The sequence below is a fragment of the Periplaneta americana genome, chromosome 3 (genome assembly GCF_040183065.1).
Source record: "Periplaneta americana isolate PAMFEO1 chromosome 3, P.americana_PAMFEO1_priV1, whole genome shotgun sequence".
Lineage (NCBI taxonomy): Eukaryota > Metazoa > Arthropoda > Insecta > Blattodea > Blattidae > Periplaneta > Periplaneta americana.
In genome coordinates, this window is record NC_091119.1 from 21,490,333 (window position 1) to 21,694,930 (window position 204,598).

Sequence of the window (204,598 nt, forward strand, 5' to 3'; positions counted from 1 at the left end):
AATGACCTTTTTGTATTGTCTACATGTGAGGAATACATACCTGAAATTATGTCCTCTATTTTTGAAACACCCTGTATAATGGTAACTGAAGACAAAGGGTTTAGGGATGGGAATACAGCGAGATCTCATTCATTCATTCATGCATTCATTGTGTTCTGTCCAAGGACAGGTCCTTCACTGCAAACCAGCATTGTCCAATCTTTCCTATTTTCTGCCTTCCTCTTCGTCTCCCTACAAGATCCATATATCTTAATGTCATCTATTATCTGATACTTTCTTCTGCCCCGAACTCTTCTCCCGTTCACCATTCCTTCCAGTGCATCCTTCAGTAGACAGTTTCTTCTCAACCAGTGACCCAGCCAATTCCTTTTCCTGATCAGCTTTTAGCATCATTCTTTCTTCACCCACTCTTTCCAACACAACACAGCTTCTTTTCTTATTCTGTCTCTCCACTTCACACGTTCCATTCTTCTCCATATCCACATTTCAAATGCTTCTCATCGATTCTCATCACTTCGTCGTAATGTCATTGTTTCTGCCTCATACAATGCTACACTCTAGAGATGGGTAAAAATAGCTGTAACAGTTTATTTGAAACTGTTTCACAATTGAAACTGTTTCGTATCGAAACAGTTTCGTGATATAACCTGTTCCAACTGTTCCAAAGAGAGTTACACTTCTCCAGTGATCACTTCAACGTCCCACATGGTTCCAAGAGATAAACAGTTCAATTTCTAAACAGTTTTCTTCTTCTTTGTTGTCTGCAAAGGCCACGTCTAGCGCTATCATTGACCTTCAATCGAAAGTAGATATAATATCCATGGTCCACACGCTCTTCATGCAACAGTAGACTAATGAGGATCGCGAAATTTAATTGTACGAATCAAATTCCCTAATAAATCTGATATTAATTATTAGCTGTCCATTGATGGAGAATATGTTCATGGTGCCCTAACATAGCGTTAATTATTAATATACCGCGAAAAATATCATCGGCTAATGTTATTAAATTCTCCTAGGGTTATTTGCATTATTTTTACTAAAATCGATTTATTTTGAATTGCAGTTAATTACTGTACCCTTAACAGTAACCTACGAAAAATGACTTTCGTTGTCATAATACACTGAACAGCTGATTTAAAGGCGATTCAAGGGCTTTGAAACATGTTCCCGAAGCAGATGAGAGGTTGGAACAGTTGGCACTGATGTTGCAAACATATTCTTATGAAACTGTTTCTTTGAAACTGTTATTTTGGAACAGCTTCGTTCATGAAAAAATTACAGTCGAAACTGTTTCTCAAAAAGAACAGTTTATCCCATCTCTACTACACTCCATGCAAAGCTTTTCACTAGTTTCTTAGTTCTTATCCCAGAGGTCAGCAGAAGATGCTCCTTTTTCTATTAAAAGGTTCCTTGGCTATTCTTATCCTCCTTTTGACTTCCTGGCAGCAACTCATATACTACTTATACAGAGTGATTTATATAGAACTGACACATTTCTTTCATTAATTGTTTCAAAACGAATTGTGCTAGCGACAACTTATTATACCTAAAATGTAGAGGAATTTTGGGAGATTAAGTAACCCCATAGAAAGAAGTCCGGCGTTGTCAAATCCGGAGATCTCGGTGGCCACAGGTTCCTGGAAATTATTCGGTCGTCAAAGAAACTTGCAATTACTGTAGTTCCATGGATTCATTTGATGTGTGGCATGTAGCGCCATCTTGCTGAAAATATCCTTGACTCAGCTCTACATCGTCCAGTTGCTCAACAAACAAAAAGACAAACGTCTTAATGATTTTTTGGGTGACTGCTCCAGTCGTGCTCTTACGTCAACAACAACCGTGGGAAGCCTAGATGAACGATGCTTGCCCTTTTTACTCACCAGAGATCCAGTTGTTTCCAATTTGTTTACCAGTCCCAGTATTGTGTTTCTTTTGGGAGGATTGCGAATACCAAATTCTCTCTGGTATGCCCTTTGAGTAGCTGTAATTGAATTCGTAACCCAGTATTGCTTCACAAGGAAGAGTCGTTGATTTAATGTGTACTGCATTTTCACGTTGACACAAAATGTCGAAAACAGCTGCCAACAATAGGAATAAAACATAAACATCTGCGCATCTAGTGCTGCCAACAATAGGAATAAAACATAAACATCTGCGCAACTAGTGACAAGGAATCGAAATTCCAGAACATTCTGCTAAATTTGGTGCTAAAATTGGGTCAATGCTGCCAACAATAGGAATAAAACATAAACATCTGCGCATCTAGTGACAAGGAATCGAAACTCCAGAACATTCTGTTTAATTTGGTGCTAAAATTGGATCATTGAATGAATTTCCAAAGGAATAATTAAAGAAAGAAATGTATCAGTTCTATATAAATCACTCTGTAGTACAACTCAAGTATCTGAAGCTGTCCACTTGCTCTACTGCCTCATTTAGAATTCGAAAGTTTACTTTGTTCATTTTTCTTCCTATGACCATGGACTTTCTCTTATTAACATTTATCTTCATCCAATACAGCTCACAGCTGTAATTTAGCTCCAGTAGCAGATCCCTTAGTATCTGCCTCTAGATTATTTTGATACATAAATATATCACTTGTTACATATTGCGAATACATGAGTTAGATTTGGGACAAATATATTAGTAATTCTTTATTACGTATATTCAATACAAATTGTATATGAAATGTTCTTATTTTACACATGTAAAAGATATAAAAGCATAGGGCACTTCAGCGAACAAAAAATTTCGTTCAAGATCTTCTCTCCAGACCAAGCCAAAATCCGCCTTTCAAGCCAAAGCCGAAACCTGTTTGCACTATTTTCATGGGAATAGGCGTCTTGGGCACCACCTTAATGTTAAACCTGGAAAGCAGGTTTGTCAGAGCAAGTTTGGTCTCCATCAGCGCGAAACGATTGCCTGAAACAGAAAATCGTAACAATGATAACTGGTATAAAATTTTCGTTGCAGCATAATTTAAAGAATTCTGATGTTGTGCCCATCTCCACCTGCATTTCCGGTTGCACAGATTTTTTTTCCTAATGGTACTATATACAGGATGATTCACGAGGAGTTAAGACTGGTTCAGAATAAACTGGGAACAGAAACGACAACGAGAACGGAAATAATGTTAAAATAAACGTATTTAAATATGAGCATTCACAATTAACTATTGTGAATGTTCACATTTAAATGCATTTATTTTAATAATATTTCCGTTCTCGTTCTCGTTTCCGTTCCCGGTTTATTGTGAACCAGCCTTTACCGCCACTTACGGAGATTATTTTTTGGAGACATTCTGAGTAAGAACTGCCATTAAACATGAGTCCTATTCTCAATATTTTCACAGAGTTACACTAATTTGAAATCCATACCTGTGGAGTAACGGTTAGCGTGTCTAGCCGTGAAACCAGACCCGGGTTCGATTCCCGGTCGGGGAAAGTTACCTGGTTGAAGTTTTACCGGAGTTTTCCCTCAACCCAATATGAGCAAATGCTGGGTAATTTTCGGTGTTGGACCTCGGACTCATTTCACTGGCATTATCAACTTCATCTCATTCAAACGCTAAATAACCTAAGCTGTTGATAAACGTCGTAAAATAACCTACTAAAAAAACTAATTTGAAATTGTTAAAAAAATACCTGTTTTCTTCAGTTTAAGGGTAAAAGAATGTTACAAATATATAATGAACTATTCAGAAGTATACTTTCTTTAATTGGCTAGTGTTCTGAAGCTAAAAATGTGTTGTTAATTCCTTAGTTGTTTTGTGCAGAATTATTTTTCTCAATTTTTAACTAAAAATTACGTTATTCTTACACACTTATCATTATCACAATAATTGTTACGGATCACACGACTTGTAACAACTTGATTCTTTACAGTTCAATTTTACATCCTAAGGCCCGGTTTCTTCAACCTTTGTTAAAATGCAACTAACATAGCGTTAATTAACTGTAAGTTAAAAGTATGAATTGCTGTTAAAAATATTGCGTTTCTTCAACTTTACTTTTCACATTTTAACATTCCGTTTGTTAACTCTCTGTTAGGACCAGAGATTCTAGAGTTTAACCATAACCTATAACCAAGTATAGGCTCACTTCTGTTTTCTGAACTCTGACAATTGCGATTCTCGCTTGTTTCCTTTGTTTGATTCAGAGAGGATAGAAGTCTTTCTATTCTCTCAGGTTTGATTCATAATTCTTTCCACGTCTGTATCACAATAGCGTGGAGCGGCTTATTGGTATTGCTGTTGTGAAATGGAAAACACTGGAACTAAAAGAAATCTTGGGACTAATTTCTCTTCATTTGAAAGAAATATTCTGCTGGAAATTATTTCGCAGTATAAACTAATAGTTGAGAATAAACAAACAAACGGATCTAAGTTGAAAGCGAAAAGTGAGCTTGGCAGAAAATAGCCTATACCTTTGTATGAACTTCTGTTCTGTCAAATCACAGTAATCGTCCGCTCTGTTTATGTATTCATGGATATCATTTTCTAAATAATCCAGATATACAAGTTCAGAATATGCCATTAGGAAAGTTCAGGATAACAGGCAGGATTTGGAATTGAACGGGTTACATCACCTTCTTGTCTAAGCGGATGACGTGAATATGTTAGGAGAAAATACACAAACGATTAGGAAAAACACGGGAATTTTACTTGAAGCAAGTAGAGCGATCGGTTTGGAAGTAAATCCCGAAAAGACAAAGTATATGATTATGTCTCGTGGCCAGAATATTGTACGAAATAGAAATATAAAAATTGGAGATTTATCCTTCGAAGATGTGGAAAAATTCAAATATCTTGGAGCAACAGTAACAAATATAAATTACACTCGGGAGGAAATTAAACGCAGAATAAATATGGGAAATGCGTGTTATTATTCGGTTGAGAAGCTCTTATCATCCAGTCTGCTGTCAAAAAATCTGAAAGTTAGAATTTATAAAACAGTTATGTTACCGGTTCTTCTGTATGGTTGTGAAACTTGGACTCTCACTCTGAGAGAGGAACATAGGTTCAGGGTTTTTGAGAATAAGGTGCTTAGGAAAATATTTGGGGCTAAGCGGGATGAAGGTACAGGAGAATGGAGAAAGTTACACAACACAGAACTGCACGCATTGTATTCTTCACCTGACATAATTAGGAACATTAAATCCAGACGTTTGAGATGGGCAGGGCATGTAGCACGTATGGGCGAATCCAGAAATGCATATAGTGTGTTAGTTGGGAAACTGGAGGGAAAAAGACCTTAAGGGAGGCCGAGACGTAGATGGGAGGATAATATTAAAATGGATTTGAGGGAGGTGGGGTATGATGATAGAGACTGGATTAATCTTGCACAGGATAGGGACCGCTGGCGGGCTTATGTGAGGGCGGCAATGAACCTTCGGGTTCCTTAAAAGCCATTTGTAAGTAAGTAAGTAAGCATACAAGTTCAGCATCTAACGCACCAGCCATATTGGATACTTCTATGCTAACAGAGAGTTAAATGATTTAACTGCATGAAATTGGGCAGTTAAATTAACATAGATTTTAACAGCCTGTTAGTATTAACAGTAGTTGAAGAAATGCTTCAACTGTTAAGTTTACAGTTAAAATGGAATAACACACTGTTATAATTTAACAAAGGCTGAAGAAACCGGGCCTAAGTCCTACAGAGTTTACAAGAATGACGTGATTTGTAACTATTGTTGTGTTAAATGAGCTCCGTAAATGTGTATTGTAATACCATAGCACACGGAGTGTAGTGTGAGTTCAGCGTGCCTTCAGACAGGAGTTTCAACATGCGGACCTACTGACAAGACGATTCTGAGATGATACGATACACACCAACTACATTCCTGTGTGTTCGCCATAACTCTCTAAATGCTGCAGAATTCACGCTGAGTTAAAATGTATACATTCACACCATTTAACACAATTTTCTTCTATCCAACAATACCAGAATTACAAGCGAAAGAGCAGGAACAGCGTACTACGCATAGTTACAAAATTTTAGCAGTTTATAATCACGGAATGCTTCTGTGTTCACAGTGTATAACGATGAAAATCTATTTTCGTTTTGATCGACATAATCAACGCAATCTCTTCACAGCTATATACAAGAGATATAACAAATCTGACTCACATTCGGGGTATATACGCTTTAAATACTCACCAATGCACATTCTGGGTCCCATACCGAAAGGCATGTATGTCAGAGGATTGATTTTGTGTTTGTTGTCATCGCTGAATCGTTCGGGGTCGAAACGGTCTGGATCAGGGAAGTAGTTAGGATCAAAATGCAGTCCAATTATGGGGATAAACACGCTGTCTCCTGGTATCAGTTCCATGGGAGGATCAGCTTGGAGCGTGTAGTTTCTAACACAGACTCTATCAGCTCCCGGGGAAGGATGCATTCTCAGAGTTTCTGTGAAGTATAATACAGTAGTTTTACGTAACACAAGATGTTTCAAAGTTTACCATACTTAGGCCCAATTTTATAAAACTCTCTGACTAAAGATCAACTTTGATCGAAGATCGGAAAGTGAACCGAGTTCAGACACTTCTTCTATTGTATAAAACATTTCTGCGATTAAATTACCTTGGTTCAAATGCAATCTAAGTTCACGTAAAAAGGATTTGGCAACATCGCATAAACAGGTGAAGTATGTGATGCTCAGACCATTTTGTACAGGTTTGTTCAGTGTTGCCAATCTAGCTACTTTAACTCTTTTCCACGACAATTTCTTTTAACTTTTATATTGCTTAAATAGGGATTTAGCGACCTTTTTAGCACCTCATAGTGACAAAATTTAATCTTTCTTTGTTGATAATGAGAAATATAGCAACTTTATAACTACTTTTTAGCAACTTTCCGCACACTCTGTTGGAGACACTGGTTTCTTTGTGCATTGTAAATAATGGCGGACAATAAGATGAAGGTTGACTGTTCTCCAAATTATCATGTTATGGTGTCTGATACTGCTAAACGTAATAAAGCTTTATAAAACGACAATTTTCGTTTAGTAATACAGTTAATTGAAAATTTATGTACCTATCATATCCATTAATAATTAGTGGTTTTAAACAAAATATAATTGTAGGTTATGTTATTTGATACTGCTGAACACGATAGAGCCTTATAAAATATAAGATTGTTTGTGTATTAAGGCAATAAATTGAAATATATATATATATATATATATATATATATATATATAAATGTACCTACCATATCTAATAATAATAATAATGGATATTTTATTTGCACAATCTGTCGCTCGTATATTTCAAACAGAAAAGAAATAACTGAACTTGGATCAATTAACTTAATAGGAGAAATTTCTTCAGTCAAAGTTGACTTTAGTTTGAGACAAATTAATCTCAGATTAGACTTTATACAACACAAAATTCCAAGTTCAGCTAGAACGAGGATCAATTTAACCTCTGATCCAAGATTAAATAGTTTATACAATCGGCCCTTAGAAAATAACCTACATTTACATTTTAACAGCGTATGACTTTCTTAGTGTCATGGAACAGAAGTAGAGACCTCGAAAGAAAAACTTTAGCTGACTGGTGTATTCCTCCAAAGGAAGTCACTGTTTACCACAGACCTTAATGTCACAGTGCACATTGAACTTTGCAAGCTCCTTTTCAGAATAAAAAAGTATTGTAATATTGGGAAAAAGGAATTGAAACTGACGAAAATGTCTTGAATCTCTCTTTCAGAAAGTTGTTTTCGGCAAGCTCTCTGCCTATGTACGCGTACAGTCTTTTCTTACAAACTTTTCTTAAAAATTACAATGTATTGAAGTACTAACCACTTAATCGGGAAAGTTCTGAACTGATGACTCACCGGACACAACCATGTCGAGGTACTTCATCCCATTCAGAGCCTCGTATGAGAACTTGCCACCGCCCTCACGAAGAGTCTCGTCGATCTCTTTCTGAAGTCTAGTTTGTATATCTTGATCCACTGCCAAGTGGTAACAGACGAAGCAAATGAAGGTGGAAGCTGTGTCGAAGCCGGCCAGGAAGAACACCACGCACTGGGCCACCACGTCTTCGTCGTCCAGCACTGTGGTACAACATAGATTGCAGTCTTTGTTACACTTCAGATGTGTGTGAGATAAGAGTTGTTAAAGTCTGTGTCATAAATCTTGTCTCACTGTGAAAAGAGAGAGAAAGGAGATATGTCTTACCTCGTCTGTGTTGTTATTGCGATGGGGGGGGGTGAAACGATGCCAGTGGCGGAAGAGACTAGTGGATACATTCTGTAGCGCAAAATAAAGTAACAAAATATCTCTCTTCGTACTGTATAGTTCCGTCACTAAGCTTGTCTTTCAAGAAACTGAGTTCCGGTAGCCTGTACAATAACAAGGTTTTGAAAGGAATCCTGAACATTTACAACCCTCCTATAATCTCCACCCTCATTTGAAGGGACTTGGTTTTATTGCTACTGAGACAAGATAAATCTTACCAGGTACAGGCGTTTAATAAAAAAATCCCTTTGAAGAGGAGGTTATAAAGCGGAATAATGTCCTGTAAGCATTTTCCCATGTCTGTAACATTATTCTTGTACTTATTAAAAAGTTGCTACAAACAAATCAGAATTTAAATGTGTAGCCTACATTGCAACCGCACTTCAATATTTTCTTCAAAAGTCTCCTTAGAAAAAAGGATCGAAGACTGAATGAAGAGTAATGGAGCCATGTCTTAATTTAGTGTTAAAAATCGCAGAATTCGATCCTGAGAATATTTCTTAAGTATAAAACTTTCTTTTCTTCCATACGTCCTAAGTAAAGTTCCAAAATAGCATTCTTGTGAAATATAATGTATTGTTGTCACGCCAGGAGAAGGCGGCTGAAGTACTTAGACTGGGCGGAGGGGAAACAGTCGCGCATGCGCACCGCGCTGTTCACTGCAATATTCCTGTTTCACAAACATCTACTGCACGTGTCTATGAATCTTTGCGACTTTGTGAAAATAATAGTGGGGTTTTTACTGTAGTGTTTTATTAGTTTCAACAAGACAATTGTTTTCAGTATACCACATTTCTTGTATTGATTTAGTTATCTTTTGCTTTTCGTGTTAATAGTGTTGATAATAATATAGTTAATAGAATGTATGTTATTGTATACTGTTATTTAGGTTTATAGCAGTTTTTTGTTTATTGTAAATATGTCGACAAAGAGGAAACAAGGATTGACAATCTATAGCGAAGAAAGGAATATTATTAGAAGTGCAAAATAATTCTGTGATGAAGAAAAAGAACAACAGTGCCTTTGCATTCCTCTTACGAAACCTACAGCAAAGGTAGAAAAGTACTCTAATCTATCCACAAGAACAATACAGCGTATAAGGAATGAAATGAAAGACTGCACAGAAAAAAGTGCGTTGTCGACACCTGAGGGAGAAAAAAAATGTAAACGTCCAGACTACCGAAACGCAAATGTAGATGACTTCGACGGGAGATTGACAAAAAAGATATAATTGAGAATTTTTATTTGAAAAAGAAAGAGGGCCACCGTCGTAGCTGAGGAGGTAGCGCGTTTGCCTGCTGATCTGCAGTTGTGCTCGGGAGAGAGTTCGATTCCCGTTTGCGCTGACTACCTGGTTGGGTTTTTTCCGAGGTTTTCCCAAGCGGTAGGCGAATGTCAGGTAATCTATGGCGAATCCTTGGTTTCATTTCGCCAAATACCATCTCGCCATCATCAATTCAATCGACACTGAAGAAGCTGGTAGTTATTACAGTGTCGTTAAATAAGAAGTAAAAAAATAGTACCAAGCTGCAACAAACGTTTACCCTTTTACAAGAGAAAATTGATTTGAAATGAAAGACAACATTAAGACGAATACTGAAGAAAAAGGATTTCAGGTGGAAGAAGTGTGCAGCAAAAAAAATTGAGGAAAACGCTGTAAATTAGAATACGTGAAGATATCTACAGCAAATAAGAAAGCTTAGGAAAGTGGAAAAACCGATTTTGTATCTGGACGAAATGCGGATAGATAGGCCTACCAATTTAACGTTTCCCAAGTGCTGGCAGGATAAAAATGTTACGGGAGTTTTGACTACCGTAAATGTGTCCAGAACACTCATTGTTGTCCATCAGGTGGGGCTAATGGCTTTGTTGAGAGATTCGAATTAATATACACGGCTGGAACATAAACAGACGATTATCGTGGACAGATCATACTCCAGAAATTTTGAAAAATGTGATAATGATAGTCATAGCGACAGCACCGAAGATGCGGAATCTTTTATGTCTGACTCCGTTCCCTTGCAGCCAAGTAAGTGGACTGATGTTTTCAGGTCAGAGTGTAGCGTAAAGTTCCCCCGTCCCGCCTATCTACTCCCCGCGCCAACTCGTAGCGCGAAGACAGTAATACAGATTGATGTTCAGACGTATTTCATCACAAAGCTTTTATAAAATACGAAATTAAGAGCGAAGAAATACTTGAACCTGGGAACTATTTTTATCACCAGGTAGCGCATTTGTGTTTCCAAATGTACAGCGGATCGAGTAGTTTCTTCTGGTACATCCCTTACGTCACATGGACTCATAAGCAGGGTAGAAATGCAAACAGGAACGCATAGACTATTAATTATAGTACAATACAGACACTCCATTGTCAATGACGTTCAAGCAAAACACCAAGTTACGACTATATTGTGATCTGATTCTAATACTGAATAAGTTGAATTTTCATTCAGACTTTTGTGTTTATAATTTTAATTTATCAATCTATGTTAGATTGTGTTTAATTTTGATCTGTATTTTTAAATAATTTTTTAAGTGGGCTCGTTTCTGAACACAAGTTTGTCCCATTCCAATGTCGCTAGAGCCTAAATTAATTTAACTTAATTTGTAAAATATACAATATTTATTTCTTCTTTACTTTATTTCTTTCAAAAGAATACCTCCAGCAAGATCTACGTTACAGTTGGTTATATTCGAATTTCGGAAGGACTATTTCAGCATAAGAAATGGAAACATTCTGTGATTTATGTGAAATGATGACCTGTTCTGTATTGTAATGTATTATAAATATGCCCCTGTAATATCATGTGACATAGAAAAAAATATTCTTTTAGTTTAAACAAATTTTATGTGACGTTCGTAAAAGATTTGCATTCCATAACCTCAGAATGTATGTTTTCGTTCACTGCAACGCGTATAGATTTTGATAAATGAATTATTTGTATATATTGTGTAAAATATTAATATTGTTACTTTGTATATTGATTTTTGTTATTATAATTATGTCCCTATAACGTCATGCAACAAATTTTATGTGACGTTCGTAAAAGATTTGCATTCCATAACTTCAGAATGTATGTTTTCGTTCACTGCAACGCGTATAGGTTTTGATAAATGAATTATTTGTATATATTGTGTAAAATATTAATATTGTTACTTTGTATATTGATTTTTGTTATTATAATTATGTCCCTATAACGTCATGCAACAAGTTTTATGTGACGTTCGTAAAACATTTGCATTCCATAACCTCAGAATGTATGTTTTCCTTCACTGCAACGCGTATAGATTTTGATAAATGAATTATTTGTATATATTGTGTAAAATATAAATATTGTTACTTTGTATATTGATTTTTGTTATTATAATTATGTCCCTATAACGTCATGCAACAAATTTTATGTGACGTTCGTAAAACATTTGCATTCCATAACCTCAGAATGTATGTTTTCTTTCACTGCAACGCGTATAGATTTTGATAAATGAATTATTTGTATATATTGTGTAAAATATTAATATTGTTACTTTGTATATTGATTTTTGTTATTATAATTATGTCCCTATAACGTCATGCAACAAGTTTTATGTGACGTTCGTAAAAGATTTGCATTCCATAACTTCAGAATGTATGTTTTCGTTCACTGCAGCGCGTATAGGTTTTGATAAATGAATTATTTGTATATATTGTGTAAAATATTAATATTGTTACTTTGTATATTGATTTTTGTTATTATAATTATGTCCCTATAATGTCATGCAACAAGTTTTATGTGACGTTCGTGAAACATTTGCATTCCATAACCTCAGAATGTATGTTTTCGTTCACTGCAACGCGTATAGATTTTGATAAATGAATTATTTGTATATATTGTGTAAAATATAAATATTGTTACTTTGTATATTGATTTTTGTTATTATAATTATGTCCCTATAACGTCATGCAACAAATTTTATGTGACGTTCGTAAAACATTTGCATTCCATAACCTCAGAATGTATGTTTTCTTTCACTGCAACGCGTATAGATTTTGATAAATGAATTATTTGTATATATTGTGTAAAATATTAATATTGTTACTTTGTATATTGATTTTTGTTATTATAATTATGTCCCTATAACGTCATGCAACAAATTTTATGTGACGTTCGTAAAACATTTGCATTCCATAACCTCAGAATGTATGTTTTCGTTCACTGCAACGTGTATAGATTTTGATAAATGAATTATTCGTATATATTGTGTAAAATATAAATATTCTTACTTTGTATATTGATTTTTGTTGTTATAATTATGTCCCTATAACGTCATGCAACAAGTTTTATGTGACGTTCGTAAAACATTTGCATTCCATAACCTCAGAATGTATGTTGTCGTTCACTGCAATGTGTATAGATTTGATAAATGAATTATTTGCATATATTGTATAAAATATAAATATTGATAATTTGTATATTGATTTTTGTTATAATAATTTTGACCTTATAACGTCATGTAATGTAGGAAGAACATTTTCTTAGCTTAAACAATTTTTTTACTGACAATTAAGGTCAAAGATATGAATTTCATAAATAATTGATTAAATGGCGATCTTACTCGTGTTAATTGTGTAAGCATGTGCGGCTTACAGCTGTTTCGGCGCTTTTTCACACCATCCTCAGAGCCTACTAGATCTCGGCGTCATCTCGAACTTCGCTGCCTGTTGCGTAGGTGCGTTCGATTGTTGAAATTTCAGAACACACACACTATTTGACACCTCATTTCAACACTTTTCAACAATGAACGCAACCACACAACAGGCAGCGAAGTTCGAGATGACGCCGAGATCTAGTAGGCTCTGAGGATGGTGTGAAGAAGCACCGAAACAGCTGTAAGCCGCACATGCTTACACAATTAACACGCGTAAGATCGCTATTTAATCAATTATTTATATTCAAGTGTTAAAAGTAGTGCACGAAAGATTCAACATGAATTTCATAACCTCAGAGTATATGTTTCGTTCACCGTAACGGAACTGATTTTGTTACATTAATTAATTGCATATAATGTATATAGAGTATATACAGTTAATGTGTATCATGTTTACTCTTATGTTCTATAATAAGATATACTACTTCAGTATTATTATCTAATTATATTTCCTGTCATATGTAGCACTAATATTTTGTAGAGCGCTAGTGTCGAAGTTTTAGTGCGTTTATACTGGACAGACAATTTCAATTTAGTAGCAATACCATTTACAGTTGTCATGATCCATTATTATTATTATTATTATTATTATTATTATTATTATTATTATTATTATTATTATTATGCAGTGAATCATACCTTTCGTAGCGTCCTGACGTAAGCATTTAGCGTCAGAGATTGAACTCTGAACGGCCAGGATGTACTAACCGATAACTTATCTAACTTGTTTGGGAACGAAAATGCGCTGCTTGATTATCACATAGATCTGCTTACCTCTTCTCCCACTTCTGGCCTGTTGTTCTGTAGAGTTCTCGTCTTGCAGATTTCCTTTCTGGGCCTGCATCAACAATTGAAGCAAGTCCGGCCTAACAATGCCTTCTCTCTCCCTCGTCGCTATTGTGTCCTTCACCAAGGAACTGAAGAAGTCGCAGATTCTATTGGGAAGTATGCTGATACCAAGAAACTAAACGGAAAAATATACGAGTGTATTGGGATTAAAAGTATGGAAGTCGACAGAAAAGAGATACATGTGCATAGAAGGAAGGTACACGATAAGAGAAAAAGCAAATGAAGAAATTGAAACTTGGGAGCAAGAAAAAAATAGAAACGAAAGTGTAAAAATAAGATAGGAATTGAAGAATAAGAAAACGAAACCTAGGAACATAAAAGAAAAGAGGACAGATAGAAAGGTTAAATGGGGTAAGAAATCTAGAGATGAGAAATAGAAATGTAAGGGAAGGGAACAGTGGTGATACAACGTCTTAAAAGAACCAAATAAAAAAAAGAGAGAAGGAAACGAGGAAGGAATAAGGTAAAGAAGACAAGGGAAATAAAAATGATTAGTAAAGGAGAAGGAAATGAAAACAAAGAGATAATAAATATAAATGAGACTGCAAAAGAATCAGGAGGGGAAGAAGGAAACAGAAAATGATGACCAGAAATAAGTGAGAGAAAAACAAAATAATAATAATAATAATAATAATAATAATAATAATAATAATAATAATAATAATAATAATAATAATAAAGGCCAGGAGCGAAAGAGTATATGAAATAATAATGAGAAGGATGTGAAAACAAACTGAAGTAAATGAAAACAGAAACATGAGTACGGGAAAAGAAACCTTTGTAAAAGACAAGAAACGGAAAGAACGAGAGGAAAATAGAGAGACAGTAAGATAAACACGAGCAAACAAGTAACATTAATAGAGGAGGAAAGAAAGCAGGATGAGGTGAACTAGGGAGGTAGGAGCGAGAGTAGAGGGAGAATGTAAAGACGAGAGTGGAAGAGTAGGTTGTAACTCTGTCAAAATGGTAAACGTGTTTGAGAGAAAACATAAGAAACTAAAGGAAAGAAACAATTAGGAACTGTTAACACGGTATCAATGGAAAGATTAGAGCTGAGCCAAAGACGCACAGAGGTGAATGCACTTCCTCGCTAGAGAGGAGGTTACTACGCATACCAATGCTTGGCTCAGGTTTAACCGAAAACTCGAAGAAGAAAAGTTACTTCCTCCCTTTCTCCCTTCCGTCGGCCATTACAGAGGAGATTGTTACCAAGGTCTACTGCGCATATTTATGTTTGGCTCAGGTCTTACCTTCCCAGCTGTAAGTACAGGGACATCAATTTATTTTTACTAATATTTTTAATATCAACCTGGCTATATCTTTGGATTAAAGATCTAGAACCGGAAACTAGGTATAGGAGGGAAGAAAAGTAGTTCATCCATTTACGTAAACTAGGAAATATCGCGATTTTGAGTTTGATAATTTTCATTACGTTTTCGTTTAATCAAAATACAGTACAGTATTAACAATAAGTGTTTTTACTCACGAACAGAGTTATCCATGCGAACATATTCATTATGCAGTGTATATTACACTGTCTACAGCACATTAGCGTACACTATAGAGAATGAAGTTAAATTGAAAAATAATCATAATATGGATATTTAAACACATTTTTTTAATGGTGGCCGTTCATTTCGATACAGACTTCAGTTCGTTTGTGCATATTATCGCACTATAGACTAATTCCAATTACCAGTTTCGTCCTTCGTACGAGTAACTCATTTTGAAATAATTCTATACATACACAAAAGAGTACCTTACGTACTGTAAATTCAATCTTCACTTCTGCCCGATCCGAAAAGATAAAATTACTCAGAAATGCTATCTACTGTCCGTTCAAGTGATTTGGTCGCAGGGTCGTAGCAGGGGGGGGGGAAATCACGTGACAGTTAATTACTTAACGAGGCCCTTTTGTTTAAGTTATTTTAAATAGTTGTATAATATTACGTAGACGTCCAATTCCTAACAGAAATTAATGTTTTCAGAAAAGAGCTAAGACAGCCCAGCTACTAGACTTTACAGAGGGGCGAACAGAAGTAGGTGGGGGAAATCGGGATGCGACGTAAGCAAACGGACGACAATACCTGTGCGAAAATATGATTCAATATTGAAAGTTCTTTCGTCACTGAAAAACGTGAACATTTTTCTGGAACGCACTATACTCACTAATTCAGTACTGCATACGCGGCCTTGGTTCTGTGTGGAGGACGCTTGGAGTTTACTAGTAGAGGGGTGGGAGTGAAGTACATTCAAAAACTCAGGTACAATAAAAATTGAAGTAAAAATAAAATGATGTCCCTGTATAAAGAGTTAAAGGGCAGTAGTATAGTACATTTTATAGCAGTGCCATGTTAGGTAGTCAATGTAGGAGATAGATAATGAGTTACGACTATTGTATGTGTGAACTTCTATGACAATTAAGGATAAACACCTTGCGAATTGCGTGTACTGATACTTATATACTAGTTACTGCAAAATTCCTTGGACTGACCTTCATTAATTTAGGCATAGACATTACAAGAAGTACTTTCAATATGCCGAAATTACAAGTTTCTTGTCCCATTAAAAAGAACTCATTTTTGGGCTGTTTCAATGAGTCTACACCAAGACCAAAAGCAGTTGTAGCTATGACGTCATTTGTGTATCTGTTGAAGAAGTTCTTGAGTTCCAATATCAGCGTATTTCCATCTGCAAAAATGTGATGCATAATATACTAATATGCGAGTTTAGGCGCCCAATTTCAAAAATTAGTTTTTCTGATGTGATTTAATGAATCTGTGAATGAAGGATTATTGGATCGATAACTTTTGTGATTCTTTTACGATGATTCGTGGTTTCTCTTGAACGGGCGACTAAACAGTGAAACAAATCCTTTTTGGCTCAGAAAAATCAGCCATCCTTCATTAAACATCACTTCATGATCCGAAAGTTCGTGTTTGGCTAGTTGTTAGCGCAAGAATAATTGGTAGCCTACAGACTCAGAAACAAAACTTGGAAGTAAGTACTGAGCGTGCCAAGTATCTTATAACTAGAACTTGGAAAATTCAGGTGGCTCAAATTTTGTATCTGGATCTATACAATATTTTTATAACGACAAAATATTCATACCGGTACATTTAAATAATTCTGAACTAGTTTCTCGAGGAACTAACAAAAGAAATTCAGTAGAGCGTCTCGTTTAGGCACAGTGAAAACGTAAGAAAAGTGCAGGTAACGTGTGGGAGAGGACGAACTGTACGATAAACACGAGGGATGCACAAGGTTTTAGTTACAACATTTATGGCGGAGCAATAATTGAAATTATATTTTCCAAAAACACACAAAACAAAAGAACACAAATTGCATAACGTTATCATAGACACATTTTAACAAACAAGCAATTGTAACGTTGAAATAATTCAATATAAAAATCAAATTTTGCTACTTACTCAAGCATAATATTTTACGGTAATGAATTTTATTCTCTGTATGACACATAATATCACCGTCTTCTGTGGCCGAATTAACAAAACTACAGCATATTGGTCTGAAGTGACAACTGTTTCCTAAACGTAATTACGGGCTATTCCATATGAAATCGATCAGTAAAAAACCTCGCATTTTTTATACTCTAATTTTTTCCCTATTTATACAAGGTGCTGAGGAGAGTGTATTTGCAAAAATATACTATCGAAAGTCAATCGGTTTTCGTGTTGTTGAGCGATAAATTTAGCGTATTTTATAAAAACAAGCCTCTTTCAGCGCTCAGAACTCTGGAACCATTTACTGCAGAACATTGAATGAGAGCTCATTTTGAACCTGACATTTGGGAGAAGTAATCCTTATTTTTATTTTATAGAGAGAGACAGATAATCTGATTTTACTTACTTTTAGGCTTTTTGCCCATTTGTAAAAATGTAAAGAAATATTGAAAAAAAAAACTTGCATTATTAAGAGGGATTCGGCATTGTTTGCTTAGTGTCACGGCAATAAGTTTCGGGGGTATTAAATAAATTATTTTCACATCCTAGACTTGAAAGGCGCAACACAGTGCACACTGGCCGAGAGATGAAGATAAGCGAGCATTGGGCGTCATTTTACTCCTGTGTTTATGGAAACCTGTGATAAAGCTAGCTCAGTTATGCGCTACTAGACGAAACATCACGTGTTTATGTCTCCTGGCCTTGCTTGCCTAGGCTAGCTCCCGCCTCACAGTCAGCTGGTTAGCTCACGCGCGTACTATTTATTTTCTTTATTTGATTTTGCAATACTTTCTTATTAACGTTGCACCAGTAAAAAATATGTGTTTATTTGTACTTTGAATGCGGAATCTAACCATATATTTTAAAAATATTTTTTCGTGGGCAAAGGTGTCTTAATTAAGAAAAATATAAATTTTTCCATTTCCATAAAAAGTAAGAAAAGCTGTTTACATGTCAATATAAACTTTAATTTCTCAGCATCAAAATAAACCATGATTTTGATAATTGGGTGAAAAGGTTTCGGAGCCACAACAGTTTAAAGTTGCTAATTTTATGAAAATACGATAAATTTAAATATTTTTAATTTAAACACTATGAAGTTCTGCTGCCTGAATCTTTGCACAAAGCATTGTATCATAGTTGTCTGCGGACAGAAAAAGTTTCATTGTATTTAAAAATTGCAAGGTCAATTTTCTCTATATTTCGGTCGATTTGAGATGGAATACCCCTTACAGTACTGTAGTATTGTTAATTCGGCCACAGAAGACAGTGATATTATGTTAGTCATACAGAGAATGAAATTCATGGCCGTAAAAAATGCTGCTTGAAAGGAACATCATATAGGACCTAAGTAGCAAAATTTGGTTTTTATATTGAATTATTTCAACATTACAATAGTTTGTTTGTTAAAATGTGTATATGATAACATTATGCAATTTGTGTTGTTTTGTTTTGTGTGTTTTTGGAAAATATAATTTCAATTAATGCTCCGCCATAAATGTTGTAACTAAAACCTTGTGCATCCCTCGTGTTTATCGTAAGGCTCGTCCTCCCCCACACGTTACCTGCACTACTCTCTTTCCAGCTAAAGATTGAAGTAAATGTAAATAAATGCACGTGGCTTAATGGTTCCTGATTGGCTATTGGACGCACAACGCCTCCAAACTCATGCTTGTCATCTTCTTCCTCAAATTAAAATAGTTCCTTCTAAAATAATAAAATGTATAATATACATGGAATACGAGTGAATTAAACATGCTTATTAGAACACTTTCTTACAATTTAAACAACATGTGTAGTTTCAGACATTGCGTGTTAAATCATTGTAACGTATATTATGGCAACGCGCATGCGTAATAGGCATTACATCCCTCCCAAGGTGACTTGCAGCTTCACAGAGCACATCAGCACGCTGGTATAACACAGTGCGAGATTCAGTGTTGCCAACCTCAAAGAAATTTCTGTAGAATTAAAGAAATTCTCCACTCTTCAAAGAATAACATTCAATCACGAATCTACAGAAAATGAAAATCCATTATTCCCAGTAGAGAAATAATAAATATTAACCCTTTGTGAGCATTTTACGGGTTAGTTCAATGAATGTGTTGAAATGTCTGCAATATATCAGACGTTGGCTGCCCTGCGTGCTCACTTGCTGAAAATAATGCGCCCTGGTGGCTGCTTTGGTAGCTAGCTTACGATTGCGGAGTAATACATTTCGGTTTTGTTTACGTCTACTTCCATCTTTATTTGGAAATAGTTTGGTTACGTTTTCACTATGCCTAAACGAGACGCTCTACTGTAGGGCAATATTTCCGACATCTCCAAGAAAGTAACATGAACACTGTTAATTCAGCAGAGTCAGTGTAACCAGAGCTTCCGTCCTCGGTCGGTTAGGCCAGTATACTAGGAACATTTCAATTTAATTTGATTAAATCGTGTGCCACGGTTGTGCATAAAAATCAGTGTTTGTTTATCGTTGTTAAATATGTTAATGATTCGGGGAGTGACACAGTGCGAAGAGTTAAAAATTTATGAGAATCATTTGCTTCCTTATCTATTAAAAACTAGGAAATATAGTGTTTAAGTAGCATTGGCATGTGAATGCATTCAGTGCAACAAATGGTCGATAGAAAAACTGGAATATAAATGAGCCGTTCAGAGCAGAAGTGGTGTAAGTCAAAAAAGGGTAATGAGGGTTAAAGTAAACATTCTGTAAAATACAGCGCAAAGTAGCAATTAATATTCAATTTATTTAAACTACTGGTAGTCAGTGGATAGCACGAAGGACATATTAATTGCTACTTTGCGCTGTATTTTACAGAATTTTTACTTTAAACCCCATTACCCAATTTTGACTTACACCACTTCTGCTCTGAACGGCTCAAATAATGAAACGAGTGCAATTTTTAAATGGAAAGCTTATTGTAAACTTCATGAAAAATATATATCTGTCGATTATTACGGGACACAATGAGCGTAATTTGCGTAAACATAAACAAAGTTAGTGCAACTTCGATTGTTTTCATCCCTTAACCCGAAAGATACATTAAAATCACACTTACAGAAAGATCGGTCTAAGAAACCGAACATATTCCATTACTGTTCCCATGAGTAATTTATACACATCTAATTCAATATAATATTTTCTTTTTCATTAAACACATATTCTACAATAAATATAATTAAAATATTTAATTCAATATAATTTATTCTTATCAATTGGCCAGAAGTAGATTACAGATGTCTACAGGAGCAGCTGCACTGCTCAGAATAATTTGCGTGCTTTCCAAGTTCAATATTAAAAAAAAAAACATTGAATAGAAGCCAAGGCATCTTGAAGTACTCATTATTAAGTAATGACAAGGTTAATATTACCTTTTTGAATTCCACACCCATTAGGTCGATTTTGAAAGCATTCTTCTAGGAAATTTACAAACTGTTGGCAACACTCAGATACCAACACAAACATGGTCTTCATCTTGCTGGATGTGAAGACGGGACTCAATATCGACCGCTTGTCTCTCCAGTCTTGACCTAGACGAAAACAGGAAACCGTTGTCATATTTTACTAACATTCCAGTTATGTTCCATATACAGAGTGTTTCAAAATATACGGCAAAATTTCTGGGTTGGATTCCACACATGTAGACGATCAAAACAAACTACTCCCGCGTCAAGGACAACAACTACCACACACATAGGCTACAGTAAAAGAATGATTTTAAGAGTAGGGCTGTGTTATGTATTACAAAAAGCCAGGGGCGTATTTTGCGGGCTACCGGGGCTACCGGCGGTAGCCCAAGGAAATTACAGAAGAAAAAGTTTATAATATAACATAATGTAATAATTTTGTATTATTAGTTTTACAATAGTAATTAAAATTAAAGTAATTGTTAGATATATTTTGTGTAATAATAGGGTCAGCGGTAGCGCAAACCCTTTAACCAGTATACGCCACTGCAAAAAACTGAACATAGCCTTTGCTGTAAACTTCAAATTAAAATGTTACTCTTTCAAAGGCACTACTCTTAATGAAATCTACAAGCCTATATTTCATCAATCTTTGATGTGAAATTTTAACTTAAAATGTTACTGAATCAGAGGCACTAGTCTTAACAATATATTTCAGCCTCTAATACAATCATATTTGATGTAAAATTTTAACTTAAAATGTTACTAAATCAGAGGCACTACTCTTAACAATATGTTTCAGCCTTTAATACAATAATCTTTGATGTAAAATTTTAACTTAAAATGTTACTGAATCAGAGGTACTAGTCTTAACAATATGTTTCAGCCTCTAATACAATCATATTTGATGTAAAATTTTCACTTAAAATGTTACTGAATCAGAGGCACTGCTCTTGACAATACGTTTCAGCCTCTAATACAATAATCTTAGACATAAAATTTTAACTTAAAATGTTTCAGCCTCTAATACAATAATCTTTGATGTAAAATTTTCACTTAAAATGTTACTGAATCAGAGGCACTGCTCTTGACAATACGTTTCAGCCTCTAATACAATAATCTTAGACATAAAATTTTAACTTAAAATGTTTCAGCCTCTAATACAATAATCTTTTATGTAAAATTTTCACTTAAAATGTTACTGAATCAGAGGCACTGCTCTTGACAATATGTTTCAGCCTCTAATACAATAATCTTTTAGTGTATATAAAATTTTAACTTAAAATGTTACTGAATCAGAGGCACTAGTCTTAACAATATATTTCAGCCTCTAATACAATCATATTTGATGTAAAATTTTAACTTAAAATGTTACTAAATCAGAGGCACTACTCTTAACAATATGTTTCAGCCTTTAATACAATAATCTTTGATGTAAAATTTTAACTTAAAATGTTACTGAATCACAGGTACTAGTCTTAACAATATGTTTCAGCCTCTAATACAATCATATTTGATGTAAAATTTTCACTTAAAATGTTACTGAATCAGAGGCACTGCTCTTGACAATACGTTTCAGCCTCTAATACAATAATCTTAGACATAAAATTTTAACTTAAAATGTTTCAGCCTCTAATACAATAATCTTTTATGTAAAATTTTCACTTAAAATGTTACTGAATCAGAGGCACTGCTCTTGACAATATGTTTCAGCCTCTAATACAATAATCTTTTAGTGTATATAAAATTTTAACTTAAAATGTTACTGAATCAGAGGCACTAGTCTTAACAATATATTTCAGCCTCTAATACAATCATATTTGATGTAAAATTTTAACTTAAAATGTTACTAAATCAGAGGCACTACTCTTAACAATATGTTTCAGCCTTTAATACAATAATCTTTGATGTAAAATTTTAACTTAAAATGTTACTGAATCACAGGTACTAGTCTTAACAATATGTTTCAGCCTCTAATACAATCATATTTGATGTAAAATTTTCACTTAAAATGTTACTGAATCAGAGGCACTGCTCTTGACAATACGTTTCAGCCTCTAATACAATAATCTTAGACATAAAATTTTAACTTAAAATGTTTCAGCGTCTAATACAATAATCTTTGATGTAAAATTTTCACTTAAAATGTTACTGAAACAGAGGCACTGCTCTTGACAATACGTTTCAGCCTCTAATACAATAATCTTAGACATAAAATTTTAACTTAAAATGTTTCAGCCTCTAATACAATAATCTTTTATGTAAAATTTTCACTTAAAATGTTACTGAATCAGAGGCACTGCTCTTGACAATATGTTTCAGCCTCTAATACAATAATCTTTTACTGTATATAAAATTTTAACTTAAAATGTTACTGAATCAGAGGCACTAGTCTTAACAATATATTTCAGCCTCTAATACAATCATATTTGATGTAAAATTTTAACATAAAATATTACTAAATCAGAGGCACTGCTCTTAACAATATGTTTCAGCCTTTAATACAATAATCTTTGATGTAAAATTTTAACTTAAAATGTTACTGAATCAGAGGTACTAGTCTTAACAATATGTTTCAGCCTCTAATACAATCATATTTGATGTAAAATTTTCACTTAAAATGTTACTGAATCAGAGGCACTGCTCTTGACAATACGTTTCAGCCTCTAATACAATAATCTTAGACATAAAATTTTAACTTAAAATGTTTCAGCCTCTAATACAATAATCTTTGATGTAAAATTTTCACTTAAAATGTTACTGAATCAGAGGCACTGCTCTTGACAATACTTTCAGCTCTAATACAATAATCTTAGACATAAAATTTTAACTTAAAATGTTTCAGCCTCTAATACAATAATCTTTTATGTAAAATTTTCACTTAAAATGTTAGTGAATCAGAGGCACTGCTCTTGACAATATGTTTCAGCCTCTAATACAATAATCTTTTACTGTATATAAAATTTTAACTTAAAATGTTACTGAATCAGAGGCACTAGTCTTAACAATATATTTCAGCCTCTAATACAATCATATTTGATGTAAAATTTTAACTTAAAATGTTACTAAATCAGAGGCACTGCTCTTAACAATATGTTTCAGCCTTTAATACAATAATCTTTGATGTAAAATTTTAACTTAAAATGTTACTGAATCAGAGGTACTAGTCTTAACAATATGTTTCAGCCTCTAATACAATCATATTTGATGTAAAATTTTAACTTAAAATGTTACTAAATCAGAGGCACTACTCTTAACAATATGTTTCAGCCTTTAATACAATAATCTTTGATGTAAAATTTTAACTTAAAATGTTACTGAATCAGAGGCACTACTCTTAACAATATGTTTCAGCCTTTAATACAATAATCTTTGATGTAAAATTTTCACTTAAAATGTTACTGAATCAGAGGCACTGCTCTTGACAATATGTTTCAGCCTCTAATACAATAATCTTAGACATAAAATTTTAACTTAAAATGTTTCAGCCTCTAATACAATAATCTTTTATGTAAAATTTTCACTTAAAATGTTACTGAATCAGAGGCACTGCTCTTGACAATATGTTTCAGCCTCTAATACAATGATCTTTTACTGTATATAAAATTTTAACTTAAAATGTTACTGAACAGAGGCACTACTCTTAACAATATGTTTCAGCCTCTAATACAATAATCTTAGACATAAAATTTTAACTTAAAATGTTTCAGCCTCTAATACAATAATCTTTGATGTAAAATTTTAACTTAAAATGTTACTGAATCAGAGGCACTACTCTTAACAATATGTTTCAGCCTCTAATACAATAATCTTAGACATAAAATTTTAACTTAAAATGTTTCAGCCTCTAATACAATAATCTTTGATGTAAAATTTTAACTTAAAATGTTACTGAATCAGAGGCACTACTCTTAACAATATGTTTCGGCCCCTAATACAATAATCTTTTATGTAAAATTTTTAACTTAAAATGTTACTGTTTGATTAATGCAATGTTCAAACCCATATTACGATCTTTGTTGTAAAATTTTAACTTAAAACAGCGATACAACTGTAACACAGATACTATCCTTGTGTACAAGTGTACTTTCCAACAAAATTGTCCTCAACTTTGTCGAAAGGAATGTGCACCATCATTTCATACAGATCTCTGCTAAGTTCGTACACTCGCACTGAATTACTAGTTGAAGGTAGATCGTCAGACTCGCTTCTTTCTATCAATTTCAAATGATTTTTATATTTCTTAATTACAATTCTGTAAAGACCATCTTTTAGAACAGATTAGTCCACACCTGTGGAGTAACGGTCAGCGCGTCTGGCCGCGAAACCAGGTCGCCCGGGTTCGAATCCCGGTCGGGGCAAGTTTCCTGGTTGAGGTTTTTTCCGGGGTTTTCCCTCAACCCAATACGAGCAAATGCTGGGTAACTTTCGGTGCTAGACCCCGGACTCATTTCACCGGCATTATCACCTTCATCTCATTCAGACGCTAAATAACCTAGATGTTGATACAGCGTCGTAAAATAACCCAATAAAAAAAAAGGACAGATTATGTCAGTGTTACATAAATTATACACTATTATATCCCATTTACACAGACATACTGTCTTCCGAATATTCCTCTATACACTTCTGTAGTTTCGTACACTTGTTTCAGGCACCTTTATTTCAACTAATAGTGTATAGTATCATAAACATTGCTAAACTGAAGTAAACTGTACTTGTAATCTTCATCTTACGAAGTTGGTGACGTATAAACGTCCGTTGATGTGACATATTAATGAATTTAAATGCTATTATAGTCACAATCATGCCATGGTATGAAAGGAAGTCGCAGGTTCGAATCCCGCTCGAGGTTATGAAATTTTTCTTTCATACCATGGCATGATTGTGACTATAATAGCATTTAAATTCATTAAACTGTAATTGTTTAGGAGTAAGGAACCTGTTGTAGATTGACTCTATAGTCCACGTTACTTCTGTTTGTGAGCAGGGTGTCTATGAAGGACACGTGACGTAATGTAGGTCTATATAACGTACACACTTATACCCATTCCAATGTTGTAGGACTAAGAAAACGGTATTTAATAATGATATACCAAATTGAATGCTTGTTTTTAATTTATTGTTAATTTGTCGCACTGTTTTTTCTAGAAATACCAAAGGCTTGAGCTACCCTCTTTGGGGTTTATTGGATTTCCCAGTTGAGCTTCATTATTAAAAACTACACATGTCTAAAGGCTCATTCACAATGAAAATTAAACATAACGTAAGCGTTAACTTAAAAATGTAAACGTTACGGTAAAATCAAGAGCATTCACGATGGGAACATAAACATAACCGCAAAGATACTTGGTAACCATGGAAACATAACAACGACGCCATTTCCTCATATTCCGTCGTATTCTTCAGCGCTCCACGATTGTGTACTGTTTGCAAATCACGTAAGCATAAGCATGAAAGTTTGGAGTTTGCAAACTTTCATGTTAACGTCTTAAGGTAATGTTTATGTCAATGCTTATGTGAATCATTGTGAATGATCCCATTTGGTAGCCTGGGCGCAAACTTATGTGTTTATGTTACGGTTATGTTTAATTTTCATTGTGAATGGGCCTTAACCCCTCCTGTGTTTGGCTATTGATTATTTTCCCTTTAAGTTTATTTTAGACAGGGGCCATTCTAAACAAACAGTATAACTATGTTTTTGAGTTCGGTAGTATTCACGACACATACACCACCACGAAAACTACTGTACTCATAGAGCATTGCAGTACAACTAATTCATACCTCCCTCAATGTTGCCAACAGTTGTTCGTATAATCCCGCTAGATGATTTTCGAAAACCCGCGATTTTCTAGCAAGTATCTCTAGATTTTAATGTATACTTATTATTCAATAATAATAATAATAATAATAATAATAATAATAATAATAATAATAATAATAATGGTCAAGATAGAGCCTCCACCCGGCAATGTAACGAATATTGCACACTTTTATCATTGCTAATGTGGCGCTATAAAGCAATTTTGAACACTTTTATCACAGACACAACATATTTAAATTCTTATTGCACTATAGGCTATATGTTACCGTTAAAACCCAAAATCCAACAAAACCAGTTTCAACTAGTAAAAAGTAATTTTGAAATATAGATAGCGAATTTTCGTAAGATCTAGAATCAATGACAATTTAGGTTTGGTTTATATAGGTTCTTTTTAGGCTTTTACCAAACAAAAACCTAAACAAACCAAACCTAACCTGACATTGATTCTAGATTATACGAAAACTCACTTTCTATCTTTATTTGCTTAAACTAGTTTTTACTAGCTGAAACTGGTTTTGACGGATTTCGGGTTTTAACGGTATATATTATAATATGGAACTATCACTACATTAACACATCCATTATTTCACAAAAAACACACTGAAAGAATTAAATGTAATTATGAAAGCCGCTTATAATGCTAATATGAATTTCATTTCAGAAATTTTAAAGATTAAAAATCGCTAGTATTCCCGCTAAGCGGGATAATATAATTTTACCCGCGAGATGGTTATCCAAAAAAAAAAGCTAGATTTAGCGGGAAAACCGCTGAATTGGCAACATTGCTCCCTACTTTCCTTATCAATGTTAAATAAACTCGTCCGTCAACCACTGCGCAACTCTTTTAAAATAGGCCAAGCTAAATAAATACATTTGTACTTACCTTTGAGACAGGTTAATGCTTTTGAGAAGAGTGAGTTAAAGTTTTCGAACACTGCCATCTGACGATTTGGGAAGTAGTCAAAGTCCTTGACAGTAATTGTCTTGATGAGTTCGAGGTCAAAAATGACGATCATGGGAATACGAAACATGAACATTACGGAGTAAGGTCGACCCTTTTTTGCTTTGTACATGTCTAATATCGTGTCCGTTAAAGGCTGGCGCTTCAGAATTGTAGGCCCCATGCTGCCGATGAAAGGGAGGGGTGTGTCGTGAGGTATTCCCGGCTTCATGAAGCGTCTGTAGGTCCTGGTGCCCCAGAAATACAGCACGACTCCCAGGCCGAGCAGGAGGAGGACCCAGTCGAACAAAGTCATCTTGACAAATGTTATTTCTTTTCTTGATATTCTGAAAATATAAATTCAACAAATGGTACTGTTCACCAACCAGGAGATTAACCGTGAAAGGAATGTGCTTACTATTGCGTCATGTTAAATGTTATGTTTTATTTAACGACGCTCGCAACTGCAGAGGTTATATCAGCGTCGCCGGATGTGCCGGAATTTTGTCCCGCAGGAGTTCTTTTACATGCCAGTAAATCTACTGACATGAGCCTGTCGCATTTAAGCACACTTAAATGCCATCGACCTGGCCCGGAATCGCGTCATCTATTGAAGCGAAGTAGATAGAAAATATTACCATTATAACGTCAGTTTAAAAAACATGCGCTTTCCTGCATATATTATTTTCTATATGGAGGGATTAAAAGACCAGGAGATTAACTGTGATCTAATTTTGTAACTAGGGTATTATAAGTATGTTTTATCAGTGTTGTCGTTTGTGCTTTGAGAGTTAGCCAATGGAGATGCGTGTACCCACGTGTGTGACCTTATGACATCTAATGACATCAACATTCAATCACAGCATTACCCAGCTGCATCTCATTCCCCTGAGACTTTCTCCTGGTTGGAATACAGTATGTTTGTCAATAATATAATTACCTTAGTACTCTCAACTAATTGCAATATTTCAGAATAAATAAGACGTTTAAAACGCTATAATACAGTAATCATTTAATTCAAATAATAATAGAATAATTTTTCTCATACTTATCAACCAAAAACTTCAATGGACTTAATATTAGAGGAGAAAAATTCGCTACGGCGCCGGAGCGAATTTTTCTCCTCTAATATTAATGGTTACCATAACAGACATATTCTGTAGAACCAAAAAAATAATAATCTTTAGTAAATTCAACGGACTTGCCCAGATCTTAACTTTGGTAATTTTGTTGAGAACGGTATTAGTCTTCTTCTTCTCGCTTGATGGTATGGGCAATTGCCGTTCCGGCTTCAAAGGTCGCTCCATCTTTTCATCGGTCGTCCCTGATCTCTTCGTCCTTTTGGTTTATAATTTATTGCTTTCTTAGAAAGTCTGTAATCGTCCATTCTCTCTACATGTAATTTCCAATCTTGTCTGTAATTGTATGTTTTATCAATAAGTGGGGGTATGCTCCTAGTTCCTGCCTGATATCTTCATTTCTAATTCTATCTAATCTCATGCATCCTTTTACTTTCCACAAGAATTTCATCTCTGCCGCTTGTATTTTACTAGCTTCAGGTTTTGTTAAACCCAGCTATTACTTCCATATAAAAGAGTAGGGACTGCCATTACATTGTAGAATTTCATTTTTGTTTCCTTTCTGCTTTTATTCTTCAAAGTTCTATTAATTGTGCCACATACTGTCTGGAATGATTGTAATTTTATTTTTATATCATTATCCTTTTTGTAACTTACATCACATCCCAGGTACTTAAAATTAGTGACTTGTTCTACTGCTTTATTATCTATTTCAATCTTAGATCTCACAGTATTTTTGCCTTGAAATGCCATTACTTTTGTTTTTGTGTTTGATATGTAAAAGTTATGCTTCCGGCATATTTTATTTAGTTCATATACTACTTTTTGTAGTTACGGTATTAGTAAATATGGATGAAATATTTCTTCTTCCATATAAACTCGGTTACCAATTCAAGTTAAATTAGAACAAATTAAAAAATCTAACAACTCTTTCGACATTGTTCTTCAACTAAGGTAGCGATGCAGAACCGAGCGTCAGTTGTGGCATACGTCACAAGTCGAATACGTCATTCATCTCTCCCTTCAGCCCCACGGGTCAGTCACGTAATAAAGTGGAGGGGATTTGTATTGTAAATTTATTTCAACTCAACAATAATAATTCCTTTCTACAATTCACATTAAACGCTCTCGGCAAGAATGGGATTTGCTCTCCACACACGTAACACAGTATTCGTTAGTGCACTCCACAGACGATAACAATGACAATTCACTAGGACTATTACGAACAACAATGAACTGTTAATCTTAACTAATATTTACAAAGCACTATTTACAAATCAGAACTGTCAGTTCTCAGTTCACAGTTCTTCTAGCTCAGTCACTCGAATTCACAGTATCTCGAACCACAGACCTTCAGAGACAGTCCACTTTACTCGAACTCAGGTCCCTCCAACTGCGGTCCACTGCACTCGAACTCAGGCCTTCGGATGCTGACACAGTTGCGGACGCACACTCGAGTCGAACTGGCTTGCTTGCTCTGGCTTACTCACTGAACTAATCATGAATCACACTCTGTCTGAGTTCCCTCGCGCTTCTTCTTTTATAACCACAGCGACGTAGCCTGGAAAGTTCGAGTTATTTCGACGCGTGTGTCCGTTCTCGAATCATCTCGCACGCTGCTGCTCTTCGGACGGATTTCTCTAGAAGATTCGGGAGGGTTCGTCCCTCCCTCACTCCGCAAGTAGCAGCTGCGCGCGCACTCTCCCCTCGTCGCGTTGACGTAATACACCCCTCTCTTCTCTCCGCCGCGCGCCGTCCCTCAGTGCTCCATGGAGCTCGCACGATCTGCTCTCTTGCGGGACGCTGGTCGTGAGTTCGAATCTCACGTCGCTGTCACAGTATTCATTGTCTAGTGATGAAATTCAGCGCATTGTCGTTCGGAAAATACCAGTTTAAAAAGCAATGGGAAAATTTTAATACTTCTGTATTCAAGATAACCATAAAGCACGCGAGCCTTCGCAGCACATATGAGTCCTATGTCTGGTTCTACATAATCTGACAAGCAAACATTCCCATGGGGGCAGATGAAAAAAAGTTAATTTTTTTCTTCCACCATGTTAATAATGTCAAAACAAGAGCTTATACAAATTTTGGCCATTCGAACGTAATTACGAGGGCCGTAAAAATAAGTTTCCCTGGGGCCGTTCACAGAAAGGAAACACAGTTTCATGGAAAGTTTTATTGGAATAGATACAGCAATTGAGGAGCGTTTTTGCAAAAGTCGATAGATGCAGAAATCAAGATTTTAGAGAAATTACATTTTTTAATTTAAAGATAGAAATATTTATTTTACAACAACAATTTTGGCAGGAAGTATTCTTTGTTCTGAGGCAATGAAAGTAGGTTTGAAAAATATAAGCACTTTTTTTTATTACTTGTCAGTTTTAGGCGCAAAAAATAAGATTTTTTTTCAAAAGTCAATAGATGCAGTCTATCTTCATATGAATCTCATTACAACACCAATAAAATTGAAGAAAATTATTATTGTCAACACAAAAGTACAATTTTATCACAGAAGTCTAATGGGACACATCTGCTAGAACTGTTGTGTAGAAGTCCTTTGCCTCGCCTGTCACTTCGAAATACTGCATGAGTTTCTTAACGTCATTCTTTTTTTTCTTTTGACACCATTTTGACTTCGGAAAGAACAGGGGAGTTTAACACAATACCGCATGTTTTAATTCTTTGCTTTAGCACACACACTGCCACTGGACACGCTGTATAGCCTATGTGTTTTGCACTGTAACAGAAACATCACGATGTTTTCCCAAAGTTTTACTGTAAGTGATCACTCGCTGCAGAGCCAGCTTAAATGGTAGTGTCGATCTTAACACCTTTTGAGCACTCGACTTTAAGTCCATGATTTTCCAGCCCTTGTTGAGATTTTTGACTGAGCCATGTTTTCCTAGTATGTTGTGGTAGCCATTGGGAGTCAGTATGTCTTCCATTCTCCTGTAGTCTTTTCCTGTTCTTCCGAAAACACGAGCCATATAGCTACGACCGCGTATCGGAAAGAAATGAAGAATACGAGTAAAAATATCGTTTTGCTCCGAAAAAAAAAACCATGAGAGTTGCCATCATAATGCTATTCTTGTTCTGACTGTCAGAAGAATCAGAAAAGAGATGAATGGTGGAAGGGGCATTAGTTGCAGATTTTTTTCTAGATTAAAAAAATCTAGCAATACAGATGCGACTTAGTTACATCCCCTTGATGACTGGGTCTCCAACCAAATATAGAATGAAATGTCCTTAATTTGTTGTCTTTTTTAATGTATCATAACCAAAGCTCGGAAGTTGGGGACTTGTGTCTTTGAACGTGGCTAAGCGACCGGACTTCAGTGTCAACAAACTCCCGCTTTCAGCACGGAGGTACTGTCAGGTCTGCTATAAAAGTGGTTCCTGGCTGGAACAACATAATGATAATATTATGATAGGTTGAAACATCTAATTTTATAGCATATATATAAATAAACATGCAAAATACATCAAATTTACAGTTCTGCTCTGTACATTTCATTACAGTGTATGACTACATGCATTCGAAGATTTTCGAACCCATAAATTCTTCGTCTGTTAGTTAAACATGATTTGAAACGAAGGAAACTTATTTCCACGTCACATGAAGTGACGGGAGCAAACTTTAATTTTTTTATTTTATTTATTTTAACTGGCTACCTAGTGAATACAAATTGCATTTATAAAATAAAAATGTTTCTAGCCACTACCGTAAGAGTCAGGCTCGTGTACGGTGTGGTCTTAGTGAATAATATAACATAAAATTTACAAGGACAGTTTACTAAATACAGTAATTAACTTAATTCAAACCAATAAGTACAACACAAGAGCAAGAATAAAGAAGAAAGGGAAAACGAGAGAAAAATACACATTTAATATAAATTGACAATCCGACAGAAGCCAGTGATATTCGATAAAAACATGAATATAGTCGATAGAAATAAAAGGTAAAAAAGTACATTTGTTACTATTATATATCATGGATAATTTTACAAAATTCTTTTTTAAAAGTTTCAATTTTAAAAAATTTCAAATTTGGAAAATGGTTTGAAATTTTATTATAAAGTCTTGGGCCTAAATAAAATACTGAATATTTCACTGTCACTGTTTCCTGTTCGATTTTCAGCAGATCTCGTATCTGAGAAAGATAAGTATATCCTAAATTTTTCTCGCAAATAGTTTTCAATTAGTGTATCACTACTAGGGAAGGTCCCTCTACGACTTGATCCATGGCTATGGACAAATTCTCCATCAATTTAAAGGACTGCAATGTCTTTCAATGAATGCCCGTTTCCAGCTCTAGTTTATGTGTGGTACAACTTACAAGATATAAACTCTGCATTAGAAGAAAATAATGTATCTCCTCAGAATTCCTCCACGAAATTCTGTACCTAAAATTTAAGAAATGCATTTTCAAACTTCCATAACACCCATTCGAATAACACGTATTTTCTAATTCCTCAAACAGACCGTTTACCTGTAATTCTCTGAATGTCATTGGCTTCGACGTGACACAGTTTATTCGTTCGTCTTCTTGCCATTCGATGTGACCACTTTCTTAGTACAAACGACTGTCCCTGAGCACTTGCAGCGTGAGCTTTGTGTACGTTATGCCTGTAACCTTACTCAAGCACACGACACACAAGTCCCCAAGATCCGAGCTTTGATCATAACACGTAGGTTGTACAGCCATACTTGTCTTGCGTAGAACACTTCGCCCACCGATAATTTCGGCAGAGGTTGATTTTGTTGCAAGTCAAAACATATCTTTATTACTTCTGGATTATCATCTTTCATAATTTTGTAAAACCTGTCTGCACGAAGTTTATGTGGTCTATATTGGATCCTGAGTTCATTTCTTTTACCAAGTCTGTCTCTGCCTTTATTTGGAATAGGTCTATCTTGCAGGTTGAGCAGGAATCAGTACGGGGAGTTTTAAATGACATGTCGAAATAACTGTAAAATATGTTTATACTTCGAGAGTGAGTAAGTCTCAAGTAGTCCAAGTTTTTTTTTTTCTCCACAGAAATGTGTCCACATTTTTTTATAGAGTTTTCTGGAGGCAGATATCCCTTACTAGATTTTCCCCTAGTATAGTGGCTCTCTCTGCATTTGTACATCTTTATGTAATTTTTAACTCCTATTGTAAGATTCTCATACTTCTTACCTGAAATATTTCCTCCTCTATTTTCCCTTGGTGGCTGTCCTGTAGAGTAGAATCAATTTGCCAGAAGAGATAGTCGGTCCTTCGAGAAACCAGTTATGCCTTGGAAACTTGCCGCACAAACAGGGATTATCTGTCCATCTGTTTTCCTGATATTGTATTTAATTGACTCACTTTGTTTTCCTTTCGAAGACTCGATATTCACCACCCTACGCATTTTATATTGGTTCAAGCTCCTTCGTTTTGCGCTTCCCTGTACGAGGACTCTTCTCCTTAGTTCTGTATTTCCTACCATTCACTACTCCTTGAATCATAATCATTTCATCTCCTGGATCCATTATTCACACACAGAATCTAACTAGAACATCAGAACATTGGAAAACGCTCTCACTTAAAACTCGTCTGAAGTCATACGTGAATGAATATTGCTTTGAAAAGCATTTCACTTCATATTCACCAATTCACTGTCAAGTTGAGTGGGAGAAATAGATAAATAGTTTTCGCCTCAGTAATTTACATTTATGCGAGAAATCCTAGACAGTGAAGCTTTAGTTTGGGGAGGGAGGGAGCTCAAATAGCTTCCGACTCAGCGATTTACCGCTAGGCGACAAAATAATAGCATTCCAATTCTGCCAGCAATCCTAATAAAATTAAATTGTCTGAAATACTATGCTGAAAACTATTTTATTTGACCCTGCACATATTTCAAATAAGGACTCGATCATCTATCGAGTTTTGCTTTAACTAAGTGACAGCATCTATCGAGTTTTGAAAAAACCTGGAAGGTTTGGTAGTCTCTACACACGGTATGAATCAAGTTTTGCTAAATCTGAGTTCATAGGTCGATTCCGAAGCTAGAAAGCATACGATATCGATATATAACTCATTTTCGAAAATGTCTGCATCTGTCGACTTTTGCAAAAACGCTCCTCAATTGTTGAGCTATTTTTCAATATATTCCCCACCGGAATTGAGACATTTGTCATACCGTGGCATCAAGTTTTGTATCTCTGTGTTGTAGAAGTTTGCCGCCTGGGATCTGAACCAGAGTTTGGCAGCCGTCTGCACCTCTCTATCGATATCATGGTATGTAACACACACGCGCATGCACTTTTGATTAAGGGGAGAGGATGGTATTTTTTGGTGAAAAATGAGTAAATTTAAAAAAAATAATTCTTTAAAATACTCTGTGATATGTGTGGAATGCATAGCATAACATTTTGTGGGTATTTGTGCCCTTATCGGATGTTGAGTCGCCATTTTTAAACTTCCTGCGTTATGGATTTTTAAATCACTCGCCCACTTTTATTGTTGTTTCCGGTAAATTAAATTTTCAATTTTTTTTCTTCTTTAACATACTCTTAGGTATATGTGTAATGCATTGCATAACATTTCGTGGGTATTTGTACCCTTATCGGATGTTAAGACGTCATTTTTATACTTCCTGCGCTATGGATTTTTAAATCACACGCCCCCTTTTATCGGTTTCCAGTAACTTCATTTTTTTTTTTTGTTACATTGCCGGACAAAAATGGATATATCTGAACTATTAAAGATACAAGCATGAAATTTAGAACACACATTCTTTAGACTATTAGGAAACTTTTCTCTGTAACACAATTTTTTTAATTGATTTCATTTTAAAAATACGCCCGTTTCTTTGCAAGAAAGGAAATCAGAAAAGTGTTATTACATTTTAATTGTTTATTTTACAAACGTAGGGACTAATATCAAAATTCTGTTACAGACAGTTTGTAGAACATGCTTTTGCAAATACATTGCAAAAAACTGTTTGAATCTATCTTTAAAAACGGTTTAGATATATCGGTTTTAGTAGAATCCTGCATTGGGTATATATTTTTTTTCAAATTTGGGCCCCCAAATATTTTTTTTTTCGAAATATTTATATTTGGTTGAGTTGCTACAGCTATGAGCTCTCTACATACAAAAAAATTAATATTTTACAACAAATAGGAAAAACGTTTTAAAAAATACCATCCTCTCCCCTTAAAGTAACATTCAACAATGCAGCGCATTTACAGAACACCAACATAGCGCGGCGTATTATATCGCGATTGAAGGTAGCCTCGCGCCCTGCTACTGACTCATAGCGAATCGATACCCCCTCCTCCCCGACCTTCTCTCAAGCTTGCGAGTGCCGCTGTCTGTGAGCGAGGCCGTCGCGCGTCGCTATGAGGCTTTTGCCACAAGCCTCTTGCAGTGGAATGACTGTCAAGAGTGAGTTTAATATATGGAAGGATCGGAGTGAAACCAAGTGTGACGGTACATCGTTATTTTGAACTTATATTGTTACTAAATATAACTCAAATTTTTTTGGGTAAGCCTCAAAACCCTTTAGTGCACACCTGTGGAGAAACGGTTAGCGCGTCTGGCCGCGAAACCAGGTGGTCCGAGTTCGATTCCCGGTCGGGGCAAGTTACCTGGTTGAGGTTTTTTCCAGGGTTTTCCCTCAACCCAATATGAGCAAATGCTGGGTAACTATTGGTGTTGGACGCCGGACTCATTTCGGCGGCATTATCATCTTCATCTCATTCAGACGCTAAATAACCTAAGATGTTGATATAGCGTCGTAAAATAACCTACTCAAAAGCCTTTAACAGTTTCGTCACTGGCTAAGATATATGCTGGATTCCCGCTTTTGTTTATTATTTCGTTCAGTTGTTTCCGAGGTTTTAACCCGACTGTAAGGCAGCTAAGTCAATGGCGAATCTTCGGACTCGCTTCGCCAAATATTTCGCTTTCAGCAAGTCTACCGGAGCTAGATAACCTTATAGTTGATACAGTGTCGTGAAATCCGATTAAAAGATTTTGATTTCGTAATCGCTAGAAATTAATTTCTTCAGCGTTTGTAGCTGCGTTCTTATAGAATTCAAACCTTAGAATAATGTAATTTGAGATAAGTTCGCCTATTAACCTTTGTACAGTAGTGGCAAAAAACCGGACCGACCCTTGTAGCTGATTTCAGAGCCTTGTTCACTTCAGAGCCACGATTAGACTGGTAACTAAGACTTTCATGGTTCGAATTCTACCTGGGAAGGAAACTTTTTTTGTTGTTCCTTATTCAAATTTATTCCCAATACTTTTTCGATTGCAGCGATATTTTACTACTTAATTAACTTATTATTCCCAGAACGTGAATTTTACCAGCTTATTTTCTAATGGCTTTCGAAATGGGCTACGTCAGCAGTGGAAACTACAACAATTTCAATAGATTACTCGCTGTCTTGTGAATGCGGGCGTGGCATGCGCAGTGGCTTAATTCGGGTTTTTTTTTTTGCCACTACTGTACACTACATACCTACTTCGATCGACACTAGTGCAATGAAAAATTGCAAAACTCGAAAGCCTTAACACAACTCAATCACTTTATACGCTTGAAATACAAAATTTCCCAATTCGCACATCACCTTTAAGGTAAGCGTTCACTACATCGTATCGCACTCATCGGACGAATCGCACGGATCGGAAAAAGACTATCTTTGCTGTAATTATTATGTAACCGCGTTCACTACATCGTATCGCACGCATCGCCTCTCGGCAAATCCGTCCACGTTTCTCGGACGAGCAACTTTTCCGATGCGTGAGATCATGGCCTTCTTTAATAAATCAATTTTAATTGGTCAACTGTTACTATTATGTTGTACCATGTTCAGTGTCGCGCCAAAATGGCGGACGGAAAACTTATTTCGCGTGTAGAAAATTGCGAAGAATTATATAATTTGAGGCGTTCCCATTACAGTAATCAAGTCGTTTCTTACATATATATTGTGTAACTAATATTTCTTTCGTTTCTTCCTCTTCAATTAAGACGCATGAAGCAATTACAAATTCTTATTCGCTAACACTCATAATTAATAGACCTAACCTCAACTCCTCTGCTTTCAGTAATGTCAATATCGTACGACGTCATGTTTTAAACAGCTGATAGGGAATCCGATGAGGTGAAGCCGTTACAGTGAACGTACTGCACTTAAAATATCCGTTGCGTGCGATTCGTACGAGGAGTGCGATACGATGTAGTGAACGCTTACCTTTAATGTATACTTACTTCATGCCTTTCGCAACGCATATAATATTTTCTACAAGCTTTTCTCTTGTTTTCTTTCTGTGTTCAACATTAATGCATATGTTGGGTGCTTGGAAACGTTTGAACTTAAAGTAGGCCCTGGGAGTATTGACATTAGAAATTTAAAATCATACACCACAGCAGACAACTTTGTATGATATCTTATAATTTCTACAGCACATCTCAAACGATAAGCTTAAATACTGACATGCAATAAGTAAAATTTTACCTTGGAAATCGTGGATGTTGGCTTCCCTGCAGGCTGAAGGCATCTGCCGCTAATACCAGTGCCTCTGGTATTGACTCTCCAGTAGTTGTGAAATGGCATGTAACTGCCATCTGTTGTAATATTACTAAAGCTTCTCCTCGTCGTACCACTGCTGTCCAGCCATCGATCGTCATGTAATAATAATTTTACATGGAGACAGTGGCGGCTCGTGACAAAATATTATGTGTGTTCACAATTTTGTGGTTCAAAAATCGAAGAGAATTTGAAATTGTACGTTTAGTCTAATATTAAATATCATGATTCCAATGTTTCACTATCGAAAAAAACCGTATGTAAATTCAAAACGACATATAATAATAATAATAATAATAATAATAATAATAATAATAATAATAATAATAATAATAAGAAGAAGAAGAAAAAGACGAATAAGAGTAATAATAATAGTAATAATAATGAAACTCAGTCTTTCTATTTCCAATTTTTCCTGGTAAGCCAGTTTACCCAGTTCTTTACTGTTCCAAATTTCATTGAACAGAGTTCATTGTTTACGTTTGTTAATAATGAATACATACCACAGTCCCGTTATTTACAAACGCGTGTGTTCAGTAATACAGGGACATCATTTTATTTTTACTTCAATTTTTATTGTACCTGAGTTTTTGAATGTACTTCACTCCCACCCCTCCTACTAATGAAGTTTCAACTGTTCTCCAGACAAAATATAGACCGCATATAGTAAACAGCACTGAGTTATTGAGTATAGTACGTTCCAGAAATATGTTCGCATTTTCCAGTGACGAAAGAACTTTCAATATTGAATCATATTTTCGCACAGGTACTGTCCGTTGGCCTACGTCGCATCCCGATTTCCCCCACCTGCTTCTGCACGCCCCTCTGTAAAAGCAGGGCTGTCTTAGCTCTTTTCTGAAAACATTAATTTCTGTTAGGAATTGGACGTTTACGTAATATTATACAACTGTTTAAAATAATTTACATAAAAGGGCCTCGTTAAGTAATTAACTGTCACGTGATTTCCTCCCTTTCTACGATCCTGCTGCATAACCACTTGGACGGACAGTAGATAGCATGTCTGAATAATTTTATATTTTCGGGTCGGGCAGAAGTGAAGATTGAATTTACAGTACGTAGAGTAGGTACAGAATTATTTCAACATGAGTTACTAGTACGAAGGACGAAACTGGCAATTGGAATTAGATGCAATAGTCTATAGTGCGATAATATGCACAAAAGAACTGAATCCTGTATCGAAATGAACGGCCACTATTTTCAAAAATGTGTTTGAATATCCATATTATGATTATTTATCAATTAAACTTCATTCTCTATATTGTACGCTAATATGCTGTAGACAGTATAATATACACTTCATAATGAATACGTTCGCATGAATAGCTCAGTTCGTGAGTAAACAGTTATTCTTAATACAGTACTGTATTTTGATTAAACAAAAACCTAATGAAAATTATCGAACTCAAAATCGCGATATTTCCTAGTTTACGTAAATGGATGTACTACTTTTCTTCCCTCCTGTACCTAGTAAAGTGATTTGTTTGTGTTTTACGCCGGTATCATCGAACTCCAGTCGTGGAAGGAGGTAGCGAACGTGTTTCCGGTTCTCTAAAGGTATAGACAGGTTAATATTAAAAATGTTAGTAAAAATAAAATGATGTCCCTGTATATTTTGATTCACAACACACTGATACACTATAGCCTATACTAGTACTGTAATCCCATTCGCATAGATTGATTACTATAAATACATGCCAGTTATTCTTAAATATTATACACTACCATACAGATACTTAAATTCATACCACCACCACAGTCATCCAGCACGTGTTTGAAAACCAAACTATGCTATATGCCGACACTGAAGTATAGTAATTCACAAACTACACTCTCGTAGCAGCACTGTACACACATCTACGTAAAGTAAACGTTCCTACAGTCAGATGCTGACATCTACAGGCTTTTAAATTTCCTCCTCGAGATATAGCACGTGAACGATAGGCATCGATACACCTGACATCTGTAGGATAGATACTCATCATGTTCACTTAACGCTTTGTGCTCTTGACGAGTCATAAGCGGCCAGCTAAAGACAATTTTCTCCCGCGTATGCTTGAAATTCCTGTAACCATCTCGAAAAGAGCACGGCTTGTACGTGAACGGATGTTGCCAAGTTTACATAAGAAGTTTATGCAAGATGCGGGAAGTTTAAAATACTCGATTCTGATATTATACATCCCACGTATCAAATAATAAAACTAGTCGTGCATTAATGGAAACAAGGTGTTCACGTGCTCTTGTGCTCTTATTGACGCACCGCCACTGCATGAAGAACTTCTCTTGACGTAGCGCAGGCATTCTCAACCTGGTGCTCTTTTAATGATATAGGCTATGGTGCTCTCGTCATGCGAGTAAAAATGTGCTCGTGAGCACGAACTGTTCTGAGGTCCTTTTTTCCAATGCATACTTTCAGAGCCTTCTTCAGTTTCAAGCCGGAGCATGGGTAGGTTTGGCAACGCAGAGTGGAGGCCGGCGGAGGCGAAATAAAGGCATGACGTTTGACGTTTTAGTGCTTTGATTTCGTTGTCACATGTACATTTTCGACATTAATTGATACAAAACTAAGTGCATATGATCAAGATTCAGCGTATTAATGTACGTAATTTATTACGGAATCCGAAATGGTATTTTATTTGAATTTCAGAATATCGCGTAAGTACTTGCATACAGCCACTTATAACTTCAAAAAAATTAAAATCATACGTGTTTTCAATTGATGGTACTAGGAAAAATAAATAAATACTTAAAGAAATGTTACTTCTACAAAAATTAATAAAATAACGATTACTTTCGCAATACCCTATTCAAATCATTTAACCATTATGTGGCTATTAAACTGACAATGTATTGTCGCTTTATGTTGTTTCACCTCTGACGTGAAAGGTCTAGGATATCATATACATTTTAATTTCATATGATTATCTGTCGTGCTTTTCAATAAATATTTCCGATACCCAGGAAGCCAGTTTTAGTTTGAACCTCGCCAGTCATCATAACAATACTGTTATCCTAAATTATTTGTTATAAATTTTTAAAAATATCATTTTAAATAGGCCAAGGCCAAGTATAAAGATCTATGAAAAAATTAAGAAAAATACTTTCAACATGCGTAACAAAACACAATGACTTATCTATTAAGTATGTGCCAATTAGCGTAAACTCAGTGAACTTTAAATCCTGTAAATACGAAGTGAAAGGAAACATGTTTATAACTAATTTATTACAAAAGGAATAATATTAATAAATAAACCTTGAAAACCAACACAGTGACTGTATGCATCTACAAATTATAGATAGTTCTGACGTAAAGCAGGCATTCCGAATCTTCAACAAAACTGCAACATTTATGGAATCACAAAACAGCTGTTTACAATGAATTTGAAAATCAACGGCGTAACTTTATTGATATAGCAGGCGAGACCCAACAATTTGGCTTGAATTCTGATACACCACAAACCACAAGTAAGACTATAAAAATGTAGTTAATACAATATTTAATATTTACTTTGTCATCACTAACCGTAAAAATTTCCAAAGACTGCAACCATTTTTTTTTTTAATTTATCGTCTTGATTTTATTGCCAACACGCACATAGTTTATAATATATCAATAATGAACGTTTGGTATGACCGCGAACATAATTCCATCGATACACACACTTATATTGTAACATTAATTTACATTGAAAATCGGCATTAGCACAAACACGTGTCCTGTATGGTCGGCCTCCGGCTGACAGTTAATTACAGTGTTGCCGACGTACGGCTCCGGCTTGTAACTGAAGAAGGCTCTGATACTTTGTTGTACGAGCCGAAAGAATGTTCCTAGACATCTATTATACTACGAGGCGTGTTCTTAAAGTAAGTTCCAAAAGGGTGTAGAAAGTAAACGGGAAAATATTTACAAACCATTTTTGTAGCATTGTATTCCCCACACTTCAATTACTTCTCACCATAATCTCCACCATTATTGAGGCATTCATCGAGTCGTGGCACAAGTCTTTCTATCCCCTCATTGTAGAATTCACCCACCTGCGAACCACTCCGCAACATTTGTGGAAAATTCAAGGAAAGCGAAGAAATTGTGAACCTCCTGTCCTCGTGAATTTTTTCATCGACAGCACGCACCAAATCGTCATTGATCAAAGATGGCCGACCGGTATGCTGCTCGTCATGCACAGAGACGCGGCACTCGTTGAACTTTCTAACCCATCTCCTGATCATTCCATCACTAATGACATCATCACCATACAACTCACAAAGGTGTTGATAAATGTCAGCTGGTTTGATGTTTCTCGCATTCAAAAAACGGATAACAGACTGCATCTCACAGTCGGCGGGGTGCTCGATCACTTTAAACATTTCAACTGTTCACAACTAACCACACACACGGACTGAAGCTCTGAAACTGCATGCACAGTTTGTCTGAGGACTGAAGAAGATTGATGATTGAAATAATTATGTTAATTTATGACTTCGCTGTTGGACTTAAAATAGAATATGATTTTATACAGTTTTACCGTCACTAATAGAGCATTTTCCTGAAATTTTTTGGAACATACTGTACAGTATTATCCTAATAAAGTTTTTCCTATCTCACATAATTCAGGAATAATCATTGATTTTCTAAACGTGTTGGTGTGAATAGAGCTCTCAAATGTCAACGCATGATTATTGCTTATTGGATGAAGGATCGTGTGTAGGCCTACCATATTAAGATAAACACACGTGAATAATTAACTGTACGCGTTATGCACGCCGCAGCAATCATCAGGAACAGCCCTGATAATTAAGTTAAGGAATGCCACGCGCGATTCATAAGCTTGTGACCAAGTGTGTGGGCTATTCCATATGAAATCGATCAGTAAAAAACCTCGCATTTTTTTAATACTCTAATTTTTTCCTTATTTATACAAGGTGCTGAGGAGAGTCCATTTTCAAAAATATACTATCGAAAGTTAAACGGTTTTCGTACTATTGAGCGACAAATTTAGCGTATTTTATAAAAACAAGCCTCTTTCAGCGCTCAGATCTCTGGAACCATTTACTGCAGAACATGGAACGGGAGCTCATTTTGAAGCTGACATTTGGTAGGTTATGATAAGAAGTAATCCTTATTTTTATTGTATACAGAGAGACAGATAATCTGATTTTACTTGCTTTTAGGCTTCTTGCCCATTTGTAAAAATGTAAAATATATTGAGAAAAAACCTTGCATTATTAAGAGGGATTCGGCATTGTTTTCTTAGTGGCTCGGCAATAAGTTTCGAGGGTATTAAATAAATTATTTTCACACGCCTAGACTTGAACGGCGCAGTACCCCACGCACTGGCCGAGAGCTGAAGATAAGCGAGCATTGGGCGTCATTTTACTCCTGTGTTTATGAAAACTTGTGATAAAGCTAGCCCAGCTATGACTGCTAGACGACACATCACGTGTTTGTCTCCTAGCCTTGCTTGTCTCGACTACCTACAGTCAGCTGGTTAGTTCACGCGCGTACTATTTATTTTCTTTATTTGATATTTTCAATACTTTGTTATCAACATACCATCAGTAAAAAATATGTGTTTATTTGTACTTTCAATGCGAAATCTAATCATATATTTTAAAAATATTTTGTCGTGGGCAAAGGCGTTTTAATGAAGAAAAATCTACAGAGGTGTGAAAATTATTAGAATAATCTTAATTTTAAAGGTTTTTTTAATAGTTCTTTCACAAATATTAATTGAATTGATGAATATTGGTATATATTACTATACTGATGTAGGATATATTTACTACTAACAATGCCGGAAAGCATTGTTGTACATTGGTATTTTTCTTATTTTACAATTGTTATTGGAATTCAGAAATTATTATATTATGTTGGCGGAATTGGAAACATAAAAAATTATATGCACAAAACAGATGTATACGTTCATTTGAACCTTCACAACAATGTAAACGCAAAGAACTATTTGTTTAAAGCATTTCTTAATTAATTTTTTATGTTTCCAATTCTGCCAACATAATATAATAATTTCTGAATTCCAATAACAATTGTAAAATAAGAAAAATACCAATGTACAACAATGCTTTCCGGCATTGTTAGTAGTAAATGTATCCTACATCAGTATAGTAATATTATATACCAATATTCATCAATTCAATGAATATTTGTGAAGGAACTATTAAAAAACCTTTAAAATTAAGATTATTCTAATAATTTTCACACCTCTGTAAATTTCTCCATTTCCATAAAAAGTAACAAAAACTGTTTACATGTCAATATATACTTTAATTTCTCAGCATCAAAATAAACCATGATTTTGATCATTGGGTGAAAGGATTTCGGAGCCACAACAGTTTAAAGTTGCTAATTTTATGAAAATCGGTAAATTTAAATATTTTTAATTTAAACACTATGAAGTTCTGATGCCTCAAACTTTGCACAAAGCATTGTATCACAGTTTTCAACGGACAGAAAAAGTTTCATTGTATTTAAAATTGCAAGGTCAATTTTCTCTATATTTCGGTCGATATGAGATGGAATAGAAGGAGACACATTTGAAAATCTTTTGTAGAACTAAGAGTTGATAAACAGAATGAAGTTTACAACAAGTAAGCAGTTACAAGAGTAGGAACTGTATCCTCTTGTGTGTGTTTCTTGTGTTGTTGTGTATGTTTGTGTATGTTTCGTGCATGTTTGCGTGTGTGTTCGTGTGTGTGTTTTTTTTTCTGTAGTGATATTATTAAATTTTGCCTCTACTTTCAAATTTTCAATTATCTGTAGCGACTTAACTATAAGTTGGACTCTATTTTTATTTGCATTTTTGCTCCATTTGACCTGAGGAAGGCCCTCTCTAAATGGCTGTAAAACTTCGTGAATCACCCTGTATAAGTGCTACTCCAATATTACAATGTTGTAAGATTTATGTCTTATAAGATTTTATATTTGAGCAATGCTTAGTTACAGTATTTAGATATATTTCTGTTATTTTATATACGTTATAAAATACGTGAATAACTTGCTTTAGTTGCATTAGAAAGAGGGGAGATGTCCGCTAAGATGACGCCTATATACCAGAGACAGGCAAACTGTCGATCAGGCTTGCCCATGACTGTTTACGTCCGTTAACGGGCTTACGCTTCGTATCGTTCCCCCGCCTGCAACCTTCATTCACAAGCAGGCAGGCAGTGTGGTTGCACGTGACTCCCAAACAGTCCTAAGAGTGACCCGAAAGGACTGTTGGGTTCCGCCGACCTGCGCCAGACTGTGCTGCTTTCAGATGCATGATAAATATGAACCTAGTCATTCAAACCTGACAAGAAGCCTATAGATACAGACAAGCTACTGAAAACTTAATTTGTTGTCTTCTGAAACGTACCGTTAATAAAGACAAAGAAAACTATTTCTCGTCAACATAATATCCATTAAATGCCAACAGTTATTATAAATTACTTGCACTTTCCTTTTCATCGTAGTAATATAAATTTAATGCGAACCCTTCAAACTTTCAGCTTCATAAATAAAAATAAATTTGTCCCTCAGAAGTTAAATAGCAAATCAATATTCTGAAGAACGAAAAGCGTTTATACATTTTACAGATATTCATGAGGCTTTTAATTGTTGATAAGGAAAAAGTTAAAATGAAATATTTTTCTATAATAGTTGTTGATATTCATAATAATTGTTACCAATATCTTTTCAACATATTTCCTTCTCTCCTCTCCTCTCCTCTCCTCTCCTCTCCTCTCCTAGTCACAAGTTACGAAATGTTACTATTTTGTTGAGTCAGATACACTTTGCAGGAATATGAAATGTATAATATTGTCTTATTACTTTATGAATTCTGTAGCGCAATAAATCGTAAAACTGTGTTTCTTCAATCAAGAATTATCTGCCGTGTTGGACCATAAGATAAAGATTTTTTGAAGTGACTAAATAGCCAACGAACTTAGGTTTCAAACTAGTACTGTTTCATCTTAACCAGCGCAGACTGGCTTCCGTGAATGCAAGTCACTCTACCTTATAACACGAGCAAACAGGCAGGCTTTCTTGGGTCCCGCCTGGACTGAACCTATAAAACCCGGGCTCAATGGGTTCAGTCTTAGAATTAACTTGCTTTGTAGCGTCATCGGAACGCAAGCCTGACGGCAAGCAGGTACGGGCGTGAGTCTTGTCTGATTTTCCGGTCTCTACTATATACTAATAGTATTTCCTAAACTCCGAACGCTCTGCAGTGGTTCCCAAACTTTTTTGAAGGCGCGAACCACTTTTGGGCGAGATTTTTGTTTGTGACCCCGCACTATTTTACTGGTACTTAACCCCACTCGGACAGTTGACCAACAACATGTTAGGCCTACATAAAATCCTGACTCTACTGATTACAAAGGAATGGGGTCAAGAGTACATCGAGATCTGAATCTCGATCATTTGATTACACAGAAACAATCTTGGTATTGCTAAAACAACGACTTGCTACATACTGCAAACACTTGAGTATGATGTTGGGCAAATATATTTATTCTTCTATGCCACATCAATAAATTTAAGAATGCAGTTATATTGTCAGACTCCAAAGCAGCTATTCTATCAATAGTCTCTAAACACACACCTTCATCTCAAACAGCAGAAATAACTAAAATGCCCTCTCAATTAATATCACTCAATAAAAGAATTGTATTCCAATGGATACCATCCCATTGTGGAATCCTGGGAAACGAGAATGCGGATGCTTTAGCAAAGAAGGGCAGCACTGCTACTTACAGACCTGTTACTAAATCCACGTATTACTCTGTGAAAAGATTTATTAAATCTACATACTTAGACTTCAACAAACAAAATTTGATAACACAATCCCAAGGGAAAAAATGAAACTCTCTGCATCATAACCCACAGTTAATTCCCGATTTAGCACGAAAATCGTCTGTAGCTGCATTAGATTGGCAACAGGCCATGATTGTTTGGCCAAACACCTGCATAGAATTGGAATATATCAGTCCCCTAACTGCCCATTGTGCAACTCAAACCAAGAAATGGATTCGGAACACCTCAAAATCTGTGCTTCAGTGGCTGGCCATGATAATATCTTTGAAAAATATTGATTGCAAGAGGTCAAATGACTTTATTGTCAAACGCCTGGCATTAGAAAACAACAACAACATATTTATTTAAACATATATTAATATGCTGCATATATTAAAATACAAATTCTACATCAAAATAATATTCTTATGTCACAAGTATAAAAAAATGATAGGAGATGAAATATTTCATTCAAGATCTCTTCTCCAGGCCCAGCCAAAATCCTCCCTTAGCTGTAATGGCGAAACCCTTTTGTGCTAATTTCATGGGAATCGGGGTCTTGGGCACCACTTTAATGTTGAACCGCGAAAGAAGGTATGCCAGGGCAAGTTTGGTCTCCATCAGCGCGAAGCGATTGCCTGAAACAGAAAATCATTAAAGCGAAATTTGATACATTTTCCTAGCAATTTTAATTAGAGAATTCTAGTGTTATGTGCATCTGGGTGCAAAGGTGGTTTTCCTAGTGATACCACAGCCTAGTAGAGACGTCTCCAAAAGCGTACTCGCGAGTAAGCCCCTGAACGGAACTGAAGCCAGTACGTAATGAGCGCGCTCCGCCTCACCCATCCCCACCTGTACTGTACTCAATGTTTATGCGCAAACGAAGAACAGTGGCGGACTGCCATTATCACTGTGTTGGTCAGAGTGTTCCACCGTTTCACAATGTCTTCTAATCATGGACGTAGTACATTCAGGGATGAATAGGAAGAGAAATTTTTTGTGTTAGTGGGGAGAATGTGAAATGCTTATTTTGTTCGAAAATTCTTAAGGGTGCGTTGAAAATCAACATGCGACGACAATACTGGACTCTTCACAAAGAATATCATACAATTACATTGGACATGTAAAAATACAGTAATTTATTTTGTGGCTATCTGTATAACTGTTGGTTATACATAATAATCAGTATATTACAATACGTTTACGCTCAGTTTCGCATGACAAACATATAGTTTTTCGTTTAATTTTAGGTGAAATGCGTAGGCCTACAAATATTTTGATAAATATAAAACAAGAAAATACAAACACAAATCACACACGTGTCCTCTGTTTTAAACAAAAACAGCTTCTTGCTAGCTATGTTCTAGCTTGGAATATTGTAAAATCAATGAAGCCCTTTACAGAAGCATCATTTATTAAATCGTGCATACAGGACGTTACTAAAATACTGTGTCCAGAACGAAGTCAAAGTTTAAGAAAATTAAATTGTTTCCAATTACAGTTCAGAGAAGGAATTTCAAGATTGTAAATGCAATTGAATCTAAAGCTGAAACCACAATTAACCAGTTTGTAGCTTACTCACTTGCATTGGACGAAAGCACTGATAGAAATGACAAAGCTCACCTAGCCATTTTCATCCGAGGAGTTAATGAACATTTTACTGTGTCTGAATGTCTTCTAGATGTAATTACAAAATATAACTGGAGAAGGTCTTTTCCAGGCACTGAAAGGCACCATAGAACAGAAGAGGTTGAATTTGCAGTGGCTTGTGTCAATAGCAACAGACGGGGCTCCAGCTTCATAGTATGTCAAAATAATATACAAACGTATGATATTTCTTATTCTTTTGATGTTATTATTTGTAAACATAAGCAGACCGTTGCCGCGATCCCCACTGATCGCTCCCATCTGTTGAGGTACGAGTCTCTCCCCCTTCTCTAGCCTTACAGCACCCTGTGTTCGGCGGGCAGTATCGAGACCACGAATGACGATACGCTTTTTGGAGACCTCTGGTCTAGTGTGTACAGTCACGAAGCTCAATACATAGTAAATATGTATCCATAGATAGTTGCTAGCCACTACAGTCGAGCCGTTCTTATTTCCAGCGTGGCCACGCCTTCTCGACTTTTGGCGCGAAGAAGATAGGCAATAGCGGTGTTGCTAAATCTCTGTCAAGCCAATAGTGAACGGACGCAGTTCTAATAGCTGGTTGTCGAACAATCAGTCGGTATTGTTGTTAGTGCTGTGTTATCGCTGAGTTTTCAGCATCACAATGCCGCGGAGGAGTCGGAAGACCATCAGTTCGCAAAGCAGAGAAATGATTCTTAGCGTTAGAGATTATTTCGAAAATGAACGTAAAATAAGAGTAGTTTATTGCCTTTAATGTAAGTGGTGCAATGAACAGCTGATGCGTGTGATGTGAACAAGTTCACGGTTTTTCAAATAACGACAGAGAAGTACGGACAATCCGGCAAAGAAGAAAATAAACTGAGAACTATGGCGGCGGCAGGTACTAACAATGATTGTAGCGATCTAGGCGTAGCACCTCTAAATTGAATAATACCGTTAAGCAAGGTTCTTCGTGTAATTTTTTTATGTAGCAATGACTTATCATGACAAAATTTTTAATACTAACATATTTTACTTAATTTACAGGTTGTGTGGTTTTAGTTATTCATTCACATAAAAAATGTTTATTTTACAGCTTTCTCCCATTTTAGTAATTTCTAATACTGTTTCTGTATTTACGAAAATCGTTACTTCAAATGATCGGAAAAACCAATTATAGCACAACATGGTAAGTCTTCTGTGTCCTGGGATGCTAGGATCAACAATAACAATAATATATAATATTATGTATTCATATATTACTAATTATTTATCGTAGGAAATAATTTTTCGTTCGATGTTTAAGACTAGACATGTGCTAAAACTTCGTTAAGCGTACAAGGGTAGACTCGACAACGCAGTAACATCCACCGTGAGCGGGAAGCGGTATGTCGTCTGCATAACCTTGACGACAACCACTGCCAGTGAAGCAGCGTGTCAGCTGAGTCGCTGACCAGAAGCTGTCGTGTGATTTGCTGCCGGAAATAAGAACGGCTCGACTGTAGGATCGCTATTATCGCCTCATTACAGACAATGCGAAATAGTACCTGCACAGTCTATTGTTCCTAGTACACTCACAACTCAAGCTTCGTGACTGTATATACTAGATTGTGGTGATACTATAGAGCAGTGGTTGTTAATTTTAGCCACATCGCTGCATGTAAACTCTTCATGATATGTGCTGTATCTCAGCATCCTTGCATAAACAAAACCGCTCGTGATCCCGTAAGAGCAAGTCTAGGGCAGTGTAGGCTACCAAGCCGCGACCCAAAGATACAGACTAATGTAGAAATTATAGTCGCGACGCTGTTATTCCCGGCGTGACTCCTCCTCTTTGCTTACATATTAGAAAGTGAAGGCTCTATAAAGCGTAGTTAGGTAGTATCGTTCGCCATTTTTGTTCTTTCGTTGCCTAGCTACCAGACGAGGAATTTATTTGCCACACCGTTAAACGTTATCATGTCGTAGCTCCTATGATAATAAATCAAACGCACTGTAATTCAGCAATTAATTGAGCGGCAAATAACGTCCTCATGTGAATTCTGCGAACGCCAACGAAAGAGCCAAAATGGCGGGCGATTATATTAAGTATTTATCGAGCCTTAGGAAATGCATAACGTCGTCATCAGTGAATCACAAGACGCACACGTTTAAATGTAGCCTACCTGCAACGTGATTGGCTGCCGGAAATTAGAGCGACGGGACTATATTTAATAACATTTTAGCAAGCCACTTGTCTGAGTTAGGTATATAGTTTCAATTTAATTCAAATTTTTGGATAAAAACAGAAGCATAACTTTCCATTTATTATTGCAAAACTGTCTAAAAGTTAAACATTAAAACATCTTACAGCGAAAACCAAAAGTTAATGTGAAGACAGAAAACTCCTTAAGGAACCTCATACGTAAGTCTATAGCCTAATGATGAAAATGTATTTTGGATGTGACTATCATAACCAATGCAGTCTCTCCAAAGGAAATTGGATAGTCTGAACGTGTGGCTGTTATGTATGAGTGAAGAAATTTTGCTGTTACATATTCTTCAACTTTTGAATCTATCAATTTACAATTTTTACAGCATGTATACAATATTAGCAAGTATGTTTGGGTGTTAGATTGTCTTTCTACCTCATATACTTGATTTTATAAAAACATTTTAGACCTGAAAAATATTAATTAAATTTAAGTTATAAACATGGATATTTTTGGAACATTTTTCTCAGAAACTACTGAGGCTAGGAGGCTGAAATTTTACACACCCCTATTTCATATGCTAGTGAAGAAACATGACTACTTTAACATAGTTGTTAAAATTATTATGGATTTTACAGCCAGAAAAGTATGAAAAAAAAATACGAATTTTTTTTATAATTTTTTTCAGAATGGATTTTTTTCTATTGAAAAATATTCATAATGTGATGAAAATGATGTAAAATAAAATCAACTGCATTGGAAATATCTTGAATTTTTAGGAACCTATAGTACAAAGGGTTTCTAAGAAACATATTCCTAATATTTCATTTAATTATTTTTAAGGTTATAACAATTTTAATATAAGTTAAAAATACGGATATTTTTGGAACATTTTTCTCAGAAATTACTGAGGCTAAGAGATCAGGGACGACCGATGAAAAGATGGAGCGACCTTTGAAGCCGGAACGGGCAATTGCCCATACCATGAAGTGAAGAAGAAGAAGAAGAAGAACTACTGAGGCTAGGAGGCTGAAATTTTAGACACTCCTATTTCATATGGTAGTGAAAAAACATGACTACTTTCACATAGTTAAAATTATTATGGATTTTACAGCCTGTATGAAAAAATATGAACTTTTTTAAAATAATTTTTTCAGGATGGATTTTTTTTTATATTGACAAAATATTCATAATGTGATGAAAATGGTGGCAAATAAAGTCAACTGCATTGGAAATATACTTGAATTTCTAGGAACCTGTAGTGCAAAGGGTTTCTGAGAAACATGTTTCTAAAATTTAATTAACATTTTTCAGGTTATAAAAATGTTAATATAAGTTAAACACACGGATATTTTGGAACATTTTTCTCAGAAACTACTCAGACTAAGAGACTGAAATTTTACACATTCCTATTTCATATGGTAGTGAAAAAGCATGACTACTTTCACATAGTTATTAAAATTATTATGGATTTTACAGCCAGAAAAGTGTAAAAATAATATGATTTTTTTAAATAATTTTTTTCAAGATGGATTTTTTTATATTGACAAAATATTCATAATGTGATGAAAATGGTGGCAAATGAAGTCAACTGCATTGGAAATATGCTTGAATTTTTAGGAACCTGTAGTGCAAAGACTTTCTGAGAAACATGTTTCTAAAGTTTAATTAAATTTTTACAGGTTATACAAATTTTAATATAAGTTTAAATACGGATATTTTAGGAACATTTTTCTCAGAAACTACTGAGGCTAGAAGGCTGAAATTTTACACACTCCTATTTCATATGGCAGTGAAGAAACATGACTACTTTCACATAGTTATTAAAATTATTATGGATTTTACAGCCAGATAATTATGAAAAAATATTACATTTTTAAATCATTTTTTCGAGATAGATTTTTTTTCTATTGACAAAATATTCATAATATGATGAAAATGGTAGCAAATAAATTCAACTGCATTGGAAATATGCTTGAACTTTAGGAACCTGTAGTGCAAAGGGTTTCTGAGAAACATATTCCTAAAATTTAATTAATCATTTTCAGGATATAAAAATGTTTATGAAATCAAGTATATAAGGTAGAAAGGTAATCTAAATACGAAAATATACCTGCAAATATTGCGTGTAAGCTGTAAAAATTATAAATTGAAAGATTCAAAGGGTAAGGAGTAGTAGCGAAATTTCTTCACTCAAACAAACAGCTATACACTGAGACTACCCAGTCCCCCAAAAGCAGTCTACTATAGATAGAAACAAATTGATTCCCTTTGGACCACACTTTAAATACTCACCAATGCAAATTCTGGGTCCAATGCCGAAGGGTAGGTATGCCAGAGGGTTGATTTTGTGTTTGTTTTCATCGTTGAATCGTTCAGGGTCGAAGCGCTCTGGATCAGGAAAATAATTGGGATCGCGATGGAGTCCAAATATGGGGATGATCAGGCTGTCTTCAGGCATCAGGTCCAGGGGAGGATCAGCCTTTATCGTGTATTTCCGAGCACAGACTCTATCCACTGCTGCTGGAGGGTACATCCTCAGAGTTTCTGTAAAGTATAATACAGCAGTTTTAAGTTACTCAGAGTTACTTACGTTCCGTATAAAATTTTTTCAGGTTATGGCAGGCCAGAAGTAGAGGATTAAAAGAAAATTTTACCTAATTGATGAAATACGATACATTACAAAATATATTCCATAATTTCTTCTTCTCAATAGGTTATTTCGCAATTTTTGTAGTTGTTTTGACTCGTCAAAAGAGCCTTTCAGTTACAAATTGTATTAATAATTATATGTGATTGAATCATATATAATGTACGTTCAAATTAATCGCAGGTGTTCTCTTAAAACAGGTTACAATTTATATAAATATACTTATAGTAATGTAATCCATAGTGAACATTTTTGTTGTCCTATCTATAGGACAAGTCTTCGGGTTATATTGCCCACGTTGCTTTAGGATTATTTCATTTTCTGTAAAAAAAAATCCGTCGAATAGGAATTATTTTGATAAGGTCACGTTACTTACATGTGAAGGTCGTTTAGTATCTGTTATTTACTGAACAGCATTGTGCGGTAATGGCTGTGCATTTCATCTAAATACGAGATATAACAAGTGGTATAAATGTGAGTTAGCCTATAAACCGCTTTTAGAATAGTTTTTACCTGATTTTTAGAACGCCTAGAACTACTCCGAAATACATTCCAAAGGACAAAGGGAAGCGTTCGAAAGAAGGTCTGGAGAAAGGCATTACAGTTGTTTCGGAAAAAAATGGAAACTCAGTAAGCAACATGAATAAAACCAAATATATATATTACAGATATACTGTATTTTAATGTGTCACAACTATAGAAAACTTCAGCAATTTAAGGTTTAGGACCTGAAATTAAAATGGTAGCCGTCGTGGGTGGCACAGTCGTAATTCTACTAACATGAATTGGAGCACGACCAGTAGAAGATCCTTATATTATTACTGGACATATCTTAACAGTTTTATACTTCTTGTATTACATTATACACCCAATAACAACAAAAATATGAGATAATCTAAATAATTAAAGTTAAAAAGCTTTAAAGAAAAGTATATGTTTTGAAAGCATAAGAAAGAAGTTAAAATCTTCTATTAACTTTACTTAAATTAATACACTTAAATCAATATTAAAAATATATAAACCCTAATCCCCCAAAAAAACAGCAAATAATTTAATGACAAAGGCAAAAATCTCTTCCAAGCCAAATACATTAACTTATCATAACGAAAACGTGGTATTGTGCCACGAACTCAAATAAATATAAAAGAAAGAAAAGAAAGCTTAAAATAAAAAAATATAGAATTAATATCACTACCTAAAAAAATAATACAAAATAGTATTCTAATAAATAAAATACTAGCATATTCAGCCAAAAAAATTAATGCAAATCCACCTCTTCTATATTCAACATTAAAACCTGAAACCAACTCCGATTCACCTTCAGCAAAATCAGCGCTGGCCTTCTGTGCCCAAGGTTAAGGGTTCAATCCCGGCCCAGGTCGATGGTATTTAAGTGTGCTTAAATGCGACAGGCTCATGTCAGCAGATTTACTGGCATGTATAAGAACTCTTGCAGGGCAAAATTCCGTTACAACCAGCGACGCTGATATAACTTCGTCAGTTGTGAGCGTCGTTAAATAAACAATTTTTTTTTATTTAGACCATCTCTTCTACTATCAGAACATAATGAGCCGTAAGCAATACTTACCAATACTTACTTACTTACTTACTTACTTACTTACTTACTTACTTACTTACTTACTTACTTACTTACTTACTTACTTACTTACTTACTTACTTACTTACTTACTTACTTACTTACTTACTTACTTACTTACTTACTTACTTACTTACTTACTTACTTACTTACTTACTTACTTACTTACTTACTTACTTACTTACTTACTTACTTACTAAGCAATTAATACATAGAGAAAAACTATCTTTCTCTAAGCGTGCACAGAATTATATTGTACATTTAAAAACTCTAGTAAAATTCTGAACTGGTCGCTTACCGGACACAATCATGTCGAGGTACTTCATTCCGTTCAGAGCCTCGTATGAGAACTTGCCACCGCCCTCACGAAGTGTCTCGTCGATCTCGTTCTGAAGTCGAGTTTGTATTTCCTCATCGATGGCCAAGTGATAACAGGCGAAACACATGAATGTGGAAGCTGTGTCAAAGCCGGCCACGAAGAACACCACGCACTGAGCTACCACGTCTTCATCGTCCAGTTCTGTGGTGCAACATAGATTACAGTATTTGTTATACAGACTCAACACGGGCAATATTACTTTCAGTGTTAACAATACTGACAGTAAGACTGATCGCGTTCAGTCCCCAAAATATTGATGCGTATTGTCAGTAACATTGACAGTAATACTGATCACGTACGGTCGCTAAAATATTGATGCATATTGTCAGTAATATTGACAGTAATAGTGATCGCGTACAGTCGCTAAAATATTGATGCATATATTATTATTGTCAGCAATACTGATCACTACTGTCGCTAAAATATTAATTCATATTGTCAGTAATATTGACAGTAATACCGATCATGTACTGTCGCTAAAATATTGATGCATATTGTCAGTAATATTGACAGTAATAGTGATCGCGTACAGTCGCTAAAATATTGATGCGTACTGTCAGTAATATTTACAGTAATACTCATCCTGTACAGTCGCTAGTATATTGATGCGTATTGTCAGTAATATTTACAATAATACTGATCGCGTACAATCGCTAAAATATTGATGCGTATTGTCAGTAATATTTACAGTAATATGATCGTGTACAGTCGCTGAAATATTGATGCGTATTGTCAGTAATATTTACAATAATACTGATCGCGTACAATCGCTAAAATATTGATGCGTATTGTCAGTAATATTTACAATAATACTGATCGCGTACAATCGCTAAAATATTGATGCGTATTGTCAGTAATATTTGCAGTAATATGATCGTGTACAGTCGCTAAAATATTGATGCGTATTGTCAGTAATATTTACAGTAATACTGATCGTGTACAGTCGCTAAAATATTGATGCGTATTGTCAGTAATATTTACAATAATACTGATCGCGTACAATCGCTAAAATATTGATGCGTATTGTCAGTAATATTTACAGTAATATGATCGTGTACAGTCGCTAAAATATTGATGCGTATTGTCAGTAATATTTACAATAATACTGATCGCGTACAATCGCTAAAATATTGATGCGTATTGTCAGTAATATTTACAGTAATACTGATCGTGTACAGTCGCTAAAATATTGATGCGTATTGTCAGTAATATTTACAGTAATACTGATCGTGTACAGTCGCTAAAATATTGATGCGTATTGTCAATAATATTTACAATAATACTGATCGCGTACAGTCGCTAAAATATTGATGCGTATTGTCAGTAATATTTACAGTAATACTGATCGTGTACAGTCGCTAAAATATTGATGCGTATTGTCAGTAATATTTACAGTAATACTCATCCTGTACAGTCGCTAGTATATTGATGCGTATTGTCAGTAATATTTACAATAATACTGATCGTGTACAGTCGCTAAAATATTGATGCGTATTGTCAGTAATATTTACAGTAATACTGATCGTGTACAGTCGCTAAAATATTGATGCGTATTGTCAGTAATATTTACAGTAATACTGATCGCGTACAATCGTTAAAATATTGATGCGTATTGTCAGTAATATTTACAGTAATATGATCGTATACAGTCGCGAAAATATTGATGCCTATTGTCAGTAATATTCACAATAATACTGATCGCGTACAATAGCTAAAATATTGATGCGTATTGTCAGTAATATTTACAGTAATACTGATCGGGTACAATCGCTAAAATATTGATGCGTATTGTCAGTAATATTTACAATAATACTGATCGGGTACAATCGCTAAAATATTGATGCGTATTGTCAGTAATATTTACAGTAATACTGATGGTGTACAGTCGCTAAAATATTGATGCGTATTGTCAGTAATATTGACAGTAATACTGATGGTATACGGTCGCAAAAATAAATTTGAGTATATCAGTATTATTAATTCATTATTACTGTTCAGTAGCCTATTAGGTACTGACCGTGTAAGGGCTGCATTACTCCTCAGGCATCCACGTCTGTAGGATCTGACCGTGAAACGAGCGGAGCCCTGTTCATATCCTGGTTGGGACAAGTTACCTAGTTGAGGATTCTTCTGAGGTTTTCCCTCAATCAATTGAAGTAGAATTAGTGGGTAACTTTCGGCGTTGGACCTCGGATTCATTTCGCTATCATAATTACACTTCCCCTCTTTCATCATCATCATCATCATCATCATCATCTTCATCTCTGTTTCCTTCCATTGACTCTACCATATCATCCTGATTACCTTATATCATATTGATAAAATATTGCTCGATCATATATTATCCTGATTAAATAATGTAAGCCCCTGTAGAAGGGCAACGGCAAATTTGGTGTCAGAACTTAAATATAACACAACTGGTGATCATAGAATCGAGCACAATACTAATACAGATTGATGTTCAGAGGCATTCCATCACAAGGCTTTTATAAAACAGGAGATAAGTGAAGAGAAAAATATGAACCGAAAATTGCTACAGTGAACTTACGTTTCGTCTGACTTTTGGGGTGTTGCTCTGTGGAATTTTCGTCTTCTAAGTTTCCCTTCTGGGTCTGCATCAACAATTGAAGCAAGTCCGGTCTCACGATGCCTTCACGTTCCCTCGTCGCTATCGTGTCCTTCACTATGGACCGAAAGAAGTCCGCAATCCTATTGGGGAATATACTGACACCAAAAACCTAAACGGAAAAAAAAAATACCTTGAGACTTGCAAGAAAAGCAAGGAAGGCAATAGAAAAGAGACGGAAGGTCATGAAAATAAACAGGGCGAATAAAACAGAGTCAGGAGAGGACAAGCATAAGAACGAGAGGAAAAGAAACAGAACAATGAAATGGAAAAGGATAAGACTAGAATCGGAAGGAGAAGAAAGGAAGCAGAGGAAGAAGAAAAGAAACATGAACGAAAAGGACTGGAGATTAAGACGATGAGAGCAAAATAAACCGGTAGAATGGAATAGTGTATAAATAGAATTGGAAAAGGGGAGGAAGAGAAATAAAAGAGGACAATGAACAAGAGAGAAAGAGAAAAGGAAGGAAGGAGAAATGTGTGGAGAAAGTACGAGTAGTAAAGGAGTGACAGGGAAGGAATGTAAAGAGAGGAGAGGAGAGGAGATGCGGTAAATTGCCTCCCCAGATCAAAAAGTTATGTAACTTGCCTCCTGTTCACATGAGCTTGCGGTACGTAAATTACTTCCTCTTTATCTGAGAGAGTGAACATGCCTTCCGCTTGTAAATACGCCACTGTAATCAACATTTTCCTTCCCATTTGCAAACTTAGGACTAACCTTAAAATGTTTTAAAACATTAAATACCGATTCACGAATTTAAAACAAACCGCCCTTACGGACTCAAGTTCAGTAATCTGTTCTTGCCTAAATGCAAGTAATTTATTTTATGGAAATAATTCTTTGAGAAAAATAGATTTATTCCTTTTGTCCAGAATACATTGGTGTCGCTCTTTATTTGTTTAAGAACTTCAAAGAAGTGGTAAATATTTGGATGGCTAACGAAAAGACGGTTAGGTTCTCTATGGAACGACGTAATTTCGGCGGATGAACAAGTAGTACTATGCGAGATGCACTCAGTGGCGGATTTGAAGATTCGACGTCATAGTTAAATGGGAGGCAATTTACGTAAAATATTTACAGTAAAGAGAAGGCAATTTATGTACTTATAAAAAGGTAAACAGCCTCCTTGGAGGCAATTTACATCACCCCATAACGTGAGGAATGGATTACAACGGTGTCGAAACGGTAAACGAGTTGAAAGGAAATACAAGAAACTGAAAACAAAGTGAAAGGAAAGTAAATTTTCGGAAATGTCTGGTTAACAGTGAAAATAATAGTAATGAATGATGAGCACCGTATTCTACACTTTGTAGCAATGCTTCCATCGTCAAACAGTTGTAATATTGTGTGCGAAGAAAGCGTAAATGTAGAAAACAGATAACGGGTAACGACCACTAGAAGATAATTTATATGTGTGATAGACTGGAAAGTAAGAGTAAATACGTTACGTGTACATTTACTTACTCTATTTGTCTTACTGCCTGATCCATTAACTCACCTTCAATAATTTAGGTATGAACAACAACAAAAGTATTCTGAATGTGCCGAAATTGAAAGTGTCTTGTCCCATCACAAAGAACTCATTTTTAGGTTGTTTCAATGAGTCTACACCAAGACCAAAAGCAGTTGTAGCTATGACGTCATTTGCGTATCTGTTGAAGAAGTTCTTGAGTTCCAACACCAGCGTATCTCCATCTGCAACAATTCGATACACAATAGATTGATGTGATTGCGTTTAAGACCTTATTTAGTATTATTGTTTTTGAAAAGAATGACAGAATAGTACATTATGCAACGAGCCTATAATGATAGTAATTAAGACGCCAGTATGTTTGTTTAGGAAAGGAGCGCAAGCGAGTTTCATAATTTTCATACGAGCGTCTTAATTACCATTATAGACAAGTTTCATACGACTTTTTATGCTCGACCATATTTCTAACTTGAAATTATTCAGAAGTATTAATTTTATTTGTATCTGACTGAAGATCGGAAGTGACCTTGTGCATAGCTCGTAAATTGTGAGATGTGCGCAGACGCGAAAGTATTGATTTTTTTCCGAGGAACAATAATGTCATTGACCTTGATGTAATGTAGAGAATAACATGAACTAATTTTGATATAACCTGGAAATTGATTTAGAATTGAAAAACGAGATGACAAATTGAATTTATTTCAATATTATTTACAATTAACGCTAATTATTATAGTAACAGAACATAACCTTCTGCGACAGTATTGGATTTCCAGCCTCCGTGACGTTTCCCTCGTTGTCTTTCGATTGCAAATCCGAGAATAATCGAAAACCTGAACTTTAATGAATAGGTGTACTTTAATGACATGCATTAAAGGACTGCTACCAGATGTATAATTACTACATTTCGGCGTGGTCGAGAATAAAAAATTTTAAATGGCGAATTTTTCAGCAATAATCTTTTTCTATTGCGTAATTAAACGGGGACGTTTAATATAGAATGTACGCCAGGAAATATGTTTCCCTCAAATAGGGGAAGGTTTTGTGTCGCGTAGTATGGACTGGTGTCATGCATTTCAAACGCTGTGTTCGGTTCAAGTTTGTCGAGCGTGACAAGAACCGAAATCTGCTTCGAAGAAGTGAATATATCCAGCACGCTCGAACTTTTCCCTTCAAGTTCGCTGGCCTCTCGTACTCTCCTCTCCTTTCCCTTCATGCTTTTAGTTGCGTAAGGATTTCACAACAAATCTTGTGAAATTTTATTTAGATGTAAGGACAGGTAATCTATACTAATAATAAATCTGTAGCCGAAATTTTTCTGGTAATTTTCGATTTTCCAAAAATAATTGGTCCTAACATATATAATTAACCACCCTGAAACCGAAAATCGCTTTTTTGAAATTTTTGTTTGTATGTCTGTCTGTCTGTCTGTCTGTATGTATGTGTGTTTGTTACCTTTTCACGCGATAATTACTGAACGGATTTCGATGAAAATTGGAATATAAATTAAGTTCGTTGTAACTTAGATTTTAGGCTATATTGCATTCAAAATGCATTATTTAAAAGGGGGGTTATAAGGGGGCCTGAATTAAATAAATCGAAATATCTCCCTTATTATTGATTTTTGTGAAAAATGTTACATGACAAACGTTTCTTTAAAACTAATTTGCGATACGTTTTATTCCTTGAAAAATTTTGATAAGACTGATATTTAATGGGATAAATGAGTTTCAAAATTACAATAACTGCCATCTAAGGCCGTGTAATGAATTAAAAAACAAATGACTTCGTCTAAAAGGGGTCTTGGACAGCAACAATCGAAAGCTATGAAAGATAGCCTACAGAGAATGTTTCTGTCTTTGTATGAATAATATCGGAAGCTAAATTAACCGATTTGTATAATTAATTATTGTTTCACCATTGGAAAGTGTACTTTCTCTAGATGGACATAATGCTATAATGTTATTACAGTAACTTCTGATATAATGTAATATAATATAATATAATATAATATAATATAATATAATATGTAATTATATAATATAATTTAAGTTATTTGAAGGGTTCAAAACCACAGTGGGCCAAGCGCCATTTACTGAATACGTAGAAAACAAGGGTTAAAATTAAGTTATTACCATAATTCAATGGAAACCTATAACAAGTAAAATAAAATATACACATTAAATCTAAATGATGTCAATCTTCATTCAACTACGGTTGCATGTAATAAAAATTAAGAAACATGTTAAAGGAATTGTCATTGCACCAAATGAGTGTCTCTGGACCAAAATGATCGCATTTTAATTATTTGGATGCAATTTAAATTAAGTAACATATTAAACGATTTATCCTTCTATCAAACACGAATGTTCCCTGGATCAAATGCCCTATTTTAATTATGTGATTACTAAGGAGCGGATTCCTATGTAATTAAATATTTTTCTTGCGTGTGATAAAACACAATTAACAAAGTTAAATTTCCGAATGTCAAGTTTCAAGTTTAAAACCCGAATTTAATTTCACATAAAAACACATATTTTCACAAAAAATTTATGTAAATACATATTTTCAGAAAATCTGTTATAAACACATAAATCTTGGAGGTTTTTTACTTAAATAATTTTTTACAAGAACTTTTAAATATTTTCAAACTAAATCAATTATATCACTCAGAAGTACGTTATCTTTTTTAAGAATTCTTGGTTACTTCGTGTTTCTATGGGCTGTGTGGTGTATCCGTGATCCATTTTTGTAATAGTATCGCCTCAAGTTCTAAGGACTGCCAGACAGCATATCAATGTTATTATATGAGAATAAATTAACATGGACAAGGAGACATCTTGCAACACATAATTAGATGTTTATTGTTGCTGAAGGTGATTTCATTCAGCGCTTTGTTTGTGAAACACAACGGATAAGATCTCTATTATAAACATGATTTAATTTAAACAAATCTCTCGCCTGTCGCTCATGCCTATATCTTGTGATTCCCGGGCCATAAGCATAAGTGAAGATGTGGTGGCGTCGCTATAGGAAGCTTTTCTCCGACATTGTCAGTCAGTAGCTGGAAACATTATTTACGTTAAGAAATGTGTATATTAGCCTATTAAGATGCCTATAATCAAATCGAGTTTAAGATCGCGTCTACAGCAATATGTAGGTGAATTTTAAAAAATTTTTACTACCGACAGAAAAGTGTTATTTGCCAACCATGTGGTAAATCAGTAAGTGCAGATCAGAGCTCTCAGGTAACCCAACATTTGTCTGGAAACAAGCACATTGCCGCTTCTTCACGTGTGCATTCACGGCAAAACAGTGGATATAAAAAATGTGTAAAGTTGCTCAAGTATTGGAGGGTGTGCCTGTAGGTGAAATTGACGGTGTATGTGTTTGTGATATTCCTCTCTTTAAATATGCATGTCTGACGTCCTGTGTTGTGGAAAGATCGTTTTCACAGTATGTCGTTGTTCAGAGATAATCGGCATGCATTTGTGATGGAGAATTTGGAAATGACCTTTGTTGTTCACTGCAATTCTCGAACAACTACTAGCAACTGATACTAAAGTGTGATTGGTGAGTACCTAGTAACATTTTTTTTTCAAGCTAAGTAAGGTATTTTTGTCATATTTAAAAAAATATTTTTTCTATTTTTAGGAAATATTTTCGTACTTTTTAGCACATAAAAAATAAATATATTTAAATTTTAGCACATAAAAATACGCTCCCTAATGATTACTTTATATTTATTTCTAACGGGTGCAGCGGAGCGCACGGGTACGGCTAGTTTTGTTATAAAACTAGACTATGGTTAAACATCCATAGAAATATATGCACATAGACTGTAAGTAAATCACATGTTTTAAAAGAACGTGACAATTGTTACTATACCAATTACCGACAGAAAGTAGCTACACTTACATTCTTCACATCAGTGGCGGCTCCTGCATATTTCTTAAGAGGAGGAAAGAAGTTAACAACGCAAAAGGACACCTTCTTGAGAGGAACATGCTACAAATTAGCCTATATGCATACATGTAACATCAGGTAGTGTTAGGGTTGGCCTTCCCTTTTGTATAGCAATAATCTGTTTTTGTAAACTGAGTTTCCTAAATTGTCCAAAATATAATATTTTTTCACTTCCATTCATTGTTGAATAATTGCACAAATTAACAATTACAAGGAAATTCACAACCTCCCAGCATTTTCGCTTACACTACAGCATCACACGTGTTGGAAGAGACCAGCTACTAACACGTAACCGGAACCGTTTTACGGAAATGGGAATGATGACGCAGAATATCTGCATGGAAATATCATATGTACTTCGGTACTTAAAATAATATATATGATATGCGTAAATCACTTCGTGATTGAAGACGGCGCTTATTCCGTCGGATCCCGGCCAACTAGTCACTCATAACGAGTGCACCCCAGCACATGTGTGGACTTCGGTCCTACGTTCATAGACATCTATGACGTAGTGCAGAGGGCGGCCACTAGAGGGAACCCAAGAGTTGGAGCTTAATCTGAGACGATTCTATCCGACGCCGGGGTTGTATCCGGTGTGGCTTAGTGGATAAAGCATCAGCACGTAGAGTTGAAAACCCGGGTTCAAATCCCGGCGCCGGAGGGAATTTTTCTCCGTTCCATTACTCTTTCATCATATGATGACGCAGAATATCTGCATCGAAATATCATATGTACTTCGGTACTTAAAATAGACTAATATATATGATATGCGTAAATCACTTCGTGATTGAAGACGGCGCTTATTCCGTCGGATCCCGGCCAACTAGTCACTCATAACAAGTGCACCTCAGCACATGTGTGGACTTCGGTCCTACGTTCATAGACATCTATGACGTAGTGCAGAGGGCGGCCACTAGAGGGAACCCAAGAGTTGGAGCTTAATCTGAGACGATTCTAGCCGACGCCGGGGTTGTATCCAGTGTGGCTTAGTGGATAAAGCTCAGCACGTAGAGCTGAAAACCCGGGTTCAAATCCCGGCGCCAGAGGGAATTTTTCTCCGTTCCATTACTCTTTCATCGAGAAATATTCTGTTAGGAAAGCGAGAACACTGCATCCACCCACATGGTCTGTGTTGCCACATGTACATTTTACAAGTTCAGTATCAAATGCTTTTGAAGAATATCAGTTCTTGTGAAGTCATACTACCATTATTGTTCAAAGCTGCCGATGGCCGATTAATTTTTTCATATTAAAAATAATGTAGTTTGCAGTACCTTCAATTTCAAATATATTTGTACAAAACTGACAACTTGGCTGTTTTCCTGTCTAGTAGACAATGAATGGAAGTGAATTTCAGAGAAAAAGATCTGCAATACTAACTTAGAACTACTTCCTCTTTGTTTTATATAAATCCAACTTCAGCTTTCAGGTATCCTCGAAAGTTTCAAACCATGAACATAGCTTATATAAAGTGCAATGAATATATTTTGATCTATAATTTTAAAAAAAGTTTATATGGTGTCCTTTATAGCTTTACGTTAAAACTGTTTTTATTTTGTCTCCTCCTAGATGATGTGTTATAGTCTGGTTGAATGCAGCATCGTTAGATGGCAGCGGTAGCGAGCTTGCTGCAAGACCAGTCGATTTCTATTTCTCGCCCATGCGCTGATTCAGAGGAGGATCTCCTCCCTATCCGTTCATTTACTTGCTTTAAAACTCTGCTTCTTTCTCTGGCAGCTAGCGCGCTGTTGTCTATGTGTGTTGACTGCAATAAAGGAGGAATGGATTGACTTTCCTCCACACAAACAATCTCGCATCCTTCTCACAGTTTTCTAGCAGCACATGAGTGCGTGTGGTTTAAAACTCGATTAACCGAGGTTTTCTTATAGCTGTGAACTTAAAAATTATCGAATCTTCCTCGAATTTCAAGGCATATATTTCATTTGGTATTTACTTTCAAAAGAAGAAAAATGTGAGGAGGACGTTCCTCCCTTCCCTCCCCCGAGGGACCTCCCTATCAGCTGTTTAAAACATGACATCATACGATATTGACATTACTGAAAGTAAAGGTGTTGAGGTTAGGTCTATTAATTACGTCTGTTAGCGAATAAGAATTTGTAATTGCTTCATGCGTCTTAATTGAAGAGGAAGAAACGAAAGAAATATTGGTTACATAATATATTTGCAAGAAATGACTTGATTACTGTAATGGGAACGCCTCAAATTATATAATTCTTCGCAATTTTCTACACGCGAAGTAAGTTTTCCGTCTGCCATTTTGGCGCGACACTGAACATGGCACACCATAATAGTAACAGTTGACCAATTAAAGTTGATTTATTAAAAAAGGCCATGATCGCACGCATCGGAAAAGTTGCCCATCCGAGAAACGTGGACGGATTTGCCGTGAGGAGATGCGTCCGATACGATGTAGTGAACGCGGTTACATAACAATTACAGCAAAGATAGTCTTTTTCCGATCCGTGCGATTCATCCGATGCGTGCGATATGATGTAGTGAACGCTTACTTAACACATCTAGGAGGAGGCACAATAAAAACAGTTTTAACGCAACGCTATGAAAGACACCATATAAACTTTTTTTAAAATTATAAATAAAAAATATTATTCATTGCACTTTATATAAGCTACTATTCATGGTTTGAAACTTTCAAGGATATTTGAAAGTTAAAGTCGGGTTTATATAAAATAAGGAGGAAGTAGTTCAACGTTAGCATCGCAGATCTTTTTGGCCCCTGAAATTCATTTCCATTCATTGTGTACTAGACAGGGCAACAGCCAAGTTGTCAGTTTTGTACAAACATATTTGAAATTGAAAGTAGTACTCCAAACTACAAATTATTTTTAACATAAAAAATTAATTGGCTACCGGCAACTTTGAACAATAATGGTAGTATGACTTTACAAGAACTGATATTCTTCAAAAGCATGTGATACTGAACTTTTAAAATGTACATGTGGCAACACAGACCACGTGGGTGGGTGCAGTGTTCTCGCTTTCCTCAGATTATTTCCCATTCCCATTACCATGGTTCCGGTTACGTGTTAGTAGCTATAGTCTCTTCCAACACGTGTGATGCTGTAGTGTGCGCGAAAAATGCTGCGAGGTGAATTTCCTTGTAATTGCTAATTTGTCCAATTATTTAACAATGAATGGAAGTGAAAACATTATATAATTTGGAAAATTTAGGAAACTCAGTTTACAAGAACAGATTATTGCTATACAGAAGGGAAGACCAACCCCAACACTACCTGGTCTTACATGTATGCATGTTGGCTAATTTGTAGCATGTTTCATTCAAGAAGGTGTCATTTCGTCCTGTTACCTTCTTTCCTCCTCTTAAGAAATACGCAGGAGACGCCACTGCGTAGAAGTACAGGGACATCATTTTATTTTTACTAACATTTTTAATATTAACCTGGCTATACCTTTAGAGAACCGGAAACACAGTTTGCTACCCCTTTCCACGACTGTAGTTCGATGATACTGGCGTAAAACACAAACAAATCACTTTACTAGGTATAGGAGGAAAGAAAAGTAGTTCATCCATTTACGTAAACTAGGAAATATCGCGATTTTGAGTTCGATAATTTTCATTAGGTTTTTGTTTAATCAAAATACAGTACTGTATTAAGAATAAGTGTTTTTACTCCCGAACTGAGTTATCCATGCGAACGTATTCATTATCCAGTGTATATTATACTGTCTACAGCACATTAGCGTACAATATAGAGAAAGAAGTTAATAGAAAAATAATCATAATATGAATATTTAAACACATTTTTTAAAATGGTGGCCGTTCATTTCCAAACAGGCTTCAGTTCTTTTGTGCGTATTATCGAATTATAGACTATTGCATCTAATTTCAATTGCCAGTTTCGTCCTTTGTACTAGTAACTCATGTTGAAATAATTCTGTACCTACTCTATAAAAGAGTACCTTACGTACTGTAAATTCAATCTTCACGTCTGCCCGACCCGCACAGATAAAATTACTCAGACATGCTATCTACTGTCCGTCCAAGTGGTTATGCCGCAGGATCATAGAAAGGGGGGAAATCACGTGACAGTTAATTACTTAACGAGGCCCATTTATTTAAGTTATTTTAAACAGTTGTATAATATTACGTAAACATACAATTCCTAACAGAAATTAATGTTTTCAGAAAAGAGCTAAGACAGCCCAGCTTTTACAGAGGGGCGTGCAGAAGCAGGTGGGGGAAATCGGGATGCGACGTAGGCAAACGGATAGTACCTGTGCGAAAATATGATTCAATATTGAAAGCTCTTTCGTCACTGGAAAACGCGAACATATTTCTGAAACGTACTATACTCACTAACTCAGTGCTGTTTACTATATGCGGCCTTCATTCTGTGTGGAGGATAGCTGGAACCACAGTTTACTATATACAGTTGCGAAGCTTGAGGTGTTTTTTTTGCAAATCTCGTGATAAAGCGCTCCAAGCGGTTAGCAACTAGAAACAATAGACTGTCCATGGTCGACTTTGAACTGTGTCGTATTTCTATCGAGTGCTAGCTCGTTGCGTATTTCACATTGATGCTTGTGAAATGTACGTTATTGGTTATAATGAAAATGTTAATGGCTAAAATATAATAACTGGAATAATAATATGGGACAAGGAGGAGACTTTGTAGTGCTATAAATTGTAGCAACAATAAGAGAAAGTGGCCAGAGTTATCCTTTTTCCGATTTCCGAAAGATTCAGAAAGGTTCCTGGGTTTGCACAAGAATGCCGTGCAGAAACAAAACTGTTAATTTGAAGTTCTTTGTGGCTGTTAGAATACATTATATCCTTAAATTTCACAATGAAATGTTTCAGTCTAACCGAAAGGACATTAGATACCGGTTAAAGTTCTGTCACTTAGGCTGCTAAATTTCCAGAGAAATAAAGGTTAGGTCTACTTTTTTTTCAGAGGATATATTTTTAATTGTAGCTATTAATTTTGTTATTATTTTTATGTGTTATTTTACTAAAGACGTAGAAAAATTAAGTTTGTTTTAATGAAATTTATTGATCACGTTTTATTTTCAATTCTGGTGGGATTATTATTGCTTAGGCCTACTTTTTTTTTCAAAGGATATGTTTTTAATTATAGCTGTTAATTTTGTTGTTATTTTTATTTGTTGCTTTACTAGAGACGTAGAAAAAGTCTGTTACAATAAAATTTATTGATCACGTTTTATTTCCAATTCTGGTGTGATTATTATTGCTTAACCTCAACTACGTAAGCCTACACTACAAGTACCGGTACACGTAAGTTACTCCATTAATTCATATTTCCATTATTATTGTTGTAAAGAGAAATGCAAATTAATATTTATTGGTTTCATAGTTAATTGTCGCTATAATCTTGAATGAGTGAAGCTATTATAGTAAATTTCAGTTCGTTTTGCACAAACAAAAATTATATTAACTTATTTCTTGCAGGTATCTTCGAGTTTATGGTGGAATTTAATATACTTCATTAAAATAATAAATTAACTTTATGCATTTAATATTTCTATAATGGAAGGAAGGTGTTAATTTTTCTAAAAGAACACGACAACGAAAGTATAACATATTTTGTCGGCTGCTAGGAGAGAGATCTGAGATGATGAGGCGATAGTAGCGATCCTAGTGGTGGGCAACTACCCATGTTTGCATTTTTACTACATATTGAGCTTCGCGACTGTATATAGTAGACTGTGGCTGGAACTTCATTAGTAGAAGGGGTGGGAGTAAAGTACATTCAAAAACTCAGGTACAATAAAAATTGAAGTAAAAATAAAATGATGTCCCTGTATATACGTATGTGAATATATTTCATTACTGTATGGTTTATAGGCATGTGTATCATTATCTCATTTGCTGTAGTTTTGAGTCTCTTGGATCATTATTTGCAGAGATATTTGTAGGGCTACCTAAATGTCACATTTTGTAATTATAATTTTTTAATTTTGCTTCATTCACTCTGGAACTGAACAAAATATCTCAATATAAATTCTAACTACAGCTTCTCTATAGCTTTTTTAATATGTGTCCCATGTTTGATAAAATTATACTCGTACAACTCTACATACGCTCACGACCAGACCAAATTGATGCAACTATTGGCAAAATTAATCATGACTTGAATCAAGTTTCTTCATGGGCGAAAAAGTTCGGACTTAGGTTAAATGCTAGCAAGTCACAAGCTATAATAATTGGACATAAGAGACTACTGAACACAATGAACAACAGACATATCCCAATTATTACAGTAAATAATGCCACTATTCCGTACCATCACGTCGTCAGAAACCTCGGCATTTTCTTGGACGAAAATTTAAATTGGGAATTCCAAAAAAAGGAAATATCCAAGAGAGTGTGCTATGCCATGCAATCATGCATTCTCTTAACCCATTCAGAAACTTCCTCCCTCCAGAATTAAAACAGACTTTAGTGCAAACCCTCGTACTACCACTGTTTGACTATTGCGACGTAATACTTAGGCCCAATTGTATAAAACTCCCTGACTAAAGATCAACTTTGATCGAAGATCGAAAAGTGAACCGAGTTCAGACACTTCTTCTATTGTATAAAACTTTTCTGCGATCAAATTACCTTGGTTCAAATGCAATCTAAGTTCACGTGAAAAGGATTTGGCAACATCGCATAAACAGGTGAAATACGTGATGCGCGGGCCATGTTATACAGGTTTGTTCAGTGTTGCCAATATAGCGACTTTAACTCTTTTTCAACAACAATTTCGTTTAACTTTTATATTGCTTAAATAGGGATTTAGTGACCTTTTTAGCACCCTATAGTGACAAAATTTAATCTTTTTTTGTTGATAATGAGAAATCTAGCGACTTTACCACTACTTTTTGCGACTTTCCGTATTACACTCTGTTGGAGACACTGGTTTTTTTTGTGCAATGTAAATAATGGCGGACAATAAGAAGGTTGACTGTTCTCCAAGTTGTTATCACGTTATGGTGTTTGTTCAATTAACTGTATTACTAAACGAAAATTGTCGTTTTATAAAGCTTTATTATGTTTAGAATTACTAAACGAAAATTGTCGTTTTATAAAGCTTTATTATGTTTAGAAGAAACATAATAAAGCTTTATAAAACGACAATTTTCGTTTAGTAATACAGTTAATTGAACATTTATGAATGTACCTGTCATATCCATTAATAATTAATGGTTATAAACATAATATAACTATAGGTTATGTTATTTGATACTGCTGAACACGATAGAGCCTTATAAAATGTAAGAATGTTTGTGTATTAAGGCAAGAAATTGAAAGAAATATATATAAATGTACCTAACATATATTAATATTAATAATAATAATGGATATTTTATTTGCACAATCTGTCACTCGTATATTTCAAACAGAAAAGAAATAACTGAACTTGGATCATCTAACTTAATCGGAGAAATTTCTTCAGTCAAAGTTGACTTTAGTTTGAGACAAATTAATCTCAGATTAGACTTTATACAACACAAAATTCCAAGTTCAGCTGAAACAAGGATCAATTTAACCTCTAATCTAAGCTTAAATGGTTTATACAATCGGGCCTTACAGACTTGACAACTGACCTTTCGAACAAGCTGCATCGTGTGCACAATATGTGTGTCAGATTCATCAGTAATGCTCACAAATTTGACCACATTACACCCTCGTTCAAATCTTCATCCTGGCTACAACTTAGTAATCGTAGAACACTTCATTCGCTGTCTCTTCTGTTTCGAGTTCTCCACACTTCTACTCCAAATTACTTCGTTCCCGGTTTAACTACTTATCCCCCAATCAAAATCTAAACACCAGGTCACAGGAGAGCCAAATCCTAGCAATTTCTGCCCATAGAACATCCCACTATTCATCCTCTTTTACTGTCTCAGTCCCCCGTGAATGGAATTCTCTACCTCAGGAGATTAGGGGCTGCCAGACAATAACCACTTTCAAGAAAAGGCTAAACGATTTCTTACGGGCGCAGTCAAATTGAAGTTATAATTGTGATCGAGTTTAATAATTTAATTTAATTTAGGTGTGACTATCATTACTATTATTATTATTATTATTATTATTATTATTATTATTATTATTATTATTATTATTATTACATAATTATTTTATTGGTGTTGTGAAGATGAAAAGAATTGTCATTTTATTGTATTAATTATGTATTATATTGTCTTGTATTGTAGTATTGTATTGCTTTGGATTGTATTGTATTAATTATGTTGTATTCATAGCATTGTAGTAATTTTCTATCATACTGGTTGAGTGGAAGAGAAGGCCGATTGGCATTAACTCTGCCAGTTAAAATAAACCATTATTATTGTTATTATTATTATTATTATTATTATTATTATTATTATTATTATTATTATTATTATTATTAAACCATTATTGTTATTTCACTGTGACAAAATTAAATTTAAATTATAAAAGCTTGCAAACTACTATTTTTAAAAACCGATCCCCTTAAATAGAAATCAAGGCATCTTGAAGCACGAACTATTGTGTAACTGCACGATAGAATTATTACCTTTTTGAATTCCGCACTCATTAGGTTTATTTTGAAGGCATTCCTCCAGGAAATTTACGAACTGTTGACAACACTCAGATACCAACAGGAACATCGTCTTCATCTTACTGGATGTGAAGACGGGACTCAGTATCGACCGCTTGTCTCTCCAGTCTCGACCTAGACGAACAGAAAACCGTTGTCACATTTTATTGGCATGTAAAATAAATTATGACGACAGAATTCTCCGTAATGTTAAATATAGACCTACTATTGTAACAATATCTGGGATGTGGAACACATCTAACGTTTTAAGCAGGGGCGGCTCGTCCATAAGAGCTGCGGAGCTGCAGCACTCCCTGCTTTGACAGGAAAATAAAAATAATATTTATTTTAATTTGTAGAAGAATTGTTACAGCTTTTATTGGTAAATTGCCTTATATTTCATCTGTCCGGGAATGTATACTACTATCATATGCATTATCTTTTTGCGCGTCGACTGTACTGGAATTGACACTGCATTCAAAGTCGTCCTGGGATCTGCAGAGTGGGACAGATCATAGAGAGTGTGTCTTGCTCGGTCAGGGGGTACAGAGGTGAAGGGAAGCAGAGGGAAACTGCCGCTGTTAAAACCCATATTTCGCTGCAGTGGCTTGCAGAGCCAGGCGACAAGGAAAGATCTTTCCTCCCCTCCCACACCGCTATTGTAATGCTATGTCAAATGGCTTCTCTATTCCCTTGAAACTTAATGACAAAATTATTATTTTCTTTTCACATACTTATTGTTGTAGAATCTTATCGAGTTAATATAACGAAATTAATATTCTCTTTTACCTTATTATTACGTATATATCCAGTCTCCAGCAGAACCTAATATTTGCCTTAACTCAAAATGATTGCACGAGTAAAATCCTTTTGATATAGCGCGTAAAATACGAAAGAGACTTCTTTTCCAGTTTTAGAAAATTGTTGACCATCAGTATATCTGAGTGTTGCTTTGGTGTGACGTCTTAATACCGTAACTTAACCAGTGCAAATGTGCAAGCATGAGTGTGTGTGAATTACAGAATATTAATTTTATTTTTCTCAACTTTTCCTTGCGGAGAAAATTGATGTAATGAAGTGAAATTAAAGGGTCGTTCGTTACCCGACTTAAATCTTACTCAAGCTTCATCCAGCCGAAATAGTGCATATATGTAAGGAAATATAACAATAAAATTTACGCTGAGCATTTGTGGTTGCTCCTCTTCGATGGTGATACTGCATAGACTGGGAGTGTTGTGACAGATTTAGGACATTTGCCCCTAAAAATTAAAAAGCACGAATCTTCGCAATCTCACCTGAAAAATGTTGTTTCATTGGCTATGTTAGGCAAAACTAATATTGCTGCGCAATTAAATGAGACGAACAGAACGAACATTCTCAAACATAATCAAGAAGTGAGAAAAAATCGTGAAATTATTTTTAAAAATATTGATTGTAATTGATTGTATCAAATTTTGTGGCCAATATGAACTTCCCCTTAGGGGACATGATGAAAAAACGATTCGAAGGACTCTGGTGTATTTCGTGGGTTGCTACAGTCCGTGAGTAATCCAAACGAGCCTCTCAAAAATCATTTGGAGCATGCCACTGTTTAAAGGTAATTCTAAGACAATTCAGAATGCACTGGTAGATTGCAAGTTGAGTGTCTGCCGATCAGAAATTCAGACTGAAATCGATGGTATTAGTTTTTTTAGCGATTAGCAAATGATGCCACAGACATCTCCCAACTAAGTCAGAAAGTTTTGGTTTTTCGATATGTAGTGCATTTATTTTTGTCCTATACTTATTAGTAATGGTATCAAGAAGTGAAATTTGTATGTACCAAAATCTACTGCAGCTCTCTCAATCCACAAGTTCACGAGCCGCCACTGGTTTTAAGAGAACATTTATGACTAAGAGTAGTACCACAGTCTAGTATATATAGTCACGAAGCTCAATACGTAGGAAATATGCATCCATAGATAGTTGCTAACCACTAGGATCGCTACTATCGGCTCATCACAGACAATGAGAAAGAGTAGGTACCTGCACAGTCTATTGTTACCCTCATCAACTCAAGCTTCGTGACTATATACTAGACTGTGGTATACGTCAGACTACAGAATATACAACAATAGAAATAGAAATAAAATAATGCGTCAATATAAAAAAGAGGATACAATCTATACTAATAATAAATCTGTAGCCGACATTTTTCTGGTAATTTTCGATTTTCCAAAAATAATTGGTCCTAACATATATATTTAACTACCCTGAAACCGAAAATCGCTTTTTTAAATTTTTGTTTGTATGTATGTCTGTCTGACTGTCTGACTGTCTGTCTGTCTGTCTGTCTGTCTGTCTGTCTGTCTGTCTGTCTGTCTGTCTGTCTGTCTGTCTGTCTGTCTGTCTGTCTGTCTGTCTTGGATGTTTGTTACCTTTTCGCGCAATAATGGCTGAACTGATTTATATGAAAATTGGAATATAAATTAAGTTCGTTGTAACTTAGAATTTAGGCTATATGGCATTCAAAATATTTTATTTAGAAGGGGGATTATAAGGTGGCTTGAATTAAATAAATCGAGATATCTCCCTTATTATTAATTATCATGAAAAATATTACATAACAAAAGTTTCTTTAAAAATAATTTCCGATAAGTTTTATTCTATGCAAAATTTTGATAGGACTGATATTTAATGAGATAAATGAGTTTCAAAATTGCAATAACAACGCCATCTAAGGTGGTGTAATGAAATAAAAAACAAATGACTTCGTCTGTAAGGGGTCTTGGACAGCAACAATCGAAAGCTATGAAACATAGCCTACAGAGAATGTTTCTGTGTTTGTATGAAGTAATATCGAAAGCTAAATTAACCGATTTGTATAATTAATTATTAATTCATCATTTGAAAGAGTAGTTTCTCTAGATGGACATAATGCTATAATGTTATTACAGTAACTTCTGAGTGAATTGAGGACAGGTAAGATTAAAATAGCTTCTCATGCACAGAAAACTTGATAGGCTATTCTGTGCATTCGCTTCCTGTATTTCCTAAAATAACTTTATGACCAAATGAGTGGTCTCTGGATCAAAATGATCGCATTTTAATTATGCAAATACAATTTAAATTAAGTAACATAATAAACGATTTATCCTACTATCAAACACGAATGTTCCCTGGATCAAATATCCTATTTTAAATATGTAATTACTTTATATTTATTTCTAACAGGTGCAGCGGAGCGCACGGGTACGGCTAGTAAACAATAAAACAACAATTTTTTGGTAAGCTTTGTCTTCTAGGCAGCCTTCACTTGGAGGAAGCTGAATAAAATTCAAAATAAATAAAATTTGCGAACCGAATGAGCAGCGCTAGTGTTCGGTCGCAGTTCAGATATATTATTAATATAAGAGGAATACTGTAACTTATATAAATAAAATAAAATAGGAACTAAAATTAAAATTACAGCTACAATGAAATGACATAATAATATTAACGTAGAGAAGAATAATAGGACAATTTATGAAAAATATATATTCCGAAATTCTAGAATACAAATATGATATAAGCTGATTAATTCACACACATAGGCTATAAATTTATTTAATAAAATTGAAGACATTAACACGTTTCTAATTTTCTTGTTATATGTTAGTGGGTTACATGTTAGAAGTTCTGGGTGTAATTTAGCTAAAGGATTATACAACCAAGGGCCAAAATTAATGCTATGCTTTAGACCAGCAGATGTGAAACATTTAGGTTCTACTAATGTTGAATTATTATTAAGTCTTATTATTATGTGCCCGTAATATAAACTTATAATCACGGATTGGAAGATGGTCGTAAAGAATAGAAGTTCCTGGAAATAAATTGTTGAGAAGCCAAGACATTCAATTTTGAAGTTGTAGTGCCTTGAGAAGAAGAAGAAGAAGAAGAAGAAGAAGAAGAAGAAGAAGAAGAAGAAGAAGAAGATGAAGATGAAGATGAAGATGAAGATGAAGATGAAGATGAAGAAGAAGATGAAGATGAAGATGAAGATGAAGATGAAGATGAAGATGAAGATGAAGATGAAGATGAAGATGAAGATGAAGATGAAGATGAAGATGAAGATGAAGATGAAGATGAAGATGAAGATGAAGATGAAGATGAAGATGAAGATGAAGATGAAGATGAAGATGAAGATGAAGATGAAGATGAAGATGAAGATGAAGATGAAGATGAAGATGAAGATGAAGATGAAGATGAAGATGAAGATGAAGATGAAGATGAAGATGAAGATGAAGATGAAGATGAAGATGAAGATGAAGATGAAGATGAAGATGAAGATGAAGATGAAGATGAAGATGAAGATGAAGATGAAGATGAAGATGAAGATGAAGATGAAGATGAAGATGAAGATGAAGATGAAGATGAAGATGAAGATGAAGATGAAGATGAAGATGAAGATGAAGATGAAGATGAAGATGAAGATGAAGATGAAGATGAAGATGAAGATGAAGATGAAGATGAAGATGAAGATGAAGATGAAGATGAAGATGAAGATGAAGATGAAGATGAAGATGAAGATGAAGATGAAGATGAAGATGAAGATGAAGATGAAGATGAAGATGAAGATGAAGATGAAGATGAAGATGAAGATGAAGATGAAGATGAAGATGAAGATGAAGATGAAGATGAAGATGAAGATGAAGATGAAGATGAAGATGAAGATGAAGATGAAGATGAAGATGAAGATGAAGATGAAGATGAAGATGAAGATGAAGATGAAGATGAAGATGAAGATGAAGATGAAGATGAAGATGAAGATGAAGATGAAGATGAAGATGAAGATGAAGATGAAGATGAAGATGAAGATGAAGATGAAGATGAAGATGAAGATGAAGATGAAGATGAAGATGAAGATGAAGATGAAGATGAAGATGAAGATGAAGATGAAGATGAAGATGAAGATGAAGATGAAGATGAAGATGAAGATGAAGATGAAGATGAAGATGAAGATGAAGATGAAGATGAAGATGAAGATGAAGATGAAGATGAAGATGAAGATGAAGATGAAGATGAAGATGAAGATGAAGATGAAGATGAAGATGAAGATGAAGATGAAGATGAAGATGAAGATGAAGATGAAGATGAAGATGAAGATGAAGATGAAGATGAAGATGAAGATGAAGATGAAGATGAAGATGAAGATGAAGATGAAGATGAAGATGAAGATGAAGATGAAGATGAAGATGAAGATGAAGATGAAGATGAAGATGAAGATGAAGATGAAGATGAAGATGAAGATGAAGATGAAGATGAAGATGAAGATGAAGATGAAGATGAAGATGAAGATGAAGATGAAGAAGAAGATAATGAAGAAGAAGATAATGAAGAAGAAGATAATGAAGAAGAAGATAATGAAGAAGAAGATAATGAAGAAGAAGATAATGAAGAAGAAGATAATGAAGAAGAAGATAATGAAGAAGAAGATAATGAAGAAGAAGATAATGAAGAAGAAGATAATGAAGAAGAAGATAATGAAGATGAAGATAATGAAGAAGAAGATAATGAAGAAGAAGATAATGAAGATGAAGATAATGAAGATGAAGATAATGAAGATGAAGATAATGAAGAAGAAGATAATGAAGAAGAAGATGAAGATAATGAAGAAGAAGATGAAGATAATGAAGAAGAAGATGAAGATAATGAAGAAGAAGATGAAGATAATGAAGAAGAAGATGAAGATAATGAAGATGAAGATGAAGATAATGAAGAAGAAGATGAAGATGAAGATAATGAAGAAGAAGAAGAATATAAACTTATTACGATTTTTATGACTAAATTTTAACAGATCATATTTATAAATTTGTTCAATAATAAATAGGCTACATTAAATTCATAGTAAATTAATTTAGTTGTAAAATCGAAACGTTTCTTCACACAAATTTTAATTATTCGTTTTTGTAGTAAATTTAACTGACTAAGATTGATTTTTGTACCTCCACTCCAAACAATAATGCCATATTGAATAACAGACTGAAAATGGCCTAATAAATATTTCGTAGAACTCTAATGGGTAAGTAGCATCGAAGATTAACGAATTTATAAAGGAAGCCTCTTGCAAAGATAAGTAATGTGATGAGGCCATTTTAAATTTTGATCAATAATGATACCCAGATATTTCACATATGTGCAGGGCCGCCGAGAAGGGGGGCAAAGGGGGCGAGTGCATATGGGCCCGTGAGCAATAAGGGCCCGTCAGATTAAGTGAGTCTGATTACTTTTTATTATCACGAATAATTATTCGTAGATACATACCGGTACTATAAAATTCTGTAAGAATATTTATTACATAAATTTGACATATTAACTCAACAATAGTAGAATTAATACAAATTACCACTTCATATGTAAATATTTGACTTTTGTATAATAGAAGATCAATTTCCCGCATTAACGTTCACCGACACGACAATTCAGGGCCCCGGCATTTGTCTGAACTATGTTCCTGTCGCTTGTACCGAACACGTTCAAGCATTTATTGGCTTGTCCTTTTTAACTACCAAACCCCCGCTGGCCCACTACAATATGCTAGTGGACTCTCTCAAACCGAAGTCGCAGGATACGTTTCCTTTTCAGTACATTGTATCTTTCGTGTCGAAACTTTCGTCTTTTCGTTGTCGTTTGTCTAGTAAATTCTGTTCATTAGTGTTACTGGTTATAGTTTAACTGCACAATGGACAAGTACAGGCATAAGTCGGGAGCTGAGAAGCACAAGGGGGAGAGAGAAAAAATTGGAAGATATTAATATGGGTGCTAGACTGCGTGAAAAATATTATGAAGATATTAATAAAGAGATCAGTGATGAGCCGAAATATTTAAAAATCAATTCATGCCTCTAATTTAGGGCCAACCCAACTGAAACCCATGAATCTCCTAAATAGTCTGAGAGAATTAAAACTGGATACTTTATTTCCAAATATCTGTATAACTATTAGAATATTCTATACAATTCCTGTGACAGTTGCTGATGCTGAAAGATCCTTCAGCAAAATGAAGGAAATAAAAAATGTATTCAGATAAACAATGTGTCGAGAACGACTGAGTAACCTTGGCTCCTTAGTCTGGAGAGCGATCTTGCTAGATCTTTCAATTTTGATGACATAATTGATGATTTTGCATCAATGAAGTCAAGGAGAGTCGTTTGTTGATGTTGGACTGCAAGTTAGAAAATACAGGTGTTTAGGAATAATTTTTTATGAATATAATATGAATATAATTATTGTGCTAATGTGAAGTTTTGCTAAAAGTTTTCAACGTAATAAAAGTGTATATTTTTAAGTTCGTATCTGTGTATGGGGTTATCTCTTATTTATTTTGCAAATAATTATTATGGTTAGAATAACTGGTAGCTTGTAATTGATACTTTTTTCAACGGGGGTCCAAGTACAGTATTGCATAGGGGCCCATAAATTCTGTCGGCTGCCCTGCATATGTGGCTTCTTTTAATGGTGGACATTAATGGTGCAAACGCACCCCGTATACAAGGATTAGTGTCTATTAGACCTAGTAGTATTGTTACTATTTTTTAAAAGCGTTGATTAGTGTGAGCAGAATTATTGTTTCATGGTTAAGGTTATGCTTATTGTTCGGTTAAGGTAACAAAAATATAAATAAATAATACTTTTTCTATTTAAAATCGGGAGTAACTTTTTTATACACTCGGTAGATACTTAAAACTGGATTTTAAAAATTCCATAGACTAGTTTTAAGGTGGCGGAATAAAAAAAAAGTCAAGACAAGAGCGAATAGCAATCGAAATTATGGTTATACTTTTCAAATAATGTTCTAATATTGTTTCCAAATACAAAACTTTAAGTTCTCGCGAAACATTGTAATCAGCAGGATTCAGGATCTTGCGAAGAACTCAAACCTACAACTCGAAGCTGCTTGCAAAGATTTTGTACCTCTCTCACTGGCAGAGATATTTAAAAGAATATTACACTTTTACTATGTCACACTACTTTTGACCAATAAAACGGTACGAAAGGACGTCTTTCGACTAATCATGGCTGCTTATCGCACAATTTTATCGCGTCCCTAGCATTTGTTTAATTTTATCGCGTCCCTAGCATTTGTTTATTTTTATCACTACCCTAGCATTTATTTCTTTGTTTGCCAACATTTCAAACTGCACTGGTCTGGACGTAAAAAAAAAAAAAAAAAAAAAAAACAGAAAATTACAATCCACTCCAGTAGATGCACAGCACTTTCAAATATGAACTCGCATTGGCATTCAAGAAGAAGGATTAATAAAGATCACTGGTCATATATGAAGAGCACCATTCGGAAATCCTGAATAAGTTGAGGGATACACCATGTACATCAATGAGTTCACTTCTTTTACGCACACGTCCAATATAACATCAACTGAACCACCAACCACTAAAACATTCAAATTTGAAAATTGTACTTTCAATAATTGTTTCTTTTAAAATTATTCATGTTTATTTTTTATTTCATCATCGTTAAATATAACGTTTCTTGTTTATTTCATCATCCCTAATTAAAACTTTTCTAACACGTGTTTATATTATTTAGGTTATGTTTGTTATAGCTTCTGCTATATGATATTATGGATAGTCACGTATCAGAAATTATTTAATACTAAGATTTATTGAAAATCATCTGTCAAGTGATATAGATTACTGGGATCCGGATGATTGAAGTGGAATACAAATGTTTTAATAAAAATGAAACTGAAACAACAAAGCCTTCTTGACTAGTAACCGTCCACAGAGTTCAATGAAGATTCCATAGTTGGCACAACTGATAACAAGAAAACATAATCATAAAACACTATTGCCATCTAGCGTAATGTTGAAATGGTACAATAATACAATCGAAGACAGTTGTATTTTCGTAAGACAATTAATATTTTATTGTATTGGAGTAGGCTACTTTGTTACTTCTAATCTTTATATACTTTCTCCTAATCGTGTAATAGGCAATTAAATCCCACTCGAGTTTTGATTTTCTCTAGACAAAATCAAAACCTCTAGTGAGATTACTGTTGATAAAAATATGTAATATTGTACTTATTCCGTTTGAAGCAATGTTCAAGTGGTAAGAGGAAACAGTATATCTATATTAATAATAAATCTGTAGCCGAAATTTTTCTGGTAATTTTCGATTTTCCAAAAATAATTGGTCCTAACATATACAATTAACCACCCTGAAACCGAAAATCGCTTTTTTGAAATTTTTGTTTGTCTGTCTGTCTGTCTGTCTGTCTGTCTGTCTGTCTGTATGTTTGTTACCTTTTCACGCGATAATGGATGAACGGATTTCGATTAAAATTGGAATATAAATTAAGTTCGTTGTAACTTAGATTATAGGCTATATGGCATTCAAAATACATTATTTAAAAGGGGGGTTATAAGGGGGCCTGAATTAAATAAATCGAAATATCTCGCTTATTATTGATTTTTATGAAAAATGTTACATAACAAAAATTTCTTTAAAAATCATTTCCGATAAGTTTTAGTCTTTGAAAAATTGTGATAGGACTGATATTTAATGAGATAAATGAGTTTTTAAATTAAAATAACTGCCATCTAAGGCCGTGTAATGAAATAAACAAATGACTTTGTCTATAAGGGGCGTTGGTCAACAACAATCGAAAGCTATGAATCATAGCCTACAGAAAATGTTTCTGTGTTCGTATGAAGCAATATCGGAAGCTAAATTAAGCGATTTGTATAATTAATTATTAATTCACCATTGGAAAGTGTAGTTTCACTAGATGGACATAATGCTATAATGTTATTACAGTAACTTCGGCGTGAATTGAGGACAGGTAAGATTAAAATAGCTTCTTATGCACAGAAAACTTGATAGGCTATTCTGTGTATTCGTTTCCTATATTTCTTAAAATAATGTTTATCTCAGAGAATTAACGAACCACAAGAGTGTATTGGTTTAGTATGCAGTAATAATATGTTAGCTTAGCATTTCATTATTTTATAATCCAAATTTTAACTATGCTCAATTGAATCGAGCTAAAATACATAAAATACATATGCATTAAATGCAACGCAAAAAATTTGGGTAATGAGCCAAGCAGATTATGTTGCCCTGTTGTAAAATAAAATTTGTTCCTCCTGAGATTCAAGAGCCCCCATAACAAATTGAAAACTTACTTATCAACACACATTTTATTAAATGTAATATAATATAAAATAATATAATATAATATAATATAATATAATATAATATAATATAATATAAAATGTAATATTATATAATATAATTTAAGTTATTTGAAGGGTTCAGAACCATAGTGGGCCAATCGCCATTTACTGAATACGTAGAAAACAAGAGTTAAAATTAAGTTATTACCATAATTCAATGGAATCATATAGCAAGTAAAATAAAGTATACACATTAAATGTAAATGATGTCAATGTTCATTAAACTATGGATGCATGTAATAAAAATTAAGAAAAATGTTAAAGGAATTATCATTGCACCAAATGAGTGCTCTGTGGACCAAAATGATTCCATTTTAATTATTTAAATATAATTTAAATTAAGTAACATATTAAACGATTTATCCTTCTATCAAACACGAATATTCCCTGGATCAAATGTCCTATTTTAATTATGTAATTACTTTATATTTATTTCTAACGGGTGCAGCGGAGCGCACGGGTACGGCTAGTAGCCTAATATTCTTGTTTTCCTACTGTTATCGTAATGTAGTTGTTACTAAATCTGTGTATGTTTTTGTAATATTTTGAAGAAAAATTTACCTTTGAGATTGGGTAGTGCTTTCGCAAAGAGAGGATCTGCGTTTTCAAACAACGTCGTCTGACGATTTGGGAAGTAATCAAAGTCCTTGACAGCAATTGTCTTGATGAGTTCAGTGTCAAATATGACGGTCACGGGCTGCCGGAATATGAACATGACGGCATATGGTCGGCCTTTGTATCTGTTATACATGTTTAATATCATGTCTGTGAAAAGCTGGCGTTTCAGAATTGTAGGCCCCATGCTGCCGATGAAAGGGAGGGGTGTGTCGTGAGGTATTCCCGGCTTCGTGAAGCGTCTGTAGGTACTGGTGCCCCAGAAATACAGCACGGCTCCCAGGCCGAGCAGGAGGAGGACCCAGTCGAACAAAGTCATCTTGACTTATTTCTTTCTTCGATTATTCTGAAAACATGAATAAAAGAAATTAAGTGTTTGTTAATAATATCACTTGCATTAGTAGGTACCGGTACTTTTAAGTAATTATTAGGGGCGGATGTTGATGACCTAAAAATCTACTTAAAATAATGATTAAAATGCCCTTAAACTAATGGAAAAAATAACATAGAATTAAAAGAAAATGGCATTTAAATATTATTAAAAGTACTCGCACCACATGCACTATCACCATTACTTTTTAACTTCGCTCTAGAATATGCCATTAGGAAAGTTCAGGATAACACAGAGGGTTTGGAATTGAACGGGTTACATCAGCTTCTTGTCTATGCGGATGACGTGAATATGTTAGGAGAAAATCTACAAACGATTAGGGAAAACGCGGAAAAAATAGTTGAAGCAAGTAAAGCGATAGGGTTGGAAGTAAATCCCGAAAAGACTAAGTATATGATTATGTCTCGTGACCAGAATATTGTACGAAATGGAAATATAAATATTGGAGATTTATCCTTCGAAGAGGTGGAAAAATTCAAATATCTTGGAGCAACAGTAACAAATATAAATGACACTCGGGAGGAAATTAAACGCAGAATAAATATGGGAAATGCCTGTTATTATTCGGTTGAGAAGCTTTTGTCATCTAGTCTTCTGTCAAAAAGTCTGAAAGTTAGAATTTATAAAACAGTTATATTACCGATTGTTCTGTATGGTTGTGAAACTTGGACTCTCACTTTGAGAGAGGAACAGAGATTAAGGGTGTTTGAGAATAAGGTTCTTAGGAAAATGTTTGGGGCTAAGAGGGATGAAGTTACAGGAGAATGGAGAAAGTTACACAACGTAGAGCTGCACGCAATGTATACTTCACCTGACATAATTAGGAACATAAAATGCAGACGTTTGAGATGGGCAGGACATGTAGCACGTATGGGCGAATCCAGAAATGCATATAGAGTGTTAGTTGGGAGGCCGGAGGGAAAAAGACCTTTGGGGAGGCCGAGACGTAGATGGGAAGATAATATTAAAACAGATTTGAGGGAGGTAGGATATGATGGTAGAGACTGGATTAATCTTGCTCAGGATACTGACCAATGGTGGGCTTATGTGAGGGCGGTAATGAACCTACGGGTTCCTTAAAAGCCAGTAAGTAAGTAAGTACTCGCACCACAACTTCTTAAAAATTAGTTACCTTGTTTCAATGACTGCCCAGCAAATCTCGGAAAGAGAAGGCAACTTCCTGGAATTTAATTAAGATAAAGGAAAAAGGCATCCAACAAAATGAAGGTTTTAGGGGAAAACTGTGGTATTTTAATGAGGGCTTACAATGTGTGTCAATCAGAGGTGATCCATGTCAGTGCCTTCATTCTCCGTCTCCTCCTTCCGCTCTTCACTTTTGTTACCAGATCTTTCAGATGAAGGAGTGTGAATGACAAAACATATTGTGGGCGCAGCGTGTATTCTTGCAAGATTGCAAAGATTTCTTTGTGTCAAAAATACTGCATACTACAGAAGATATCCCTTGCGAACCATGTTGGGGACACAAAGTCTGTCCAGGACACGGTGAAAGTTTCTCCCCTTCCAAACATAAAATCTAAAGACACCCTCGTACAGACAAAAGAACAGTAGCGGTCAGAGCCCTCACTTAAACTAAGCTGTTGTCAAGCATTTTATATTACTTCCGTTGTGTGAAGTGAAGCCTTCAGTGGAATGAGGGATGGACTTCAGAGTTTGTTCCAAACTGTAAAACTCAAATTCACTGTTATTCACTTATTCAGTAGATAATTACTACTCACCTATTTGCTTAGAAAAAGATTTAACAGACCTATCGGTAAAGAAGAAAGTAAAATGCATTCCAAATTATTTAGAAGTTCTTCAAAGCATTAAAGAGAGAGAGTGAGAGTGTGTGTGTGTGTGAGAGAGAGAGATAGAGAGAGAGAGAGAGAAATAACTCGTCCGACCTTAATTAAGGATGACCACGAGGATCCAGAAATTAATAGCAAACAAATATAATCAATTAAATATGAATATTGCTATAAAAATAAAATGTAATAATTAAGCACCACTGATTACACTAGTCTGCGATGAAATTCCTGCCTCCAAAGTTTTAATGTTTTTAGGGTATTTTTAGCACGCTGAAATCAAATTCAAGGCCAAAAAGTTCCTATCACGTACCATTTTTTTTTATTTTAATTTTCGTATAATATATTACGACAATTTATAACATAATTATTTAAACTGTAATACTTTAACATATATAGGTTTAGTATGTTAGCATATGAAAACCAAATGTATTCAACATATTTTTAAGGTGTTTATATTGAAAACCAAGGACACTGGATGTTTCTTAGCAGATAGGGGGTGCAAGCACATAAGGAAGTTAGGGCGAAATAACGAGCAGCCTTGTCATTATTTTTATCTGTGAAAGACAGAAATGTCAGCAACTCCTTGGTGAGAGTCTGAACTCAACTCGTCTAGTTTCTCTCACATTGCATTAGTCTGCGTTTCATCTGGAAACGAAGCGAAATCAGTTTGAAGCTTTATTGTGGAGTAGAATGTTGAAAATTTTTAGTCCAGTAAGAAAGTATTTACCATGTTGCATCGAGGATGTCTAAATAATCCAGACCACATTTGTTATATAACTTATATAGGATACACATATTGCCTAAGCAGAGGTGTAATATTACAGATTTTGTGAAAAAGTCATACCATGCCTATTTTAGAATCAAACTTGGAGACCAAAGTAAAGCTTGGGCACCACACAAAGTATGTAGAGTATGCACTGAAGAACTTCGTCATTTGATCAATTGGAGAAGACCGTTGCTATCTTTTGGAGTACCTATGGTTTGGAGAGAGCAGTCGAACCATAGTAATGACTGCTACTTCTGTTCGTGTGATGTGAAGGGGTACGATTCTAAACATAAAAATCAAATCGTGTATTCAGTTGTTCGGTCAGCCATTTTACTTGTGCCTAATGTACCAATCCCTGTGCGACCAGAAAATCTTAAACAAACATCATTCTGTTGGTACTGACAACGTGAAATAGGCTTTAAATACTTTTTCTCCGAAGATGATAATCTTGTATATTGCAGTAATGTGAAAGAATTTATGCTAAAACTTGGACTTCCAAACTATGACCTAAGTGAATGGAGACTGTTCATTGATGCTTCCAAGCAAAGTTTAAAGGATTTCCTCCTTCATAAAGGAAACATTTTTGGTTCAGTGCCCGTTGCCTATTCAGTGATCCTAAAAAAATCATACACAAATTTGCAACTGCTGTTATTGCGACTAGACTATAGGAACACAACTGGCAAGTTTGTGATGATTACAAAGTTCTTACTATGTTCCTGGGTCAACAATCTGGTTTTACTAAATTTCCATGCATTCTTTGCCTGTGGGATAGTAGGGCACGAGTTGATCACTGGACTATGAAAGACTGGCCACCTCGACAAAATTTGGAAGTCGGTTGTAAGAATGTTGTGCGCCAAAGCCTTGTGAGTTCTTCTAAAATTGTGCTGCCATCTCTCCACATCAAGCGTGGCTTAATGAAACAGCTTGTAAAAGTTTTAAGTAAGGAAGGAGGCTGTTTTAAGTATATGTCTGGTGCAGCATTTAAAAACAGTATGGACTAAAAGGAGAAATCAGCATGGATTTTTTTTTTGTGAAGTTGTTTTAAAATTTCTTGGCAACAAGGATCCTAATTACCGAAACATTGTGGCTAACATGCTTGAAGCATACAAGGAATTTGGTTGTAACATGAGTATCAAAGTTTTCTGTTTTCTCAGCAAGATTATTTCGCCGAAAATCTAGGATTCTTCAGCTAAGAGTAAGATGAACGATTTCACAAGGATTTGCAGGAGTTCGAAAGAAGGTACCAGGGACGCGGGAGCATCAGTATGCTTGGTAATTATTGTTGGATGTTAAAGCGTAAAATACCTGAAGAGAAACATAAAAGAAAGAGGAACAGGAGGACTTTCTCAACTAAGAAGCAAGTGGTGTAATTTTTTGTGTGATACATTGTGCTAATTTATACATCCAATAGTGAAGTAAACAAGACAAAACAAAGCAAAAACACTCTAGTGACATGTATGAACAGCCCTACACATAATTTCAGCAAGTTTCGTCTTTTAAATACTGTTTTTGAATTTGAAAAAAAAAAAGTGAAATGAAAAAGTTGGTGATGAAATTCACGTAATTATAAAATACATTTAAAGTGATTTTGCAAACAAACCTGACGTGATAGAAGCAAACGGACTGAAAATTCGGATTTAGCACATCGACATTATATAAAATCACATTACTTAGTTTAGGCAACAAACACAAAGTTGAAATTCGCAGGCTAGTGTTATCAATTATAAAATAAAATCTTAGAAGATGACTATAAAATTATACTTATAAATAAAAGATATTATTTAAAATTAGCATATCCTTAATTAAGGCCTTCTGAGTGGTATAAATGAAACTATATTCTGCAGGGAATCTTTAAGAATTTGCGAGATGATTTTTTGAATTTCAAAAGATGGTATTGATAATTGTTTTAAAAAATTATATGTAAATTTTGGTAAAGAACTCCGAGCACCAAAAAATAAACCTGTCACTGACCAATTGAAGAGGGGGATGTTATACTTGGCACTAAGGTAGGGAATACAAGGTTCATAAATGGCCCTCTTTTCCTGATCAACCTGATGAGCTTGGTTTAGATCTCTCTCCATGCGTATAGTTGGATCTATGATAATAGCCTTTTGTTGTTGCCTGTTTATTGCTATTATATCCGCTCTTCTGTGAGAGTCGTCTTCAGAAATGCAGTCGACCTCTTCATGAACTTCCCAACCCTTGTTCCGAAGAAGACAGGCGATAGCTCCATGGACTCTATGATGCCTGTTATTACGCAATAACTCTCCTTTCCGACAAAAGCCCAACCCGTGGCCAAGAGTTTCTGTCTCGTTGCGGGAAAAAAATATAAAAATGATCTATTAGTTCAAAAACGTAAAACGTATAGGAAAAAAAATGCTCTATAAGAAATTAATTTTTTACTTAATATTGACATAAAAAGGATTTCTATATTAATAGGCATCGTCCTAATGTGAAAAATAAGAAGATGACTTTTCATCAACATCCGCCTCTTAGTAATCTATACTAATAATAAATCTGTAGCCAAAATTTTTCTGGTAATTTTCGATTTTCCAAAAATAATTGGTCCTAACATATATAATTCACCACCCTGAAACCGAAAATCGCTTTTTTGAAATTTTTGTTTGTATGTCTGTCTGTCTGTATGTTTGTTACCTTTTCACGCATTAATGGCTAAACCGATTTCGATGAAAATTGGAATATAAATTAAGTTCGTTGTAACTTAGATTATAGGCTATATGGCATTCAAAATACGTTATTTAAAAGGGGGGTTATAAGGGGGCCTGAATTAAATAAATCGAAATATCTCGCTTAGTGTTGATTTTTGTGAAATATGTTACATAACAAACGTTTCTTTAAAAATGATTTTTGATAAGTTTTATTCTCTGAAAAATTTTGATAGGTCTGATATTTAATGAGATAAATGAGTTTTAAAATTAAAATAACTGCCATCTAAGGCGGTGTATTGAAATAAAAAACAAATGACTTCTTTTATGTATAAGGGGCCTTGGACACAACAATCGAAAGCTATGAAGCATAGCCTACAGACAATGTTTCTGTGTTTGTATGAAGTAAAATATTGGAAGCTAAATTAACCGATTTGTATAATTAATTATTATTTCATCATTGGAAAGTGTAGTTTCTCTGGATGGACATAATGCTATAGGCCTAAAGTTATTACAGTAACTTGTGAGTGAATTGAGGACAGGTAAGATTAAAATAGCTTCTTATGCACAGAAAACTTGATAGGTTATTCTGTATATTCATTTCCTGTATTTATTATAATAATGTTTATCAACATATTCATTTTTATCACAGAGAATTAACGAACAACGAGAGTGTATTGATTTAGTATGCAGTAATAGTACGTTAGCTTAGCAATCCATTATTTTATAATTCAAATTTTAACTATGCTCAATTGAATCGTGTTGAAGTACATAAAATACATATGCAATAAATGCAATGCAAAAAAATTGGGTAATGAGCCAAGCAGATTATGTTGCGCTGTTGTAAAAGTTGTTCCTCCTGAGATTCAAGAGCTCCCACAACAAATTAAAAACTTTCTAATTCGAGTACATCCGTTATCAACACACTTTTTCATAATATAATATAAACATAATAATAAATCTGTAGCCAAAATTTTTCTGTTAATTTTCGCTTTTCAAAAAATAATTGGCAATAACAATTAAGAAACATGTTAAAGGAATTGTCATTGCACCAAATGAGTGGTCTCTGGATCAAAATGATCACATTTTAATATTTTAAATACAATTTAAATTAAGTAACATATTAAACGATTTATCCTTCTATCGAACACGAATATTCCCTGGATCAAATGTCCTATTTTAATTATGTAATTACTTTATATTTATTTCTAACGGGTGCAGCGGAGCGCACGGGTACGGCTAGTAGTAAATAAGATTTCTGCCATCCCAATTTATACCTCATGTTGGACAAGTCCGTGGACCAGGTAACACAGGGTTTTCTCCGGGATCTCCGGTTCCCCTGTGGCATCCCAACAAATCTACATCATCTCATCGCGGATGTAGCGTAGACCAGCCTTGTGTGGCGCAACCTGGGCAACGATTCTGTCTTTAAATTAGTCTACATATGGGTGAATGTCGAACAGTCAAGTCCCTACCATTAATAAAAAAATAAAATTCTGTCATGTAAGCTCGCCTGCCGATTCCAATTAAACGGAACCAATTCAGAAAATAAATTGTATACTAATGTTGTTCTTCATCTTCAATTTTCATTATTTTTTGTTACTCTTTAAGTTTTCTAAATTGAAATCTGTAAGCCTTTATGCATTCTTTCGTTTCCGCCGCATTCTCTGTCAAACGAATTAACCATGAAGATATATGTAATTTTTATTAGTATTAGTATTTATCTATTTAACCTCGTAGCGATAAGGCCGACAGGCCTTCTCTGCCCCTCTACCAGAGGCTTACAACTATAATATGAAGAATAAAATTACAATTAATATTAAATTTACAATTACAATTACAATAAAAATTAAAGTACGACAAGATTACCTGATTAATGAAAGCTAGATATTTTATCATAGAAGTTAAGAACAAAGAATATTTTTGTATTTACTGAATTACAAATTAAACCTAAAATAACAAAATTCTATAGTAATGAAATTACCGGATATTGAAATATTTTGTGATAGATTAACAGAACTATTTACAAGAAACCATGTCTGAACGAGTCTCAATTACTGACCAAGTTCCTAGTAATTTTGCGTTTGAATTCAATTTTATTTCGACAGTCCCTGATGTTAGCAGGTAGCGAATTCCAGAGTCTTGGCAGGGTTATTGTGAAAGAGGGTGAGTATGAGGAGGTGCGATGGGATGGTATTGTTAGTATTGTTTCATGGCGAGAGCGTGTGTTCAGATTGTGGTGGGAAGAAAGGTAAGTGAAGCGAGAATCTGGTAGGAACTATAAATAAAATATAACGTGAGACTTAAATTTGAATTTTGGATTTTTTCAGTCTGCCTTGAACATTTAACTACAGTTTCATTACAATAAATTACAGACTGCGATGTGTTAAACAGCATCGAAGATTTACAGATAAATGTCTTTGGTAAATCATCAGTCATCACGAATGAAATCATTTCAAGTTATATTAATGTTTCAACAATATCTTCAATAAGTGTCCCTTCAGACGTGGCCACTTTAAGTGGCGCGTTAGTGGCGCTGCGAGCGACCGTCAGTAGCGCTGCTAACGGACGACTGTTGGACCACCAATTCCCTACACCGTCACGACAATGTACAGGCTTAATTAGAAAAATAGTCACGACAGAATAATATAGAATGACGATAATAATAATAATAATAATAATAATAATAATAATAATAATATTAATAATAATAATAATAATAATAATAATAATAATAATAATCTATACTAATAATAAATCTGTAGCCGAAATTTTTCTGGTAATTTTCGATTTTCCAAAAATATTTGGTCCTAACATATACAATTAACCACCCTGAAACCGAAAATCGTTTTTTTGAAAATTTTGTTTGTATGTCTGTCTGTCTGTCTGTCTGTCTGTATGTTTGTTACCTTTTCACGCGATAATGGCTGAACAGATTTCGATGAAAATTGGAATATAAATTAAGTTCGTTGTAACTTAGATTTTAGGCTATATGGCATTCAAAATATATTATTTAAAAGGGGGGTTATAAGGTGGCCTGAAATAAATAAATCGAAATATCTCGCTTATTATTGATTTTTATGAAAAATGTTACATAACAAAAGTTTCTTTAAAAATAATTTCCGATAGGTTTTATTCCTTGAAAAAGTTTGATAGGACTGATATTTAATGAGATAAATGAGTTTTAAAATTAAAATAACTGCCATCTAAGGCCGTGTAATGAATTAAAAAACAAATGACTTCGTCTATAAGGGGCCTTGGACAGCAACAATCGAAAGCTATGAAAGATAGCCTACAGATAATGTTTCTGTGTTTGTATGAAGTAATATCAGAAGCTAAATTAACCGATTTGTATAATTAATTATTAATTCACCATTGGAAAGTGTAGTTTCTCTAGATGGACATAATGCTATAATGTTATTACAGTAACTTCTGAGTGAATCGAGGACAGGTAAGATTAAAATAGCTTCTTATGCACAGAAAACTTGATAGGCTATTCTGTACATTCGTTTCCTGTATTTCCTAAAATAATTTTTATGACCAAATGAGTGGTCTCTGGATAAAAATGATCGCATTTTAATTATGCAAATACAATTTAAATTAAGTAACATAATAAACGATTTATCCTTATATCAAACACGAATGTTCCCTGGATCAAATGTCCTATTTTAATTATGTAATTACTTTATATTTATTTCTAACGGGTGCAGCGGAGCGCACGGGTACGGCTAGTAATAATAATAAAACCAACCCAGTAAAAAAATCTAATTCACACTTCGCTTTTAACGGACATTTCATGCTTCGTGAAACTTAAAGCGAAACTATTGACACGAAAATGCTAAACATATCGTGTCTAACTATTGCTATACCACATCGTACTTAAGCGATCAGTTTAAGTAATGGCACGCAATAAACAAAGAGTCACCTTGACTTGAAGCGTAGATGTTGACTTCTCTGTTCGCTGCACGTATCTGTCATCAAACAGTGTTGTGCCTAGCCTTGTATTTGCCCCTAGTTGCGAAATGGTACTGAAGTGCCATCTGTTGCAGCATCAAATAAGCCATTCATTCATACCACTGCCATCCATCTCAACCGTTATCCTGGAGAGCTTCTCTTTACGTAATGAGGCTTGAAACTGCGATGGAGGAACGGACGGACGGATGGACGGACGGACGGACGAACGAACGAACGAACGAATCCTGTAAGGCAGCGATTCCCAAAAGGTGGCTCGCGGGACAAAGGTCTATGTGGTCCGCCGAAGTTTTAGTACAGATATGGAATTAAAATTTGGAGCGAGTCTTAATGGTCGTCCACCTGTATGTAGGCAAAAATTTCCACAAGTAACATATATAGTAGAACCTCGATTATCCGTCACCCTATTGACCGATTGTTGGAATATCCGTCTCTCTCTCTCTCTCGTTTTTTTTTTTTTTTTTTTTTGCTGCAGAAATATATGACGTACTGTACATTGTATTAGCACGTTATTTTTGTAGAGTGTGTCATTAAAAGTCTTTATCCTTACACAATATGGTCTGCTGTTCGAGTTGTCGTACTATATAACTTCTATATGAAAAGTCTTCTACGGGTGTCAAAACAAATCGAAGAAAAAGTGTAGGCCTAAATAAGTTAGTGGCTTGGGGAAAGAGAAACTGTGCCTCATTTCGCATCAGAATACGAGATTGTAGTATAAAGTCTGTAAATCTACAACACGAGACCCCCACTATTCTTATCTTTCCACAGAGAGCCAATACAAGGAGTTTCCTTTTCCTCAAAAACCCGCCGTTGACAACCAGACTTCAGTTAGTGGACTTCTGATCCACTACCTAGCGTGTTAAGTACAAGCCTACATCATATAATATGTAACAGATATGTCGGGCTTATAGGCTTTGAGGTTAACAACTTTTGTCAGGTTTACTACGCTGCCATCTAGTTGTTACATAAGGAGTCACGTCATAATTCCCATTGTTTTTTTTTTTTTTTTTTTTTACAGGAACATGTATGGTTCATAAGTGTCAGCCTTAAAAGGCTTTTACTTTAACAGAGATGGTTAACAAGCAGGAATATTTTATTTTTAATTGAGGTGACCGATCTTGACGGTAGTTGTTACTTTATACTCTTGTTGCCAGGGCTCTTATCAGAGGATTGGGGTGGTACAGCAAGTCCTTATGAAAGTTTTCTGTAAATTTCTGTATAATGTCGTATAATGATTCTATTTCAAGCATGTCTTGTAGTTGTTTATTGGTGTTCTATAGTCTGCACCAGTGATAGAGATACTTTTCTCTGTATAGCATGAAGACGTCTGATAATTTGGAATTTTGCATTGCTCCAGATTTCGCAGCCATAGGTCATTTGAGATCTTATAACAGAAGTGTAAAGGATTTTTTTTCAAGGGAAGTCTGATGTAAGGTGACTTCAACAATGGATATAGATGAATGAATCTGGCTAATGCTTTGTTACGAGCTGCTTCAACATGGTGATGAAATCGAAGTTGTTTATCAAGTGTGACGCCGAGGTATTTTACAGATTGTTTATAGTAGATATCTTCGGAGAAGAGATTGAGGTGATCTGGTATTTTTGGCTTTCTTCTGGTAAAAATGATGGCTTGAGTTTTACTTATATTGACTTTTATTCTCCAGTTTCTTAGCCACATTTCCAATATTTTGAGTTGTTTTTGCATAGTACGTTGTGCGATGTTGATTGAAATGTCACTGGTGAAGTAGGTGGTGTCATCTGCGTATAATCCCATATTACATTCAGCAATCAATGGAATATCGTGTACATAAACTGAATATAAATGCGGCGCTAAGACGGAACCCTGTGGAACTCCGGCTTTCATATTCTTGATTATTGATAAAGTGCCATCCATTTTGACTTGAAAAGTTCTATCTGTTAAGAAACTATGTATTAGGTGAATAAGACTATCATCTGAATTGCATTAGCGACCGTGCTGCCATCTCGTGTTCGTTTACGGCGGACGGGTGGCGATCCTGGCGGTTGTTCTCTTCAAAGTGCTGCCGATTTTAACGTAGCGGGGAGTTATCTGTTACATATATGATCTAGGGTACAAGATCATGGAGGAAATTACGAAAGTGTCTGTGTTATTCACTAAATTTACGAAAATCTCTTATGGTACGGATTATCCGATTTTTTCGATTAACCGTTCAGTCCACCCCCTTCATTACCACGGATAATTAAGGTTCTACTGTATACAGTAGTTCTCGTTCACTGCACATGCGCAGTGTGTTGTAAGCGAAATTTAGACAGTAAGGGAGCTCCAACTTTTATTTCCATCTCTGTACTGTCCTGCATAGTAAACATTAGTGGACAGAAAAATAAGAATAGTCGGTTGGATTATTTCCGAAAATACAACACTAGCAGGAAATCTTCCGATAGTAGGAGGAAGAAGAATAAGTGCATAAGCTTGGCTGATGATATGGTTAGCAGAAAAGAAGATGACACTAAGAAAAATGTTACTGGAGCTAAGTGTAGCTGTGAGCAATATGGGATGAGGACAGAATATGCAAACAAAACGTAGACCATGGTTATCGGAATAAAAATAAACACTGTCATGTTTCACAAGTTTCACCTCTCAAGATAAGTGAATCGAGAGTCCTTGTTTGTAAAAACGCGGAAAGAAATGATATATTATGTAAAGTACGATGTAAGAGTAATGGAACGGAGAAAAGTTCTCTCCGGCGCCGAGATTTGAACCCGGGTTTTCAGCTCCACGTGCTGATGCTTTATCCTCTAAGCCACACCGGATACCACCCCGGCGTCGGACAGAATCGTCTCAGATTAAGCTCCAACTCTTGGGTTCCCTCCAGTGGCCGCCCTCTGCACTACGTCATAGATGTCTATGAACGTAAGACCGAAGTCCACACATGTGCTGAGGTTTACACGTTATGAGTGACTAGTTGGCCGGGATCCGACGGAATAAGCGCCGTCTTAAATCACGAAGTTACTTACGCATATCATATATATTATTTTAATGTACCGAAGTACATATGATATTTCCATGCAGATATTCTGCGTCATCATACGATGTAAGAGTAATGGAATGGAGAAAAGTTCTCTCCGGCGCCGGGATTTGAACCCGGGCTTTCAGCTCTAATTGCTGATGCTTTATCCACTAAGCCACACCGGATACCACCCCGACGTCGGACAGAATCGTCTCAGATTAAGCTCCAACTCTTGGGTTCCCTCTAGTGGCCGCCCTCTGCACTACGTCATAGATATATATGATATGCGTAAATCATTTCGTGATTTAAGACGGCGCTTATTCCGTCGGATCCCGGCCAACTAGTGACTCATAACGAGTGCACCTCAGCACATGTGTGGACTTCGGTCCTACGTTCATAGACATCTATGACGTAGTGCAGAGGGCGGCCACTAGAGGGAACCCAAGAGTTGGAGCTTAATCTGAGATGATTCTGTCCGACGCCGGGGTGGTATCCGGTGTGGCTTAGTGGATGAAGCATCAGCACGTAGAGCTGAAAGCCCGGGTTCAAATCCCGGCGCCGGAGAGAACTTTTCTCCGTTCCATTACTCTTACATCGTATGATGACGCAGAATATTTGCATGGAAATATCATATATACTTCGGTACATTAAAATAATATTATGTAAAGTGCATACTACTTACACTGGGCCGGTAACCACAGTTCAAGTACGGAAGAAAAATGTTACACAATTCAGGGAAATACAGTAGATAATGCTCCATTATTAACACCAAGCAATCATGTAAGTGTAAAAAAAACTTCTCAAGTATTTTGACAACACATCTGCACAAGCACAAGAGTATTATTCAGAGGCTGTCAATGGTTGTGTTAACAGTGACAATGACAACAATGAAGTTCCAATAATATGATGAAACCATTCACTGGTGTAATAACAATGATTCACTGATGTAATTTCATTGTTTTTACTTTTAATAAGTAAAATATTAAAATTTGTTTAAAGTTTAAAATAATATTTCTAACTGTAGTGTGTTAACAATGAAAATGACAACAATGAAGTTTCAATGTATAATGAAACCATTCACTGATGTAATAACAATGATTCACTAATGTAATTTCATTGTTTTTACTTTGAATAAGTAAACTATTAAAAGTTGTTTAAAGTGTAAAATAAATTTGTAACTGTAGATGTTAATTAACAATGACAACAATGAAGTTTAATGTATAATGAAACCACTCACTGATGTAATAACAATGATTCACTGATGTAATTACATTGCTTTTACTTTAAATAAGTAAAATAATAAAAGTTGTTTAAAGTCTAAAATAATATTTGTAACTGTAGTATGTTAACAATGAAAATGACAACAATGAAGTTTCAATGTATAATGAAACCATTCACTGATGTAATAACAATGATTCACTGATGTAATTTCATTGTTTTTACTTTGAATAAGTAAACTATTAAAAGTTGTTTAAAGTGTAAAATAAATTTGTAACTGTAGATGTTAATTAACAATGACAACAATGAAGTTTAATGTATAATGAAACCACTCACTGATGTAATAACAATGATTCACTGATGTAATTACATTGCTTTTACTTTAAATAAGTAAAATAATAAAAGTTGTTTAAAGTCTAAAATAATATTAGTAACTGTAGTATGTTAACAATGAAAATGACAACAATGAAGTTTCAATGTATAATGAAACCATTCACTGATGTAATAACAATGATTCACTGATGTAATTTCATTGTTTTTACTTTGAATAAGTAAACTATTAAAAGTTGTTTAAAGTGTAAAATAAATTTGTAACTGTAGATGTTAATTAACAATGACAACAATGAAGTTTAATGTATAATGAAACCACTCACTGATGTAATAACAATGATTCACTGATGTAATTACATTGCTTTTACTTTAAATAAGTAAAATAATAAAAGTTGTTTAAAGTCTAAAATAATATTTGTAACTGTAGTATGTTAACAATGAAAATGACAACAATGAAGTTTCAATGTATAATGAAACCATTCACTGATGTAATAACAATGATTCACTGATGTAATTTCATTGTTTTTACTTTGAATAAGTAAACTATTAAAAGTTGTTTAAAGTGTAAAATAAATTTGTAACTGTAGATGTTAATTAACAATGACAACAATGAAGTTTAATGTATAATGAAACCACTCACTGATGTAATAACAATGATTCACTGATGTAATTACATTGCTTTTACTTTAAATAAGTAAAAATAAAAGTTGTTTAAAGTCTAAAATAATATTTGTAACTGTAGTATGTTAACAATGAAAATGACAACAATGAAGTTTCAATGTATAATGAAACCATTCACTTATGTAATAACAATGATTCACTGATGTAATTTCATTGTTTTTACTTTGAATAAGTAAACTATTAAAAGTTGTTTAAAGTGTAAAATAAATTTGTAACTGTAGATGTTAATTAACAATGACAACAATGAAGTTTAATGTATAATGAAACCACTCACTGATGTAATAACAATGATTCACTGATGTAATTACATTGCTTTTACTTTAAATAAGTAAAAATAAAAGTTGTTTAAAGTCTAAAATAATATTTGTAACTGTAGTATGTTAACAATGAAAATGACAACAATGAAGTTTCAATGTATAATGAAACCATTCACTGATGTAATAACAATGATTCACTGATGTAATTTCATTGTTTTTACTTTGAATAAGTAAAATAATAAAAGTTGTTTAAAGTCTAAAATAATATTAGTAACTGTAGTATGTTAACAATGAAAATGACAACAATGAAGTTTCAATGTATAATGAAACCATTCACTGATGTAATAACAATGATTCACTGATGTAATTTCATTGTTTTTACTTTGAATAAGTAAATATTAAAAGTTGTTTAAAATTTAAAATAATATTTGTAACTGTAGTGTGTTAACAAACTTATTTTAAACTATTATTTTAGTGTGTTAACAATTTTTTGAGAATAAGGTTCTTAGGAAAATATTTGGGGCTAAAAGGGACGAAGGTAAAGGAGAATGGAGAAAGTTACACAACGCAGAACTGCACGCATTGTATCCTTCACCTGACATAATTAGGAACATTAAATCCAGACGTTTGAGATGGGCAGGACATGTAGCACGTATGGGCGAATCCAGAAATGCATATAGAGTGTTGGTTGAGAGGCCAGAGAGGAAAAGACCTTTGGGGAGGCCGAGACGTAGATGGGAAGATAATATTAAAATGGATTTGAGGGAGGTGGGATATGATGATAGAGACTGGATTAATCTTGCTCAGAATAGGGACCAATGGCGGGCTTATGTGAGGGCAGCAATGAACCTCCGGGTTCCTTAAAAGCCAGTAAGTAAGTAAGTGTGTTAACAATGAAAATGACAATAATGAAGTTTCAATGTATAATGAAACCATTCACTGATGTAATAACAATGATTCACTGATGCAATTTCATTTTCACCAGGGTGCCGAATTAATGGGGGATGGAGGGAATTTTCCCCCTGTTGGAAAGTTATCCCCCTCTCATAAATTAATTTTAACATCCCTGCCAGGGATAACTTCTATCCCCGTCACAAAATATAATTGTTTTAATACGAATATATTATGTACTTCATAAAGTAAAAAATAGGCAAGACAATAATATTCATGACATTATCACCGGCAAGCTGACAACAATCAATAACTTAGGAATTACACATCTTATCTTAAGCCTGAGCGTGGATATTATTATTATGATCAAGATGCAAGACAAGCAACTCAGCGCGAAAAAGCGTTGAGCCGTATCGAATGATAATAATAATAATAATAATAATAATAATAATAATAATAATAATAATAATTACGTATGGTATTCTCTATCTATAATTCTATCCCCTTCTCAACAGAAATCTTAATTCGAACCCTGGTTTTCACTAGGAATAAGTAGAACATTAAAAGTTGTTTAAAGTTTAAAATGATTTGTAACTGTAGATGTTACGCTTTGAAGAAAACTTTTGGTTTTCATTATTTTTTTTTCTGACAATCTATCAGGTCAAACTAATTTTTCTAATTATATGTAACACATCTATATAATAATAATAATAATAATAATAATAATAATAATACTTACTTACTTACTTACTTACTTACTTACTTACTTACTTACTTACTTACTTACTTACTTACTTACTGGCTTTTAAGGAACCCGCAGGTTCATTGCCGCCCTCACATAAGCCCGCCATTGGTCCCTATCCTGAACAAGATTAATCCAGTCTCCATTATCATATCCCACCTCCCTCAAATCCATTTTAATATTTTCTTCCCATCTACGTCTCGGCCTCCCCAAAGGTCTTTTTCCCTCCGGCCTCCCAACTAACACTCCATATGCATTTCTGGATTCGCCCGTACGTGCTACATGTTCTGCCCATCCCAAACGTCTGGATTTAATGTTTCTAATTATGTCAGGTGAAGTATACAATGCGTGCAGCTCTGCGTTGTGTAACTTTCTCCATTCTCCTGTAACTTCATCCCTCTTAGCCCCAAATATTTTCCTAAGAACCTTATTCTCAAACACCCTTAATCTCTGTTCCTCTCTCAAAGTGAGATGATGATGAGAATAATAATAATAATAATAATAATAATAATAATAATAATAATATAATTTTTTCACGTTTCAAAAACTCAAAACTTGGTTATTATTCATAAAAATGTGTTTCCTGAAAAATCTTAATTTTGTAGATGTTAACTTTTGTAAAACCGGTCCTCAGGTTTTGTTTTTTAAGTTTAAGGTAGCCTATTCATTAGTCCTTTGCTAAATTGTTTCGTTTCTCTTTATCTTGAAACATTTTCCCACTACGAGGATATTAATTTTGTTTCTCTTCCCGGGTCCTGATTTCCTTTTTAACAATTATTTATTTATTTATGTATTTATTTATTTGTTTATTTATTTATTTATTTATTTACTTATTACCTTACATATTTACTTACTTACTTATTTTTTTACTTATTTATTTATTTATTTATTTATTTATTTATTTATTTATTTATTTATTTATTTATTTATTTATTCATATTTATTTATTCATTTATTATTCATTCATATTTATTTATTTATTTATTTATTTATTTATTTATTTATTTATTTATTTATTTATTTATTTATTTATTTATTTAGAGAGTGATTCATAAGGATTTACTGCCACTTACGGAGCTTATTTCCGAAGACATTCTGAGCAAAAAATGTCACATAAACATCTATCCTAATCTCAATATTTTCAGAATTACACTAATTTGAAGTTGTTTGTAAAAATATCTTTTTCTCTAGTTTTAAGGGTAAAAGAATATTACAAATAGAGAATGAACTATTCAGAAGTGTAATTTCTTTAATTGGCTCGTATTCTGAAGTTAAAAATGTGTCGTTAATTATTACTTTCTACAGATATTGTTTTTCAATTTTTAACTAAAAATTACATGATTCTTACGCACTTATTACAAAAATTGTTACAAATCATACGACTTCAGGAATATAATTCCTTACAATTTAATTATGCATCCTAATATAGTCTTAAAGAATTTACAAAAGTGGCGTGATTTGTAACAATTATTGTGATAAATGCGTAAGAAAAATGTAATTTTGTAGGCCTACTTAAAAATAAAAAAAAAAGATCTGTACGAAGCAACTATGGAATTCATAACACATTTTTAGCTTCACAATATTAGCTAATTAAAGAAATGATACTTCTGAATAGTTCATTCTTTATCTGCAATATTCTTTTACTCTTAAAACTAAAGAATAATTGTATTTTTCAAACAACTTCAAATTAATTTAACTGTGAAAATATTGAGAATAGGACACATGTTTAGGCCTATATGACATTTTCTGTTCAAAATATCTTCGAAAATAAGTTCCGTAAGGGACGGTAAATCCTCGTGAATCACCCTCTATATACGTATAATAGAAGAAACTCACTTTAGTACGGGCAGTAGAGATGAACAACGATCGAGAAAGCGAGACTAACAGCGCCCGCAAAGCCGGAAACCCACATGACAATGTTGTATTACGTCGCGTCCTTGACCTAAAGCAGCGTTGTCAGACACAGCCTAAACGGAACGGAGCGCTCAACTATAAAGGTAAGCGTTCACTACATCGTATCGTACTGCTCGTACGAATCTCACGCAACGGATATTTTAAGTGCAGTGCTTTCACTGTAACGGCTCCACCTCATCGCCTCATCGGATTCCCCTATCAGCTGTTTGAAACATGACGTCGTACGATATTGACATTGCTGAAAGCAAAGGAGTTGAGGTTAGGTCTATTAATTACGTCTGTTAGCGAATAAGAATTTGTAATTGCTTCATGCGTCCTAATTGAAGAGGAAGAAACGAAAGAAATATTGGTTACATAATATATTTGCAAGAAATGACTTGATTACTGTAATGAGAACGCCTCAAATTATATAATTCTTCGCAATTTTCTACACGCGAAATAAGTTTTCCGTCTGCCATTTTGGCGCGACACTGAACATGGCACAACATAATAGTAACAGTTGGCCAATTAAAATATTGATTTATTAAAGAAGGCCATGATCGCACGCATCGGAAAAGTTGCCCATCCGAGAAACGTGGACGGATTTGCCGTGAGGCGATGCGTCCGATACGATGTAGTGAACGCGGTTACATAACAATTACAGCAAAGATAGTCTTTTTCGATCCGTGTGATTCGTCCGATGCGTGCGATACGATGTAGTGAACGCTTATCATAACTCGTTGCGAGCTCCGGTGCTTCCACAGACATAAGCAAGTTCACGCTCTGACTGGACGTCTCTAGCACCACAACCGGTTTCGGAGCTTACAACTCTGACACTACTGACCTAAAGACTACCGAGTCTTCCGAGACTCGATATTGATCATCTCCCGAAGTCCCGAAATCAACCAGCCATCAATCGCCACAGTTGTTTATACCTGACTGAACTTTTATCTACTTTGGCAACTGTTATATAGGTATAAACAATCAAGTAGCCTATTTGAAACATCATCTCTACCTTTCAGTGTATAATAATCATTTCCCCAGTCTTTATTTAATTACTAGACCCATATTAAAAAGTTAGAAATGTTCTTTTCATATGTTTAAGATCAAGTGTGTAATCTCAAGTAAAAAGATATTGTCATATTTTATGTTTCTTAGAAATGCAAATTTATTTGAGAATTTTTTTTTTCTATTTATATAACCATAGGTAATATCATAATAGAACCAGAACATTTTGATAACTAAGATACTGTTCTGTTTTGTCTTTTTGTCTCATTTAAACATTTGTAATGCTATTTATTTCAATTATGTATGTTATTCAAAGTTACGAAATCTTTCCAAGCCGACCAAATGCTATTTCGAGAATGACGAATGAGACTCGAAGCACAGCGAGAATGACGAGCCGAGACTTGAGAGACAAATGCAGCGAACACAGCGAGCGAGAGCGGCAGTTAGTTTTGTTCATCTCTAACGGACAGCCTTCGATAGATGGACAGATATTTATTTTTAATCGTAATGTTACTAATTCTAGTTTTATAAGCCGATTTTATAATTATTTCATAATAATAATAATAACAATAATAATAATAGTAATAATAATAATAATAATAATAATAATAATCCGGCAATATAATTTTGTAGTTATTTTAAAGCTTTGTCATGTAACTTAACTAACAGAAATTAGCGAATTTAATGTAGGCCAACATTGACATCAAATAATATCCTCGCCGGAAATAGTGAAAAAAGTCAAACATCCGCTCAATTCGTCTCTGATTATGTTTCAGATCGTTGCTACTCATAGTTTGCACTAGTAAACGGCCGGTGCTGTGACAGTACGTAGTCAAACATATTGCGACATACCGAGTTCCAGTCTTATCACTCAAGATTAGAGTACAACTAGCAAACTCGCCGAATAGTTTAATCTACAAGTAATGTATTGCAAAAATGAAATATTCTCGAATCCCAAATGAATTCGGGAAAATGCTTTATTTTTTCGGTAAAAGTAATGTATCTCCGATTTAAAAACGATGTGTTATATTTATCACAGTATTTTTTGTACAGTGCAGTTTCAGTGACTAAGTTTGAATCAAAATTGATGAGCTAAATTTTTAGAGGCAGTGAAGATAAACCCTCCCCCATATACTAAACAGGTCGCAAGTATAACTTTGTACTGTAAGTTTTATAATATGCAAGGATAAGGTGAACATAATGTTTCAATGTGGCTCGCCATGTTATTGTACTCAAAACGTTTTCCACTAGGCTACGTATTTTATATTGTTTCCTGGACATGTTTCGCTCATGTTAATTTTTTTTTACCTAGGTGAATATCTGAATATTTTACAGTTTCTCCAACAGTCGGTTTTGAATTTTGGTATTACAAGCAAATGTTTGTTTGTTTAATTTATACTATAGGCCAAGGTGTATAATTGACACGATGTTTCACTGCTATTCACTAACATTAGATTTTTATCACATCGAACTTAGAGCATAAAGAACTATGTTTGAATTGTGATAAATGCGTAAGAAAATGTAATTTTTTCCCAAAAAATTGTAGATACACTCCTTTCTTCTTTCACATCCGAACAAGACATTGCACGTCTCCTAGCTCTTCAAGAGAGTGAGTCTGGAGCTTGGTTACACGCATTACCTTCTCCTCACATCGGCACCCTAATAGATAGTACAGCCTTTAAAATCGCAATAGCTTTACTCCTTGGTTGTAAACTCTGCCAGCCACACCAATGTATTTGCGGGGGAATTTACGGTCATCATGCATTCAGCTGTGCGAGGAGCAAGGGTCGCATTCCCAGACATACATCACTCAATGATATCATTAAAAGATCTCTGACTTCTTGTGGCATACCGTCTCTTTTGGAACCACCAGGTATTAGTCGCGCAAATGGTAAACGACCCGATGGTCTGACCTTAATTCCATGGTCTAGAGGAAAATCTTTAATTTGGGACTCCACTTGCGTTGACACTCTAGCTCCATCTCACTTACCGAATACCTCCAGACGCGCAGCATCTGCTGCTGAATTAGCCGTGAAGAAGAAAGTCAATAAATATGCTCATCTTTTAGACAATTATATCTTTGTCCCATTTGCTGTGGAGACCTTCGGTCCTTGGAGTCATGACGCTAAAGTTTTGGTATCTCAAATCGGCCAAATTTTGATCTCCATTACTGGTGATCGTCGTTGCACTACTTATTTACGTCAACGCTTAAGTATTGCTATTCAACGCGGAAATGCAATGAGCGTTTTGGGTACTCTTCCAGAGTCCAGCCTTTTGGACGAACTTTTTCTCCTGTAATTTTTTTTATCTTTATGTAAATTTTTATATTTTGTTTTTATATGTGTGTAATTGTAACGGTGAAAATATTGTTAAGCAAATAATTTTTTATTTTTTATTTTTTTTCATAAGTGTATATTATTTTTGGGAGTGTTTTTTGTAAGTAATTTTATGAGGTTGTTATTGATATGCTGATAAATTATTTTTGTACTAATTGTATTGTATACTGATAGTTAAATGGGCACTTCACAATAAATTGAAATGATTGCTTAAAAAAAAAGTACCAGTATTAAATTGTATGTTTGAGGGATTGCTTTTTTTTTTTTGCCAAATCATCTGCATATGAAGGGCCCACGGAAAGAACATGTTAAGTCCTTTTCTTATTTTTTTCAATTTTGATGTCATCTGTTAACTATCTTTCTAGTTAATCAGAATGACAAGAAGTCTAATACCTTGTGACGGTTTTCTTTTCGGTCCGGACTTCCTTTTTACATTATAAAATCACGGACTGTCCGCAAAATCCGGGACGTATGGCAACCATCGGTATTTGATGGTGTTTGGATAAAGGGAGATGTCATAAATATTATCTTTGAGATAGATTAAAATTAAACTTCGAACCTTTATTGCACATAGTTTTCTACACAAATAAAACGTATCAAATGCTTGTATTCTTTTGTTTTTTGCACATCCACTTGTAGAATTTAACTTGTATATTTACCTGGGGAACGAAACTCCATTTGCACAAAAAATGGCAACCCCATTGCACCATCGATATGTAGTAAAATATAACTCGTACTGCTGTAGTAAAGGGACAACAACAAAAATGTTAGTTCATGTCATGTATTGTCTTTTCCCAGAATTTGTAATTTGTTTAATGGATGCAAGAGATCGGTCAATTTGGTGGGTGCATTAAATAAACAAAAAGAAAAGTAGTTTGGTATAATTTTCTGTCAGATCTGGTACATTTTATTCCTGATCTGTGGCAACACTGCATGTGAAACGGCGACAGCGTTGCTAATCATAGAAATTTGTCCCTAGTTCTAGGGAATTTTAGTGTCATCTAGTGATATAAAGATAATTTAGCCTAAATTCATTGTTTTTAGGGATGTTTTGATTTTCCCTTTAAAGCCAAGCATTTTCTTTCATTTGATCCTATATTTTAGTTCTTATATATTTAAAATGTAAGTTAAATATTTTCTTAGAGTCGTATTTTCTAACAAGAATAAAAAATGCGACTTTCCATTTTGATCATAATCCTTATTGCTATCCGAGAAGAAAAAGTATCACCAGAATGATGTGACGGTTTTTCTATGGTTTCTCTACTTGCAACTTTCTCTTATAGGAAGGTGATTGGATAAGGCAGTCGTATGAATGTATATTGTAAAAGGGGATTTCCCCTCTCTCTACGGAACTGTATCGATTGAGTTGAATTCATTACTACATCGTTAGCCACGTCAAACATTCAGGCGAAGCGGATTGATACCACGGTGAAGTGATTTTGTGATTTGTGATTGTAGTATATTTAAGATTAAGAAAGAGATAGATTTGTGTGCATGAGTAGGCCTACTGGGAAGCTACTGACAAATTAATCTTCCTTTTAAAACTAAAACAAAATATAAACTTTCATATGAAAAGTTCTTGTTCTGAGAACATAGGCCTATTAATGTTTCATCATTCCAAAAATGTATAGTGTGGTGAGGCTGGGGAGGGAGATCAGGGGGATACTCATGAAATAAAAACTTTCAAGTTTCCCTTGAATGATAGTGCTGTACCTTATGAGGGCTAATTGGTGCAAAAACAATCTATTAAATGTTTATATTGAACGTTTAATTGTGTCCTCTTTCTTATTATATGTACTATTAATAGAAATTGCTATTCAATTTTAAGCTGAAATATTTTGGAGTTGGTAATTTTTTAATTGAAATTTAGGGGAAAATAGAAGGTATTTTTAGGGATTTTAATATCAGAATAGATTGGCAACATTGCTCAGCTGTTCAGATTCCATGCGCATAGTCGCATAATTCTCATAGCCGTGTATTGCTGGGTTGGGGTGGAAAACGTTGAATATTAAAGTAGACTACATACATGCGGGCATGTGTCTTCGGTTTGTAGGTATAGTATGGTTTTTTTTTAAGTATAAATGCATAACCCCTTTTCAGTTGTTTTTAATTTATTGTGCATGGTATTGGTAATTTCACAGTTACTGTATTCAAGTTTCAGTTTACATATAATTATAAATTATAGGTGTTGGCAGACCGTGGGGGCAGATTGTCCAGTATGGAAATAAATAAGAATGTGACATTTCTGACGTTATGTTAATTCTGTAAATTTCTAGAATATATATGCTACATTTATTTATTAGTTAAAGCTCTGAATTACATCCGTCCTCTTATGTCGCAAGTTGTGCAATAGGAGATTAATATTTTATTTTGCACCATATGTATGAGTATTATGTATTGTATCAGTGGCCTACATTATTTTATTTAATTATGTCTGCAAGAATAATGTGAAGTAATATTTACGTACAGAATATATTGATTCTAGTTGTATTTACAAAATTTGATATTATTTTAGGAAGAAAGTAAATTGTGCGACTTGGTGGCATCCCTTATTTTATAAATTCCGTAGTCTGTTTGTACTAAGTAAATTAGAAACCGTATGAAGTTAATTTTAAATAGACTTGAAGTATGTACAATTGTGATGGTTTTCAAACCCGGAGTGTTAATGTGCCTGCAGTTAATTAAGGTGTACATGAATCCAGATACGAGAGATAGAGGTGTAGGCCTAATGTCAGCATTACATAAAATACCGGCGGTCTTTCAGTGTAGCCTACTGTTGAAAAAGTATGAAGAATATTGATGAATCTCACTCTTTTAATAATAACATACATAACCTATGGTTTTCAAGTTTGCTTTTACAATTCTTTAATAAGTATTTAATATATAATTTTACACCCGTTTTTTGAATAATTTAATAATTTATCATCTTTTACCTTCTTTATATTTCTCAAAACTCGTCTCTTATATTGATATCAGCCTATGAGTCGTCTGTTTTAAAAACTGCAATGTCTTAGGATGTCTAATAGATAAAGTAACCTTGCAGTGTAAAATTAGAAAACAATGACATGGAAATGTTGCACATAACTTTTTAAACAACAAAATTAATTCTTTGTGCATCCCATTTCATAACTTGCAGTTTCACTGCATAAAACTTATAATTGTAATACTTTTTGGAACCAGATTACTAATTATTAAGTTGTCATGCCTTTCTCACACATAAGGGACAGAAGTTACAGAACTAGAGCTGTATGAAAAGAAAAATATTAACCCTAGGCAAGCTTTGGCAGGGTGCATTAGAATATGGAGGTAAATATCAAACGATTTTTATGTTGAAAGTATTTGAAGGGTTCAGAGCCATAGTGGGCCAAACGCCATTTATTAAAAACGGAGAAAGCAAGGGTTAAAGTTAAGTGAACACCATAATTTAATGAATATTGACATATACTGTAATTTAGTTTTAATGTGCACATTTTATATTATTTGCTATATGTTTCATTGAATTATGATAAGCACTTAATTTTAACCCTTGTTTTCTCCGTTTTTAATGTATGGTGCTTGGCCCACTATGGCTCTGACCCCTTCATTTGTGGCTGCTAACTAAAACTGTCTAAAACTACGCGTTTATAACTACATAAATCTTTCAAGAGCCAATGAAGAAAAACTGTTCCTTTTCTGGTGAATTACCAAATGGTGAAATGGACGAGAAATGGGACTAACTCTTTGTTCATCTCAAACTCCATTTGGACTAGACAGAGTTGATGCCAAGTCTCCAGCATTGTGTGCTCATGTTTTAGCTGTTGGTTAACAGTGCAGACTATGCCATATTATAGATTTTGTTGCTACTTTTTTATGAATTGTTATTCTGCTTTAATCTATATAGGATATTTTTGTTAATTTCCAGCTGTCAGATGATCTACAGATATGCAGTACAAACTTCCTCGTCTTACTAGTTCATTTCGAGCATTTTCTGATCTAGCTCGACCAAATGCTTCAAATTCACGTGAAGATAATATAGAGACATATCGACAATGGAAGGCAAACCAATTGAAAGAGTGAGTATTAAGAAACCACAAATTTGACTTTTTTTTGCCTAAAGGCTTTCAAAGGAGCAGTGTTATTCTGAATATGTTACGAACATTTTATAAAGTAAGGATAATATGACATAATGTAGCTTATAGCAAAAAATTATTCTTACTGATGAAATTGACTTCTCCACCAATAATAAGTTTTCTTTTTTTCCTTATTGCATAGTTCTTCTTCTTCTTCTTCTTCCTCTTCCTCCTCCTCCTCCTCCTCCTCCTCCTCCTCCTCCTCCTCTTCCAATGCTACCAGGTTGTCATTTGACATTTTTGGGCTCTCCTGGCAATGGCTTATTTGTAACCCACTTCTGAGGTTGGGGCGCCTAGAAGACGAAATTATGCTGCCCCAACGATGATGATGACGATGATATTATGATTATGAATTGCCTGGAGAGGTCTTAAACCTAAGCCTAACCTAATTTCCAGACCATGGACGAACACTGGAACATTCCCCTTTAAGAAAAAATTCCTGAATTCTAACTGGGACTCGAACCTGGGACCTCATGAACTGTAGTCAGAAGCTCTGACTACTAACCCATGAGGCTGATCTTATAGCTTCATTTTGTTGTGACTATTTTTTTTTATTTAATCGTACATGTATAATTTTGGATATGATTGTTTTAGGTGAAAATAAAATATAATTATATTGGTGTTAAAATTAATTTTGTCCATATCATATACTAGTATATTTACAATGTATTTATTCTAAATATTGGGAAGAAAGAGAGAAAATAACTCCATTAACTTTGAATTTTGTCATTGATATTAGGCTACGATGTATCAGAATACTTACAATTTCTTCTGAAACATCTTAATAATTTCGCTTTATCTCATGGATTTAGTACAAATGTAGGAAGATATACAACGTCGTAACTGATACTGGTACTGCATCTCTTATAGCATAAAGTTTGTGATATTTCTTTTATTCTATTGATTACAGGGGTCTGACTTGGTCAGACATACTGCAGCTTGTAGAAAAAGATGTAGGATCAAAGAGAAATCATGTAAAACAATTGCATTATCTTCGGTCATTGGCCAATGACATGACTGGTAAGTTAATATATTCACTTACTTTGTTAAGAAATTCGTGTTTCTTTGGCATATTTAGTGTTGAGGTGATTTACCATTTTGTTCTAACAATCATTAGCTAAAACTTTTAATTTCCTGCAAGAGGAATGGCTCGCCACTTATGGAGCAAGTAGCTGTTAGTATAAGAATATGTGTGTGTGATATTTGTATAGTATTTTGATATCTACATTCTTTTATAGTAATGGATCACAAATCATCAAAGAGAGAAGAATAGGAAGAGAAAGAGATTAACAGTGAACATAACCTTTAGAAATGAAAATTCATAATTATATGTTTACATATATTCAGATGTAGATGCTATTCAAACAGACTTGAATAAAATTTAAACTGGGCGTTAAAACATAGGATGAAAATAAATGGTTCTAAAAGTAAATCTATAACATTTTGTAAAACCCGAGAGGAAACTAGTCTTAATTACGAATTCAGTGGTGTTGTAATTCCGCAAGAACAATGTTGTAAATACCTAGGAGTGTATTTAAACTCCAAACTTTCTTGGGGAGAGCATGTTGATAATGTTACGGGTAAAGCATGGAGGGCACTTCACTTTATTATGAGAATCTTGAGAAAAGCTAGCCCCAAATCGAGGGAAATAGCATATCTAACGTTAGTGCGACCGTTAATGGAATACGGAACTACATGTTGGGATCCCTATAGAATATACCAGATAAATTCCTTAGAAAGAATCCAGTGTAGGGCAGCGAAATTTGTTAAAGGTAAAAGAGAAGATGGAAACGATACGATAAAAGAACTTAAATGGGAAACTTTGGAAAACAGACGTAAGAAAACTAGAATAACATCATTGTATAGAGCACATCTAGATCAGAAAGCATGGGTAGACATAACGGCTCGGTTAGAAAAGCCAACGTACTATGGTAGGAACGATCATGATTTTAAAATCAAATGTAGGAAACAGAAAACGGATGTAGGTAAATTCTCATTTTTAAATAGAACTATAAATGATTGGAATGACCTACCTGCAGCGGTCTTTGAGGGCTGTCCTTCCTTAAGGAGATTCAAGAATAATTTAAAAAGTTGTATATAAAGTGAAAATTAAAATTAAGGTGACATTCAACATTTAATTATTTTAAGGTGACATGTATTTATCTAGGCTGACGAGTTTACTTCCTTGGTTTGAATTGTAAATTATTTAAAACTAACGTGTAAGAGGGCCTTAGACTAGAAATGTTTAGTTTAAATGTAGTTCTGTTTATAAGTATGCATAAGGATGTAATTATTTGACTTATTTGAACTGTTGTATCAGTGAAGCGAGGTGAGTCAGTGAAGTTATGGTTTTACAGTGCAGTGAACATTTCCGATCAGTGATAATTTATAGCGTCAATGAAATGTGTTCTATAGTGTCAGTGAAATGCGTCATAGTGCCACTACAGGGAATGAGATAAGAGTAAAGTGAAAGACTATTGAAACTTACGTAGGACCTATAGATAATTATGTAGGTTGTATTGTAAAATTAGGTATTTTATTTTATGTTTTATTATTATTGTGTTAAATTGTATTGTGTATTATTATTGTATTGTGTGTAAAATTGTATATGTGTTGTAAAATGTATTGTGTATTGTAAATTTTATTGTGTATTGGTTATCATTTTATTGTGTATTGTTAATATTGTATATACCATTGCCACCCTGTGCTTGCCCACTTGCAGTGTAAATAAATACATACATATTGACCACAATGGTGGCTCAGTGCTAGTGTGTTGGGCTTATAAGCCAGGGAACCTGGGTTCAAATACCGTTGCACCTTGACAAGTTCCTATATGCACTCCAAGCAAAGAAATTTTTCAAGAATTAAATATTTTACCACTCCCCTGCATCTACATCCTAGAATCTGTTTGCTTTATGCATAAGAATCTTAACTATTTTAAAAGAAACTCTGAAACTCATAACCATAACACAAGAACTGCTAACAACTTGCATATAAACTGTCATACTATTACCAAAAGTCTTAACAGTACTTCTCATACAGGTATCTTATTATATAACAAGGTACCTGGGGATATTAAACATTTAAATTATGAAGGTTTCAAAACCAGGGTAAAAACTATTCTGCTCCAGTCCATGTCGTTCAAAATCACTGATTTCTTGCATTAAAGCTATAAAGCAAAATACCTACCTTCATTACTGTTGCACATAATTTTTTCTCCAAACAATGTTGATAGTAATGTAGGACTATCTTGTTGTTACGTAATCTATGTTAATTAATTTATTTAATGTCTTGCAAACGGAAAATGTATTATATATCTTATTATTTATTGTGTCTTTTGGCAGTTTTACTATTCTTTGGAAAACTTAGTGTTAAAATTAAATTCACTAGTGGCTTGTGCAGCAACTGCTGCAAACTACGAGTAAGTTCATTAGATGTTCAAATAAACATTTTTCAGATTTATTTTCAATGAAGAATACCAGACATTCGGAAAGTTATTTGCTCCTATAACAATGAAAGATACTCTCTCTCGAGCCAATACTGAAGAGAACCACGCATATAAATATCTACACCACACCGCCATTAAATATATGAAAAAGACCCACCCCACTTGATTAATAATTATAAAAATATTTGATTTTTAATAATATTATCTTACGTAAGTTTTATAGCTTTCAGTAACATATACTATATATACTATATAGTCGCCACTCAGTAAAATATAGAAATCAAAATCTAATTTAAGTTGTTCTCTACATCTACTTATATAACCCCAAAACGTTTCAATTTCATATTATCAATATAGCTATATATATATATATATATATAATTAATGAAAAATAGTCACATCATGGCATTAACTGCAATAATATTTCATTTCTAATGGTAATAATGTCATCAAACCACCTCAAGTTTTGTAGTTTTTAATATTCAATACACAGCTGTACCCAGAAAATTACACACCACAGAATCGAACCTGTAAATTATTTTTAGGAAGTTAAGTTTTTAATAACCAATTTAATTTGAGCTCTAAATAATATGTCGGCATTCTTGCAGATCATGGCCTTCGTGTAATATTGTTTACTGTAGTAGGTGTTTTGTTTTATTCTGAAATGCAACACGGCCGACTTGATGCTCGCTTCGCTTCTCCTTTACAAAAAAGCGAAGGGAATATCAAGTCGGCCTTGAATGCTATTAGCTAGTACTCAAAACTGACGACAGATGGATTTTGGGAAATAGGAAAATTATGTTTAAAAATTGACATTTCACTGAAAACTACTATTTTTCCGAAAAACTTTGAGTTCCAAGCTTCAAAATGAGGGGTCGTTTATTAAAATCTGTCCAGCCGTTTTCCCGTAATTTGCATTACCAGTTCAAATTATTAAATTCATATTAGAAACCAACTAAATTCATACTAGAAATCTTATTTTGTGTGTGTGTGTTTTTTGAGTTTGTATTTTGTGTTTGTATCTAATTACGAACCTATAATCTGTAATAGATTGTACAGGGAATGAATAAATACAATACAATACAATTTATGATTTGATAACACAATCACAAGGGAAAAATGGAACTCTCTGCATCATAATCCACAGTTGATTCCCGATTTACCACGCAAATCGTCTGTAGCTGCATTTAGATTGGCAACAGACCATGACTGTTTGGTCAAGCATCTGCATAGAATTGGAATATATCAGTCCCCTAACTGCCCATTGTGCAACTCAAACCAAGAAATGGATTCGGAACATCTCAAAATCTGTGCTTCACTGGCTGACCATGACAATATCTTTGAAAAATATTTGAGTGCAAGAGGTCAAATGACTTTATTGTCAAACGCCTGGCATTAGAAAACAACAACAACGTTTTCCTAAAATTTTATTGCTATTCCTCAAGTATTATAACTTAATAGTTTCTGTGATAGTATTATTAAATTAGCAGAAAACTGAAATTCTATTTCATGCCTTTGTTCTCAACTCTCTTTGCGAAAACAAAACTACATTTTTTTTTATTATTTAAAACTTAACACACATTAATTTATTTCAGTCTCTACTGTTTCTAATTCAGTTCATTCTACAGTATTGATTTTGCTTAATACTTAAAATATAATTTTCCCATTTTTACCACAATCATATGTACGCTTTTCACCTCCACTCCTTTCACAAATTTCTGATTGCTTCCCTTATTTCCATATGTATTTTCCTTCCATCATACTTTTCCTCTGACACTACAACATTACTCTGGACATTTCTCTTTCAGAATATGTATGTAGCCTATATAAAAGGACACATCTTCCCATAAAAGCTAAGATTATGTTTGTGTGTTTGTAGGTGGAGATCAGAGTAAGGAAGTCGTAGATGAAGCAGCAGTATTTCTGTTTAGACTCTTTCTACGCGAAAGTCTTGTTCTGCAGAAACATTTGCTGATGCTTAAGCAGATGTTTGGATCAGTCTCGTCAAATTTAGCCAACAAAGTGTGTCAGGTACGAGATGACGAAATTTTTAAGATATGAAATATTACTGTTTTAGTATGTAGGCCAGAGTCCTAATTCTTATCAGATAGAAAGAAATGAACGTAATACATATTCGGAATATGTATGATATGAACTTTCTTGTGTTAAATTTTAACGTACCTTGTTAACCACACCACAGACATCATCACAAAACAAAACTACTTCACATACAATAACAAATATTACACACAAACCGAAGGCCTACACATGGGATCACCCATTTCCAGCATACTAGCAGAAATATTCTTACATCACATAGAACAGACATTCTAAACAAAGACAACAACAAACACGCAGACAACATCATATATTGGCACAGATACGTAGATGACATACTAATACTATACAAAGGAAACAAAAGACAGATCCAAAACCTGCATCAACACATAAACAAAATACACCCAAAGCTGCACTACACATTAGAAATTGAAAACAACAAATCCATAAATTTTCTAGACATCACAATAACAAAAGTAGACAACAAACACACATTCAAAGTATACAGAAAACCCACAACAACAACACACATACACAACACATCCAACCACCCCACACAACACAAACAAGCTGCATTCCGAACAATGGTACACAGACTACTCAACATACCAATGAACCAACAGGATTACAACGAAGAACTAAACACAATCAAATATATAGCACAAGAAAACGGATACAACCCAACATAATAGACAACATAATACGAAAGACAAAACATAAGAATACAACACAAACACAAGAACACAAAAAATACATCACACTAACATACGAAAACAAAAATACACATAAAATTGCAACCTCATTCGAGAAATTAAACTACAACATCGCATACAGAACAAATAACACTCTACAAAAACATCTCAACACACAAACAAAAAATACAACCACACAGGCGTATACAAACTCAAATGTAACACCTGCAACAACTTCTACATAGGACAGACAGGCAGATCATTTGAAACACGTTACAAAGAACACATCACAGCCATAACAAAATTACAAAACACCTCCACATATGCAGAACACATCACAAATGCCAACCACACCTACAGAGACATCAACACAGACATGGAAATACTGCACATCCAACCAAAAAGCCAGAAACTCAACACACTAGAACAATATGAAATATACAGACACACGAAAACACACCCCAACGATATTCTCAACACACAACTCAATTTCAAAACACATACACTCTTTGACTCTACACTACGAACGCACCCTCACAGGAAACAAGAGGCGCCAAGACCAACAACGACCAGTTCTGAAGATGACCGAAAATAGGTCGAAACATGTTAACAAGGTACATTAATATTTAACACAAGAAATTTCATATCATACATATTCCAAGGTGATATAGTGTTAAAAGTTGTGTAATCAAGATGTGTAATACATATGTACGCGTATGCATACAATATGAAAATAACTGATATGAGAAGAAGATCTATTGTACAAATTGCTCTGGATTCTGTAGCCATTATGCTTATTTCTTTACCATTGCATATGTAGCATTGTTAATCAGTTCCATTTCCTTTTCACAGATATTAAGGTTATTGTAGAAGTCTTCAAAATCTTTACAATAATGCTGGAAACTGACATATTTTTTCCGTATTCCAATTGCCAGAGGCTACAGTTTTAAAGCCAGTCAGTGCAGATATGTCTATGAAGCAAAAAGAAAAAAATGAATGGCTGGTAATTTTGCCTTTAGCCTTCTCATTTCGGGACAGTTTTTGTCGTAAATTCGTTACATGAGACCCTGCTTTTAGTTACAATATTTATTAATGTATAAAGATAAGGTGTTTCAACAAAAAAGTTTCTTAACTGAAAATATTAAATTGAATGTGCCTGTTTTTTTTTTTTTTTTAAGTATTTGCATTATGGAGTGTCGTGAAAGTTTTCCTTAAAATATTTACAGACATATTTATAAACACATAAGCATTCATATAGAATAAGGTGTTTTCGTTTTCTGATATTTTGGTTTTGCTTGACCACCATGTTCATCCTCCACCAATCTTGACACTGAATTGCTAGCTATTGATGCTGCTCTTCAGTGTGTTATTCAAATTTCTGAAAAATCTTTTTGAATACTTACCGACTCCAAGGGGGCTATATTTAATATAATTAAATATGTACCAAACCTATATGCACATAGAATTATTCCAATTCAGAAACAACTAAGTAAACTAAAAAAACTCTAAAAGGAAATAATATTTCAATGGATACCTAGTCATTGTGTATACCTGGAAACGAGAAAGTCGATAATATTGCAAAACAGGCAACATATTTGTAACCAACACCTCTTCAAGTGATATCTCTATCCAGTGCTTTTGCTTCAGTAAAGTCTCATTTTACAAACCTATGGATCAACAATTGGCTCTCTTCTGACAAAGGAAAAATTTTATAGTCTGTACAAAAAAACCAAATGACCTGGAAATGTACAAAAACTTGCCCAGACATGTTCAAACATTTTTAACAAGAGCCAGAACAGGTCACATTGTCACTCAATTGTACCTACACCGATTTCACATTTCTGATAATCGTACTTGTCTGTGGTGTAATAATCATGATGAAGATCTGGAACACATTCTTCTATACTGTCCATCCATAAACCACAAAAGAAGTAAATTAAAATCATCAGTACCAGTTGCAGAAGACACAGCCCTGCAGTATATATTGACTACACCCCACCTCTGGCTACTAGCAACAGACATCTATAATGAACACAATCAAAATACCCCTCATTTCTCATGAAAAACAACAAGTGAAAAGACTACAGTGGACTATAGTGGACTTTATGTTGTCACCAAACAGCTGGATACATTAAGAAGATTGATTGATTGATTGATTGATTGATTGATTGATTGATTGATTGACTGACCACAAAGTAGTTTATTTCATTACAGCGCATAGACAATTTTAATTTCAGACACCTACATTTTAATTGTTTATGTTTCAGGAATAATGCATTTCTTTTTCTTTATAGTGTGTGTCTCAGATCACATCACATTTATCTGAAGAATGCATTGATTATGTGAAAAGTGGGAAGAAGTTGCAGGATAATGGACTGAAAAAGCAGTATGGCAGTGATATAAAATTTGTCTTCCAACCTCCCCGATTACCATGGCCTAACACTAGTTTTCTTGTGGACCTTGGGGCCTCTGTAGGCAGTGAAATATTGAAAGACTTCTCAATGAAATATGATGATGTGGCAGCCCTAATAACAACCAAAGAGGATTCTAAGAAGAATCAGAGTAAAAAGAATGGGGTTGGTAAATATTGACTTAATATATATTATAATTTATTTAAAGACATTTTTCTGGTATGAAGATTTTTAAAATGTAAAATGTTAGCTGTCTAAATGATAGGTAAAACGAGTGCATTTTTTATTTGAGAAATTTCTAAAGGTTGACGCTCACTGGCACGAACCGACCGGAACGGAAATCTACAGCCGTCCGTCTTCCGCGGAAGCTCTGACGCTCACTGCTCGGAATATTCCGGTACAGTCGACAGGCAGTCTGGTTTAAACATGGAGTGGGATAGTAGTTCCGAAGATTATTTTATTTTACTGAGTCCTTAGCTGATGAGGAAGGAAAAAAGAAAAGAAAAAAGAAAATATGGGTCCATAACTAGAGCCCGGATTTTATGTAATGTGAAAATGAGAACTATGTAGACTACATAAATATGAAGCTAAAAATGACGAAGTATGTAGATAAATATGTAATAAATAAAAAAAAGTTGGTAATTTAAAATCTAAGCTTTATTAGATGTATTTGTGCACACTAATAAAAAATTACAGATGCACATGTGATTGAACCTCATTGTTTGGAGGCGCAATTAATAATTGAATATTTTTACATATTTTCTACGGTTATTGATCGTCTCGTCAACGGCAACCCATACGTAGGAATCATCAAGTCCATCTCTAATTGTTTCCATTGTGTCAGTGTAGCAGGAGTTCAAATATTTTTTCCGGAGTGTTGATTCATGCGAAATATTGAAGTTGCAGTATTTGCGTAGGAATGCTTGGAACTTTGGAACTCCAAGTTTATACCACTGTATATGTTTGCAGCAACCATTGCCATGCACAAATTTTTTATTAAATTCACTTGTAGAAGACGAATGTTTCAGCACCACTTGTGTAAGAAGAACTTTTTCTTTTCGACGGAGCACGTTTTTTATTTCTCACATGAAGTCCAATTTTTAAATGCTATTCTAATTGTGACTTCTTGGAGCACCCAATGCGTTTGTCACACACTTTGGACTGCACGATTTAACCATTTTAGTAAAGGAATCTTCAATTGAAATCCAGTCTTTTAACTTGGATGCGAATGGCAGTAGGCTTGCTATTATATTACCTGATGTCAAAATAAGTTTCTTAAAAAAAAAACAGAAAAAACTATTGTTTTCTTTTAGAGCAACTGATTCATTCTTTCCTTCACTACTACCATTCGCATTGGTATTTGTACCTACTTTACCGTTACTTCTCAAGGGATACAAACTATTAGCATTGCAAAGAGATGTCCATTTTTTGACAGAATACGTTATTATTTTCAATTATAAAATTATATTTATGCACTAGAGACGAAGGGATAAGCTTTATAAACAATTTTAAAAATAACTTAATCATTACGTAGAGAGAAAATTAGTGAACAAATGTATATATTCTTTCAAAATATGCAATATCCTTCAAAATATTTTAAAATATATAATATATGCCAAAATATTTATTATGCACCAAAATATGTAAAAACATTTAAAACTTCGAAATAATGATCCCTTTCGTTAATCTTCGATGCTACTTACCCATTAGAGTTCTACGAAATGTTTATTTGGCCATTATTCAGTCTACCATTCAATATGGTATAATTGTTTGGGGTGGAAGTACAAACATTAATCTTAGTTCGTTAAATTTACTACAAAAACGAATAATTAAAATTTGTTTGAAGAAACGTTTCGATTATCCAACTAAATTAATTTATTCTGAATTTAATGTATTTAATATTGAACAAATTTATAAGCATACGCTGTTAAAATTTTATCATAAAAATCGTAATAAGTTTGTATTACAGACACATAATTATGACACAAAACGAAATATTAATTCAACATTAGTAGAACCTAAATGTCTCACATCTGCTGGTCTAAAGCATAGCATTAATTTTGGCCCTCGGTTGTACAATGCTTTAACTAAATTACACCCAGAACTTCTAACATGTAACCCACTAACATATAACAAGAAAATTAGAAACGTGTTAATATCTTCAATTTGATTAAATAAATTTATAGCCTATGTGTATGAATTAATCAACCTATATTATATTTGTATTCTATAATTTTGAAATATATATTAGTCCTACTTTTCACGTGCGATATTATTCTTCTCTAGTGTTAATATTATATTATATAATTCCATTGCCGCTATAATTTAAATTTTAGTTCCTATTTTATTTTACTTATTTATTTTTATTATTTTTTCTGTATTTCTCTTATATTAATATTGTATTATATAATTTCTGTAACTGTAATTTTAATTTTATTTCCTATTTTATTTTATATTCTCTTATAGGCCTATTAATATTATATCTTAACTGCGATCGAACACGAGCGCTGCTCATTCGGTCTCAAATTTTGTTAATACTACTGTATCTCCTTTTTATATTGATGGTATTATTTTATTTCTATTTGTCTTGTTTGTTTGTAATTATATTCTTTATTCTGTATATTTAAATTTAAATTTAATACGATTCGCGGACTTTTAGCTTTCCTTATAGCTACATATGTAGGAACGGAATATGTAATTACATACAATCCGGGCTCTAGTCATAACAATATAAAAAAGTGTTTTGATTAATTTAACTATCTTTGCCCACATTTGTGTAAAGATCGAGTAATGGTTTTTTTAGTACTTTCGTATGAGCGAAGAAAAATGTTTAAAATTTCATCTGTTATTAGCATCTCAAATAATGAAGGGAAACATCACATTTCGAAGGCCAATCAGCACAGAAGCGCGATTAGCACTGTTAAAATTAACTTTTCATCACCCATTTTAAGAATAATCTGTCTGGATAACGCACCAGCACATGTTGAGTGGGAAAGTACTGAGAACAGCCAACACACTTTTCTCCAAAGACCAGCGAAGACATACGAATGCAGCCGATCGTCATCGGAAATTCCGCTAGGGTCATGTCGCGAGAACCCTGTCCGTCAGGACCGGCAGCCGGTTGCTTCCGTTCGGACAAGTGAGCGTTTACCGTTTAAAATACATGCATACGTCTCTCGCAGAATATTTCCGGTTCGTTCCGTTCCGGTCGGTTCGTGCCAGTGAGCGTCAACCTTAAAGCTACAAAATGATTTTCAGTAACTGGAAGGTGCAAATCTTTCTTTGTTTATAGTGATTTTGAAGCTTTTAAACTTTATTTTAGTGCTTATTTTGTGTAGTTTGTAAAATAAATAAAATATTTAAACTAAATTTAATATAATTGGAGATATTTGTCAATGTGTACATGAAACAGAAATACTGGGTGTTCATTTTAAAGTGTGTCATGACATCATTGTTGTGAGTCAGCGATTTGAAGCGAGTTTCAGCTTTTATGTCAGAAAAGTTGCCTATTAATCAAGGCGTTCAATCTGAACTTGAGAACGTGTATGGTATAACTTGAACGTCGTAGCAACAGATGGTGGTCTGTACTGTCTGTGTGCTACCATAACCTCTTTCAAACTGTGTTTTGCACGGGCAAGTCGTACGTAGGGTATTTGTTATCATCGGTTGCGTACGGCAACATTCCACAACACAAATCAAATGCTCCGTGTCCATGTTGACCGTCGAAGTTAATGTCAACAAATACTGTACATAAGTAATCGTCTTAATCCTCTCCCCATATCCCGACAGTAAGAAAAAAATTCACCTCAGTACGTGTTTCCAAACAGTTTACATTCCTGCCACTACCGGCATTACCATACGTATTGGTAAGTACTCTTCAGAATGAACGCCGTACTTGCTAGGCAACTTCTCTGGCACATAGTTTATTAAACCTTCTCTGGCCTCTGCGGAAGTGTAGGAAGATTGAATTGTCTAGGCTCATCGGCTAGCCACATGACGTCATACAGCGAGCCATGACCCACTTTGAACTGAACACACAGTAGTGTTTCGATCTCAATTTGGTACCTATTTCTTTTTTGTTTAATTTTATTTATTGTTCTACAAATAACATAAAAACTTTAGATATTTTTATACACTTATTAATTATATTTTGTTTTTCTGCCTACTTGGAATTGGTTCTTCTCTCACATTTAAGTTATACTGAACACATATTGGTGTTTCATAGATTTTGTTTAGTTGGCTTAAACTAGAAACACATATCAAGAAGTAGTTTTATATAACTTGGGCTGTAAGATTCTATGCATTGTATGCATATTTATCCTGTATAGTTACATATGCCTATTCATATTTAGTGTAGACTATTAACCTTTAAATTGGCAAAAACTTCATTTCTCACACTAGTTTATTAAACATTGTCGGACTGTAAAGAAAACAACTATCGCAATGTCCATATTTTATATGTTGTACAATATTATAGTATTGTGAAATTTTAATTTTCCTACCAATTTTTTTTTCTATTGTTCTATTAAAATTATAACATATAGCCTATTTTTTATGTTTTTATTTTGGTTGGTTATTTAACGATGTTGTATCAACTACTAGGTTATTTAACGTTGATGAGATTGGTGATAGCGAGATGGTGTTTGGCGAGATGAGGCCGAGGATTCGCCTTAGATTACCTTGCATTCACATTACGGTTGGGGGAAAGCCTCGGAAAAAACCCAACCAGGTAATCTGCCCAAGCGGGATCGAACCTGTGCCCGAACGCAACTTCAGGCCGGCAGGCAAGTGCCTTAACTGACTGAGCAATGCCGGTGGTTTATAGCCTATTAACCTGTTGTATCCTATAGGATACTTTGTCAATTTAAGGGTTCATTTTGCTAAGTTTTGACATAAAATTTATAATTACATGTGCAAAACGTAATGTTTCATATTTTATCAAGGCATTATCTTCATTTTTCCGTGTTATACTTTAATTAATTATCATGTCCACTGTGTTAGTGCATCTGCCTCCAGGCTAGTTGGCCCAGGTTCAATTCCCGACAAGGTCAGAAATTTTTTTTTTTTGTAAAATTTCTACTTCAGGACTAGGAGAGGTGATGGTGCATAACTTCTAATCACTAGATTGTGCACCAATATGCCTGGCTACATCCCAAATCTCTGCACATGTGGAATAGCACCAAGAGGGCCGCCAGGCTTAACGTCCCCATCCGACAGACGAATCACTATCAACAGGGACATATGCCTTCTCTTCATATGCACTGTGAAGAGAGTTGGGATTTAATGCAGGCATATTCGTGCACAATCTAGTGATTAGAAGCTGTGCACTGCCATCTCTCCTAGTCCTGAGGTACCACAAAGTTAACTCGGTGGATTCATTTGAAATATCAAGGTCAGAAAGAGCATGAGTAGACATAACGGCTCGGTTAGAAAAGCCAACATACTATGGTAGGAACGATCATGATTTTAAAATCAAATGTAGGAAACAGAAAACGGATGTGGATAAATTCTCATTTTTGAATAGAACTATAAATGATTGGAATGACCTACCTGCAGCAGTCTTTGAGGGCTGTCCTTCCTTAAGGAGATTCAAGAATAACTTAAAAAGTTGTGTATAAAGTGTAAATTAAAATTAAGGTGACATTTCACATTTAATTTTTTAAGGTGACATGTATTTATTTAGCCTGACGAGTTACTTCCTTGGTTTGAATTGTAAATTATTTAAAAATAGCGTGTAAGAGGGCCTTAGACTAGAAATGTTTAGCTTAAATGTAGTTCTGTTTATAAGTATACATAAGGGTGTAATTATTTGACTTATTTTAATTGTTGTATCAGTGAAGCGAGTTGAGTCAGTGAAGTTATGGTTTTACAGTGCAGTGAATAGTTCTGATCAGTGATCATTTATAGCGTCAATGAAATGTGTTCTATAGTGTCAGTGAAATGTGTTACAGAGTGTCAGTGAAATGTGTGCTAAAGTGTCAGTGAAATGCGTCATAGTGCCACTACAGTGAGTGAGATGAGAGTAAAGTGAAAGACTATTGAAACTTATGTAGGGCCTATACATATGTAGGTTGTATTGTAAAATTAGGTATTTTATGTTTTATTATTAATTGTAATTATTGTGTTAAATTGTATTGTGTATTATTTATGATTTTATTTTGTATTATTTATCATTTTATTGTGTATTGTTAATATTGTGTATACCACTGCCACCGGGTGCTTGCCCACTTGCAGTGTAAATAAATACATACATCATTGATTGACTGATTGATTGATTGATTGATTCATTCATTCATTCATTCAATGTTCTGCCCAAGGACAAGGCTTTCACTGCAAACCCAGCTTTCTCCAATCTTTCCTATTTCCTGCCTTCCTCTTTGTTTCCTCATATGATCTATACATCTTAATGTCGTCTATCATCTGATATCTTCTTCTACCCCGAACTCTTCTCCCATTCACCGTTCCTTCCAGTGCGTCCTTCAGTAGGCAGTTTCTTCTCAGCAGTGACCCAACCAATTCCTTCTCCTCTTCTTGTTCAGTTTGAAATATCAATACATACTATACTGTGATCGCAATGCACTGCTGCTATAGTCATCTCACTCTTATTTCCGGCAGCCAATCACGTTGCAGGTCGGCTACATTTAAATGTGTGTGTCTTGTGAGCCGCTGCTGATGACGTTGTGCACTCCCTAAAACTCGATAAACACTTAATATAATTGCCCGCCATTTTGGCTCTTTCGTTGGCATTTGCAGAAAGCACATGAGGACTTATTTGCCGCTCAATTATTTGTTCAACTATAGTGCGTTTGATTTATTATCATAAGAGCTACGACATGATATCGTCGCCTGAATGCAAGAAATAGGTAACTTGATTTTTCATATTTTGTGACATCGCCTACTTACTTATTTATTGCACTAAGGAATATGTCCGTTTTCTTTTACCTATTTGTTATATTGGAAAATAGATGTCGCTGGTATCGTTCCATCAGTTACCTAGATCCTGGATTACATTTTGTGCGATTTTTGCTATGCTGTAAAAGAGGTAACTAAAAAACGCAAATTTCGAGTTACCTAGTTCTTGCATTCAGGCGACGATATGTTTAAAGGTGCGGCAAATAGATTCCTCGTCTTGTAGCTCGGCAACGAAAGAACAAAAACGGCGAATGATACTACCTACCTAGACTTTATAGAGCCTTCACTTCCTAAGACGTGAACAAAGAGGAGGAGTCACACCAGAAATAACAGTGATGTGACAATAGTGCCACATTATAGAGACTGTATATTATATAGAAAGATAACATATCTGGAAAAGGTTCAGAATTTGTTAAAATAGGTTATGTATTCTTAAATCCGTTCAAATGTATTCCTGAAAAGAATTTTTGTTAAAGAAGGTTTCTTAAAAATGGGAATAAAATACATACATTGTTTTTATTATAGTTCTGCGTGGCTTTTTTTTTTTTTTAACCATTTCTTAAAAATGGAACCTTAAAACCAGATTTTACTTTAAACTTATTTGTATTTCTATTTATATTTTTTAAGAAGTAAATTGATCATTTAATTTTGTAACATTGCAGTACGGAAAATCATGGCTGGATAAGGAAGTTCAGAAATATTACGAAAAAAATAATCCATCTGGACTCTCGGCTGAAGAATTTTGTGAAACAATAATAAATATGTTGAAATCTGGACGCTCAAATGATGAGCTGCAGAATGAAGTATGTATATCTATATTATCTTTTGTTTTGAATGAAACTATCTCTTTATTCGTTCATGTGCTTGTGTAGGCTATCTTAGATGCACTACATGACAATACTAATTTTGTATAATTTTTTGCAGCTGTTCGATCTCCTGGGCTTTGACAGATTTGAATTAATTCAGTCACTTCTGGAACATAGAAGTGATATAATATATAGCGTATCAGTAGCTGAAGAGAAGAAATTGATAGCATCTCAGCCAGGTGTGATACATTTTTTAGTGTTCTGTTTTATGGACTCCTCTTTTGCTTACAACTCGTTGTGGTACAACAATTTTCTTTGTTAAATAGGGATATCTTATGCAGTGGCGGTTCCTCCATGGAACAGAGGGAACAGGCTGTTCCCTTCCTCCCTGCCCCCTTAACTGAGATTGTGAGATATACTTCATTCAAAAGGATAGGTCTACTTGCAGTTTTCGAAAAGCTAAAACAGCTATCGTTAGCAAGTTTATTGCAGTGTAGTGAAAACGACTTCTCGTCTGCTGTGCGTGATGATGTGAGTGGGAGTCGCAAGCAATGTTTTCTCCGAAGCAGGCTCGAGTGAACACGAACTTACCCGAGTATCGCTGGAAGCTATAGAGTTACCTCTTCCCTCACGGAGTATTGAGAAGTGTGGAATACACTGTTTCATCAAGCTAGTTTATTTATATAATGATAATTCGGAAAACAATCAAGTTCGAAGAGTTTTTCGTGTGACATAATATGTTGTTGTTATCTAATGCCGAGCTTTGGCAACGAAGCCATTAGCGTTCTTGTTCTCCAATATTTCTCTGTGGTGGATCCATCAAGTAGAACTTCACAGGTTATGAGATGATCTTCAGTCATTTCTTCTTTGTTGCATAGAGGGCAATTTGGATTTGTGTAAATTCCTATTTTATTCAAGTGTTTGGCCAAATAATCGTGTTCTGTAAGCAGTCTGAATTTTGCTACTGCAGATTTACGTGGGATTTCTGGAATAATTTCTGGTTTTTTTTATTAAAATGCTCCATTTTTTATCTTTGGCTTTGGTACATAGTGCTTGGTTTTGCTTGATTTTATATTTATTTTTAATTAGTCTTTTGATGGATGTAAAAGGTAGGCTTGTATTTGTATTCTGAATTAAATTGGATCCTTTTTTGGCAAGAAAGTCAGCAGTTTCATTTCCAGCAATTCCGCAATGTGCAGGTATCCATTGCAATTGAATTCTTTTCTGTAGTTTTTGAAGTTGTTGGATCATTTTGTGACATTCTTTAATTTGGTTTGACATTTTATATGAATTTATTGCATATAATGCTGCTTTAGAATCAGAGAGAATGACAGCATTTTGAAATTTATCTATTCTATATAGTATGTGTTGGAGTGAGATATGAATAGCCGTTATTTCCGCATCAAAATTTGTTGTATGATGTCCTGCTGGTTGATAAAATGAGAATAACGCACACGTAATTCCTGATCCTGAGTTGTTATCGATAGTAGACCCATCTGTGTAGATATGTAACCATTCTTCTGGTGGGTATCTATTGTTCACAGCTTCTAATGCCAGCGCTTTTAGTACAGGTTTGGAAGTTTCAGATTTTGTAACTGGTTCTTCTAAATCTAGTTGAATGTATGTGAAATTATACAATAGTTCTTAAAAAATCCGTACGGTTTACGCCTTCACGGCCTGAGTTAAATCTGACGAAATAATGACAATGGAACAGATGACTCCCGCCTGTTCCAATTTCAATGAGACCGAGCGCGAGCGCCCTGATCCGAACCAAGACAGCGAGTGTTGTTTTATCGATCAGCTGAAGTCGAGAACATTTAGTTCGATCAATTTTGCTGAGAAAAGCGCGGATATTTTAAATGGCAAACCTACTCCTCTCCTTACAGAAATTAAAACTAAAACAAAATTTTATACAACACATTTTCAAAGTAGTTACTATAATTCTGTGAAATGGTTAACTGGGTGCTCGTCAAGCGGTAAATTGTAAGTTTAATTTAGGTGTATTCATTTTTAGTAGTAACGATATATATTAAATTATATTTAGTAAACATATATTATATATATGTTTAGGCCTAATAATAATAATAATAATAATAATAATAATAATAATAATGTAATAAAATTAATTTGTTTTATATTAACAGATTTTTCTGATTAAGTTGTAAATGAATTAAAAAAGGGAATTGGTAACGTTGCTAAATCATTTACAAATACAAATTATTATTATTATTATTATTATTATTATTATTATTATTATTATTATTATTATTGTTATTATTATTATTGTTATTATTATTATTTCTTACCTGTTCCCCATCGAGAAATAGCACCGCACGCCACTGATCTTATGCCAAGTTTTACCTTTAGATGGCAAGAGCGTTCAATGCGGACCAACATGTTGTACGGCTATATTATATCATATGCTATAGTTGATTGCATTCTCCCGCTTGTTGAGTTTTTGTGCATGTCAAAATTATATTTATAATTATTTTGTATATCTTAGTATAATTTAATATAATTCAGTATTTTCTAACTTTATGGCACAAGTTATGCCATCATTATAGAAGTCATGACGTTTTAGTTGGCATGATAATATTTTACAGCTCTGGTACAATAATGTGGCATATTATGCACGATTTTCACTAATGATAAGGACTGTTCATAATGTTGAACTAAAAAAAATTTAATTGTAGCATTGCTATTGGGTGGAATTAGGGATCAGTCAATTTTTGAACCACTAAAATCGTATATAGTCGCAATTTCAACACTTTTGCTGCTGAGTAATTTCCTAGACTTCTTTTAAATTACTTGAATTGCTTGGGTCATTAAGAAAATTTTCTTACAAATTTAAATGTATACCATGAAACCTTTCATTTACGGAGATCAAAGGGACGTAACAATCTGTCCGCATCTGGGAGGTGTCCTTTATTGAGAGGGAGGCTCCCCAATCTAACAGTAAATTTATGATATGCATTATGTATCCCTTCACGCTTTAAATGAAATGTATTACTGTAGTTTAATTCTAAATACAGTATACAGTACTACAGTAAATTCTTTGCAACTTTGAACTACAGTAGATAAGACCGAAAAAAAAAAATACAGTACTGTGCCATGCAATTTTATTCTAGGTTTACAGTTAAGCAGTACTGTAATTTACAGTTTTCAACTTAACATTTACGTTCAGGTGCCATGTCTCTCGAAACAGAACAACTGATTGAAGTGAAGAGAATAATCCTACTAACCCAATCATGTATTGAATACAATTTCACGATCGCAGAAACCTTGGACTATCAGACATGTTAAATTGTATGACTGTTTATCCACTCGCTTCCAACTAACAAGGGGTAGCCGGCTGGACTAGTGGTAGCCTACGAGACCCTTATTGTCTTCTTCCATTTTAAGGAATTTCTGTACAATTCTCAAAACTAAATTTTCCATTTTTGTAACACATTAGGTCTTGAAATCCAAGTTCTGTCCGCAGTCAGGAGGTAAAGCAAGCTTTAGGACTGTGAAACAGCTGTCCGTGTCCGTGTCTGAGAGTGTCCGTAAACGAGAGTTAAATTTATCATTATTTCTATATTATTTCAGTTGGGACATAAAAATCTGTCTGTATTTGAGGAGTGTCCGTATCTTGGGGGTGTCCGTAAGGAGAGGTTTCACTGTACTCACAATATGATCTATACTTAGCAGAAGTATTGACTAGTAACACGACCTATTCCACACTGTACTTCATGTTTTAAGAAGGCTGCCTCAGTCTGAGACAGCAATAAGAACAGCTGATGATCCAAGCACCAGATATCATGCGATAAGTACAATTTCAATCTAATTGAGTACCAGGGATCGTCCATGGACTTTCCCATGTAGGGTTCCAGAAAAGTAGGGGTGCTTGAGATTGGAAGCACTGTGTTTCGTTATATGTGTATATATACGGATTAATAAATTGTCTTTTTAAATTTAGGTTCTGATCAGAGAAGACCAAATTATGGATGCCAAGTTGTTGTGCAATCAGAACAAGAAAAGCTGCTCTTGAAACAAGTTCGCAAAGAAGAGAAGAAAATTAATAAAGTTGTTACACGTAATGATGAGGAAGAAGAGGAAGAACCAGAATTTAATCCTATAGAGTTAAGGGCAAAAAGGTAACAAGAAATAACTATAATGTTAATTTGATACTGTGCCAATAAAAACAGACATAAATGGTGAACAGATACTTTTTATAATGGGCGTTGTTCATCAGGATATCAATTATAATGGAAGGGCTGACAACTGGCGAAATCTGCAGTAAAATCCATTTTTAATGAATATATAAGATGTTAAATACTTTTTTTTTCTTAATTCTGGATTTTCACTAAACATCAGCAAGGCAAGGTAAGTCTGAGAGTTGAAATTAAAACATCCTTAGGCCATTTATCATATTTATTTAATGACCATTAAATTTACAATTAGCAAACACATCCAAATAATATACTGTCGCAAATTCATAGTGTTATATTTTCACAAAATTACAATAATGTATTTTTAATAGTGCTGTTGATCGATCAAATTATTTAATTGATTAATCGAGTTTTGATTGAGTTGAAAAAATGTTTTAATATACTGTAATACACAATTATTATTAAATTTAACTTGTGTTCGGTGATAAGCATAATTATTAAATGTTGTATATCTGTATATATTGTATCGCTTTTTTTTTTTTACTATTTTAATTGCTTACTGACATATTTATTATGAGGCTTATAATTTATTGTGTCAATTTCTCCGGGAATTTTTGAGACAAACAAAAATAACAAACAGTATGAAGACTCACCATGATTTTAAACATGTGAGTGCATTCACATGCTTCGAATTAAGTGCCGCTCTACGTTTAGTACAATGTTTCCTGCATCATTAAACGCGAAAAAACTTCTCCATTATCATTCAATTTAAATCCAAACGTTTCACTAAGTTACCTCTCAAATTCTCATATGATGTAATGGAATTTACTTTTTTCACAAACCACAGAAAACTGATTTTTTTTCTTTATCAAACTAAACACACAACCTTCATATACAAACTCAGTACAGAAACTGCAACTGCAAAAGTACGGCTGTCGAAACAGAAGACTGGCCCTTATTGTAATCGAATTACCAGATTTTAGAAAGAGAAGAAAGTAGTTACGCTCTCACTTGCACACAGTGTAGACATGGCTATTTTATAAGGGATGAAGGGGACAAATCCCAGAAAAGTAGGCCTATGAATTTCATAAGCTAGGAAGATGAGCTGACAACAAGGTGAAAGTTTTCTTGGAAAACTATACAACTTAATAAGGGTTTTGTATTATGTTTCAACTTTCAATAGAGGTAGACTAGGTCACTGTCCTCATATCTCCATCTCTTTCTGAAATGTTTGTGCAAAAATTTTCCCTATGCTACATGGTTTACAGTTAGAAAATAACAGTACTATTATGCTTTTAAGTAAGCAATTCCCGAGAGAGAAATAGTGTCGGAATTTTTAGTATGAGTTTGTATTATCAAAATAATAATTAATATCAATTACAACCGATACATTTTAATCAATTCGATTATTCGATTAAATGTTTTTGATCGATTAATCTTACAACCGAAATTGATCTATTAATCGATTAGATTTGCATTTTTCATATGCAAACCTCCTAACATTTCTACAAGCTTACTTTCAACTGAGATATTTGTGCATGTTATCGTTCACTATGTATTGCTGCTACACACAGACCCTTTGGGTATTTAGGACACACAGTTAGTGTAAAGTGGATGTATGTCTGCATTATGACTGGAATTACATCAATATGTATGTATTTTAGGTATTTATGTACCCACTCTGTATCTTGAAAGGGGTACAAAACCAAAATACTAACATGAGACTTTGCAACCTCACATTCTTGAATATTATAATCTGAGCTAAACAAATGCTTGCATGAGAACTTAGACATTTCAAGAAATTCTTGGAATATAGACCTAAAGACTCTGTAATATCTTAACGCTGTAGCAAGTAAAGAGGGATAAAGGGCATAGAATATTTTCTGCTAACAGCAAGACATAGACATAAACTTCTTTAGTAGAGTTTTGTTCTATGATTAAAATACGGTTTAACCTAGATCTTTAAGGTGTGCTTTGTTCCAACTCCAGAAGAGGCTGAGATGTTGTGAGATTGGAACCTCGGAATATTTAACAAATTGTATTATAATTTGTTCTTAACGCAATCATATCTTCATTCTAAATTTACTTCATAGGTCTGTTTTTGTTGACATTACTATTGTATTGTATTTATTAACATTCCATGGTATTCATACATTGCTTACAGCTAGAATATGGAACAAGTCAAAAAATTTAATACTATTATAAAGTCTTAATTTATAGTCACAGTCTAGATGAAATATATACAGACGAGATTTACAATATAGTCTACTAGTACAACAAAAAGTTTTAGTATCAATTTCATGAAGTGTTATTGAATGTCATGAATTCACCTACAGAATAGAAGGCATGAGAAATTAGGTACTTCTTTAATTTGGCCCTAAATAATTTTATGTTTTGAGTTTCATTTTTTATATCGATAGGGAGGCTATTAAAAATTTTTACTGCCATATAACGCACTCCTTTTTGATAGCGTAATAGACTTGCCGATGGAGTATGAAAGTCATTTTTTGACGTGTATTTATGCTATGAACTGTTGAATTAGTTACAAAGTTTTCATGATTACATACGAGGAAGATTATTAATGAAAAGATATACTGACAAGCCATGGGCATTATTTGTAGTTTTTTTTTTAAATAGTCCTACACGATTCCCTAGATTTGGCACCTACTATTATTCTAATTACTCTTTTTGTAATAGAAATATACTGTTACTATCTGTGGAATTTCCCCAGAATATTATTCCAAAACTCATTACCGAGTGGAAGTATGCAAAGTATATTGTTTTTAAGGTATTGATATTTACTATATTTTGCATAGATCTAATAGCAAAACAAGCTGAATTTAGTTTGGGGGTGATTTCTTCAATATGATTTTTCCAATTTAACACATCGATTTTTAAGCCAAGAAATTTGGTTGTTGTTGTTTCTAATAGGGATTTATTGTTAATTATTGCGCTAGAAATTTGCGAGGTTGAATTTGGACAGGATTTAAATTGAATTATGTTAGTTTTGTTACAATTTAATACCAATTTATTGACTGAGAACCTGTCACATATTTTGAAGAGAATTTCCTCTGTTGAAAATTGGAATGTGTTGGAGTTATTGGCTGTAATTACTATACTTATGTCATCTGCAAATAATATGGGATGACCTACATCTTTTATTAGGGGGCAAGATCATTTATAAACACTAGAAAAAGTAGGGGACCTAATATTGATCCTTATTGATCCTTGCCTTGACTCCAATCCAACACTTATTCCAGGTTTAAACTTAATATTGTGTGACAACACATTTTCCTGTTAAATATAATTGAATGCTTATGACACTGTTTTAGGCAAGCAGCATTGAAGGCTGCTATGAATGCTCCAATATTCCGAGACAGAACAAGAGCAACACATGTACAAGAGAACTATCCTCATGTGTATGACTCGCAAAGACAAGCACAACAAACCTCAGGTTAGCTGCAAAAACCATTTTGTATAATTAGAGTGTGACTAGGGATGGGAGGTTATTGGAAAATAACCGGTTATCAGTTAATCTTTAAAATAAATTTAACCTGAAGGAAGTTAACCAATCAAGAATAACCGGTTAACCAGTTATTTTCCGGTTATTATTTTTTTTTACATTTTAAAGTCAACAAATTATTCAGGAAAACAAAATGAGAGGTTATTTGCTATAGAAATCAAAGAACAATTTGCTATCAACTGTAAAGCAACCAGAACATAGTTAAAAGAACGCCATTAGATGTTGAATATCATCAATGACGTCCCTAAACAAAGTACAAAAAATAATAAGATATGAAATTGCACTGAATTAATGACTTCACTCACATTAGCCTTATAGGTAAGATAAATAAACAGTGACAGAAATTGCATAATTTTGACAATTATGGTACATTTCGATGGACACTATTCTTCATTAACCAATAAATACTGAAGTCAAATTTTCTCGTTGTTTGAAATGCTCCAATACCTCCAGATATATATTATAAGCCAATCAGAAAGTCAGCGATTAAGTTAGGCTTTTATTATTGACACTGAATCAAAGTTGAATTTCATTTTGCCATCTATGGACAGACGAAGTGAGTAAAATAGTAACCCATACTTCATCTATGAATGGCCCATGAGACAATTTGTAAACAGGGTTGATTACATAAGTAGGTACAAAAAAAAACATTTCATTTGGTGTATATTTTTAAAAATAAACGATTTTCAGTTATTGTGAAAAATAACCAGTTACCAAGTTAAACCGGCAAACCGTAATTAACCGATTAACCATATGAAAATAACTGGTTATCTCCAAGACTAACACCAATGCAGAAAAGGGAACAGAAGATGAATTGTGTGTAAATCATGTTAGAATAAATTGTGAAATTCTTTAAATAAAGTACAGTAAAATTTAATGGGGTGACTGCTTTGCTTTTGTACCAGTCCGCCATTGGAGTGTAAGAATCCTTTGAATTTCAACCAGTCAGAGCCATCTTTCACTATGATATTGTTGATTTCATATTGCCACTTTTGTCTTGTCGTTGACCATTTGCAGTTTTTTCTACGAATCAGTTATGAATGTGGTAATCTAATTTTCAGTAACTCAAAAATAATCAAATTTTCAGTACCTGACTCAGAAATAATCAATCAACATCAACTTCATCAGCATCAAGTACGCCCAATAAAGTTACTTTTACGAAATGTCACTTCCAGAAGTGTACAGTCTTAGACAAAAAAAATGACCGGCTGCCATACGTTAAGTACCCTTCGGAAGACTGGTTGATTCTGTGAGAGCTTAGGTTTACAAGTGAAGGAATTTCTTATGCATGACTCTTCTCTGTTTTTCCTTTGTTTTGTTAGTTTGTTACTTTTTCTGTCTTTCTATAGATCAAGTGTCATGAATAATATGTAACGAAAATATATTCAAGGAGTAAGTTAGTACAAAATAAACATCCTTTCCCTATTCATATGAACCAAGCGCTGCCTAGACATCATCTTATAAGATCCAAAATTGCTGTTGCATTAAGAAATAAGGGCTGGATAGTAGAAGAAGAAATCTCCTGTCTAGCTGAAAATGGGTCAATGAGACGAGTTGATATTTTAGCGTACAATGCTGACACTAAACAGGGCATCATTGTGGACCCCACGATACGTTTTGAAGTAGAATGTCATCAGTCAGCCGAGGTCCACCTTGAGAAGAAGTCGATCTATGAGCCTACAGTCAACTATTTCAAGCTGAAATATGCCTTAATTCATGTTGAGGTATTCGGCTTGCTCATAGGTGCTCGAGGGACTGTACTAGCTTTTTTCGAAGAATTTCGATGGCAGTTTGCTCTGCCAACACCTCTGAGGGAAGACATTGTGATAATTGTGTTAAAAAAATCCTGCCAAATCCTAATTAATCACATGGTGCCACATTAATAGCAATTGTAATTTTTCATGCCCTTTTCTTTGTTTCCCTTTTTTTTAAATTTAATATCTATGTTTACATATATATATATATTAATTTTTTTGAGGATATACTGAGTCCATGAGGGCTACCCTCAAAGGGGGGGCAGTTTAATATTATTATTATTATTTAGACAAATTAATGCTACAGGAGATCGATAATTTTTTATGTCTAAGACTGTACATTTAATTAAATTTCCATTTTTAAATTCCGTTGTGTGTATAATAAAAATGAATATTTTTATTTCATTGTGTCATTTGTTTAGTTAGAGTAGTTAACACTAGATGGCTGTAGTTGTATTTGTAAATGAATATTTTCCTTCTTTCTTTACGAATTTGAATGTTGGTGCAATGTAAGTAAATAATATGCGTTGTTATCTTCATTTTATTAATTATTTTTATAATTCTACTCGCGAAATAGTCTTATTAAATATCAGGCAAGGTTTTAATTTTCTTGAATAAATTTATTGACAAAGTGAAGACCTCTTTTGATACTACTTGTGATAATTGGATTCAAAGAAAATTCTCTGTAACATAATATATTTTCTTATGTTTTTAATCTCATAGTTGTGTAACTTTGTATAAAAACAAATATTGCAATGCTACCAGCTATTAATTATTTGAATACATTCGGCTCTATGAATAAAACTAGTTCTTCATCATTATCTTAAAGATAGCCTATATTAGAACAGGTGATATATTTCAGCGAACAAATTAACGTACCTATCTTTCACATATGTTAAATGCGAGGTTTTTTTTTTTTTTTCACTTACACAATGATCATCATCATTCATCAACACACCGTCTTTTATACTTCAGAATGAATTCTTCCAAATATATTTATGCTCTTCTGATTTAATGTTAACCTTTTTATTTATTTGTCTACCTATTAATTCATTCATTTTTATTTATTTGCTCACTCACTGACTTATATATTTATTTATTTAAAATTCATTGATTGTAGTGCATGTTCGTCATTACTTTGAAAAGAAAGCCTTTAGTTGTAATTTTAGACGGGTACTAAAACAAATATATGTACGTTAATATCCTACCACGAGTAAATAAAACAATTTTTTTTCTTCTTTTTGTCAGGATTCATAGCTGGCGTGAAGATGATGCTATCTCCTGATGTTAAGAGAAGTGATAATAAGCAATATGAAGAAGTAGAGATTCCTGTATCGGAACCAGCACCGGTCTCTGTTGGGAATAAGTTAGTTCCAATCTCTTCATTGGATGAGGTAATGCATAAGTACTATATCGAGAAATTCGGAACTTTGTTTAAATTATGCTCTCTTGGCAAATGTCAGTTGTTCTTCAGTCTCTTTTTTACCCAAATGTAAGACGAAATACTTCCTCAGCTTGGAATTCAAGCCTTATCGTTATAGAACTGGCAGTCGTCACTTAGCCACCCAGAACAACACAAGCAATTTGCAACATTCATTCATTTATTTTATTCCATAAATCTTACATGACCAATGAAGCTTTAAGATGTGGAACAAGTCAAAATTTTACAATATTACAATTACAATTTTTACAAATGTTTATAGTTTTACAATTTAGTAATTTTCTACAATTTTTACAATTTTGTGCAATTTTTTACCTAGTTGTAATATTAAGACTCAGTAAGAAATATTGGAGAGCAAGAACACTAATGGCTTCGTTGCCAAAGCCCGGCATTAGATAACAACAACAATATATTGAGACTCAGTCGCTGTTAGTTATGGTAAGATAAATGTTATATACGCCCAGATAAACTGTTGTAGTGGAGTAACAGTTAGCAAGTCTGGCCGCGAAACCAGGTGGCCTGGGTTCGATTGCCAGTCGGGGCAAATTACCTGGTTGAGGTTTTTTCCTCAACCCAGTATGAGCAAATGCTGGGTAACTTTCGGTGTTGGACCTGGACTCATTTCACCGGCATCATCACCTTCATCTCATTCAGATGCTAAATAACCTAAGATGTTGATAACATACAAAAAAAATAAATAAATAAATAAACTGTTGTAGCCACGAAAAAATGAGACTATGAACTAAGTCGCGTGAAAAACGTAAGTTATTGCCCAAATAATCCTATCGCATTCTATGAGAACCACTTGCTGGAGACAAAATGAACTATATAGACAGTACAGTGATCTTAATAACTCTTAAAAGGGGTAAAATGGTCCTAGAAACACTTTCTCCTTATCCCCATTTCCCCCTCTTGGTTCCCATATGTTTCGCAATATTTATTAAGTGGCCATGCTGTACATAAATACTTAACGTACTTACTTTCATATTTAGATATTAATATAAATATACTATTTTATTTTATGCTCGACTATGCCGAAATGTAGTAATTATACACTTGGTAGCAGCCCTTTAATGGACCTCATTAAAGTACACCTATTCATTAAAGTTCAGGTGTTCCACCAATCAGAAAATACCATTGTAGCGATATGAAAGCGCAAGTATCGATTATTCTCGGATATGCAATCGAAAGATAACTAGCGGGAGATTAGACAATATTAAACTCAGTCGAAAAAAAACAACACACAAATTAACATCAATTCACCGTCATCTTCCAGCCTTTCACAAAGCACATTCCTGCAAATTCATTTCACCAATTGCCGGAAAAAATCAATATGGTCGAGCATAAAAAGTCGAATTGAAACTTGACTATAATGGTAATTAAGACGCTCTTATGAAAATTATGAAACTCGCTTTCGCTCGTTTCATAAACATACTCGCGTCTTAATTACTACCATTATAGGCTCGTTGCATAATGTACTATTAGTGTACTAATACGTTTTTGTTTGGTAATGTGCTAAACTTCTAATTTAGTTTTAATATTTTGCTATAAATTGTGAAATTTTTGTAATATTTAATTTACAGATTGGCCAGATGGCATTCCAAGGAGTGAAATCTCTAAATAGAATTCAGTCAGTAGTATTTGATGCAGCATATCACACAAATGAAAACTTGTTGATTTGTGCACCTACTGGTGCAGGTAAAACCAATGTGGCACTGCTCACAGTGGTCCATCAAATTCGTCAGTTCATAGAACAAGGGGTAATTAAAAAGGACCAATTCAAAATTGTTTACGTAGCTCCGATGAAGGCTCTGGCCGCCGAAATGACGCAGAACTTCAATAAGAAGTTGAATTGCCTTGGGATATCTGTGCGAGAACTGACTGGTGACATGCAGCTTACGAAGACAGAAATACTGCAAACACAAATGCTCGTCACTACTCCCGAGAAATGGGACGTTGTTACACGGAAAGGAACAGGTAATGTATTATGCTATGATTTCGAATTCTGTCAGGTGACATAGTGAGAGTTACCTAAATTATTTATAGTGAAAGAGTTAGGTTAATGTTTACATGAATCAGTAATAAATACTCTTTCAATACTATAAAAATAAATTCTGAATCAATGAATTATTGTTTAGTTTTAGGCTTTGACATAGATTTGGTTACTCGAATCTTTCTCAGGCTTTCAGCCAGATAAAAAGTTGGTGATACACCGACATTTCGAGGATGACCATCCTCCTCGTCTTCAGGGTGAAGTGATGACTAGGGTAGTATCATGCTTCATATTTATAGTGCCGGGGGGAGGAACCAGCTGAAGAGCTTAGGCGCTGGTTGGCTTGTCGTGTTCCTCGAAATTTCAGTGTATCACCAACTTTTTATCTGGCTGGAAGCCCAAGAAAGATTCGAGCCATCACGTCTCCAGGAAAGTTTCAGGAGTTATTTTATAGATTTTGTTGTGAATGTATTTTTTTTTTTTTATTATTATGTGATGTATTTTGAAATTTGTCTATCTTCGAGCTTTTTATTTTGTTCTTTGTTTCTTGCGTTCTCCACTGTTCCATCATGTTTTACTTTTTTCTTTCTGTCTAGGCATACCCTCCTCTCCACTCTCTCTCTCTTTCTCACATCCGTGGCAGCTGACAGGTATGCTCTCTCCCTCTTCCTGCTGCACAAAGGGGCATATTACGTATTACAATGCACTGCTTACGTGTTACCCATTTCAGCGAGTGCTGACGACCACTGGGTTATTGCATTTCAAAAAAAATGTTTTTTTTTTTCAACATAATCACTTTTTTGAACTTTATGTACTTAGCACAGTGGTCATAAAGCAAGTCTAAAGCCTTTGAAAATTATTTGTCTTGGTTTCCAAACTACTCTTCACTCAAGGAACACCTTTTTTCCTTTAATTTTTTTTTTTTTCGAAAATAGGCGATGGTCTGAGAGGACTAAATGTGGCAAATATGGGGGATAATTAATCAATTCGAAGTCTATTTCGTCGATTTTATGCAACACATTGGTTTTTGAGCACGTGCATTGTGTGAGAACAGCACACCTTCGGAAATGTTACTGCAGTGTTTCTCTACAATTTTTTTCTCAAGCTTAGTTAATAATGAATAATACACACCATTGCAGTTCTGTCTTATTCTAAATAGTCATAATTATTCCGTCTTTGTCCCAAAAAACAGACGAGCTTTTCTGCCGTTTTTTGAACGCGAATTTTTTTGGACAGGGAGAATCAGTGTTTTTTTTTTATGACTGATCCATGTTTCGTTTAGGCTATAGTTACAATATGATTAAGAAAGTTAAGAGAATTCTCTTCAAAATGACAATGAGATGACTTGGAAATGTCACTCAGAGTTGTTTCTGTACAGTGTTCAGCCTTTTAGGGATCCATTTAGCAGGTAATTTTCTCAAAGTCAAATCCATAGGAAATATACAATCTCTGATAATGTTTTAGCCAATTTCGTCAGTCCTCCAAAATCATGTCATGCATGGCATAAATATTTTTTTATAGTGGTCACAGAAACAGGTCTTGCAACACGATGTTCTTCATCTCTCCATTCTTTCTCTCTTAAATCCCGCCACTCAGTTTTTTATGGTGGCATAAAAGGACAGTGATCCCTCAAAATCACCATATCTGCATGAATTTCCTTGCCAGATAACACTTTCAAAAATAGGTAGCCTACTTTATCAGTGACTGACATTCAATTTCATCAAAATTGAATTTTTTACTTGATATAATTTCTTTAAAAATTCACACTCTAAAATCTGCTAAACTTTTTATCACAAAACATGGAGTAATTGCTTTCTCTCAACACACTTTTCCATACTAACTGCTTTTGCTTTTGTTTACAATGAAGGTCCAGTGTTAACTATAAATATCAATACCCTTTAGCATGTTCCACACCTAAGCTAAAGTGAATATTATTTCACAGGAGATGTTGCCTTAACGAATTTGGTGAAACTCCTAATTATTGATGAAGTGCATCTGTTACACGGAGACAGAGGTCCTGTTGTGGAAGCTCTTGTAGCCAGAACTTTGCGGCTGGTAAGTGTGCTTTGTGTACATATTTACCAAATAGTATTTTGATAATATTAGTGGTAGTAAGGAAATGTCCATGTAATTTTGATTCAGCCTTTGATTCATAAAAATAATTTTGGGGCAGTTTTTATAAGATTATTTCTGATTTGTTCGGGTTTCAGTCTGTTCAGCATATTTATTCTTCATAAGTTTTGATATCAGCAGTACACTGTTAATCAGCGTTTTTGATCTGCCAGTCCATGGATTGATACTGTTTCCCAAAATAATTATGCCAGTCCATAGAAAATTCATAGATTGTTATGTTAGTATTTACTGCGTTTTTATAGCTTTTGAATATAACGAAAAATAAAATAGAAATGTAATTCTCACCACCAAATTCTAAACCAAGTTACTGAACCAATTCTGGATATCTGCAGAAAAGTTTTAAAATGATTGGTAACTTTTTCAACCACATAGTACACATGCGAGGCAACTTTTTTTGCCATCTTTGCAATTAAAACAAAATGCAGAAACCTAATGAACTTTGGTGCCATTCTACATCTTGCAGTGTCAGTATTGGAACTACGAATCAAAAATGTTTTGACTAATAGCAGCAGATGTTGCATTGAATAAATGCCAATGACTTTGAGAAAAGCAGTATAAACAAACTGTTTGCAGATGTGATTGTAAAATTTCGAATTTAAATACACTGCACTGTTGGTATAGGAGAAAGCCAATGTTTACCTTCTTTGATATAACACACGGAGCAAGTTCCCTGCAATCAACAAGCATCATGTTTAAGTAGAGCATCAAAGTCTAGGAATATTATGGACAGTAAATAATCGATCATATGGGAATGGGTATTTAAGAGTTGTTAATTCATTATAAAAAGTTAATCTGATACAACATTAATACAAATAATTTTATTTTCTAGAATATATCTGTCTATAAAATATAATAATATATGAATGGATGGATGAATGAATAGATAAATAAATAAACAAACAAACAAAGAAATAATAAAGAAATAAAGAAAGAAAGAAAAAAATATATATTACCTTAAACTCACCAGCACTATCTTTAATATTTGCGCCATTTTCAAGGTGTTTGAATAATATTTATTTTGTCAGAAATAATCAGATGTGAACATGTACTTTTATTACATAAAATATTCAACGGTCTACTGGATAATAGCGAAATATTATCACAAATCCAGATTAACGCTAGAACATCACATTTAAGAAATCGTCAATTGTTATATTATAAGAAACCAAACACTTCAGCACATAAAAATTCACCAGCGTTAAAAATGTGTTCAAATTTCAATGAAATATGTAAAACATGGGATCTAGATTTCTGCATTTCTTACATGGAATACAAGCATTTTCTTATTAATATATTGAAGGTAGTTGATTTTATATAATATTGCTATTTGTTACTCTGTAATTTGCCAATTATAGCTACATTTTACATTTTTTGGCTATGATATCTATATTTAACTATTTTTCATTTATTTTATTTTGTATTTTTCATTTATATCTATATCTGTATTGTCGGACCATCAGATCTATGCCCCTTCAGCGCTGTAGTTCTTGGAAAAGTTAACGCCTCTACTCACCCCATTCCACCCGTTTCTCTCCCACTACGTCAAACACCAGACCATGAACCTTGCCAAATAGGGATGTTGCCAAACTTCCGTCAAACAGTATCATGTCTCTTGAATATTGCTTATAATACTGTAAGGTTAATTATTACTTATTCATAATTTAATTTAAGTAGGTCTAATGACGCTGATTGACTTATGCAAAATGCTATTACTTGCTTAATAATATTTATTTCACCACTCCGTGCTACAGTATTCATGTTGAGTTGACAACACTGGACTGCAAGTGCAAATAAACTGTCCCGCAAGAAGGCTCAAAATTGTGAGTAGTGGGGGGGAGAAAGAGAGAGGGGTAGAAAAGAGAGAAATAGGAATACAGGGGGAGAAATGAATTGCCGAGGCTGAAAAGGAATTAAGGTTCAGTTCGAATATCTTACGGGGGCACAGATTCGATGGTCGGACTATATCTCTTATTTAGGTAGTATCTATTTGTCTATTCTTTTTTTTTCTTTTCTTTTCTCATTTTCCATTTTAATTTGTATTTACACTTGTATCTGTTTCATCTCTTTTTTTTTTTCATGTTATATATGTTTTTTTTTGTAAACGAATATCTGTACTGTCTATTGTAATTGGGGCTTTGCCCTGTTATAGGCATAAATAAATGAATAAATAAATAAATGTTTGTGACATGATGCCTTATTGGTATGCAGGAGTTTGGATTCTAGCCTAGATCATATATATATATATATATATATATATACCCAGATTGCTCGACTTTATAGGCTTTGACGGTAACAACTTTTGTCAGGTTTACTATGCTGCCATCTAGTTGTTACGTAAGGAGTCACGTCATAACTCCCATTTGAATTGCATTAGCGACCGTACTGCCATCTCGTATTCGTTTACGGTGGGTGGGTGGGTGGCGATCCTGGTGGTTGTTCTCTTCGAAGTGCTACCGACTTTAACATAGGGATGAGCAATCTGGGTATATGATCTAGGATTCTAGTCACAACAGCAGACCACGTTATACTGTTTTGTTGATTTCTTTAGACTCAAACGCATTTTACTAAATAGGTGGAGCAGTGTATTGTAAATTTTAATATTTAAGGTTAAAAATAAACACTAAAAAAATAACTTGTTTCAAAATTTTTCAGGGTTTCACTGCAGTAGCCTACGTTACCCAGTTTCGAGCATGAAGCTACAGTTGTGTTGGCTTGAATGTTTTAACTTATTTGTATAGGTTTATAAATGGAGTATGGGTCTATAATGAGAGAAGTAGGCTTAATTAATGATCGCAATATAATATAGGCATACAGGTACGTCTCTCTTCATAAAAAATTGACAATTATTGAAGTGAACCTTCAATTATTAATATAGGTGTTCCCCAAGGCACAATTCTAGGCTCTATTTTAGTTTTAATATATATTAATGACTTGTTAAAAATTGACTTACAACAATAAAAAAAATTTCCCATCTTATGCCAGTACGCAAGTATAAAAGATCGATGTTTCACTTACTGAACATTGAGATTTCTTCTTATGAGGTTTTTTTTTTTTTAATTTCTCATCCTGTTCATTTATTTTGTTAACAGGTGGAATCATCTCAGAGTATGATTCGGATTGTTGGACTTTCGGCTACATTACCAAATTACCTGGATGTTGCAAAATTTCTGCGAGTGAATCCTTACATTGGTTTATTTTACTTTGATTCACGTTTCCGTCCTGTGCCACTTAGCACAACATTTGTGGGTGTGAAAGCCATCAAACCCTTGCAGCAGATGAGTGATATGGATCAGATTTGTTACGACAAAGTTGTCGACATGGTGCAGAAAGGCCATCAGGTTTGTAACATTTCCTTTTACTTAGTGACGTATGGTTAACTGCTGTACAGTGGTGTTAGACAATGGTAGTAATTCCTATTGTGCTACTGTTCAGACATTAGTAGCATGACAAGTACAAGAATAGAGAATAGATCGAGAGAAACCTATGGGCTATTCCATCTCAAATCGACCAAAATATAGAGAAAATTGACCTTGCAATTTTTAAATACAATGAAACTTTTTCTGTCCGTAGACAACTATGATACAATGCTTTGTGCAAAGTTTGAGGCATCAGAACTTTATAGTGTTTAAATTTAAAATATTTTAATTTACCGTATTTTCATCAAATTAGCAACTTTAAACTGTTGTGGCTCCGAAACCCTTTCATCCAAAGATCAAAATCATGGTTTATTGTGATGCTGAAAAGTTAAAGTTTATATTGACATGTAAACAGTTTTTCTTACTTTTTATGGAAATGGAGAAATTTAGATTTTTCTTAATTAAGACACCTTTGCCCACGAAAAAATATTTTTAAAATATATGGTTAGATTCCACATTGAAAGTACAAATAAACACGTATTTTTTTACTGGTGTAACGTTAATAAGAAAGTATTGAAAAATCAAATAAAGAAAATAAATAGTACGTGCGTGAGCTAACCAGCTGACTGTGAGGCGGGAGCTAGCCTAGGCAAGCAAGGACAGGAGACAAACACGTGATGTTTCGTCTAGTAGCGCATAGCTGGGCTAGCTTTATCACAGGTTTTCATAAACACAGGAGTAAAATGACGACCAGCGCTCGCTTATCTTCATCTCTCGGCTAGTGTGTGCTGTGTTGCACCTTTCAAATCCAGGCGTGTGAAAATAATTTATTTAATACCCTCGAAACTTATTGCCATGACACTAAGCAAACAATGCCGAATCCCTCTTAATAATGCAAGGTTTTTTCTCAATATTTTTTTTACATTTTTACTACAAATGGGCAAAAAACCTAAAAGTAAGTAAAATCAGATTATCTGTCTCTCTGTATACAATAAAAATAAGTATTACTTCTTATCATAACCTACCAAATGTCAGCTTCAAAATGAGCTCCCGTTCAATGTTCTGCAGTAAATGGTTCCAGAGTTCTGAGCACTGAAAGAGGCTTGTTTTTATAAATTACGCTAAATTTGTCGCTCAACAATACGAAAACCGTTTGACTTTCGATAGTATATTTTTGAAAATGCACTCTCCTCAGCACCTTGTATAAATAGGGAAAAAATTAGAGTATAAAAAAATGCGAGGTTTTTTACTGATCGATTTCATATGGAATAGCCCCTATGCATAAGTGCAGAGCTTTAGAAATCTGTTTGTTTACTTGCCATAGGGAAGTTACCAAGAATAGAAACTGAATTTTCAGAGTTGTTCTAATTATATTTATAATAAACTTGCTATGGACGAGTAATTTTATTTAGTTATTAGGTACGTATTTAGTTCTTTATTTATATTTATTAGTTTTATTTATTCAGATGTTGCCAGTTAACCGCTTACCTAGGAAACTATTAAACTGTAAAGCAAAAGGAACCCGAAACATAGGAAAACCATTTCGCCGATGACCACATCAATTTTTGTAGTCCAGAACGGGCATTGGTTACCCAGAAATGCAAATGGAAGAAGAAGAAGAAGAAGAAGAAGAAGAAGAAGAAGAAGAAGAAAAAGTTTATATTTATTATCATTTACGAATTATTATACTCTAATAGGCTTATTCATTATTACCTTGCTGTGTCTCACACTTGTTATAGTACACAGAACATTATTTCTAAAATATAAAAGTCACTACCATCTAATACTGACGATTTTGACTTACAGTTTGCTGTATCATAGGTCTTGAATATTTAAACTCTTCAAAATGCATCCATCATGTAGGGAAATCATTGTGACTGTTACACTATTACTACGTCATACTACTTTTGACCAATAAAATGGTACGAAACGACGTGTTTCAACCAATCATGGCTGCTTATCCTACAATTTTTATCATTTCCCTAGCGTTTGTTTCTTTTTTTTTTCTTTTTACGATTCTCTATCAACGTCTCAAGTTATTTAGCGTCTGAATGAAATGAAAGTAATAATGCTGGTGAAATGAGTGTGGGATTCAGCAGCATAGTTACCCAGCATTTGCTCATATTGGGTTGAGGGGAAAACCCTGGAAGAAACTTCAACCAGGTAACTTGCCCCGACTGGGATTCGAACCTGGACCACCTGGTTTTGTGATCAGACACGCTGTTACTCCACAAATGTGGACATTGTTTTTATGTCTAGTATTTGTTTCTTTTGTTTGTCAGCATTGTACTTTCAATAATTATAATAATAAAATGTAAAGCACCCAATGGGCAAAAGTTCATGACTCTAGTTAGAACGTTGTTGAGATATACACTGAGTGTCACACTGTTCACTACACTGACTCTAGATTGTACAAAATTGAATCAGCGATACTGATCTCTTGTTACAATACAAGGCATGGTAAGTGTCACACTGTTCACTACACAGAACACATATACATTCGTGGCAGACCTGGTGGAAAGACTTCCTGGTGCAGATGCGATGGTGGAGACTATGGATCGCAAAACGCGTCACTACATGCCTCAGTTCATATTCTGCTCGCATCCATTCCTTATTTACCATGGCATCAGTATTGTAGAAGCTTTCACTTATAGAGTCCCTCTGCATTCGGAGCTCTCGTAGCAGTTCCTCACTTGCTGGTATAGATGGCAGTAGCATTCGCAGTCTCAGGTCTTCAACCAAGAAAGTTTCCCTGGCTAAGACATATGCGTATCTTGATAGAGAGAATTTTGAAACTTCTACCACCCTTTTCAGGTACTTTGGTTTCAGGCTTTCAAGCTCTTGTAGCTGTCTGCGTGATAGATATTCTCATATGATTTCTAACCCATATGTGAGTGAGGGTAGTACTTTAACCTGAAAGAATTCCATAGCGGTATTTATTGATATTCTTTGTAGATGTCTAATGTCACTTATGCTTCTGATTGCGGCTGTAAGTCTTTCCTTTAGATGGACTGAAAAGGTTGACCCGGTTACTTGCATTGTAATCCCTAGGTACTTAAATTGTCGCTTCGGCATCAGCGTACGTCCCCCGCAGACGATGTAGTCATCTTTACTCAGTCGCCCTCCTCTCCTAAATACCATTAGTTAGGTCTTCAATGCATTCACTACTAGTTCGTTTTCATCTGCCCATTGGGTAATGAGATTCAACTTTCAATAATTATGTACCTTTTAAAATGATTCAGTCCACACCTGTGGAGTAGTGGTTAGCGCATCTGGCTGTGAAACCAGGTGGCCCGGGTTCGATTCCCGGTTGGGGCAAGTTACCTGGTTGAGGTTTTTTCCGGGGTTTTCCCTCAACCCAATATGAGCAAATGCTGAGTAACTTTCGGTGCTGGACCCCGGACTCATTTCACCGGCATTATCACCTTCATCTCATTCAGACGCTAAATAACCTAAGATGTTGATAAAGTGTCGTAAAATAATCTACTAAAATAAAAAAATTAAATTAAAATGATTCATGTTTATTTCATCATTCTTAATTAAAACTTTTCTGTCATTTATCTTGTTTAAATATTATAACTCAGCTGTATGAGATTATGAATAGTCATGTATGAAAGATTGTTTAATATATATTGATAATTGAAGTGGAGTGCAACTGTTTCAATAAAAATTAAACTGAATCAACAAAGCCTTCTTGGCTGGTAATTGTCCATAGAGTTCAATGAGATTGTATAGTTGGTACAACTGGTAACAAGAGAAGACTGTTCATAACACACTACTATTATTATCTAGCGCAATATATGTAAGGGTGAGATGGTACAATAATACATTTTCAAGACAGTTTAGTAATTAAATTAATATTTTATTATGTTAGAGTAGATCTATTTTATTTCTTCTAATATTTATATACTTCTAATTGTGTAATAGTCTGGTGAATCCCACTCGAGTGTTGATTTTCTCTAGATAAATCAAAACCTCAAATAAGATTACTGTTGATAAGAACACAATTCATCACAATATTTTATAGCATATAAAAAGTTTTACTTCATGCGTTATTTTTACTATTTATGCAGGTGATGGTGTTTGTACATGCTCGAAATGCTACAGTCAGAACAGCTATGGTATTGAAAGAGATGGCCTTACAGCGTAACCAGCTTAAAGTGTTTGAACCAGAAGAATCTGGAGCTGTAGGCCAAGCCAGAAAGGCATTAAGTCGCTCTCGGAATAAACAGCTTGGAGAGTTATTTCCTTGTGGTTTTTCAGTGCATCATGCTGGAATGTTACGCAGTGATAGGTAAATATATTTATCATTATTTCCTTTTAAATAATTCCAATGAAATTATCCATAAAATATTATACATACTTATTGCTCACATTACATACAGTGTCTTTTTGAAAATGCACATATAGACAATTGAATATGATGGCGAAGAGAAATAGAAATGGGCTATTCCATATGAAATCGACCAGTAAAAAACCTCGCATTTTTTTATACTCTAATTTTTTGTCTATTTATACAAGCTGCTGAGGAAAGTGTATTTTCAAAAATGCACTATTGAAAGTCAAATGGTTTTCGTATTGTTGAGCGACAAATTTAGCGAATTTTATAAAAACAAGCCTCTTTCAGCGCTCAGAACTCAGGAACCATTTACTGCAGAACATTGAACGGGAGCTTATTTTTAAGCTGACATTTGGTAGGTTATGTTAAGAAGTAATCCTTATTTTTATTGTATACAGAGAGACAGATAATCTGATTTTACTTACTTTTAGGCTTTTTGCCAATTTGTAAAAATGTAAAAAAATATTGAGAAAAAAACCTTGCATTATTAAAAGGGATTCGGCATTGTTTGCTTAGTGCTATGGCAAATTTTCGAGGGCATTAAATAGATTATTTTCACACGCCTGGACTTGAACGGTGCAGTACCGCATGCACTGGCCAAGAGCGGAAGATAAGCGAGCATTGGGCGTCATTTTACTCCTGTGTTTATGAAAACTTGTGATAAAGCTAGCCCAGCTATGCGCTACTAGACAAAACATCACGTGTTTGTTTACTGGCCTTGCTTATCTCGGCTAGCTCCCGTCTCACAGTCAGCTGGTTAGTTCACGCGCATACTATTTATTTTCTTTATTTGATATTTTCAATACTTTATCAACATACCATCAGTAAAAAATGTGTGTTTATTTGTACTTTCAATGCGGAATCTAACTATATATTTTTAAAATATTTTTTCCTAGGCAAAGGCATCTTAATGAGGAAAAATCTAAATTTCTCCATTTCCATAAAAAGTAAGAAAATCTGTTTATATGTCAATATAAACTTTAATTTCTCAGCATCAAAATAAACCATGATTTTGATCATTGGGTGAAAGGGGTTCGGAGCTACAACAGTTTAAAGTTGCAAATTTTATGAAAATACGATAAATTTAAATATTTTAAATTTAAACACTATGAAGTTCTGATGCCTCAAACTTTGCACAAAGCATTGCATCACAGTTCTCTACGGACAAAAAAAGTTTCATTGTATTTAGAAATTGTAAGGTCAATTTTCTCTATATTTCGGTCGATTTGAGATGGAATAGTTCATATATTATATCAAGCTGTTCACATGTGTTATTGTCCATCTAAATAAGAGTTAGTGTTTATTGCTAGAGCAAAATATAAATGGCTTATATCTATAACATAAACTCATGACTCTTTGCAATGCTTTGCTAATATGTTTTCGCGGGATATCAGCCGAGTTAAGATTTTGGAATGCTCCAAGCTTTCGACTGCTATCTCTGCAGCCATCTTCAGGGAAGTGATGTCCGAACAGAAAGTCGAAAGTTTATATAGATGTTAGGCTGTCTCAGGTGAAACGGGATTGGTTGGCGGATCGGCCAATCCGGGGCTGGGAATTGTCATCGCTCGTAAGCTCCGCCCCTCCCGGGATTCCTGCGTGAAGTTTGGCGGGCGGCGAGCCCTGTTCCGCCGGTTGGAATCGGTTGCCGTCCTCGGTCCGTGATCTTCATGACCTTGATTGTAAGAGGGCCTGTGTTGGTCTAAGGCCGGTGTCCATGCCTGACTGAGCTGGAGTCCACTGTCTCTGTTAAAGTTGTTTTTCTCCAGCTTGATCTCTATGGCCTCCTTGATTGTGCGATCCCAGTAGTGGCTTGATTTGTTAATGACCTTGGTGTGGTCAAACAGTATTTTATGCTCCTTTTCTATGCTGTGTTGCGCCACTGCAGATTTTTCCGGGTAATACAGCCTCAGGTTCCTCTTATGTTCTTTGATTCTGTCTTCTATTGTGCGGCCAGTCTGCCCTATGTATACTTCGCCACACTCGCATGGAATCTTGTAAATCCCTGGAGTCCTTAAGCCCTGACTGTCTTTAACCTGACGTAGATGACTCCGGATTTTGCTCTGTGGCTTATGGATGGTTTTGATATTTACCTTCTGGAGGATTCTGCTTATTTTGTGTGACACGCTCCCGCAGAATGGAATGAAAGCTTTCTTTGTCGGTTCTTGCTTGCTGTCTAAGTCTATTGTGTTACATCTCGTGGTAACTTGTTTGAGGGCTTTGTTGATGTCTCTCCGGCTGTAGTTGTTTTGTTGTTGTTAGACAGAATCAAAGAACATAAGAGGAACCTGAGGCTGTATTACCCGGAAAAATCTGCAGTGGCGCAACACAGCATAGAAAAGGAGCATAAAATACTGTTTGACCACACCAAGGTCATTAACAAATCAAGCCACTACTGGGATCGCACAATCAAGGAGGCCATAGAGATCAAGCTGGAGAAAAACAACTTTAACAGAGACAGTGGACTCCAGCTCAGTCAGGCATGGACACCGGCCTTAGACCAACTCAGGCCCTCTTACAATCAAGGTCATGAAGATCACGGACCGAGGACGGCAACCGATTCCAACCGGCGGAACAGGGCTCGCCGCCCGCCAAACTTCACGCAGGAATCCCGGGAGGGGCGGAGCTTACGAGCGATGACAATTCCCGGCCCCGGATTGGCCGATCCGCCAACCAATCCCGTTTCACCTGAGACAGCCTAACATCTATATAACCTTTCGACTTTCTGTTCGGACATCACTTCCCTGAAGATGGCTGCAGAGATAGCAGTCGAAAGCTTGGAGCATTCCAAAATCTTAACTCGGCTGATATCCCGCGAAAACATATTAGCGAACCAATGCCGAGAAAGCCTCAAATCATACATGCAATGCTTTGTAATGAACAAAGATCAATTAGGCAATTAATTTTTTCTGACTGACGAGACTGACAGAATATAGCATTATCCAACCATATGTAGGAAAATATTTGTTACTGTGCAAGCAGTTTCAGTTTATATTAATTTCTGATCCTTCCTCATGTAACCACAGTATAGCTGCTATTTATTTTGGTTGACAGTATTCTCTATTTCGTTCTAGATCATTGGTTGAAAAATATTTTGGCGACGGCTTAATCAAAGTTCTGGTTTGCACTTCGACACTAGCATGGGGAGTAAATCTTCCAGCACATTGTGTAATTATAAGGGTAAGTCTCTTAAGTACAATGTTAAACGTATATGTTCGTGTCCCAGTTTTATAAATGTTCATTATTCTTAACATATTTTGATTATTATCCATTATAATTGACTAAATAGTAGGCTGTATCATTTTGGTAACCCTATAAGGGTAGCTGTCCTCATATTGGATTTTCTTTCTCACATTATAACATTCATAGTTGCTAATAAAAATCTGTATACCATGTGTATTTCAAATTATAGTCACAGTGTACTACAAACAGTCACGAAGCTTCAATGATTTTTTGCATTTCTCACGATACAGCGCTCCAAGCAGCTAGCAACTAAGAGTTACTAGGAACAATAGACTGTGCCGTATTTGGGCATTGTTGTGAAGAAAAGAAAAAACTGTATAAACTGTGAAATGTTCGTTATCGGTTGTAATAAATGTTAATGACTAAAATACAATAATTGGAATAATAATATGGGACAAGGAGGAGACGTTTGTAATGCTATAAATTGTAAGAAAAAGAGGCCAGAGTTATTCTTCTTCTGAAAGATCCAGCAAGGTGAGTTTATAAAACATACTTTATACTTCATGAAAAAATAAATAAACCTTATGTATTTAATATTTCAGTGATGGAAGGAAGATGTTAATTTTTCCAAATAAAACACTATAACGAAAGTATAATACATTTTGTCATCTGCTAGGGAAGGGGTCTGTGATGAGGTGATTGTAGCGATCCTAGTGGCTAGCAACTAAAGTTCAACTGTCAATGAATGCATATTCCTTACTTATTGAGCTTCATGACTATATGTACTAGTCTGTGCTGTTGGAATTAACATTGTCATAAGAAATCCATGTATAAAAAATTGAAAATGAAATTTCATGTACCTGGCCATGTGTAATAAATTAGTAGTCCTTTGTATCTACTATTTAGTGATTATTGCCAACTTATCAAACATGATTTTTTTCAACATATCAGTTTTAGGTTAGGTGGTTCAAAATAATTATAACATGGTGTTAATATTATAATTTCACTTGTGTATTTTATTTTAAATATTTTTTTTGTCATTAGGTTACTTTTTTCGCAAAAACACATATAAACAACAATTTTAGCCATATTATTAAGTTTACTCAAGTCTGGTCGTATTGTGGAATGAACTCTTCTACAAGGAAAGAGTCCAACAAATGGGTATCTTACCTTTCTCAAAGAATTGTTTCCAAACAGTTCAATAAATAAAATCTTTTCTTCTGTAGTATAAAATCCATTATTTCAAAATTAATGCTATCAAACAGAATTTTTAGTTGGCAATAATTGGTAGATCAGTAAAAAAGGTCGAATTTATCAGTGACAGGTTGGAAAAACTATTTTGCGCAACTACTAAATGTACATAGGCCAAATAGAAATGATCGGGACGAGATTGAAATACAAACTGCTGAGCCATTTATACCCGAACCCACGCCTTCAGAAGTCGAAATTGCGATAGAAAATCTGAAAAAGTACAAGTCTCCAGGTATCGATCAAATTCCAGCAGAATTAATACAAGAGGGTGGGAGTGCATTATATAGCGAAATTTATAAACTTGTACTTGCTATATGGGAAAAGGAAATTGTACCAGAACAATGGAAGGAGTCCATAATTGTACCTATTTTTAAAAAGGGGGACAAAACCAACTGTGGTAACTTTCGAGGAATATCACTTTTGTTGACGTCGTACAAAATTTTGTCCAATATTCTTTTGAGGAGATTAACTCCGTACGTAGATGAAATTATTGGGGATCATCAGTGCGGTTTTCGGCGTAATAGATCGACTATTGATCAGATTTTTTGTATTCGACAGATAATGGAGAAAAAATGGGAGTATAAGGGTACAGTACATTAGTTATTCATAGATTTCAAAAAGGCTTATGACTCGGTTAAGAGGGAAGTATTATATGATATTCTTATTGAATTTGGTATTCCCAAGAAACTAGTTCGATTAATTAAAATGTGTCTCAGTGAAACATACAGCAGAGTCCGTATAGGTCAGTTTCTATCTGATGCTTTTCCAATTTACTGCGGGCTAAAGCAGGGAGGTGCACTATTACCTTTACTTTTTAACTTCGCTCTAGAATATGCCATTAGGAAAGTTCAGGATAACAGGCAGGGTTTGGAATTGAACAGGTTACATCAGCTTCTTGTCTATGCGGATGACGTGAATATGTTAGGAGAAAATACACAAACGATTAGGGAAAACACGGAAATTTTACTTGAAGCAAGTAGAGCGATCGGTTTGGAAGTAAATCCCGAAAAGACAAAGTATATGATTATGTCTCGTGACCAGAATATTGTACGAAATGCAAATATAAAAATTGGAGATTTATCCTTCGAAGAGGTGGAAAAATTCAAATATCTTGGAGCAACAGTAACAAATATAAATGACACTCGGGAGGAAATTAAACGCAGAATAAATATGGGAAATGCGTGTTATTATTCGGTTGAGAAGCTCTTATCATCCAGTCTGCTGTCTAAAAATCTGAAAGTTAGAATTTATAAAACAGTTATATTACCGGTTGTTCTGTATGGTTGTGAAACTTGGACTCTCACTCTGAGAGAGGAACATAGGTTAAGGGTGTTTGAGAATAAGGTGCTTAGGAAAATATTTGGGGCTAAGCGGGATGAAGTTACAGGAGAATGGAGAAAGTTACACAACGCAGAACTGCAGGCATTGTATTCTTCACCTGACATAATTAGGAACATTAAATCCAGACATTTGAGATGGGCAGGGCATGTAGCACGTATGGGCGAATCCAGAAATGCATATAGAGTGTTAGTTGGGAGACCGGAGGGAAAAAGACCTTTAGGGAGGCCGAGACGTAGATGGGAGGATAATATTAAAATGGATTTGAGGGAGGTGGGGTATGATGATAGAGACTGGATTAATCTTGCACAGGATAGGGACCGCTGGCGGGCTTATGTGAGGGCGGCAATGAACCTTCGGGTTCCTTAAAAGCCATTTGTAAGTAAGTAATAATTGGTAGATAGTCTTCTTTTTCTACAAAGCTTACTTATTTATTACACATGGCCACCTACACCAAATTCCACTTTCAATTTTTTATACATGGATTTCTTATGGCAATGTTAATTCCCTGTGTACTTTAGTTTGAAATACACATTGTATGTGGTCTGTGCATTTTTATTACCTTCAAACCAGAGACTTTCACATAATTTTTTTCGTACACTATACTAAACTATACACACATGAGCATGTACACAAACATTGTTATAGTTTGTCTCTCTAATATTTCATTTTCACTTCATAGAGTGTAATAGAATTGATTTTATTACCATGTTAATTGCTGCTATGGGTGACTTAGAATTTTATTCTATCTTTTATAATCACTGTTTTATAATTTCTGTCTGAAAGAAATTTTTTTCATTTGATAAATTTTGTTCCCCTAGTTGTAGTGCAAAGAAATGTGAAATGGAAGGGAGATTGTAGTTAAATTTTGCCAGTTATTTGGCCAGTTTGTCCAAGTAATACTTAATTTTGCTTAACGAATGTTAAATTAACAGTCTGTTTATTTTTAAGGCTTTGTTAATGTATTTTCCATTTGTTCAACATAATTTTGTTTAAGATAACCAACACTTAACTATAACGTCTGTTAGCACTATTTTAACTACTCAACAGCAGTTGGTAATGATTCTACACATGTAAGACAACTTTTGATTGGCTAAAATTAATCTTTAAATTCTATATTATAGAGTGAGTCATGAAACTTGCATAAAATGACAACCTGTTATAGTAGGCCACGCTCCATAAACAAACAGTTGACAAATGAAAGTTGTAGGTGGCGTGCTGAATAAAAATTACAAAGTAAGGTTATATTCCCTCATTGCTATTATGGATACGAAATACGAAAGAAATAAAATAACACTGATGTATTTAAACAGTCCAAAGTATTTTTTAAATGTTATATTACCAGTCATATGCTAAACATTCCCTACAGAGAGACAAAATATTAATTTCGCAACTTCTGTTCGAACAGCTGTGGAGACATCGGCCATATTTAACTTACTGTTAAACAAGTTAACTGTCCGAAATCCTACATTTAAAATTAACAAACTGTTAACAATCTGATAAACCAAACTGGTGTTGAAAACATACAATTTTATTAATTAACAAACTGTTTAGAGTTTAACAGTCGTTAAATTTTCTAACAGTACTTGGAAAAACCGGCCAATTGTCTTGTCTTATTCAAGAAGAGAGAGAGTTATTTTATATGTCAAATCTACAACATGGGGCTCACAGAGTTATAATCTATCCTGGAAGAAATATTTTTACAAATTTTTATTACGTCAAAATATTGCCTTCAGCTGGGTTTGAACCCTAGATCTGATGGAAATGACATTTATCATACAGCCAGTAAGTATGACAGTTGAATCGAAGTTGTTTGGCATAGACTAGTGAAGAAATTAAAAATGAAATTTTCTTGATTAAATTAACATGTAATATCTTGTTTTGTTCTTAAGGGAACTGAAATCTATGATGCAAAGCATGGTTCATTCGTGGATTTGGGGATCCTAGACGTATTGCAAATATTTGGACGAGCTGGTCGTCCACAGTTCGACAAGTCTGGTCACGGTGTCATCATAACAGCACATGACAAACTGAGTCACTACTTGTCTCTCCTCACGAATCAGTTTCCAATTGAAAGCAATTTCATTGCTTGCCTGGCTGACAACCTTAATGCTGAGGTAAGTTACAAGTGTTTTAATCAAATGGTTATATACAGTGCATACATTTTATCTTTCCACACTAGTGGAAGTAAAGTAGAAGTGGCAGTGCAAAATGCTGCTGCCCCAATGCGGGCTACTGAGCTCTCAGATGAGTCTAGAACACGCGAGATGAACGGTAGAAGAATATTTAAGTATAATTTCTGTTTTTAGTAAACATTTATCGGTCCTCACATAAAGATCATCAATTTCCTAAAATTTTAAGATGAAGCTAAGACTCTTCATAATGGTGCATTGTTTTTTCTGGTCAGTATAAAAAAAAATTACTTTGAACATTTGATTTTTTCGGCTTTTCAACTTCGGTGCCTGACATAAAAAATCACATTACTATGATGTACCGAAGTACATATGGAGTTTCAGTGCAGTAATTCTGCATTACCATATGGTGAAGAATCGGTAGAACAGAGAAAGATTCTCTACGGCATCGGGACTCAAACCCAGGTTTCCAGCTTTATGTGCTGGCGCTTTATCCACTAAGCCACACCAGAGTCATGTTCCATTGCCGGATTGAATTCCTCTCCCGGGTTTGAGTCCCGGTGCCGGAAAGAATTTGTCTCTCTTCTACCGATTCTTCACCATATGGAAACACAGAATTACTGCACTGAAACTTCATATGTTGTTGTTTTCTAAAGCCAGGCGTTTGACAATAAAGTCATTTGACCTCTTGCACTCCAATATTTTTCAAAGTTATTATCATGGTCAGCCACTGAAGCACAGATTTTGAGGTGTTCCAAATCCATTCCTTGGTTTGAGTTGCACAATGGGCAGTTAGGGTAAGTATTTATGAATTAGCTGCATAATTCTATGAGCGTATTCTGAATATCAGCACTGAGCAATCTGATGGCATCATGGTGTTCCAAATTTCAATGATGACGTCACTGATGCTCAACTGATGTCGCACCGGTTCCATCAGCTTGCAGAGGTGGTGGCAGTATCCATCAGCTGCCATCAGTGAATCTGCTTGGTTCTTGTGTAGGGCGGGAATTAGCAGATGAATGACATCGTGCACTGTTGTGTCATGGCGGTGTGTTCTGCTGTATTGTTTGTAATGAGCACAACGTAAAAACAATATGTTAATGGCTTAAGAGCGAACATGTCAACGGACCAGTTATTACTACCGGTTCAAGAAATAAATTGTTTATGTTCTCTTTTCTTTGAACGAGATGGCAGTACGGAAATTCTGTAAAATTTTGCTAGCGTAGCACAGACAACAACTTGTACAGCCGCCATGATAGCCATCCAACCTTCCACCAGTTTTGTTCCTATTTCGCTGCAGCGTGACGTCATTGTTGTCCACCGGTCCGGTGAGATTTGGAATACGCTGTATGCATTTATTTTGTAAGAAATGCTGCTAGTTTACATATGAAGACTACAGGAAGAAAAGGGGAATGTCAAGATTTTCAGGAGAGATAATTTAAAGTTCAAAAACTAATTTATTCAAGAAGTGTGTTACAAATGATAAATACCACCATGCATTTTGAAAGGTGGTTATTCTAGTAATCAATATGTTCAATATGTTTTATTGTCATCTAACCATAAACTTCCAATTTTTACCATTATCTCAATTTAAAAAAAAAAGTGACATTCTCCCATTTCTTCCTGTGGTCTTCATATTTTATTAAATGAATTATAGAAAAAATTACATTTTCAGAATTTCATATTTGAAAGTTAATAAACGAGATATTTCATAAAAATGAATGCATAGAAATCTCTGTCTTTTGTGAATGTGACCGAAAGAAAGGAAGCTTAAAATTTGAGATATTCTACTGTTCTCCAACCAGGAGATCAACTGTGAAAGGAATGTGCTTACTATTGCGTCATCTATTGGAACGAAGTAGATAGATGATATTACCGTTATAACATCAGTTTAAAAACCATGTGCTCTCCTCCATATGTTATTTCCTGTATGGAGAGATTAAAAGACCAGGAGATTAACAGTGATTTAATTTTGTAACTAGGGTAGTATCAATATGAGTTATCAATGTTATGGTTTGTGCTGTGAGAGCTAGCCAATAGAGATAAGAGTACCCATGTGTGTGACCTTATGACATCTTATGACATCAACATTCATTCACAGCATTATCCCGCTTTGTCTCAGTCCCCGAAGACTTTCTCGTGGTTGGAGTACAGTACTAAAAACTTGGGTTTGAAAATATTTCTAAAAAAAAAAAAATCAAGTCAAAAACATTTGAGAGTTCAAAATTTGGATTTTGTCAGTCCTTTACATAGTAAGCATGCTCTCAAAATTTCGATGAAAAAAATGACTAGGATAAAAGTCATTTTAGTGGAGTATGCCTTCAAGCTAATATAAGAACAGCGTCATTGTTGAAACATTGCATTAGTTCTGTTATTAAGGAAAGTGTTATAATTATTTTGTTTTTCCTTTAAGGTGACTCTTGGAACAATTTCAAATATAGATGAAGCAGTGCAGTGGTTGAGCTACACTTACCTCTTCGTTCGGATGCGAATCAATCCTCAGTGTTATGGTATTAATTACACAGATGTCCAAGTAAGCACCAATCTTTTAATATTTCAGACATTTTAATTTCATTTTACATTTCCAAATATTTATCTCGGTTTCATATGTGTGAATATGAACAGTCAAGTACCGCCATTGATACCACTAATGTTGCTACAATAGTAATTTAATGTAGAAGCACAGTCTAGTATATACAGTCACAAAGCTTGAGTTGTGAGGGTGCTAGGAACAAAAGACTGTGCTGGTACTATTTCGCATTGTCTGTAATGAGGCGATATTAGCGATCCAAGTTGTCTGCAACTATATACGGATGCATATTTACTACATATTGAGCTTCGTGACTGTATATACTAGACTGTGGTAGAAGCCTCAAATAATTTTGTGAATGCGTTTGAGCGAACCAGTTCCTTCTTATACTTCACTGTTTAAGTTCGTGCCTGTTTTCGGTCTTTTCCATCTTTCTCTTTATCATTCCATTTCTCTTTTCTTTATTAAGGCCTGCTACCACTTAACGGAATCGAATCAAACAGAATTTCTCTTCACAATTTAAATGGAAGATAGTAGAAAGCGACACCTCGAACCAAACCAAATAGAACAGAATTCATGAGGTAGAATATTTATTCCACTGCCGGAACAGAACTTCTTGTTTTGGGTATGATTGTGTGTTCTCGTGAAGCCTTCATGAAAAAACAAGTGAGCAATCCATTTTTGGTAGCGTAATTTCTTTATGGAAATGTATTGCTGAAGTAGTATGTATACAAAAAAAATTGCTATTTAATATTGTGAACAAAGAAAAAGTAATAAATCTTGTTCAGAATTATCCTGTATTGTGTGACAAAACATAAAATACTACTGTTATTAATGACGTGGGGCGAAATAAGTAAATTAACAGAAACATCAGGTAAAAATTAAAATCCAAAGGAATGCAAAAGAACGGAATTTTGTTCCATTTCTTGGAAGATAGTCAAATAAACTGGAAAATTCTCTATGTGTATCCCTAGTTAAAAATACCATGAATCCAGTATTTCCGTTTCTTGTTTTTGATATTTATTCTTTTTTAGAATTTATAAAACAGTTATATTACCGGTTGTTCTGTATGGTTGTCAAACTTGGACTCTAACTTTGAGAGAGGAACATAGGTTAAGGATGTTTGAGAATAAGGTGCTTAGGAAAATATTTGGGGCTAAGAGGGATGAAGTTACAGGAGAATGGAGAAAGTTACACAACACAGAACTACACACATTGTATTCTTCACCTGACATAATTAGGAACATTAAATCCAGACATTTGAGATGGGCAGGGCATGTAGCACGTATGGGCGAATCCAGAAATGTATATAGAGTGTTAGTTGGGAGACCAGAGGGAATAAGACCTTTGGGGAGGCAGACGTAGATGGGAGGATAATCTTAAAATGGATTTGAGGGAGGTGGGATATGATGGTAGAGACTGGGTCAATCTTGCTGAGGATAGGGACCAATGGCGGGCTTATGTGAGGGTGGCAATGAACTTCCGGGTTCCTTAAAAGCCATAAGTAAGTATTTTTTTTCAACCTTAAAACTGTGTGAAAGCTATTATGCGATTCATTTTAAATTGCAACACATTTCAGTTCAGTTCGATTTGATTCCACTAGTTTTGAGCAGCAGCAGCAGCAGCAGCAGACATTTTATTTTTATTCAATTCGATTCCACTAAGTGGGAGCGAGCCTTTAGTTTGTAGAGGAATACCAAATTATGTAGATTTATATATATAAAATATATTTTCTGTGTACTTCATCAGTATTTACGTACAGTATTTATTTTTTTCACTTGCACCCTCCACTTTTTCTTCTTTTCTTTGGCTTTATTTTTTTCTTGATGATAGCTTAAGCGAAAATTTGTCCAACAATATCTCCCCATCTGTCATTATTTATGGATAAATGGCAATGCCGCTTTAATAAGTTATTCAAACTAGGCATGTTGGTTTGATTCTGTGAAAGATTAACATTTTTCATCACGTGTATAAAGGTGCGTACACACTTAGCAAACGAACAACGAACGAATGATGAAGCGAAACTTCGTTGCTCGTTTGCAGTTTGGAGCAACATACAAATCATCAGCAAATTGTCAGAAAACATTCTCGTTTGCTGATTATCCACAATTAAGGCAGACGAAAATATAATTATAGCAAGTGCAGCCATTGTTATAGGCAGTTTAACAAAAAGAAAGTTAAAAACCAAAAGGCGATGGTGGCAGATGCCACTCTATGAAAGTCGCAATCAATATAGAGGCACTGACTTGCTTCATGATTTACGTCGAATGGAATCGGGACAGTTTCACAACTTCTGTCGCATTTCAGAAACAGACTTCGAAATATGTATTACTGTGCAAAATAGGGCCCAAAATTTCCAAGAAAGACAGTGAATGATGTCAGTAGGGACTCAATTTCATTTTAACTTCTGCTCCCTACAATAAACAACAAACATGTATCCACTGAAAATAAATAAACAAAAATAATTTTCAAATTTTGTATGCGTTTGACTCACCTAACTTGCAGCTGAACATCTTTCCAATACCTTCCCAAACATCATGTTTTCTTACTTTATTGTGGTAAGTGGGATGCTTGGGATTCCATAAAGTTTCCTGCTCCCTATATGCACTAATAATATTTATAACAGCGTCTTCCGTCCACTCCAGTTTCGACATCCTGTTGGTGAAATTGAACTAAGCGCTGCGTTCTGCTACGAACTAAAAACTAGTGGCAAATCCCGTCCACAATGAATACCAACTTCCTTTGAAGTACCGAGAAGCGACTGATCACTTTCGAAGGCAAACCAAACGATCGGTTTGCCTTTGCTGCATCGTACACACATACTGATTTCAATCAGTGAATGCATTCGTTCGTTGTTTGTTTGCTAAGTGTGTACGCACCTTAATGAACGCAACTTTTCGGATAGTTTCGGAGTTGTGATTTTGTTACAGTTCATTTTCTTTATAGTAAACTTCCAGTTATTCGTGGTAGGAATAAAAACTAAAGACTTCATGTCACTAATTTCAATATGAAAAATGTCTTCTGTTTTTCAATAGTCAAGTTAGGAAATTGTGCAAAGAAACCAATTTATTCCAAAAGAAGTTTTGACATTCTACAAACTTTGGAATCTCGGATGGACTTTATTTCTTTTTCTTTCAAATCAATGCTGTGTGCAATAATAAGCCTCAAATTAGGTAATCCATGCACAAATAATCAGAAGTTTATTATATGTTCAACTTTATCAATAAAATTACTGTAATTTTATTAATAAATAATGTAACATCTGCTGTGGAACTTTTCTTAGGATGATCCCATGTTAGAAAGAAAAAGAGGGGAGTTAATTGATTGTGCAGCTCGAAACTTGGACAAAGCAAGGATGGTCAGATATGAGCCAAGAACTGGAGACCTAAGTGTCACAGGTAACATGTAAATTATTTGGAGTTCAACATTGTTTTATGTATGCTTGCCCTTTAAAGCCAAGAATGAAAAAATTGTAAGTTCTTGTAATGGAAAAGTTTGAACGTGAAATGAGTGTTTTTTAACTATTTTAAAATTATTCACTTATACAGGGCGGAAGTGAAATAACCTTGCAGATTGAAAGGAACGATAGGGTACACATAAATGAATGGAAAAATCTATATTACGTTTTGTGATTAAATGCACGGTTAATTAGAAAATTAATTTTAAAGTTTCAGCAATCTGGCAACATCGTTGGTAACACACACTACTCATGATACAGATGTCAGAGGTCAACGAACTCGTTGTGTCTCAGTAGGTGAGCTGCTCTATGCCAAGATGTTCCATTTGCATTGTGCAGTGGCTTGAATTCGGAGGTTTTTAAAATTAAATTTACACGAAAACCCTGCACGCTATTGAAATATGCTAGAGGGATAAATTATTCTTTACTAGATTTCTATCAATATGGACAAAAATCCTACTCGCAATAGTTACCGAATAAGAGGTTGTTAAACATTCGAGGGGGGAAAAAAAAACATTGGAACAACTGGATAATACCCATGACAGAGTAATGTCGATAGTCGACGTTACTCGCTGGCCACTAGTCACCAGGCCGTACCAAGTCGTGTCAAACAGAAGACAATCGAAATGGTGGTAGTAAAATTTGCGACTATATTCTTAAATAAATCACCCTATTAGTGAAGTGTAAGATTTATGCAGTACAACGACATGTTTTGAATGCATTAAAAGAAAATGCTTATGTAGTAAGATCTTAAAGTAGGTTATGAGAACGAAATAAAGACGAAAAAGGTGTGGTTCAGGGAATATCATTTAAATAACAGAAAGTAAATTTCTGGTTAATGTTCACCAAAGCATTAAGTACATAATTATGACCGCGTTGCAGTTTTATTTGTGGCCTAGACAAAATACCTAGCCTTTTACGAAAAAAAAAAACTTCTAGGGGCCATGAAATTATTCACCGCTTTAATTATATTACCGTCTATCAATATTACGAAACAAAAACTCTCATAAAGGCCATGACTGACTAGAAACATCGATACCGAAGAGATAAATCTATTTGGCCATGATGAAACAAAAGAAAATGCGAGAGAGGTTTTAGTTCGAGATAAAATGGACACAAATCTTCTATGTAGAAATGTCGTCCAAGCAAATTGGTGGTCCAGGGAAAAATCATTGCAATAGATGAGAGTAACAGTGGTGCTATCTCTCAGTAATGTTCAGAACGAAGAAGGTAGAGAGAAAAAGAAACAAATTTCTCCTTCTAACGACACCATGGATCAAAATCATGTTCTTATGTTGGCAACATTGTGTATGTAGTTAAATTTGGTGGTAAACGTAACGGCACGGTTCAAAGCTACTGTGGTAATTCCCCAGTATAGCGAAAACATTTTTTTTTTCCTGAAAAAAAAAAAAGAACTTTCCATCAATACAATGATACTGTTTTTTATTACATCCAACATGAGCTATTCGCTCTGGAAATCTGCAAGGCTATTTCACTTCCACCCTGTATGTACAAATACAGTTGTGCTACTAATAGTAAAACCGCACTCTTGAGGATTAGGATTCTTAATGTAATTGCATTAAATGATACTATTACTAACCCTCTTGTATCTTGAAATTTTAGATCTTGGTCGCACAGCTAGCCATTTCTACATCAAATATGCCACAGTTGAAGTGTTTAATGAACTAATGGAAGATGTTATGACGGAGGGAGACATACTTAGCATGATATCACAGTCTCAAGAATTTGAACAATTGAAGGTCAGCAATTCTATTTTATAATGCAAGCTGTTCATTACGAAATTAGATGATTTCTGTATGAATTTACTTCTGAATGTGTTAATGGTTGTTGGAAATGAAGAATGACATTCCACAAATTACAGTCACTGTGAGGCAAGGCAAGGTATTGTTACATATACACTTACATCTTCTTCTGCGTGTTTTACTGTGTAAAGGCTGGTTCACAATAAACCGGGAACGAGAAGCAGAGGTCGTGAATATGAAAATTTTTTATTCACAATAAACCGAGAACGTAGATGTCTATGCATATAGATATGTATGTCAATAACGATATGTAAAGTCGATATTATGCATTCTGATGTTATTTGTGTATAATTGACCAATGGCGTTCTCTCATGAGTACAAGGCAGCCAACATAAACACAGGTTAACGAACTTCGAAATTTCAACTGAAACATTTCATTAGGTATGGTACTATAAATATGCCCATGCATCTTTATTATCACAACCTATTTTAAGTCTACCATAACGTAAAATAATTAGAGAAGAAACATTTGTAATAGAACAAAAATGAACACAACAGTAGTTATTGAATTGAAGTGTGAATATGTAGTGTGTCATACAACCAATACAGTAATAAAATATGATTCACTTACGATCGGTGTTCAAATATGCAGCTATTGAAAGCCACGTATTCTCCTTCATTTTGTCATCTTTATACGAGGCGTGCCGCTTATCGTAAACGTGAGGATTTTCCTCAACACTCAATATTAGAATCTCATTAAATAGAACTTGCTCCATGATGCACAGCACAGAACAAAATAATGCATAGGTTATGTCACGGTCTTCTTGCTACAAAATATACGACGAAAAAATAGCTTTTAGATGGCAATAGAATGAATGTAGTGGGCTGTGATCGGAAACGTGAACGCCAAAGTTGAAACTTGGCCAACTCTCTCAGGCTCCGGCAAGCTTTTTGTTAATTGTGAATGCTCACATTTAAATGTATACATTTTAACAATTTTACCATTTTATTTTTTGTTCCAATTCTCGTTTCCGGTTTATTGTGAACTAGCCTTAACTGTATGAAAGTCCTGAAGAACAGTGAAGCTTTTTGCTCATCTGATGGTCAATCTTTCATTATTGTAAATGTTAGTGTTGACTTTCAGGTACGAGATGATGAACTGGAAGAATTAGATGGCCTGACATCAATGTACTGTGAAGTTCCAGTTAAAGGAGGGAGTGAAAACCTACATGGAAAAGTGAATATCTTGTTGCAGACATTTCTGTCCCGTGGTCGAGTTAATTCTTTCTCTCTCATGTCAGATCAAGCATACATCACACAGGTAAGTATCAGGTTTTGCAAATTTTCTATATGCAGCTGAACCCATTTGCCTGAAAACAATAATTTTTTATTTATAAATGGAACAATATTTAACTTGAAAGAACACAGGTATTTATTTTAAGAAAGTATTAAATTATTATTTCGCTCTGTGAAATAATATAATCTTAGAACATTTAGAGAACACATTATGAAGATAGACAACATATACAAAGAATATAATAGTAGTGCAAACAAGAAATAGAATAAACTAATCACTAGAGGAAAAGCGTCCCCAACCATTCATGGAAAGAAACAGTAACAGCAGTTCGCGTACTGACTGGTAACAACATTCTTGTTTCTCGTTTACTCATAACCCTCTTAGTGCCGACACTCTTTGCATAGTATTATGTGGAAAATTCCACCTTCGGCATGTATTTGCATTAATATTTTGAGTAGATTACGTGGCTTAAATGAAAGGATAGCTAAATGGCATGAGATTGTAGAATGTGACAAGGTTAGAGAGGGTTTGATGACAGGATAGATAACTGACGTGAGGTCGAGAAATGTGACAAGGTTAGGTTAGGTTAGTTGAGGGGATAGCCAAGTGACAGGAGATTTTAATATAAACTTCATTTGCATATTATGTAGTACAATCATATTTTATGTGGTTGGCAAAACGTATTAATTTAAAAATAATATTTCATTTAATTCTCCTTGTACTACAGTAGAACTTGGTTATAGCGACCTTGTTTTGTGCGACACCTCGCCTATAACGTCAAATATTCTGTGGTCCCAACTAATTCCCCATAGACATATGTCTTTCTACCTTGCTTAATACGACAAACGTATATGCGTCTACCTCGCATATAACGTCATTTTCAACCTCAAAGTATTTTGCTGAAATCTGGCAAATCCTTTACTGTTCCCTTCTATCAAAGACCTCTGGAAAGCAGGCAGATTCCCCATCCCATTGTAACCTGCCTGAATTCATGCGGTATTAATGGTACCTGCATCCGGTCAGTTTAGACAGGAAGTTTTCACTAAGTGCATGCATTTTAAGCAGTATAGCCACTATAAGAAGTGAGTGACACTTTAGAAGCCATTAGAATTGTGAACATTTCTATGAAGCTAGAGGAGGGAGTATGAAGCTAGGAGAAGGAGCAGTGAAATTGCAACTGAAACAATGAACGTAGAATTTAATTTAGAAAGTGTATATTGGGCAAATAGGAGACAACAGAGTAAAATGACTGATTACTTCACTCCTCAGTAAATAAGTTTGGTGAGTAATGAACAAACTGTTTTAATACAGAATACTGTATTTATTTATTGTACATGTATTTTATTATGTTCATGGTATGCTTAAAAGTGAATACATAAATCTAAAATAAGACCAATTATGTTTATTATTTTTCATTTTCCACCCCACTAGACTGTTAATATGAATCTCGGTTACTGTGACACTCGTTTATAACAACGTAATTTTCAAGGTCCCTTGGATGTCGTTATAACCAAGTTCTACTGTATTTATTTTAAGAAAGTATTAAATTATTATTTCGCTCTGTCAACCACATAAAATATGATTGTACTACATAATAATATTACACATTATAATTTTACATATTATGTAAAATCTCCTGTCACTTGGCTATCCCCTCAACTAACCTAACCTAACCTAACCTAACCTTGTCACATTTCTCGACCTCGCGTCACTTATCTATCCTGTCATCAAACCCTCTCTAACCTTGTCACATTCTACAACCTCATTCCATTTAGCTATCCTCTCATCTAAGCCACGTAATCTACTCAAAATATTAACGCAAATACATGCTGAGGGAGGGTAAAACATAGTCGAACACAAGATATTTTTGTTAATAGGAAAAATAACAGTATTTAATGCTAACATCATTTGATAAGGAACAACATAATTCTAACGAGAGTATATTTAAAAATATTAATAAGCCTTATCCATATGTCTAATTTAGACTAATGTATCTCCTCATCAAACCCTACCTAACCTTGTCACTTAACAGTGATGCTACCTCTCAGTAATGTTCAGGACGAAGGAGGTAGAGAGAAAAAAAAAAGTCTCCTTCTAACGATGCCACAGGCCAATGTCACGCCCTTATGTTGGTGACATTGTGTATTTAGTTCCATTTGGTTGTAACCATAACGGCATGATTGAAAGCTACCGTAGCTAATTCTCCAGTTTAACAGATAAATTAAATCACTGTGAATGCTTTATAGATCTCTCAGGGTTTTCGTATTTATTACAGAATGCAGTTAGAATTACAAGAGCATTGTTCGATGTAGTGTTGAGGAAGAACAACCCACTCATGGCTGGCAGGTTTCTGAATATGAGCAAGATGTTCGAGCACCAGCAGTGGGAATTCGAGTCACCTATGCGACATTTTCATATTCTGGGACCAGACATCATTCAGAAGATAGAAGAGAGGAAATTAAGTGTTGAGAAACTGAAAGAGATGGATCCAAAAGAGATTGGTGAGTAATAAAAATAAAAATTAATAAAAACCTTTGGATAGGTGGTTGATTTAACTGTCATTAGACGGCACAGGATTGTTGGAGGTAATATATATTTTCGTGTTATGTCCAAAATTTAAAGTACGATTTTATAAGTGTAAAAAAACCGAGTAAACAAACAACAAAGGAATAAGTGTGAAAAATGTGTAAGTGAAAAACATTTGAAAGAAGTTTTACTGTAATAGTAATAATAATAATAATAATAATAATAATAATAATAATAATAATAATAATAATAATAATAATAATATAATAGTATTAAAATAATGTGATTTTGTTCAAAATGTGCTATTTATATTTCGAAAGTTAGAATATGTACAAAATTGTAAAAGCATAGAAACGAGATACTGCAATATAGTGCATTCCTTCACATCTTAGACTGTTCAGAAATGAACAGTCAGACTTATTATTAAAGAGAGGTCCGAAAATTGTTCAAGATCACTTGAAAGGAGATTACATGAACTAACACAAGAAGTATGCCACAGTAGATGGAAATGTAACAAAAAAAACTTACTTACATACAAATGGCATTTAAGGAACCCAGATGTTCAATGCCACCCTCACATAAGCCCGCCTTTGATCCCTACCCTGAGCAAGATTAATCCAGTTTGTACCATCATATCCTACCTCCCTCAAATCCATTATAATATTATCCTTCTATCTACGTCTCAGCCTCCCCAAAGGACTTTTTCCCTCAGGAAAATCCACAAACGATTAGGGAAAATACAGGAATTTTACTTGAAGCAAGTAAAGAGATAGGTTTGGAAGTAAATCCCGAAAAGACAAAGTATATGATTATGTCTTGTGACGGGAATATTGTACGAAATGGAAATATAAAAATTGGAAATTTATCCTTTGGAAGAGGTGGAAAAATTCAAATACCTGAAAGGAACAGTAACAAATATCAATGATACTCGGGAGGAAATTAAACACAGAATAAATATGGGAAATGCCTCTTATTATTTGGTTGAGAAGCTTTTATCATCCAGTCTGCTGTCAAAAAATCTGAAAGTTAGAATTTATAAAACAGTTATATTACCGATTGTTCTTTATGGTTGTGAAACTTGGACTCTCACTTTGAGAGAGGAACATACTGTAGGTTAAGAGTGTTTGAGAATAAGGTGCTTAGAAAAATATTTGGGGCTAAGAGGGATGAAGTTACAGGAGAATGGAGAAAGTTGCACAACGCAGAACTGCACGCATTGTATTCTTCACCTGACATAATTAGGAACATTAAATCCAGACGTTTGAGATGGGCAGGGCATGTAGCACATATGGGCAAATCCAGAAATACATATAGAATGTTAGTTGGGAGGCTGGAGGGAAAAAGACCTTTGGGGAGGCCGAGACATAGCTGGGAAGATAATATTAAAATGGATTTGAGGGAGGTGGGATATGATGATAGAGACTTGATTAATCTTGCTCAGGATAGGGACCAGTGGTGGGCTTATGTGAGGGCGGCAATGAACCTCCGGGTTCCTTAAAAGCCAGTAAGTAAAGTAATTATGTCAGATGAATACGATGTGTGCAGTTCTGGTTTCTGTAACAGAAAGAATTACTGAACAAAAGATATCAACATATAGAGGGATATGGCAGGGATAATCAACACTACCATGAAAAACAACAGTAGAGCTTTCTAGGTTGAAGGGTGGTCATGACTGCTTGTATAAACATCTATAAAAATGGGAATCACTGAGGAGAGTGGGGATTGTTCTTGGCAATGAACAAGGTGTACTTGCTGCACTGCAGACGACTCTACCCAGAAAAGAGGAATCGTAGAAATCTAGGAGTCACATAGACTAATGGTGTAAACTAAGCTCCAGTCATATGTAAACAACAATGACCCATTTGGAAAACTAATACTGATACATTAACAGTTTCTCTGTAATATTTTATAGGTATACTCCTTCGCAATGCCAAAATGGGTCTGATAGTGAGTCGTTGTGCACATGAATTCCCTATGTTGGAAATGGATGCTACTTTGCAACCAATCACACGAACTGTTTTGAGAATAAGACTTCAGATAAAAGCAAATTTCAGGTAAATGTCTTTTTGTAAAATTGTTATATGGAAGCTTAATTTTTTTCTTCACAACAAGTTATAAAAATTTTTAATTAATGCTTTCTGTTTAACAGATGGAATGACAAATTTCATGGGAAGACATCTGAAGCATTTTACATTTGGATTGAAGATCCTGAAAGTAACTTCATGTACCATTCGGAATTTTTTCTTATAACAAAGAAACAGGTAAGTTTATGTAATATTGCATTTGTACTTGGTCATTGCATCCAACACCCCCCCCCCCCACTACTATCACTGCCACAGTTGTCATCACCACCATCACTAGGGTTGCCAACCCTCTCGTATTTCCCGGAATCTCCCGTATTTAACCCTAATTTTTAAGTGTCTCAACTCTCATATTTCCCATCTCTTCAAGCCTTTTTCTTCCTTATTTTTGCATAATGTAAAAATGTATTTGAAACATATAATTTTTACGTGGTTGAAGGTGATTTATATGATGGATTCTGTTGTTCCAGAGATGCTCTGATATGTGCAATCTATGTAGAAGGTAATACTTGCCAGAAATAGTTTCAGGGCTCACTAGTTTAAAATCAGACAATGTTAAGAGTTACAAAATAAAAAAAATAGATGTGTTGTAAGCATACTTGACAGCAAAGCTCCTGCAAAGAGTGTTTTCTCTTATAAACAGTAAGTGAACAGATGTTCGAAACAGGAGCACGACACATCTAATCAAATCAGAACTGCAAATCACAGTCAAATTGAACTATTCATGTAGGGAATTAAAAAAATTTGTTTGAAAGTATTACGCGAGGAAAATGTTTCAAAATACTCTTAATTTAAGCTTACCAAAATGTAGAATAAAGTTGTTTTTAGTATTGCTAACTGAATTGAATAATTTGTCAGTTTTCTTTGTGAAATATTGTAGACTACTTGGTCTTCCATATTTTTTTAAAAAATTGTTGGCAACCCTAACCATCATAGGCATATTACGGACTCAGTATATTCTTTTTTGAATGGATTTAATCTCTCTATCTCTTTGATATGTATGTAAAGTTATTTAGAATTTTTCAGAATTTTTCCATTTCAGTCTTTACTTACTTACTGGCTTTTAAGGAACTCGGAGGTTCATTGCCGCCCTCACATAAGCCCGTCATTGGTCCCTATCCTGAGCAAGATTAATCCAGTCTCCACCATCATATCTCACCTCCCTCAAATCCATTTTAATATTATCTTCCCACCTACGTCTCAGCCTCCCCAAAGATCTTTTTCCCTCCGGCCTCCCAACTAACACTCTATATGCATTTCTGGATTCGCCCATATGTGCTACATGCCCTGCCAATCTCAAACGTCTGGATTTAATGTTCATAATTACGTCAGGTGAAGTATACAATGCGTGCAGTTCTGTGTTGTGTAACTTTCTCCATTCTCCTGTAACTTCATCGCTCTTAGCCCCAAATAGTTTCCTAAGAACCTTATTCTCAAACACCCTTAATCTCTGTTCCTCTCTCAGAGTGAGAGTCCAAGTTTCACAACCATACAGAACAACCGGTAATATAACTGTTTTATAAATTCTAACTTTCAGATTTTTTGACAGAAGACTAGATGACAAAAGCTTCTCAACCGAATAATAACATGCATCTATTTCAGTCTTTAAATTCCAAAATTTGTTGCATTTTTTATTTTTGTAGAATATCCGAATTCTGTTTTTATGGTCCAGAAGTGGATAAGTAGGTTCTTCTTATGTATCTCATTTATACTATTGTCACCTTTATCAGATTAAGTATCCGAATAGTGTTGTTGATCTAATGTGAGGGATTTTGATTACATCAGTTTTTCCCTAGCCAGCCAAAATAGGTTATGTATCTTCCTGTCAGGAACACTCTAGTTCTGCTCTGGACATAGTATTCTCCATTTAATATTTTGCCAGGAACAGAATGTGCTCAAGTTGTCCTCTATAAACCTGAATCTTTGCAGATGTTCAACCAAGCATTCGTTTCTTGTAACTAGTCTGAAGTGAGCCACTATTTCCTTTCTTGAATTTTTTTGTGTTGTTTTAACTGTTTTCCTTAAGTTGAAGTAGCTTTTGTTTTTATTTCTTTGTTGTTAGGGCTATCCAAACATTTCTCTTCTACATTGACTTGAACAATATTTATTTATTTATTTATTTTTTTTAACTGTGTGTTTGGTTTGGATGTCAGTAACACTCCTTTCTTAGCTAAGTGGTCAGGTTTTTCTTTTCTTGCCAATTCTACATGAACAGGGACCCACTGTTGAAATTTTGTTTTGAGAAGTTTGTAATTAGATCTTTGAAGACAGTAGACTCAAGTGGGCTGTCAACGTTTTAGGATAGCAGCTATCACTCCATAAAAATTTGTTGATGCTTTTGACAATGAAAAATAGTGAGAGAAATACGACTTTTTTTGGGGGGAGGGGGGACATAGTGAGAGAAATATGCCTTCTTTACATATACCAATAGTGTTCCTGCTAATATTTTGTAGATCTTGGATCAAGTCTCATTTTGTAAGGAAGAGGATTTTAATACTATAGTCCCATCGCTCTAATTTCCGGCAGCCAATCGCGTTGCAGGTCGGCTACATTTAAACGTGTGCGTCTTGTGATTTGCTGATGAAGACGTTATTCATTTCTTAAGGCTCGATAAATACTTAATATAATCACCTGCCAATTTGGCTCTTTCGTTGGTGTTCGCAGAAAGCACACGAAGACATTTGCAGCTCAATTATTTGCTGAATTACAGTGCGTTTGATTTATTATCATAGGAGCTGCGACATGATAATGTTTAATAGTGTGGCAAATAGATTCCTCGTATGGTAGCTCGGCAACGAAAGAACAAAAATGGCGAACGATACTACCTACCTAGACTTTATAGAGCCTTCACTTCCTAAGACGTAAGCAAAGAGGAGGAGTCATGCTGGGAATAACAGCATCGCGACTATAATCTTATGAACCCCAAAATTGTTATTAGCTTATTTTTGTTTTTAATAATGTATCTTTTTCTTAAACTTTGAACATTTCAAAGTATACTTGGTTAAAAGAATTTATTTTTTGAAGAATTAAGTTATTCACTTAACTTTAGTTCTGGATAAAAACAATAGCTTTGATTTCACTAATATCTCCATTTGAAATATCTTAGCTGTCTATTCCAAATTACGTGTGGCACTCTGGAGAAAATCCTTTGCTATGGCAAACAGAAACAGAATATGATAATCATCAAAAAGTGTTATGTCCAAATTTAGATAGCTGTTGATCACAGGTTCATAGTTACACAGCAGAGATATTTTGTGTTTGTGATTTTGTAAACATTAGATGTGACTTATTCGATATTATATTTTTCACTTCATTATATAGCTACAGAAATGTTTGAAGAATGATTGTAATCATATTTCGCCTGTATTTACGTTATATTAAACCTCTCTTCATATATCTGGTCTGTAAACAGGTTATTTTGAAAGAAACTCAAGAACTTGTGATGACGATTCCTCTGTCCGAGCCATTGCCTTCTCAGTACTATGTTAAAGCCATTAGTGATCGGTGGCTAGGATCCTCATCATCAATTGCTCTGACATTCCAGCACCTCATTTTGCCAGAAAGTCATCCACCTCACACTGGTGAGTAGAATGAAATCTTTAGAATCTCAAACAGAATATTCATTTTATGGATAATTTATGATTTCATTTACCTTTAACCTGTTGATTATGTATTTACAATTTTGTTTCATGTGATAATACCATTTTTTACTAGGTTTTATTGTAAGGATTTCAGTTTAACTATAAAATATTAAATTTATTTTGGCAAAATATGAAATAAATGTTTCGGTGCTAAAATATCTAGATAAGTATAGACGGTTAGCCCAATTTAATATTATTATATTACAACTTGCTTATCGGAAAATCATACAAAATGTAAATAAAAAATAAAATATCTTTGTTCCTAAACCATTTAGAGCAAGTTTACATAATTATTTAAAAAAGAAAAAAAAGGAAAACATTTCAGAAATTAATAGTTTTATCTATATTTAATATTCTGCCAAATAAAATACAATAAAGCTGCAAAACTGAATAGTGTGTTAGCACTATAAAATCCTTGTGTGAATGTGAGAACTACATAACTCGTTTTTTTAATAGTGAAAAGAGAAAAAAATATATATTACATTGGCTGGACTCAACACTGGTAAAAATACGAGTAACTTTTCTATATTTTCTCGCAAAAAATCACACATTGTCAGTTAATAATGTTTTGTATGATGAAAAACCCAAGAAGTTGCAAAAAGAGGAAAATTTTGTTCAAAACATCAATTTACAGATATAAAAATAGACATGGCAACATTGAAAAGAATTTTTTACTCGAGAGAATAAGCAGAAGTTGAATAGGGAACACTTATTTTGTTTTGGCTTCATGAATTCAATGATTCTACGAGTTCAATGACTGAAGAAAAAATTAATTGTATTGTACATATCATGTTTCCATACAGCTAGCAGGAATGGTTTAGAATATGAAATTCATATTTTGCGGGAACCTCTAGCTTAAATAGATGAAAACTACGTAAATTAATTTTTTTCATTTTCTCAAGTCTCTTTTTCTGAATTAAGTTGAATATTTACGAGATTATTATTCACATTTAATTTACAAGAACTATTACAAAAACATGGATATTTCAAAGTACATACATCAATACAATATGAGTTTTATCTGATATACTCTGATATAACAATTGAGGACTTCACCCGAATAACAGCGTATACGCTTATACGCCCGTTTTGCGACGATCAAGGGATTAGATAGTTGAATGCGTATAGTACACTGTAGTAAATTTTCGTAAGTCTAGCTTCAATATGTAACACAGGACACACTGTTACGCATTTACGTTGAACAGGTGAACGCACCTACTACAGCGGCAGTCACATGTTGTTGCAAGCCGTACTGTAGTAGGCTAGTATTCGATGTTTAGGCCTACTTCAGGTTGTCAGTTACAGCAGTGAATCATGACCGGAAATATGGGGAAAAAGAAGCTTGTGAGCAAAACTAAATGAAAAACTGAAGAAAGGAAAATAAATAGAAACAGTGGCAAGTCATACACAACTTGTACAAGCAAGGAAATGGAAAAGAAATTATTTACACCGGTAAGAAGATGATGTATGAAAATGTGTACACATGAAATTTCAAAGGACGATCAACTGTCTACTTTTAAACGCTTTTGGGACATGGGTTCGAAATTAGAACAATATCATTTTATTACTTCTTGCCTTAAAAGAGTGAATTTAAAAGCTAAGAAAGTTCCGTCATTCAAGGAAAGGGATGATGTGTGGAAACATAGTGTTTTCTGTAATGGGGGTAAAAAATTGATGCATGTCGAAACTTTCTATTGAGTCTATTGAAAATTTCAGAGAAACGATTAACAACAGTTCAGAATAAACTGGTTTCAGGTGACATCCTCAGTGATAAAACTGGTACACACTTAAATCGTTCTCATACAATCATGATGCAAAAGTATAAACAAGTGCAATACAGGACATCAGCGGTATTTTCAGCTTGAACCTCATAATCTGCGTCATTTGTTTCCTTCATTATTTGGAAGACGGGAATGGAAGTGTCGCAGCTGGAACGTTTGAGTCCAACACAAATGAACTCAGTGCCCTTGAAACCCTCCAAGGTGAAGAACTTAAGCGAACTCTTGTAGTTTTTAGATGAAGATGTCCAAAGTTAGCTGAACTTAATGCTGAATAAAGCCCGGACATCATCACACAATGGTGATAGTGATGGTGCATAAAGACTAAAAAGACATAAGAACAAGAAAACCATAAACTAAAAATGTAATGTTATTTTGTAGGCCTACTTGTGTAATTACTAAATAATTTTATTTAATATATTATGGTAAATGTATATTTCATTTTGTTGAATTTATTTTATTTTACTTTTTTTCAGACAAAATTAGTAATAAAGTACGAGATGTTCCCATATGTAATTAATTTTCATGTGAAGTTAGACACCTAGAATATCAGAATAATTAAAAACAGTACTAAAATATATTGTCGCCGGAAAAAGGGCATATACAGAGTTCCATATTATATTTATTTACTAATAGCAGAACATACTATTTGCTGTTATGTTTCAATAATTTTGTTTTAAATATCCTCGAAAGTATTTAAGAGTAATGAAAAACTTTTTCGACGCAACTATGATGAACCTGACAGCTTACAAACATTGAAATCAGTTTATATCAAAACTACATTTTGCTGTATACGCCCTTATTCGGGTGATGTCCTTAATTTAATATATGTCATGCCTTAAATAATAAAATTACTTTCTGCCTTTGGAATAATGTTCCAATAATGACTACTTGAAACACAAGACAGAAATTGGACTTCACTCATACACATTTTCTTATATTTCAGACTTGCTAGAGTTGCAGCCATTGCCTGTTACAGCTCTAGAAGATCCTCGTCTAGAAATGTTGTATCCATTTACACATTTCAATCCCATCCAGACACAGATATTTCACTGTTTGTACCATACAGACAGTAACGTGTTGTTGGGTGCACCTACAGGATCTGGAAAAACTATAGCTGCAGAAATTGCCATGTTCCGAGTATTTAGACAATATCCCGGTTGTAAGGTTAGTAGGAAGGAATACTATTACAAATTTTTTTTTTTTCCTTAAATGCGGGTTTTTCTTAAATGGGAGTTTTCACATGCTACAGCAAGGAAGGGTTGAGAGTAGATATTAAAACACCCTTAGACCATTTATTTCATACCCGTTAAATTTACTACCGAAGATGATGCTGGCATGGACTGCGAAGGGAAGGAGAAAAAAGAGGAAAACCAAGAGAGCAATGGATTAATGGATGGCATCAGAATAAGTACAACTAGAAGTGATTCTACTGAAGAAGATGCTGATAATAGAGATTTGTGGAGGAGCAAAATTTCTATGGTTGAAGGATAAACTTGTAAATGTTGTAAATGTTATTCATCTTCATTTTCTTAATTGTAAATAATAGCAGTGGGCTTACCAAGTAAGTTATTAAATTTCATGGATGCGACTTACCATAGATTCTGTGAAAGGACTTGTTTTGGTGAAATTTAATTTAAAACATGTTACATGCAAACGTGTTTGACTATTTGAAAGGATCACTTGCTCTCTTGAAGCATTGCCTGTATTCGAAATGAAACTAAGTTCATTAGCATTCTTTATATTTTCGTAATACTTACCTCTCTCTCTAAAGCTAGGTATATTTCCACTAATCTGAAAATGTATTTGCAGCTCTGTACTTGCAGGAGTTTCATTGTCAAAACAAAATGGTTCAGTGAACTTGTAAACATTTATATGGTTAAGTATTCTTTGTCCCTTGTGGCAGCTCACAAATGGTGAGAAGATTTCTAAATTCAAAACAAGGAATTGTTAAAGAAAATTAGATCTAGTGATAAATATGCAGGAACCGCAAAAGTGATATAAATGACGAAGTCGGTACAAGGAGTTCATTGGTGAGAGAAATGTGTCAGCATTTCCATATTTCAGAATATGGTAATAATAATAATAATAATAATAATAATAATAATAATATTTTTAATAATAATAATATGTATTTGTCAGAAACCAGTGTACAAGGCCTGGATATGACATTGTCAGGTTCGATAATACACACACACGCACACATACACTCACACATGCACAAACAAACTTAGCACAAATAAATATAGACAAATAAACAAATAATTATAAGCAAATAAACATACATAGTCAAATAAACAATCACTGAGAAATAAACAAAACAAACACTGTGAGATATACAGAGTATGCTGTAGGTTAACACATTTATATAAGGACAAAAGGTATAATTAAAGTACAAAGAGACAAATTAAAATATAAAGAAAGGGTTACATTTCTAAAATACAATATTTACATCACACTCCATGAATTCATTCACTGAATAAAAAGGTCTGTTCATCAACCATCTATGTATGCAGGACTTAAACCTATTGTGACAGCGACGTGAGAATCGAACTCACGACCAGCGTCCCGCAAGAAAGCAGATCGCGCGGAGCACGGAGGGTCGGCGCGCGGTGGAGTAGTGGGGAAAGGGGCCTACACGCGAGGGGAGGCTGCGCGCGCAGCTGCTACTTAACGCAGTGAATGGGAAACGGACCTTCCCGACTCTTCGAGAAGTCCGTCGAAGTGGAGATATCCAGAGAATTCTTTACACACCTGTAGAAATTTCTCGCAACTATGATTTTGCTATAAAAGAAGAAGCGCCAGCGAACTAGAGAGTTTTTTCAGTTATTCAGTCAGTGAGAAAGCCAGAGCAAGGAAGCCAGTCTTGTGTACCGGAGTTCGACTCGAGTGTGCGTCCGCAACTGCGTCAGCAGCCGAAGGCCTGAGTTCGAGTGCAGTGGACCGCAGTTGGAGGGACCTGAGTTCGAGTACAGTGAACTGTCTCTGAAGGTCTGTGGTTCGAGATACGGTGAACTCGAGTGACTGAGCTAGAAGAACTGTGAACTGAGAACTGATAGTTCTGATTTGTAAATAGTGCTTTGTAAATATTAGTTAAGATTAACAGTTCATTGTTGTTTGTAATAGTCCAAGTAAATTGTCATTGTCGTCGGTGGAGTGCTATAACGAATACTGTGTTGAGTGAAGATCCAATTGTTGACGAGAGCGTTAAGGTGAATTGTAGAAAGAAATCATTGTTGTGACGAATAAATTACATTGTTGTTACTAATAAAATTTACACTATTTATTGGTAACTATCTCGCCTCCAATGGTAACTTATTAAATATATTTATGCCATTAAAAAAGCAGGTATTTGAGCTCACACTCAATCTGCGTCTTGTGTAATCTAATTTATCTTTATTTCTAGTGTTGAAGGAATGTATATCTGATCTAGTCTGATAAAGATCTATGTTGGATCTAAGGAATATCAGGTATAAGGTATATAATATAAGGTAACCCTACTCTTAAGCAAATTATGCTCTTTCAATAGGATAGATTTGCAGTAGGTAACATGACAAGCAAATGAGCTATTATGAAATGCTTGAGACATATTATAATGAGGAAATATTTCTCCTTTATGAATCCTTTTTCATGAATTACCCAGTTATAAACCAGGAACTGATTTTTATGTTGACAGGTTGTGTATATTGCTCCTCTGAAAGCACTTGTTCGTGAACGAATAGAAGACTGGAAAGTAAGACTGGAAGGAAAACTAAACCGGAAGGTGGTTGAGTTGACTGGTGATGTTTCACCAGATATCAGAGCAATTTCTCAAGCTGATGTGATTGTAACAACTCCTGAAAAGTGGGACGGTATCAGCCGTAGTTGGCAGACACGTAATTACGTTCGAGATGTAGCACTCATTGTAATTGATGAAATCCATCTCCTGGGAGAAGATCGTGGACCAGTGCTTGAAGTAATAGTGTCCAGAACCAATTTCATTGCATCACACACCTCTCGGACTCTGCGAGTTGTGGGATTGTCAACAGCATTAGCGAATGCCAAGGACTTGGCAAACTGGCTTGGTATTGGACAGGTAAGAATGAAGCGCAGTGATTTGTAACTAACCTGTTATATAAGCGAATTCTATTACAGTTCAGTATTAATTAAAATGAATTTTGCTTGCATAAGCTGCATGTTTCATTGTAGATATTTCATTATACGAGGTATGATCATTAAATACAGAGACCTGTCCCATAAATGGAAATAAAATTACCCGATTTAAATTTGGCTGCCATTACCTTCAAAGTGGCCCCTTTGGACAGCAATATGCTGATCCCAGAGCGCCTGCCATTTTTGGAATGCCTCTTGGAAGTCGCGTTCTTGAAGCCTGTCAAACACCTTCTGCTATTCGCGTTGGATCCCCTCCACAGTGCCAAAAGGGCGAGTCTTTAGCTTGAATTTCATCTTTGGAAACAAAGAAAAAGTCGCAGGGAGCCCAATCTGGTGAATAGAGGAGTGAGGAATGACGACCATCTTGTTATGGGTGCAAAACTTGCGTGTTGCGAGAGCTCCGTGAGCTGGCGCATTGTCGTCATGGAGCATCCATTTGGATGTGGACGTGAGGATCATTTGAACCTCTCCAAATAACATGTTAACAATGTCAGCAATTTCTCTTATGGTGATGCGTCGATCATCATGCACAATTTGTCGAATTTTTTTCGACATTTTCGGCAGTGTTGCACTGTGTGGTCAACCTGGCCTCTCGTCATCCTCCAGCAGTGTTCTGCCATTTCTGAAACGCGAATGCCACTCAAAACACGTCGCCTGACTCACTAATTCATTCCCGTGGGCTTGCTTCAACATTCCATGGGTTTCAGTTGCCGATTTCCCGAAGAATTTGATGATGTTGTTGTTGTTGTTTTCTAATGCCAGGCGTTTGACAATAAAGTCATTTGACCTCTTGCACTCCAATATTTTTCAAAGATATTATCATGACTAGCCACTGAAGCACAGATTTTGAGGTGCTCCGAATCCATTTCTTGGTTTGAGTTGCACAATGGGCAGTTAGGGGACTGATATATTCCAATTCTATGCAGGTGTTTGGCCAAACAATCATGGCCTGTTGCCAATCTAAATGCTGCTACAGACGATTTTCGTGGTAAATCGGGAATCAACTGTGGATTTTGATGCAGAGAGTTCCATTTTTTCCCTTGGGATTGAGTTATCAAATTATGTTTGTTGAAGTCTAAGTATGTAGATTTAATAAATCTCTTCACAGAGTAATAAAATAAATCATTATTATTATTATTATTATTATTATTATTATTATTATTATTATTATTATTATTATACGTAGATTTAGTAACAGGTCTGTAAGTAGCAGTGCTGCCCTTCTTTGCTAAAGCATCCGCATTCTCGTTTCCCAGGATTCCACAATGGCATGGTATCCATTGGAATACAATTCTTTTATTGAGTTATATTAATTGAGAGAGCATTTTAGTTATTTCTGCTGTTTGAGATGAAGGTGTGTGTTTAGAGACTATTGATAGAATAGCTGCTTTGGAGTCTGACAATATAACTGCATTCTTAAATTTATTGATGTGGCATAGATGATTCCTGAGACTTTCACTTATTGCAGTGATTTCTCCATCAAAACTTGTTGTTCCATATCCAAGAGATCTATAAAGTGAGAAGAGACAGCATGTAACACCTGCACCAGCACCTTGTTCTCTGGAGATCAAGGATCCGTCGGTGTATAAATGAAGCCAGTTTTGTGGAGGGTACCTAATATTAATTGTCTCTAAAGATAATTGTTTCAGCATTTCAGTGTTTGTCTGATTTCAGTATTTCTTCTGTTAAATTTAGATTATATTCTATATTTAATAGAGTTAAAGGGTTTGGTTTAATTTGTAAGTTTTCTTTTAAATTCGGGATATTGATTTTCTGTTTTAATTCTTGAACAATGGATATGAAACTTTTTTGAGTTTTCAATCTACAAAGAGGACTGTATGAATGCCAATTGTTACCTGGTAATCTGATAAGTTTTTCATATTGAATCAGAGCTTTTTCTTCTATTCTTTGATGTTAGCTCTCTGCTCTGGTTTGGAGTCTATTATGATTTTGCAAATCCGCGGATGCACGTGCTAACAAAACCTTGTGTAACACAGGTCTCAATGAAGATAGTGCTTTGAAACTTGTGTAGCATCTCTTCAAGGTCGTCTATCGTCACTGCTAAGGGCGCATGCCAATCACGTGATCCCTTTGCCCACAACAGACACAGTCTCGGAATTTAATAATCACACCTCGTAACTAGAGTCGAAGATTTAGCTCCTATTCTAGTCTGCAATGTGTAGCATTCTTTGTTTACTTCTCAAGCTCCAGGCAACGTGGTCAGTCTAGGATTTGTCCGAGCTTAATAATATGATCAACAATAAATTTTCAGTTATTTCTGAAATTATCACCATTTTAGAATCATCACAGTTGCCAGTGACTGAAGCTATAAAAGCAGGTTTACAATATCTTGCATATTTTTAATGGGTTACCTAACAAATCATTTGTCACAAACCTAAAACAAAAATTTGTTAACATATTCAAGAACAATTATTTGTCGGTATGCAATAATGTTGGCTATACGAGAAAATATATTGGCTGGTTCCACAGACGCAAAACTGTAGAAATATAACTTGTGTGAATGTAACATTCCTTACTTCAGATAGGCCTATTATACTCCTATTACAGTACGTCCTGTGATGTGGAACACACTTTTTCACGATACAAACACTATCAGGGTGAGCATCGCAGAAATTTTTCCTTTGCAACATTCTTAATTCACTGCAATGCTGATTACAGTGAAAAGTAAGACATTTATATAGTCTGTTGGAAGAAGCTATAAATTAAACAATCTTGGGGAAAAGAAATCCAATGGCGTGATGTGTATATAATGTAAATATGTAAATAATTGAAGATGTAGACAGTCATGTAAAATGAAAGTAATATAATGAAATGTCTATGTTTGTAACCCACCTATCTACTGCACATATTATGTTCTATAAAGAAAATAATGTTTTGTTCCAGAAAATTGTGAGAATATGCATATTACTGTTCCTTTCTATAATTTAAATGTTGTTGTTTTCTAATGCCAGGCGTTTGACAATAAAGTCATTTGACCTCTTGCACTCCAATATTTTTCAAAGATATTATCATGGCCAGCCACTGAAGCACAGATTTTGAGGTGTTCCGAATCCATTTCTTGGTTTGAGTTGCACAATGGGCAGTTAGGGGACTGATATATTCCAATTCTATGCAGGTGTTTGGCCAAACAATCATGGCCTGTTGCCAATCTAAATGCAGCTACAGACGATTTTTGTGGTAAATCGGGAATTAACTGTGGATTTTGATGTAGAGAGTTCCATTTTTTCCCTTGAGATTGTGTTATCAAATTTTGTTTGTTGAAGTCTAAGTATGTAGATTTAATAAATCTTTTCACAGAGTAATACGTAGATTTAGTAACAGGTCTGTAAGTAGCAGTGCTGCCCTTCTTTGCTAGTGCATCCACATTATCGTTTCACAGGATTCCACAATGGGAATAATTTAAATGTCCATTTGTGCAACTGCCTAGTTCACTTGTGCAACTGCCTTTGTATGTTCAATATGTTCAGTAACTGAAAATTTCGCAATTGCGAAATCCGCGAATTTTTTAATTGTGAGGTAGGAAGTATTTTTCTTCATCTGTAAGGTGATTTAGCATGGTTTTCTAACAGAATTGGAAGTGCGAAAAAGTGCGAATTTCCTATCTAGTTGTGAAATCACGAGAAAAATGTTATTTAAAAATTTATCAGTAAAATGTTATTTTTCAAGCGAAAAGCACATTTTGTGTATATAGAAATTTAAGGCACTTTTTAAATATTCAAAACATGTCGATCGATTATCTCTCTGCCAGTTATTGCCTGCACGATTCGATACATATTATACTATATCGATAATGAAGGCCTGATAATTTATATACATATCGTAAAATTGACTATCAAGTTCTATATTCGATATGGACTTGGCTAAAATGCATCACGGTGGTTCACTTGGCCATTTGCTTTGAGATCGCAGTGGAGGTAGTTGAATTTGTGAGACTGTGCTCCTTCGTAAAGTGGGGCAGACAACTATAACTGCTCATGAAAAAGTAGAAAAGTGGATGCGAATTTTGAGAAAAATAGATGATAATTTTAATGAAAATAGATGCTAAAAATTCAGGTCCCTATTAATAACACTGTTTTTTTACCAGTATAGTGCTTTCATTAATCATCATATTATTAAGCACAGACAAACCATGTCAGACTGACCGGGTGCCTGGAGTTTGAGGTATTGCTTCTACTGCATGAGTGTTTTTGTGAGTTGACTGTACATACCAGATGCATGATGCAGCAGTAAAAAAAGTAATACTACATGTTGTGGACTAGAATATGGGCTAAACTTTCAGACTTTAATTATAAGTAACTAATTTCGTCATAAACACAAATTTTACTGTAATTGATGAATAGACATAATCAGCTATTTACATACAGAGAGATTCGATTTGAATAACCAGTATACAGACGTGGACAAATTATTAACAAAATGGACGATTTTTATGATAATTCTGTTTACAAAATTTGACTTTTCAATTGAGACTACATTTGACAATTTTGGATATTTCCATCATTACAGTAGACAGAAATATGCAAAAATGTCAACTGTAGTTTAAATTGAAGAGTCAAGTTTTGTAAAAATATATAATAAGTCTTCAATTTTACTAATAATTTGTAAATTAGCAAAATTGTCAACTGCATTGAAGAGTCAAATTTTGTAAAAATATAAAACAAAAATCTTCAGTTTTGCTAATAATTTCGAAATATCCAAAATGTCAATTGTAGTACAAATTGAAGAATCGAATTTTGTAAAAATATACAACAAAAACCTTCAGTTTTGCTAATAATTTGTAAATATGCAAAAATATCAACTGTAGTCCAAATTGAGGAGTTAAATTTTGAAAAATATACAATACAAATCTTCAATTTTGCTAATAATTTGGAAATACACAAAAATATCAACTGTAGTCTAAATTGAAGAATCATATTTTGTAAAAATATATAATAAAAAATCTTAAATTTTGCTAATAATTTGTCCACGTCTGTATTATAGAATATTTCCATAAATATTAAGAGAATGTTGAATAACAAAGTTATATATGGAAATCATTCAAAATGCACGTTTACTATTAATATGTATCTTGTTTTATAGCTGGGTCTATATAATTTCCGACCATCTGTCCGTCCAGTACCATTAGAGGTGCACATTTCTGGGTACCCTGGAAAACATTATTGCCCTCGTATGGCAACCATGAATCGACCAACATTCCAAGCAGTCCGGCAGCACTCACCAGCAAAGCCAGCTCTTGTATTTGTTTCCTCCAGAAGACAGACTCGGCTGACAGCATTAGACCTCATTGCTTATCTCGCAGCTGAAGATGACCCTAAGCAATGGCTTCACATGAGTGAACAGGAAATGGAGCAGATTGTTTCCGGGGTCAAGGATTCCAACTTAAAGCTTACTCTTGCATTTGGCATTGGCATGCATCATGCAGGTCTTCAAGAAAGAGATCGTAGAACTGTGGAAGAATTGTTTGTCAATCAGAAAATTCAGGTTTGTAGTCTAACCATTACTGCATCAAATAGACTAGTATTATGTTGAAAACAGTAAAACCCAGTTTTAACATTCCCATTTTTAAGGAATAATTTGATAAGTCCCAGCCAAATTACCACAAGAATAATGTAATTATTTCCTGCTTTTAATGAAGCCAAAAATATCGACTCTTCTTTCAATAATGAATAGTACCAGCATATTCGATAGTGCATCTCAATCAATAGTAATGCGACAGAATTATTCTTTATTGATCTTTATGGTCTTACTTTGCATTGCTTTCACAAAGTGATTGGTTTGCTTGCATTGTTCTCGCGAGTTTGTGGGCCCTGAATAATTTCGAGGGAAAAATTGTTCTGGGGCCAGGTATCGAACCCGGGACCTTTGGTTAAACGTACCAACGTTCCACCAACTGAGCTACCCGGAAACTCTACCAGACACTGATCCTATTTTTTCCCTCTATATCCACAGACCTCAAAGTGGGCTGTCAAGCAACCAACATTGAGTGCACATTAACTCTGTGTGACTTAAATTGTGGTTTTCTATTAACGAACAGTGACGTGTATTATGCAAATCAAGCTTTCAGGTAAAGTTGATTTGAATAATTTCGAGGGAAAAATTGTTCCAGGGCAAGGTATCGAATCCGAGACCCTTGGTTAAACGTACCAACTGAGCTACCTGGGAACTCTACCAGACACCAATCCACTTTTTTCCTCTATATCCATAGACCTCAAAGTGGACTGACAACCATCAAGCAACCAACATTGAGTGCACACTAACTGTGTGACTTAAATTGTGGTTTTCTATTAACGAACAGTGATGTGTATTATGCAAATCAAGCTTTCAGGTATAACTCTCTGTAAAGTTGATTTGAATAATTTCGAGGGAAAAATTGTTCCGGGCCAGGTATCGCACCCGGGACCTTTGGTTAAACGTACCAACGCTCCACGAACTTAGCTAGCCAGAAACTCTACCAGACACTGATCCAATTTTTCCCTCTATATCCACAGACCTCAAAGTGGGCTGACAACCGTCAAGCAACCAACATTGAGTGCACACCAATTCTGTGTGACTTAAATTGTGGTTTTCTATTAACGAACAGTGACGTGTATTATGCAAATCAAGCTTTCAGGTATAACTCCCTGTAAAGTTGATTTGAATAATTTCAAGGGAAAAATTGTTCCGGGCCAGGTATCGCACCCAGGACCTTTGGTTAAACGTATCAACGCTCCACGAACTTAGCTAGCCAGAAACTCTACCAGACACCGATCCAATTTTTCCCTCTATATCCACAGATCTCAAAGTGGGCTGACAACCGTCAAGCAACCAACATTGAGTGCACACCAATTCTGTGTGACTTAAATTGTGATTTTCTATTAACGAACAGTGACGTGTATTATGCAAATCAAGCTTTCAGGTATAACTCCCTGTAAAGTTGATTTGAATAATTTCGAGGGAAAAATTGTTCCGGGACCAGGTATCGAACCCGGGACCTTTTGTTAAACATACCAACGCTCCACCAACTCGAAATTATTACAAACATTTCGATGTTGAATTCATAATAACACTTCTTCTTTTCCTTCTTCTTCTTCTATGGTGCTATGGTCCTTTCAGTATAACTTAGCTCCCTCATTTTAACACTTCAGCTGTTTTATTCTTGACGAATTAAGAGTTTTACCTCTTCAAAAATGCTTTGGAAATTATCGCAGAAAGATAATAATTTATTCTTAGAAGATATATTAGGATTTTCCTGTTGTTCAACTTAAATATATGTATGTTTGTTGTGTATACATAAAAAAACACACTATCTCGCACATAAAAACAGACTTTGTTTCCAAAGTATTACAAACATTGCAAATTTCGTTGGCCCGCATAAAAAATTTGAAGTGTTACTGTACAATGGGCTCATATCAGTATCCTTAGTTCGCATGTGCATGTCCCACCCTCTAACACTAATACATAGTATCGACGTTATTATTGATCTAAGCTTATTCGTGTATAAACCAAGTTAAATTCTCAGAATTTGAGTTCAAAGCATTGCTTGCCTTTCATTCCTTTCAAATCATGTCAACTTGGAATGGTCTGAAGAACCTCAATGGTTTCTAAAGGCGCGTCTCCACTATTAAACATTTAACAACAACATGTTAAATGTTAAATTGTTTACCGTTAACATCCCAACATGTTGATTGAACATGTTAATGCTAATTTCGTTTAACACTTTGTCCACACTGTTAAACATGTTAAACCTGACTTTCTTTGTGTAGTCTACCATAAACAGTCTATGAGATTTTAATGTCTTATTTACAAACCTTGGACAATGGACTCAGATGATGATATGACTTTTGTAATTGCTCTATTGCTTGTTACAAGGCTTTGAAAAGGAAGAAAATGAGAATGTGGATGCGGCAATATCTTAGTAAAAGACACAATGCAGGATACATTCTAAACGAGCTTAAAGTTGAATACAGTATCAATTTGGATTCAAAAACTTGCTGGGAATGTCAGAACACGATTTTAATATAGTGCTGCAAAAATACTTCCTGTTACATCAAAGAAATACACAATTTAAGAGCAGCCATTTCACTCAATTAAAAAAAAATTACAGCGTGATTGATTATCATAGGGCCTACGACATGATAGATGTTAAAGGAGTGGGTAAAATTGTATAATATTCTTTCCGAAGTTTTACGAACGTTAACATACATCACCAAATACGACCATTACTGACGTCAACATAGCATTAACGTTTAGCATACGACGAGAGTGCGAAAACTCTCTATTGTATTCTTGAGAACAATTAAATAATAATTCCAGTTCTCTAAAACAGTCGGCCTTCTTAGTTTTGCACGTGTATTCTTTTGCAGACACATCCCACAAACAAGGCCATTCCATCAGTGCATTAATTTTATTCTAATGTATTTTCTTTCGTCCACTCCATTACTTCGAACAACTTACAGCCAACACCAAGGACCAATGATAGTATAAAAATGATCAAGATACGCGCCACAAAATCGGAACTTATAGTTGTTGCTATGGAAACTGTACGAACTTTGCCAAACTGTACCGACGCTGCATGAGCAAATGAATTGACTTGACATGTTTTCCATTACTGCCGGAAAACACGCCAACATGTTGAAAGTGTTAAATTCAACATATTTAGTTAACATGTTAAGTTAATTGAGACTTGAAATGTCCATTTACATGTTAAATTCAACATGTTATATTTAACATGTTGTTAAATGTTTAATAATGGAGATGCCCCTTAAGATGGACATAATTTTCATAGAAATGATTATATATTTAATGCTTGTGCATGTAACTTTCAGGTAGCATCGAATTTGATACAGTATTATAGTTTTAAGATAAAAAATAGATATCATGGTAATTTTAAGTATTCTTTCAGGTTCTCATAGCAACTGCAACTCTAGCATGGGGCGTCAACTTCCCAGCTCATCTTGTTGTGGTTAAGGGAACAGAATACTACGATGGTAAAACACGTCGTTATGTAGATATGCCTATCACCGACGTCTTGCAAATGATGGGCCGTGCAGGTAGGCCGCAGTTTGACGACCATGGTGTTGCTGTTGTGTTGGTACATGATGTCAAGAAAAACTTCTATAAGAAATTCTTGTATGAACCTTTTCCTGTGGAATCAAGTCTTCTTGAAGTATTGCCAGATCACCTGAATGCAGAGATTGTAGCAGGCACTGTGCAGACGAAACAAGATGCTCTCGACTATCTCACGTGGACCTACTTCTTCAGGAGACTGCTTCAGAACCCTACGTACTACAAGCTAGAAACACTTGAACCTGAAGATATAAATGGATTTCTTTCGAACCTAGTACAGCGGGCACTCAATGTACTTGGAGAAGCATACTGCATGACTGTGGACGAAGTGAGTAAATATTATGATTTCAGATTAACATATTGTGTCATTAGTAGGGACCGGATTTTTATGTAATGTCAAGGTGTGAAATATGTACATATTTATGTAAGAATTATAAGCTGAATATGTACCAAAATATGTAAAATCATGCAAATATTTAACATCAATATCTGGCTGGTATAGAATATGTAAGACTCTCCAGTTGTGACTTCGTTTTTACTGCACACTTGACACATTATTATTTTTCCATCTGTAGTGAAAGCTTCGTCCATCGCAATCCATGATTTTATTTTTGTCGTTAGGGTTGAAGATACAGGGGCCATTTTAGTTAGTTAAAAGCAGTAGATAAACTCACTTGCACTTTATACTGTAAGTACTAAAACTAGAGAACTCATACAACAGTACTGCAAGCACTGTTTCGCTTTACTGGATTAGGAGAAAATGAGAGGAGATGTGGGACACATGCATTTTAGCTGCTCCCTGTAAGAAACAAAGTACCTACTAAAATCTTAAACTATAGGCATTTACAAACTGCTGTTTGAAAAATGACATTCCTGTCTCATTCAGAAGGGTAGGATTATTCCAGCCGAGAACCATACTTTCTAATTTCTCGGAAAATCCCATTTCCGTATAGGTCTACTAAATTTAAAGTAAAGAGGTCAAGCAATAACCTGAAAAGCTATTTATTTTAATCTTTCAACATCTTTCCAGTTTGTTTCTTTACTTCAGCTTCTTTTCAAAAGTTGGCTACTTTATTGCGGCTCATGCCAGACTTGACACGGGTTTTCCCTGGAAGGATTAGGAAGAGGGTGGGTAAGGTTGCAAATGGCATGGGAACAGCTTGTTAAAACGTGTGCAGAACAATTATAGTTTGAGACAAATCATGTCATCCTCATGCTACTCTACCGCATGAAGGCAACGCTGCTTTCTGAGTGATTTTTCAATACAAGGTAGTTGTATGAGAAAGGTTGCCTTTTGTTCACTCATATTTATAGTACAGTGGGTGGTATGGGGTGAGTGCCTCTATTACTTTCTGGAACTAAGATTGTTATGTTTCGTCCCGAAATATATCCTTTCTTGAGTAGGTAAAAAGGCTTTTTAAATATGTGTATTTCAAATTGTAAACTTCCCCAACAAAAGGTTCCCCCCCCCCCTTTTAAAGAACTAAAAATGAATAAAACCCCTAAATATCTAGATTTATGTAATACCAAGCCATAATATGTAATGTGGGGGTAAATATGTAAAAATATGTAGTATCAAATTTTAATATATTAATGGTAATTACAAGATTCGCAAAGATTTGTTATTTATATACGATTAGGTTGAAAGGAATATAATACGTAATTACATAAAAATCCGGTCCCTAGTCATTAGATTCTAAGAACATAGCCAGCTAAAACTGGGAGGTAGCGAGTTTAAACATTTTTGATCTGATGTCTACAATTTTGATGTGGAAATATTTTTCCTGGCTTGATTGTAGAAATGTTGCTATAGTTTTCCCCCATTATTACATATGCTAATGAATTATGGTGATATTGTAGTTTGCATGTTGAATTTTCTTTTGCCAACTTCGTTTTGAATTTCGGTACTGAGAAATACTACAACTGGTAGTGATTTTCTAACTGTTATGTTGGCAGTAGATTTAGAATACTTCAGTGAATTTCTAGTGGGGATTTGCGAGATTTCCTTCAGACACATATTTATTGTAAATTTTCCAGTCAAATTGTAAGTTTTTGTTATGGCCTTATGAGATTTAGGTGATGAATAGAGTATTGCAGTTCATCTTCGGTATTGCCAAAAAAGATCATCTGCATATAATAGAGTATCTGGGGTGATATTTTCTTGGGTGTTGGATCTATGTACTGTCATTCTCCAACGTCCAATGATTGAATTTATATACGCGTATGTATATTGTGTGTGTGTGGTGTGTGTGTGCGTGCGTGTGTGTGTTTTTTTTTTATGTTTTATTTAGCGACGCTCACAACTGCAGAGGTTCTATCAGCTTCGCCGGATGTGCCGGAATTTTGTCCCACAGGAGTTCTTTTACATGCCAGTAAATCTACTGACATGAGCCTATATATATATATATATATATATATATATATATATATATATATACACACATATATATATTTTTAGTTCACACCTGTGGAGTAACGGTTAGCATGTCTGGCCGCGAAACTAGGTGGCCCGGGTTCGATTCCCAGTCGGGGTAAGTTACCTGGTTGAGGTTTTTTCCGGGGTTTTCCCTCAACCCAATAGGAGCAAATGCTGGGTAACTATTGGTGCTGGATCCTGGACTCATTTCACCGGCATTATCACCTTTCTCTCATTCAGACGCTAAATAACCTGAGATGTTGATAAAGCGTCGTAAAATAACCTACTAAAAAATATATATATTGTGAATAGTAGGGGTGATAGAGGGCAACCTTGTCAGGCACCACACTTTATTGTTCCCAAGTAGAGAGTTCTGATTGAACGTTTATTGATGTATTATTTTTATATATCGCAAATATAATTTGATTTGAAGCGTCATTTTCAGCTAAAATTTGTAAGTTTATTTCGGTCAACTCTGTCAAATGCTTTTTTGAAATCTATGAAAGCTATGTGTATATCTCTGTTAAATTTCTTGTATTTTTCAATAAAAAGTTTTAATGTAAAATATTCATCAGCACAGAATCATTCTCATTATAAGAGGTATAAAAGGAAGATATTGTAATGTTAGAAAGTTTTAATAAAAGTGATGATTCATGATTATGTTTGCAGGATTGTCGAGGAGTTCGCCCAACATCTATGGGTCGCATTGCTTCATTCTACTATCTTTCACATCAAACTATGCAGCATTTTCAAGACAAGCTTGGTCCTAACTTGAATACGGAGCAGCTCTTGAAAATTCTGAGTGATGCTTATGAGTATGATCAACTGCCTGTGCGACACAATGAAGACGGTCTAAATGGGTAAGTTTTCTGGACATTCCTTAAGTGAAATGTTTCCAATAATCTCCCACAACAGGTTGATACAGTTTGTTTTTTTCAGGGAACTAGCTAAGAGTTGTCCATTGCCAGTGGATCCATATTCTCTGGATTCGCCCCATACAAAGACTCTATTACTGCTTCAGGCTCATTTCTCCAGACTTCATCTGCCGTGTACAGACTATCTTACTGACCTCAAGTCTGTTCTAGACCAGACTATTAGGATATTACAGGTGAGCTGAACCACTTAAGTCTTACTATAAGCACGTTTTTAAATTCATCATTAAACCCAATGATGGCATCCCATTTTCAGCATGTCGATTTTTAATACAGCAGGAATTCAACAGTGTTCATTGGAGCCATTTTTAAATTCATTAATGAAATTCATTGACACTTACTAGACTCATCAGATTTTAAGAATGATGAATCATTGTTGTTTTCTAATGCCAGGCGTTTGACAATAAAGTCATTTGACCTCTTGCACTCCAATATTTTTCAAAGATATTATCATGGCCAGCCACTGAAGCACAGATTTTGAGATGTTCCGAATCCATTTCTTGGTTTGAGTTGCACAATGAGCAGTTAGGGGACTGATATATTCCAATTCTATGCAGGTGTTTGGCCAAACAATCATGGCCTGTTGCCAATCTAAATGCAGCTACAGACGATTTTCGTGGTAAATCGGGAATTAACTGTGGATTTTGATGCAGAGAGTTCCATTTTTTCCCTTGTGATTGTGTTATTAAATTTTGTTTGTTGAAGTCTAAGTATGTAGATTTAATACATCTTTTCACAGAAGTGTGTATAATATACTACCTTCTATTAGTAAAGTCCTTAAGTCTTTGTTATTGGTAAAGCCTTTAGTAAGTCTGCAGGTAAAGCATTCCAGTCTCTGATAGTACGATTGAGGAAAGAAAACTTTCCAGTGTCCCTCCTCTGTCTTCTTTCCCTTAATTTATATGAGTGGTCGTTCCTTGAAGAGTAATTTGGTGGCTGCAACCTATTTTAGATGGTTCGCCAAGTTAGCTCTGTAGTAACACATCTGCCTCCATACTAGCTGGCCTGGGTTCGATTCCCAGCGATGTCAGAAATTTTCATGTAAAATGTCTACCTTGGAACTAGGAGAGATGACAGTGCACAACTTCTAATCACTAAATGCCTATTTTTATCGTTGTTTGGATCTCGGCTATGTAAGACCCAAATTTACTGTGTGTTTTGTCTAAAAATATCATGTGCTATGTCATTTATATTGTAATATATTTTTCTGTGTTACAGGCAATGATAGATGTGTGTGCAGAGAGGGGCTGGCTTTCCACTACACTGTGTGTTCAGCAGATCATGCAGATGGTGATCCAGGCTCGATGGGTTCAGGACCCTCCTCACCTCACTTTGCCATACATAGAACCCCATCACATGTACCTTTTCATGAAGAAGACTTACTCAGATCCAGCACTGAGGGGCAGTAACATAAGAACACTGCCTGGTCTGAAAGCAGCCTCTCACAGAAACTACTCTTGTCTTGCCAACATTTTAAGAGAAGAGCTGGATGAAGGACAGATAGAACAGGTTTGTCTCGACTTTTCGCTGCTCGTATATATTGAAATTAAAACTGCTTTAGGATTGATAGTTAGCTGACTAAACTGTGAAAGATCAAGGTCACTGTTAAAATCAACAAGGTACAATATGGCTGTTGTCATTGCTATCATCCACTCCGATAGGATGTAAGGATGGTCTCCTTTCATAGTCACACCTCTACACCCTCTTACCTAGCATCTCGTTTTGTTTACCTTTCACTGCCTCGAACCCAGAACATGTACCTTCTCTCTATTCCTCTGCACAGAACATCCTTCTACTCATCATCTTTCAGCATATTGATTCCACGCCTCTGGAATTCTGTCCCTGACCATATCAGAGACTGTCGGACAATATCAAAATTCAAATTTAAATTTAAAAAATCACATTCTATAGTCCCGTCGCTCTTATTTCTGGCAGCCAATCACGTTGCAGATCGGCTACATTTAAACGTGTGCGTCTTGTCATTCGCTGGTGATGATGTAATTCACTTCCTAAGGCTCGATAAATACTTAATGTAATCTCCCGCCATTTTGGCTCTTACATCCGCTTTCGTAGAAAACACACGAGGACGTTATTTGCTGCTCAATTACATTGCATTTGATTTTTTATCATAGGACCTACAAGAAGATAATGTTCAACGGTGCGGCAAATAGATTCCTCGTATGGTAGCTCGGCAACGAAAGAACAAAAATGGCGAACGATATTACCTACCTAGACTTTATACAGCTTTCACTTCCTAAGACGTAAGCAAAGACGAGGAGTCACGGCGGAAATAACATCGACACGACTATAGTTCATGGAATTGCTTGTTGACCATCTGTGAAGTTGCATAACTTCAGCTTAACCCATGACATATAGTAAATATTGTAACTATGCTGTTGTAAAATTGACAATATGTAATGTATTTATTATCATTATTATTATTATTATTATTATTATTATTATCAGTTATCACTATCATCATTTCTATCTCTGTTTTTCTTTCTTTTTTTCCTTGTATTAGCTCGATGAGAGCTCTATAGTGTTCTTTTGACCCTGTTGACCCTCTATAGGGCTTTAATTGAATTTGTATTATTTTCATCAGTGTTTGTATTTCTTTTTTGTATTTATATGTGCTATTTGGTAGAATGGAAGAGAAGGCCTTAATCCTGTCAGATTAAATAAATAAATAAATAAATAAATTAGCAATTTTCCTGAAAAATGTCAATCCTAAAACAATTTTAATTAGAGCTGTCAATCAACTAAACATTTGGATTGGTTAACCGGATGCCTTTACGAGATTAATCAACCAGGCAATCGAATTTTAATAAACTCAAACAGTGTTTGTAATCACTGGTATATGGTTAAATTATTTGAATAAGTAAATAACGACTTCACTGTGTTAACATAAATTGTTGGTGTTATGCTACCTGATTGACTAGTTTCGATATTGTTTGCATCATCCTCTGAATCCTAGTGAATTCTAGCGCTATCTTAAGATAAGCGTTCACTACATCGTATCGCATGCATCGGCTCTCGGTAAATCCGTCCATGTTTCTCGGATGAGCAACTTTTCCGATGCGTGTGATCATGGCCTTCTTTAATAAATCAATTTTAATTGCTCAACTGTTACTATTATGTTGTGCCATGTTCAATGTCACGCCAAAAACTTATTTCGCTTGTAGAAAATTGCGAAGAATTATACAATTTGAGGCGTTCCCATTACAGTAATCAAGTCGTTTCTTACAAATATATTATGTAACCAATATCTCTTTCGTTTCTTCGTTTTCAATTAAGAAGCACGAAACAATTACAAATTCTTATTGAGTAACACTCATAATTAATAGACTTAACCTCAAAATTCCTTTGTTTTCAGCAATATCAAAATTGTACGTCATATGTTTTAAACAGCTGATTAGAAATCCGATGAGAAGATGAGGTAGAGCCGTTACAATGAATGCACTTCACTTAAAATATCTGTTGCATGCGATTCGTCCAAGGAGTGCGATACGATGTAGTGAATGCTTACCTTTATGGTTTCTTGTTGTGGTGGGATGTGTTCATGAATGTATCGAAACCAGATAGGATTCAGAGGATGACGGAAACAACATCAAAACTAGTCAGTCTGATAACATAACACCAAAAATTTATGTTAACACAGTGAAGTAGTTATTTATTCAAATAACTTAACAGTACATCAGTGATTATATATAAGTATTAAAAGAGTGTATTCAAGAATGAAGTGTTTTTTAAGTTCGAATAAAAACCCTTAAATTCATTTTAAATAATTCTGTATTCTATAGCAGAACAACAACACGTTTTTACAAATATTTGTAATTTTATTGATATATATCGGAAATAATTATTAAGTAACAGTTGACACTGATGATATAGACAACAGGTTTGAAGGAAAAAATCCAATTCACACTTGTTAGTTGGTCACATTTTCCTCCAGCCAAACACGTCAATAGGTTGACAAGACTTCACAAGTCTATTCACTGATCAATCTGTTAATATGTGATCTGGACTTAAAGGCAGGGTTTTTCCTTAAAGCAGGATTCATTAAAAGTGAGAATAAATTACGCTGTTTTTATAGCACTTCTAAAATATTCCTAAAAAACAGGAACGTTAAAATAAGGTTTTACTGTAAGTAATTGTCACTACTGGTTATACTATGATTTTTTGTGGTTGTTCCCAGCATGTGCGCAAGCATAGAGAATGATCACAAAGAAAGAATGATACTGTAACATTGTTTTGATGCTGACTGTAGTTTTTCTCTCTGTGCTGTTATGGCAGAAGCTGATATGTCGATTTTAGCAAAAATATTTTGTTGTCTAGATATGTTGTAAATGTTTTTAACGTTATGGCAAAACTTTGTATATCTACTCCCATTAGTAGCTAACACTAACAGGCTACTAATAAAAATATATTTCTCCTAATGTATCTCTGTTTTCCTAAAGGAATCAATTTTAAAACTGCTCTCTCGTAAAATAAGGAGAATGTACATATCAGCTTATGACCTAACACCACACCTCTCTCTCCTTCCAATGTTACAGTTTAAATTTAAATACTGTTATTTTTCAAAATGCCAAATATGTAGGTGTAGATGTTTGTGGGGCAAATCATAAAACAGCGAACGCTAAGCTCCGCCCACGTCCCCTTTCCACTTTTCCCCTACAAGCTCACTACACGCTCTAGTGGGAAAGAGTGGAAATAGGAGTTAGGGTGGGGGTGACATCTAGTGGAGGAAAGTGGAACAAAAAGAGTGAATGCAGCATCTACGAAGCAAAAGAGGAACTTCGTTCTCTCTCTCTCTCTTTTTTTTTTCTTATGACTTCGCAGGGGCCAGTATTCGATCCGAGTATCTTCTTAACAAAACGCTACCAAGGCGAGTTGGTGGTAGAAGGTAAAATGAATCTATTTATGTTCAAGGGGACAATGATGGAATGGTGTGGAGGACAATGACCAAATATCATGGGTAGAAATTGTCGGGATTGTGAATTTAGCTTGGTACGAGTTGACTGCGGGGGTGGCATAAGTGTTAATGTGCACTGGTGGAGCTTCATTGTGTCCGTGTCCAGCTTCATGTACAGACGGAACCACGTGTCATGATGAGCCGTACTGAAGACGTGTACTTCTTCCTCAAATTGTGAAGGGAGAATTTGAAGGTGGATACTATAAGGTACTGGGTTGTTGTCTAATGCGCCCTAATTTGATTGTATTGTGTATTAGTACGTGTTATGAAATACGTGCGAGGCGGTAGGCAGTGATCCACCGAAGCGGGACAGATAGTAGAGAGAGAGAGAGAGCAGGCGAGCGAGGTGCTGAGCGGCGAGGGTGGGGATAACTTCCCCTACTGGCGTTCGCTGTTTCACGATTTATCTTGTTTGTGTTTGTTATAACTCTTGTTTTGTATGTTGTTCTTTTATTATAGGTGCATAAAGTTCTTTGTGATATGCCTGTTCTGAATGTGAAGCTCAGTATACGTGGTTGGTGGCAAAATGAAGGTGCAGAAGCAGAAAAATCCTTCAGACAGCCTCCTCTTAGAGACAGCTGGATCCCAGTCCATGCGGATCAAGAGTATACATTAATGGTTCGAATGGAACGCATTAATAGAACAAGGGATTTGAAAGCACATTGTCCTAAGTTTCCACGTGGCAAAGATGAAGGCTGGTTCCTTACTTTGGGTAGTATAGAGAAAGGAGAACTTACGGCACTTAAAAGAGTGGCTGGTGTGAGGGGAAACAGGAGCTGTCAGCAGCTGACATTCTTCACCCCAAAACGAATAGGTAAGAAATAGAAAATTTAGTTATGCATTCCTAATTTTGTGTGATACATGTGAAGATGTTAAATTACTAGGCGACCAAGGCGGGACCCGTCGTGGCGGAATGAGGAACTCCGTGCTCGCTGCGTATGTTTACTGCTGCAGTGTCGTCACATCCAATGCTTAGCGTTTCAATCTGGTCGCTATGCCGCTTTGTAGGCAGCTATGTGTTTCGTAGCCAAGCGCGGAGCATTATTTATAATGCCATAAAGTTTTGTGATGAAGAAAAGACAACGGGCTTATTCCTACCTCTATCGAAGACAATAGAGTGTGCTGCAGCTTGTGAAGTTAAATAAGGAAACAATTAGTAGGATTAGAAAGGAAGGTAAAGAATGTGAGGACAAGGGTGTAGAAATATCGACACCAAACAAAGTTAGACGATCTCGTGCAAATAAGGTTGAATTAGACGACATGGACAAATGTATCATAAGAAGAGAAGTTCATAAATATTAAGGTTTCTAGAAAGAGCTTCCAACATTAGGAAAGTTGCATAAATTTTGTAAGAGAGAGATATAGGTTTTAAAGGGTGCAAGGAAACTTTACGAAAACTCATACTATCCATGGGGTTTGCAGTCAAAAATGTAAAGATAAAAGGAAATATCTAATAGAACGATCTGATATAGTAGCCTGTTATTTATCTGGACGAAATATGGTTCCATACTCATTACACTGTCCACAAATATTGGCAAGACGTAAACGTGTCAGGAGTTTATACAAATAGCAGTGCAGGTCAACGACCTATAGTAGCCCATGCTGGTGGTAGTGATGGTTTTATACCAAGTGCTTTCCTCGTATATGATGTCCGGAGTCTGGCCACTTTAAAATTCCAAGGTAAGAAATGTATATCAAATGCAATATTGTATAAAATACAGTACCTACTTTAGTTTACGTTACTTTCGTTTCATGTTTGCTTCTTTACGAACACGGATGTTGTGGTGTGTTTTCTGAGTAGATTCCTATGTGTATAAATATGATAAAATAAATCTAAACAATAAAGTTAACTTATATACGAACATATAACATATAAAGCGTGTTAATAATAATGAAACAAGAACGCAGTTCAGCATGTGCTTCATTTTGCTTCTGATGCGGACTTTACAACACGACCTGTATTGTGAAGCGAATCGCAGAGCCACCAAACAAAACGGTTCCCGCCTTGGTCGCGTAGTACCTCTTGGTACCATGTATGCTGTTGCTTCATGTTGCCTCAAATGGGGGTTGTACACCAAGCACACCACGTGGTCGTGGTCTATTTGTAATTATATTTTTAATATAGTGAATGATCAGCCTAGGCTGAGTCCGCAGCATGGTGTTTCTGCACGTCAGCTTGAATGTTACAGACACTAGTAGCCATCCATCACTGCTATTCACAGCATCAAAGTGGTACAAAGTGTTTTATTGACTTAATTTATCCAAAAAGATGTTGAAATTGTCATACTCCCTTTTCTATTCAATTTTGACACTGACTTAAGAAATTCTCTGTCACTTGTAGCAGTTCATGATGTGTTATGAAGACTATTTTCTGTTAAACAGTTTTTCATTTCGTCTAGGTTGTGTGGGATTGTTCTGTTTACACTCAGAGATAATAATCACAGGATTTATCTTTTGAAAAGGTGGAAAAATTGAAATACCTAGGAGCAACAGTAACAAATATAAATGATACTCGGGAGGAAATTAAACACAGAATAAATATGGGAAATGCCTGTTATTATTCGGTTGAGAAGCTTTTATCATCCAGTCTGCTGTCAAAAAATTTGAAAGTTAGAATTTATAAAACAGTTATATTACCGGTTGTTCTTTATGGTTGTGAAACTTGGACTCTCACTTTGAGAAAGGAACATAGGCTAAGGGTGTTTGAGAATAAGGTGCTTAGGAAAATATTTGGGGCTAAGAGGGATGAAGTTACAGGAGAATGGAGAAAGTTACACAACACAGAACTGCACGCATTGTATTCTTCACCTGACATAATTAGGAACATTAAATCCAGACGTCTGAGATGGGCAGGGCATGTAGCACGTATGGGCGAATCCAGAAATGCATATAGAGTGTTAGTTGGGAGGTCGGAGAGAAAAAGACCTTTGGGGAGGCCGAGACGTAGATGGGAGGATAATATTAAAATGGATTTGAGGGAGGTGGGATATGATGGTAGAGACTGGATTAATCTTGCTCAGGATAGGGATCAATGGCGGGCTTATGTGAGGGCGGCAATGAACCTCCGGGTTCCTTAAAAGCCAGTAAGTAAGTAAGGCTGTACATAAGATCAGGGAATCGTGAAGGCCATGCATTGATAGTAATCATTGATCTGTCTTCAAACACGTCACAAATTACTTGTAAAGAAATATTGTGGAAAGAAGCAGAAAAGAAATTCCCTGTCACTCGTAGTAGTTAATGATGTGTTATGAAGTCTATTTTCTGTCAAATAGTTTTTCATTTCGTCTAGGTTGTGTGGAATTGTTTTATGTACATTCATTGACCCGTCTTCAAACAAGTTAGCCATCCAGGAACCAGTCCTTAATTTATAGTGATAGTTGTGAAGATGGTGGTAGCCATCGGCACAGCTCAGACGGTAGCGTGTTTGCCTGCTGATCCGGAGTTGTGCTCGTATGCAGATTCGATTCCACTTGAGCTGATTACCTGGTTTGCTTTTTTCCGATGTTTTCCCTTACCATAAGGTGAATGACAGGTGATCTATGTCGAATTCTCGGCCTTACCTTGCCAAATACCATCGTGCTATCACTGATTCAAAATTCAAAGTTATTAATCCACCAATAACAATCGTTATATGAGCTACAGAAGAATAAGCAATTAAAGATTTTAAGTCAGTCTGACGTATTCAGATTAAACTAACAATTACACCACCAACCAATCTAATAGAAATCCAAATATAATTAAATACAGAAAAATTAATTAAAATTACAAACACACGCAATAAACCATATACCGCCAACTTTAATAATACACCAGCCAAAATCATTGAACCTGAAACTGGAGCTTCCACATGAGCCTTAGGTAATCATAAATGAATATATATATATACTGGGTGTTCATTTCAAAGTGTGTCATGACGTCACTGTTGTTGGGTCACCGATTTGAAACGAGTTTCAGCTTATATGTTAGAAAAGTTGCCTATTATTTAAAGCGTTCTTCAATCTGAACTTGAGAACGTGTACGGTGTAACTTGAACGTCGTAGCAACAGATGGTGGTCTGTACGGTCTGTGTGCTACCATAACCTCTTTCGAACTGTGTTTTGCGCCGGCAAGTCGTACGCAGGGTATTTGTTATCATCGGTTGCGTACGGCAACATTCCACAACACAAATCAAATGCTCTGTGTCAATGTTGACCGTCGAAGTTAATGTCAACAAATACGTAAGTAATCGTCTTAACCCTCTCCCCAGATCCCGACAGTACGTATTTCCAAACAGTTCACATTCCTGCCACTACCGGCGTTATCGTACGTATCGGTACGTACTCTTCAGAATGAACGCTGTACTTGCTAGGCAACTTCTCTACCTCATAGGTTATACACCTCTGCGGAAGTGTAGGAACATTGAATTCTCTAGGCTCATCGGCTAGCCACATGACGGCATACAGCGAGCCATGACAAATTTTGAACTGAACACCCAGTATATATATAATTTATCTTGTTTGGTTATTTTATTTAATATCTAATATATTTTGTTGGGGTGATGGGAAGAATTAATGAACTCTTTTTGTATATATACATTTATTTATGTCACATCAATAAATTTAAGAATGCAGTTATATTGTCAGACTCCAAAGCAGCTATTCTATCAATCGTCTCTAAACACACATCTTCATCTCAAACAGCAGAAATAACTAAAATGCTCCCTCAATTAATATCACTCAATAAAAGAATTCTATTCCAATGGATACCATCCCATTGTGGAATCCTGGGAAACGAGAATGCGGATGCTTTAGCAAAGGGCAGCACTGCTACTTACAGACCTGTTACTAAATCTACGTATTACTCTGTGAAAAGATTTATTAAATCTACATACTTAGACTTCAACAAACAAAATTTGATAACACAATCCCAAGGGAAAAAATGGATCTCTCTGCATCAAAATCCACAGTTAATTCCCGATTTACCACGAAAATCGTCTGTAGCTGCATTTAGATTGGCAACAGGCCATGATTGTTTGGCCAAACACCTGCATAGAATTGGAATATATCATTCCCCTAACTGCCCATTGTGCAACTCAAACCAAGAAATGGATTCGGAACACCTCAAAATCTGTGCTTCAGTGGCTGACTATGATAATATCTTTGAAAAATATTGGAGTGCAAGAGATCAAATGATTTTGTCAAACGCCTGGCATTAGAAAACAACAACAACATTTATTTATGACTAGTTGATCCATTTTTGTTGATTATAAGATTAAATTACCTTAGGGATAACAGCGTAATTGACGCTAAATAACCTAATAGCTGATGCAGCGTTGTTAAATAACCAAGTTAAAAAAAAAGATGGCATTGTGGTTGTTGATGGGAGGAAGAAAGAAACGTTTTTTAGCTCTAATTACGATTACTTGTTTTCTGCAGTTCACTTGTATTTTTAATTAAGGGACGTTTTATTTTGTTGCAGGTCGTATGATTCTTACGTTGTACATAATGTCAGATTGCTATTTGGGACTTGATCAACAATACGACCTTCATCTGGATGTCATTCCACCCAGCATTCGGAATCAAGTTAATAGTGAATTGAAAGACTGTAACTTCAGTTCAGATTTGGATGACTGCAACAAGGACAACAAATTCTAAAACTGCAAAGAGGAATATCGCAGAAAATACAATAAATTACAGACTCTGAATTGGTGATAACATAATGGTCATAAATAGACAAATGAATCAACTTAACGAAGTGTCAGTAATTTATTATAAACTTATTGGAATTTTACTTAAAATTAAGATACTATTTTACCATCTTTATATTGTAACTTATTGATAGAAGAAGGTTAAAGAATGTGATAAAATTGATAACTTTTGTTATGTAATATGGTATTGTGATAACCATATTTGATGTATCTGGAAATCTTTCATTGTGAATTGACCTTTACAGTATTTATAAATTACAATTGATGAATTTTTTTTGTAAAGTTGTTGTACAGACTTGATATAATTAATATGTCCTGTTAAGGACATATTAGACATTGTTGCAGTGTTAACTTAGTCCATTCTGGAAATGGAATATTATTTAAACTGCAATATACATATTTCTGTAAAATGACATATACTGTGATAATTCCTTCCAGTAAGCACCTACTGGATGAATATGAATTCAATTATTTAAGAAGCCATTTATTACATACTATTGTTTGTCTGTGGTATCGTTGAAATATAATATATTTGAGTACAACTTTTGTACTTTTTATGGTGGGTACCACATTGTTCATATTTGCCTTTAATGGTCATATCAAAGAGTGAAGTGCCATCATAGCACCATAGCAGGTGAATGTACGTTGCAGCAAGATGGTTTGTGGATCAATGGTAAAAACAGGAGTACCTGCAAAAAGCTTTCCACCAAACATCATATTTGTCCATCACAAATTTCATTTGGATTCTTCGGAATTTGAACCTGAGGCTCTAGCTTAGGGGTTCCCAACTGGTGTGTTGTGCAGCCCCATGGAGTGTGTCACGGAATTTTAGAACTGAAAAATAAATTTTATGTCATCCAGAAATTCTCTCCACAACGCGATTTTTTATTTACAACGAAGTCTTTGATATGGTACATTTTATTTTGAGACAGACTTTACCAATGAAACGTGAACACCTGCAACAATGCTGAGTTTAATTTTTCTGTCTGGCGATAATTCGAATGAAAGTGAACACCTGCAACTCTCCAAATTGTCAAATTTCTGTTTCATAAAGCATTCCGCCTGTCAGGGAAAAATCGTGACAATATGTAGGACTGTCATGACAATTTGTCAAATTCCTGTTTCATAGAAGTTTTACCATGGCAAGCAAAATTTTACAATTTGTCAAGCATTTTCTGACATATTTAATTTTATGAAACAGAAAAGTGTCAATTCATTTCTTGACAATTTCGTACATTTGTAGAATTGTCATGAAATTCTAACAAGTCATGTTTCGTACTCCGGTCTGAGCTGTACCGGGTAGAAGTCGGGATGGTACCCGCTGTAGGTGCTGTATCAGCGAGATTGAAACCCTTCCCCATATCCTTGGCTTCTGCCCCTATAGTGAGGCCCTTCGCAACATCCGTCACCATGCTGTCCGTTCTATGCTGGCCGAGGCACTGAAGGAAGTAGGGTTTACAGTCCATCAAGAGGTGCAGGGACTAGCCACACAAGGAAGTGTTCGGCGAATTGATATCATTGCCATTAAGAACAACTCTGCATACATTCTCGATCCCACCATCAGATTTGAGACACATGCAGATCAACCGCATGAGATGGACAGTGAAAAGAAACGGATTTATGAACCAACAATCCCATTCTATAAAGATAAATATAGCCTGTCCCAGATTGATGTAATAGGTCTGATGGTGGGAGCACGAGGTACCATACCCTCCTTCTTTGCCAACAAATGTAAAAACCTGGGGCTAACACACAGCATTGTGAAGAAAATAGCCATTAATGCCCTCAAAGGATCGGTTCAGATATTGAGAAATCACTTGTATGGGAGTGATAATAGAAATTTCAAGTTATCTTAATCGATGGCTGTTGATTGGTTTAGATATCAATGCCAATAAATCCGTACTATTTTTTTCTCGTTGTATATGGCATTCAAATCATTCTAACCTATCTGATGATATATATATTTTCCCTTTCTTAACTGTAAATGAGCACAAATGCTACTTAGGTGTAAATTTTTCTGACATTTTGTATATTCGATTCCATAACAGTTTCAAATGTAAATCATTTTACCTTTTAGGTGTGTTTTCAAATTACATGTAATACATTTTGTCAAATCTGGCAACCTTTTCATAAGGGAAGCTAAATTTGTATTATACTTATAGGAAGTTGACAATTTATTGTTGCAGTAGTGAGTCATATTGTAGGTGAGGCTATTTAATACTGGTTTCGATTTTTAGGAAAAATACTTTATTTTAAGTAAGTTGTGCACAATATTAGAAGAGTAGAGAAGGTGATGATTATAGGGAACCACGCAGGACAAAGTTTTATAAAGAAATGTAAATTATATTTTCAGTGCAACTGTATTAAAGGAAAAATTTCGTATTAGCAAAATATATAATTGGCAAAATAGGAGATTTGCTATAAAACAAAAAGAAATGGAGCACTTGATTCAAAATAATTTATTATGCGTTCTTACACTGGATGGGAAATAGAGTTCAACTGCTGATGCATATGACTTATCGAAATCAAC

At 34.8% G+C, this 204,598-nt stretch overlaps 3 protein-coding genes across 6 annotated transcripts; 1 reads left to right on the forward strand and 2 right to left on the reverse strand.

Annotated features, from left to right (window-relative positions):
- Nucleotides 1–2,631: 2,631 nt before the first annotated feature.
- LOC138695828 (cytochrome P450 9e2-like) lies at nt 2,632–38,116 on the reverse strand. The gene is made up of 8 exons (XM_069820093.1): nt 38,005–38,116; nt 27,374–27,777; nt 20,631–20,789; nt 16,283–16,479; nt 13,714–13,903; nt 7,848–8,069; nt 6,165–6,416; nt 2,632–2,925 (listed from the first exon to the last, which is right to left on the reverse strand). Exons 1-8 carry the CDS (start codon nt 38,112–38,114, stop codon nt 2,759–2,761), a joined length of 1,701 nt encoding a protein of 566 aa, XP_069676194.1. The 5' UTR covers nt 38,115–38,116; the 3' UTR covers nt 2,632–2,758.
- A 9,068-nt stretch (nt 38,117–47,184) lies between these two features.
- LOC138695838 (cytochrome P450 9e2-like) lies at nt 47,185–92,517 on the reverse strand. Its single transcript, XM_069820117.1, has 8 exons — nt 92,355–92,517; nt 82,748–83,147; nt 71,946–72,104; nt 59,437–59,633; nt 57,860–58,049; nt 55,231–55,452; nt 52,981–53,232; nt 47,185–47,523 (listed from the first exon to the last, which is right to left on the reverse strand). The coding sequence occupies exons 2-8, from the start codon at nt 83,118–83,120 to the stop codon at nt 47,357–47,359; spliced, it is 1,560 nt and encodes a 519-aa protein (XP_069676218.1). The 5' UTR covers nt 83,121–83,147; nt 92,355–92,517; the 3' UTR covers nt 47,185–47,356.
- Nucleotides 92,518–106,026: 13,509 nt separating this feature from the next.
- Nucleotides 106,027–202,610, forward strand: obe (activating signal cointegrator 1 complex subunit obelus). 4 transcript variants are annotated; one of them, XM_069820072.1, is made up of 33 exons: nt 106,027–106,172; nt 108,646–108,796; nt 109,764–109,873; nt 114,181–114,332; nt 117,346–117,627; nt 125,037–125,177; nt 125,299–125,419; nt 129,139–129,316; nt 132,664–132,785; nt 135,857–136,002; nt 137,633–138,026; nt 139,985–140,097; nt 143,265–143,513; nt 147,605–147,825; nt 150,942–151,047; nt 155,532–155,756; nt 158,185–158,304; nt 161,585–161,699; nt 163,382–163,518; nt 164,666–164,842; nt 167,094–167,319; nt 169,257–169,398; nt 169,494–169,605; nt 172,838–173,006; nt 175,791–176,011; nt 178,521–178,919; nt 184,097–184,498; nt 187,899–188,390; nt 191,148–191,338; nt 191,418–191,586; nt 192,629–192,919; nt 196,842–197,196; nt 201,840–202,610. In XM_069820072.1, the coding sequence occupies exons 2-33, from the start codon at nt 108,666–108,668 to the stop codon at nt 202,013–202,015; spliced, it is 6,585 nt and encodes a 2,194-aa protein (XP_069676173.1). In that variant the 5' UTR covers nt 106,027–106,172; nt 108,646–108,665; the 3' UTR covers nt 202,016–202,610. The 4 variants fall into 4 exon arrangements, with proteins under 4 accessions (XP_069676173.1, XP_069676172.1, XP_069676174.1 ...); XM_069820071.1 differs by lacking the exon at nt 106,027–106,172 and adding an exon at nt 106,612–106,797; XM_069820073.1 differs by lacking the exon at nt 106,027–106,172 and adding an exon at nt 106,669–106,793.
- Nucleotides 202,611–204,598: the final 1,988 nt, after the last annotated feature.

Excerpts from the sequence above, each read along its gene's own strand:
- obe (XM_069820072.1), top strand. The coding sequence starts at position 108,666 with ATGCAGTACAAACTTCCTCGTCTTACTAGTTCATTTCGAGCATTTTCT. Across the intron at positions 151,048-155,531 it reads CACATTGTGTAATTATAAGG|GGAACTGAAATCTATGATGC; the intron begins GTAAGTCTCTTA and ends TTTGTTCTTAAG. Across the intron at positions 169,606-172,837 it reads TTCTTATAACAAAGAAACAG|GTTATTTTGAAAGAAACTCA; the intron begins GTAAGTTTATGT and ends GTCTGTAAACAG.
- LOC138695828 (XM_069820093.1), bottom strand. The coding sequence starts at position 38,114 with ATGGCAGTTACATGCCATTTCACAACTACTGGAGAGTCAATACCAGAG. Across the intron at positions 27,778-38,004 it reads CAACATCCACGATTTCCAAG|AATATCAAGAAAAGAAATAA; the intron begins GTAAAATTTTAC and ends TTATATTTTCAG. Across the intron at positions 6,417-7,847 it reads CCTCGACATGGTTGTGTCCG|AAACTCTGAGAATGCATCCT; the intron begins GTGAGTCATCAG and ends TATACTTCACAG.
- LOC138695838 (XM_069820117.1), bottom strand. The coding sequence starts at position 83,120 with ATGACTTTGTTCGACTGGGTCCTCCTCCTGCTCGGCCTGGGAGCCGTG. Across the intron at positions 55,453-57,859 it reads CCCCAAAAGTCAGACGAAAC|AACTGGACGATGAAGACGTG; the intron begins GTAAGTTCACTG and ends GTTGCACCACAG. Across the intron at positions 47,524-52,980 it reads TGGACCCAGAATTTGCATTG|GCAATCGCTTCGCGCTGATG; the intron begins GTGAGTATTTAA and ends TTTCTGTTTCAG.